A 288358-nucleotide genomic window follows, 5' to 3' on the forward strand; every position below is an offset into this window, starting at 1 on the left:
GTGACATTAATCCACTTTTGGTTGGCTCCATAGGGTTAACATATATTTTTCTGTACTTTATAAGATTTAATCACCCTTTTTCGGCAGAATTACCTGTAATAACGTATTGTTGGTTCTCAGTGCGGGGAAAATTTCCACGTTTTGACGTGTTGCAACATTAGGGTGTTTCAAACAAGAAAACATATTTATTAAAGTGTATACCCCCAAAACCCTTTATTTTTCAATTGCAAGTTTTCAGTGCGGCTCCAAGTTAACATGATAAAAGAAATCACTAATAGCACAAAAATATTATATTGAACATAAATGTAAGAAAGGATAATAAAAATAATTTTAAAAATTCAAAAAATATAAATTCAGCAGCTAAAAATGGGAGTTAAACTTTCCGCATAATGCCTATACAGTTTTGAAGTCTACAGGCGCTGGGCTTCAATTTGGAACTAGTGACCATTCTGGCGAATTTTTGGAAAATGACTTAATCCATACATCTATATTAAATGATTTCATTTTTACCAATATTATAATCAAAATATTTGGTAAACCTTGTGATTAAGAGGAATTTTTATAACTAGAAAGTTAAAAATAGTCCTTTGTTCCATAAATTCTCTGAGAATATAACTATTTTTTTTTCATTTAAAAAAAAATAATTTGTGTTTCGAAAAATTTGGAATGTTTTGAAGCGATTTGCGCATCCACTGTGCCATGGCTCAAAATCAAATGATTTCGATTTGAGCTGTCAAAATTCATAATTGTCATTTGAATTCGCTGTGAGGTATAGACATGTCCAACTGTGCAGAAAAAGAATGGTACCATGGTATAATAAGAAAGGTAGATGCATCGGCGAATTGCTACAACAAAGCAACTTTTTTTGTAATGTAAAATGTCAATGGTCTCTTGTTGTCTCTTTTTATCGCTTGTGTTTAACTATGTTTACATTTACGAAATCCACTCGATTTCAACTGTCAATTCCTTTGCGTATACGTCAAATGAAAACTCAACTGAAATCGATTCGATTTCATTTGACGTTTGAGCAATGGAATTGACAGTTGAAATCGAGTGGATTTCGTAAATGTAAACATAGTATCTGTCTATAAAGTGTAGACATCAGAGATCTTCAATGAGCCACAGGCAAAAGCGAGCCACTTAGATACACACATGTGGTTTTAAGTCTCAAGCGCTTTAACAGCGAGTGTGTTTTCCACTCGTGTATTTTTACCACACAACAAAAACCAATTGGTGATTTTACGACCGATGCTTGAGCATTAGAGGGTGGAATGAGTGTAAATACAATTTTGACTTGCGTGTAAAACTCACAAGTGCTCTCTTGATCGTTGGTGAGAGGCACAACGTACTCACGAAGAATATGGGTGATAAGTATGATGATTGTCTTTTGGGTGACTTTGTATGTTGTGTGTTCTTGTGTGTGCTTTTGTTTTGTTTGTAATATTGTGTGTGCTTTTGTTAATACCTTACATCAGGGCATTTTGTAAGAAAATGAAATACAATGTTTTTATTTTTTATAATTCAAAATTAGTCTTAAACTAAAATAAATAAAACTGGTGCCTTTGCGGCGCCGAGCTACTTTATATAACCCTTGGTTAATTTTTGTCTTCACGTCCAAAGAATTTTCCATTTTATTACTTTTTATTTTTTAATGCTCTACACTGATTCTAATGCACGACTGAAGATGATCAATGATTCAAATTAGCTACCCAAGATAAAAAAACACAAAATAACGGTAAAACTTCGTAGTGAAGAACAAAAAACAGTGTAAAACAAACTTGCTATCAGAGCACAAGACAATCGACTGAGTGACAAGTGTTACTAAAAAAAACGCTTGATGTGCAATGAGTAAGAAGGTAAGGGATGAAATGTTACCGAGTGGGCAAAACGACATAGCAAAGTATAACCGAATGTCTATGAGTATGTATTTTAAATGAACTTGTTTTTGGAGTGACAACCAATACGTAGGCATATTTTTTAGCAAGTGGCTCGTGAGTGGCAAATTGCATTTCTCTGGTAGACATGCTATCTCTTACTTACCATGGTACAATAAGAAAGGTAGATGCATCGGCGAATTGCTACAACAAAGCAACTTTTTTTGTAATGTAATCTGTCAAAATTTTCGCCAAATGGTCTCTTGTTGTCTCTTTTTATCGCCTGTGTTTGCCTATAAAGTGTAGACATGCTATATCTTACTTACCGAATCATATGGTTTTTTGTTTTGATTTTTCATGGCGAATTCATAGTTTTTTGACGTTTTAGATTCGATCAGCTGGGCTGAGGCATCTACATTTCTAATTGTACCATGAGAAAAAGGTAGATGTATCTCGAAAAGAGAAAACAAATAGACTTAATGTTGTACACGTAAAATGTTAACATTTGTTGTATTTTGTATGAGAATTGTTGCGTGGGACTCATTAATTAGTGATGGCGTCCTTTTTTTTGTGTCGTGGAAGCAGCATCCCAATGACGTGTGGTTTGTGGCTGCCGGCAAGTAAAAAGTGAGCAAACCGGATACACTGTTCGGCCGGGTAAAATATGAAAAGGTGATGCCACCGTCAGGGATGATTTCCACTGTAGCAATTCTATATCATTGACGTATGGCAAATACACCCCTGATAGTATTATGAGGTTTAGAAACAGATGATTAAAAGACATGTAAATAAATGTCGGAAAAACGAGGGAAAATTATGGAAAATCTGATTTTGGCGTCCTCGGGAAGCCGTATTTAAGCGAGGAAAGCGAAGAAAAACGCCATTATTAAATTGTGGTGTGTTTCAAAGGGCAGTTAACCTTTGTCCGTAATCCTTAAAAAAATAGACAACCAAAAAATTTTTTAAATTGATTCTTTATTGGCACTCGTGTAATTTCTGTGTTTTTTTATTTATGTTTGAAGTGTACAAAGCAAAATGTGAGTTGTTTTACATGTTGATTAAATAGAAAACGTAGTTACAATGTGTTTTGGGTTTTTCTTTAAGATTACACCAAACCATACAAAACCGGAAGATCAATTACTAAGAGGGCTGAAATCCCAATATCCAGAAGCGGAAATCAATTAACAGGGTACTGGGGCCACATCCCTGAGAAATACCAGAGGCCACATCCCTGAGAAATACCAGTTTTAACCTGAAAAGACAAGATAAATTCCCAATAAGTATACAACTAATAAGGTAACAAAGCAAAATTATTAATACCTACCAGAGTTGAATTCCCAGACGATCTGGAGTAAATTGAGTGTTGTTTTCTTTTGGATTTATGGGCATGAGTGTCCTTTGATTTTTGAAGCCACCTGAAAAAAATGAAAATTGAAAATTATTAATCTTGGAAGCTGACCATTTAAAATATATAATGTCATTGATTTTTGACTGAAGAAAAATCCACAAAAATTAAATTAATATGTTAATGTAGATTTAAGTTTAAGTTAAATCGTGTTGTCCGTAGTTAGTTTAAGTGTTTACATTGAATATTGTGAGGATTAGTAATGCCCAGGTTGTTCTAAAAAAAATATCGTGAGTGTAGGGTTACCTTTGAAGGCTGCTAGATTTTTTTTGGTTATGAAAATATTTGAGGGGACAATTATAAAGTGCCCAAAACCTTACTAAGCGAGCTCATTTAGTTAGGATTTTTATGTTTTTAATCTCGTGCCTCGATTGGCAATTTTTCTAGTGGTAAAAAGGGGTAATCTGAGTCAGTGACTCACCTTAAATTAATTGAGCGGGTATTGGTAATCCCAAACTGGATTATGTGTTAAGTTTAAGTGAAATCATGACTATGTCAATAAATAATTTTTATGTTTAACAGTTTAAATTGAATATGTCTTGCTAAGTGTTTTCTGTAAGAGAGGAAAATAGGGGTATGTTGATGTGAGGTAAGTGTGTGTGGAAATTGGGGCCCTTTAAAATTTGCTTTATCGTTATGACAGGAAGAAAGGGTCAAGGCAGGGTGGGCAAAGTGGGGGAATGAGAACACCAAGTTCCTTCATCGTTGTTGTATGTAGTGTTGTGTCGTTTTGTTTTTGTTTGTTTTTATGTTGAGTCCCTCTTTCATTATTGTTCGACCCCTAGGGCTGATGGTGGAAGGGTTATGAATCCCCCTGGAAGTGATGCCCCGACTGAGCAGTTGGAACCCCACCATAGCGCCGCATTAGGCGGTATGAAACAATATGGCGCCCAAACCAAAAATGTTTGTCCTATCGTCCAAAAAAAATCAAGGTGCAATACAACATCAGCACTGCCTAAATAAGAAAATATTTTTTTTAAAATAGACGAAGGACATTAAATGTCGAATATGTGCAATAACACCTAAGCGCAATCCAATAGACCATAGGGTGAAATATTCCAAAACGTGATATCGCATTTTCTAATGTCTAACGGATATTGTATCCACAATTTTTATACAAAACTGTGATAATAGTGCAATATTTAGTTTAGGTTTTTTAGAAAATTAGGATGTCTCGTTCCATGTTATAGGGTCTATACAATAGCTCTTGTTCGTCGATTGTAACAAAGAATGTATTGTGTTTATGACCTGTCTTCTATGTTTCCGTGTTTTTGTTTATTTAATAATATTAAAGGCAATAGACGAGGGTTAACATTAGGAAAAGTACAATAACTGCTGTGACGTCGTCAGTCGCAGACTGTATTGTACGAAAATTCCCTTTACACAAGGACTTTTTTCCACAAAATAAGTAGAAAACTGCCTTGTTGTTACCTTTTGCATTAACTGTGTTCATTTTTTGTGTAAGTCCATTTTATCCATACAACATGATGACCGATTTAGGACACTTCTAGAAATCTCAATTTATAATAAAAAAAAAAAAAAAAAAATAAACCACACAATTGATCTCACAAGCAGCTGAAAATACCTCCTATTACCTCCCAGATGTGTATTTTGTGTTCGTAAAAAAAAAGAAAAAAAATTTTGTTTTGTCGTAGTGTGTAAACTAGAAACTAAACTTATAACAAACTATTATTATTTTTATCATATATCTGCTAACGACTAAGTATTTTCACAACTAGAAATAAGTAGCTCTAAGCTGTGTTTAAAATTTTCCATTATTTTTTTTTTAACATTGACCTAAATTTCATTTCAATAATTGCATTCCTGAACTGGGATTAGAAATTCTAATGAACACGCCTAAGTCAGCCAAAAGAAGAAGTAAAAGAAATCGTTCCTCAACATTTGATTTGAGTAGGTTTATTCTATCTCCAAAGAAAAAGTCAAAAAAGAAAACAATGCAAGACGCAAATGCAAATAGAGACCCATCAATACGGGATCTATCTGGTACCATAATAAACAGAGAAGCTTCCACTAGTGCTGAAGCAAGATTAGCCCAGAATACTCAATCCACTTTACCAACTAATACGTCAATGAATCAGTATGAGGTTAGTAATTTAGTGAAAAGTTTGGTCCAAGAAAGTTTAAAAAACGCCAGTACAGACATCCACAATTTAGTAAAAGATAGTGTGACCAAAGAAATGCAGCAGGTGTATGGCATCATTAATAAATTAAATGAGTCAATAACTAGATTGACTAGTAATGGTCAAACTTCTCAAAATACTAATCCTCAACCACAATCCAATGGGATTCATGCACAAAATAATATAAATCATGGACATCAGTCACAATCGAATCCAAATCAATTACCTCAGCCAGGTCCGATGCCCAACATAGAACCTCAATCGTTAAACGATAACAACTCTGTACCTCAACCACAACCCCCACAACGGGATAATAACCAAAATTCAAACCACAGGAATAATGTACACTCATATATTATGAATGTTCCTAGTGCACAAGGAATTAGAGTTGAAAGATTCGGAATAAATTTTTCAGGACGACCTAATACCCTCACTGTGGAGGATTTTATATATCGCCTGGAATATTTCCAATCTCATTATGGACTCACTTGGGAAGGAATATTAAATGAATTCCATATGCTTGTATCGGGTCCTGCGATCGAATGGTTTTGGTTGCAACAAAGAATTAATGCGATATGGAATTGGGAGTCACTGAAATATGGGTTGCTAGAAAGATTTAAAACTAGGCGCACTTGTTTCGAGGAAATGAGGGACTTACTAGAAAGGAAACAATTACCCGGGGAATCAATAGATTCATTTTTCCATGACATCAATTTAATGCGTTCGAAATTGGAAAGGCCAGTTTCCGATTTCGAAATGATTTCCCTTGTCAAAAAGAACTTAAGAAAAAACCTTTCTAGTATTGTTTATTCCATGAATGTTTCCTCTCTGGAACAACTGCGAGTTGAATGTTTGGAAATTGAAAGAACATTTTTCCGCCGCGACCCTGTTCCAGTTCCCCCACCACCAGCTAACAAACCGATTAGAGTAAATGCCATTCAAGAAGAAGGAGAGACTAATATATTTCCTATGTTCGAAGAAGAAGAGGATGTAGTAGAGATATCAGCTATCAACAATCAAATTGTATGCTGGAATTGCCAGAACCCCGGTCATGTCTTTAGGGATTGCACTTCAAATCAAAGAGGCTATTTTTGCTTTAAATGCGGAAAACCAAACACGACTGCACCAAAGTGCATAAATTGTAGGTCGGGAAACGGGAGGAAGAACGCGGTTGCAGCGGGGAACCAGCGTTCCTCCGAACAACCCGCTGTTCCGAACCCCCAAACCAATTAAAAGAACCCAATGAAGATATCCACTATACTAAACTTCGACACTATCTGCCCTTAAATGTTAGGGAAGAGTATTACGCCAAAACAAGGGCAAAAATTTTCCAAAACGAAGAGGTAGAAAACCCAAACGAAATATCTAACATTCAAATTAAAACTAAACAACGTATTCTAAAAATGAGAAACAAGCAAAAGCAATACAAAATTTTAAAGAAATCTGTTTCGGAAGCTATTTTAAGATGCCATGGCAGAAAAGATCCAAGACCATATGCCACGGTGAAGATAGAAGGGAAGGAAATTGAAGGCCTTCTCGACTCTGGTGCTACTGTGAGTTTATTAGGGAAACATTGCAGAGAAGTCGTAGAAGAACTAGGAATAGAAATAAAAACCTATCTATCAAATGTCAGCACTGCCTCAGGTCAGTTGCATCGAATTTTAGGTACCATTGTAGTTGACGTTGAATATCAGGGAAAAGTGGCTCAAATGACCTTAATATTATGCCCAGATCTAGAGCAGGAATTATATCTCGGTGCAGATTTTTGGAAATTATTCCAAATAGCTCCCGAGATATTTCCTGTCGAAGAAGTCGATTTGGATTTACAACGGAAAATACATGGGTCATCAACCAATGAAGAAACGAAAATGCATGTCCTGACGAAGGAACAACAGGATAGACTAACAGAAGTAATAAAAAAATTCCCTACTTTTGAAGAGCATGGACTAGGATGTACAAAATTAGAAAAACATGCGATAAAGCTCGTCGAAGGTGCTAATCCGGTTAAGGAGAGGCATTATCCCATGTCGCCGGCGGTCCAAGATATAGTTTACCAGGAGATTGACAATATGCTGGCGTTAAAAGTGATAGAAGAAAGTGACTCCCCATGGAGTAACCGAACAACGGTGGTACGAAAACCTGGCAAAAATCGCTTCTGCTTAGACGCCAGGAAATTAAATGCATTGACTGTGAAAGATGCTTACCCATTGCAGAACATCGACGGCATCTTAAGTAGAATAGACCAAACCCACTTTATAAGCAGCGTCGACCTTAAATATGCCTTCTGGCAAGTAGAGCTGGAAGAGGAAGCGAAGCCGTACACAGCCTTCACGGTACCAGGTCGACCGCTGTACCAATTTAGGGTAATGCCGTTCGGGTTATGCAATGCGGCGCAGAGACTTTGCAGGTTGATGGACAAGGTGATACCTGGAAGACTAAAGTCCAATGTGTTTATCTACCTTGACGACCTATTGATTATTGCAGACGATTTCGAACACCACATTAAATTACTGGGAGAAGTAGCCGAATGCTTGCAGAAAGCGAATTTGACCATCGGCCTTAAAAAATCATTGTTTTGCTTCAGAGAGCTAAGGTATCTTGGTTTCATCATTGGAGATGGATGTTTAAAGACTGACCCAGAAAAGGTCAGTGCGATTCAAAAAATCCCTGTACCGAAAACTCCCAGAGAAGTACGAAGCTTCCTAGGAACCGCTGGGTGGTACAGGCGATTCATTAAAGATTTTGCCTCGATATCCGCCGCCCTCACTGACACATTGAAAAAGAGTCAAAAATTCGTAATCACTCCGGAAGCATTAGAATCATTCAACACCCTCAAACAAGCCTTGACATCTGCACCTGTCCTCCGGCACCCTGACTTCCGCCGAGAGTTCTTTATCCAATGCGATGCGTCGGACTATGGAGTCGGTGCAGTATTGTTTCAAAAAAACGATGATGGAGAGGAGAATCCCATCGCGTTTTACTCTCAAAAATTAAATGCATGTCAAAAGAAATACTCAGTAACCGAGAAGGAATGTTTAGCAGCCGTGCTTGCAGTAAAACGTTTTCGTCCTTATGTGGAATTAATGCAATTTACTATTATTACTGACCACGCTAGTCTTAAGTGGCTAATGTCACTAAAAGACCTCAGCGGTAGACTGGCCAGATGGTCACTCCAACTTCAAACATATAACTTCTCGATTGAACACAGAAAAGGATCAGAAAATGTGGTTGCAGACACACTCTCTAGAATGCCCATCGATTCAAATGTCACCGTAGAAGAAGTAACTGATGAGAGTGAACTACTAGATTTCGAAACAACCGCATTTGAAAGTGAGGAGTATGTCGAATTACGAAACACCATAATTGAAAATGCCGAAGTACTTCCCGACTTAAAAGTTGAAGGCGACAAAATATTTATAAAAATGAAAAAAATCGACACAGATTTGGTTGAATATGAGTGGAAAATGTGGATCCCACAAGAGATCACATATGCTCTAATAGAAAAGGCTCACGTCTACAATGACATCGTACACGAGGGAATCACAAAAACTCTCAATCGGTTAAGAAGATTTTATTATTGGCCTAAGATGGTTTCCCAAGTGAGGCAGTTTGTGAGAAATTGCAGAACCTGCAAGGAAACCAAACCCTCAAACCAGAATATGAACCCAGAAATCGGAAACGAAGTGGTCACTGAAAGGCCATTTCAAAAACTGTACGTGGACTTTCTGGGGAAATATCCACGATCAAAGAAAGGAAACGCATATATTTTCATCGCAGTGGATCATTTCACTAAATTTACCTTTCTGCACGCGATGAGGGAAGCAACTGCACAAAATGTTGTACAGTTTATGGAAAGCCAGATTTTCAACATCTTCGGCGTCCCTGAAGTTATCCATAGCGATAACGGGAAACAGTTTGTGTCGAAAGCCTTCGAACAAATGGTCGACAACTACAAAATAAAACACATGACAACTGCATATTACTCCCCACAGTCGAACGCCTCCGAGCGTGTCAATCAGTCCGTGTTGGCAGCTATAAGAAGCTATGTTGAAAGTGATCACCGCGACTGGGATTTATATTTACCCGAAATCGAGAAAGCCCTTCGCACCTCTGTACATGCAGCCACCGGCGTGAATCCCTTTTTCGCCCTCTTTGGGTTTAATATGTTTTCAAGTGGCACCGATTATAAGTTGGCCAAAAAGCTACAATCACTAACGGACCACCAAATAGATCCATTAAACAGACATGACAAAATAGAACTTATGCGAGAAAAGATAAAAAACAATCTGCACAAGGCATATGAAACAAGTGCCAAACGTTATAATCAGAGAGCGCGGAAAGTTAGTTTAATACCAGGGCAAGAAGTGTATAGGCGTAATCATATGCTTTCAGACTTCAAGAACAACATAAACGCCAAATTTTGTAAAAAGTTTTTGAAATGTAGAGTTGTGAGGCCTATCGGGAACAACATGTTCGAATTAGAAACGCTGCAAGGTAAACCTTTAGGTAACTTCCACGCCAAAGATATTAAAATATAGCAAAGTGCAATTATTCTGTGATATAGTAATATAAGTGCAATATAGGTTAAGAAAATGAATGTTTGTGAACGTCCATTTTTTTTGCCTTTTGCATTTACTTTTACTATTAGAATTATTGACATTGTTAGATTATACACATATATTCCATTAGGCTAAGAAGTACCTAAGATTGCCCGGCTTTTTTGAGACTAACAGGGTGTGGGAGTTCCCCACGTTGGGATATGACAGGAACCTGACATACCAACAACTCGCAAAACATAATACTCAGTGCGCTTTCTAAAATTGTAATTGATACAAATTAGCACAAACCCATTTGATATACAGTATACCTGAAAAAAAAAAAAATCCTTCGAACCTCCCAGCCAGCTTATGCCAAATTAATAATATCTTCCAAAATTTTAAATCATAAATGGTTGGTTTATTATTATTGTTTTTAAATATAGGGTAATAAATTATAAGGATAGCATTATTTGCTTTAATAAGACGATATAACATATAGATGGAAATTATTAATGGTATACGTAACGATAAATAAATATGCGGTTGAATGAGAGTACGAAAAGTTATCTGTATGGCCATGTTTTTTTTTAGAAAAAAATTTCAAAAATTTTTTTTCCTAACAGTGTGCTTCGGCTATCGTCACAAAAATTACTCTAGATATCCTTTTATATTCAATTAGTCCAATATAATTCATAATAGTATCCGGAGTAGCAATATTATATATGCACCCACGTCTGCGAATTAATACCCACTAAATTTTATTTAAATCTCTATTACATTTTGTTATGCGAAAAGTCTTCAGCCACGAATTAATTAAATAGACTCAACCATGTCTAATAGCACATACAAATTTTAAAAATCACCACTCACAAAATTTCAACAGGCTACAACAGTTTTTTATCGCATGCGAGAAAAGGTTCACAGGCTCAGGTCTTAATAATTACAAATTCCCTCCAAAATCTTTTTCTCTATACTCTGAATCAGTTAACGTTAATAAAAATCGCAGGTACTAAAATCACACAACGTCATTTTTTATATAGCATAGAATCCCGACACACACGGATAATGATCCAAAAAAATAGTTAAATCTAACGTAGTATATGCCGATTAATAAATAGGTCAAATTTAGAAGCAATATTTTTTTTAATTAACAATCACCAGTAAGTAAATAAAAATAATAGCGTTATGAATAGAATAGGGCACAGAAGATAAAAACATATGGTAGTATAGAGTGTATCGTTGGCAAGCCACGCACTTATTTTCAATGATAAACTACGAATCCACAAGTTTTATTCTTAATAGCCAAAATCTTTTGCGTTACTTTATTTTGTTTACATTCCACATTTCAAAATAGTCTAATATATTCACTAATGCACCATTGTTTTTGTCTGCCATGCCAAATTCACAATAAAAAAACAAAATGAAAAACTCACCCCAATGTTTACGTCCTTTCATGATGGCAGGTAATACTCCATGAACAAATAATCAGCGTACACAATTCTGATGATCGGCATGTCAGGTATATTGACAACTTGTATGTCAGCCAAATAAACGGATAATTTTTGGTAGTGCATTTTTTTCACTTCACTCATTTATAAATGTAATTCACTCCACAATAAATTGTCACAAAACACCTAAAAAGGAAATGAGAAGATATTACTAAAAATGAAACTAAAATATTTCAATAAATTTTTAAAAATTGTAAAAGGGCGGTAGGAAAAAATATCCATGGCAAGCTTAAAATATTCAACCATCTCATATTTGTATGGATGTAAACAAAAGTCATGTCAACACTTTTTGGTAGCCTTATTGGGCTATACTACACAAGAATCCACTGATAAAAACACACAAAAAACACAAACACACATGTCTCATATAGGTAGCCATGGTCACAATCCATAAGTTTTTTTTTTGTAAACTGTAAACTCAATCAGTATTCTTATTGATGGCAATTTCTGACCCATAATAGTCCATAATGCAATTTTGGAAACACTTGATCATGCTTGTGTATTTTTATGGAGATTTTTAGCACACAACACAATTATTTGGTCACTTTATAATATATTCATCGCAGCCGATTATTACCATTGAGTACACAGGAGAGTTTTTTTTAGCACACAACACAATTATTGGGTCACTTCTTAACATATTTGTCGCAGCCATGAGTAACAATAAATATGATCTAAACACACATGTACTCAGTTATCTCCACTTTTAATTTTGTTTATCTTTCTCGTAATACACGACACTGCTGTTTGTTTTCAATGATAAAGGCGCACACTTTCATTTCATAAAAACACCAATTAATACTAACCATGTAGATTCTGGGGTAAGACACTGCGCTGCAGCTGGTGATGTCAGATGAAGAAAGATTTTATTGACCACACACAATCCATGACGAAAAAATGGTACCTGCCCAAAGTGTTTTGTAAACAATGTGGGCGAAATGCTCTGCAAAAGAGTCCACACGAACAGTTGGAAACACATAAACAATGGCAAAAAAATAAAGTAGAGACCTGAAAGGAAAAGAAATACAAAAAAATTAGGCAATAACCAAAACAAATCAGGCAATACACCATACATCTAGACAAATAAACAAATGAAAGAACCTACCTGCTTTCTACACAGGCTGCACTAGCGAGAGCATCCACAGGAAAAATTAAAATCCACTGCGCTGCCCAAGCTATCATAAGGTCCAAGCAGGGTGTCCAGGTAGATCGTTGGGGTACATTCGGCTCATTAAAACATGTCATCAATAGTAAGGCTGCTAATGAAATATTCACCCCATACAGCAAGAAGGTTCCAATCAGTTTGCATTACCCGATTAATCCATTATTCGGGGTAATATGTTTTAAGTGGTGGTGGGTGTAGGCATAAAGTAAAAAAAAAAAAAACGAACGTCGAATAGCCATCATAATTCCACAGATTTAAATTCCTGAAAATAAACAGATAATTATTAAAATTTATCATTAAGATAACAAAGTAAAAAAACTCACCAATTTCATTGTCTGTACAATGGGATAACCTTAGAAAAATGTTTCTGTTTCCACTGTGTCGATGAGGAATGAAACGACTCACACAAGTTCAGGTAGACTTCCTTGTGTAATGATGTGTATGTATGTATGCATGGGTATCCAATTGAATGGGGTGAGACAGCAACAGCATGAATAAATGGCGGTGAATGATATTCCGGCACGTACATTCACACACACGCATTCATGTATGTATGTGTAAAACCACGCTACAATTTTTTTTGTGCGTACGCACAAATCTACAAACGCCAAACATGTTTTTTTTTCAATGAGAAAAATCATGGTTATACCTGAAAAAAGGAAAAACACGCTTTAAATGAATTTTCAGACAGGATTTTTTTTACATGAACTTACCATCTATTGCAGATTCCAGCGTGTGTATGTCCATTCACTCCATGTGCCGACCATACTTGATGGGAAGGTAGGAAACCCATTCATCTCAATGTTTCATAGCCATCCGTTGTGAAAAGTTTTTATAAACACTTTATAAGTCCCGCACATCGTCATTTTCATCGAACACTTCGAAAATGTCGAAGTTTTGTTGCGTGGGACTCATTAATTAGTGATGGCGTCCTTTTTTTTGTGTCGTGGAAGCAGCATCCCAATGACGTGTGGTTTGTGGCTGCCGGCAAGTAAAAAGTGAGCAAACCGGATACACTGTTCGGCCGGGTAAAATATGAAAAGGTGATGCCACCGTCAGGGATGATTTCCACTGTAGCAATTCTATATCATTGACGTATGGCAAATACACCCCTGATAGTATTATGAGGTTTAGAAACAGATGATTAAAAGACATGTAAATAAATGTCGGAAAAACGAGGGAAAATTATGGAAAATCTGATTTTGGCGTCCTCGGGAAGCCGTATTTAAGCGAGGAAAGCGAAGAAAAACGCCATTATTAAATTGTGGTGTGTTTCAAAGGGCAGTTAACCTTTGTCCGTAATCCTTAAAAAAATAGACAACCAAAAAATTTTTTAAATTGATTCTTTATTGGCACTCGTGTAATTTCTGTGTTTTTTTATTTATGTTTGAAGTGTACAAAGCAAAATGTGAGTTGTTTTACATGTTGATTAAATAGAAAACGTAGTTACAATGTGTTTTGGGTTTTTCTTTAAGATTACACCAAACCATACAAAACCGGAAGATCAATTACTAAGAGGGCTGAAATCCCAATATCCAGAAGCGGAAATCAATTAACAGGGTACTGGGGCCACATCCCTGAGAAATACCAGAGGCCACATCCCTGAGAAATACCAGTTTTAACCTGAAAAGACAAGATAAATTCCCAATAAGTATACAACTAATAAGGTAACAAAGCAAAATTATTAATACCTACCAGAGTTGAATTCCCAGACGATCTGGAGTAAATTGAGTGTTGTTTTCTTTTGGATTTATGGGCATGAGTGTCCTTTGATTTTTGAAGCCACCTGAAAAAAATGAAAATTGAAAATTATTAATCTTGGAAGCTGACCATTTAAAATATATAATGTCATTGATTTTTGACTGAAGAAAAATCCACAAAAATTAAATTAATATGTTAATGTAGATTTAAGTTTAAGTTAAATCGTGTTGTCCGTAGTTAGTTTAAGTGTTTACATTGAATATTGTGAGGATTAGTAATGCCCAGGTTGTTCTAAAAAAAATATCGTGAGTGTAGGGTTACCTTTGAAGGCTGCTAGATTTTTTTTGGTTATGAAAATATTTGAGGGGACAATTATAAAGTGCCCAAAACCTTACTAAGCGAGCTCATTTAGTTAGGATTTTTATGTTTTTAATCTCGTGCCTCGATTGGCAATTTTTCTAGTGGTAAAAAGGGGTAATCTGAGTCAGTGACTCACCTTAAATTAATTGAGCGGGTATTGGTAATCCCAAACTGGATTATGTGTTAAGTTTAAGTGAAATCATGACTATGTCAATAAATAATTTTTATGTTTAACAGTTTAAATTGAATATGTCTTGCTAAGTGTTTTCTGTAAGAGAGGAAAATAGGGGTATGTTGATGTGAGGTAAGTGTGTGTGGAAATTGGGGCCCTTTAAAATTTGCTTTATCGTTATGACAGGAAGAAAGGGTCAAGGCAGGGTGGGCAAAGTGGGGGAATGAGAACACCAAGTTCCTTCATCGTTGTTGTATGTAGTGTTGTGTCGTTTTGTTTTTGTTTGTTTTTATGTTGAGTCCCTCTTTCATTATTGTTCGACCCCTAGGGCTGATGGTGGAAGGGTTATGAATCCCCCTGGAAGTGATGCCCCGACTGAGCAGTTGGAACCCCACCATAGCGCCGCATTAGGCGGTATGCAACAGAATTTAATTTATAATAACTTATTTTAAACACCTGTTATACTTTGTTTACATTTAAGAAATCCAATCGATTTCAACTGTCAATTCCTTTTGAGTATACGTCAAATGAAAACTCATCTGAAATCGATTGGATTTCATTTGACGTTTGAGCAATGGAATTGACAGTTGAAATCGAGTGGATTTCGTAAATGTAAACCGAGCATTAGACTATACACTTATAACATGTTTGTCCCAATTTACATTAGCTAGTTTACTTGCGGCAATTGTCATTTTGTAGGAGAGAGAGGTGAGGCATATGGTAACCCTTTGCCTCTCAGCACCCTCTCTCACCTACAAACTGACAATTGCCGCAAGTAAACTCGCCCAATGTAAATTGGGACTTTACCCCCAGTTTTTGTAACTTATTTTTGTTCGTTAAGTCCAATTTACATATGCACATTAAATGATTTCGTTTTACGAAATCCTAGAATCAAATGAAGTGTATTTACATCTGTTTTTTTGCGTCATTTGCTTACGCACACAATCGCACACACACACTTATACAATGACACAAACACACGCACAAAATATATTTTTTCAGAGAAATAGGAATTTCACAACACAAATGTGTATCAAATAACTTAAATTAATTCTAAAAACAAAAAACATGATTTTTGCAAGTTTTTTAAACATTTATTTTCACTTTTGTCATCGTTTGAGTATTTTTGTTTTTCTACAATACACACAAACAAACAAAGACATCATAAAACAGTTGCATTTTTTGGTAGTTTATGACAAAAAACTGGGCTGCTTATAATAGTATGGTGTTTTCGTGCGTTGTTTAGAATAAATGACGCAGCTATCGTTATTTATTTTTGTATGGTAAATGACGCAAAATGTTGCCTGTTTTAGCAAATAAATGACGAAACAGCTCCAAATGACGAAAAAGTTGCTAATGTAAATTGGACATTCGTCTATATTCGTAATAATTTAGGCATTCATAGCTAAGCCCCTAGATGACATACACATCTAATTTTTCGTATACCCGTTCCATATATCGTTAAGGATTCCTCATTTAAAAATCAGTAGTGGGATTCTGTAACTCATTTTAGCTGTTACCGACAAAAATCGGTAAAATTAAATCGCAAAATGATGACCAAGATCTATTTAACAGGTCACGTAAGTAGCACAACAACAACTCTATTTTGGCCGAAAATTCTTCAATATGTCAAAATGTTTGTTTACGTTTTCATACAATTTATTCACAATAACAAAATATTTGACAGATTGAAACCAATCAGCTGGCCGTTTTACGCCACCTTATAATTTCATCATGATTATGACTAAAAACATAAAGAAAAGTTGGCATCACTGTTTGTGTCGGTAGAGGCTAGCGACTACTTTTTATTCATCGTTAACTTACCGAAAATTTTCGTTAATTATCGAAATTATAAGCATTTTAATTTTACCGACAATTATCGATAACAGCAAAAATGAGTTACAGAATCCCACTACAGCTCTCTACATTTGCGCTAAAGCGAGTAAATCGATCTACAAAATTTGACAATTCGTGTGAGAAGAATAACAATTTTTACAAAAACTGGGGGTAAGTGCGGTAAGTGCATTATCTTTTTTAATGATAAAAGTGTCAAAAGAGCAAACTGTCGAAAATGAGTTCCACATACACATATTTCCAAAAATGTACGGGAACGGAAAAATTGCAGAAACGTAAAAAAACTGCAACAAATGTCAAAGTCGGCGAATCAACCAATCAGAAGCCGGCAAAAATGTTGCACATTTTTAAAGATATTCAGCGCCATTTTTGTTCAAAGAGAAGCGAACATTTTGCAACTTTTTTGGTGTACGGGAACGCATATTGGGGAAAAATATACAAAATGTGTAAAAACTTTTTAGTTCTGGAACGAAGCTAGTATGTATGAAAATGACAACTTAAATCGACTGGATAGTCTAAATGGGCTATTAGCAGTTCAAGTTCGATCAGCTGGTATTTTCTGATTCGCCAAACAAAAATAACTACGGTAACAACTTTTTCTCGGAAAATGTTTTGTATGTATCATGGCCCAATTATAGGTCCTCCGGCAAAATCAGATGATTTCTATTTGAGCTGTCAAAATTCATATTTTTCATTTGAATTCGCTGTGAGGCATTGAAATGTCGAACTGTATAGAAACAGGTAGATGTATCTCGAAAAATGAAAACAAATAAACTTAATGTTGTACACGTAAAATGTCAACATTTGTTGTGTTTGTATGAGAATTTAATTTACAATAATTTATTTTAGCAGTTCAAGTTCGATCAGCTGGTATTTTCTGTTTCGTCAAACAAAAATCACTACGGTAACAACTTTTTCTCGGAAAATGTTTTGTATTGTTACGGAATTAGGTTTGACTAATATCCGTGTAGACGTTGTTTTATTCCCCGATATGATTTGTACCAAATAAAACAGGGTTCGTTTTAGATTACGTTTCTACAATGCTTTATTTACTTTATTACACTTATTCAGAACCGACTTTACAGCTAAGCACACAGCAGGTCTCTAGTTAGCACGCAGCTATTCTTTAACCGATCTGTTCAGTTCAACGCTTAAAACACGACTCACTCAATGTTGCCATTCGTAACTCTATTTATACCAAAAATCTCCTTGGTCTAGAAATATCTAGAAATATGGCAACAACTCGAATCTGTGCAGCGAACACACAGACTCACATTCGCACTAAGCGAACATCCATACTCACATACATACAAGCACAGTAATGACGTAACTACAACAACAAACAACTACACGAAATACAAGAAGTAGGAACTAAACGATAATTACATTATTGTTGCAAAACAAAACAAACAAAAGAACCATGGTAGAACAAGAAAAGGTAGCAGCAATACCCAGCTGACTGAACTGGGCTGTAGTGTTAGTGTCAAATTCCATACGACATTTTATATATTTATTTCTATGTTCGATGTATATTAGGGACATATATTTTTTGAAGAAAAAAATTATTCATCTGAAATAAAAACAATTTCCCATAAAGACTCTTCATATCATTGACATGTAACCTCCTCCAGGTCCGAACGACATGTCGCACACTAAAACACCACTTATAGAGTCGGTACAATATTTGTTAATATGTGTGGTATTTTGTTAAACTTGAAAATAATAAAGCCCTAATAAACATGTGCTTCTTGTTTTCAAAAACAAAAGATTCAAACAGCTTCTCTTTTTTCAATTAATTACGAGCGACCCCAAACATTTTTGCAAGAATTCTACTTCCTGCGTGATATTGTGCATTTAGTGGAATGATACGGAAACGTTCAAACTGAAAATCTAACGAGTTTTCATTTATGTTTTTCAAAATATTCAATCAAATGTGAAAAATTATTAATTTTTTAAATTCCAATAATTTATAGACATTTCCTTATTTTGTTTACATTTATATTTGACACTAACGTTCCAAACAAAAACAAATTCCTTTGTGGTTGTTGTTCGAGTTGTATTTGTTGTAGTATTAACTTTACCTTGTATTTGTCCCAATTTACATTAGGCGAGTTTACTTGCGGCAATTGTCAGTTTGATGGAGAGAGAGGTGAGGCATATGGTAACCCTTTGCCTCTCAGCCCCCTCTCTCACCTACAAACTGACAATTGCCGCAAGTAAACTCGCCTAATGTAAATTGGGACTTTGTTCTACCATGCAAAAGAACATTAACAAAAGGTAATGTAACGACTAGAATGATGGAGAGAGTTCTACATGGTAGTTGTAGTTGCTTAAATAAAGTAACTGCGTAATAAAAACTTTACGTTACAATTCAAATTTTTAAATTAACGGAAATTAAACTAAACTAACTTAAACCTATCAGTTACATTCGTAACAGTATGTATCTACCTGAATTGACAGAAAAGAAATTTGCCTCAAAATTTTTTTTCGCCTCTGTTTATGAATTTTGACATTTAAAATCTTTGTTTTTCTTTGAATTCGCTTGATGGAGGACCTGTAATTGGGCCATGGTATGTATCTACCTGAATTGACAGAAAAGAAATTCTCCTCAAAAAATTGTTCGCCTCTATTTATGAATTTTGACGTTTAAAATCTTTGTTTTTCTTTGAATTCGCTTGCTGGAGGACCTGTAATTGGTCCATGATTGTACCATAGTTGTATCAAATAGAGCGCTCCCTAAATTAAATATTTAGATATGAGTGTCAGATCATTTTGATAGATTCAATTTTTTATAGTGGTCACACTATGTGTACAACATTCACAGGTAGCAAAATTGGATCTCATATGGCATTGGTGGCTAGTGTAAACACCCCTTAAATGAACCTTGCCTAATCTATAGCTTTTATTAAAAAAAATGAAAACACTTTAACAATTTGTTTTGTATTTGAAAATTCTCTATATAATTTCATTAAATAAATATTCAATAATCAATTATGATGATTATTTATAAAATAATAATTATTATTTTGTTTATTAATATTATTATAATTTGTATTTTTGTATTATTATGTATGTAGTATTATTAATGTTATTTTATTCAATCTACGTTCTACAGCAGTGAAAAAAATTATGCTACTTGTTCATAGTAATCCATATTTTCTCAAGGGGCTTTTTCACTAAAAATTAAAGGCTGTGAAAAGTGGAAAAGCAATACAAAAAAAGGAAACATATATAAAAATTGATCGATAATTAATTGATTTGTTCGTATTTACAAAATATGTTGATTTTGTTCCTGGCTACTAACAATATTTGACTAAAATATTTGTTCTTAATTTTTATAAAAAAAATATTAGTGTATTTTCTATGAAAAAATAATAATTTAGTGTCATATATAAGAAATTTCGTAGTATTTAATCTGGTTAAATTAATTTGTAAAGTAGTAGTTGGGGGTATTTGTTTCAAGCTGTTGATGTCCTCTGTATCATGTAATTGACCCACTAACATCTGGCGTTCTGGGCTAATCACAATCTCTTAGAATTCTAAAATTGTACTGCAATATTGAGTTGGTCTCATGGGGTTTCTCTTGGCAAACATTTGTCTAAAAAGAAAACGAAATTTGGTTTATTTCCGTTATTTTTGCAGTATTGGATGCTTGTTTTTTACCTTCTCTGGATCATTGGTGGCACGTAAAATTAAATCCTTAACAAAATAACCCCGACTCGGTACGTTAAGCATCAGCCGTGATGTGTTGCGTATTCGTTGCAAGACATTTTGCGATTGATGGATGTTATGATGATGCGCCGATAGACCCGGTTGTGAGGAGTTAATTAAATGTTTGCCATTTTGTTTGGAATGTTCATGGAGATTACAAAGAACCCATTGTAAAGGTAATGAAGATCTGAAATTGATTATGAAATTAGGAACAGTCTCTAATACAGTGTCATTTCATCAGGGGTACAATATAAGGTAATCATCAACTTACGTTAAATGCAATTCAATGGTATGCTCCTTGAAGAATCGTGACAACGGTATAACATAGGTCATGTTCACGGAATTTCCCAATTTCGGACAGAAATCATCAACGGCAAAAGTGTTATTCAAACGTTCGGCATATATACAGGTACGAATTTTCCAACAATCCGCATTACTGGGTGGACGATTTGGTTCGACAGACAAATTTGGCTGTGTCTCATCTAATTTATCTTGAGTTTTTATTTTCGTATCTACATCTAGGTTTTCATCACTGAAACTATGCTCCAGCAGTGCATCTAAATTATCACCTTCGGATCCGGATTGTTGTTGCTGCTGTTGCGTATCATCCGAATTTAACTCTTTAGCCAAAGCTTGAGTGGCATGTGATGTTTTACCTTGTAGCGTTGTTAAAAGCGACGAATTGAGGGAATCTTTTGTCTTGTCGGGAATATCAGCAAATGTTGCTTGTAAATCATCATCGGGTTCATTAATAGCGGCATCGTTGTCTTCTGAATCGACATGGTGGTGATGGTGGTGGTCATTTTCATATTCTTGTTGTTGCAACGATTTCGATTTCTTCGATTCTTCGATTTGTTTGAGATTAAGGGCCGGCTGTATGGGTGCCAAAAGTTGATTGTTTTCTTCGAAACAAACAGACTATGGAATAAAGGTGGAGAAATGAAAAAGTTTAATAAAATTTGATCATTAGATGAAAAAAATAATAAGTCGATTTAGCCCTCAGCCTATGAATGTTAAAGAAAGCAAAACGAATAACATGGATAACCCTTGCCAGGGTTAACAATCTTGAGGCGATGCGAGGGCTTAAGGTCATAACTTTTCTTCATTCAGGTCAATGTACCTAAATACGAAAAGCATTGTCTTGTGAACGACCAAAGCTATTCGGTGTGCTAGATATGGCCATAAAAGAACTACTTTCCTCTGCCTACTAGCGAATACTTTAAAAGGTATTCTGCCTACTATAGAAGACCTTTAAAGGTTTTATGTCTACTCTAGAAGACCTTAAAAGTCTTCCGTCTAATAGAGAATGCCTTAAAATGTATTATGTGGTAGAAAAGATCCTAAATGGTCTTCTGTCTACTAGGGAAGACCTTAAAAGCTCTTCTACCTACTATAGAATACTTTAATATGTCTTCTGTCTAACTGAGAAAAGGTATCCTTCTTCTAAAAAGGTCTTTTGTCTACTAGATAAGACCCTAAAAAATCCTCTGTCTACTAGAGAAGATCATAAATGGTCTCCTGTCTGCTAGAGAAGACCTTAAAAGGTCTTCTGTAGACTGGAGGAGACCCTGAAAGGTCTTCTGTCTACTAGGGAATACCTTAAAAGGTTTTCTGTTAATAGAGAAGACCTAAAAGGTCTTCTGTCTACTAGTGAATGCATTAAGACCATAAATGGTCTTCTGTTTGCTATAGAAGACCTTAAAATTCTTCTGTAAACTATAGACGACTTTAAGAAGTCATCTGTTTACTAGGACAGACCTTGAAAGATCTTATGTCTGCTATAGTAGACCTAAAATTGTCTTCTGTCTACTAGAGAAGACCCTAAAAGGTCTTCTGTCTATTCTAGAAAGGCTTCTGTCCACTATAGACGACCTTCCTTTTACCAAGGAAGAACTTAAAACGTTTTCAGTCTACTATAGACGACCTTAAGTAGTCTTTTGTCTACAAGGGAAGACTCTAAAAGGTCTTCTTTCTACTAAAGAAGACCTAAAAAGGTCTTGTATATATTCTAGAAGACCTTAAAAGGTCTTTTGTCTACTATAGAAGAGCTTAAAAGGTCTTGTGTCGTCTTGTGTCTACTAGAAAAGGCCTTAAAAGGTCTTCGGTTCACTAGAGAATACCTTAAAAGGTCTTCTGCCTAATACAGAAGAAATAGAAAGGGCCTTAAAAGGTCTTCGATCTACTAGAGAAGACTTAAGAGCTCTCCTGTCTTCTCTGAAATACCTTAAAAACTCTTCTGTCTACTCTGAAAGACCTTCAAAGGTCTTCTGTCTACCAGAGAAGACCTGAAACGGTCTTTTGTCTATTGTAGAAGACCTGAAAATGTCTTCGGTCCACTAGAGAATACCTCTTCTGCCTACTACAGAAGAAATAGAAAGGACCTTAAAAGGTCTTCTGTCTAACAGAGAAGACCTTAAAAGGTCTTCTGTCAACCAGAGAAGACCTTAAAAGGTCTTCTGTCAACCAGAGAAGACCTTAAAAGGTCTTCTGTCAACCAGAGAAGACCTTAAAAGTCTTCTGTCTACTGTCTTATGGAATACCTTGAAAGGTCTTCTGTCTACTAGAGAATACCTTAAAAGGTCTTCTGTCTACTATGGAAGACCTTAATAGACCTTCTGTCTATTAGAAAAGGTCTTCGGTCTATCAGAGAAGACCTTAAAAGCTCTCCTGTCTTCTTTGAAAGACCTTAAAAGGTCTTCTGTCTACTGTTGAAGACCTTAAAAGGTCTTCTGTCTACTGTTGAAGACCTGAAAAGGTCTTCTGTCTACTCTAGAAGACCTGAAAAGGTCTTCTGTCTACTATGGAAGACCGTGAAAGGTCTTCTGTCTACTATAGAAGAGGTTAAAAGCTCTTGTGTTTAATAAAAAAGGCCTTAAAAGGTCTTCGGTCTACTAGAGAAGACCTTAAGAGCTCTCTTGTCTACTCTGAAAGACCTTAAAAGGTCTTTTGTTTACCAGAGAAGACCTTTAAAGGCCTTCTGTCTAATAGAGAAGACATGAAACGGTCTTCTGTCTACTGTAGAAGACCGGAAAAGATCTTCTGTCTATTAGAGAATACCTTAAAAGGTCTTCTATCTACTATAGAAGAGCTTAAAAGGTCTTGTGTTAGAAATAGAAAAGGCCTTAAAAGGTATTCGGTCTAATAGAGAAGACCTTAAGAGCTCTCCTGTCTACTCTGAAAGACCTTAAAAGCTCTACTGTCTACCAGAGAAGACCTTAAAAGGACTTTTATCTATCAGAGAAGTCCTCAAAAGGTCTCCTGTCTACTCTGAAAGACTTTAAAACGTCTTCTGTCTACCCAGAGAAGACTTTAAAAGGTCTTCTATCTACTCTAGAAGACCTTAAAAGGTCTTGTGTTTAATAGAAAAGGCCTGAAAAGGTCTTCGGTCTACTAGAGAATACCTAAAGAGCTCTCCTGTCTACTCTGAAAGACCTTAAAAGGTCTTTAGTCTACCAGAGAAGACATTTAAAGGTCTTCTGTCTACTAGAGAAACGGTCTTCTGTCTACTGTAGAAGACCTGAAAAGATCTTATGTCTACTAGAGAATACCTTAAAAGGTCTTCTGTCTACTATAGAAGAACTTAAAAGGTCTTGTGTTTAATAGAAAAGGCCTTAAAAGGTCTTCGGTCTACTAGAAAAGACCTTAAGAGCTCTCCTGTCTACTCTGAAAGACCTTAAAAGCTCTACTGTCTACTCTGAAATACCTTAAAAGGTCTTCTGTCTACCAGAGAAGACCTGAAACGGTCTTTTGTCTACTGTAGAAGACCCGAAAAGGTCTTCTGTCTACTCTAGAAGACCTGAAAAGGCCTTCTGTCTACTATGGAAGACCTTGAAAGGTCTTCTGTCTACTAGAGAATACCTTAAAAGGTCTTCTGTCTACTATAGAAGAGCTTAAAAGGTCTTGTGTTTAATAGAAAAGGCCTGAAAAGTTCTTCGGTCTACTAGAGAAGACCTAAAGAGATCTCCTGTCTACTCTGAAAGACCTTAAAAGGTCTACTGTCTACCAGAGAAGACCTTAAAAGGACTTTTTTTCTATCAGAGAAGTCCTTAAAAGGTCTCCTGTCTACTCTGAAAGACTTTAAAACGTCTTCTGTCTACCCAGAGAAGACTTTAAAAGGTCTTCTCTCTACTCTAGAAGACCTTAAAAGGTCTTCTGTCTACTATAGAAGAGCTTAAAAGGTCTTGTGTTTAATAGAAAAGGCCTGAAAAGTTCTTCGGTCTACTAGAGAAGACCTAAAGAGATCTCCTGTCTACTCTGAAAGACCTTAAAAGGTCTACTGTCTACCAGAGAAGACCTTAAAAGGACTTTTATCTATCAGAGAAGTCCTTAAAAGGTCTCCTGTCTACTCTGAAAGACTTTAAAACGTCTTCTGTCTACCCAGAGAAGACTTTAAAAGGTCTTCTCACTACTCTAGAAGACCTTAAAAGGTCTTCTGTCTACTATAGAAGAGCTTAAAAGGTCTTGTGTTTAATAGAAAAGGCCTGAAAAGGTCTTCGGTCTACTAGAGAATACCTAAAGAGCTCTCCTGTCTACTCTGAAAGACCTTAAAAGGTCTTTTGTCTACCAGAGAAGACATTTAAAAGTCTTCTGTCTACCAGAGAAGACGTGAAACGGTCTTCTGTCTACTGTAGAAGACCTGAAAAGATCTTCTGTCTACTAGAGAATACCTTAAAAGGTCTTCTGTCTACTATAGAAGATCTTAAAAGGTCTTGTGTTTAATAGAAAAGGCCTTAAAAGGTCTTCGGTCTACTAGAGAAGACCTTAAGAGCTCTCCTGTCTACTCTGAAAGACCTTAAAAGCTCTACTGTCTACTCTTAAAGACCTTAAAACGTCTTCTGTCTGCCAGAGAAGACCTGAAACGGTCTTTTGTCTACTGTAGAAGACCCGAAAAGGTCTTCTGTCTACTCTAGAAGACCTGAAAAGGCCTTCTGTCTACTATGGAAGACCTTGAAAGGTCTTCTGTCTACTAGAGAATACCTTAATAGGTCTTCTGTCTACTATAGAATAGCTTAAATGGTCTTGTGTTTAATAGAAAAGGCCTGCAAAGTTCTTCGGTCTACTAGAGAAGACCTAAAGAGCTCTCCTGTCTACTCTGAAAGACCTTAAAAGGTCTACTGTCTACCAGAGAAGACCTTAAAAGGACTTTTTTTCTACCAGAGAAGTCCTTAAAAGGTCTCCTGTCTACTCTGAAAGACTTTAAAACGTCTTCTGTCTACCCAGAGAAGACTTTAAAAGGTCTTCTCTCTACTCTAGAAGACCTTAAAAGGTCTTCTGTCTACTATAGAAGAGCTTAAAAGGTCTTGTGTTTAATAGAAAAGGCCTGAAAAGGTCTTCGGTCTACTAGAGAAGACCTAAAGAGCTCTCCTGTCTACTCTGAAAGACCTTAAAAGGTCTTCTGTCTACCAGAGAAGACCTGAAACGGTCTTTTGTCTACTCTAGAAGACGTCAAACGGTCTTCTGTCTACTGTAGAAGGCCTTGAAAGGTCTTCTGTTTACTAGAAAATACCTTTAAAGGTCTTCTGTTTACTATAGATGATCTTCTGTATACCACGGTAGAACTAAAAAAGTCTTCTGTCTACTATAGACGACCTTAAGAAGTCTTTTGTCTACAAGGGAAGATTGTAAATGGTCAAAAAGGTCTTGTACCTATTCCAGAAGACCTGAAAAGGTCTTTTGTCTACTCTAGAAGACGTGAAACGGTCTTCTGTCTACTGTAGAAGTCCTTAAAAGGTCTCCTGTCTACTCTGAAAGACTTTAAAACGTCTTCTGTCTACCCAGAGAAGACTTTGAAAGGTCTTCTCTCTACTCTAGAAGACCTTAAAAGGTCTTCTGTCTACTAGAGAAGACCTTGAAAGGTCTTCTATCTGCTAGAGGAGACCTTCAAAGAGTCTAGAAGATCTTAAAAGGTCTTCTGTCTACTACAGAAGACCTTAAAATTCTTTAAACTATGAGGAGGCAATCTGCTCCAGTCCTCAGGATGATAATCTGGCAGGTTTGAATATTCTTACACTGGTTCATTCTACAGTTTTTGGACTCTTATTTCTATTCTACAAACGACTGGCGTCCACACATATAGTTAATTATCCGACGTTTCAAACATTGCGGGAGGAAAGTCTTCTCTATATTCTTTCGATAGGTCTCACAGTCTTCTATGGTTCAGAGCAATCTCACGGCGGCCGATATTATGCACCAGATTGACTCGGAGGATTCTTCGAGTCACCGTCACCTCAAAAATAATGTGTTTATGTTCGTAAGATTGTCGTCCTAGCTATTGCTGAGATCCCATGTGGAATGATAATCTTAGTATGGGTACTTCCTTCTTCTATGGAGCTGACAGGATACGAGGAGCAGAACATCGGTCTTCGGATGGGATGTCGGAGGATTCTAAATTTCTTTCCGAATAAAGGCGAACTTGTCATAAATTTTTCCACCGGTTATACTGAATAAAACTATCTAAGAAGTCTAGAGAGGGTACTAAACTTCGGATTAGGAAGGATATATGGGGCATAGTAATATAATGGGAAACAAATTAGTAGATGAACGCAGATGAGCTCGACAGAGAGACAAAATTCACGTGGAGTTTTCATTCAGAATAACCACCATTACGATGTATAAAATTTGGTCCAATGTCAGTCACCCGCTCCATAATCACTACCACAAGGACTACTACGGTAAGAATTACAAAACTAACCTCAAACAACCGTTATGCTACTCTTCTGTAATCTGACCGATTCTTGAGAAAAAAAAATCTGAATTCTCTCTACATTGTTATTAACTTACCTGACAATTGGAAATATCTTCACGTTTCACCTTGTCATTACATTGTTCGGGTTCGCCAAATGTCTCAATGTATGACGTTTCACTGTGGACCCAAACACCTTGCACGGGATTCGATTGACTTTGACCACCACCAGCTGCAGAACTTCGACCCAATAGAGATTGACGATTTTCTAAACCCAAATCATAATCAACAGGATCACCAGGATTGAATATCGATTCATTGTTATTGCTGGTTAAACTTTGTAAATCATTGTCGGTATTTTCAGGATTACGTTCAACATAATTTCGGCTCTTATTGGAAATGGGTTGAGTTTCCAGTGAATAATTGGTGTGCGGAGCATCTGTATTGACTTTATTCGAGTGGATGTGTGATTGTATGGTTGTTGTTGAAGTGGGAGGAGGTACAGTTTTGTAAATGATTAAATCTCCACCCCGGGCATTTGTGTGTCTTAGCAGATTCGATTGTGTGGGAGAAGTTAGATGTGCTGCCTCATTAATTGTTCGATCGGTACTAGCTGCTCCCACAGTGTTGTCCACATGCAGTTGTTGTATTTCACTGTGGCCACCACTCTCATCTCCAGCTGAGGAGGGGGAGGAAGTTCGCTTTTTGCTGCTACTTGTGGAGGTTTTGTGGCGATTTGGTGCGTGCTGCGAATCTATGTCAATCGAATTATTCTCAAAGTCTTGCTGGACATAATTGACATTGGCGATTTTCTCCGTGGAATTTTCACTGGTATTGTGCGTCGCACTATTGGAGTTTTCATCATTTGTGGGTACACTATTTTGAATTTTTTCGGAAGGTAGGGCATTGCGATGAGTTGCCCCCTGCATAACCCTTAAGACCGTTTGTGCTTGAGGCCATTTATGTTTGTGTTTGCTGATGCCAGTTTTATTGGTTCTCGACAAGGGGGCCGTGGTACCACGCATTTGTTCCGGATTGTTGGCTAGCTCTTGACCCACCGAAGGCTTTTCCATAACCACTGTTATTTCATCATTTTGTGAGGTGGCAGATTGTGAAGAAGGAGGCAATAGCATATCTTCATAAATCAGTTCACTTTCAGCACCTGCTTCGCCCATTGCCCCGAGTCCCACACCTCCCGCTCCTCCTACTCCTCGGTATGGCATTGTACCATTTTGGCTAAGAGATCTTGAATGTTCAGCTACTGTGGGCCAGAGACTATGGGTTCGATTGTATTTCACACTATGTTGCCGCAACAAGTCATGTTCCAGCTCCGTGAGAGAAACACCTCCATGGCCATAGATGTGACCATTGCTAAGCAATTGTATTCTATTTAATTCACTTAAATTCTGCTGTTTCTTATTGTGCTCTACGAAATATAAGGTGGAAACGGCAGCCAGACTGAAGAACGAAAAGAGAAAAACATTAGAAACTACTCTGAGATAAATATATAATGGGTCTCCCTCGCCTACTTACCACGCTGCCATAACTATAACTAACAGAAATATAATAATTTGTAAGGTTCGATTTGAACAGATTTCATAGCCATCTCTGGAGCTACGGCCGCTGTTTCCTGCAGCCAGCGTTTTGCAATGAATAAACTGCAATTCACTTTCCTTGGCCCTTTGAAGGCGATGATTAACCCGTTCCAAATTCTCTATACGTGTTTCCAAGGTCCCAGTAACCTTGCACAGCTCCTTCACCGCTCCAATATTCTCCATAAGTATGCGATCCTTGTTGACCAATAGGAAATTCTCAATAACATTGCCATTTGGCAGCACAACACTGCCAGCCTCTTGTACAGCATCTGGTATTACCTCACGCACCTCTTGGGCAATGACACCCGTATCGACAATGTCTTCCTCGTCTTTGTGACTCTTTAAACCAGAATGTAAGGCAAATTGTGGTTCCAGACGATAACGTACAATACGAATTTTCTGTAAATTTCGCAATTGTACCGATGTATCCAATTCACCAATTTCCTGTTTAGCTCGACTATCACTGGGCTGTACTATGTGACCGGATATTTTGAGATTACCATGTACTACCAGACTTTCATCGGGGCGATCGGTGTTAATACCCACACGGCCAGCATGAAAGATGGAATCCTGCGTTAGACCACGTTGCCAACAAAGATCAACATCAGATTCAAATTGTCCAGGATTTGAGGCGCGAACAATTATTTTATCACTTCCTTGTGCGACAACGGGAAAATCCCCTGAAGCGGTGTGCACATGAAGGCCCACCACCAGTTGAAAATAGCGTTGTTCGGGATTGGGACGCCCCTTTTTGCGCATATTATTGTTAGTCGTTTCGGAAAAGTGTAGCCGGCCCACTGTTACTTTGCTAACAATGTGACTCTGGAGATCGATACTGGAAAACAGAAATAGGAGAAGTGAGAATAAATGAAAAAAATCATGGGAGTATTGATAACCCTAATATAAGGGAGAATAGAAGAAGACCTAGGGAATGCTTAGTATTTAAGTAACAGTTTTGACTGGATTTAACTTATCTTGGAATGGAAGGATGATTTGTTGAGGATTGTACTTCCGAAATTGTTCATACTTGTCGGACATCCGGCATTTGGTTTGCTATGATTTTATCCGTTTGCATTGGATCCGATTTTGAATTGGAAATACAGAAGCGAAATTTATTGCCGACATTTCACTTCGAACTCGGAATGAAATCTGAACGAAATTTCCTTACGAAAATCGAATAGAAATTGGAACAATGTTTTCGTTTTTGGAAGGTGTTTCCGAAATTGTTCCGACTTGTCGAAAATCCAACAATTGGTTTGTGGAGATTTTAACCGCATTGTCTTGCCTGAAAGTAGACTAGGCTGTTTAAGGGAAAAATATTCCGAGATATTGGACAATCTGTGTTGACCAAGCTGACCAGGTATCTCGTAGAATGCTAAAGCTTCAATGGAAAACCCGGAGTAAGAAACCAAGCTGGCCAGGTATCTTGTAGAATGCTAAAGCTTCAATGAAAAAAAACCGGAGCAAAGAATAACACTTTGATACTTGTTGCCAGCTCGTGTAATACAAAAGTACGAGGCATTGGGATATTGTACTGGTTGATGTGTACTGACCTGCCCCCGAGCCGGTCGATGTTATGTGCGAAAAGTCCCTGATTCGTGTACTGTCGGAGCCTGGAAAGAGAAACTAAGGTCAAACTGGCCATCCCCTGGAACATAAGTTACACAACAAAACCAAGTCCCACGAAGATCTATATAGAACTATTGCTCGAATAAAGTCCATTAAGAATGAATTAGGATATGAACTCGGAAACTCAGTTGGCTACAACGTCTATGGCAGTTGGCCCTATTTTAAAAACTTCCGAGGCAATATGTAGCTGAGGTGCTGATGGCTGATGAGATGATGATGGCCATCGTGCTGAAGTCGCAGAAACCAACGGGATAGATGCTGACACACTAGTCACACAAAACCTGGCAGAGGTGAACGCTTCGTCTGGAAGTGCCAATAAGGTGTTAGAGAAAAAGAAGAGCGGGATAGGTTCAAGAGCTCTGACAATGCAGAGAGTCGGTTCTTCCAATGATATAAATAAGGAACTGAAGGATGATGGAAAGTCAATTGGTGATGTAACAGCATCACTCTGCTGACACCTATCAAGGTGGTCATTATGTTGAAGATGCAGAGGCCAAGGGGACAGATGCTAACGAATCACTGGCACAAAGCCTTACAGATTTTGAAATCTTCATTTGAACCTATCAATAAGGCGTTACGGGAAAATAGCAGGAAAGGTTCAGGAGTTCGGTTATTGTAGAGATCTGTTAGACAGACCGCTTCAAGCCTCCTAACAAGTCAAGCCTTTTTGGAGGTAGCTGGTGCTTTAAAGTCGATTTTACATCCATACACATGATTCCATAACATTCCCGAAGGGACGCCAATTCATATTGGCTCAATGATGTGGGACCTACTTTTTATCGCAGAGTCCGAACGGCATGTCCTAAAGGCGCAACTTGTAGAGAATTTTTTCATGGATGAAATACTCTGGAAATGTAAGCCAACATTATTTCACCGAAAATTTAGATATTCTGGTCTGGGATTGCATCATGGTGGCTCTCCGCTGATTTTACCTACTTCAAAGCAGGGTGATAAAAATGTGTTGTATTGAAATTTTACAGCCAACTACGAATGTGGCTTCTGGCAAAGCTCAACCTGTGATGACCGATAAGACTAGCCACGGACAAAAACTCTCTCGCCGATTTGGTGACACACAAAGCAAATGCTTCATCTGCAACCATCACGAAGGCTTTAGGGGAATAGAAGGACGAAATAGGTTCCGACTTTCTACAGAGCTAGATAACAATAAGGTCGTATTCTCCTAAAAATTCAGCACTCGGAATCGTTAAGCATTTAAGAAAGGAATGGCCGATTGACCATCAACCTCCAAGCAAGCTGGTGGTTCGATACCACACAGCAGACACGCTTGAAAAGAGTGTGATCTTTTGGAGGTCCACAGCCAGCTATAAACATGCCTTCTCGGAAGCCTTAACCTGTGATAATGGACAAAGGTAGCCACGGACACAGGCACTCTCACCTCTTTGATGACAAACAAAGCCTTGAGTGTGAATGCTTCGTCTACACCTGTAACAAAGGCATTAGGAGAAAAGAAGAACGGGCCAGGTTTGCAGAGAGTTGCCGAAAAATAAGAACAAGGTAGCATTCTCCTAAAAATCCACTCCATATCGAAATCGTCAAGCATTTAGGAAAGATACGACTGACAGACCATCAACTTCCAAGCAAGCTGGTGGTTCGATACCACACAGCAGAAACGCTTGACAATAGTGCGATCTTTTGAATGTCCACATACAACTACCAACGTGCCTTCTCGATGGCTCAACCTGTGATGATCGACAAAGGTAGCCACAGGTATAACGTTTATTACCTATTTGATTACAAACAGAGTCTCTCAGAGTGTGAATAGTTCGTCTGCACACGTAAGAAATGCGTTAGGGGAAAAAGAGAGCGGGACAGGTTCAGGAGCTTTGAATTTGCAGAGTGGCAGCTCTCCAGATCAAAATCGCATTCTCCTCGCAAGTCCAATCCTTTCGGAATCGTGAAGTAGTAGGAAAAAGGAACTACTGACGGACCATCAACCTCCAAAGAAGATGGTGGCTCGAAACCGATGGTATCTAATTCATGCAAGATATGTGCGAATGTAGTGTAAACTTTGATGGTATACAGTCAACTACGAACGTGCCATTTCTGAAGCCTCAAACTCTGTTGATCGACAAATGTGGCCACGGACACAACCTCTCTCACCTATTTGGTGACTAACAAAGTCCTATCAGAATGCGAATGCTTCGACTGCGCCCGTCACAAAAGCATTATGGGAAAATGAGGGAGGGACAGGTTCAGGAGCTTCGAATTTGCAGAGAGGCAGCCATCAATACCAATACCGCATTATCCTAACAAGTCCAGACCAATGAACTACGAACTAACCTCCAAGCATGCTAATGGCTCGAAGCTGGTTGTACCTAATTCACACGGAATCGTGAAATAGTGGGGAAAGGAATGACCTACGGATCTCTGAAAACAGTGCGATCATTTGAAGGCATACAGCCAACTACGAACGTACCTTCTCGGAAGGGTGGGAGAGTTTCAGGAGCCCTGACTTTGCAGGGAGCTGCCAAACAGATCACGGCACGGCTGTATTCTCCTAACAAGTTCAGCCTTTTCGGAATTGTGAAGCAGTGGGGAAAGGTGTTGAAGTTTTTAATTTAGTGTTATGTTTTGTTACCATTATATAAATGTACTTTGTAATATCGAACTTTTTTGTTATAATAGTAATCATGTAGGCATTTGTATTTTCTTGTATGTTTCAAATTCCTACAATTTGTATTACTTCACTTCAATAAAAACTATTACTGTAATAGGTTATGGGCCCAGACAGCTTTTCAATACTTATCAAGAAAATATAAAATAGAACATTTTTAAAAATCAGATATTCAAGAAAATTTAGTGCAAAAGCCAAATATTGAAGATTTAAGAATGGATTTTTCCAAGAATATAAAGTCGTTGCAGAAGGAAGCAGATTGGCCGCTGTGGAAAAGAAAAATCCGAGACATTTTGGATTACCACGAAGGAGCCCTAGATGTAATAGACAGAAAATTATTGAAGCCAACATCGCTAGCGGACAATGCAACAGCAGAAGAGAAAAGAATATTTAAGTCACAGTCTGATCTATATAGAAAAGCCAACAGCTACGCAAAATCGTTATTGGCAAGTTCAGTTAGTGATGATATCTACGAGAAGATTATGGATCAAGATTCAGCAGCGGATACCTGGGATGCCTTGAAGTTACAATTTGAAGCGCAATCTAAGGATCAAGTATTTAAAATATGTATTGATTTCTTCCAATTTGATTGGAATCCAAGTCACGACGTTTCAATGCACATTGCAAGATTGAAGACATTGTGGCTGGAATTGAATAATGGATTACGCTCAAGAGATCAAAATGCACTACCAGATCTACTACTAGTATGCAAAATTTTACAAATTTTACCAAGTCAATTTGAAACATTTAAATCCAGTTGGATGTTGTTATCTAAGAACGAAGAAAAGTCTGTCGACGAGATGACAGCTCAGCTATGTATGTTTCAGCGGAATTTTGGAAAAACTGAGGATAAGAAAGTTAGCGAAGAAGCTTTACTAGCAAGACATTCAAGGATCAAGAAACCAGAAGATAATAGAAATTCAAACAGGAAATCAGACACGTGTAATTATTGCAAAAAGAAGGGTCACTGGGTTCGTGACTGTCGTAAATGGATTAATGATGGAAAACCTAACAAATCAAGAAATGGCAAAGCAAGATCAATGGTTCACGAGTGTTTGCAAATAGTGAGCTAAGATGCAAATGTAATTCAGAATAGCAGTGCAGAAAGTTGGTGGATTGATAATGGCGCCACTCGGCATATATGTAATAATCCCAAGTTTTTCAAAAATATAGAACAGTTCAAGACACAGTGTTACATTAGAGCAGCTGGAAAAGAGATATTAGAGGCAGTTGGCAAAGGAACTGTTGAAATAGAGTCATTTGTGGCAGGCAAGAGTGTCACGATTGATTTGGAAGACGTATGGTATGTGCCTAATATTTCTAGAAATTTGTTTTCAGTTCTTGCGGCACATGATAAGCGAAGGAACAGCGAATTCATTTCATCGCCAACTCATTGCGAATTTCTAGTTAATAAAAGGATTTTATTGACAGGCACACGAGAAGTTGAAGGAACATTATACAAAGCTAATGTGAAAGCCATTTTTCCGGATCAAGATAATGAGGTTAATGCAGCACAGGCGAATGATTCGTTGTTACAGTTATATCATCAACGTTGGGGACATCAAGATAAACGACACATACAGAAACTATTGCAATCAGAATTAAATATAAATGTTAAAATGGACAATCATTTGTGTGAGCCTTGTATTCTTGGTAAGGCACATCGGTTGCCATTTGGAAGAAGAACTAATGTTGCAGCTCCTGGTGAATTAGTTTCGGCGGATGTTTGTGGGCCGTTTGTGGAATCGTTTGGTAAAAATAAATATTTATTGATGTTTAAGGATGCATTCACGAAGTATCGTTTCGGTTACTTACTGAAACATAAATCTGAGGTTAAAGATGCACTCAAGATGGTATTAAATTTAGCAAAGGCGCAAGGTCACCCTATTAAAGAGTTGCTAACTGATAATGGAGGAGAATTCGACAATCATGAGGTTCGTGCTATATTAAATAATCATGGTGTTACACACAGGCTTACGGCACCGTATACACCTCAACAAAATGGTGGAAGTGAACGGACAATCGTACTGTAGTGGAAATGGCTCGAACTTTCAGATATTCAAATAAAAATGCTGAATTTCCAGATGCAATTTGGGCGGAGTTAGTGAGAACATCTATTTACATACTAAATCGTACCGGAAAGTCTTCAATAGAAGGTAAGACTCCTTACGAATTATGGCTAGACAAGAAGCCAAGAATAAAGCATCTAAGAATTATTGGAAGTGAATGTTTCGTTCATATTCCACATCAGAAAAGAAAGAAAATGGACTCCAAAGCAGTAAAAGGATATTTAGTTGGATATGATGAAGATGAACGTTATAGAATATTCGTAAAAGAAAACAATACAATAATTGTTTCAAGAGACGTCAAGTTTAATGAATATATAGACATCGACCAAAGTGGAAATAATAAAAACCAAGATGAAAATGCAAATAGTTCGGGAAGACCAAATATGATTGAAATAAGGAATAAATTCGATTGTACAGACGATGATGTTACAGAAGACAGCTTTATAGAGGAAAATCAAAACGAAGACAGAGATACAGAGCAAATTTTGGTTGAAGACAATAGAGAAGATCATGAATTAGAACTGTTCAATGATACTGATGGTGTTGAAATCGAAGGTGAATCAAATAAAAGATATATATCTGATGGTGAAGAATCTGTAGATGAGGAACCGATCTCAAAACGCTTAAGAGATAGAACGTTAATATCAAACTCGAAATATGAGGATTTCGTTATGATATCACAAAATTTTGTGAATGGATTAGAGAACCCTCTGACATATAATGAAGCAATCAATAGCAAGCAGAGCGCTCAATGGATAGCCGCGATGGATTCTGAAATGCAATCTCTTCGAGATAATAATACATGGACTCTTGAAACTCTTCCTAAGGGTGGCAAGGCTCTTCCTTCAAAATGGGTCTATAAGGTAAAGACCAACCCAGATGGTTCTGTTGATAAATATAAAGCAAGGCTGGTAATCAAAGGATTTGCTCAACGAGAGGGGATTGATTATAATGAGACATTTAGTCCAGTGGCAAAATTAGGAACAATAAGAGCTATATTAAGTATAGCAGCTAGTCACAACATGTGTCTCGCCCAATTTGATGTGTCAACGGCGTTTTTATAAGGAGAACTGGAAGAAAACATTTACATGAAATAGCCGGAAGGATACTCAGATCAATCTAACAAAGTGTGCAAGCTAAAACGAAGTCTTTACGGATTGAAACAAGCTCCAAGGTGCTGGAATAGGAAATTTGGAAACTTTCTTGTGAAAATTGGTTTCAAATCATGCGAGTCTGATCCGTGTTTGTATATACGTGAGAAAAATGGTGAAAAAGTTATACTTGTCCTTTATGTAGACGATGGACTAGTTGCTGGTACCAGTCGGAGAGATTTAGAAAATTTTTTAAATGAATTGAAACGAGAATTCAAAATTATATGTGAAGAAGCTACGTATTTTTTGGGACTTGTAATTAAAAGAAATGATGAAGCGATTATGATATCCCAAGAAGCTTTTGCCAAAAAGCTGTTAGAAAAATTCAACTTTTCTGAGTGCAGAAGCGTATCAACTCCAATTATTAAAAATATGGAAACTTCAAAATCAGGGGAAGAAAAAGAACAGAGTAAATTTCCTTATAGGCAAGCTGTAGGAAGTATCATGTACCTTATGCTTGGTAGCCGACCTGATTTAGCATATAGCATCGGGTTTTTGTCAAGAACATTGGAGAACCCCTCTCCTGAAGACATAGTTCGGGTGAAAAGAGTTCTTAGATATATCGCAGGTACCTTAAACTATGGAATTTCATACAATTGCAAAGAAGATCCCAAATTAGAATGTTTTAGTGATGCTGATTTTGGCGGATGTTTAAAAACGGGAAGATCTACATCCGGAGTCGTAGTAAAGTTTGCTGGCGGAGTAGTATCCTGGTTAAGTCAACGACAATCAATGGTAGCTACTTCAACAACCGAAGCTGAAATAGTTGCAGCTACAGAAGCTACCAAAGAAATTATATGGTTATGTCGTTTATATTCGGAGATTATTGGTTACACAGAAATTCCTATATTACAAGTTGATAATTCAGCGGCTGTTAGACTTGCTCAAAATCCTGAATTTCATAGGCGAACAAAGCATATTGCACTGAAACATTTCTTTTTGCGTGAACAGGTAGTTGAGAGAAAGCTAGACGTCAAACAAATTGCTACTGAAGAACAACTTGCAGATATAATGACAAAACCATTGCCATCTCCCAGGCTGCAGTATCTCCGTGACAAGTTGGGAATTCAAAATGTTAACATCACATAACAAGGGGAAGTGTTGAAGTTTTTAATTTAGTGTTATGTTTTGTTACCATTATATAAATGTACTTTGTAATATCGAACTTATTTGTTATAATAGTAATCATGTAGGCATTTGTATTTTCTTGTATGTTTCAAATTCCTACAATTTGTATTACTTCACTTCAATAAAAACTATTACTGTAATAAAAGGAACGATGACGCACCACAAACTTCTAAGCAAGCTGGTGGTTCCGAGCCGATGGTACCTAATTTACACAAGACAAATGTAAACATATATAGTCAACTACGAACGTGTCTTCTCGGAAGGCTCAACCTGTGGTGATCGGCAAAGGTAGCTGCGAGTATTAATTCACCTGTGACTAAGGCGGTCCAGAAGCTCTGAGATGGAGGAGCAGTGAGGGAAGAAATGACTGATGGATCTTCAATTTGGATGGACCTTTATTTGGGAAGGCATTTTATTCGAAAATGCGTCCTTGCAAGTAAGTAAGTAAGTCCTTGCAAGGCTTAATTTATGTATGATGACCGACTATGGTAGTCACGGGTACAAGCGCTCTCAGTTATTTGGTGAGAAAGAACGAACGATAGCCATACAAACCTGTCCCAGACAATCTTTTAGTTTCAGTAATTAATAATTCTGAACCTGAAAAGGCAGGACCAGTGAGGATTATTGGGTATTGGAAGAATGTCTTCTGAGGAAAATCATAACATGGAGGCTCGAAGCCGATTCTACCTAATTGACAACGGAGAAGATTGGAAAGTGCGAAATTTGTTGGTGGGTGGTTGTTCGCTATCGACATCTTATTCGAAAAGTTCGCCTATTTTTGACAAAGCCCGCCAACCATACACATCTGTGCGGAGAATTGCCCAGATTACATTTTAGTCAGTCATTAATAAGTCTGATCCAAGTGATTACCAGTGAACTTTATAAGGAGTTGTGATGTTGAACCGCCACAACCCGCAGCTATCGTAGAAAACGTAGCGAACAGAGTCTTCGGGTAGTGCAAATAAACTGGTATCATTGCAAACTTTTATTTTCCCTGACAAAAACCGAAGCATAAATCGCTTTGGTTCAGGAGCTCTAAAAGCTTTAAAAGCTATACAGAATATTAAACTTCTGAATATCCTCGCCCAGTTTTAGGCATTCAGTAGTGCTTTGAGGCTCAGGCTCGTGCATGCAAATATACTTCCTTCCTTTCCCGTATTGTCTTTCTCATTTGTCTTTTTTCACCGTGTACATACATAACGGACGGCTGGTCTATAAGTGAAGTAGTTGTCTACAGCTAATCACAGCTGCCCACCCAAAACCTAACCTATGTATGTGAATGCCCTATGCGAAATCGTGCGAGCTACAAAAAAATGAGCTCGCAAAATCTTCATAGTCTCACAACTTATTTCAAAATGGACCCTGTAATTATGCCCATAATTCATAGCCCTAGGTAACCGGGTAGGTAGCTACCTATTAGTTATCTTTACCTACGCGTTTTGTAATTTGTACGTGCCATTTACCGAGGCGTGTAAATTGTGAAAACATGTGGTAACATTGGTGATTTTCATTCATGATTTCGTAAACATTAGCAACGATCAACCAGACAAACTCCTTGGTGTATGTAACATGGCCGTTTTCGACCCGGTAACGTTACCTATGAATTGAAATTATTAAATTTTGCTTACACGGGGGATATCTATGAACTTATAGAGAACTACGCGTGGAAATTACGGGCATTATAAGTAAATTGAATAAATTTAGACTTTTAATGGAACAATGAGCTAATCAAATATTAGCTAATCAAATATTACTTTTTATTCCTGAAGAGTTCCCTACCGAGTTAATTAAAAAATCGTATCAACACTGTTATCAATATGTTTACTTACGGTACAGGATAGAAAGGTTTCTTCGAACGATCCGATTGACTTTGTTCAATGCGAATGGTTTGATTGGGCGCCTCCAATTTAACACCGTAGAAATGTAAATGAAACGATTTGATTTTCTCCAATCCCGACGGAGTCTTTACGAATTTCGCCTCACTTTGGAGACGAGCATGGCAAGTTATTTGGAAATGATTCTTTTTCTGACATACGAATGCATCATCCGATACGGAAAAATTAAAGCCCTTATCGGCATCGACACGATAATACGATACTGAGATCTCTTGAAGATTTTGATCGCATAACTCATGCCAGTTTTGTGGTTGAAAGGGAGTGAAACGTATACACGGGCTGAGGGCATCACTGGAACCATCCGCCGCCTTACTGCCACCACTTCCATCCATGTTGATACTTGATAGAGCCGGTGAAAGGGATGCTGTAGAATGCGCCGGTGTATCTGCTATGTCATGCGTCGTATTGAGTTGAATATTTAGTGGCGACGTGGCGCTACGTTTCGGTACTTCACCCGGCAGTGGTGTGGCACACACAGAACTACGTGAGGGACTTAGCATGAGTCCTGGATCGGGCTTAACACATGGAAAATCTACACCATCTATTTGAGTATTCATTTTCCGTTTTCGTGATGATGACTGATGATTGGGTGTGGAGGGGGCACTTGATCTACTTAGTTGGGGTGTGGATGGTATGCTGCCGGTTACGGTGCCCACCACTTGGACATGTGGTAGATCACCTATGGCGGTTAGCATACCAGTTGCCAGATCGTTGGGATCCACCATTTGTGATAGGCTAAGTTGATAGGAAGGTGGTGGTGGTGGCGGAGCTGGATTAGTTAGACCATTATTCAGACTGTCATACATCATGTGGTTATTGGAGCCGGTGTTTGGACTAATTGTGTTGGTGGTATTACTATTGGCATGAGAGTATAGTAGTTGTGCTGCCGCTCCTTGGCCGCCATTCATCTCAATGTGAGTATCTGGCGTTTGGTGGTGATGCTGCTGTTGGTGATGTAAATTTTGACTATTAAGTGTTTGTTGTAAACTATTCGGATTTATAATAAGTCCCGCCTCATGTTTCACTCTCACCTCTCCCATATTCGAGTCTTGTTGTGCTGAACCACCACCCATTGTCAGTCCATTTAAACTCATTTGATGATGATCCATTATGGGAACATAATGATGATGATGATTCGTGGAATCATGTGCTGGGTTTTGTGACTGTAGATGATGTTGTTGTGCTTGTTGTTGGTGGTGGTGTACAGCAGCCATTGGTGTTGCTGTTCCATGGCTATTTGTATTGCTGAACATATCTCTGCTATTCATTGCTGTTAACCCCGCCACATCTTGTAAAGGACTATAGGGTGGTTCCGACCCTGAGTCCGGTGGACTTTCAGGCAACTGTGTATGTGTAACATTTCGGCCACTATTCGTATTGGAATTTCCACCATGTATGCCAATATGTGGTGTCGAGGTTAAACCACCTACTCGAGCCGAAACTGTGGGTATGGGTGGCAGAATTAAATCAGAACCAATGGAGGCCAATGATGTGGGAGATGTGACGGGAGTTTCAGTTTTGGCACTACACAAAAGGCTGGATGTATTGAGCGCACTACCACCTCCACCACTGCCGCAACCATTGTTTATATTTTGCCGAATCTGATCTCCATTGCCACCAATGCGTCCAATGCTATTCGAAGTTACATGTAAATCTTCGAAGAATATGGCTTCATTATCAATACCGCCCACATAATCTGCTCGATCTGAAAGAAAGGATAGAAAAAATGAAGATAATTATTAAAGGTTTTTAAAGAAAGTCTGATTTAAATTAAAGCTTATATAGCAAATAAGGATGAGGTACATCAAAAAGTCTAGATTTGGTCAAGGATTGCCTGGCGGAATAGATTGATATTATTCATGATTCATGACTCTGAGTCTCAGTTAGGGATCGAGGACAAACTTGATATCACAGCCTAAGTAGAAAATTCGAACCTTATGAAGCCAGGACTGTCGCGAATCCAGGAGGACGATACCGATAGAATGAGACTTCCGAGGGAAATGTAGTTGAGAAAAAACTCGACTAAGAAATTAGTTGAGAATGTTCCCACCGCCCAAACTAGTAAATTGGTTGGCTAAGGAAACGAGGGCTTACCGTAGGTCAATGCAATATCTTAGGAGGTTCATCGGCAGGGAACGCTCGTTCATCACGACAAGAGGGTGCAAGTTTATTAGGATTAATCTGAAGGTGGTGAGCTAATTCGAAAGAAAATACCCACACTTTCAACAAACTCTCCCTCAACCCGATGTACACAGAGGACAAATTAAGGTCAACATCAACCCCAATAACCCCACATCAGGAGCGCTGTTGATTTGCTTCAATCTACCAAGGGTGATTCATCTCTTGTGACATCAACGCCCGCTTCAAAAGGGGCTCTGCCACCACACCGGTAGGACACCTTTCGAATTTGATGGATGTTAGGTCAAAGGCGACGTAGATAGCTAAACGAAGGACTGGGAAGATTGACTCAGCACCGGCCTCGACGTGTAGATTAAGCTGTACTGCCCAACATTAGCCCCCGTTTGGAAGGTCATAACCGTCTGGTGTTGGGGAACTTTAGTGCTCATCATGAGTTGTGGCATTCGGTCCACGAAAACGACCAGAGGTGTATAGGGCTGGGTGAGCAGATTGATAGCTCTGCATTTTGGACGGTCAATGAGGAAGCCCCTCCCATACCAGAATTAGGGGAGAGTGTCACAGTTCGCCAGACATTACCATCGTGTCGACTGGTCTGTCAACCATCTCAGATCAGACCATCTCTCCGTAATTGTCTCCATCAGATGGCCGCCCGATTTCATCAACTCTGAACGCCGCACTTTCAGCAATCATGGGAAAGTTAATTGCTCTAGTTTCAGGAAGTTCACTAGGTCGCTGGCAATCCGTCGTTTCTCTTGAGTTAGATCATCTACCCATAATTGTCTCCATCAGCATACCGGCCTATTTCATCACCTCTGAATGTCGCACTTTCATCAATTATGGGAAAAGCTAATTGGTCGAGTTTCGGAGACTTCACTAATCACCGCTTCAGAGATCTGCCAAACCTTTTTGATGTTTGGGTAGAAGAAAAGACTTTCCGAGACATCATCATTGCTGCTGTCGCTCGCTATATATCTGCTGGTCGAATACCCGAAGTGAGACCAAGCTTCCCAGCAGAAGCGACGGTTTTAGCAAATGATCGTGATGAGCTTCGTCGTACCAACCCCAGTGACCCCAGAGACAGGGAACTAACACTGGTTGGTAGGTGAATAAGTGAATTGTGGGCAACGTTTATGCCACTTTCGAACCCTGGAAAGAAGGAATATAGGACATCAGTCACGTTTGGTGACTGTACGCTGACTGATCCTAACCTTACTACGTCGCATTAGATCTCTTCCTGCCGAGGATGAACCACAGCAATTTACTATGGATGATGTTGCGAATGTCATCAGGAGCGCTAAATCATCCAAAGAGTTGGGCCCTGATAGTATCTCCATGGTAATGTCGAAATACCTGAAATACCTGGGAGTTGAGTATCTCACTAAAGTTCTCAACCTGTCGCTAGCCACCCACATCGTTCACGATGTCTGGAAAATTGGCAGGGACGCCAGCAAAAGTGAATCGAACAGACCGATTTCGCTTTTGTCGCCTGTAGCAAAGACCTTTAAGGTTGTAGTCCTCCCCGGCGTCAGAAATAGCTATCTAGTTTCCGATCATAAGCATGGATTCCATAAGCAGCACAGCCAAAAAGAGCGCCTCACGCCATCTCCACACATATTCGTCGAGGACGATAAGCCGTGTGATAGAACAGTGATGGTGGTGTTTGATGTATAGAAAGCTTTTGATACTCTGAGGCGCTCCCCGCCGTTTGAGGACTTTGAGCAGACAACCCTCGGACGAAGCCTGAAACGTTGGATAATCAATTATATTCAAAGGGCGCCGATTGTACTCGGAATTTCAGGTACAAGAAGTCCAAACTCCGTAGAGTGAAACTGGGAGTTCTCCAAGGTGGGCTTATATCTCCGGAACTGTTTAACCTCTACCTCTCATGTATTCCGCCCCCTCCAGTCGGCAGCGAGGTCGTAACGTATCTTCCCTGATGGCATCTGAGAAAGACTTAACTCCTATTTAACCCTCCACGCGAGGAATATGCAGATATCCATATACACGGTTGAGAAGAGAGTTGAATGTCGTGGTCGATGGTAGGAGAATTCCAACCACAAACTGCCCCAACATTCTAGGGGTCACATTCGACACTACGTTGACATCGTCCACGCATGCCGCTGCTATCTGCGACAAACTGAAAAGTGGGAACAAGATCCTCAAGTCCCTAGCCGGCAGCACTTGGGCTGTAGATAAACGTGTCAAATGCCGCCCTGAGAACTGTAACAGGGTGCCTCCGCATGTGTTTAGTGGACTATATACATGGAGAGACAAAGATTATTCCAGCGTGTTACCGTGAGAACCATCCTAATCACCATGTGGTGGATAGGATCCGCCACCCACTAATGCCAGGTGGGATCTTCACGACAACAACAGAACAACCACCGCTCAGTCTTCGTTCAGAAGTCAATGAAGAAGGTTCTGCTGTCGCTTATTCACACTGTTTGTGGAGAAAGCGAGAGAGAGAGAGTCGTATGCTTGAGACCGCAAACAGTGTGTTTGTATTTGTGCCGATACCTGATCTAGCATAAGAGGTCCAACGTTACAAGAGAGAATGCTGTGCAGATGCCATAAGATGCCTCGGAGAATTTTCATCTATCGCAGCTGAGGAGCGATAGCTGTCACGACAAACCGCAGTAGTTTTGGCTCAACTACGCTCGGGATGGTGCAGCCGTCTGAATTCCTATAGGGCAAGGACAGAATGACACAGGCCCTCACGACGCACTGCGCCTATTCAACTGCCCTGACAAGCCTACTGAGCTAACTCCAGTAGATCTTGGGTTACATGCCAATGAAACAGCCAAATTCCTAAAACTGGAGATAAACCCAGAGCCATATTAAGCAGGAAAACGAGAATACAAACATATAAAATACAGTTACAACAACAACCAATAGCGTCGTAATGGTAGGTCTAGAAAGGGGTATATCGAATTTAGAAGAAAGAAAACGAAATCCTGAAGATATAAATGGGCGTTCCACCGGGCGTAGATATTTTCTCTTTGTTGTTGAACTTCTTTTTTGCTTCTTCTTCAAATATACCGTTGAAATCAATAAGTAAAAAGTAGCTAAGTTTGGCCGGGCCGAATTTTTTATACCCTCCACCATAAAATAGTCTTTATTAATTATTTAATTAATTAGTTTCCTTTCTGAATTTTAGATGGAACAATTTTTCGACCATGGATACCCCAAATGCCTAAATTATCTAATCTAATTTAAAAAAATGTGTTCAGCCAGGTGAAAAGGGATATACCATAACATGGACCTATCTTGACGGTTTTTGGTGGAAAAGTTTCGTAACCACTGAGAACCTTAAATGTCAAATTACAGCTAGCTAAAATCCTCAAAATACCGAAAATCGGAAGGTACCGTTATATGGAGTCTATACCAAAACATAGATCTATGTCGATGAATATATATACATATCTGAAAAATGGTACAAACTGGGAAAAAATTACGAAAGCCAAGCCAGAGAATTTTCACAGCTTTAATATTTTCTCTAGCCCCATTTCGATAAGACTTACCGGTTTCAAGCAAATCGTAAAAACCTAACAAAAAATCTAAAAATGTGACCTAAACTTCTATATCTTAAAAATGGTAGAACCTACGAAAATATCATAAAGGTCAATCTTGTAGAGAATTTTCACAGCTACAACATTTTCTTTTAAAAAAAAAATGCGAAAACCTAAAATAGACCTAAAAATTTGAACTTTGACCGTGATTTATTAACGATCCCATACTTCCTGAGATAATGGTGTAAAAGCTCCAAGAAACCCTGACGGCACGAACTAAAATGGCAAATCCCCAAATCCTAGCAGGCAGTTTCTAATTAGTTTAAACTTTTCTCATTATATTATTGCATCCAGTCATGTATCAGGTTGGAATATGGATTCCATCGATCCCGTCCTTCTATTTCGAGTTCCCTAGTTTCCTTACTAAACATTTTTGGTATATGTCAAAGATTTGGTATAGCCCCACATTACGGTACCTACATATTCCACGTATTTTGAAGCAAATTAGTAATGCAAAATCAATATATTTCATATACGGCATAATTATTGTGTTTGCCTCTTTTTTGGTCAGAGACTTAGGGTATATCTCCGTCCGTTAAAGATAATGCTGGTCTCCTTTAACATTTACTCTCTTTTCTTCTGATAATATTTCCTTTGGAACTCTTTACTTCACAATTGCTATTACAGTTTCGGAAGCTTCTTTCTCATCACACATTTTTTTGTTAGATTCTATAAAACACCCACTTTTGGTTTCTTCTTCAAATTCCAATCGCAAATAATTCCATGCAAAACTTATTACATTTCGAATTGTAAACGAGTTAAATAAACAACCGCAATTCATTTTATTGATTATTATTTAGAGCACTGGAACACTACACCATGTCTTAAGGTGTTCATTAATAAACTGATAATACCTTTATTGTTGTTAAAACACTAAAGTTGTAAAAAAGGAAAAACAATTGCTTATTATTTTTTTAATTAAAACAAATATTATTCGGAAGTCCGGAAGGAAGTAAGTGGATGAACGCCACTCAAGCAAATTTCTTCATGGGATGATGATAGCAAACAATTTTATGTAATTTATAATGAAAACAAAACAATAACAATGTTAGTAACAACAAAATTAAAAAATACAAAATATTTAGTCACATACATACATATGTAGGATAAAGTTCATTGTTCGCAAATATTTGGCAGTTTTATGGAGACATTTAAATGGGGGATTTTGTTGGTGAGATAAAAACAATTTTCGCATTGATAAGTAACTAAACAAAAAATATTATATAAATTAATGTGAACTTATTTTAATTGAGTTTGGCAAAATATGACCTATATCAGTTTAGCGGAAGAGAAGCCAAGAGATTGTAAAAAAATTTGCTTAAAAATGAGTGTCGTTATGGAATTCCCAAAATGTTGTTAGTTAATTGTTGAGCTGAACCATAGCTGTATCACATAGTTTAACATTAAAATACATATTTTTATATACTCTACCCAGCCTGCCTTTAACACCGTCTGTTATAGTGACTGATATTGAGCCTTTTGTTTTTGCTTGTCATCACAAAAATCAGAAACAGAGGGCGTGTAGGAAATTTAATTTTTCCACATTTCAATGAATTCCCAAACAATACCATGACGCCGTTTCTCTATCACCCTCACACTTTGCTTTTAGTAAAAATTGACTCAAAGCTTGCCTGTGATGATAAGAACAACGATGATTTATTTATTGCGGGATGATATGGCGGGCCAAATACTTATTTCGTTATTATTATAAAGAATTATTTTATTGTGTGTTTTTGCTTGATCAATAAATAAATAAACATTTAAAATAAATATGACATACAAACATATTTATACATATTTGATTTCTATTAGAAAAAAATCACATTTTTTATTAACGGGAGAGAAGCGCGAAAAAGCGTTACTCTTTGGGCTAATAGTACGCTTAGATTTACGAAATCCAATGGATTTAAATTCGAATTCAATTGCATGTACGTCAAATAAAACCTCGTAATAAATCCAATGGATTTTATTTGACGTATGCTCTATGGAATTGACAACCGATTTGGTGTAAAATGTTGTCCTCTTAGTATTTTCATTAAAGTTTGATCAAGTTCAAAGATTGGCCATATCGGTCCATTCCTTACGGTAGACAGTGGGAAAAAGAAGATCCTAAATCAAAGCGTGTTTAAGTTTTTTTGACCACACCTGTTGTTACTTTTTGAACTCTGAACACTAATGTTGTCAACATGAGCACATGCGTGTGAAATTGTTAATATTTCGACCACCAAATTGCTTACCACGGTAAGTTAGTGTCACGTATGGTGGCATTTTTTTCTGTACACAGAAGAGCATAGAAAAAGAGCAAAAGCAACAAAGACACATAGGTACATACACAATTCCATAGAAATACATAACACACTTTAATAAAAGAACAACTGAATGAAATAACTTATAAAAAGTCAAAACTTTAAAAAGAAAAAATTATATAGAAACCAGGGTTTCGGAGTCGAGGTATTTTTGGCTCGACTCCTACTCCGACTCTAGACGAGTTTTTTTCACGACTCCGGCTCCGACTCCGACTCCGGGTCGACTCCGAGAGTAAATTCCTATACCACTAAAAATTAATAAAATGTGCACACATTTTTAACTTTTTCTTTTTTTTTTAATGTGTTAGTTTTTCCTTACATATTCATTAGATAGGGCATTCGTTCGAATACATTTGAACATATCAATACTGTTTCTACCGAATCTTACATTGAAAAATAGCAAAGTTAGACATTTTTTTGTCGGTTTTCCTTTTTTTGCACTAGTATATTCCGGGCGGAATTCTTCCGCGTGAGAAAATCTTTAAGCTTTCAAAATATGTGAAAATGAAGGGGCAATACAAATCGTAAGGACTACATACAATAAAAATTCTAAGCAATTAACGACCAAGTTTCAAACTGGGTGTAAGCCAACATTTTAGTGTGCTTAGCCTTAAAAGGAGAACAGTTGCAAAGCTCAATAAAAGCCATTTTTCATATATATATTTTTTTTTTTGAGAAAACTATGTAACTTTTTGGCAGATTTTTTTCTTCATCTGAAAGAGAAAAATATTACGATGTTTTGAGGCCGTCTACGAAACCCTGTTTTTATTAAAGCATTTTGCGGTGCCAACTCTATCTCGAAAACTAATAAACCAATTGTCATATATTTTTGTGGCCGATTTCGAGAAAAACACAGTTTATATGCTACATACAAAATAAAATAAATTGTTTCCATCCAACGCTCATTCTGAGGCATTATTGTTCAGATCGACTTAAAAATTTGACCACATATTCTATGCTATTTATACTTTCTATTTTTTTCTGAAATTTATAAATAGAGATCACCCCTTAAACTACAATTCAGCGCTCACATTTTGAACTTTGGTGTGGAGTGGATACTTTTATTGAAATCAGCACGTAGGCAGATGGATGTTTTTTGGAACTGAAAAATTAGCAAACGATGAGATTTCGTGCATGAAAATATTCTACAAAAATGTTGCTAGGAAAATTTTATGTAGGTTCGGTCCACTAGGACAAGAAGTCGACATTGTCATGTTTTCATAGTCCTTTATCACTTTTACCCGATCCTTTCTCATGAAAACTCTATGATTATGTATTTCATTGAATTTCGTATATGCAATTAATTGTGTAGAAAATTCGGATACTCATGAACTATATCTGTTCCTGGCGGACAGATCCGGTAATTTGAATGTCTACATCTAAACCCCTCATTGAGTATATAATGAATCCTAGAAGAAATATTCGCCGTTTGTCAGACATCTGAGTTATGGCGGGATGAATCTGTCGTTGGCCAACAACAAATTTACGATGCCTAATTCAGAGGCGTAACCATCCGAATTTGATATATAGTTAATAGATTATGCGAAATTTACCGAAATACATAAACATACGGTTTTTTTGAGAAAGTAACGGATAAAACTGATAAAGGACAATGAAAACGTGAAATGGGAAACCTACATATAATTTTCGGTGGAACATTTTTGATATAAAGCTAGTTTCTCAATGATTGATAGCGGTCAATCAAAAAAATCATTATGTCATGATTTCAGCTATGGTATCCTTTGGGGTTCTCAATTGGGGCTCTAATTCCCAAAAGGAATTGTCCTCCCCCAGATCTTTGCTTCCATTCTGTGTCACAGGGTATTCAGTAAGATTTCCCATAGAGTCCACAATGTCTTTAATAGAAGACAAGGATGACTTCTCATAAAAAACAAGATGAGAATACCAATAGACCTTTGTGAGAAGACCAGTAAGACTTCTGACGAAAGAGGTTAAAGGTCCAATCTTAATTCGATTGTCATAGAACTTTACTTTTGTTTCCAAAAATGTAACGAATCAATTGGATCAACAAAATGGGATGAATAGTATAATATATACCTCTCTTTTAAAATAAATAATGATTTTTAAAAAAATGTTCTTGTCCAAATTTAATGTTATATTTCTATAATGTGGAAAAAAATTTGCCCGGAGTCGGAGTCGAGTTATTTTTTTCGACTCAGACTCCGACTCCAGCAAAATTGCTCGACTCCGACTCGTAGACTCCGACTCCGAAACCCTGATAGAAACATCGTTGAACGCTTCTCCTTGTTGTGAAATAAAACACATTTTCTTCAAAGTTCAAATCATCAGCGCGAAATCGGCATTTGGAATCAAATGATTATATAATGTAATAAATAGGTACATCCATATTGCAAATATACATATGTATATGAAAAATGTATTGATGTAATTACCAATATTAAATGCGATTTCCTCCTTGACCAATAAAATATTTCCATTTACCTTTTTGCTTCAATTCACTCACTTTACCGTCTTTGCTCAACGATGTTCTCTAGAACACTGATGAAAAAAGACCAACATATTTAATACCATTTTTTTTCTTTTCCTCTTCGCTTGCTACGTTGGTTAAAGTGCATCGTTCAAATTAAATCTTTGTACGTTGATAAAGGGCCATCCTATAACACTGTGAAAAACTGGTTTAATGGATTCAATCGTGGCCGACACTAGCCAAAAATCGAAGGTCGTGATCGGCCGTTGTACCAGAACAAAATTAAGCCATGCGGGAACGGATAATGCAAGATCGCCATGTTATATACCGTGAGATAGAGGCATCCTTGGGCATTTCTTCCACCAACTAACAATCGCTGAAAAAGAGGCTCTTGTCTATTGGTGCAAAGAAATAATGAATAAAAACGATCATTGTGCTTCAAACGACAATTCAGCGCCTGCTTGACCGGACAAAACGTGGAATTGATGGGTCATCCGCCATACAGTCCTGACTGGGGATCCAATGACTTTATTTGATTCCAGCATATCAAAAAGGCGTGGTCAACGATTTTCGTAGCCAGAAGATGCTGTAAAATCGTTCAAAAACCATGCTTTGGAGGTGTCTAAATCGGAGTGGGAAAAGGGATTCAACAATTCATTTGAGCGCATGTAAAACGTTACCAAATAACGCAACGCTTTTACATGTGCTCAAATCTGGTAACTGATACAGATAGTGTGCTAAGGATATGGAAAGAGCACTTTTCCAAACTGTTGGTATCCAATATTAGCGAAGTCGACGAAGATACCACAGATCCAATCCCAGAAGATGGTATTGAATGTATACCACCCGGCCAAGATGAGGTAAAGACAGCAATAAACCGGCTGAAGAATAATAAGGCAGCAGGAGCTGATGACCTACCAGCCGAGCTGTTTAAAACCGAAGTCGACAAGCTGATAAGGTATATGCATCAGCTAGTTAGCTCCATATGGCAGGAAGAACGCGCGAAAGGAGATAAGACTTTATACTCCAACTATAGGGGCATTGGTCTTCTCCCTATCGCCTACAAAATAATAATATATAATTGTTCCACAAACATCCCATAAGGGACAAGGGAGACTTCTCTCATATCAATGAGTGCACCCCGATTCATATTAGCTCAATGATATGGGACCTACAGTTTATCGCCGAGTCCGAACGGCTTGTCTAAGACAACACTTTTGTAGAGAAGTTTTACATGGCTGAAATACTCAGGAAATGTCGCCAACATTACTGAGGGGTATTTTGCCACCGTTGAAAAATGTTTTGATGTCGCCTGGCCGGGGAATCGAACCCACGACCTTATGTGTGCAAGGCGGGTGTGCATACCATTGCACCACGGTGGCACCCAACAAAATAGTGTCAGGGATATTGTGCGAACGACTAAAGCCCATGGTCAACGAAAATATTTGAACCATACCAATGCGGCTTTAGACCTGGCAAGTCCATCATTGGCCAGATATTTACCCTGCGGCAAATCCTGGAGAAGACCCAAGAGATGCAGATCGACACCTACCACGTTTTTGTCGATTATAAAGCAGCCTTCGACAGCCCGCTGCGTTCAAAGGTATTCCAAGCAATGTCTGAATTTGGTATCCCCGCAATGCTCATTCGGCTTTGTTAAATGACTCTAACTGACACAAAATCTTCAGTTAAAATAGGAAAGAACCTCTCCGAAGAGTTTTGTACCAAAAGAGGTTTCAGGCAAGGAGACAGCATTTGGTGTGATCTTTTCAACATCCTGCTAGAAAAGGTTATACGAGAGGCAAACGTCAAAATAAGTGGCACAATCTACACCAATAGCCACATGTTACTTGCTTACGCTGATGATATAGACATCATGGGACCATCAGTAAAAGAAGTAACCGTACCTTTATGAAGGTCGAAGGAGAATCTGCTAAAGTGGGTCTGGCGGTAAACGGCGAAAAGACCAAGTTGATGGTGTCGACGCGCAATGCGTCCATTGAGATCGGACCAACTGTTGAAGTTGGTTCCTATAATTTTGAGGTAGTAAACGACTTTTGAGTTAGTAAATGACATCAGTTGTGAAATAAAAAGAAGAATTATATTGGCCAACATATGCTACTTTGGCTTAAGTAAGCACTTTAAAAACAAAGCCACAACTCGTCAAACAAAAATAACGCTTTACAAAACACTGATACTACCCGTGCTGATGTATGGTTCCGAAGCCTGGGTACTTGCGCAAGCAGATAAGGCAGTGCTTTGCGTGTTTGAGAGAAAAAATTTTCGAAAGATCTACGGACCGATCTGCGCTGACGGTGAATATCGACGTCGTATGAACCACGCTGTATCTGCTGTACAACGACATTATCGAGACGACGTATCGAGATGCAGCGATTGCGTTGGCTAGGCCATATCATAAGAGTGATCGATGATGAACCCGCTAAAAAGGCGTATCAATTCGAGACACATTGCGGTGCACGCAGAATTGGCAGGCCAAAGAATAGATGGCGCAAACAAGTGGATGAAGAGATGACAAGACGCGGTATTCCAAAAAGCGAAGCACGAAACAGAGAGAATTGGAGATATTTTCTTAGTTCGGTCTATGGAACAAATGTTCTGTAATGGGTCAGCTAAGTAAGTAAGTATGTGTCTGTTGTGCTTTTGCTTTTTTTCTATGCCTTTCAATAAAACACCACCATTTATAAATGTGTGTATATGCTAGAGATAGCCAGTGAGCGCTTGCTGACAGCAAGTGAGCATACATTTCAATGTGTTTCACATTGACACTTACGCTCTGCTCATAGAAAGCGCCCACTGGTGCATGTGTTTGTTTTCTTTGTGACTTTTGGGTTTGTATTTGTTTGCACCCAAACATATATTTGTTTGCACCCAACCATATATTTGTTTGTAGGACCCAAGCATATGTTATGTTTGGGACTACTTGCAAACAAAAATATATGTTTGCTGCAAAATATGTTTGGGACAAATGTTAGAGAGGCCTTTTTTTCTGTGTGTAACACATCGAAATATTGTCGGAGACCCAAAAAAACATATATGGAAAATGTGGTCAATTACACTATGCAACACGAAAGTTATTAACCATATTCTGACACCGCAGCGTAGTAGAAGACCAAAAAAGAGAAGACATGTGTGTCGCCGTTTTTTTATTATTTATTGCGTCAACTTTTGCGGTTATAGGCCTCGAAAAGTTTGATGTTTTAATGTCAAAAGGGGTCATTTGACAGGACTATATCTTCCAACCCGTTAGGAAATTTGAATTTATCTCAGGAGGAAAGTTGTAGCCCTTATCTTAAAGAACAGAAATTAACACGTAAATTCATCAAACGTCACCTGCAAGGTCAAAATCGGCAAGGTAAAATTTCTTTTTTTTCTCGGCTTGTGGTTTACAGATATCAAACCGATCAAAATCGTTATTATTATTATGAAATATTAATAAATAACACTGTGCAACAAAATGGAGGTGAAAGTCTGGGGCACGGAAAATTCCTCTTGGGGAAGAAAGGCCTTGGTGAGTATATTAAGAACCCCGAAGGACAGATCCGCCGTGAGTCGAACTTCCGCGTTATGGCGTGATGAAGTTAGTTTTTGCTAGAGACCCAGTAAGCCATCAGGAATTAGCGTTATACATATATTTGTTCACTGTTGCTTTAGCTTATTTTTGAGATGACATCTCTTCAGTCAAATAAAATGAGGATTGTTTTCATAGAGCATTTCGACCTTCTAACTCGCTTCCTTCAATGTCCTTTTTGTTTTTTAAGAGTCGCTATAAAAGTACCACAAGTTGACGTTTTTCAGCTTCGAAATGTTCTGCAAAAATGTCGTACAGAAAATTTTAGGTACGGCTCTCATTGACAACTAATCGATTTTGTCGCAACAGTGAACAAATATATGTATAACGCTAATTCCTGATGGCTTACAGGGTCTCTAGCAAAAACTTCATCACGCCATAACGCGGAAGTTCGATTCACGGCGGATCTGTCCTTCGGGGTTCTTAATATACTCACCAAGAGCTTTCATCTACAAAAGGAATTACCTCTGCCCCAAAATTTGTGTTCACATTTGTATGTATACGAAATATCTTCTTCGAATACCATAGTCTGGTAAAACGTTAGTTTTAAATAGTTTTATGAAATCAGAAGCAAGCTAAATTAAGCAATTTTTTGTGAGATTTATGTCACGTTTTGCTTCACGGACATAACTCCCAACGAATTTTGAGGGTTATGTCCGCTATGCATTGCGGAGTTTGGGAGTTATGTCGGGGCATCTAACGGTACTACCCGACTTTTGGCATTTTGAGAATTTTATCTCGATTTTTGACCGAACTAACTCCCGATTTTGGGTATTTTCCCAACTAATTATTGTGGGGGTTATGTCCGCTATGCATTGCAGAGTTTTGAAGTTATGTCACGGCATCTGACGGTACTACCCGACTTTCGGTATTTTGAGCATTTTATCTAGATTTTTTGACCGAACTAACTCCCGATTTTGGTTATTTTTAGGATTTCACCTAAATTTGCGGACCGAATTAGATGTAATTTAGCATTTAGGATTTCAAAACACCTTTCCAACAGAATTGTGGACATAGGTCCACATTCTGTAATGGCCCCATTTAACCAAAGAACTTCTCCAGCGCTAATTGTGTTTGTATCAATATTTTCGGTCTAAATTGGTTGTAATTTTACAGTTATGTTTCTCAGTGATCGAAAAACGCATGCATTAAAAATTTTGGTACGGTACCTCTCGCTTTCAAGTATTATAAAATTGTCCGACCGAATTAGCTATTACTTAGTACTTACACGCAGAAAAAATATATGTTAGAAATATGTTTGGATCCAAACAAATATTTGTTTGGGACTGGTTGCAAACAAATATATGTTTGGATCCAAACAAAATTTGTTTGTGCCCAAACAAATATATGTTTGCAACATTTTGTAACATATCTCAATTTTATTTGTTTGGGTACCAACATATTTTTTATGTTAGAACATATTTGTTATGGGTGGAGAGAGGATTTTTGTCAAAGAGAGTAACAACAGAGCTCTCGCGGTTGCGGAATGCTGTTTTATAACAAAGAGCTGAGTGTATGGTGTAATAGGAGACGCAGAAGCTTTGGCCAAACACGTGTGTTTCGTGCTTTGTTGTTGTTAACCAACGTAGCAAGCGAAGAGGAAAAGAAAAAAATAATTGTGTTGTTCTTTTTTTCAATTGTCTAATATGTAATAATTAATTAATTAATTAGTATTTGGGTTTCCAGAGGTAAAAAAACTACTCCACCTAATATACGATAGGATATAGCCCACACATAACCACACCGGCCGATTTCAGGTATTTTTAATTCGTAATCTATGTACATTTTCGACCCAAATTTGCTGCAATTGGTAATTAGGATTCCCAGATTTCCTATTTATTTTATTTTAATTCATAATATTTCATGGTAGAGGGTATAAAAAGTTCGGCCGGGCAGAACTTAACACATTTTTACTTGCTACTTTATAGAATCTTTAAATATTACGAGATTAATAGCCCAGTCAAAATAGACATTGAAATAGCAAAAATTCCCACGATCCCATGTGTGCAAAAAAATTTATTTGGGGTCAAAGGTCAAATTTTAAGGGGTTTTTAGGTTTTCGGATTTATTTTTTGAAAACTGTGTGTCTAATCAAAAAGTGACTAGAGTTAATATTGTAGACAGAAAAATTATCTACAAGTTTGGTCTTTATAATTTTTTTCCTAGAAGGAACAATTCTTGAGATATAGCTGTTGTAAAAAACACATAATTTTTGTGCATATATAAGGGAATATGCACGTATTCAGACGAACCGGCTAAAATAACCGAAGTAACCGGGTGTGCCCCCCCAAGAAAATATATGTTTCATTGAAGAGCGAAATTATACCTATATTTTAAACAAAATTCCAACAAAAACGGAGCGTGTTTAGTAGAGTTTTTCCATGTTAGAGGCATTTTATACAAAAATAGTCGACTTAACCCACATGAGTTATCAAAGGACCAACGGGAAGGACCCCAAGGAAAACACTCCGATTTTTTTTTTGAAGTTTTGTTGTGCTGATTACGGAAAAATAAAATTTTCGTGGGCGGCGGTTCGCCGGTTATTCGAACCGAAAGGCCAGGTTCAAAAACCGGTTTAGACCCGGTTTTACTGATATCGTTTGAAAGCTTATGAAAATACCTAACACATAGTGTGGTTATTTTAATCGGTTCGCCTCATAATGTACTTACGCGGCTAATTTTTAATTTGACCTTTAGATAGCAAAATCTCGAAAATGGTAAGTCGTTTTAAAAAATCATAAAGACAATTTTTATATCTATAATTTTTACTTTAGCCGGTTTTTGCTAAGTCTTACCGTTTTTGAGAAAAATCAAAAAAAAAAAAAAAACTGAGTAATTCATCCAAAATGACCTTTGACCCCGAATAACTTTTTTTGCACACATGGGATCGATGGGGACTTTTAGGACCCTGGTAAAACTGAAACACACATCCAACGTATGGATAAAGTTTTGTGTCTTTTTGGCCATTTTTACACTGTTCGGCATGATGCCGAAAAATTCAAATTCATTTGAAATATATGCCGGCAAACATATCAACGCTGGACTTTGGTGTCGGCGTCGCCTTGTTGTTGTTGTTTTTTTTTTCAAAGCCCAACAAACGTGGGATGTATTTTCAGCTTAAACCATGTTTATTTTGACTGGGCTATAAGTAACATCCGGCCTTTAGAAAGGAATTTCATATTTTAACTTTTGGACACATTCAAATTCGGATACGCATTAACATACTCATTGCCTTATAAAATCTTTAATCTTAATATATAATTATTATTAAATAATTACCATTGCAAGTTTTATGATAATCCATAAGAATTTCTTTGTTCCACAATGATGTATAGCAGCGTCAATAGTTCTTGCAATATTTTTAAGTTTGCACAATTTTTTTTTATTTTTTTTCGGGATGTCTGGAAATCCCCACACTGCACAATGATTATTTAGCACACGACTATTTGTTTTATTAATTTAAATTTCTTAATACGTTCGTATTCGTAGTTGTTGTCGTCGTATTTCACTCGCAAACACGTTTTAAAGATGCTGACACTCAGACAAATAACAATTTGATAATAATCTCAAAAATCAATAATAACAAATTATTGTAATTCGATTTGATTTGAATTTACATTTTTTAATTACGCAGAATAAGCAAATGACACTGGTCTAATAATCTTTCTATTTTTATTTTAAACAATTTTTGGAATTATATTTGAGTTCTTTTAGACATTATTTTCTTTGTTTTTCTTATAATTATAATGTGTTAGGTATATTTTTTAGGAATAAACTTATTTATTTGAAACCACAATTGTTTTTCTTACAACTAAAGAAAGTAATGAAGAAATCTCTGTTACGTTCATACCGATGTTATTTTGTGCACTATTTCTGCTGATATTAAGTTGTAATTTTTCTTCGTTGGGAAATTATCTAATGCCATGGAACGTCGGCAATTATGAAAAAAATAGTAATGCCAATGATCATTATCAAGACGATGATGTGCATTATCATCGCAAAGATTTTCATGCTATTGCTGATGGTGTTGAAAAATATTAAATCGGAAAAAATAACTTTAGTCAATCCGAACAATTACTTAGACGTAAGTATGCTGCTTTAAAATTTGCTGCACAAACTGTTAAGCGAATGAACGTAGAAGAATTAATAAACGTTTACGCACAGTGGGATTTGTTGAGGTAAAATATTTCAAATAAATGAACAGTCATTCAAAGAAAGCAAACCTCTGGTTTTATGAGAAAACCAGTAAGGAAAGGATCAAAGTCGGGCGGGGCCGACTATATGATACCCTACACCACTGTGAATATGTAAAATATAAATCGGAGCTATATCCAGATCTTAACCGATTTTGATACAATTTGCCACATTCATTTCCAGACCGAATTCAGTCACACATTCCAAATATCATTGAAATCGGACTAATATATCGTGTTTGGAGCAGAAAATGCACGAAATCGGCCGAAAATATATATGGGTGCTATATCCAAATCTGAACCGATTTCGATATAATTTGGCACATTTATTTCTAGACTGAATTCAGTCACACATTCCACATTTCATCGAAATCGGAAATATATAGCGTGTTGGGCCCAAAATATATATGGGAGCTATATCCAAATCTGAACCGATTTCTATATAATTTGGCACATTTATTTCTAGACTGAATTCGGTCACACATTCCAAATTTCATCGAAATCGGAAAAATATAGCGTGTTTGGTACATAAAATACGTGAAATCGGCCGAAAATATATATGGGAGCTATATCCAAATCGGAACCGATTTAGATATAATTTGCCACACTTATTTCTAGACCGAATTCAGTCAAACATTCCAAATTTCATCAAAATCGGACGTATATAGCGTGTTTGGTGCAGCAAATACGTGAAATCGGGCGAACATATATATGGGAGCTATATCCAAATCGGAACCGATTTCGATATAATTTGGCTCATTTATTTCTAGACTGAATTCAGTCACACATTCCAAATTTCATCGAAATCGGACATATATAGCGTGTGTGGTACAGGAAACACGTGAAATCGGCCGAAAATATATATGGGAGCTATATCCAAATCCGGACCGATTTCAATATAATTTTGCACACTTATTTGTAGACAAAATTCAGTCACACATTCAAAGTTTCATCAAAATTGGACGTACATAGCGTGTTTGGTGCAGCAAATATGTGAAATCGGGCGAAAATATATATGGGAAAATATATATGGGATTAATATTGGCTTGAATATGACTTTACAGAAAGACATGAGTGATTCTTAGCCACTGTACCAAATGTTTTTGATTTTTGTTTTTTTTTTTCTTATAGAAAGCTACTGTCAATAGCTCTCTTGAGTTGTTACTCCTTTTCTTCTTGTTGTTATTTTTATTAAATATCACATACCGATAATAAAAGCGGTTGATGCACTTTACTCTTGACTGAGCATTAGCAACGTAGAAAAAGAAATGCAAAGAGTAGCAACAACAACACAAACTCTCCACTTCGCTAATAATTAAATAACAAAATGTGGAGTAACATGGAGTAATAAAAATCGTAAAATGATAAAATGTCTCATTAAAATGATGCGCAGCTCCAGATTAATATCTTCATGAACAACAACTAATTATTAGTAGCGCAGCAGAAATTTGTTGGTTGTTTGTTTTACTTTGCTATTATTATTTTTGTGCAGCCAATTTTTTTTGGCAAATTGGGCGTTAATGAAAAATAATTATTTAATCTTTATTTTTCATCAATTCAATCCTGATATGTCAGTCAAGTAAAACTTTTCTTAATACGGATAGGCTTTCAATGAGCTGGAATAGAATTGGACACCACTATTTTTTATGAGGGAAGTTTACTCAGGTCCTTTATGTGATATTCGTGGAAAATTCATCAACTCTAGTGAATGCTATTACCATTATCAATGCAGGGTATAACATGTTATGCCCAGCCGAACTTATGCCATTTTGCTTGTTCTGTAACAGGTGTGGAATCTGTTCATGCTACAAATGCTACAAACTCAACGGTCATAATTCACTCAAAGACTAATAACAGTTAAGAACAGCGTTAAGATCGGTTGGACCGAACATTTTATACCCTCCACCACGATCAGTATTGATGTGAATAGGAACAATTCGTTTCCATTCGCTTATGAAAGTACTAAGTTCTTCGAATAATGACAATATTATATTGATTTTTTGTTTGTTTTTCAAAATAGTCAGGCTTAATCCCATAGTCGTTGTTTTAATATTTTATTAAAACCATGGGGTAAGGCCGGGAAGACTATAGTTTCAGATCTCGGCACAGATCTTCATCAGTTCCCTTGTTTCTTGTTTTTCAACAAGAAGCATTTTATACTCAAGTGTCAATTGCCCGCTCAAATAGATACGTGTGCAAATAAACTCTCTGATCCATGCATATCGTGAAATTCCTACCAGACTTAGATGAGATTCCACACAAAATTTCGGAAAAATTCAGTTTAGGACCTGCTCTCAAATCGAGTTGATTTTTGTTGTAACTACATGTATTCACTGCCCCCATACGACGGTACCAGTTTCATCAAGGACAAGTCCATACTTCCTGAGAAAATAGCCTTAAAGGTGCAAACAACCCCTATGACACCGCGTGTAGTGGTTGGAGAGCAAGATAACTCTCGAACGGATCTACCGATTCGGTCCAAAGTGTGGCCTTCGTAATATTTTGTGCAAACTTAGTTTAAGTTCGAAGATAAGCCATATCGGTCCACTCCTTCAGGTACCTCCCCCAAAAAAGTTCAAAAATGTTCGGAAAAATTGTGCGCACGATAACTCTTGATGGGAGTGACCTATTTGGTCCATACTTTACACATCCTAATATATCTTCCAGATATAGATCAGGCTCGAATATGGAGTATATTTGTCCACTCCTTCGGGTACCTCCCACACAAAATGTTGGATAAATTCACTTTAAACACTGCTCTCGAATCACTTTGATTTTTGTTGAAGCAACTTGCATTCGCTGCCTCAATTACGACAGTAAAAGTTTTTTTCAGGGGCAAGTCCATACTTCTTGAGAAAACAGCCCGAAAGTTGTAAAAAACTCTATGTCACCATATGTAGTGGCTGGAGAACTCGAACCGAATACTGCGTTCGTCCACACTTTGGATCTTGTAATATTTCTTCGAGTATAATATGAAATTCGAAGTTAGTGCTTATAGGTACACTCCTTCCGGTAGCTCTCCCAGAAAAGTTCGAAAATATTCGCTAAAATGATAAGCGCAATATCTCACAAACGTAGCAACCGAATTGTTCCAAATTATCGATTTCGAAATATTTTGTCCAAGCTTAGTGTTTGTTCAAATTTGGGCCCTATCGGTCCAATCCTTGGGATACCACCCATACAAATGTTCAAAATTTTTGTGTATCTAAGAGTCTATTCGAGGATCCTTTGGACATTTTCACCGAAGGTTTTCCTAATGGCCCGATATTATGCTTTTCGTAGGCTAGTATGGTACAGAAGCCCTATCCCCCGCAAATGTTTGAGCTCTAATCCAATCCATATTTCTGTCGGTTCATATGCCCATAAATTTTTTTTTGAAAAAAAGTAAGCTGAGGTTATATATCTGTCGGCAAAGCTGACTGATAATTTTTTACTTGTTTTATATTGATAGTTTCCTGCTTGGAGGATTTCTACACATTGAGAGTCCAAAATAGCAAGTTACATCCACTTCAGAAGGAAAATGTAGCAAAACCCTTTAGAGCAATGAAGAATATTTAGAATTTTCCGAATTGGACTTTTGTATCCTCTGACAGCACAAAAACAAAAACTCTCGAAGCACATAAAATTGGACAATACCGGTTCATGGTGGCTAGACTAAAATCTGGATATACATATATAGATAGTTTTTTGCGAATAAGTTTTCTATCTTCTGGGAACACAAAATTCCAATAAACAACAAATTCCTTCCTTATACGTTGGCTATACCAAAATATGGACATATACTGTCTGATTTTTTTGCAAGGGATGCTTTGTACCTTTTACAATGAGGCTAAAACTAAGAGAAAACCAAAAATGTATCGAAACAATTTCTGGATGAAGAAGACCAATGAATACCAATTTCGTTCATTCCAGTTCGATATTAAGGGCACAACATTCAAAATACCGAAAATGGGGAGGTACAGTTTTATGGGGCTATATGAAAACATGGACATATACCGATAATTCTCTTCTGGAATTTGTTATATCACCATCGAAGACTAGATACCAAATTTCATAAATTTCGGTTTGATAATGACGCTGAAACCTTCAAACTACAGAAAATCGGGAGGGACCATTCTATTGAGCATATATGAAGGCGTAGACTGGTCTATACCGACAAATTTCTCGTGGAAAGTTTTGTAGCTCCAACGAAGACTAAATATCAAATTTCAGCCATTTCGGTGTGATATTGAGGCCTCAACCTTCAAATATCGAAAATAGGGACCTATGCCGACCAATTTCTGGTGGATACTCAATACCAAATTTCAGCCGTTTCGGTGCGATATTGAGGCCGCAACCTTTAAAATACCGAAAATCGGGAGGAACCTTTCTATGTGAGCTTTATGAAGACGTGGACCTATTCCGACATATTTCTGGTGGAAATACCCTCAACGAAGACTAAATATGTAGTTTTAAACTCCACATACATAAATATGTGTTTGAACCAATTCCATTTCAGTCGACTTAGTCATGCCTATCTGTCTGTCTGCCTGGATTTGATACAAGGGTTGCTAATCGTCATTTAACACAAATTTTAAATTCTGGAAACCTATATATCCGGTGGTAAAGACCCAGACCCAGAAAACAAGAAATATGTGTTTATGAAAACCTTAGCCTTTAGGCTAATATGTCTAATCGAATTATGGTGTTAGATCCCATGTATGTTTGGATGAAATCCGTTTCAGACAATTTGAGCGCATGATTACTATCGAACGGATCCACCGATTTGGTCCAAAATTTGGTCCCCGTAAAATTTGGTCAATCTAGTCTATTTTCTTCACCATCTCCCGCCTAAAAGTTTCAAATATACTTTCTGAGATAATGGCCCAAAAGTTTTAAACATCCTGCCGACAACAACTTAAATTACTGATGAGGACGACATCTTAACTTGGTCGAAACTGGGATATCGTGAAATTTCTTCCAAACGTACATCAACTTCCAAGAAGGTCTGTATCGGATGACAACTTCGGGTACTTCCCTCGCAAGAGTTCAAAATGTTCGCTGAAACCTTAAGGTTGTTCGATGATCTTTTTGATATTTTTACCGAAAGTACTCTTTGCGGTTTGATTTAAAGCGATATAAGGTTATTTTTTGTGGGCAATTCCACAATAACTAAAATAAAAATGACCGATGGGCACGATAACTATCCAAAGGAGTGACTGACATTGGTCCAACTTTTGCACATCGTAATATTTCTCGCAAACTTAAATTAAGTTTGAAGATGGACTAAATTGGACAACGCCTTCCGGTACCTAACAAAAACTCAAAATTTTCAATTATGTGGAATATTTTGACATTTTCATCGAAGTTAGTCCATGTGACTCTGATTTTAACAATTAAATTCTTTTCGATGCTTCCTGATATTATGACCTAAAAGCTCTAACATTTTCTAAAATGAGTGGTGGGGACAACAACTGTCGAAAGGAGTTGGCTCTAACTATTGGACCTTTACTCAGGAAGCAATGTAGTCACGATCCAATGACTACCCGCTAATTAAAATTCAACCCAGTTGCGCTTTAATTTAAGGTCACTTCTCGTATATTTTTTGCTAGGGTAAGCCAAAAGGAAATTGTGAAAACTGAACGTGAAAAAGAACCTTGTCAAAGTGGTTTAAGTAAGAACTCTTGGTTATGATTATGAAAGCTCAATGGTAAAGGATCTCTTGGACTACTGCTGGTAATTCTGGCTTTTGAAGTTAGTGCTGCCTTCAGCAGTATGAGTCCGCCTTGTATTACAATTCAGTTTGATAGGTTGAAGACGACGATATTTGACATGTATCCGTAACAATGCTTGAACTGCACTGGGACTGGGAAAAACATATTAAGCCCTTTATACATATTTCTCTCTGTAGCAAATGTTGTAAGTTGTCTACATTTTGTGTATCTTGTTTCTTTTTCGAACACATTAAAACAAATATAAATTGCGCTAATAAACAAAGTCATTAATTAAATTTACTTATCGTTTTCCCAATGATATTGCAAAAGACAACCAAGTTAGGAAAAAAAGTAATTTCTCAATAATTTTGTTTATTTAGGGAGTGGGACATTTTTTGTGTCGTCACCATGACAATGTTTATTTTTATTCATTTGAAAAGAAATAAAAACAGAAAGCATGGAAAGTAAATCCTGTGAAAAGTTGCAAATTTCTTATCTAAGTAAAAATTAGTTCTAGGGAAAGAAGAAACCAGGACAAATTTATTTTACTTAATAGCAGTATTCCAGGTTATAGGCCCACAATAAGCTCGCTTTAAGATGATCAAAATCGACTGGTTTATGGGACTTTAATGCTGATCATGAGTTGTGGCATTGGGTCCTAGGTAATGGCCATAGCGATATAGCGTTGGCTAAGCAGATCTGAACGCCGCACTTTCTTCAATCACGGGAAAGCCAATTGGCTTCGTTTCACAGAGTTCACCAGGAAAAACAGTACTACACATATTAGTCGAGGACTCAAACAGAGCAAGCCGTGCGATAGAACAGTGTTTGTGGCGCTCGACTTATCAAAAGCACTTTGTTCAGCACTTCACAATGTTTAATAAGAATCGAGCAGACTATGCTTCGGTCAAGTTTGAAACGTTGGATAATAGTAATGTGTGAACGTCAGACGTACGTGGAAACAGGTAGTTTCCCAAGGTGGGGTGATATCTCTTTAACTGTTTAACCTTTCCTGAATTCCATCCAACCTCTCCGGTGTAGTGGGGATGATGGTACGATTTTGGCGTCAGCTACCTAATGTAATTAGATAAATATACAAAGCAATTATTGTCAAATCTAATCCTGCAAAAATGTAGCATGATGATTTACAGTAATTTCGTAACAAGTCTTCTTTGGAAATAAAGATCGGCCAGGGGGCACGGGTTAACGTTACCCGATTACCATAAAATTTTATATTTAAGGTTTTCGGATGAAATGGAAAAAATTTAGGGGGTGAGACCTTAAAACAAATTTTGTATGCATGTCCGTATTCAAAGTACGTGGCACATTTCGATATCCTATCCGAGTGAAAATTGAGGATGGTCATTTATTTCCAAAGGACGAACGCTGTTGCTTTCGGTGGGAACCTCCACCATAGTATGGAGGGTATATTAACACGTTCGCGGACGTGAATGCTATAGCATTCCGATGCAAAATGATGTGAATGCCATAGCATTCACATTGTCAGCCAATTTTTGCTCATTTACTTGTATACAATCTTAAGTTTTGGTGATTAATATACATAATACGATTTATTTCAACAACATACATTCTATAATAAATAAAAAATAGTAATAATAATCAATAATTAATAAATAAAAACAAATAAACTAATTTCGAAAATAATTGGGTGTCATGTTTTTCACCTCTCTGAATTTGCTTGCGTCCGCGAACGTGTTAAGTTTGTTTTTCTGTTTGTAACACATCGAACTAATCATTTGCGACCCTATAAAGTATATATATTCTTGATCAGGATAAAATCTAAGACGATCTATCCATGTGCGTCTGTCCGCCCGTCCGTCTGTTGTAATCAACCTAGCGTCCGCAATAATTGAGATTTGGCAACCGAGTGTCTTACTTCCATAGGCAGGTCAAGATCGAATATAGGCAATATAGATCCACGTTTTGGTATAGCCCCCATATAACGGTACCCACCCGATTTAAAGTATTTTGATAATTTTAACTACATTTTTTGACCAAACGACTGAAATTTGACATTTAAGGTTCTTAATGTGCTAGAAACTTCTCCACTAAAATTTTTGTCATTTAGGGTTCCCAGTGATCAGGAAACTTCTCCAAACAAAATTTTGGACATACCTATGTAAAATAATTATATGTGCAAACTAATATTGTGATATTTTTTATTTTTGCCTTATTAAGGCGAATGTCATTTATAGTGATATTTAATTAATTCACTTTCGAGTTGAGCTGTTAGACCTTAGATACATTAAAAAATTAGGAGTCTACCGAAGTCTCACTCATCCAACCATTACGCTACGTTTCACGGGTGATTATGCCGATCTTCCGGCGCATTAGGATGTTGTTTTTGTGGCAGACGAATGCAAAGCTTGGTAACTAGTATATATATCGCACTTCATTAGATAAATGCATATGCGAAATTATGTCAGTTATTTGAAACTCCAAAAAATCATAATAATTAACAAAATTGTTGTATATTTAACATGATATTGTATTTCCCATGTGGATTAGACTTGTTGTAGCCTTCGTGTCATAGAACCGACTCGGTTTCTTAAGGTGTTAGTGTTGATATACTCCCATTCCGCCAATAATACATATTTCAATTCTTTCAGCGTCGTGCACTCCTTTAACTTCGCGAAAACTTTGGCATATAGTATGCCCCAAAGGTCTTCAATCGGTTTGTGGCCATGAGTTACAGCTGGTCACTCCAATGACGGTACATTTCGTGCCTTTAAAATAAGGCTGTTCAAAGTGCGCACTTCCCCTGTCGGTGTGTGTCAATTTGCTCACTCACACAATTGAAAAAGAGAGCTTTTGTTTTTGAAATGAAAATTGTCAATACACACATTTTTTCCATTACACAAGACAAACCAACAAACCAACATTACTCGAACAAAACATCATATTTGAATTATAAATTCCTGTGTAGCCACTAGAGAATAAACGAAACTTGTAATTGTAGAATGTATTTATACGAATTGTTTTTCGTAAATTTTATAAAATCAGACTGAATGGTATGTTGGGAAACTATCAAAATGTTTGTGTTTCAAAACCAACACAATAACAAAAAGTCTTTGTATGTGTGTGAGCAAGCCTACTTTAAAAACTCCTTTGTTTGTCGAACAGGGTGATTCGGGGCAATATCCTGCTGAAAAGTCCAATTATATACGTACAGTTCTCCAGTAAAATCTATTAAGTTGTTCTCTAACAACTCAACATATGTTTCGGCACTCATTTTTGTCGGAACAAAACTTAAATTAGGCTGGAGAACTGTACGGATATAATTGGACTTTCCAGCAGGATAATGCCCCGAATCACCCTTTGCGACATACAAGGGCGTTTTTAATGGCACGAAATGTACCGTTATTGGAGTGGCCAGCTGTAACTCATGGCCACAAACCCATTGAAGACCTTCGGGGCATACAATCCGCTAAAGTTTTCGCGAATACAAAGGAGTGCACTAGGCTGAAAGAATTGAAATGTGCATTATTGGCGGAATGAGAGTATATCACCACTAACACCTTAAGAAACCTAGTCGGTTCTATGACACGAAGGAACCCTAAGTACCAAATTACAGCTAATTTAGTAGGCAAATGTGTTATAAATCCTCAAAATACCGAAAATCGGGAGGTACCGCTATAAGGGGTTATACCAAAATAGTAGCCTATATTGTTTATATTCATCCAGAAGTGATCCTACAGCATCTTCTGGTCAAATACAAATTCACTTAGATTTAAAAATTAGCAAAAGAGCGATTCACAGAAGAACGGCTTATTCAGTCGACGACTAGCAAAAAAAAGGGAATTTTTTGTCGGGCAAGGGATTGGACCAATTCATAAACTTAATGGAATTATGGACCGTTTCATGTATCGTAATGTATTAAAAGGCGTGATGTGGCCTTCCAGGAAGATAACGAGCCAAAACATGTATCGAAAGTGGTTAAGGAGTGATTAAAAAAAAAAAGACAGAAGTTCTTAATTTGCCGATCGCGATTGGGACTTTTAGGGAATCGTTAACTCAAAAATCAAGCGAAAAAATTGCAAAACTGAAGAAAATTTATTTGAACTCGCAAAAGTAGCATGGGAAGCAACATCGCCTGAAATAATTAATAAATTAATATCCTCTCTGCATATAAGATATGCGTGTGTCATCCTAAATAAATGATACCCAACGAAATATTGATTTCATTAGTTTTTTTTCCTTAAATTGGCAGTGCTTTAGTTTTGTCCCCTTATATTTGCGACTTATAATGTTTATTGAATTTAAAATTTTTTAATTAAATTCAGAATTCCTTAAGTCTGTGTTTCTCAATAATATAGATATAAATAATTAAAAATAAAAATTAAAAAATAAATGTATAACTTTGTTTTCTTAAAAAATTTTCATATTAAAAAAATTCCTGAGGGGGTGCTTAAGTTTTGGCCGACACTGCATATATTTCGGCCGATTGGATGTGCCAAACACGCTATATCTGTCCGATTTTAATGCCAAATTACACTAAAAACGGTTCGGATTTGAGTATAGCTCCCATATACATTTTTTCGCTCTATTATTAAGTAGTTGCTTCCAATTAGACGCGCCGAACTCTCTACCACTGTCTAATTTTGATGAAATTTGGAAAATGTCACGGAATTTGGTCTAGAAAAAATATCGCCAAATTATATTGAAATAATGGGTATCAGCGCTCAACTTTGATTCTTTCCATCCTGGTTTTTAACCCTCTGTTGTTGTAACTAATCGTATACCCTCCACCCTAATATGAAGGGTATAATTAAATTTGTCATTCCGTTTGTAACACATCGAAATAATCATATGTATATTCTTGATCAAGGTAAAATTCTAAGTCGATATAACCATGTCCGTCTTTCCGTCCGTCTGTTGAAATCAAGATACAGCTGCAATTTCTAAGACAGAGCTTTGCAATTTGGTGTAGATGTTTCTATTACTCCTAGGAAGTTTTGGTATTGTAAATAGGCTATATCGGTCCACGTTTTGATATAGCCCCCATAGAACGGTATCACCCGATTTTCGGTATTTTGAAGGTTTTAGCCTCATTATCACACCGAAATTGCAGCAATTTGGTACTTAGTCTTCGTTGAGGTTATAAAACTTTCCCCCAGAAATTGTCGGTATAGGTCCACGCGTTCATATTGCCCCCATAGAACAGTACCTCCCGATTTTCGGTGTTTTGAACATAGTGGCCACAATAATCCACCGAAATGGCTGAAATTTAATATTTGGTCTTCATTTGGGGTATTACACGTTTCATATGAAATGTGTCGATATTGGTCCACACCTTCATATAGCCCCCATAGAACGTACCTCCCGATTTCGGTGTTTTGAAGGTTGTGGCCTCAATTTTCCCCAGAAATGGCTGAGATTTGGTATTTAGTCTTCGTTGGGGGTATACAACTTTTTTCCTCGCCTTCATATAGCCCCCATCGAACGAGACCTCCCGGTTTTCGGTATTTTTGAAGGTTGTGGCCACATCAATCCACAGAAATGGTTGAAATTTGGTATTTAGTCTTTGTTGGAGGTAAAAGCCTTTCTGACTGAAATTCGTTGGTATAGGTCCACGTTTGGATATAGCTCCCATAGAACGGTACCTCCCGATTTTCGTAATTCTGAAGGTTGTGACGTCAATATCCCACCGAAAGACTGAAATTTGTTATTTAGTCTTCCATAGGGTATACCCCCAAATTAAATATTCCAGAAGAGAATTATCAGTATAAGTCCACGGGTTTCTATATCCACACTAGAAGCGTACCTCCTAATTTTCGGTTTTACCAAAATATAGGAAATTTTGTATTTAGTCTTCTTAGAGTCTAACAAGTAAGAAAGAAAAGTATGTGCTGACGGAGATATACCCTCACCAGCAGACCAATATAAAAATAAAATTGAACCAAACCAAACACATTAAGTGGGGCTATACCAAATCATTGACATATACCAAAATTTTTTAGTAACCAAACTTCTTCATAAAGTAATCGAAATATTAAATTAGTTTTAAAGTTAACTTACAACATTACAACATTATCTGAGGAACTATTGATTTGCTCCAGAAAAAATTGTTCTGTTGTAAATGAGGCCTCTAGAACCCACTAAAAAATCAAAACAATGCGAGAGAAGATCTTAAACTTCACTTTTTCCTAGGGAGGTACCCGAAAGAGTGGACCGATATAGTCCATGTTCCAACCTGATACATGACTGGATGAAATAAAACTATGTGCAAAGTCTGCAGCAAGCACAAACGCCCTGCGAGAATTATCTTGAGGATTTGCCATTTTGGTTGGTGCCATCAGGGTTTCTTGGAGCTTTTAGACCAATATCTCAGGAAGTATATACTTGTGCAAGAAAAAAATTGTACCGCCGCACAGTGGTTCAGAATCGTTTTTTCCTGGTCAAAATTCTGTAACATTTGAACGGATAGAGATATATTCATAACTTTTTTGTTAGACAGATAACACAATCAGCTTTCAGACGAATTATAAGCGGTAAAGTTCGGTCCGGTAGTTGCAGAGAAATTCAAGGTCAAAGTTGAACTTTTGAGTTGTTTAACTATTTTTCATCAAAATATGAGTGTTTTTGTGGTTTTTATATCTTCCTATGTGTTAAAGATGGTCAAACACCAACAAATAAACAAAATAATTACCAAAAAAACTAAAAAAAAAATTGGAAAAAATGTCGAAATTTTTTTTTTTAAAAATTTGTAAAAAAAATTTAAATTTTTTCAAAAATTAAAAAAATTCTCCTTGGGTTTTTAATAAAACTTATATAACTCGTATAAAAACTCATATACTCAAAAAGTTGTAATTTGTGTCAAAAAACTGTAATTCATATGGAAACAGTATAGAAAAACACACATTTTTACCCATGTAATTTCAATAAATTGAAAAAAGTGTTAAACGGACGGAACGGGACGGGTACAAAAGTATATATTGGCTGGAAGAGGAGACTTTCGTGCATCTTTCTGTGAAAACAGAACTTTGTTCCCTGTTGTTCCACAAAAGTTCTAGTCCACTAAATTTGGAATTTCATAAAATTTAGTACCTGAGGAAAAATAAAATAGCTCATGTTGTGTAAACGCTACGGTAATTTACTAAAACGAGTTTTAAAGGCCACAATCCTACCTACCTTACAAAAGAACAATGAATACAATAACTGTTATAGTTTCAGAGAAATAGCTTCGTCTTTCTCCAGAAATTTGCAAAAATTACGTATTTCCCAAAAATGGGGAAAATGCTCGTCTTTAGGGGCACGCCACGCAAACACCTTCCAATATGTGGGCCTAATTTTTTGGTTTCCTTAGTTTCAATAAGTTTACTATCGAATCCCATATAGAAATTAAATATCTTTGACAAAACAACATTTTGATTTTTGGCCAGGAAAATCGATTCCTGAACCATTGTGCGCCGTAAAGTGAGCCGCAAGGACAACCTACTGAACTGAATTTTCAGAACGATCCGAGAGGAGCTCTTTAACTTCACTTTATCCGAATTTTGTGTGGGTGGTACCCGAAGAAGTAGACCGATATAGTCCATATTCGAACCCGATATATATGTGGAAGAAATAATATGATGTGGGAAGTTAAGACCAAATCAATTGCTTCATTTGAGTGTTATCCCATTTTACAGGAAAATTTTGAATTTTTGTGGGGGAGGTACCGGATGGATATGGCCCATCTTCGAACTTAAACTACGTTTGGACAAAAGTACCTACCGAATTTCGGTATTTTGATGGTTAGTCACATTTTTTTACCGAACTTGCTGAAATTTTGTATTTAGTCTTCTTCATAAGGGGTAGTTTACACTATATGTAAATGTCATATGACACGAAATAAAAACATTTCATATCTACCTACGCAGGCCATGTGGAGACGTAATTTTATTAAATTTTTGCTGGTATGGACGCACAATGTAAATGGCGTAAGGAAAATCCCCAATATTGCACATATTAGCGACTATATCCGAGGAAAATTTCATGTCATATGACATTTACATCTAGTGTAAACTACCTCTAAAGGAAAGGAAATTAATTGTTCCATTTTACTTCAATACAACTCGTGGTGGAGGGTATAAAAAGTTCGGCCTGGTCGAACTTAACGCCGTTCTTACTTGTTGTTCGTTAACTTAGGTTTTGCTAGTTCAACCTCTAGATAATTCTTCGTAAACACGTTCCATAAGAGATTAAAATGTTAAAAATATTTTCTGTGTGGAGTTAGCTGAAGAGATGACCTCTTCTGAAAAATTTATCCATTGTCAATATTTAAGTGCAATAATTGTGTGAAATTTGTGTAAACCACTGTTTATTTGAAACCAGTATCCCATATTTATTGTCCATTTAGTGTCCATTATGTTTATTACCATCTGCGTCTTGTAAGTTAGAGCTGGTTTTGCAAAACATGTTCCCACGAGGTGTTTGCTATTCATTCGGTTGTTCGTTTGTTCATTCATGCAATTGTTTACACTTTGCCACGAGAGAACTGCATTGCGTTTTTTTAGTTAAATAATTTCCGATTAATTGTGTATTGAACAATTTATATATTTATGTATGTATTGTTTTATTATTAAGAGTATTATTTTAATTAGTTTTAACATTTAACGCCTTTCTTTTTAGAAGAGAAAAAAAACACACATTTAATTAACTTAAATACACACTGTTAATAGGATTGTGAAATGCCTGTGAAGTTTAGCTACGATGTTATTTAAAACACAATTGTTGTTATAATTTTTTAACCATAGCGACCGACGATAGTCATAGATTAACGGAATTTGAATTTCTTTCTTTCGTCATTACGTTCCAACGATTTGCACAAATCATTTGAAAAAAAAGCAATTGCCGATAGTTCCGACTGATTTGTTGGCGTTTATAAACTGCAAATGATGGCGTTTTCTTCTAAACAAAGACTATGATAATGACTTATTTGTTACTACAATTATTTTCCATGTTTTATTTTAATTTTGTTGATTTCGCTCTGCTTTTGCACATTATTTATTTGATAATGCAAATTATGCTGAATTGGAATTTTTATATACGCATTGCTGTTACATTTTAAAACGATAAGTAAGCATTTTTCTTCGTCTGAAATAGTTCTATTATTATTTTTTAAATCGCAAAAAATCCCGATTAGTTTAATTAGTGACAAATTTATTGTTGCCTTTAGAGGGTCAACTGTTATAAAACTTCAAGAGCTACTGTTTCGTTTCGCCTTTCCCAGCTGGCTAAAATATTCTGCTCACTCGCATTCGTATTCAACGTTTATTGATCAAACAACTTTGCCAAGGTAACCAAAAAATTTCAATAAATATGACATCGAATCAAAACACGAATAGCAAAATCAACAATGACTCCATTTAGTTGTAATGTTGAAAAAGATACAAATAAAATAACAGAATATATTTTGTATCCTGTTTGCAAGTTAAATGTTGCACAGTATTATGACATTAGGAAGGAATGAAGACCGAAATTTATAGCACATAAATAGACTATCTAACGGAATTTCATATGTTTAACTACGTCATTGTCAGAGCATTATTCGTATATCTTTCGGTATAAATCGATATTTGCTCGTCTAAGCAGATTGATCTATAGATTTGTCCATGCTTCAAACAAGAACCCATGTAAAATCAGGCACCTCATAAAATAAATCTGACAAAATCAGTCCGATTTAGTCCTGTCCGTGTGTCTGTATGGATGGTGCGCATGGTGATTCTCGAACGCATCAACCTATTTGGTCCAAACATTCATCCTCGATTTTTTCCCAACTTAGATCAGGTTCAAAGATAGATCATAGCGGTCCGCTCCTATGAACACCTTCACCATAAAAGTTCAACTGATTTTAGTATGAAGTTCAAACTTTGCACATCGCAATATTTCTTATAGACATAGGTCAGATTTGAATATGGAATAAATCGGTCCACTTCTTCGGATACCTCCTACACAAAATTTCAAAGTTTCTTTTTTTGCGAAAGAGCAGGACTTATTTTGGTTCCTCTTTCATCTCAAGTGGGCACTAACCTCCCCGTGGTGTCACTTGGAGAGCTGCCTTTAACACCGGTTTAAGGTAGTGAACTGCATAAGAACGATAGCAACATGGATAGGGCGATGGGCTAGTAACCAACCACACAAAAAACAACACCCTACAATCCCACGGCGGCCAGGTCTATGCTCCGCCACCTCAACAATTATGTGTTTATGTATTTTTCAACATGGGAGCAGCAATTTATCCCGGAATGCTGGTCCAAGCTATTTTGGTCCGTGCCGGGATAGAGATGGACCAGTGTGGATCAGTAGGGATATATTCCCTTTCCCAGATTCTCTTCCACCGCATGTCAACAATGGTGAAATGTAATAGATGCAGTGAATGGGTGCACTTCCGAGGGTGCTCTGGCCTTAATCGCACCCAGGATTACAGCGATAGGTATGTTGCTACTTTCTGCCCCAGATTGTCTCCAACTTTGTCGTCCGAATTTTTGTAGTTGTTGGAAGACGAGGCACCCCTGCCGTCACCCCAGCAACAACAATCGCAGCATCTCACACCACAAGTTGTTGTTCAGCGGTCCGGAAATGCATCATTCCTGCAATTCAATAGCAACGGTCTCCGCAACAAGGTTAGCCAAGTTCTAATCTTTATTAGTCGGAAAAACATTAGTGTCGCCGCGATCCAGGAAACAAAGCTCACTGCCACCTGTAGCTTGCAACCTTGCGACGGTTACAACGTTCTGCTAAAGGATCGCACAAGAAGCGGATAAGGAAGAATTGCCTTCCTAATACACCAGTTTGTCCAGTACTTGAGCTTGACTCTGGTGACCCATATATGGATTGTATAGGGGGTAGCACCGCCATGGTAGAGCTGGGCCCTACGTTATATGCCTGATAAAAGTCCACTTTTAGAGGGCAATAGCCGTCTGCTAGGGGACTTCAATGCCCACCATGAGCTTTGGCATTCCGTTCTAGGTAATGGCCAAAGGGGTACAGCTCTGGCGGGGCAAATTGATATCTCCTCGTTTTGCACGGTGAATGAAGACGTTTCTACGAGGATAAGATGATATTGCCACAACTCGCCAGATAACACCATTGTGGCACCAGGTCTGATATCCTGGCAATCCGTCATTTCTCTTGGCTCAGACCACCTTCCTACCATCGTCTCTGTAAAAAGACCACCCGACTTTATAACCTCTGAACGCCGTACTTTTCGTAACCATGGGAGAGCTGATTGGCAAGGGTTCACAGAATTTACCAATCACCGCTTCAGAGAGGTATCCACTCCCTCAGATTCTCGGGTAGCTGAGAGAACTTGCATCAATCAAGGCAGCTGCCACTTGCTTCATACCTGCTGGTCGAATACCCGAAATCAGACCCAGCAGAGGCGACGGGTCTAGCAAATGGGCATGATGAGTTTCGTCGTACGAACCCTGAAGATCCAAGAGTTGGAGAATTTACTCTTGAAGTCTTCAGATTAGTGGGCGAACATAATCGGAAAAAGTGGCTAGACCACCTGAAGCAATGCAACATTGGTACAGGATTAAGTAAATTGTGGGCAACGGTTAAATCACTCTCGAATCCGGGAAAGAAGCATGACAAAACGGCTGTTACTTTCAACGACGTGACAGTTACTGCGCGTTTTATTTTAACCGGCAGTTTATAGAGCATATCGAGAGTGATTGGGCGAATAGGAGTGAGCTACGCCGTATAAGAAGAGCCGTTCCAGCCGACAATTTACGACGATGTTTCAGACGATGTGTTCAGACATCATCCGAAACGCGACCCACACGTAATCCCAGTGGTAATGCTTAAGTAACTGGATGAAACCGGGACTATGTATTTAACAAGTGTCCCCAATCTAACGTTAGCCACCCATATTGTATCAAAAGCCCAGTAAGTTGGCAGGATGGTCCTCTATTAAAGCCAAGCAAGGATGCCAGCAGAGGTCAATCGTACAGGCCAATCACCCTCTTGTCGCTAGTACCAACGATTATGGACGCACTACTCCTCCCTATGTTGCTATAGGTATGGATTCCGGAAAATGTACAAAACTACAACAATATTACACGCCATATCCACACATATCAGTCGAGGACTGAACCAGAGTTGTCCATGCGACCGCACAGTTACGGCGGCTCTTGATCTGTCGAAAGCTTTCGATACCATCAACCATGTCAAGCTGTTACGTTCGACAGCATGTTTAAGTCGTCCGCGAAAGCCACAGCTTTATGCGACAATATCAGAAGTAGGAACAAGGTTCTCCAGTAACTGGCCGGCAGCACTTGAGGTGCTAACAAAGAAACCTTATTGACCTCTTACAACGCAATAGGCCGGTCTGAGGTAAGCTATGCGGCGCCAGCTTGCTATGCAAATATTAGTGTTACGTAGTGGAAGAATAGTCAAACCTGTAAGAATGCCGCCCTAAGGACTGCAACAGGGTGCCTCCTCATGACACCAGTGGACCATCTTTATGAGGAGACGAAGGTTTTACCGGTACATCAGCACCACAGGATGTTGTCGATGCAATACCTGTACAGACCTATCTCGCTTGTGCTTGACTCTAGTGACCTATACTTGAAGTGTAGTGTAGAACCGCTGAAAGTGTATATACCGACGATTAACGGTTATTCACCAGACATTAGACCACTTGTTTGAAGCAGAGAGAAATTCCCGAGACAGCATCACTACTGCAGCCGCTCGACATATAACTGACGACATATAAAAGACACAATTTCTTAGCAGAAGTGGCGGGATTAGCGAATAAGCGGAATTAGCTTCGCCCTACGAACCCTAGCGGTAGCGATAATACGTAATATGTGTTTATTGGTGTGTTTGTAAGAGAACCGAAGTGGTGAGCGGATTATTTTAGCCTACAATTTATTGAGTACCCCGATAGCCACCGGGCGTAGAAAAGTGTTTCGCGTCCAGCCAAGGAAGAACCAACACAGATGTTATGCGATGCACAAAATCATTCAAAGATCTTCGACCTTAATGAATTTTAATGGTGATCCTAAGTCAGCTGAATTCGAGTATCCGAGCAAAGTCCTTAACTTTTTATTAGCCGCCCTAATAGTGCCTGGCAAGAATGCCAGCAAATGTGAATCATACAGGACGATCTCACTTTTTGCACCAGTAGCGAAGATTCTTGAGGCGTTACTCCTACCAGGCATCAGAGTGTGACATCCAGTTGCGGATGATCATCACGGGTTCCTGACGTCACACGTTTTTCCACACGTATTAAGCGTTACTCCTCCCAGGCATCAGAGAGTGATACCCAGTTGCGGATGATCATCACGGCTTCCTGACGTCGCACGTTTTTTTCCACATGGATTAGCCGAGGTCTCAAGCTAAACAGGCCATGCGACAGAACATGCTAAGATGTTCGATTATGTCGAAAGTACTCTTCTCCGGCCTTGTCCAATTTTTTTGGATGATCCCTTTTTGGGTGATCCCTTGTCATATTTATGTGGAATTCAAAAACAAGAAGTACAAACCCTGTAGACCAAATTCCAAGAATATCTATATAGGTCAATTCCTTCTGTTTCTTCCCTCACAAAAGTTCAAAATTTTCGCTTAAGAGCAGTTTAAATACTGTTAGAGGATCGTTTTGAAAAATGTATACGCAGGTATTCTTTGTGGTCCTGTTTACAGCGATATAATGACTTTTGTCGGCAAGTACATGCTACTCCACAGAATGGTCCAAAAGTTTTAAAAAATTCTACGATGACGAACGGAGAGACTGACATTGATTCTATCTTTGCACATTTAAAGAGGGTCTTAATCGGACAAGTCATTCCTATATTTTCCTCATGAATGTGGCTGTTCGAGGTTGTAACTACTGAAGGATTGACTCCCAAAATTATATCAAGTTTAAAGATGGACTATGTCCGTCCTATCCTTCAGTTACCTCCGGGGGTATTTAGATGTCGGCAAAGCCGACTGACTACACCCTCAGCCTTTAGGCTAAAGAGGGTATATACACATTGATACGACCAAAAATGTTCCTCATCGAAATAATGGGTTTAAAACCCAAGTATATTTGGTCGAAATCTGTTTTAGACAACTTGGAGTCGTTGTCCGGCTGGCTGGTGCCATATCTGCCTAGCTGGTGCACACGATAACTGGTCCAAAATTCGTAATATTTTGTCCTAACATAGTTTTAGTTCCAATATGGGCCATATTGATCCACTCCTTCCAATACCTCCCACACAAAAGTTCAAAAATTTTCGCTAAAATGGTGGGCACTCCCCAAGGGAGTAACTGAATTGGTCATAACTTTACATATGGTAATATTACTTCAAGACATAGGTCGGGTTCGAATACGGAGTATGTCGGTCCACTCCTTCAGGTACCTCCCACATAAAATTCGGAAAAAGTGAAGTTTAAGAGCTCTTCTCGGATCGATTTAAGCAGGTTGTCCTAGGCAGGTTGTATTTTTTTGATTACGAGTAGTCCATATCGTATTATTTCATCTAGTCATGTATCAGGTTGGAATATGAAAAATGTAGAATCCGTCCTTCGGGTTTTAAAAAATCGATGTCAGATTTTTTTATGCGGCATCCTCCTAAAATGTTTAGTTTTGTTAAAAATTAAGATTGCCAAAGTTTGAGCTCAATCGGAATATGTTAACACGTGCCACGGGTGCCTCAAAGTTTCCATGGACCCTTTATATAGCTAATATTAAAATCTGACCCGATTTTCAAAAATTTTTGTAGGATTACTTGTTTAGCCACTACAAAGAACTGGTAAACTGTTTTCATCGATTGGACAATAAATGTGGTCTGTAGAGTGATTTTGTGAAATTTCGCCTTTGGCCCCATTCAAATTTTAAAGAAATTGCTCTGCAGACCACATTTATTGCCCAATCGATGACAACAGTTTACCAGTTCTTTGTAGTGGCTAAGCAAGTAATCCTACAAAAAAATTTGAAAATCGGGTCAGATTTTAGTATTAGCTGTATAAAAGTCCGAATGTTGACTACATCGGACCACCCTTTCGATTACCTCCTACACAAAGTTTGGAAAGAGTGCAGTTTAAGGACTCGTTTGGGATCGTTTTTTAAATTTTCCCAATATGCTGTGTAAGCGGCTCCAGTAAGGACGGTACATTTTTTCGGGGCCAAGTCCATACTTCCTGTGAAATTGGCTCTTAACTCAAAAACCTCTATAGACCTCAGAAGTATTGTGTTTGCTTCTTTTTTTTAGGTCCTAGGTTGAGGGTATATCTCTGTCGGCACAGCACGCTGATCCTTTCTTACTTTTTTTTTGTTTTTGTTATGTTTAAGAATATTTCATGCTACTTCATAGTACTGTGCACGTTTTACATTTGTTCCGTAGCCTGTATCTATTGTTTGTTAGTTGTTAGGAAGAAATAGGTTTTGGCCACGTGAAGATGAGAGTGTGGCTTTGTTGAATTCATTTGTTATTCACCTATAAAAATGTCTCAGCATAATATTACAGAACACTAAACAATTTGATTCTTTAGTTTTTATTTTATTATATATTAGCTCTGTTCCTTTACGTGCAAGAATCTTCAATTGTTACCACTTTTTACTCGAAAAGCGTTCCTTTACTTCGGACACCATACAATTCATATTGGAACAGTTTACAACTTTTACTACTTTTACCGGTTTTACCATTTTCAAAAGTAAAGGAACAGACCAATTATGTATTTTATTTTGGATAAAAGAATATTGTAACTTTTTGTCTGATATTTTATAGTATCTAGTAACCTATTAATAAAATGTAATTAAACATTTTTAGTACCTTAAGTAACAGCAAAAAAATGATAAGACAACTTAAACATTAATTGCAAATGAATCACTCAACCCATCTATCATTTAATTGTGGAATAAGTTTTCCAACGGAAATACTGAAATCAAGTGGAAACTTACTTGCTAAAGAGCATTATTTATACATATTAACATTCATATAGACTTACATATGTATGTACATGAATTTTCGTTTTGCAATTTTGTTGTTATCAACTTCACACTCCTTTATATAACTGCTTTTGTGTTTTATTTTTGTCTGAATATACATTTCTTTCTTTTAATACATATTCTCTTGTGTCTTCCTCGGTCTCTGTCACATGTCTCGGCATGAAAAATGTGATTGTTGTATTGGCTAAAATATTTATTTTGCCCCAAGAACTGTTGCTTAGCAAAGTTAAAAGCGACCACGTTTTGAATTAGCAAACCTCTAAAACTGCCAACGCTTGTAATGTCTGTCTCTATACAGGCAAAAAATATCAAAACTATAGTTTTGACTTTTTCCATATAAAATGTACATATGTATATATATATGTACACATGTATGTACATCTGTAGAAGTGTGCTATATTGCCAGAAGAATCTTCAGAAGAAATACAGAATACTGTTTGAAGAAGACTTGTTTTGAGTGGAGACAAGTCACGATTGAGGCAATTGTTAAGGAAAGACGAATCTAAATATGAAACGAACAATTGTTTAACTCATTAACATTTAATTGAAAATTATACAAATAATATTTTATTCCCATTACATAATAACACGTGTAGTTTGTTCATTCATAATATAAACACCAACTGCCCTTAACTATTTTGAAGGAGTGTCAGTCAGCTAGCCATTGTAACCATAGCTCTGTTCCCGCAATAACGGACTTAACGACCCCAGTCTAACAGGAGATTACCAGTTCCCCGATAACATGGGACCGAAACTGAAAGTAACTAGTTTTCAAAACCCAATCAGAGGTCACTCGAACCCGCGACGACAGGTTCTATGTACCGGATTGACTCAAAGAAATACCCTCTCGGCCATGGGCTGTCACCCCAGTAACTACATGTTTGTGTTCGTCCTTATTTTTATTTTGGGAGCGGTATGCCTGCTCCGCATTCGTTTGGTCCGTGCCGGTATAGAGAGTAACCCCGGAACATACATTTGCCCCTTTTGTCACCGTCTCATCCACCAAAAGTTGGTGTCAGTCAGATGCAACAGGTGCCGTGAATGCGCACATTTGAGGAACTGTTCAGGCCTGACATTCCTGAGGGAGTATAGCGATAGGGATTATGTTGATTCGTGCTGCGCCAACTTGATCCCCAGTGGGTCTTCAACCAACAGCAGTAACAGCCGCCAATACCGTGTATTTATGTTCCAGTTCCTGACAACATGACATTCCTGCAGTTTAACTGCGATGATTTTCGCGACAAGATCAGTGAGATCGGAAATTGTATGAGCCGAAGAAGTATAATGGTCTTGGTGATTCAGGAAATGAAGGTGAACAACACCTGCAGCCTTCCGAGTTGTGATGGATTCAAAGTTCTTCGCTTGGATCGCATGAGAAGTTGGGGTAGTGGACTTGCGATCCTATTGCAACTGTCTATCCAGTACAGACCTATCTCGTTTGTGCTCGCCTCTAGTGGGGTTGCGGTAAAGCGTGGAACCGCCGAGATAGAACTGTTAAATGTGTATCCCACCGATTAATAGCTGTGTCCAGAGTTATTCTTCTGACATCAGGCTGAAGGTGATAACCGGCTGCTCCTAGGAGATTTCAATGTATATCATGAGCTATGTTATTCAACCCTAGGGAATGACATGAAAGGCAAAGCTCTGGCTGAGCAAATAGATAGCTCCACATTTGGCACCGTGAAATATGTCATACCCACCAGGATTAGAGGAGACTGCTATAGTTCGCCTGATATATCCATCGTATCACCTGGTCTAATGAATGACGTGACTTAGCAACCTGTCGTATCCTTTGGGTCGGACCATCATGAGCTATGTTATTCAACTCTAGGGAATTATACGAGGGGCATAGCGCTGGCTGAGTAAATAGATAGGGCGCACCCACCACCTGGTCTAATGAATGAGGTGACTTAGCAACCTGTTGTATCCTATGGGTCGGACAATATTTCCCTATGTTCATCTCCAAAAATAGATCAACGACTTCATAACCTCTGAACGCCGCACTTTCTTTTATCATAGGGCAGCCAGTTGGCAAGGATTCAGAGAATTCACCAACCAACCCTTTAGAGAACTGCCCAATCTCTCTGATGTTCGGGTAGCTGAGAGGAATTTCCGACATCATCATACATGATATAAGACCCAGCTGAGTTGGTGACCCCAAAGTCAGAGAATTAGTCGGTCAATTGGAACCCGTAGTAGAAAATTGCGGGCAACAGTTAAGGCGTTATCGAATGGTTGGACATCTGTCATGCTTAAGGCTGGTTATGACAGTTTCCAAGATGTGCGCTGGCTACTTTTGCCAACAATTTATCGAGCACCCCCATAGCGACCGGCCGAAGAGAAGTGTTTTAGGTCGTTTGCGATCTCTTTTAGCCAAGGAGGGACCATCACAATTTACAATGGGTGATGTTATCCGAGACACTACATCATCCAAAGCGCCTTGACTTGACAGAATTTCAATGGTGTGCTAAAACGGCTGGATGACCCAGGAGTCGAGTATTTGAGCAAGGTTCTCAAAGTATCGTTAGCCACCCAAATATATTCAGAAGCCTGGAAAATTGCCAGGGTTCCCGTTGCTAAACCTTGGAAGCAGCACAGCGCTGTATGCCATCTTCGCACATATTAGTCGAGGACTCAACCAGTCGATAGAACAGTGATGGTGGCGCTTGACTTATCAAAAGCCTTTGCTACTGTCAAGCACTCGATGTCATTGAGATCATCGACCATACAACCTCCGGCCAGGTTTGAAACGTTGGATAATAAACTGTATGTGTGAACGCCAGTCGTACGTGATATTCAGAAACAAAAGGTCTGAGTACAGTGAAATCGGGACTTCGCCAAGGTGGGCTCATATCTCCGGAACTGTTAAACGTCTTGGTTGTACGATCTACGTCGATATCTATCATCGATGAGCTATGTGATAGGTTAAATATCTAAATAGCGGACTTAGTAAAGTTATTCCACCGATAAATCTATTGCCACAGGACTGCAACATGGTGACTCCTCATGACACCAGTGCTCAGTGCTCCCACTCGCATGGAAAGGAGTGCCAAAAATAGTTCTAATCGAGCTACCGCCTCGGAATTTTAAACATAGTTTCATAACGAACGCAAAAGAGAGAAAACAAATTTTAATGGATTTAGGTCCACATTTGGACCACCGCCCGATTTTTCATATTTTGACGATTTTTAGCCAAATTTTCCAACCGATTTGGCTGATTTTTGCATTTTGAGTTTTTAGGGGACAACATACCTCTTTGCAAAAAATGTTCAATATAGGTCTACGTTTAGGTATAGCTCCCATATAAACCGATTTGGCTGAAAGTTGGCATTTTGAGTTCTGAGGGGACAACATACCTCCTTAAAAAAAGCTTCAATATAGGTTCACATTTAGGTATAGTTCCCATATAAACGTACCTTCCGATATTCGGTATTTTGAGTTTAGCCAAATTTTCTAACCGATTTGGCTGAAAGTTGGCATTTTGAGTTCTGAGGGGACAACATACCTCCTTAAAAAAAAACTTCAATATAGGTCCACATTTATGTATAGCTGCCATATAAACTTACCTCCCGATTTTCGATTTTACAGGCGCGGTATAAGGGGGATAACTTACAAGGTGGCAGATGGGGGCAGCTGGATTTTTTTTTATCGTAAAATAGGGACTTTCCCCTGTATTTTTTAAAAAAAATAAGGACTTTCCCTTATGGAGCCTACATCATTAGAATATTGTTAATGCCATCAACTATAAGTTTCATTTTGGAAATTGAACATTTACCTGTTCAATTTTTTATAATTTTACTCATAAGCTACGAATGCTTTGCGGATCTATTTTTCATTTTTAAAGCACCACATACAAATCTCAACTTCTTCAACTTAACTTCACCTATTACCGCTGTAAATTGGCGAAAATAATACTGGATATTAAAAATTTAATGTGATTAGAGACTATTTATTTCAAACGCAATCAAATTTGTCACCACAAATTTTTCGATTTTTGTCCACTGGCGGACGAAGATATTACCAGTACTTGACAAGATGTTTTCGATGCAATACCTGCTTGGATGTTACATCCGTGAGTATCCCTGTCACGATTAAGTGGACAGGCTTCCCCCACCACCCCACCCATAGACGTCTGCAGAGATCTTCATGATCTGGTGCGGGAAAATTCTGCATCCAGGTAAAGATTGGGTCCAATAAATAAGATATATTCACTGAAAGAAAATTACGTTGTATCACTGAAATATGTCACTGATTTTGAACCAACGTAAGACTTCATTGTATTAATGAAGAAGATTTATTGAGTTTCACAAAATAACTTCCATTATTGTTTCATAGGATAAATGTGAAAGTTTCATAGCAATAATAGAATTTGTAACTTTTATTGAATTAATAAAGACGTATCATTGCATAATTGAGGAACTTTCATTAGAATAATGAAGAAACTCGTTATTGTTATTTAATGAAACTTTTCATTTATTCAATGAAACTCTACGTTGGTTCAAAATCAATGAAACATTTTTCTTTCAGTGTTGGTAAAACAGTCAGTCAGTGCACTGCAACAATCACGACTCCACTAGAGATAGGTAAGTCGACTTTCGATTAATCGACTTTTTGCAGTCAAAAGTCTAAAAATCATAGTCGACTTTTGTTTGGAGGAAGAAACGCATAATCGATTATCTTGTGATAGATTTTCGAGTTTGCCCATTGATTGTTGACTTGGCGATTTTACAGTTTTGGTGGTTTTACTGTTTCAAAAGAAAACTCGAGAATCGACGAATAATCGATTACACTGCTCAACAAAATTGAAAAAGTTGAATGTTTCAACCGAAGTTGTTGTCGTTTCTAAATGAAATCGGCGAGCTATTTTCAAATCTGGTTACGGTTTTTCTGGATCAGCTCTTGTTCTTGAGATATAGCTCAAAATCGGTTTTTACTAGTTTTACCCAGAATTTCGTTATTTTCGGATACAAACAAATATTTTTTGCGGGGTTTTCGACACTAATATATTTAGAAGATGTTATACGCTCGATACAAAACGTTTTTTGAAATAATTATGGGGAATATATATCAAAAAATATAGAAAACATACGATGAATTTTGTAAAGTACTGAAAATATGCAATTTTTACCATATTCATCGTATGTTTTCTATATTTTTTGATATATACTCGCCATAATTATTTCAAAAAACGTTTTGTATCGAGCGTATAACATCTTCTTAATATATTAGTGACGAAAAACCCGCAAAAAATATTTGTTTGTATCCGAAAATAACGAAATTCTGGGTAAAAATAGTAAAAACCGATTTTGATCTATATCTCAAGAACAAGAGCTGATGGAGAAAAACCGTGACCAGATTTGAAAATAGCTCGCCGATTTCATTTAGAAACAACAACAACTTCGGTTGAAACAAAAGTCGTGTCTACCAGTGTTATAATCGATTGCGGTTATGAAAAAGTCGAAAGTCGCGTTTTAGGACAACTGAAATAATCGCCAGATCGAAAAATCGCATTTTTTAGTTTTAGACCAAAATCGAAAAGTCGAAAAATTATTGCTTTCCATTATTGCTTTCCATTACCTATCCCTAGACTCCACTTTACACGTCTTTAAAATTTTTTTTGCTGGGTTGTTGTGCTGTGCACTTCACCCGATCTTAGCTGACACATTCAATTATCGCCTTGTCCAGATTTAATTTCGTTTTTATTAGCTACTTCTTGATAAGCCAGCTAGCTAGCATTTGTCGCCTATTTTTGGAAATTTTAAACAAGCTAATTTGTCTCTTTTCCTCGTAGACGTGAGTAATGGTATATTCTTAATCTCAGTTTTGAGGTTAATGTACAACAAATTGGCAACAAATTAAGACATTTGCTGAATCTTCATTGAACTCAAGCCGTATATACTATTCATACACAATACGGATTTTTTCATTGACTTACCTAAATCGGTTAATATTTGATCATTAAAGAAGTCCATGTCCATTTGTTTGATATTTAATGACCTCCGGTGTTCTTTGAAGCATCCTTGTAATTTATTATTTGTTATTGTTGTTGGTCAAAATAGAATCCAAATGAATGAATGAATGAATACTAAAACCTGGAAGTAATAAAAGAAAATAACAATAAATAATAAAATACACGTTTATGTTTGCATTAATGTTTACAAATCATGGAAAATATTACAAATACAACAACAAGAACATTGATTTGCTTTGCTATAGCGGCATAGGAAGGAAAAAATAAGAAGGAAAAATCACTATAACGGAATGTTTTCTTATCATGCCATGGCTATCACTCACAAAGGCAGTCAACAACAAAAATCGAATAATTTTTACAATGCCAGCAATAATTCTTGAGAACTTTTCTAAACGCGATGATGATGATGGGTTAGTGCTTTGTATTTTTTGCTGTAGTTGTTTTTGTCATCTTGTTTAGTTCGATTATAAATGTTAATCCCTGAATAATTATTCATTATCAGTTGAAATTGATTAATTAGGAGAAATTCACGTAAAAAATGTTGTTAATAGTGTTATTGTTGTTGACGTGAGACAGTGGATTTTGCATTTACTGCTATATCGGGCTTACCTAAATAGCAAAGTAAATATCGATACAAATAATTCAGAAAAGGGCTTGGATCTAACACTCTAGCTAGGGTTTGCCATTAGAAGTAACGTCCTAAAAGTGCCCATTGATCCCATGTGTGCAAAGAAATTTATTCAGGGTCAAAGGCCTTATTCAGCTTTTTTGATTTTTCTCAAAAACGGTAAGACCTATCAGAAAACGGCTAAATAATAAGTAGTAGAATTAAAAATTGTACATTTCCGTAGTCAATGCAACAAACCCTACGTTTTGATAAAAATTAAAAAAAAAATCGGAGAGTGTACACATGAGGGTTAAATAGGCTATTTTTGCATGACTCTTACATGGAATAACTCTACTGAAAACACTCCGATCCCAGCAAAATTTGAAGGAAGGGGTTCTATGCGATGACGTGATTTCATGGCAAGTCATGAAAGATCCGATCTTTTCATTAGCATTTAAACCCATGCAAAGGAAGTCGTGAAAGATCATTCCATCAGCATTTGAATCATTTGTACAGATCACTAGAAACAAACAAGTTGATTTGTACATCCCTACATGTAGCCACCGTGGTGCAATGGTATGCACACCCGCCTTCCACGCTTAAGGTCGTGGGTTCGATTCCCCGGCCAGTCAACATCAAACACTTTTCAACGGTGGCAAAATACCCCTCAGTAATGTTGGCGACATTTCCTGAGTATTTCAGCCATGTAAAACTTCTCTACAAGTGATGTCTTAAGACACGCCGTTCGGACTCGGCGATAAGCAGTAGGTCCCATATCATTGAGCTAATATGAATCGGGGTGCACTCATTGATATGAGAGAAGTCTCCCTTGTCCTTTCTGGGATGTTTGTGGAACAATTATTATATATTACATGTAGCGACATCAAAACAAAAGAGTATACATTTCCAAAATTTTTGTTACAAAATTACAAAATTACAAATTAAATGTAGGTTCACGAACTAGAAATTCTTAAAGGAGTGCTGTTGGAGTCCATGTCGAAATCTGAACTGGCGATGAGAAGATAATAGAAAAGCTTTTGTAAAATGAAACAAAATCAGTGGCTGAGAGTGGACGAAGTGAACTCTGTTGCGGTGCAGCGGCGGTGATAAAATTGAAATTTTGGGTGTAAACTTTATGCTGATAAATTAGTTCTAGTTATTTCATGAATTAGTTTGAATTAATAAAAGCTGTGTTCCAGAACTAACAAGTTTTTACAATTTTTACGACTTTTACACATTTTACTCGAAAAAGCGTTCCCGTACACAAAAAAAGTTGTAAAATGTTCACTTCTCTTTAAACAAAAATGGCGCTGAATGACACTCTCTTTAAAAACTTTTTACACGACAAATTTGGGCGAGTAAAAAAATAGTAACATGGTTGCCGGCGTCTGATTGGCTGATACGCCGACTTTGACATTTGTTCCAGTTTTTTGACGTATTTTCCATTTTTCCGTTCCCGAACTATTTCAGAAAACTTGTGTGTAAGAACAATTTTTTTGCAGTTCTCTCTTTTACGAGTTTTACCATTAAAAAGTAGGGAACGAAGCTAAAGAGTTTGGTTTATCATGAAAATCATATTTCAATACAGAATTTTCCATTTTCCAAACAAGACATGAAAATGTCATGCCAAAGAGTAGGTGAAAATGACATGTCAAAGCATCGGTCAAAATGACATGCTTTGGTTCCGAAAATGAATATCATCTTATGGTGGTCACGCTCATATAAAATTCATGAGTGAAAATGCTAAAAAGATGACATGCCAGATCACTTGCACCAATGATTCAATAGCATCCTTGGCATCGAAGATTTTGCTGGGATGTTGTTGGTTTTTTTTTAAAGATAGGTATATTTTCGGTCTTCAACGACACATATGTATATGTTTTGGGGAGACAGACCTGTTTATTTTATCCGTCTCACCTGAATATGTGCGTTTTTCCCTTATAATCTAATAAAAAGCTATATCTCAAGAGTAGTTCCTTCTTGAAAACAATTATGAAGACCAAACATTTAGAGAATTTTTCTCTCTGCAATATTTGCTCTAGTCACTTTTTGATTAGACAAACCGTTTTCAAGAAAAAATCCATAACTTTTTGACCTTTGACCCCGAATAACTGTTTTTGCATGGGTGGGATTATGGGGGATATTGCTTCTAATGACAAACCCTAGCTCTCCACCAAAATTCAGTTTTTGCTATTTCAATGTCTATTTTGACTGGACTATTGGGAAACAAGTAAAAAAAGCGTTAAGTTCGGTCGGGCCGAACTTTTTATACCCTCCACCACAAATTTCAGCCATTTCGGTGGATTAATGTGGCCACAACCTTCAAAATACCGAAATTCGGAAGGTACCGTTCTATGGGGGCTATATGATGGCGTGGACATATCCCTACAAATTTCTGGGGGAAAGTTTTATACGCCTAAAGAAGACTAAATACCAAATTTCAGCCATCTCGGTGTGATAATGAGGCTAAAACGTTCAAAATATCGAAAATCGGGAGATATTGTATTATGGGGGCTATATCAACACGTGGACCTATATAAACATTTTATGGTAGAAAAGTTTCTTAGCCTCTGGAAACACAAAATACAAAGTTACAACCGATTCTTTGGCCAAATGGGTCTAATACATTCAAAATATATTAAAATGACGCGTACTTTATAAGGGGCCTTATGTGGGGGCTATACCAAAACGTGGACCTATATAACCCAACTTTGGTAGGAATGTTTTCTGGCCTCTGAAGACACAAAATACCAAATTACAACCAATTCTGTGGTCAAATGGGTCTAATACATTCAAAATATATTAAAATGACGCGTACTTTATATGGGGCCTTATATGGGGGCTATACCAAAACGTGAACCTATATAACCCAACTTTGGTAGGAATATTTTTTGGCCTCTGGAGACACAAAGTACCAAATTACAACCAATTCGGTGGTAAAATGGGCCAAATATCTTAAAAATCCCTTAAAACGACGACGCGTCACGCGTCATTTTGTATGGGGGCTATACGAAAGCGTGGACCTACATAGCCCGCTTTCAATACCAAAAGTCCTACGTAAATATAACATATTTTCCCAAAATTTCATCAACCTACGTCAATCCGTTCGGACGCTAGAGTGATTTCCACAGACGGACAGACGGACGGACATGGCTATATCGATGTAGAATTGCATGCTGATCAAGAATATATATACTTTCTGGGGTCTACAATGATTATTTCGAGTAGTTACAAACGTAGTGACAAACTTAATATACCCCCATCCTATGGTGGAGGGTATAAAAATTATCGGGTTGTCCGACTTTTATACCCTCAGCATTTATGCTAACGAGGGTATATGGCGAAAAACAAAAATCCTTTGCAATTCCATTTGAAAAAAATTAAAAAAAATTTTTGCGAGCACATCTACAATTTTTGGCATAGAGGTTAAGAAAAAAATTCTGGTTTCAAATCTGTTCGCGTTCACAAAATTGGACGATGCGCGTAAAAGTTATGGCGGTTTTTATTCTCATATAAAGAAAAAATATTTAAAAATATCTTATTTGTTGTTATGAGAAAATTTATGCATAAATCGTTAACAGCATTCCATATCTATTCGTAGATGTTTAAATAGTTATTAAATCTATTATTATCTTCGCGGAAAATCAACAAATAGTACAAAAAATTTTAAGAAAATCCAAATTATCCTGTTCCTGAGTCCGTACAAACACTTAAAAATAAATTAAAAAATATATGCGGAATCTAGACAATGCGTATAAAAATATGATACCAAATTTATAGAGATTGGGTACATAAATTGCATATTATAGCAACAACAAAAGAGAAAAACTTATTGTTGAAAAATATTGTTGCAAATATATTTTTTGGTTTGATTCGAAAATTTAAAAAAAAAATATTTAGGAGTTCTCCAACTATTTCGCTAAAATCCCATACAATAATTAATGTGTGCTACTAAAACTTCATCAAGAAATATGGTTTACCATCGTGAAAGCTTATTTGCTTACTGTGATAACTTATAAGGAAATTAAGAGTAATATTGAAATTACAATCATTCAAAAAATGTGTAAATTAAAAAGCCTATTATTCGCGAATAAGTTAAAATCAGTTGATGCGCATCCGTTTTTGGATACAGCGAATCAATCTCTTTCAATATTTATGCATATTTCGATGTTTCACTCTGCGGTCAAAGTGTGCCGCCAGTTGCATCACACAATGCAAAAAACATTAAAGTGGGTAAAAATCGCGCAATTTGCATACGATTTTGATGCGCATCCGGTTTCAGTAGCACCTATCAAAAATATGTTTATCTACACATATTTCAATCAGATTCTTCAAGAACCGCGGATGTGCCTCCACTTTCTATTTTTGGTAAAAATCTTATATTACTCGCGAATCTCTGTAATTTATGACACGCGTTTTCGCAAATATTGTAATCGCGTATAAAGGATTCCATTTACGTAAAAAAATTTAAAAAATCGCGGTTTGGTACACGGATTTGTCAAAATAAATTTTTGCTGATTTTCCTATTTTCAGGGTATCTATATCCGAGGTTTTAGTGGATGGATTCGATCGCGGATGGGCTCATTAGATCCGTCGCGTAAAAAAACTAAATTCACGCGGGGTACAAAGGAAATTGAATGACACTTGTAAATTTTAAACGCTAAAAGTAGGTTTTTAAAAAAAAATCACACATCAAATATTGGACTTTAGACTCCAATTACTAGGATGCTGTAAGGAGCACACTCATGAGATAAGCCATAAACGACGTAAAATCACGAGTTTTATAATCCTATTATGAGTTTGGAATATTATCTTGTTGCGCGTCCGGATTATTAAAAAAATTCAAAAAACCCCGAAATTCCGGGTTCAAAATGTCAGCATCAATTTTAGGTGGATGTAGTGGATATATCGAAAAATGATACACTAGTATCATATTGCCCATGAAGTATTCTTTGAGTCTTTCTTTGGGCATATGTCTATAAAATGTAAGGTTAAGCCAGAAATCGGAATGGAGCATAAAAAAACTTGTTGGCTTCAACCCATTTTTACCTATTTTTCTACATTGATGCCAACACAGCTTCCACGTAAATTAATTTTAATGGTCGATATTATGGGATCCCTCCTAAAACACTTCATTTTAAATAATGTTTATCATACTATATAGAATATGCTAACATTCCGCGAATTCTGAATGGGTGAAACTCGGATTCATCGATTGTAAAACATTTTTGTTTTTCGCCATATACACTTTCACACGGGCAAAATGTGCCTCATCGAAATAATGGTTTTAGACCCCAAGTATGTTTGGACGAAATGTGTTTCATACAATTTGGAGTTGATTTAGCCATGTCCGTCCGTCTGGTTGGTTGGAGCGCACGATAAGTCTCGAACGGATCAACCGATTCGGTCCAAAATTTGGCTTTCGTAATATTTTGTGCAAACTTAGTTTAAGTTCGAAGATAAGCCATATCGGTCCAGTCTTCAGGTACCTGCCCCACAAAATCTCAAAAATGTTCGGAAAAATTGTGCGCATGATAACTCTTGTTGGGGGTGAGCGATTAGGTCCATACTTTACATATCCTAATATATCTACCAGATATAGATCAGGTTCGAATACGGACTACATTTGTCCACTCCTTCGGGTACCTCCCACACAAAATTTTGGATAAATTCACTTTAAGACCTGCTCTCGAATCATTTTGTTTTTTGTTGAAGCAATTTGCATTCGCTGCCTCAATTACGACAGTAAAAGTTTTTTCAGGGGAAGTCCATGAGAAAACATCCGGAAAGTAGTAAAAAACCCCTATGGCACCATGTGTAGTGGCTGGAGTGCTCGAACCGAATACTGCATTCGTCCACACTTTGGATATTATAATATTTCTTCGAATATTAGATGAAATTCGAAGGTGGTGCTTATAGGTCCACTCCTTCCGATATCTCCCCCACAAAAATTCGAAAATATTCGCTAAAATGGTACGCGCGATTTCTCATACACGGAGCAACCGATTTGGTCCAAACTTTGGATCTCAAAATATTGTCGAAACTTAGTTTATGTTCAAATTTGGGCCCTATCTGTCCAATCCTTGTGGTACCACCCACACAAATGTTCAACATTTTTGTGTGGTTAAGGGTCTGTTCGAGTATCCTTTGGACATTTTTACCGAAGGTTTCCCTGTGGTCCTGTTTACAGCGATATTATGTTTTTCGTAGTCTTATGTGATAAAAAAAACCCTATCTATCATTATCCCCGCAATTTTCTGAGCTTTAATCCTATCTATACTTTTGTCGGTTCATACGCCTAAAATTTTGAAAACCCCGCTGAATGCATAAGTTTTTTTTTTTGGAAAAAAGGTATTTAAATCCACACAGGCTGAGGGTATATCTCTGTCGACAAAGTCGACTGATACTTTTTTTACTTGTTTACACTGCGAACTGTATTGAAGTAAATAAGAACAATTAGTGTCCAAATTACAGCAATCTCGGTTTTACAAATAGCCCTCGAAATCCATAAAATTGGGAAATACAGGTTAATGGAGGCTAGAATAAACCCTGGATATATGTATGTGTGGATAGTTTTTTGTGAATAAGTTTTTTATCTTTTGGGAACACAAAATTCCAATTCAGTAGAAAAATGTGACTAACATCCTTAAAAAATCTTATATCGGGTGATAACCTTATATGGGTGCTATACCAACATGTTCCTATATCCCAAACGAAGACTAATTTGCAAATTTCAGCCATTTGGTTGGATATTGAGGCCACAAACTTCGAAATACCGAAAATCGGGAGATACATTTCTATACATCCAGAAAAATACATGTTAAAAATATGTTTGGATCCAAACAAATTTATTTTTGGGACTGGTTGCAAACAAATATATTTTTGGATCCAAACATAATTACATAAAATCTTAATTATAAAGTGATTCGATAAAAAAGCTTCGGCACAAAAAGCTTTTAAAGTATTTATTTTTCAGAACTTTTGAACATTTTTTTGTCACTGTATGCAGATACTTAACTGAAAACAAGGTATAGGGGCACACGGCGTAACCAAAATTACATGACAGTTTGTTTCTCACTAATTTTATCATCGTATTATTACATATATATCATTTTATATTATATATAAATTTATCTCATATATCATAAAAATATAAAAGTGGTTTGTGCGAGACCATTTTCAATACTTAAATGGAATAAACGTTATTTTAGTCATTAATAGGCGAAAGGCCATTCACTCGTGCAACAGAAAATAATTTTTTGAGACTATTTTTCATTTCATAGCATTTTTCTAAAATGTTTTTTTTTTCAAAGTGGTTTGTGCGGAAACTTTTTTTATAACAAATGGAATGAATGTTATTTTAGGCATTCATAGGTAAAAGTTCATTCATTCTTACTACAGGAAATCATTTCATTTCGGTTATAATTTAGCATTTAGGGCTAAAAACACTTCTGCACCAACAATTTTGCAGATACATATATGTAGGTCCTTGCTTTGGTATAGCCTTCATAGCTTCCATATAACGGTATCATTTGATTTCGGGTATTTTGACGTCTTTAGCAACGTTTTGCTCGCTTGATTTTTGAGATTATGTGAAATACGGATACATTATCCAAAACTTGCCACCGTGTTGCATTGGTAAGCACGTTCGCCTTGCACTCAGTAGATCCGCGGTTCAGTAGATCCCTCGAAGTGATGTTGGCTTGCATTTCCTATGTATTTCAGCCGTGATACGCTGTTCGGACTCGGCGATAAAAAGTAGGTCCCATATCATTGAGCCAATACGAATCGGCGTGCACTTAATAATATTAGAGAAGCCTCCGAGAGTTTTTTTTTTTAATTTTTACCTTCAAGCAAAATGTCGATTATTAAGCATAACTTGAAAAGATAAATTAATAAAAATTAATTAAACATGATCTTAGACCCTGTCAGCAAAAATTAATAAAAGAAAAAACAACAGAGCTCGACAAGACAAAGAAAATGTTGTAGATGTTTGCTAAAGTTCAAACTAAAACAAACAACTTCCGGAGGCTGAACACAATAAACTTCGACATACATACAAAGCATTTCACCTCCGATCCACCTAATGACCGAAACCGGTCACATAACTTGTTAGATGTGTGATATCGTCCCTGGGTTCTTTCTTCACCATTTATAATCTTCGATCATTATATTGAATTCAAAGAGTAAAATTAATAATAGAAAAATAATTAATTGATTTTTCGATTTTGTCAAATTAATAAAAAACAATTTTCGCATTTTTTTGCTGTTGACTAAAATTGGTTTTGTGATTGGTGTGAGTTCGCAGGTTTTTTTTGAAGCATCAATAGAAGATGATGTTTGAAAGTCAAAAATGAAAAGCTGTACAATTTCTATGGTATCTGTATCAGTCGGGATATACCACCTGGCTGGTGCGCACGATAACTCTCGAACGGATGAACGGATTTGGTCCAAAATTTGGCTTTCGCAATATTTTGTCCAAACTTAGTTTAAGTTCGAAGATAATAATAATAATATCGGTTCATTCCTTCAGGTTCACAAAAGTTCAAAAATGTTCGGAAAAATTGTGCGCACGATAACTCTTGAAGGGACGATTTGGTCCATACTTTACACATCCTAATATATACACCAGGTATAGATCAGGTTCAAATATGGACTATATTTGTCCACTCCTTCGGGTACCTCCCACACAAAGTTTCCGATAAGTTCACTTTAAGACCTGCTCTCGAATCACTTTGATTTTTGTTGATGCACCTTGCATTCGCTGACTCAATTATGGCAGTAAAAGTTTTTTCAGTGGCAAGTCCATACTTCTTGAGAGAATAGCCCGAAGGTTGTAAAAAACTCCTATGGAGGGCTCGAACTGAATACTGCGTTCGTCTACACTTTGGATATTGTAATATTACTTCGAATATTAGATGAAATTAGATTAGATGATGAAAACTCCTTCCGGTACCTCCCCCTCAATAGTTCGAAAATATTCGCTAAAATGGTACGCGCGATTTATCATAGACGTAGCAGCCGATTTGGTCCAAACTTTGGATCTCTAAATATTGTCGAAACTTAGTTTATGTTCAATTTGGGCCTCTGTCCAATCCTTGTGGTACCACCCACACAAATGTTCAACATTTTTGTGTGATTAAGGGTCTGTTCGAGGATCCTTTGGACATTTTTGCAGAAGGTTTTCCTAGTGGCCTTGTTTACAGCGATATTATGTTTTTCGTAGGCTAGTGTGATAAAAAAACCCTATCTATTGTTTTGAGCATTAATCCTATCCGTACTTTTGTCGGTTCATAATTTTGAAAACCCCCCTAAATACATACATATTTTTTTGGGAAAAAAGTATTTCTATCCACACAGGCTGAGGGTATATCTCTGTCGGCAAGCCGACTGATACTTTTTTCTTGTTTTAGTTGTGTTTGATATGACACTACACCTCCAGACTTTATTAAGTGATCGGAACGCATTTCTAGCCCTGTTAATACGATCGCTGATATCTGCTTCTGATCCGCCGTCTTGGTAATCTTGCTACCTAAGTAACAGAAGTGTTGTACGTCTTCGATGATTTGTCCGTTTATTGAGAGTGGCGTTTGACTTATTGTGCCTAATCTCATAAGCTTTGTCTTTGTGGTGTTTATTATACCCTCCACCATATGGAGGGCATAATTAAATTTTTCATTCAGTTTGTAACACATCGAAATATTCGTGGGAGACCCAATAAAGTATATATATTATTGATCAGCATAAAATTCTAAGTCGATCTAACCATGCCCGTCTGTCCGTCCGTCTGTCTGTCTGTTGAAATCAAGATACAGCTCGCAATTTTTCCAGGATGGTTGGTATTGAAAATGGGATATATCAGTCCACATTTTGATATAGCCCCCATAGAACGGTACCTTCCGATATTCGGTATTTTAAAGGTTGGGGCCACAATAATCCTCCGAAATGGCTAAAATTTGGTGCTTAGACGTCGTTCGGGGTATAAAACTTTCGCCCAGAAATTTGCTGGTATAGGTCCACGCCTTCATATAGCCCATAGAACGGTACCTCCCGATTTTCGGTATTTTAAAGGTTGTGGCCACAATAATCCACCGAAATGGCTGAAATTTGGTACTTAGTCTTCGTTGGGGGTATAAAACTTTTCCCAAGAAATTTGTCGGTACAGATCAATGTCTTAATATAGCCTCCATAGAGCGGTACCTCCCAAATGTGGTTATTGTGAAAATTAGCCACATTTTTGAACGAAATTGCTGAAATTTGGAATTTTGTCTTCTTTATACACCAAGTGAAATTTTTCCATTTTACTTCAATACAAATCGTGGTGGAGGGTATAACAAGTACGGCCCGGTCGAACTTAACGAACTTACTTGTTTTTAGACCAACTTTGGAGGCATTTCGGGTAAGCGATTCCAATTTGGTTTTGATGTGGTCGAAGCTGTGAGCGAAAAATCAAATGTCATCTGTATAATCGATATCACCAAGGAAGTCATTTATATTCCAACGAATACCATGGGTTGCCTCGATGTTTGTTGTTTCTAGAACATAATCTAGAAGTATAAGAAAAAGTGTGGGGGATAAGAGGCATCCCTGCTATACACCCTTACTGGTTCCGAAGGGTAAGCTTTCTTTGCCGTTGAAACGGATGTAAATTTTGGCGTCTCTATAAAGTTCCCTGATTAGGGATGCAATTTTAGGAGTGAGGCCTTTTTTATAAGGGCGTTCCACATAGCATCTCGATGAACGTTATCAAAGGCTCGCTCGAAATCCACGTATAAAAGATACAGAGGTGAGTTTAATTCAGCAGACTGTTCAATAATTATACGTAAGTAGTTGATGTGTTCTGCACACGATCAACCAGGGCGAATGCCCACCTGTTACTTTCGTAAGATAGAATCGAGCACTGGAGATATGCTGTGTAGTATAAGTTGTGCCATTTACTGATTGCATTTAATAATGTTGTTCCTCGCCAATTTTTACACTGGATGAGATCACCTTTTTTTTGGGATTGTAACAATTGTGCCATTTTTCCATTCGTTGGGAAATACATTTGTCTCCCACACGACTCTTATAATTGGGGTGATAGTTTGCGCAATGGGTTCCGTTCCATACCTGAGTAATTCCGAGAGTATGTTGTCCGGACAAGCTGCCGTGCCATTTTTGAGTGACTTTAGGCCTCTTAATACTTCTTCATGCGTAGGTGGATCCATTTACCATTTTTAACCTGCAAAGTTTTTCTTAACCCCAAAAAGTGGTAAAACTGGCAGCAATGTTTAAGAGAGTGAAAGAGGAGAGGGAGCACATACGCCTGTTTCTTCTACCACAGGCTACCAGACAAATTTCTGCAGGTAAAAAATGGTGGAACTGATTTTTCGACTTTTATTTGACGATTATTTCACAATGAAGAAAAAATGGACGAAAAACAGAAGAAATAAAGACGAAAATTTATTTTTTATGTTTCTTTTTCACATTGCTACCAGATCTACCAATTTTCCGTTCCTTTACTTTTCTGGTAAAAATGTTCATGAGAGAGCAATTTTGACACTTTTCTCTTTTACCATTAAAAAAGTAAAGGAACAAAGCTATTATCTTATTGGTTTCGTATACACCACGAATATTGCCAATATTAGAAGCTTGTTCTGCTTGTTCAGCTAGCTTATTGTAATATAAACGTTTGTCTCTACGGGCTAAACGCTTTACACTAGTTGCAGCGGCACGGTAGTTAGCTTTGGCCTGTGTTTTTGCTTCGTTTGTTTTGGGTTTTAGGAATATATTGCGTAGGTGCTTACGGGGTTTTATTGCCTCGAGAGTCTCACTAGTAATCCATGGCTTTAGAGTGTGCTTTGCAGCTCCTATGACGGTGGTCGGTGCTTCTCTGCACGTTACTGCTATATTTTCCCATGTGTTGGAAAGATTGTCTTAGAAGTCTTAACACCGATAAATTTATACAAACCCCTTCTATACACACCATGGATACCGGTATACCAAAATAGACAAAATTTGGGAAAACTGTAATTTCCAGGAAAAATGGAATATTTCATAGAAATTTTGCAAAAAAATGTGTGGTATTGTTTTTGGAGCAGTGAAACCGAGTACTTCTCGTCGATGTAAATCAATATTTAAGTTATATGACTTGAAAAATGTACTTGATCACCATGTCGAAAGATAATAGAATTTGTCCCCTTATACAAAAAAGTTTACCCAAAACTTAGAAAGTGTTTTATATTGCCATGGAGGTATTTTTATGGACAGAAATAGTACTGGATGCATGAGGTCGAGATATTTATGAGATCTAAGAACTAACCAGCCAGATAACAGTTCAAAATCGCATCATGTACTAGTGATTTTTTTTTGTTTTTATCGGTCCCGATCAGCAAAATCCATACTTGGATTCCAGAGACCTCCACAAAGGAATTCATGGTATGACCAGGAGTGTCGTGCTGCTACCGAAGAGAAAAATGCGGCATATAGAGCTACTTTACAATCAGTAGCAACGCGTAGCGCACGAGAGAGGTATCGGGAGAAAAGGAGAGAAGAGAAACGTCTTTTCCGCAAGAAAAAGAGAGAAATGGAAAAGCGGGAGTGTGAAAAAATCGAGATGTACAGGAGCCAGAATGAAGTCCGAAAATTCTACCAAAGAGTGAAACATCAAACAGATGGCTTTGGTACAGCCACATCCTCCTGTAGAGACCAGCAAGGTAATCTGGTAACAGATACAGATAGCTTGCTCAGGATATGGAAGGAACATTCCTCCAATCTGCTGGTATCCAATAGTAGCGAAGATGATAATACCACAGATCCAATCCCAGAAGATGGTATAGAATGTATACCGCCCGGCCAAGATGAGGTAAAAACAGCAATCAACCGGCTGAAGAATATCAAAGCAGCAGGAGCCGATGGCTTACCAGCCGAGCTGTTTAAAACCGGAGGCGACACGCTGATAAGGTGTATGCATCAGCTAGTTAGCACCATCTAGCAGGAAGAACGTGTACACGATTGGAACCTGAGCATCCTATCTATGTCCCGTCCACAAGAAAGGAGATAAGACTGTATGCTCCAACTATAGGGGCATAAGTCTTCTTCCTATTGCCTGTAAGATAGTGTCAGGGATATTGTGCGAACGACTAAAGCCAATGGTCAACGAAATAATTGGACCATACCAATGTGGCTTTAGACCTGGCAAGTCCACCATTGACCAGATATTTACCCTGCGGCAAATCCTAGAGAAGACCCAAGAGATGCAGATCGACACATATCACCTTTTTGTCGATTATAAATAGACTGCGGAATCCTATGCAAATGCATATATGGTTAGGATGGTCGTAGAGAAAATCTGATTAGACAGAAACTCGTTTTATTACAAAATAAAACGAATTAGGCCCAGAAATTTTTGCATATTTTGCATATTCTGCACATCGTGCATATTTTGACATATTTGTACATATCTGCATAAAAAGAGCATATGCAAAACCATATGCAAAAATATATTCAAGGATTTGTGGTCTAAATATCCTACCAAAATGGCTGAAATTTGGTATTAAGTCTTCGTTAGGGGTATGCAACTTTACAACTGAAATCTGTCCGCATAGGTCCACGTCTTCATATAGGCCCCATAGAACGGTAACTACCGATATTCGGTATTTTGAAGGTTGTGGCCTCAATATCCCACCGAAATGAGTGAAAATTGGTATTTAGTCTTCGTTGTGGGTATAAAACACTCCACCTGAAATTTGTCGGCATAGGTCCACGTCTTCATATAGCCCCCATAGAATGGGACCTCCCGATTTTCGGTATTTTGAAGGTTGTGGCCTCAATATCCCACCGAAATGACTAAAATTTGGTATTTGGGTTTCGTTGGGGGTATAAAACTTTTCACCTGAAATTTGTCGCTATAGGTACACGTCTTCATATAGCCCCCATAGAACGGTACCTCCCGATTTTCGGCATTTTGAAGGTTGTGGCCTTAATATTACACCGAAATGGCTGAAATTTAGTACTTAGTCTTCATTTGCAGTATTAAACTTTCTCCCAGAATTTTTTCGGTATAGGTGCACGTCTTCATATAGCCCCCATAGAAGGGCACCTCAGGATTTCTGGTATTTTGAAGGATGTGCCCTCAATATCCACCCGAAATGGCTGAAATTCGGTATTAAGTCTTCGTTGGGGGTATAAAACTTTCCAAGTGAAATTTATCGGTATTGGTACACGTCTTCATATAGCCCCCATAGAATGGTACCGCCCAATTTTCGGTATTTTGAAGGTTGTGGCCTCAATATCCCACCAAAATTGCTAACATTTGTCATTTTGTCTTCGTTGTGGGTATAAAACTTTTCACCTGAAATTTGTTGGTATAGGTCCACGTCTTCATATAGCCCCCATAGAACGGTACCTCCCGATTTCTGGTATTTTGAAGGATGTGCCCTCAAAATCCCTCCAAAATGGCAGAAATTCGGTATTAAGTCTTCGTTTGGGGTATAAAACTTTCCACCTAAAATTTGTCGGCTTAGGTTCAGGCCTTCATATAGCCCCGATAGAACGATACTTCCCGATTTTCGGTATTTTGAAGGTTGTGGCTGTGGTTATACATTTCTCTATTTTATTGACTTGTCTGAAGAGAATTTTAAACAGAAAAATTGTACACATAGACATTTTTGTACCTATTATTGAAATATTTGTTGCATAAGAAAATATGTAAAATGCATAAATTTTGCATATGCAAAAATTTATGCATTTTGCATAATTTTGCATATGTCATATGTTTCGATTGCAATGTAATCAGAAGCCAAAAATATGCCCAGTCCCAAAATTTGACATGAATCGGACCAAAAATAGGGGTTGCATAAAATTCCGCTGTCTAATTATAAAGCAGCATTCGACAGTCCCCTCCGATCAAAGGTATTCCATGCAATGTCTGAATTTGGTATCCCCGCAAAGCTCATCCGGCTTTGTAAGATGACTTTAACTGATACTAGGTCCTCAGTTAAAATTGGAAAGAACCTCTCCGAAGAATTTTGTACCAAAAGAGGTTTCAGACAAGGAAACAGCCTTTCGTGTGACCTATTCAACATTTTGCTGGAAAAGGTAATACGAGATGCAAATGTCAAAAGAAATGGCACAATCTACACCATTAGCCACATGTTACTTGCTTATGCTGATGACATAGACATCATGTGACGATCAGTAAAGGAAGTAACTGATAACTTTAGGAAGGTCGAAGCAGAATCTGCGAAAGTGGGTCTGGCGGTAAACGGCGAAAAGACCAAATTGATGGTGTCGACGCGCAAAGCGTCCATAGAGCTCGGACCAACCGTGGAAGTTGGTACCTACAATTTTGAGGTAGTTAAAGACATCGTCTACCTCGGCACTGCCATAAACACAACAAACAACATCAGTTGTGAAATAAGAAGAAGAATTGTATTGGCCAACAGATGCTACTATGGTTTAAGTAAGCAATTTAAAAACAAAGCCACATCTCGTCAAACAAAAATAACACTATACAAAACGCTGATACTACCCGTGCTAATGTATGGCTCCGAAGCATGGGTACTTGCGCAAGCAGATAAGGCAGTGCTTGGTGTGTTTGAGAGGAAAATTCTTCGAAAGATCTACGGGCCGATTTGCGTTGACTGTGAATATCGACGTCGTATGAACCACGAGCTATATAAGCTATACAAAGACATGAATATAGTTAAACGTATCGAGATGCAACGATTGCGTTGGCTAGGCCATATCATGAAAATGAGCGATGATGAACCCGCAAAAAGGCGTATGAATATATGCCACATGGCGGTGCACGCAGAATCGGCAGGCCTAAGCTTCGATGGAGCTTACAATTGGATGAAGAAATGAAAAGGCGCGGTATTGCAAAAAGTCAAGCGAAAAACAGAGAGGAATGGAGATCTTTTCTTAGTTCGGTCTATGGAACAAATGTTCTGTAAGGGGCCAACTAAGTAAGTAAGGATGTTTATTCGCTAATATCTTAAAATTTACATTTGCATCAAAATTGGTTGCAATTTTTGTCTTCAACATTTACCTAACATGAAGGAATCCGTCATATGGGGGCTATACCAAAAACGCGTATCTACGATGATAATATTACGCACAGTGGTTTTCTACGAAGAACATAAAATGCCAAAATACAACCAAATACATTGGAAAATATGTCTGTAACATTTAAAATAGGTCCCATCTACCGGTACCGTTCAATGGGGGCTATACCTAAACGCGAACCTATATTGAAAATATTTTGTACATAAGTTTTCTATCAGCTGAAAACTGAATATACCAATTTACAGCAAAATCGATTGAAAAATGAATGTAAAACGTAAAAACGGCAGCCGGCGTTACATGAACGCTACGGGAAACCGCGGGCCTATGTGGCCCAATTTGAACCCCACACTATCCACTAATATAAGAGACATTTTTGCAAAATTTTAGGAATCTACAAGAGCAAGAGACGCAATATACAATCAATCTATAAAAATATTGGCATTTCAAATCCACAAACTACTTCAGAACTATATAAAAAATAAACTAGTCATTCCAGTTGCAAATGTTTTGAACAGCACTTATAACAAATAAACCACAGTGTCGATTTGTAAACCCAAATAAAGAAAACACGTGCTGTTTCCGCTAATTGTTCTGATGTTTTTACATGCAGGTATAAAAAACGTCGTGTATTTGTGTAAAATTTGTTATGTCATTTCAATTGTTATTGTTGTGTTTTTAAGAGAGACTGTTAATGCATACATTCTCACATTCATGGACATTCAGATTTGATTTGATAATAAAGCCATACTTCAAACAAATTAATTACGTTAACATTTAATTATCACTTTAAAACCATTCACCCGGATCAAAGAGGGATCACATAGAGCGATCGAGAAAGAGAGAGAGAGAGAGATGTGAGAACTTTTTAACCCATGTTTTTTGTTGACATTGACATACAATTTAAATAATCAATTTAAATGATTTTTCGATGAAAATTCCGATCTATTCGGATATGTAGCTGCTGCAGAGTCAAAACTCAAGTGATTAACCTTAACGGTTTTTGTGGATGGCCCAAATTTAAGTGATTTGCGGTTTCTGTTTCTGTTCTGTTTTGTTTAATGAAAACTTTTGAGATCACATGATTTGTGCTGTGCTGTGCCGAAGATTACGCATGTTTTCTTTCTGTTCTTGGTCATTTAAAAAAGCAACAACAGTAACATCAGCATAAATTAAAAAATTGATTAACTAATGATGCTGGTGTGTAAATCTGGTTTGCCTACCATGATTTTGTTTATTTTTCACACTCAAGTTGAAGAGACGAGGGTGATTGTCTTAACTTCGTCGTTGTCGGTCGTTGTCATCAACACGGCCGAAGACAGTTGTCTACATTATTATTTAATTTACCCGGATACGCAACCGTACAACGATCTAAATTCAATTATAATTTAAAAACAACAGCAACAACACATGGACAACACATGGACGGACACATGAGTGACGATCACACGCATTTTTGATGGTTGGGGGTGAACAGTAGCATAATAACGAAAATGTGTAGATTCTTAAAATATATGACAGGAAAGAAAAGAGAAGTTAAGCAGAGAACAGAATAAACGGTTGGTTTTAATATCGGATTTACGTATTGCCAAAGAGATGAGAAGAACAATCAGCCTTGTAGCGGTTGTTTTTTGGCAACACGAAACGGCGAAGTTAAAACCAAACGTTTACTCTCTTTTTTGGCTTTAGTTTGAATGGGCAAAGCCAATGGTGACACGTGTTTAGCGAATAACAACATTAAGTCTAATTTACATACGCAACTTTTTACTAGACAAATTTGATGGCATTAGTCGGATTATCGAGTTATTAAGATGTGCCAGTTATTGTAGACATAGTAAATAATTAAATAAAGGTGTGCTATAATTATACCCTCAGCCCTTAGGCTAAATAGGACCTATATACTTTGATACATTCAAAGATGTGTCTTAGACTATGTTTACATTTACGAAATCCACTCGATTTCAACTGTCAAATCCATAGGTTAAACGTCAAATGAAATCCAATCGATTTCAGATGAGTTTTCATTTGACGTATACACAAAGGGTTTGCCAGATGAAATCGAGTGGATTTCGTAAATGTAAACATAATATTATCGAAATAATGGTTTTACACCCCAAGCATGTTTATTAGACTAAATCCGTTTTTAACAATTTAAAGTCGATTTAGTGCTATCCGTTCGTATGTATGTCCGTCTGTCTGGCTAGAACACACTTTAACTCTCGAACGGATCAACAGGTTTGGTCCAAAATGTTAATAATATTATTTTAATATTTTGTTCAAATGGTGCGCACGATAATTCTCACCGAGTTGGTCTAAAATTTCTTTCTCGTAATATTTCTTCCACACAAAGGTCACCCAGCAAAAATACTTCCTACAAAACCCCTTACTAACCCATTTTTTAACAAGAGCGTGTCGCCCGATATATGTGGTTATTTTTTGGCCATGGCTAATCAGATCGGTACATTCCACAAGTGTATATTAAGGACATGTCTCGAAAAGTTTTGACATTATTTTGCATCAAATTGTCATGGCGTCCCCTATTACAATGGTACAATTTTATCGGGGGTATGTCTTCACTTTCTGAGATAAGGCCCTGAAAGTCTAAAAAGCCATATAAAACAATTAAAAGAGTATCAGCCGGCTTAGCCGACAGAGATATTCCCTTAGCCTATGTGAAGTGAAACTTTCATCTACAGAAAGATCGAATGTATTTAAGGTCTTTTCAGAATTGTTGGCCCTTTTTGCACATTTGAACTTGCCGACAAAAATATGGATTAGGATTAAAGTTCAAACATGTTGCGGAGGGGGTACTTAAAGGAATGGATCGACAAGTCCTTTATGGAAATGGATTTTATTTTGGGAGTCATATATTTTCGATAGATATCATTGTCCACGGATAACATAATATTACCACAACAAACAGCATCGGTATAATTTTACAAAGGATCTTCGAACAGACCCTAAACTGCACTTAGAAAAAATGTTGAAATTTTGTGGGGAAGGACCAATATGGGCCATTTTAGAAGTTAAACTAAATTTGGAGGATATCCAAAGTTTGCACCAAATTGGTTGTCCCGTTAAAGAGATATCGTGCATACCATTTTAGTGTCATTTTTTAAATATTGAGGGGAAGTACCAGAAGTTGTGGACCGGTATTGCCCATCTTCGAACTGAAACTAAGTTTGGGCAAAATATGATGAATGCCAAATTTTGAACCACATCGGTTGATCAGTTCTAGAGTTATCGTGCTCTCCAGCCATTACATATGGTGCGATAGGGGTTTTTACACCTTTCGGGCTATTTTCTCTAGAAGTATGGATTTGCCCCTGAAAAAACTTTTACCGTCGTAATTGAAGCAGCGAATGCAAGTTGCTTCAACAAAAATCAAAGTGATTCGAGATCAGACCTTAAAATGAAAGTGGGAGGTATCCGAAGGAGTGGACAAATATAGTCCATATTCGAACCTGATCTATAACTGGTAGATATATTAGTATGTGTAAAATATGGACCAAATCGGTCACTCACTTCAAGAGTTATCATGCGCAAATTTTTTCTGAACATTTTTGAACTTTTATGGGGTAGGTACCTGAAGGTTTGGACCGATATGACTTATATGTGAACTTAAACTATATTTGGACAAAATATTACGAAGGCTCAATTATGGACCGAATCGGCAGATCCGTTCTAGAGTTATCTTGCGCTCCAACCACTACACACGGTGTCAGATGGCTATTTTCTCAGGAAGTATGGACTTGCCCCTGATGAAAATTGTACCGTCGTATGGGGGGCAGTGAATACAAGCTGTTACAACAAAAATCAAAGCAATTCGTAAGCTGGTCCTAAACTGAACTATTCCGAAATTTTGTGTGGGAGGTATCCGAAGGAGTGGATCGATTGAGTCCATATTGGAAGCTCATCTAAGACTGGCAGAAATGTTACGACGACGGTTACTTCATTCAAGAGTTATCGTGAGCCCAATTTTTCCGAACATTTTAGAACTTTTGTGGGACAGGTACCGGAATGAGTGGATCGATATAACCCATCTTCGAACTTAAACTAAGTTTGGACAAAATATTGCGAAGGCCAAATTTTGCACCAAATCGGTTCATCCGTTCGAGAGTAATCGTGCGCACCAGCCAGACAGAGGGACGGACATGGATAAATCTACTTCAAATTGTCTGAACCGGATTTAGTCCAAACATACTTGGAGTCTAAAACCATTATTTCAATGAGACACATTTTGCCCGTATGAAAGTGTATATACCCGTTAGCATAAAAGTTGAGGATATAATTACTACACGCAGTGACCAGTTCTATCACCAAATTGACTCGGAGGAATCTACGACCAGGATCCGTCACCTCAACAATTATATGTTTGTGTTCGTATATTTGTTCATCATGGGTGCGGCAATATATACCGGAATTCCTGCTCCTAACTCCTTTGTCCGTGCCGGTATAGAGAAGAACCCGGGCCAACCAGATAAACATCTATCCCATCTCAACATCGGTAAGATATAATTAATGTAGGAAATGAGTGCACTTTCGAGACTGTTCTGGCCTTAGCAGCTTCCACAAATACTGCGATCTGAGTTATATTAGTGTTTGCTACTCGACAACATCCCGACACGTGTCTCCAACTTCGTCGTCGGAGTCATCATGATCGTCGGTATACAAGGCACCCCTGCAGGTTCTCCAACAACAACAACAAACGCAGCATCTAACACCATATGCGCTGTTGTTCATGGCCCCAAAACTGTATCGTTACTGCAATTCAAAGTCTAAGCCTAGAGGAGGAGGGCTTGTCTTCCTTATACATCAGTCTGTCCAATACATGAAATGTATTTGGGTAGCAGTAAAGTGCGTGACTGCCGAGGTAGAGTTACTTAGTCCCGCTACATACCGCCGCTGACTATTTGCCCCCTGCGTTATATGTCTGATATCAGTTCGCTTTTGAAGGTCAATAACCGTCATCATGAGCTTTGGCATTCCGTCCTAGGGGTACAGCGCCATCCGGTGAACGAAGATTCTCCTATGAGGATAAGAGCAGATTGCTACTGCTCGCCAAATATTACCATTATCGCACCCGGTCTTATAAATGATTTGTCCTAGCAACCCGTCATTTCCCTTGGCTTAGATCCTCTTCCGATCATCGCCTCCGTTTACAGACCACCGCCTCAGTAACCTCTGACCGCTGTAATTTTATAAACATTGGAAAAGGTTCAGAGAATTTAACAATCACCGCTTTCGATACTGTCTATTTCCTCAGATCCTCTGTTTGCTGAGATCATTTTCCCATCATTCCCAGCAAAATAAATTGGAAGTAGTGCAATGTAGACTAGTTCTTTCACGGCATGTTTTGATGCAGTTCAAACGGAGTCGTGAAAGAGACACTCCATTCCTTACATTTTAACCGCATTCGAATGCGATCCAATGAATGGCATCCTTTCCTCAAATTTTAACAGCATCCAATAACACTCCAATTCCTTACATTTTAACAGCATTTAGATGCGATTCGGATGCAGTTCAAGGGAGTCGAGTTTTACACAAACAATAAATTATTTTCATTTATTTTGGGATAGTTTGCGATGACTTTAGTTTTTATTGCATCTTTGAACTGCATAAAAACACATTTCGAAGAGTGCCTTTAAATTCAATCCAAAGCACTGCATCAAAACACGTGCTTTGGATGCAAATTGGACTGCATCCGATTCTACCCTAAAGGGTTAGCTAAAATGCGATTCCAAAGGGATAGTTAAAATGCAGTGCCGAAAGGTTAGTTAAAATGCAGTGCTAATGCAGTGCATCTTTCAGTAGTCACGCTCTTGTAAAAATCATGAGTGAAATGCATCATTTGATGCACTTCCAGATCACTTGTACATATGATTTAACTGTATCTCTGGAGGCAAACATTTTGCTGTGTTGCTGCAGCCGCTTGCTATATACCTGATGGACAAATACCCGAAATCAGATCAAATTCCAATAGCAAATGAGCGTTTGAGCTTCGTTGTACGAACCATGAAGACCCAAGAGTTAGAGAATTTACTCTTGAAGTCAACAGGGAACATAAGCGGAAAAAGTGGATATACCAACTAAAGCAATGCAATGTTGGGTATCGGTTAACACTCGAATTTCGAAGAGGTGTGCGTGTTTTTTGAACTTGCGATTCATAGAAATTGTGCTAAGCCGTACAAGCAATTTGCGATGAGCGAGTAGCATAGATGGTGTAACAAACCTGTTGCTTATCTCAGTAAATATTTCCCTGAAGATGACTGCACAATACAGTCGAAATATTAGAAAATAGAAAGAAAATAATGAAATAAATAAATTCTTTTAATTTACTTTAAGTCGAAATAACCCAAACAAAGGATGTTGCAGATGTTATTCGAAATGCGAAATCATCGAAAACTTTGGGCCCACACGAAATCTCAATGGTAATGCTTAAGCAACTGGATGAACCTGCAATTGAGTATTTGAAAAGTGTCCTCAATTTTTCGTTGGCCACTCATATCGTACCAAAAACCTGGAACGTTGGCAGTGTGGTCCCTCTACTGAAGGCAGGATGTCAAGAAAAGCAAATCATATAGGCCGATTTCACTTCTGTAGCCAGTAGCGAAGATTCTTGAGACACTACACCTTCTATGAGGAGAAGCTGGTTTCCCAGTTAACAAATATTAGAATTGGTTCCGGAAAAGGTACAATGCAACAATAGCATTACACGCCATAGGTCATGGTGGCTCTTGACCCATCGAAGACCTTCAATACCGCCAATCACGTCAATCTGTTTGAGGAAATATAAATACTTCCTTCCCCCAGTCGAGTTTGAAACGTTGGATAATCAACTATATGTGGACGCTAGTCGTTTGTGAATTTCAGAAAGAAGACGAAGGCCGCTAAATCCATTGCCAAACTGTTCACCACTTGGACGGCAGAAATGAGACTTCCCCTGAACACATTGGTCGATGGTGTCCTGATGCCGAACACTAACTTCTCCAAGATATTGACTATAACGTTCGACAGCATGCTTAAGTCGCAATTTGTGACAAAATCCGAAGTAGAAACAAAGTCCTGATATCGCTGGCCAGCAGCACATGGGATGCTAACAAAGGAACATTGTTGACCTCTTACAAAGCAATAGGTCGGTCTGTGGTAAGTGTGGTATGTGGATGTTAGCGCTACACAGTGGACGAATATTCAAACCTGCCAGAATGCCGACCTGAGGACTGCAAAAGGTTGACTCCTCATGGGTATTTCCACCGTGAGAATGTCTGCACATTCTAGTGGACAGGCCTCCCCCACCCATGCACATCTGGAGAAATATTCATGATTTAGAGAGAGAGAGAGAGAGAGAGAGAGAGAGAAATCAAAGGTACAAGCGAGAACCTCTAGTTCAACGAGCCTGTCAGGCAGGCTTGAATAGCATTTACACTGATGCACTAGTGGTTTTTATCCAGTTAAGATCCGGACGATGCAGTGATGGCACGATATCCATGACATATCCTGCATGTGGTGGATTGGGACCGCACGACACGCTGTATTTTTTTATTGCCCAGCTAAACCCACACACACCTGCCTCCGGTGAACACAACCAGTCTAGATTGCAGAATTTTTGAATTTCCGAAAAAGATATACGATGGAATGTCCGTCTGCCACTATAGCGTCCACAATAATGGAGCTATAATGCAGTATTTTTTCTATAGGCAGGTCAAAACGGAAGATGGGCTTTATCGTCCAGTTTTGGTATAGCCCCCATATAACAAAACCTCCCGATTTTTTTATTTTGGGTATTTTGAGGATTTAGATACCGAACTACCTGTGATTTGATAATTGAAGTTCGCAGTGGTCACAAAACTTTTCCATCAAAAATCGTCAAAATAGGTCCATGTGTTGGTATAGCCTCCATATAACGATACCTCCCGATTTTTGGTATTTTGAGGGTTTTAGCTACATTTTTTTTGACTCAACTACCCATAAATAACCATTCGAGGTGCTCTGCAGTCAAGAAACCTCTCAGACAAAAATTGCCAACATAGGTTCATGTTTTGGTATAGCTCATATATAACGGTTTTATCTACATGTTGGGACTGAACTACCTGTAGTTCTCTGCAGTCACGAAAATTCTCCATCAACAATTGTCAACATAGGCCCATGTACAACGTTACCTCCAGGTTTTCGGTATTTTTCGAGTTTTAGCTACATTGTTCGACTGAACTGCCAATAATTTGACATTTGAGGTTCCCTGTGGTTTCGTTACCATCTCCATTAAAAAATGTCAACAACCATGTTTTGGTATAGACCCCATATCCAATTTTAGGTATTTTGAGGGGTTTAGCTACATTTTTTGACAGAATATTGTATCTGTAATTTGACATTTGGGATTTCCAGTTGGCCCGCTATAAAGGTTCCTCGCGATTGAAGACATTTTTAACTAAATTTTTTGACATCATTTAGACATTTTGGGTATCCGTGGTGGAAAAATTTATCCACCTAAAATTGTGGACAGGAAAGGAAACTAATTATTCCATTGTTGATTCTGAACAATTTTCACGGTGCTCTTGAACCAACTTTAAATGAAAAAAGCTTGCACCTGAAAAGTTTTTGCGGATTCTAAAACTACAATGTTCATAGATGGGACAAATCAGAAAACAAAAAAATCACCGGAGCGCTTTTTAAATAAATCGCTGTCAAACTTCACATTTTTGGGGTTGTTTTAGGATTTCACGATTTTGCTTGGTAACCGCAAGCCCTATCGAAATGGGATTAGAGAAAATGTTGTAGCAGTGAAGATTTTCTACAAAATTGACCTTAATGGTATTTTCATAGGTTTTACCATTTTTGAGATATAGAAGTTTAAATTGGAACAATGCACTGACTGTATTGCCCGCTTATAAAACAATGTCATTCAAGATGCACATTAACTAAGTTTAAGTGAAAACCGCTAACACCTGGGAAGTTTTTGCGGATTCTGTGAAACAGAAAAAATATTGTAGCTATGAAAATTCTCTACAAGATTGACCTTTATGATATTTTCGTAGGTTTTACCATTTGTGAGATATAGAAGTTCAAAAATTCGGGTGAAGTAGGGGATGGAAGACAACAAGGAACGGTCCTGACCGGCTTTAACATGGCAAAGCCCAGGATTTATCTTGGTCCCTCTTTCATCTCAAGTGGACACTGACCTCACCGCGGTGTCACCTGGGGAACTGCCTTTAACACCCGTTAAAGGTAGTGAGCTAACATGTGCCGCGCGTTCAACCATAAGAACGTTAAAAACTTGGGATTGGGCGTCGGGTTAGTAACCCTCCCCTAAAAAAACAGCCTACTATGAAAAAACGAAAGAAAAGAAAAACAAACCCCTCTAAAGTTGACGAACCCCGCAAACGTTGTAAGGACCAAGATCAGCGAATCTGCACCTGGAATGTTTGCACTCTTTATAGAGAAGGTGCAGTTTACACATTGGCAGATTTACTTGAAAAGTACAAGGCCGACATTACTGCCATACAGGAAATACGATGGAACGGGAAAGGCGTCGCAACAACACCTAAAGGTGACGCACTGTATTATAGCTGCCATGACATAAAGTATGAGTTTGGTTGCGAATTTGTAGTGGGTGAAAGACTCGCTGCAATTCCATTAAAAGCAAAATTCTTCAACATCAGCTTTTTTGCGCTCATGCTCCCACTGAAGACAAGGACGAACAGACCAAAGATATATTTTACGAGCGCTTAGAAGAAACTTATGACAATCGCCCTGCCCATGACTTTAAAATTATACTAGGCGATTTTAAGCCAAAATTGGAAGGGAGAATATCTTTGGCCCAACAGTCGGAAAATTCGGTCTCCACAGTGAAACATCTGACGATGGTATGAGGCTGATAGACTTTGCAGCTGCAAGAAACATGTTAGTTAGCAGTACCAGATTTAAGCATCTCGATATTCATAAAGTGCCCTGTCGCCAGATCAAAGAACAAGAAATCAAATTGATCACGTTGTAATAGATGGAAGACATGCATCAAGCGTGTTGGATGTACGACCATTCCGAGGTGCAAACATATGTAGACTCGGACCACTACCTGGTTACAGCAAAGGTACGTACCAGATTAAACGTAGCAAACAAAGTGCGAATAGACACAACACGGAAGTTGGACATCGGTAAGCTGCAATTACAACAGATAGCCACAGCATATTCCACTCAACTGGTCCAACTGCTTAATCAAAGCACTCCTCGTCCCGATAACATATCAGGACAATGGCAAAAACATTGTCCACTCCATGCAAACAGCCGCAAAATCAGTACTTGGATACTAGAGACCTCCACCAAGGAATCCATGGTATGATCAAGAGTGCCGTGCTGCTGCCGAAGAGCAAAATGCGGCATATAGGGCTACTTTACAGTCAGTAGCAACGCGTAGCGCACGAGGGAGGTATCGGGAGAAAAGGAGAGAGGAGAAACGTCTTTTCCACAGGAAAAAGAGAGAGATGGAAAAGCGGGAGTGTGAACAAATCGAGATCTACTGGAGACAGAATGAAGTCCGAAAATTCTACCAAAGAGTGAAACATCAAACTGATGGCTTTGGAACTGGCACATCCTCCTGTATCCTCCTGGTAATCTGGTAACGGATACAGATAGTGTGCTAAGGATATGGAAAGATCATTTTTCCAAACTGTTGGTATCCAATAGTAGCGAAGTCGACGAAGATACCACAGATCCAATCCCAGAAGATGGTATTGAAGAACGCGTACCTGAGCATCCTGTGTCCCGTCCATAAGAAATGATATTAGACTTTATGTTCCAACTACAGGGGCATAAGTCTTCTCACTATCGCCTACAAGATAGTGTCAGGGATATTGTGCGAACGACTAAAGCCCATGGTCAACGAAATAATTGGTCCATACCAATGCGGCTTTAGACCTGACCAGTCCACCATTGACCAGATATTTACCCTGCGTTAAATCCTGGAGAAGACCCAAGAGATGCAGATCGACACCTACCATCTTTTTGTCGATTATAAAGCAGCCTACGACAGCCCGCTACGTTTCAAGCCGTGTCTGAATTTGGTATCCCCGCAAAGCTCATTCGACTTTGTATAATGACTCTAACTGACACAAGATGTTCAGTTAAAATAGGAAAGAACTTTTCCGAAGAGTTTTGTACCAAAAGAAGTTTCAGGCAAGGAGACAGCCTTTCGTGTGATCTTTTCAACATCCTGCTAGAAAAGGTTATACGAGAGGCAAACGTCAAAAGAAGTGGCACAATCTACACCACATGTTACTTGCTTATGATGATGTCTATATCATGGAAGATCAGTAAAAGAAGTTACCGATACCTTTATGAAGGTCGAAGGAGAATCTGCTAAAGTGGGTCTGGCGGTAAACGGCGAGAAGACCAAGCTGATGGTGTCGACGCGCAATGCGTCCATTGAGATCGGATCAACTGTTGAAGATGGTTTCTATAATTTTGAGGTAGTAAAAGACTTCGTATACCTCGGCACCGCCGTAAACACAACAAACGACATCAGTTGTGAAATAAAAAGGAGAATTGTATTGGCCAACAGATGCTACTTTGGCTTAATTAAGCACTTTAAAAACAAAGCCAGAACTCCTCAAACAAAAATAACACTTTACAAAACACTGATACTACCCGTGATGATGTATGGTTCCGAAGTCTGGGTACTTGCGCAAGCAGACATGGCAGTGCTTGGCGTGTTTGAGAGAAAAATTCGAAGATACCACAGATCCAATCCCAGAAGATGGTATTGAAGAACGCGTACCTGAGCATCCTGTGTCCCGTCCATAAGAAATGATATTAGACTTTATGTTCCAACTACAGGGGCATAAGTCTTCTCACTATCGCCTACAAGATAGTGTCAGGGATATTGTGCGAACGACTAAAGCCCATGGTCAACGAAATAATTGGTCCATACCAATGCGGCTTTAGACCTGACCAGTCCACCATTGACCAGATATTTACCCTGCGTTAAATCCTGGAGAAGACCCAAGAGATGCAGATCGACACCTACCATCTTTTTGTCGATTATAAAGCAGCCTTCGACAGCCCGCTACGTTTCAAGCCGTGTCTGAATTTGGTATCCCCGCAAAGCTCATTCGACTTTGTATAATGACTCTAACTGACACAAGATGTTCAGTTAAAATAGGAAAGAACTTTTCCGAAGAGTTTTGTACCAAAAGAAGTTTCAGGCAAGGAGACAGCCTTTCGTGTGATCTTTTCAACATCCTGCTAGAAAAGGTTATACGAGAGGCAAACGTCAAAAGAAGTGGCACAATCTACACCACATGTTACTTGCTTATGATGATGTCTATATCATGGAAGATCAGTAAAAGAAGTTACCGATACCTTTATGAAGGTCGAAGGAGAATCTGCTAAAGTGGGTCTGGCGGTAAACGGCGAGAAGACCAAGCTGATGGTGTCGACGCGCAATGCGTCCATTGAGATCGGATCAACTGTTGAAGATGGTTTCTATAATTTTGAGGTAGTAAAAGACTTCGTATACCTCGGCACCGCCGTAAACACAACAAACGACATCAGTTGTGAAATAAAAAGGAGAATTGTATTGGCCAACAGATGCTACTTTGGCTTAATTAAGCACTTTAAAAACAAAGCCAGAACTCCTCAAACAAAAATAACACTTTACAAAACACTGATACTACCCGTGATGATGTATGGTTCCGAAGTCTGGGTACTTGCGCAAGCAGACATGGCAGTGCTTGGCGTGTTTGAGAGAAAAATTCTTCGAAAGATCTACGGACCAATCTGCGTTGACGGTGAATATCGACGTCGTATGAACCACGAGCTGTATTTGCTATACTACGGCATCAATATTGTTAAACGTATCAAGATGCAGCGATTGCGTTGGCTAGGCCATATAATAAGAATGAGCGATGATGATTCCGCTAAAAAGGCGTATAAATTCGAGCCACATGGCGGTGCACGCAGAATTGGCAGGCCAAAGAATAGATGGCGCAAACAAGTGGATGAAGAGATGACAAGGCTCGGTATTCCAGAAAGCGAAGCACTAAATAGAGAGAATTGAAGATCTTTACTTAGTTCGGTCTATGGAACAAATGTTCTGTGATGGGCCAGCTAAGTAAGTAAGTAGAAGTTCAAATTGGGACAATGTCATGACTGCAATTTCCCAACGTAAACTTACATATTTAAAATCTTGAAACCATAAAAACTCCAAAATTGTGAACTTTGACCGCGATTTATTTAAAAAGCGATCTGGCGATTTTTTTGTTTTTTGATTTTTCTCAACTATGAACATTGTAGTTTCAGAATCCGCAAAAACCTCCCAGATGTAAGCACCTTCCATTTAAGTTGGTTCAAGAGCACTGTGTTATATGTTTGAGGGTATAAAATGTTTGGCCAGAAACTTAATTTTTACTTGTCAGATATTTACTTTTTTTACTTCGATTATTTCCACTGTTCACCCTAATGCCTAAAGGTATCTCTTGATGAAACAAAAATTCTTGAGTATTCACCCCACCGCACACAGACAAACCGATTTCTCAGAACATCATTTGAACTCAAACAAATGTTCATGTTTTCAATCACAATAGAGTAGCGATAATCTTCCATACTTTAAATATGTAGGAATTAATGTCTGTGTGTGCGTGTCTTTGTGACTGACTGTAATGAATGAATGAAGGCGTTAATTCAATTAAAGTTTGTTGCTGCCGTTGTTGTTGTTGTATCATATAATTCTTAGGCTTTATGTTGTTTGCACTATTTAATCGTCACGCAAATAGCTTGACCAGCCGTAGTCGGTCGGTATCTTTTTGTTACCTCCCCTATCAGTGTGTTGGATAATTTTTAATCCAGGAGATGTTTCTGCAATTGTGTGAGTGTGTATGTGATGGATTAATAAACACTAATTGAATCTTTTTACAATTTGTGGCGTAATTGTTGTTGTTGTGATTTGAAAATTTGTGGGGACATCGTCATCATCGCTAACACTGAGGGAGCGAGCAAAATGAGGGGGCATGTAAAATAAAAAGCAACTCCAATTTTCGTTAAATGATTTGATTCTGTGTGAAAAACAAGATTATTTCAAAACTTAATTATCATAATAGAAATGTGTATCTGGCTATTGTCTCGGTAGGTGAATATGAAACTCTAAAAAAGTATGGTGCTATTACAAAGTGAAGAGAACATTTCATTTAAAACTTCTAACTAAAGCTTATGCGCTTATGCTTTTGAGAAATGTGGTCCAAATTAATAAATAGAAAAATAATTAAAATTGGGAAATTTCCTATTCCATTTTTTAGGAAGATTTGTTATTCATTTCCAAATATTTCCTGCTTTTTGGCAAAAAATATATTTTTCTTAAAATTAAACAATATTAAGAAAAAGAGTCTAAAACAGCGCGAAAAAGAGAAAACTTGCCAAACCCGGAGTCTGAAAACAAGAGATCACCTTAATTAGAATAAGCTAACCTATGCCGACAATTGTGGGAGTACACAAAAAACACAACAGCAAACACAACAAACAAACAAAGAGCGATCACGTCAAAAAAAAAAAAAAAAATACTTAAATTTTCAAACGGCGTCATGGATAATTGAATTTATGGTAACAATGCCCCGTTTATAGTAGATATAATTATATTTAGACGGAGGCGATGACGACGACGGCAACGGCAACGTTAGCGAAGAATAAGATAAATGGACAATGGATTGAAAATATTTTCTCAAATATTTAAATATTGCATTTGCTTTATTACGTCTTTCCACCGACAGACATTTTCGCATAGAAAATTGCCAAAGACTAATTATGACACATGCTAATTAGTGATGTGCCTGTGTAATAGGGGGTGTGTTTCCTAGAGTAACACATACACGTGTGGCGTATACTTTATATTTATGTATTTATAAATACATAAATTTATAAATACATGAAATATATTACACTAATACCCCGATTTACCTCTTCGATTGGGATCGAAAATAATTCGAAAAAGATGATGTATATGATGCATCCTCAAGGCTATATAAGGCTTGTTTTTTTCCGTTTGTAATGTATTGAAATAATCAATCGCGACCCTGTATAGTATATATGTACGTATATTCTTGTTCAGGATAAAATCCTGAGTCTATCTAGCCATGTCCACCTGTTGTTACAACTCTAGCACCCACAATAATTCAGTTTGAACAAAATTCCGTCACACATTCCAAATTTCATCAAAATTGGACAGATATAGGGTGTTTGGTGCAGCAAATACGTGAAATCGGGCGAAAATATATATATATATATATATATATATATGGGAGCTATATCCAAATCTGAACCCATTTCGATGTTATTTGGCACATTTATTTTTAGGCCGAATTCCGTTACACGTTCCATATTTCATCAAAATCGGACGTATATAGCGTGTTTGGTTCAGCAAATACCTGGATCGGGCGAAAATATACATCCAAATCTGAACTGATTTCGATATAATTTGGCATACTATTTCTAGGTCTAATTCAGTAACACATCCCAAACTTCATCAAAATCGGACCTATTTTAGGGTTATGACTTTTTTACAACCTCATATCCCTGTATCATAGCGTGATGAGTTTTGCCATAAGATTACATAAAATCATAATTATAAGGTGATTCGGTGAAAAAACCTCACGCACAAAATGATTTTAAAATTTGAATTTCTCAAAATTATGGACAATTTTTTGAAGTCACTGTAAGCAGATATACAATTGAAAATGAATTTTAAGAGTCACATGAGGTAATTAAACTGACATAACATTTATTTCTCACTAATTTTCTTCAATTCTGAGAATCGTAAAAATGTCGTAAACGATTTTATTTAAAGATATAATTCTTTAACAAGAAAAAAAAAAAAATTTTTTTTCAAAGTGGTTTGGGCATGACCTTTTTCAATATTTGAATGAAATAAATATTATGCCGGGCATACACTATGGGCATGCAGGACAGCATTTGTAATAGTATTAGTAAATTTTGAAGTTTTTGTCAATGTATTTGGGAGTAGTTTTGCCAGGATTGAAATCAAAATAGTTTTGATTTTGTAAATGAACCACTTTCAATCCGATGAATTTTGTTTATTTTCCAAGTAACCAACAAATAATTTTTGAAAACAACAAATATTATTTGTGAGGAAATTAAAAATGTTTAAAACTTCAACCGAAAATCGAGTTCTGGAGGAAATTCATCATTTTTGCAATATGGATTGAAGGAATACCACACACTATTCAATCACACACTTACACAAGGGTTCATCGGTTGCTGTCCTGCATGCCCATAGTGTATGCCCGGCATTATTATAGTTATTAGTAGGCTTATATTTATTCATTAGTGCAACAAAAAATAATTTTTGAATTTTTTTTTTTCATTTCATAAATTTTTTCAAAAAATTGTATTTATACCCTACACCACTATGTGGAAAGGATATTATAAGTTTGTTTTGGTAAAAATTCATGTAACACCGCGAAATATTCGTCGTAGACCCCCAATGTGGTATACCAATCTTCATATCTCGGCGAGATAAATCGATTTTGAGATGTGTGTCCGTCCGTCCGTCCGTGTGTCCGTCTGTCCATTATAAATTGTAATCAAACTCCAGGCCGCAATTATGGACTGATCGTCACGAAATTTGGTATAGAGGTCGGCTTCACATCAGAATAGATCGCTATTTTGATTGGTGAGGATCGTGAAATATTTAGCGGGTGAAATGGACCAAAAACATAATTTTTATCAGATTTTGTAGCTGCTCTGTAGGTCGCAATAATAGTCCGATCGCCTCGAAATGTTAAATAAGGTAAGAGTATATGACAAAAAAGAAGCTTGCAATTTGAGATGGCGATCAGATAATATTTAGAGGGTTAAATGAACCACAACTTTTGTGTGAAAATTGGGAACATTTTTAATAAACAGCTTATATCTTTGTTCCTGAAAGACACCTTCCCTACTCGTGAGGTATATTTGGAAGACGATCTCCTGACCTTTCAATTGATGTCAATTATGTTGATGTACGTGATCAGATAACATAGTTACAGCCTAATATATCCAGTTTTTTGTTTGTAGTGTAATCATAAACCCGCTAGAGGTCGCAATTATAGCTCAATAGTCACGAAATTTTGCACAAGGTAAGAGTTTAGGTTGAAAAAATGCCTACAATTTTGCATGATTATCTGATATAATTTAGCGGTTGACATAGACCATTACTTTTTTATGAAAAATATACAATTTTTATTTTTGATCCATATTTTCATTCCTGGAGGGCATATACCGGCAAAGGAGCCTACATATGGAAAAATGATGCAAATTGCAATAATGTGTCTGCTAGATAACGCACCTTTTGCCTGATATATAATGTGTTTTGTGTAGAGAACCACAATTTCCTCCCATGCTACAAATTGTCTCTATCATGACGGAGAAATTTTCAGTTCAGTTGTCAAATTGGATTTTTATACAAATATTGCAACATGGGGTCGCCTAGCCACCTATTTTATACCTCAGGATTTAAGGTAAAGGGGATACAAACAAAATACGACCAAAGATGTGTCTCATCGAAATATAGGTTTTAGACCCCAAGTATATTTGGACGAAATTCGTTTCAGACAATTTGGAGTCTAGTTAGCCCTGTCCGTTCATCTGTCTCTCTTAATGTCTAGCTGGCTGGTGCGCACGATAACTCTCGAACGGATCTACCGATTAGAACCAAATTTTATACTTCGTAATATTTTTCCAAAGCTTTGTTTAAGTTCGAATGTAGGCGATGTTGGTCCACACCACCCCTAAAAAAGTTCAAAATTATTTACGAAAATTTGTGTGAACCATAACTGGCGAAGTGAGCAATCGATTTGCTCCAAACTTTCCACATATTATTATTCCTTCCAGATATAGATCGGATAAGACTATATCGGTCCTTAGGGTACCTCCCACACAAAATTCGGAAAAGGGAAATTTAAGAGTCCCTTTGAATCGTTATGAATTTTTTCAGCAGATTGTACTTGCGCCGCAAATCCGCAAGTTAACTCTCAAGGGGATTTTCTGATTGGTCGAAACTTTACACATCGTATTATTTCACCCAGTCATGTGTCAGGTCGGAATATGGACTATATCTGTCCGTCCTTCGAGTACCTCCCACACAAAATTTGGTAAAGTGCAGTTTGAAGACCCGTATCGGATCTATTTGATTGTTATTTTCTTTTTGAAGAAGGTTCTTTTTACGTTCCGTATTCTGGTCCCTTTCCCGGGGTAAGTCATACTTCCTGAGATAATCGTTCAGAATTTCCAAAAACCCCTGCCGGCTCCAACTAAAATTACAAATTTGAAAAATAATTCTCAAATATTTCCAAAACTTAGAATTTAGCTTACTAAAATTGATTTGGTATATCCCCATATTACGATACCTACAATAAATATATTTTTAGAGGCTAAAGGTATATCACCGTTAGCGCCGCTGACTTATACTCCCTTCTTTGCTGTTTAATTAAATATGAATAATTTTGGGATTTATAAATTTGTTTGCATGCAAAATTTTTGAATTTCTATTCATTGTTAGTTATTTCTACTGGTATAAAATATATTTCAGATATCACAATATATGCCCACAATGAACTATTTTCGAAGCATATGTGAGGTACAAGTGCACAATTTTGGAAGATAGATCTTCAATAAACTTCCAATTTTCCCAATTATGAAATATACCAAATTGCGTGGTATATATGTATTTATTTTAAGTGTATTCCAAAGACGAACCTGATACTCAAAGACAATTTGAAGATGTAGGAGGAGGGGCTAATCAATGTGAATTTTCCAATTTTCGAATATTATTTAGAAATTTATAATTTATATATTTTTCCACAAACATCCCAGTAAAGACAAGAGAGGCTTATCTTATATCAATGGATTCATATTAAGTTATTGATAGTGTCCTAAGTTGCCACTTGTAGAGACGTTTTTCATGGCTGAAGTACTCAGAAAATATCGCCAACATTACTAAGGGGTATTTTGCCACCATTGACAATTTGATGGGAATTGAACCCCGACATTCGGCGTGCAAGGCGATTGCATATACCTAATTCCGACAGGTTGTGGTGTAGGGTATCACATGGTCGACCCCGTCCGACTATAGCCTTTGCTTACTTGTTTTAAAATCGATTTGTGCGTGAACTTTTTTTATATTTCAATGGAATAAACGATAGCGTAGTGATTATTAGGCAAAAGTTCATTCATCCCTGCTACAGGAAATCATTTTGAAGAAAAAATGTCCAAAAGTCATAACCCTAACCTATATAGCGTGTTTGGTGCAGAAAATACGTCAAATCGGACGAAAAAATATATATATATATGGGAGCTATATCCTAATCTGAACCGATTTCGATATTATTTGACACACTTATTTCTGGACAGAGTTCTGTCACACAATCCAAATTTCATCAAAATCGGACGTATATAGCGTGTTTGGTGCAGCAAATACGTCAAATCGGCCGAAAATATATATGGTAGCTATAGCCAAATCGTAACCGATTTCGATGTTATTTGGCACATTTATTTTTAGACCAATTTAATTACACATTCCATATTTTATCGATATCAAACCTCCTCTGTTCACGCAAACGAGGCGACCGACCATGGACGGTATAACCCTAACCCGCTGCATGAAAAAAACACCTGCAGCGCTACTAAAATACTCGAAGTACTTGGACAAATAGGTTCTACAGATATCTACATTGCTATGGTCGACAGGGCAGTAGAGATGGCAGCGTATGAGCCCATATATGTCAGCGGTGGCGCCCACAGGCTTTCAAGAAGTGTACACTCGTGCTTAGACATTGTTGAGTGCCATGCTCTCTAAGTTCTTCCTTGTGCTCACAAGCAAAGAAGAAATCTTGACAAATTTTATCACCAAAACATGAAAGAAAGAACCGAAAGAAAATTTAATCTCCCAGGAGTTCACAGGCATACGCCAAATCCTCCCGCAATTGCGGCCAGCTCCACGTGTCTGGGAGGGAGCACATCATGTTTAGGCAGTGAACGTCTGAGGCCTTATGCTCCTCAAGGAGTTAAGCGAAAAAGAAGATGAAGAAGATTTGTATGTCAAAAGCATTTCTTTCAGTCTTTACACTTTTAAGTCTTTGCTATGGGGTACAAGTTCGTGGCGTAAGCAAAGTCCGTTGACCGAAATCCAGTAGCATAAGTCTCCAGAGGGCCTATAATATAATTTCCTACAGAAATATCAAACAACTAATAAATGGGTCAGCACATTCTGTCCATCGAGAAAGCACAGTTGAGTGCTCTCGGACATGTCCGCAGGCAGAGTATTGTGGTACCCCCAATATGCATATATATTGAGATGATGAAAATCAAATATGCAGCCGCGAGCAGCACATTGGATGTGGAAATAGAGTCTCGTAGTAAATGCCCGAGTGTCCGATATCCTTGGATCGGCGAAAGAAGAATTTGTGCAAATAATTATTTACTTAGTTGGCACTCTCCGGGACATTTGTGCTATAAGTCGAACTAAGAAAATATGTCCATTCCTCCCTATTTATTCCACATGTTTACTCCATCGAAGCCTTGGCCTTCCAGTTCTGCGTGCACCTCCATTTACTGCCAGGCCCACTATAACAGACTCTCCTTCAACCTTCTTAAATATATCAGTTACTTCTTTTACTGATGGACCCATGATCTCAATATCGTCAGCATGAACAAGTAACAAGTGGCTGTTGGTGTTTATTGTATCATTTCTTTTGACATTTAGATCCCGTATATCCTTTTCCAGCAGGGTATTAAATACATCACACGAAAGGTGGTCTACTTGTCTGAAACCCCTTTTGATACTAAACTCTTGGGAAAGGTTCTTACCTATTTTAACTGAGAACGGAGTATCAGTAAATGTCGCCTCAGGTTTTGAATAGTTCGGCTGGTAATCCATCGGCTCCTGCTGCTTTATTATGTTTCAGCCGGTTTATTGCTGTCTTTACCTCATCTTGGCCTGGCGGTATACATTGAATACTATCTTCTGGGATTGGATCTGCGGTATCTTCGTCGTTTTCGTTAGTCTTCATCAATTTGATGTTTCACTCTTTGGTAGAATTCTCGGACTTCATTATGGCTCCTGCACATTTCGATTTGTTCACACTCCCGCTTTTCCATTACTCTCTTTTTTTCTGCGGAAAAGACTTTTCCGATACCTTTTCCGGGCGCTACACGTTGCTACTGATTGCAGAGTAGTTCTATATGCAGCATTTTTCTCTTCGGTAGCAGCACGACACTCCTGGTCATACCATGGATTCCTTGGTGGAGGTCTCTGGTATCCAAATATAGGTTTTGCGGCTGTTTGTTAGGAGTGGGCAATATTTTGCCATTGTGCTGATATGTTACCGGGACGAGGGATGCTTTCATTAAGCATTTGGGCTAGGTGAGTCGAATATGCTGTGGCTATCTGTGGCAACTTCCGCGTTGTATCTGTTCGTGCTTTATTTGCAACGTTTAGACTTTTGCTGCAACAAGGTAATGGTCCGAATCTACTAGTATGTTTGCTCCTCGGAACGATCGTACATCCAACAGAGGTGATTGTTTTTCTTTTCTTTCGTTTTTTCATAGCATGCTGCTTTTCAAGGGGAGGGCTCCTAACCCGACGTCCAAACCCAAGTTTTGAACGTTCTTATGGGTGGACGTGCGGCACATGTTAGCTCTCTACCTATAATGGGTGTTAAAGGCAGCTGCCAAGATGACACCACGGGGAGGTCAGAGGGACCAAGACAAATCTTGGGCTTTGCCATGTTAAAGCCGGTCCGTTCCTTCTTATCTTTCATATCCTACGTCACCCCGAAATATTGAGGACACAACCTTCAAAATACCGAAAACTGGGATGTAGCGTTCTATGGGCGCAATATGTAGGCGTGGACCTATACCGAAATATTTAGAGGGGCAAAATTATAGCCATTTCGGTGCATTATTATGGCCATAGCCTTGAATATACCGAAAATCGGGAGGTACCGTTCTATGGGGGTTATATTAAGGCGTAGACCGGTACCGACACATTTCTGTGGGAAAGCTGTATACCACCAACGAAGACTAATAAAAAATATCAGCTATTTCAGAGGAATCTTGAGGCCATAATCTTCAAAATACTGAAAATCGGGAGGTACCTTTTTATGGGGTCTGTATGAAGGTGTGGGCCTATACCGACGATATTCATATTGAAAGTTTTATACCCCAAATGAAGACTAAATACCAAATTTCAGCCATTTCGGAGGAATATTGAGGCCATAAGCTTTAAAATACCGAAAATCGGGAGGTATCGTTCTAAGGGGGTATATTAAGGCGTGGATCTATACCGACAAATTTCATATGGAAAGTTGTATACCCCAAATGAAGACTAAATACCCAATTTCAGCCATTACGGAGGAATATTGAGGTCACAACCTTCAAAATACCGAAAATCGGGAGGTACCGTTCTATGGGGGATATATGAAGGTGTGGGCCTATACCGACAAAATTCATATGGAAAGTTTTATACCCCAAATGAAGACTAAATACCAAATTTCAGCCATTTCGAAGGAATATTGAGGCCACAACCTTCAAAATACCGAAAATCGGGAAGTACCGCTCTATGGTGGTTATATGAAGGCTTGGGTCTATACCGACAAAATTCGGGGCATAATGAAGCTCATACCTTCAAAATACCGAAGATCCGGTGGTAACGTTCTATGGGGACTATCAAAACGTGGACCAATATAGCCCATTTGCAATACCAAACATCCTAGGAGTAGCAGAAACTTCTATACCAAATTTCAAAGCTCTATCTTAACAAGTAAAAAAGTATCAGTCGGCTTTGCCGACAGAGATATACCCTCAGCCTATATGCACCAAAATTTTGGCCGTATGCACCGACAAATGTTTGGATAGGATTAAAGCTCAAAAATTTGCGGCGAAATCGACAGATAGGGCTTTTTATCACACTAGCCTGCGAAAAACATAATATAGCTATGTTCGGTTATATATTCGTGTCGAGCCCTCCAGCCATTACATATGGTGCCATAGGGGTTTTTTACAACTTTCGGGCTGTTTTCTCAAGAAGTATGGACTTGCGACTGAAAAAAATTTTACTGCCGTAATTGAGGCAGCGAATGCATGTTGCTTCAACAAAAATCAAAATGATTCGAGAGCAGGTCTTAAAGTGAATTTATCCAAAATTTTGTGTGGGAAGTACCCGAAGGAGTGGACAAATATAGTCCATATTCGAACCTGATCTATATCTGGTTGATATTTTAGCATGTGTAAAGTATGGACCAAATCGGTTACTCCCAACAAGAGTTATCGTGTGCACAAGTTTTCCGAAAATTTTTGAAATTTTGTGGGGAAGGTACCTGAAGGAGTGGACCGATATGACTTATCTTCGAACTTAAACTAAGTTTGGACAAAATATTATGAAGGCCACTTTTTGGATCGAATCCAGATCCGTGCGAGAGCTATCTTGCGCTCCAACCACTACACACGGTGTCATAGGGCTTTTTTGTACCTTTCTGGCTATTTTCTCAGGAAGTATGGACTTGCTCCAGATGAAACTTGTACCGTCGTATAGGTTGCGGTGAATACATGTTGCTCCAAACAAAAACAAAGCGATTCGAGAACAGGTCCAAAACCGAACTTTTCCGAAATTTTGTCAATATTGGAACCTCATCTAAGTCTTGTAGCAATTTCACGATGTGCAAAGTATGGGCCAAATCGGTTACTCCCTTCAAGAGTTATCGTACGAACAAATTTTCCGAACATTTTCGAACTTTTGTGGGGGAGATACCTGAAGTAGTAGACCGATATAACCCATCTTCGAACTTGAACTAAGTTTGGACAAAATATTACGAAAGGCAAATTTTGGACTGAATCGGTTGATCCGTTCGAGAGTTATCGTGCGCTCCAGCCTGCCAGACAGACGGACGGACATGGCTAAATCAACTCCAAATTGTCTGAAATGGATTTCGTCCAAACTTACTCGGGGTCTAAAACCATTATTTCGATGAGGCACATTTTGCCCGTATAAAACTGTATATACCCTCGTTAGCATAAATGCTGAGGGTATAAAAAATAACTTACAAAGCTAGAATTTTGAATTTTCGCAAGTGTTGCACTGAATAATGTATATTAACATATATTTTTTCTGAAAAAAATTGAGGATATTTTCAAAGGATTTTTAATATTTCTTTTTGAATGACGTTTTTGAAGTCCTTGAATGTAGTAATTAATAACTATTACATAAATCCAATACTCTCTTTAATATGACACCGGCACCAACATCGTGCGATAAGTAAAAGTATTAAAATCTTTTTTTTTTTTTTGAAAAATTTTGTCTCTTGGAATTTGAAAGGACGAAAAATCAAAAATACGAATTTACTCCATTTTGTCTATAGTTTCAGATAGTTTCGGACGGTTTCGGACAACATTGAAGTTAAACATATCGAGTTAGAGCGATTGGATTGGTAAGGATAAACAAGTTACATACAAGAATAAAAAGCATGTGACCAAAATTGCAATGACAAAGTAAAGAGTCAGAGGGTTTGAAAATCGTTATTATATACAAATCTTTCAATATCTACAATTACGTCTTTGTGAAATCTCTACCGGCCACAATGAATTAAACTTTTCTTTGGAAAAATTTCAAAGATTATAAATTTATTTTTAATTCGCAAATTATTACTGGAAATAAAGAGAGCAGATTTTCAATGCTGCGGCCCGGACATAACTTATGACGTTTTAAAATATCGAATTGTTGAGACTGGTTTGGTCGTATGATGTTGATTTTGTCACAAAGCAACAATGGTAGAGGCACAGAAAAGGCGAATATAATAAATGTCGATAAGAAGAAATATGGTCATAGTTTTCACATTATTACGATGCTGATGGTCAGTCAGGCATGTCAATGTCGGCATAGTCAAGAGACGGAGACGACAAGTGCAGCAAACTTCATCAGTTGAAATTTTATCATCAATAGAATGCGAGAAATGCAAAACAAATGGGAAATAGCTGACGGACATTGACATATTATATATAAATGTATATACATATGTTCGGTAGGAAGGCCACAGTTCCTAAACAAAACTTTATTACAGAAATAATAAACCCCATGAACATTTTGGTGAGGTGGATAAATATACACAAAGAACCTTAAATACCCGAATAAAATTCGAGAATGTGCCTTGAAACTTTAGTGCATTATTGTTGGCCAAGTTTTAAATCAATTTTATAAAGTGGTTTGTTTTTAAACTTCTCCTGGATTCTCACTTTGCTTGGAATGGAATTATTTGCTTTATTTTTCTTCTTTTAATTTTATTGCCGACCATTGATCGTCTGCAAAATGCAACAACATTCGTAAAATATAACAAATGAAGATCAAGCTAATCAAATAAAATGCAAGTGATGACGTTTAACGACATACAGGCAATAGTAATAATAAAGAGTATTGTCTCTGTTGTCGTCATTGTCATTGGCAATTGTTTTGTTTTGTTGTTAAGGTGGCAGAAAATACTCTCTTGAGCTGTTTTGCCTGCTTGAACTGAACTGGTTGATTCGTTGGTTGGATGGTTGTCTTGACCAAAATCCTATACAAGTAAACCAACCGGTTCCGAAAGTGACAATATTGGTACCACCAATAAAATGTATACGTCGCGTAAAGGCACACAGACATTTATTTACCTCTTCTTTATTTCGTCTCCATCTCCTTATTTTGTGTTTAGCATTTTAATGCTGTTATTTCGATACATTTTTCAATTGTATTTGGGGTTTACCATTGCGCGTTTGAAAGCAATGCAAAGAGGTAATAGAATAAAATTTGCATTTAAATTTTATTAGAAAAATATATAAAAAATTAATATATTTTTTTAAAGAATTAATGAAGTTGTTCTATAAAAATTTTATTTGGAGCAATAGATACATATTGACCAGCAATTGTTGTTGTTGTTATTTGAATACATACGAGTAACGAGTCCCTGGCATACTATTTACTCCGTATGCCGGATTTAGAATCTGGATTTCCATATTTTGAAAAGAAACAGAGCCTTATAATAAGTTACCTATCAGGTACACAAATCCGAAAATATTTTTAGCGTTTATGTTAATGTACCAAACGATAATCATAGAGTACCCAAGGCACACATACATACATATGATTGATTAAGATCCAATGTCCAATTTACGTATCCAAATTTTATACCCCTCACCATAGTAAGGAGGGTATATTAAGTTTGTTTTCAGGATAAAATTCTGAATCTATCAGGTCAAGTTCGAAGATGGTCTATATGGGACTATGTTAAAGTATAGCTCTCATATAACCGTACCTTCCGGTTTCGATATTTTGAGGATTTTAGTTATAATTTTTAAACGAATTACAGCCAGTAATTTGACATTTGAGGTTTTTAACCGCCGCAACACTTCTGCACCAAAAATGTTCGAAAAAAGGCCCATGTTTAGGTATGGTCCCTAAATAACGATACCTCCTGATTTTTCGTATTTTGACGATTTTAACTACAATTTGAAACCAAACTGGCTGTATTTTGACATTTGAGGTTCTTAGAGGTCACAACACTTCTGCACCTAAATTTTTCAAATTGGGCCCATGTTTAGGTATAATCCCCATAGAACGGTACCTCTCTATTTTTGGTATTTTGACTTTTTTAGCTACTATTTGAACTCAACTAGCTGTAATAAGGCATTTGAGATTCCTACGGGTCACAACACTTCTGCACTAACAATTTTCAAAATGGGCCCATTTTTAGCTAAAGCACCCATATAACGTTACCTCCAGATTTTGCGTTATTTTCTTTTTTTAGTCATATTTTCTGACCGAACTACCTGTAACTTCACATTTAAATTCTCCCCAAAAAATGTCAACCTAGGAAAATGTTTAGGTATAGCCCCCACATAACGGTACCTCACGATTTTCGGTATTTTGAGGTTTAAGCAACAATTTGTAACCGTTAAAACACTTCTTCACCAAAAATGTTCAACATAGGTAAATGTTTATGTGTAGCCCCCAAATGAGGGTACCTCCCGATTGTCGGTATTTTGAGGGTTTTAGCTGCACTTTTGACTGAACTATCGGTAATTTGACACTTGAGGTTCCCTGCAGTCACGAAGCTTTTTCACCAAAAATTGTCGACTTAGGTCCATGCTTCGGTGTAACCCCGATTTTTGGTAGTTTGATCTGGCAACACCTTCATGTAGAAACAGGTGTTCAAAAAAGACGCATCCTCAATTTTTTTACAATGGAAAAATTAGAAATGCGTGCTGTCATTAAATATTTACATAAAAAAGGTTTATCGGGACAAGAAATTTATAATGATATGGTGAATGTGCTAGGTGAAAGTGCTCCTTCATATGCCACAGTAAAAAATTGGGTTGCTGAATTTAAACGTGGTCGTACAAGCATTGAAGATGAACGACGTAGTGGACGTCCAACAACAGCAACAACAAAAGAAATTGTAGCCAAAGTGCATGATATGGTATTAAATGATCGACGAATAAAAGTGCGTGAAATTGCTAATATTATGGGCATCTCAAATGATCGAGTCCATTTAATTTTGCATGAAGAACTACAGATGAAAACGCTTTCTGCAAGATGGGTGCCGCATTTGTTAACAGTCGATCAAAAACGCATAAGAATGAACATTTCTTAAGCTTGTTTGGATCGTTTTAAGCGAAATAAAATGGATTTTAAGCGTCGTTTCATAACTGTTGATGAGACATGGATCCACCACTATACTCCAGAGACAAAAGAACAATCCAAACAATGGACTGAAGCTGGAGCAAGTGCCCCAAACAAGGCAAAAACAATTCAATCGGCTGGTAAGGTTATGGCAACGGTTTTTTGGGACTTCAAAGGTATTTTATTGATTGACTATCTGCAAAAGGGTAAAAAAATAAATTCAGAGTACTATAGCAACCTTTTGGATCAATTAAGTGTACAAATTCGAGAAAAACGCCCTGGCTTACAACACAAAAAAATAATTTTTCATCAAGACAACGCACCAGCGCACAAGAGTGTTTTAACAATGGCTAAAATCAACGAATTAAAGTACGAGTTGCTTGACCACCCACCTTATTCTCCTGATTTAGCTCCCAGTGACTTTTACTTGTTCCCAAATCTAAAAAAACCTTGCTGGCAAGCTTTTTAGGCCTACTGCCTTGTAAGAGGGCTATGTCTACCATTGACGATAGGATCAGACGACAAGATCGTAAAATCTTCCGCACACAATACGTCCCCTATGCCGTCAGGAGCGTGTGCTATTTCAGAAAGGTAGAGGTTCGGAGATATTGGGGGGTCCCAGTTTCACTGTACGGGTCTTGGACTTCTTTTTTCTGAATTTCACAAACGTCTTGTCCGCACATACATTTCATTATCCTACGTTTCAATGATGGTTGGTTCTCTATGTCTAGAGATGGTATTTACCGGGTATTTACCCGGTAACTGCCGAACCACTTGACGTAGGCTGACAAAATTTGGCCTACATCTTTCTTATGTCAACAGAACTTTTGGTACTGAACATTAGGTCTCTGGGTCCATGGTATGATATAGCCCCCATATAGCCGTACCTCCCGATTTAAGGTATTCCTCATCTATTAGCCACATTTTACAACCAAATTGGCTGTAATTTAGCACAGTGAGTCCTCAATGAGTATAAAATATCCTTGCAAAAATTTGTCAATATAGGTCCACGTTTTCTAATAGCCCCCATATAAGGGTACCCCGATTTCGAGTATTTACCCAAATTTTGGGTAAAAACTCTTTAACTGCCGAACCACTTGACGTAGGCTGACAAAACTTGGCATAAATCTTTCTTATGTCAAAAGAACTTCTGGTGCTGAACATGGGGTCTCTGGGTCCATGTTTTGATATAGCCCCCATATAGCCGTACCTCCCGATTTAAGGTATTTTTCACCTATTAGCCACATTTTGCAACCAAATTGGCTGTAATTTGGCACAGTGAGTCCTCAAGGAGTATAATATATCCTTGCACATATTTGTCAACGTAGGTCCACGTTTTCCTGTAGCCCCCATATAAGGGTACCCCGATTTCGAGTATTTACCCAAAAGTGGGTAAAAACTCATTAACTGTCGAACCCCTTGACGTTGGCTGACAAAATTTGGCTCAAAACTTTGTTATATCAATAGTAATAAAGGTATTGAAAATGGAGTCCCTGGGTCCATGTTTTGATATAGCCCCCATATAGCCGTACCTCCCGATTTAAGGTATTTTTAACTATTAGCCACATTTTACAATCATACTGATTGTAATTTGGTACAGTGAGTTCCCAATATGTATAAAATATCCATGCAAAAAATTGTCGACGTAGGTCCACGTTTTCTTGTAGCCCCAATATGGGTTTCTGAAATCGGGAGGTACGACTATATCAAAAAGTGGACCCAGGGACTCCATTTTCAATACCTTTAATACTATTCATATAAGAAAGTTTTGAGCCAAATTTTGTCAGCCAACGTCAAGTGGTTCGACCGTTAATGAGTTTTACCCACTTTTGGGTAAATACTCGAAATCGGGGTACCCTTATATGGGGGCTACAGGAAAACGTGGACCAACGTTGACAAATACGTGCAAGGATATATTATACTCCTTGAGGACTCACTGTGCCAAATTACAGCCAATTTGGTTGTAAAATAGATGAAAAATACCTTAAATCGGGAGGTACGGCTATATGGGGCTATACCAAAACATGGACCCAGGGACTCAATTTTCAATACGTTTAATACTATTGGTATAAAAAAGTTTTGAGTCAAATTTTATCAGCCAACGTCAAGTGGTTCGGCAGATAAGGAGTTTTTACCCAATATTTGGGTAAATACTCGAAATCGGGGTACCCATATATGGGGACTATAAGAAAGCGTGGACCTACACTGACAAATGTTTGCAAGGATATTTTATACTCATTGAGGACTCACTGTGCCAAATTACAGCCAATTTGGTTGTAAAATGTGGCTAATAGGTGAAGAATACCTTAAATCGGGAGGTACGGCTATGTGGGGGCTATATCAAAACATGGACCCAGAAACCCCATGTTCAGTACCAGAAGTTCTTTAGACATAAGAAAGATTTATGCCAAGTTTTGTCAGCCTACGTCAAGTGGTTCGGCAGTTAAAGAGTTTTTACCAAAAATTTGGGTAAATACTCGAAATCGGGGTACTATATCAAAACATGGACCCAGAGACCCCATGTTCAGTACCAAAAGTTCATTTGACATAAGAAAGATTTATGCCAAGTTTTGTCAGCCTACGTCAAGTGGTTCGGCAGTTAAAGAGTTTTTACCCAAAATTTGGGTAAATACTCGAAATCGGGGTACCCTTATATGGGGGCTATTAGAAAACGTGGACCTATGTTGACAAGTTTTTACAAGGGTATTTGCTATATATTGATAACTCACTATGCCAAATTTCAGCCAATATGATTGTAAAATGTGGCTAATAGACAAAAAATACCTTAAATCGGGAGGTACAGTTATATGGGGGCTATATCAAAACATGGACCCAGAGACCCCATGTTCAGTACCAAAAGTTCTTTTGACATAAGTAAGATTTGTGCCAAGTTTTGTCAACCTACATCAAGTGGTTCGGCAGTTAATGAGTTTTTACCCAACACTTGGGTAAATACTCGGGTATTTACCCAAGTATTTACCCACTTGTTTAAAGTATTGTAAAACTATCCATTTTGAATCGATTTCATAACCTAAATCCAGAAATAGGGTCTAAGATGTTGTATTAGCGATTCAATATAGTAAATACCCAAATAAATACCCACAAATGGGTATTTACCCGGTATTTACCCAATTTACCGGGTATTTACCCATTGGGTATTTACCCACTGTCCATCTCTCATTTGAAGGTATAGAAAGACTTCGATAGGTCAAGAACCACCATGACGTTTTGATCGCAAGGCCTGCTCAGGTTTAGTTCTCTAGTGATAAGTGTGAATATTGCATGTAATGCATTTGTGGTAGAGTTAATTTTCCAGAATCCATGCTGATGTTGAAAACTACATGGGTAGGAGTAGTTCCTCTAGGATCTTTACTGGTATTAGAAAAGAAATAGGCCTGTACGATTCACCTCTGCTGTCAGCCTTGCTTGGCTTCAGTAGCGGGACCATTCTGCCAACTTTCCAGGCTGCTGGTACATTATGAGTGGCTAACAACAAATTGAGGAAACTCAACTCCAAGATCAACCACTTTTTTGCGCATTACAATTGAGATTCCGTGTGGGTCCAAGGCTTTCAATGATTTGTGGTGGTACCCTATCGGCTCTTATATGGCGTAGCACACTCTTCTTCGCCCTATCACTATCGGAGTGCTCGTCAGATATGCACATTAATTTCAGATATGTACATTGATCCGGGAAAATCTTTCAGCCACTCGAGGATCTGAGGGACTGGGAAGGGAACTCTTTGAAGGGTAAATTCTCCGAACCCTTGCTAATCATTTAACTTAATTTCAGATATGCACATTGATCCGGGAAAATCTTTCAGCCACTCGGGTATCTGAGGGACTGGGAAGGGAACTCTTTGAAAGGTAACTTCTCTGAACCCTTGCCAATCAGGTTATGAAGTCGGGTGGTTTGTTAAGAGAGGCGATGATATTTCAAATATTTTTGCCAGAAAATTTTTCTTAAAGTACGTTGACTGTCATTCAAAACTTATAGTGTGTACTCCCCTTTATACACATGTTGTTTGATTATTTAGAGCTCTCGGTATTGAAGTCAAACAAACACACCCTGTACCGCCGGTACTAATTACATAGTAATGAGTAAAATAAATAGTTCTGTCTTGTAAAATTTTGAATAAATAATTTAGAAGTTACTAAAATTGTAAGTTAATTCGGCCCATTTGCTCCCAAATTCTTGATGGGCAATAAAGAACAAAATTGTTCTTTAATATTTCTATATAAAACGATTATTAAGCAATAGTTTTTTTTTTCTAAAAATCCAATATTTTTTATCATACACAGCATTTATATTTAAGAAATATGACCTCAAAATATCTACTACCAATAAATCCAAGAAAACTATGACGTATCCTATTAACTAAAATACATAACAACTTTTCAAGAGGTTAGTGATATTCAAAATAACTGAAGACAGGTTATAGTTGTTTTACTCTATTTCCATATATCGACACATGCATTTAAATAAATACAAATATGTGTACATATGTATGTAAATTTAGAAGCTCCATAACAATTAACAATTCGATGTTAATGAGATCTGATGACAATGACAAATAGAACATCATCACCACAGATTTGTTGTCACCCTTTGTGAAAATAACACAATCCAATTTAGAGATAAATAAAATCCGATTCGAACCAGAGAAGTCAAAGTAATAACATCCCAATCCGCACTCACATGTTGTTTGGATTCTTATTACAAAAAATACGAAATGAAATGAATTGAATTGTGTCGAATGAAAATACAACGAATTGATTTAAATCGAATTTCCATTTCCCCAGAGAATTGAATTGTTTTTCAAAATAAATTTCGTCTGTTCATGAGATTTAGTTACATGGAATTGAATTGTTTTCACAATTCTTTATGTGACTGACACTAAGTGGCTGGAATAATGACGATGATGGATGAATTTTGATCTTATCAGAAGTTTGTACATACTTTGTGTAGTGTTCGTTGTAAAAACAAGTTTAGTATAGAGAAAAGATTTTGACATGGAAACAAGAATTGATTTTCCTGTGAGGACTTGGGTTAGGTCTACGGGTGTCTAGTCGACCATAAAGCCTTCGATATTTCTGTCAACTCATAGTCTATTAAAATTACCCAAAAAATATTTAGGGAAAAATTTAAGATGTCGATGTGAAAAAAAGAAAAAGAGATAAAAGTATTACCACACGTCATGCTAGTCAATGGTCCGTCCTAAGAACAGAAAAAAAATAATTTAAAAAAAAATAAGTTACAGTGTTTTATTTATAAATGCACCTAAAACTAGAAAACAATTTTTCATGATGGAATCTCTCAAATAAAACGCTTGCCGTTTAATATTTTCACAATTTTTAATTCAAATGCAAGCGTTTTGTTTGAGAGATTCCATCATGAAAAATTATTTTCTAGTTGTAAGCAATGTAACTAAATTTTTTAAATTATTTTTTATTTTTAACTTTCCAGTAAATAATTTTTTGAACCGCTGAGAACCTCATAGCAAAATTATAGCCAATTTAGGCCGAAAATGTAGATAAATACTTGTGTGGAACCGTTATATAAGGGCAATTCCAAATCCTGGACTTATGTCCATAATTTTTGGTGGGGAAGTTTCTGTACCATTAGGAACCCCAATGCCAAGTTTCAGCCAATTCGGGTTGAAAATACCTGAAATCGGGTGGAATCGATATATTGGGGGCTATACCAAAACCTTTACCTATGTCCAAAATCTATTGTGTGGAAGTTTCTGTACCATTAGGAATCCCAAATGCCAAATTACAGCCAATTCGGCCTAAAAATGAAGATAAAATCCTTAAAATACCTGAAATAGGGTGGTACCGCTATATGGGGCTTTAAGAAAAAATGGACCCATATTGGTTTTGGTTTCATATTCATGTATTGCAGAGATCATCAATGAGTTACTTGCCCCCGTTAGCCAATTGAGCACGCACAAGTTGTTTGGGCCTTTTGCTATTTTAACGCATGTGTTTTCTCGCACTTGGTATTTTTTCCACCACCACCAAAAATACTGGCGACGCATCAAGACCGTTGCTTGTTCGTAATAAGTAAAACAAGTATTCATCATATTTTGCACTGTTACAAAACTCGCAATCGTAGATAGTTTGCCAAGTGACTTATCAAGTGGAAGCACAGACACAACACTACAAAAAATAAACAATTGTAATTTTATTTGTTGTTGTTTTGTTTGTGTATGCTTTTCTTTATTTGCTTGGAATGTTATGTGTGTTTTTGCATGTTCTTTTAACGTTTGAAAATCAGTGATCTTAGCTCTCATTCTCTCGGAGAGCACGAGACAATCGGTTGAATTACAAGGGTTGAAAACAATACTTGATGTGCAATGAGCAAAAAGTAAGACAGAAATTGTTATTGCGTATTTAAAACTACTTGGCAAAGCATACGCAAGTGTCAAAAAATATCCATTTTTAAACAACTTATTTTTTGAGTGGCTAGCCACACTCGTACATATTTTGAGAATGGCAAGCAACACTTGCATTTATTTTTTAGAGTAGCAAGCCGCACATACGCTTGTTTTTCAGCATGTGGCTTATGAGTGTCAAAATCAGCTACTTGCGCACTTCTCTGATGTATTGTCATCCAAATCTGAAAAGTGTGCAAAGTTTCAGTTCGATTGGTCGACTGCAACAGTGTTAAAAATGAGTTACTAGATTTGAACTAAATCGGGTGGTTTTCCTATAGGGGGGCTATAGGAAAAAATTGATCCAAATTATCTGAGACGTATTTCGTCTAAACCTATTTGGGTTTTAAAACCATTGTTTTGACGAGGCGCATTTTTGATAGTTGGAGGACATTTAGGAGAGAGAAGCGAAGTTTGGACGAAATATTACGAGGGCAAAGCAGACGGATGGACAGGGCCAAGTTGGCTCCAAATTATCTGAAACGGATTTCGTCTAAATCTATTTGGGGTATAAAACCATTATTTTGATGGGGCGCATTTTTGATCGTTGACGGACATATAGGAGAGACCTGAGTCTTGGTGTCTTCTGTTCATACAAACGAGGCTCTGTCGACCGATCATGGGCGGTATAAACCTATATGCAGAATGGAAGAAATACCTGCAGCACCTGACTTTGGAGTTCTTTTCTCGACTCCTTGCTTGATTAAGCAGGGTGGCAGAGGAGGAGCCGATGGTATGGTCAAAAGTGATGCCCAAAAGTTCTTCAAAAGTTCCACTATCAACAAACCCTTGCCTAGAGGGTTGCTGGCAGCCCCAGAACAAACAACCCGGAACAATACCACTCTAAAACGGATACAACTTCATGTTATACAGGAGCACTACTAACAGAATAAATGGGGTTGGTATACTCTTATCACCAAAAGGTAACAAAGCCATCCTAGGATATAGAGCCATATCAGAGCGTATCATCATGGCAAGGCTTAACTCAAAGTTCAGCAACATATCTATCGTGCTGTGAGTGCTATGCCCCCACTTTTATACTCAGCTTGACACAGTTATAAGCTTTAAGATTATAAGTTATAAGATTTTAAGCTTAGTTATGGGCCCACAAGACCTTGGGGACGTAAGGAAACATAGCGGCGATGGACTTGTCGTATTTTTATTGGCGGTTCAAAGTTCACCCATAAAATATTCATAAATACACAGGGGAATCGCCAGATGGTGAAATCAAAATCTATCATATCCTCATTAGTAAACTTTTCCTGGGCTCGCTGATGGATGTGAAAATGAGACGCGAAGCAGATATCGATAGTGACCACATTCTGCTGGTTGCTACTTTCCATTTAAATTATATTAAACCTCCTGCAGTTGCAATCCCCAGAAACTAATCACATACATAAGGTAGTCCTAACCAAGAAAGACTCCAGGGAAACAACATGAACACATGGGACTATATAACACCAACGCGCAGAGAAGCAGCAACCTCCGTCATTTGGAACTGCAAAGCCAAGCCAAAAGCCATGGATTACTAACGAGAATCTTGATATATAACCTGAGGTTAGGCAACATATTTGGCCAACGGTAGAATAATATGAAGAGATCTTGTCGATGTCCTATGTTCAACATGAACGTATGTTTTGTATTTAATTAATGCATTTTTTATTATGTAAGACATACAGATATACTGATCATATCAAAGTCTATATACCCTCGTTAGCCTAAAGTTTATACCGATAGAAGACTGGGCATCTGGAAAATACACTTTTCAAATTGCTGATAAATATTTTTTCCTCTTTAAGTTGTTGGCCCCCTCTCGACTAAGCGAGTATAAAAGCGCCACAACAACTAATAAATATTTAATAAAGTGTCAAAGAGTAATGAGCTCACTTGGCGTATTAGTATTGTAGTAATAATAGTCAATGGTTGCGTATGATGATTATTTCCCCAAGGTAGTCCTAACAGAAAGACCCCAGCGAAACGACATGAAACAACATGAACAATTGAACGACCTAGTTCACTTTCAAAATCAACGGAATCCGGTTTGTATGAACAAACTACAGATACGTAATTTCAATTTAGTTTATATGAACTAGGACAATGAACTATGAACAAGATTGGTTCATGCGACGTCGATATTCACCGTCAACGCAGATTGGTCCGTAGATCTTTCGAAGAATTTTTCTCTCAAACACACGGCGTTATTTTTGTGGCTTTGTTTTTAAACTGCTTACTTAAACCAAAGTAGCATCTGTTGGCCAATACAATTCTTCTTTTTATTTTACAACTGTAGTGGAATTCTGTAACTCATTTTTCGAGTTACCGACAAATATCGATAAAATTAAAATGCTTATAATTTCGGTAATTAACGAAAGTTTTCGGTAAGTTAACAACGAAAATAAAGTTGTCGCTAAGTCCTACCGATGACAACAGTGTTGTCACCTTTTATTGATTCTTTTCATTCATAATTTTGCGTTCAAATTTTACCGATTTTTGTCGGTAACTCAAAAAATGAGTTACAGAATCCCACTACTGATGTCGTTTGTTGTGTTTACGTTGGTGCCGAGGTAGACGAAGTCTTTTACTACCTAAAAATTATAGGAACCAACTTCCACAGTTGGTCCGAGCTCAACGGACTCATTGCGCGTCGACACCATCAACTTGGTCTTCTCACCGTTTACCGCCAGACCCACTGATCGTCCCATGATATATATATATCATCAGCATAAGCAAGTAACATGTGGCTATTGGTGAAGATTGTGTCACTTCTTTTGACGTTTGCCTCTCGTATAACCTTTTCCAGCAGGATGTTGAAGAGACCACACGAAAGGCTGTATCCTTGTTTGAAACCTCTTTTGGTACAAAACTCTTCGGAGGGGCTCTGAGGATCTCGTGTCAGTTAAAGTCATTTTACAAAGCCGGATGAGCTTTGGGGGGATAACCAAATTCAGACATGGGTTGAAATACCTTTGAACGCAGCGGGCTCTCGAAGTCTGCTTTATAACCGACAAAAAGGTGGTAGGTGTCGACCTGCATCTCTTGGGTCTTCTGTAAGATTTGCCGCAGTGTAAATATCTGGTTAATGGTGGACTTGCCAGGTCTAAATCGGCATTGGTATGGTCCAATTATCTCATTGACCATAGGCTTTAGTCGTTCGCACAATATCCCTGACACCATCTTTTAGGCAATAGGGAGTAGACTTATGCCCCTATAGTTAGAGCATACAGCCATATCACATTTCTTGTGGACGAGGCACAGGATACTCAGGTTCCAATCGTTGGGTACTCGTTCTTCCTGCCAGATGGTGCTAACTAGCTGATGAATACACCTTATCAGCGTGTCGCCTCCGGTTTTGAGCAGCTCGGCTGGTAAGCCATCGGCTCCTGCTGCCTTTTTATTCTTCACCGGACTTATTTGACGTCTTTACCTCCCAGCGAAAATTCGGATCCGTTAGGGGAATTGGTGAAAAAAATATGAATTGTATTGAAATTGAAAACAAATTCCACCTCAACTGTTCTAAAAATAGAAAATATTTTTTTAGCTTATAGCTTTTTTCAACTTTCAGTGGTCATAGAATAACTAGTAATTCAGTGCGACATGCCCTTGTTAAAATAATGGGTTAGTAGGGGGATTTGTAAGTAGTTATGGCTGCCATAATTCCCTTATAAAACCCATAATTTTGGTAGGATTTTTTTGCTGGGTAGTACGAATTTCGTGACATTTTTAAAATTTAATAGAATTTGTGTGTCAACTATATGGCATCGACAAAAGATATCTAAATCTGAATCGATTTTAACATAATTTGCACATACATAACCAAATACCTAAAATAGGACGAACATAAATATGGGACTTGTATTATTAAGGACTTGGGCGTCAATTTCTTTAACTCTAAATGCGCACGACAAATTTTTTCTAATTTATCTAATCGAACCAAAAAATATATTTGGAATAATATTCTAACAGTAAGTTTTTTCTCTTTTGTTGTTGCTATAAGATGCAATTTATAGAGCCAATGTTTATAATTTTGGTCTCATATTTTTTTACGCTTTGTCTAGAGGTTTATACGGACCCTGATGTAGTATAATTTAGATTTGCTCCCATATTTTTTTTTTTAAATTTTTTTGATTTTCCGCTAAAATAAGAACAAATTTTAGAAATTATTGTGCATCTACAGATGGATGTCAAATGATGTTTTTGATATATGCATACATTTTCTCAATACAACAAATAAGAAATTTTTAAATATTTTTTCTTTATAAGAGAATAAAAACCGCTATAATTTTTACGCGAATCAGCCAATTTTTTGAACGGTTAAGGTACAAATTCTGGTTTCAAATCTGTTCGAAACCAGAATTTGTTCCTTAACCACTATACAAAAAATCGAAGATGTGCTCGCAAAAAAATTGTTTAATTCTTTACAAATGGAATTTGGTTTTTACCATATATATAGCCTAAAGGCTGAGGGTATAAAAAGTACCATCTTAGTACTTTTGGAAATTGTTAATTTTCCATCCCTGTCTGAGACACAATTTGCATTGCAAACAACAACAACAAAACAGTTGTTTACCAGCAATCAGGAGTTTCATAAATGCAGAAACAGTCGTATGTCAGGGTAAAATTAAATGCAGATCATAATTCAAATTAACGCTGCCGTCTGTTAGGTTACAATTAAATGCAGATCTTCATTTAAATTAACGCTGCCGTCTGTCTAGGGTATTATTTGGCGCAATTTCCTTAAATAAATAATTTAACAGATTTTGAAGTTGTTATAATTAAATAGAATTTGAATTTGTTTTACCTTTGCGTTTAATAAAGCGAAAGTGTTTTCTAATTAAACCGATATAGTTCGGAAAATATAAAAGTGTTTTTTCTATCTTTTCTTTTCATATTGTTGTGCCTTCTTTCCTCTTTTTGATGGCTCCAGTTTTGCTGCTCCCCAGTTGCCGCTATTTTTTGTTGTTGGGATTTTGCCCAATTTGTCTTGAAACAAAACAACTAGAACGTCTTTCATTGGCGACTAGAAGGTATTCCCGAGAAAGCTGGGAACATTTTCTCATAGAAACAAGTAAAAAAGTATCAGTCGGCTTTGCCGACAGAGATATACCCTCAGCCTGTGCAAATTGAAACACTTTTTTTTTACAAAAAACTTATGTATTTAGGGGATTTCAAAATGTTGGTCTCGTATGAACCGACAAAAATGTTGATTAGGATTAAAGTTCAAAAATTTTGCTGAAAAGGTACTTAAAGGAATGGTCCGACATAGACCATGGGGGTGCCATAGGGGGTTTTTACACCCTTCGGACTGTTTTCTCAAGAAGTATGGACTTGCCCCTGAAACAACTCTTACCATCGTAATTGAGGCAGCGAATGTAAGTTGCTTCAACAAAGTGATTCAATAGCAGGTCTTAAAGTGAACTTATCCAAAATTTTGTGTGGGAGGTACGGGATGGAGTGGACAAATATAGTCCATATTCGAACCTGATCTATATCTGGTAGATATTATGAGTATGTATAAGTATGGACCAAATCGGTCACTCCCATCAAGAGTTATCGTGCCCACAATTTTTCCGAATATTTTTGAACCTTTGTGGGGTAGGTACCTGAAGGAGTGGACCGATATGGCTTATCTACGAACTTAAACTAAGTTTGGAAACAATATTACGAAGGCCAAATTTTGGACGGAACCGGCATTTCCGTTCGAGAATTATCTTGCGCTTCCACCCATAAACATGGTGTCATAGGGTTTGTTTTTCAACTTTCAGGCTATTTTTTCAGGAAGTATGGACTTGCCCCTAAGAAAACTTGTACCTTCGAATAGGGGACAGTGAATACAAGATGGTACAACAAAAACCAAGGCGATTCGAGAGCAGGTCCTAAACTGAACTTTTCCGAAATTTTGTGTGGGAGGTACTCGAAGGAGTTTACCGATTGAGTCCATATTGGAACCTCATCTAAGTCTGGTAGAAATATCATAATGTGCAAAGTATGGACCAAATCGGTTACTCCCTTCAAGAGTTATCGTACGCACAAATTTTCCGAACATTTTCGAACTTCTGTGGGGGAGGTACCGGAAGGAGTGGACCGATATAATCCATATTTGAACTTGAACTAATTTTGGACAAAATATTATGAAAGCCAAATTTTGGACCGAATTAACAGATCCGTTCGAGAGTTATCTTGCGCTCCAACCACTACACACGGTGTCATAGGGTTTTTTGTAACTTTCAGGCTATTTTCTCAGGAAATATGGACTTGCCCCTAATGAAACTTACAGCGTCGTATAGAGGACAGCGAATACAACTTGCGTAAACAAAAATCAAAGCGATTCGAGAGCAGGTCCTAAACTGAACTTTTCCGAAATTTTTGTGTGGGAGGTACCGGAAGGAGTGGACCGATTGAGTCCATATTGCAACCTAATCTAAGTTTGGTAGAAATTACACGATGTGCAAAGTATGGACCAAATCGGTTATTCCCTACAAGAGTTATCGTGCGCACAAGTTTTGCGACCATTTTTGAACATTTGTGGGGGAGGTACCTGAAGGAGTGGACCTATATGGCCCATCTTCGAACTTAAATCGAATCTGGACAAAATATTTCGATACCCAAAATTTGAACCGAATCGACATACTTGGGGTCTAAAACCATTATTTCCATGAGTCACATTTTTGGTCGTATCAAAGTGTAAATACCCTCTTTAGCCTAAAGGCTGAGGGTATAAAAAAAACGATATCTTATCATCAAAGACGAGAAACAGCTTTTTATAGAAGAAGAAACCCGTAAATCCCACAGAAAATCACTTGATTTTCTTAGAGAGGATCAGTTGATCTTCTCAGCGAAAATCTGATGATCATATCATAGAAGATCTCTTGATCATAGTTCCGTTAGAGAAGTCCAGAAGGTTTTCTTACAGAAGATCCAAATGTTTTATCACAGAAGCATATTTCTTACAGACAATTCAAAGGTCTTGCCATAGAAAATCAGTGAACTTCCTTAAAAACATAAGTTTTCTCATAAAAGAATCATATCTTCTTTTCAAAAAATCTGTGTAACTTCTAATAAAAGATCTGTTAATCTTCTAAATATCATCAAGGCTTCTCATAAAAGATCACAACGATTGCGTTGACTACGACATGTTCAGAGAAAGCTCCCCCTTAAATTAGCAGTAAACGGAGAAGGCCAAAATATTTTGTAAAAGGTTTTTATTTTTAGCATTTCATTTATTCGATATAAAAAAGTAAATAAAATTAAACCCATGAATATATGATTAGAAACCGGTATTTGTTATAAAAATTATATTATACATATATTATTTTATAAATAAATTACTTACTTTTGTTAATTTTTATTTTCTCAATTCAGTCGGGGTGTATTGAATTATTTATTCGATTTGCTTTTTTATAATTTCTTTCTTCTTTCATGTGATATGCGAGTTAATTTTTCCGAATAATATATTTTTTCATTGATTCACAGTCATCCATAATGACAATCGAACATCTGACACAATTTCCAATTATTGATAAATTATATTTGCATTTATTTATTTGTTGTTATTTTTTATTTTAATAATATTGCTGTTTTATGTGCTTTTGCAGAGGCATTTATTTTCTTTTTACAACTGAAATAAAAATAATTTGTATGAATTTTTTCATTTTTGTTGTCGTATATTTTCTTTTAATCAATTTTTGTTGTTGTACGTAGGCACGGATGTAACTGCGTTTTAATTCAAATTCTTATCATCATCTCTGGTCTGGAAATTCACTTAATTTTTGTGTTTTTCTTTCATTTTTTTGTCATAGTTTTAGTTTTATTTATGTTGCAAATATAACATTGTGTAAAGCGAGAGAGAAATTAAATGAGAGAAATTTAGAACGAGGATTAATTGATAATAAAAGGGAATAAGAATTTATAAAAAAATGTATAAAGGAACAAAAGTTAAAGCTACGAAAAATACTAAAGAGGTTAATGTTATACATGAATTCCACATACAAATTTATTCAAAAAGTACGAGATCGAAGAGTCAATTAATCTGAAAGAAATTTCAAAATCAACATAACAGCCAACAAAAATATTGTTACCTTTTACCAAATTTGTTGTGTAAAAAGAGGACGCTTTTCAACGCCGTTTCTGTTTAAAGACGAATTCAAGTTTGTTTATATTAAGTTTGTAACGCATTGAAATAAACATTTGCGACCTTATTCTGAGTCGACCTATGCATGTGCGTCCGTCCGTATGTGGTAATCACTCTAGGATCCACAAAAATGGAGATAGGACGCTGAAATTACGGGAAGATGCGTCTTTTGCTTGCAGGCTGGTCAAGTTCGATGATGGGCTATATCGGTCCAAATTTTGGTATATTCCCCATATAACGGTACCACCCGATTTCAGGTACTTTGACGTTTTCAGTCACATTTTCAAACCGAATTAGCTATAATTTAGGGTTGCTAGTGATCAACAAACATATATTTCAAAAATTATGGGCATAGGTCCATGTTTGGGTATGACCCCCACATAAGGGTACTTTCCAATTTACGGTATTTTGAGGATTTCAGCTACAATTTTAGCGGAAGTACCTGTAATTTGACATTTGAGGTTCTCTGTGGTCAGGAAATTTCTCCACCAAAAATCGTCAACATAGGTCCAAGTTTTGGTATAGCCCGCATATAACGGTACCTCTCAATTTTCGGTATTTTGAGGATTTTAGCAAAAATTTTTAACCGAACAAGCTGTAATTTGACACTTGAGGTTCTCTGTGGCCTAGAATCTTCTCCACCAAAAATCGTCAACATAGGTTCAAGTTTTGGTATAGCCCGCATATAACGGTACCTCCCGATTTTCGGTATTTTGAGGACTTAAGCTACAATTTTTAACGGAATTAGCTTAAATTTGACATTTGAGGTTGTCAGTAGCCACGAAACTTCTCCACCAAAAATCGTTAGTATAGGTCCATGTTTTGGTATAGCTCCCATATAACGGTACCTCCAGATTTTCTGTATTTTGAGGATTTTTTCTAAAATTTTTAACCGAACTAGCTGTAATTTGACATTTGAGATTCTCATTAGCCACGAAACTTCTCCACCAAAAATCATTAATATAGGTCCATGTTTTGGTATAGCCACCATATAACGGTACCTCCCGATTTTCGGTATTTTGAAGATTTTAGCTACAATTGTTAACCGAACTAGCTGTAATTTGACATTTAAGGTTCTGAGTGGTCACGAAATTTCTCCACCAAAAGTCGTCAATATTGGTCCATGTTTTTGTATAGCCCCCATATAACGGTACCTCCCGATTTTCGGTATTTTGAAGATTTTAGCTACAATTGTTAACCGAACTAGCTGCAATTTGACATTTAAAGTTTTCAGTGGTCACGAAACTTCTCCACCAAAAATCGTCAATATAGGTATATGTTTAAGTATAGCCCCCATATAACGGTACCACCCGATTTTCGGTGTTTTGAAGATTTTACCTACAATTATTAACCGAATTAGCTATAATTTGACATTTGAGGTTATCAGTGGCCACGAAACTGCTCCACCAAAAATCCTCAGTATACCGGTACCTCCCGATTTTCGGTATTTTCAGGACTTTAGCTACAATTTTCAACGGAAGTAGCTGTAATATGACATTTGAGGTTCTCAGTGGTCACGAAACTTCTCACCCAAAATCGACATTATATGTATATCCATGTTTTTGTATAGCTCCCATATAACGGTACCTTCCGATTTTCGGTATTTTGGGAAATTTAGCTACAATTTTTTAACCGAACTAGCTATAATTTGACATTTGAGGTTCTCAGTGGCCACGAAACTTCTCCACCAAAACTCGTCAGTATAGGTCCATGTTTTGGTATAGCTCCCATATAACGGTACCTACCGCTTTTCGGTATTTTGAGGATTTTAGCTACAATTTTTAACCGAAATAGCTATAATTTGACATTTGAGGTTCTCAGTGGCCACGAAACTTCTCCACCAAAAATCGTCAGTATAAGCCCATGTTTTGGTATAGCCCCCATATTACGGTACCACCCGATTTCAGGTATTTTGACGTTTTTAGTCACATTTTCAAACCCAATTAGCTATAATTTGACATTTAGGGTTCCTAGTGATCAACAAACTTATAATTCAAAAATTATGGGCATAGGTCCATGTTTAGGTGTGGCCCCCATATAACGGTACCTCCCGATTTTCGGTATTTTGAGGACTTTAGCTACAATTTTAACCGAACTAGCTGTAATTTGACATTTGAGGTTTTCAGTAGTCATAAAACTTCTCACCCAAAAGCGTCAATATAGATCAATGTTTTTGTATAGCTCCCATATAACTGCACCTCCCGATTTTCGGTATTTTGAGGATTTTAGCCACAAGTTTTTAAGGAAGTAGCTGTAATTTGACATTTGAGGTTCTCAGTGGTCACAAAACTTCTCCACAAAAATCTCTATATAGGTCCATGTTTTTGTATAGCCCCCATATAACGGTACCTCCCGATTTCCGGTATTTTTAGGGTGTTAGCTACATTGTTTGACGAAACTGCCCTTTGACTTTTGAGTTTCCATGCAGTTATAAAACTTTTCCACCAAAAATTGTGAAGATAGGTCGACACTTTGATATAGCCGAAATTAACGACTTTTTACTTGTTGTTGTTTTTTTTTTTTTAATTAAGGAAACGGGAACATGGCAAAATAGTGAAGGAGAAGTGCAGACTTCTCTCATATCCATGGATGCAGCTCGATATATATTCAGTTCAATGATATAGGACCTCATTTTTACCCCCCGAGTCTGAAAGGCCTGTCTCATGAAACCACTTGAAGAGAAGTTTTACATGACTGAAAATACTCAGGAAATGTAGGCAAAAATTACACTGTGGGTATTTAATTTAAAAAAAAAAATCGTGTTCTATTTTAGTTCATTATATTTGGTCATATTTAGTCTGCAAAAATCTAATCTTGCAAGGGCGGTGAGAGTCAAGGTAACGACTTATAAATTATCCCAACATATAAGAAGAATCTTCTTATTGTTTGTAAGTATTCACTTAAACTGAATAACTTTTTCGAAATCCTAATCCTAATCATTTGTTACGTTACCTAATTTTGTATACTAACCCCCTCTTTTTCAACAACAACAATATAAAGCAGCTGGTTTTATTTTCTCATCATCAGTCATCAGTAATGAAATGCAATGATCATAATTTCGCTCTAAAAGAAATCACACACAAGTTGTTGCAAGTTGTATTGTAGTACAAGAACAAAAACAACAACCTACAACAACAACGACAGAAACGACAACGTCGTCAGCAACGTCCATAAACAAGAAAAGAAAATTATAATCACAAAACAAAAAGAAAATCAGAGGGAATAAAGATAGTAAAGGAAAGCAGTCATATGGAAGAAGGCTCAGCTTAGTCGAATCTTAAATACCCTTCTGTTTGTGCTGAAAATATTTCGGGAAATACATTTTAGGAAGTAAACTAGAAGTAGGCCGGACAATTTGAATGGTCCTCAAAGTAAGTTTCGACAGTTCTCTCTTTTTAATTTGAAACATGTATGGGAACGGAGTAATGGTTCGCCAACCTGCGTACGTCATTGTATTTTTTGTTACACAGGTAACTTAAGTTTCTCTTCAATTTAAATTCGATTATAATTGTTTGAGTAACACTATGGTGCAAGGTATTCACACTGAATGTTCGGGCTCGATTCCCGGTCAGACAAGATCACATTTTCACCTGTGGTATGCGTAACCCTCAATGTATTGTTGTTCATATTTTCTGATTATTTCAGACACGTACAACATCTCTACAAGCCGTGTCTTAAGAAACGCCTTTCGGACTCGGCTTGTAGGACCCATACGTGTGAGAAAATATCAATGAAGGTCCACTCATTGATATGAGAGAAGTCTCCAAGCCTGACGGATATGCTCATTAATCTAGACCAGTGCTCACAGTGAGCCCTTACTGAGAACCAGTGAGCATACATTGCAGTGTGTTTCACATTGAAAGTTACGCTCACTTGCTCTCAGTAAGGACTCGGTGGTGAGCACTGATCTAGAGGTTTCCGTTTGTACCATTAAACCTCTCTCTCCAGATAATAAAGATCTCTCCTGATGTGTCTGGGTAGGAGAATCCTGTACACTAAATCATGCCAGGGCCACGGCGTTAACACCCAAGCAGGTACTGCACCGACAACATCTTGTTGTGTCGATGTACAGCTAAATCTTGGTCTCCTTATGAAGATGTAGAAGACATTATGGGGAGACAACCTGTTGCAGTCCTCAGTTTAGCATTCCGACAGATTTGAATATTCTTCCACTGCCTAGCTCTAACATTGGCATACCAGACTTACGCCGAATAGCTTACCACAGACAGGCATATTGCTATGTAAAAGGTCAACAAGGTTTCTTTGTCAGCTGCCGGGAAGCTATTTGATCCTACTTCTAATCTTGTCCCAAATATCTGCGGCATGTGTAATGGGGAGGCAATCTGTTGCAGTCCTTAGGGTGGCATTCTGGCAAGTTGGAATATCATTCCACTGCGTACCTCCAATAACTGCATATCTCCCTAGCGACGCATAGCTTAGCAAAGACCAGCCTAATGCTTTATAATAGGTCCACAAGATTTCTCTAGCCCTGTTCCTTTACGTTCAAGAATCTTCAAGTTTTACCACTTTTTACTCGAAAAGCGTTCCTTTACTTTAGACACCATACATTTCATATGGGAGCAGTTTACAACTTTTACCACTTTTGCCGGTTTTACCATTTTCAAAAGTAAAGGAACAGACCATCTGTCAGCACCATAAGTGCTGCCGACCAGCGACTTAAGGACTTTCTTCCTATTTTTGATCTGAAAGCAGTTTCACCCAATATCTTCGGGTAGTTTAGTGTTCGGAATTAGGATACTATCGACCAATATATTCTGGACGAGCCTCCTTTCAACCGTCCAAGTGGTAAACGGTTCGGCAGTAGATTTAGCAGTGTATATTTTCATATTCCTCAGGTGGAAGAACAGCACTAAGCCTCGAACTTATCACATATGTCGTCGACGACGATTTCCACACATATAGTTAATTATCGCACTGTTCCACAACGGCTGAAGAGAAATCTTCACTATGTCCTCAAATAGCTTAGCATGGTTAAAGGTATCGATGGCTTTCGATAGGTCAAGAGCCGCCATGAAAAGAGAATCTTCGTTACTGGCGAGAGGAGGGAAATTGGTCATTACTATTCAACTCTGCTGGTAACATTGCCTTTCCGGGCTTCTGATATAATATGGGTGACTAACGACACTTGTCAAATACTCAACTCCGGGTTCATTCAGTTGCTTAAGCATTAACATTGAGATTCGGTGTAGGCCCAACGCTTTTTGTACATTGTGGTGGTACTTCCTAGCCTGAGAAGGTTATTATACGGCATAGCACACTCCTCTATGCCATATCACTATCGGGGTGCTCTATCAACTGCAGGTTAAAGTAACACGCGCAGGTTAAAGTAACACGCGCACCTCTCTACTCCAATGATAGTAGTTCTATCATCCTTCTTTGCCGGATTCGAGAGTGATTTAACTGTTGACTTAATCCTGTACCAATATTGCATTGGTTCAGGTGGTATACTTTTTTCGCTTATGGTAGTATTGTTTCCGCTTATTCATGTCATTCTTGCTTAGGTAATTTTTGGCAAAAGAACAGAGCACGGCCGAACTAAATTTGAACTAGGTTGTCCTTTGCCTTTTAGTCTTACCCGAAATGACTTAAACACAAAAGACAGGTGCTTATGTACCGAGGCCACAAGTTCCCTAACTCTTGGGTCTACAGGGTTCGTAAGACGAAGTTCATCGCGCTCATTACCGTCCCCTCTGCTGACATTTGGTCTAATTTCGGGCATTCGACCAGCAGATATGTAGCGAGTGGCAGCAGCTGTGATAATGTCCCAGAAAATTCTCTCAGCTACTCGAGGATCTGAGGCAATGGACAGCTCTCTAAAGCGGTGATGGGTAAATTCCCTGAACCCTTGCCAATTAGCTCTTCCATGGTTTAGAAAAGTATGGCGTTCAGAGGTTTTGAAGCCTTTTAACTGAGACGACGATAGGAAGGTGGTCTGATCCATGGTTCAGAAAAGAACGACGGTCAGAGATTATGAAGTCGGATGGTCTCTTAAGGGAGATGTGATCTGAGACAAGGGAATTACGGGTAGCCAGGACACGTCAATTTATCAGATAAGGAGGCACAATGGTGATGTCTGGCAAGCTGTGACAATCCTCTTTATCCTCGTAGGAGCATCTACCAAACTTCGCACAATGTGATACTATCAATTTACTCGGTCACCGCCCTGGTCGTTACCTAGGACGGAATGCAAATGATCATGATGATCATTGAAGTCCCCTAGCATCAGACGGTTATTACCTTACAAATGTGAACTAATATCGGACATATAACGCAGGACAGAATTATTCACCCGCGGTATGTAGACATTAAGCATATGCACTTTGGCAGTCCCACACTTTACTGCTATTCCCATACATTAATTTCATGTATGGGTCAATAGAATCAACCACATGGGGGATAGGTCTGCACTGGACAGAGTGGATGATACTCCATCCTCCTCCTCCGCTTCCTGTACGATTCTTCCGCAAAACGTTCTAAGCTTAAAGTGGCAGTGAACATTGTTTCCTTGTTCGCGGCAACAATGATGTTTCTCTGACTCATAAAGTCTACAATTTTGCTGACTTTGTTGTGGAGACCGTTTCATTTGAACTGCAGGATCGAAGCATTCCCGGGACGCTGAACAACAAAATGCTGCAGCATAACTCCAATCGCAGTTATCCTGAAGGCGACTGAGGCCAGAGCTGCCTCGAAAGTACAGCCGATACCTACATTCATTATATATCACCGATGTTGACATATGGAGGATGCGGATCTGATAGAAGGAACAGATCCATGGTCTGGGGCTTGGACCAAAATAAAAGAAATGTAGACGGAGTGTGGCTAAGTCGATGTCGCATAAAATGGGGCGTGGTTGTCGGTTTCAAAGGCTTTAAATGGCGCCATTAAGTTCTCGAGAGATATTGTGGAGATTGCGCGCAGTGGTGTTTTTGATGATTGTGAACTTATTCTTGTGAACTAGCTTGTTTTGATACTGCGGAGAGACTAATGGAAGTGAAGCTGGTCTGTATTATTCCACTCACATTTTGCTAGCATTTTTGTCTGGCTTCAATAGCGGGACCACTCATCTCTTTTCAGACTTCGTGACGATTACTATCATCAAGTTGCGAAATTTTGTTAAATACTTAACTTTTGGCTCATCCAACTGTGTCAGCATTGCCCTGGAGAATCCGTACGGGACCAATGCTTTAGATGATTTTGCTTTCCGAATGACATTTACAGCATCATCCACCGTAAATTGTGGTGATGCCTCCTCAATTGAAAGATATCTTATGTCACGTAATAGTCTCTTCGCCCTATCACTCTCTGGGTGATCGATATAATTTAGACCACTTTGTAGCGCTAACAGTTGTATAGTTTACCACAGACCGTATAGCTTACAACAGAGCGGTTTCTTGCTTTATAAGAGGTCAACATGGTTTCTTTGTCAGCACCCCAATTGCTGCCGGCCAGCGTCTGAAGAACCTTGTTTCTTCTTGTGAACAGCTGTGGCTTGTCCAGACGACCCAAACATGCTGTAGTACGTTACACCCAATATCATGGGGTAGTTAGTGGTCGGAATCACAACGCTATCGACCAATATGTTCAGGCGGAGCCTCATTCCAGCCTTCCATATAGTGAACAGTGTGGCAGTGGATTTAGTGGCGGATATTTTCGTATTCCGCAGCTGGAATAACTGCATTAAGTCTGCTGTGTAAACATTTCACCTGTTACATATGTCATCGACAATAGGACCCGACGTCAAGATCGTGCAATCATCCGCAAGCATTAGATCTCTGTGCCATCGGAAAGCTAGAGGTTTAACAGTTCCGGAGATATCTCCAAGTCTTGGGGAAAATCCGGATTAACTCTATGTGTTTTATTTCTCTTCTCTTGACGGTATCGTTGACTTTCGATGGCTCAAGAGCCACGATACACGAATGCAAACACATAATTGTTGAGGTGTCGCCACCTGCTCGAAGATTCTCCCCAGTCAATCCGATGCATATATCAAACCGACCACCGTGAGATTGACTGTATTTTGTTGTTGCTCATCCTTCGATTGTCAAATTCTAAGTCGATATAACCATGTCCATCTGTCCGTCCGTCTGTTGAAATCAAGATACAGCTCGGAATTTTTAAGATAGAGCTTTGTAATTTGGTATAGAAGTTTCTATTACTCCTAGAATATTTGGTATTGCAAATGGGCTATATCGGTCCACGTTTTGATAAAGCCCCCATAGAACGCTACCACCCGATTTTTGGTATTTTTATGGTTTTAGCCTCATTATCACTCCGAAATGGCTGAAATTTGATACTGAGTCTTCGTTGGGGGTATAAAACTTTCCCCCAGAAATTTGTCGATATAGGTCCACGCCTTCATATAGCCCCCATAGAACGGTACCTCCGGATTTTCGGTATTTTGAAGGTTGTGGACACAATAATCCACCGAAATGGCTAAAATTCGGTACATAGTCTTCTTTGGTGGTATAAAACTTTCTCCGATAAATTTGTCGGTACAGGTCCACGCCTGCAGATAGCCCCCATAGAACGGTACCTCCGGATTTTCGGTATTTTGAAGGTTGTGGACACAATAATCCACCGAAATGGCTAAAATTTGGTACATAGTCTTCTTTGGTGGTATAAAACTTTCTCCGATAAATTTGTCGGTACAGGTCCACGCCTGCAGATAGCCCCCATAGAAAGGTACCTCCCGATTTTCGGTATTTTGTAGGTTGTGGCCACAATAATCCATCGAAATGGCAGCAATTTGGTATTAAGTCTTCTTTGGTCCAAACTTTCCAAATGAAATTTGTCGGTATAGGTCGACGCCTTCATATAGCCCCCATAGAAAGGTACCTCCCGATTTTCGGTATTTTGAAGGTTTTAGCCACATTATCTTACCGAAATAGACGAAACTTGGTATTTAGTCTTCTTTGAGTTTAAAAACATTCCGCCAGAAATATGTAGGTATAGATCGATGTTTTGATATAGCTCCCATAGAACGGTACCTCCCGAATTTCGGTATTTTGAAGGTTAGCCACATTGTCTTACCGAAATTGCTGAAATTTAGTATTTAGTCTTCTTCGTAAACGAAAGGGAACTCATAGTTTCATTTTACTGCCATACAACTCGTGGTGGAGGGTATATCAAGTTCGGCCCGGCCGAACTTAACGCCGTTCTTACTTGTAAAAATATATATAATTGTTCCACAAACATCACAGAAGGAACAAGGGAGACTTCTCTCATATCAATGAGTGCACCCCGATAGATATTAGGATCAATGATATGGGATCTACTGTTTATTGCCGAGACACCATTTGCAGAGAAGTTTTACATCAGGCAATGTCGCAAACATTACACTTACAGGTCTATAGATACACCCTTTCTTTCAGAAAAGGTCTATAGAAACACCCTTCCTTTCAGAAAGGGTCTATAGAAGCATCCTTTCCTTCAGAAAGGCTTTACAAAAAATAGCACTCAAAGTGGATTTAGTTTGGTCCTTTGGGAAACCTGCTACATTTTTTTTTTTTTGGAATTGCTGCTCAAGCTTGGATCTTCGTAGTGTAACACGTGTAATGACAAACCACATTTACCCGCCATCGCATGCAGGGTAAACGTAAATTGTTGTTGGACAAAAGTTGATTTTCTGGTAAATTCAATTTCCTCAATAGGAATTATTTTAGAAATCTCAAAAAAATGGTTTTTCAAATTAAAATTTAGATTCCAGAGAATTTTGGGTACGCATATATGGCAAAAACTACAGATTTGTTTATTATTTTTATTTTTTTTTTTCTTTTTTTTTGTTTTTGCAATAAAATGTTTGGGATTTTTGCACAGTGATTCCCACAAATTTGAATACGCACAGTTACATCCATACACACACACATACATATGTATTTTAAAACAAATTTTTCATTGTGTTCACACAAATGCTGAGATAATTGGCATGTAAACATTTAGGCCTGATTTGAGAAAAGGTGGGTTGCTTTCATGTCATTGTTGTTGTTGTTTCTATTATTTGGCTAACATTGTCGTCACTCACTTTTGAAGCTATGCTTCAAATTCCAAACACACACACACAACACACCTTGCAAAGGTGTTGTTTGTTCGGCTGTTGCTTCTGTTGTCACCGACCGCACTCCTCCAACAAAAAACACGAAAAGGTATACAAATCACAAACACTTGCACACAAAGATGATCAGTAATGCACACGAACGACTGAAATAACAACAACAGCAATAAGAAACAACACGTCAATAATTCGCGATCTATCCAAAATAAACCAAAACCAATGCTGGATGGCTGGTTCGGTCTGGTTCGGTTCGGCGATTAACTCTTTTTTGCGCGCCACACACGAAAAACGACGAGCCAACGAATAACAATAATGGTACACTTGCTAATTTATTGTTTGTGTTGTTGTTACAGATTAAAAACAAGTTAATTCTTTGTTTTTGTTGTTGCTATTTTTATATGTATATTTTTTTTATTTTAAAAACAAAAATCAATTAATCGTCTTCATTTTATTTAAAAACCGTCACTGATTTCTTTTCGTTTTCATAGTTAAAATGTGACTAAAGACGAGCTTTAGCAAAACAAGCTATTCAACCGCGAGAGAGAGAAAGGAAGCCAAAACACTGAGATTTGTTTTTGATTAAAGCCAGCTTGTTCAACGATAACTGAATACCAAATATTGGCTTAGAACATTATGCCGCCGATGATTTTTTATTAATTACCGATCATTGCAATCGATCACTCGCGTTCTCTCTCTTCTATCTCCCTGCTTCTTTTCGCATGAAATGTGGGGGCATTACAAGAATAGAGTGTTCTTGTACGCGCCGTTACAGCAAACCCCGTTTGAAAGATGCGAACCGCCGCTGTTTTTTATTGAAAACTTTTCGCGTTTACTGCTGTCACTGGAGTGGATCAAGTTGATCAAGCGCAACATCAGCTAAGCCTGGGCCAGAGCGAGTCATACTACTTTACACAGAAAAAAAGATACAATGCAATAATAACAATGAGTATAATAATAATGACGATAGCCAGCCAGCCAGCAATCACAATCTGCTCACAACACAACAACAATAAACAAATCAAAAAACGGCACACGATTGTCGTGTTTCGTGTTGTTGTATTTTTTCTGTTTTTGTCCAATTGGCATTTGTCTTAGTTATACGATGATGGAAAATATTTTTGGTTGGAGCAGAACTTTTACGAGGTTCGCTATTCGAAGGTAGTTGTCCCTTAGAGAGGGGCAATCTCCCTGCCTACGAAAAACACCGATTGAAAGCATGAAAGAATTAAAGAAGTTTTTGGAGTGTTGGGTTCTACGTAGCAAGAGCGCATGCCATTTGCCATCTAAGTCCGCCTATATGAAGTCATCACCCAGCTAACAATTTTTTCCGAGGGCTCTGATATCAGATTTTTTCTGAGATTTTCTGAATATTTTTTAGAATTGTGGCCGATTTCTCTAATATTTTCCTAGAAATTTGACCGATTTTCTATAAGTTTATTTTAAGAATCTCTGCACATTTTCTAAAGAATCTTAAGAATCGTCATTCCGAATTCGTTCCGATTTCTAATGGATTTTCTAAGGGAATTTTTTTTCGTTTGATGTCGAAGAACAAAATGACTGGTCATAAAATTCGCATATACAATTTTAAAATTTTTTTAATATAAATGCTACATATAATAATTCAAGCTAGTGTTGATAGCTTCAACATAAATGTAGAAGTATACTTCTGCATATTGTTCTACTGTTAATCATAAAATGATAACAACAGGCAAAATCATTAGAAAGTTTATAATTAGAATCTTCCATAAATAGCACATTAAAAGTAAATTGTCTCTGAGTGGGGTTTGTTCTGTACAGTACGACACGCGGCGTCAGCGTCAGAACTGTTCCCGATTTTTTCAGAAAATCTGAACTTTTCTCCGAATTTTTCCAGAATTTCCTTCCGAATTCGGACGGATTTTCTTAAGAAAATCTAAATTTTTCATCGAATTTTCCAGAATTCTCTTCCGAATTCGGACCGAATTCTGTCAGAAAATCTAAATTTTTCTCCGAATTTTCCAAGAATTTACTTCCGAATACGGACGGAATTCGTCGCGAAACTCTAATATTTTTTAAGAATTTCCTTAGAAAATTCTTTCCGAATTCGGTGACCACGTCCATACAAATTTCGTACCGAATTCGGTACGAATTCGGCATCAGAATCGTATATTTTTTCAGAAATTCTGTCCGAATTCGAAACGAATTCGGAAAAAAATGTTAGCTGGGAATGTTTTAGTATATGCGTATGTATGGGTGAAAAAACCAACAACCACATGATGTTTTAATTCACGCACACTCTAAGTGAGAGAGAGAAGCAAATGCAAAAACAACTCAGTCCCTGATCTAGAGCCGTCCCTGCTTCATTGCAAAGACAGTATAGTGAGGGCGCCCACCAGCGGTGCTCAGAATAGTGTATTAGTAGTGGTAAGACACTCTCCCATGATGAAATTATAAGGTGGCGTAAAACGACCAGCTGATTAGTTTCAATCTGTAAATTTTTTTGTTATTGTGAATAATTTGTATGAAAACGTAAACAAACATTTTGACATATTGAAAAATTTTCGGCCAAAATAGAGTTGTTGTTGTGCTACTTACGTGACCTTATAAATAGATCTTGCACTCTCCCCATTACTAAGCAATGGCAACTGAGAAAAAAAGAGAGAATACGTGTGGTTTGTTTTTACGCTACCGTAAGGAAGTGATCACCAATGGCGCCCACTGAGTTGTTTTTGCATTTGCTTCTCTCTCTCACTTACAGTGTAAGTGAATCATTGATGCTCAAATTATTTTGTTCATTTGTTTCTCTGAGAGTGCCTTTCCTTTGCTAAACCACAGCAGATGAGAAAAAAGAGAACGTGTGTTGTTGTTGTAGTCACGTTAACGTATATGGATGATCTTGGCTGAAGTGAATAAAAACAAACAATAAACATCATATGGTTGTTGTTTTCTTCACCCATACATATACACATACTAAACCAGGTATCTGCACTAACACAAACGCATTGTTTGCGGTCTCACGCATACGTCTCTCTCTCGCTCTCTCCACAAACAGCGTGTGCGTTAATGCATTGCTAAAACTAAAAATCATTGAAACAAGCGACAACAGAACCTCCTTCATTGACTTCTGAACGAAGACTGAGTGGTGGTTGTTCTGTTGTTATTCTCATCAAGGGCACGTGTGCCCCCTTTTTGCCGGATGCTGTACTAAACCATTGATGGAAATTCTTGGACGACACTGATCTAGAGCAGCAATCGGCACACAACAACAAAAATTTGACCAAACACTGTGTGAGTGCATGCCCAGCAACCAAATGTCTGATGTCCGACACGTCTGAACAATTTCGGAAGCAAAGTCGTTCAGATTTCGTTCCGATTTCTAAACGATTTTTCGGATTCAAGAAGGATAGTGTGGCTGACCGCATATAATGCTTCGACTAACTCACATCTTAACCAGGTTTTAGTAACTGGACCACCATGCCCATTTTCAGGCTTCGGGAACCATGCGGGTTGCTAACGACAAATAAATCACTTTGATCCAGATTCACTTAGCATTCGCTTAGAGATTGGATCTGGGCCAATTGCTTTGAATGATTTGGTTTATCGTCGGCTTGAGGAGTTTACTACGAGGCGAAACACTTCTCTTCGTCCTATCACTTTCTGGGTGCTACACAAACTGTCTATGGAATCGACAGGAGCACCCTTCGCGGTTCTGAACTTCTACTCCAAATATGACAGATGTCCGGTCGAAAGGCGATTTAACCTTTGGTCACAGTTTCCCAGTACATGTTCTTAAGTTGTATCTCTTCAGGTGTTCTAGCCTATTGATCTCGAGCATCAGTTCTCTGACTATTGGACCACTTTGGTTTGTACGGTGGATATACGTTCGTTTCACGGCAATTTCTGCAGGTTCTGCTGGGAATTTAGGTGTCATCTCGGGTATTCTACCAGCAGCAACAGCTACAGAGTTGATGATGTTTCCGAAACATTTTTCAGCGACCCGAGCATCTCAGGGGATAGGCAAGTCCCTGAAGCACTTGTTACTATGATCACTAAATTTTTGGTAATTACCTTTTTAGCCTTAGCCCTTAGCATTTATGCTAACGAGGGTATATATACACTTTCGTACGGGCAAAATGTGCCTCATCGAAATAATGGTTTTAGACCCCAAGTATGTAGTATGTAGAGTTGATTTAGCCATGTCCGTCCGTCTGTCTGGCTGGAGCGCACGATAACTCTCGAACGGATCAACCGATTAGGTCCAAAATTTGGCTTTCGTAATATTTTTTCCAAACTTAGTTTAAAGGTCAAAAATGTTCGGAAAATTTGTGCGCACGATAACTCTTGAAGGGAGTAACCGATTTGATCCATACTTTGCACATCGTGAAATTTCTACCAGACTTAGATGAGGTTCCAATATGGACTCAATCGGTCCACTTCTTCGGGTACCTCCCACACAAAAGTTCGGAGAAGTACTGTTTAGGACATGCTCTCGAATCGCTTTGATTTTTGTTGTAACAACTTGTATTCATCGTCCCCAATACGACGGTACAAGTTTCATCTGGGGTAAGTCCATACTTCCTCAGCAAATAGCCAGAAAAGTGCAAAAAAAACGCCTATGACACCGTGTTTAGTGGGTGGAGCGCACGATAACTCTCGAATGAATCAACGAATTCGGTCCAAAATTTAGCCTTCGTAATATTTTGTTCAAACTTAGTTTAATTTCGAAGATAAGCCATATCGGTCCACTCCTTCAGGTACCTCCCGCACAAAAGTTCAAAAATGTTCGCACGATAACTCTTGAAGGGAGTGACCGATTTGGTCCATACTTTACACATCCTAATACATATATCTAGCAGATATAGATCAGGTTCGAATATGGGCTATATTTGTCCACTCCTTCGGGAGGTACCCGGATAAGTTCATTTTAAGGCCTGGCGATGGTAAAAGTTCAGGGGCAAGTCCATACTTCTTGCGAAAACAGTCCGAAAGGTGTAAAAACCCCCTATGTCACCATATGTAGTGGCTAGAGAGAACGATAACTCTCGTACTGATCAACCGATTTGGTCCAAAATTTGTCATATTTTGTCCAAACTTTGTTTCACTTCGAAGATGAGCAATACAGATCTACAACTTCCGGTACTTCCCCCAATATTTAAAAAAATGTCACTAAAATGGTATGCACGATATCTCTTGAACGGGGCAAGTTCAAATGTCCAAAAAAGGCCGCAAAATTCTGAAAAGACCCGAAACACATTCGATCCGTCCGTAGATGAAAGTTTTCACACAGGTTGAGGGTATATCTCTGTCGGCAAAGCCGACTAATACTTTTTATACCCTACACCATTATGTGGAAAGGGTATTATAATTTTGTTTTGGTAAAAATTCATGTAACACCGCGAAATATTCGTCGGAGACCCCCACTGTGGTATACCAATCTTCATATCTCGGCGAGACAAACCGATTTTGAGATGTGTGTCCGTCTGTCCATTATAAATTGTAATCAAACTCCAGGCCGCAATTATGGACCGATCGTCACGAAATTTTGTATGGAGGTCGGTTTCACGTCAGAATAGATCGCTATTTTAATTGGTGATGATCGTGAAATATTTAGCGGGTGAAATGGACCAAAAACATAGCTTTTATCCGATTTTGTAGGTGCTCTGTAGGTCGCAATAATAGTCAGATCGTCTCGAAATTTTAAATAAGGTAAGAGTATATGACAAAGAAGAAGCTTGCAATTTGAGATGGCGATCAGATAATATTTAGAGAACGATAACTCTGGACCAAAACTTTTGTGTGAAAATTGTGAAAAATTTTAATATACAGCTTATATCTTTATTCCTGGAAGATACATTCCGGGCAAGTAAGCTATACTTGGAAGAGGAAAGCTTGACCTTTCTATTGATGTCAATTGTGTTGGTGTACATGATAAGATAACAGACCCAGCAAACCAAATGTCTGATGTCTGACACGCCAGAACAATTTCGGAAGCAAAGTCGTTCAGATTTCGTTCCGATTTCTAAACGATTTTTCGGATAGGAAATAGTTCACATTTTGTACCGATTTCGGACCGAATGTCGGAAAGAAATTTCCTATCCGAATTTCCGATGTCGCTAAGACATTTCGTTCCAAAATTATGTCAACCACTTCATACAACTTTCGTTAAGATATCGTTACGATTTCGGATCAGATATCGGACGTATCGTCCGAATTTTGTTCCGATGTCGTTACGATATCGGTACGATTGGTTTGCTGGGAGAGTTACAGCCTAATATACCCTGTTATTTGTTTGTAGTGTAATGATAAACACGCTAGAGGTCGCAATTATAGCCCAATAATCACGAAATTTTGCACGAGGTTGGGAGTTAGGTAGAGGAAGTGGCCTACAATTTTGGATGATGATCTGATATTATTTAGCGGGTGAAATAAATCATTACTTTTGTATGAAAAATACAAAAAAATATATTTTTGGTCTATATTTTATTTCCTGGAGGGCATTAACCTGTAAAGTATACTACATATGAAAATAGAACTACTGATCTCCCTCCTGATGAAAATTGCAATAAAGTGTCTGCTAGATAACGGACCTACTGCTTAATATATAATGGGTTTTGTGTAGAGAACCACATTTTCCCATTCCCAGTTGTTGCATTATTGCAAATTACATGGTGCCCTAACGTTTTAATTGTCCCAGGCAAAATCAAATTTTCAACGGTTGCAAAATATCCTTCATTAAGGTATGCGACATTTTCTGAGTATTTCAGTCATGTAAAACTACTCTACAAGTGGTGTCTTAGGACACGCCGTTTGGACTCGGAGATAAGCTGTGAGTTCCATATCATTGAGCGTTGTCCCTTTTTGGGATGTTTGTGAAACAATTATTATGTTATTATTTAAGCTTGGTGTGTTACGGTACCAGAATCCACAAATTTACTTCTTACAATAAGTTTATTTGTTCCATAAAGAAATTTTGATATGTGGAAAGCAAATTCCCAGGGGTAAAGGTGTAGGATATTGCATGGTCGGCCCCGTCCGACTATAGTCTTGGCTTACTTGTTTACTTGTTGTTTCATAGCGTTACAAACGGAAAAACAAACTTAATATACCCTCCATACTATGGTGGAGGGTATAAAATATATTTGATAGAAGGCGCAAAAATCGATTTGAAAGAAAGAAAGACTACTCCTTATTTGAAAGAAACGTGAAATTGATCATTTGTTTTCCTTTTTTAATTTTCGTAAACATGGACATTTGACAAAAGACAAACGACTTTCAACAGCATTGCCATATTGAAATTTCTAAATTCAGTATAAATTCAGTTTGATTTTGTGCATTAAAATTTCCATTTGTCAGGAAGGTTCTTATGTGGTTCCTTAACATTAAGAAATACATTTTTGGAGCTTTGTATGTCTTTCAATTCCCTTCAGACAATGAAAACGAAAATTGAGGTAGTTGTTGTTGTAACAGTGTTTTTTTTATTATGTTTGTATGTATGTTCGTTCCTCTGTTCAATCTGGCTCTGGGTCTATCTCCAGTTCCAGAAAAATGGCAGCTTCAATGGGATGTAACCACAGATCCACTGGAGTTAGATGGGTAGGTTTGGCGGGGCTGTTGAAAAGGTGTTCTGTGTCGTGCGGGCCCATACCGCATACTGGGAAGATGTCTTGCACGGCGCGATCGATTTCCGCTCAATAAAAATTTAGGCGACTGCAATATCCCGAGCGTAGTTGAGCCAAAACTACTCTGGTATGTCGTGTCAGCTGACGCTCCTCAGCTGCGATAGATGGGGGATGTACTCCGAGTACTTTATTCACACTATAATTGCTTAAGGCCTTGGCAACTGCGTCCGTGTGAATGCTATTCAAACCTGCTTGATATCCATGTTGATCTAGGGACTCTCTCCTATATCGTTGGACCTCTCCCTTCCTGATCTGCCTGAATGTGTCAGGCCTGCCCACAAGATGGTGATTGGAATGGCTCACACGGTAATATCCAAGCAGGTGCCCACAAGATGGTGATTGGAATGGCTCACACGGTAACATCCAAGCAGGTACTGCAACGAAAGCATCTCATTGCGTTGCTTCACTGAAAGAATCTTTGCCTCCTCATGTAGATGGTTCACTGAAGACTTAAGGAGGAATTCTGTTGCTGTTCTCATGGCGGCATTCTGGCAAGTTTGAATCTTTTTCCAATTCGTATCACATAATCTCGGAGACCAGACTGGAGCCGCATAGCTTACCACAGACCGATCTATCGCGTTATATGTGGTCAACAAGGTTTCTTTATCTGCAGCCCAAGTACTGGCGGCTAGGGACTTGAGGACCTTGTTCCAACTTTTCAGGTTGTCGCAGATAGCTGTGGCGTGTGGGCACGACGTGAATGTAGTGTCGAATGTGACCCCTAAAATTTTAGGGTAGTTTGTGGTCGGAATTCTGCTACCGTCGACCACGACATTCATCTCACGTCCAAACTGTGCTGTCCATGTGGTGAACAGAGTGGCTGTTGATTCTGTGGCGGAAATCTGCATATTCCTCGAATGGAAAAAGGTGGTAAGATCGGTTAAATAGTTGTCCAGTCTCTCACAGATGTCATCAGGATAGGTACCTGACGCAAGGATCGTGCAATCATCCGCATACGTTACGATCTCGGTGCCGGCTGGAGGGGGCGGAATGCATGAGAGGTAGAGGTTAAACAGTTCCGGAGATATACCCCCACGTTGGGGAACTCCCTGTTTCACACTACTGGACTTGGACTTGTTGTTCCTGAATTCCACTTACGGCTGGAAACCACACATATAGCTGATTATCCAACGTTTCAGACTTGGCCGGAGGGTTGTCTGCTCGATGCCCTCGAACAGCGTGGAGTGCTTGACAGTATCAAAGGCTTTTGATAAGTCGAGCGGCCCCATCACTGTTCTATCACACTGGCGCTCCTGGTTGAGTCCTCGACAAATATAAGTGGAGATGGCGTGCAGCGCTGTTGTCGTGCTGTGCTGCTTACGGAATCCATTCTGATTATGGGCAACTTGATAGCCGTTTCTAATGCTGGGGAGGACTAAGGCCTCAAGGGTCTTCGCTACAGGTGATAAAAGCGACATCGGCCTGTACGATTCACCTTTGCTGGCATCCTTGCCTGGCTTTAGTAGCGGGACCACACTGCCCATTTTCCAGACTTCGGAAACAATAAGGGTGGCTAGCGACAGGTTGAGAACTCCCTGCTCAACCAGCTGTTTCAACATTACCATGGAAATTCCGTCAGGGCCCAACGCTTTGGATGATTTAGCGTTCCTGATGGCATAGGCAACATCATCCATTGTAAACTGTGGTGGTTCATCCTCGGCAGGAAGAGATCCGATGCGACGTAATACTCTTCTCTTCGCCCTGTCACTCTCGAGGTGCTCGACAAACTGTCGTTTGACATAACTTGCGCACCCCTTTCAGTCAACGTAACGTCGCCAGAGTTCGAGAGTGACTTAACCGTTGCCCACAATTCACCTATACCGGCTCCAATGTTGCAACTCTTCAGATGATTTAACCACTTGTTCCGCTTATGCTCGCCGACCAGCCTGTTAACTTCCAGTGTCAGCTCCCTGACTCTGAGGTCATTGGGGTTGGTTCGACGAAGCTCATCACGCTCATTTGCTAATCCCGTCGCCTCTGCTGGGAAGTTTGGTCTTACTTGTGTTTGTATTTGCGGTACTGCTCTGCAAGAGTGAGTATTAATCAGAAACTGCCTATTAATGATATTGTTATTATTCCAAAACTTTCAAAATGGTCCTCGTAATTTATCTAAAAACACTATTGCTGAGCATATGCTAAACTGGTGTTTGGGAGGAATTGTTGTTGGTAAACTTGTTTTTATTTGGTCGATAGTAATTTACTACAGATCGGAAAATAACCAATATTTTGTCATTCAACATTCAAAGAGAGAATACAGTAAGTCCCAATTTACATTGGGCGAGTTTTCTTGCGGCAATTGTCAGTTTGTAGGTGAGAGAGGGTGCTGAGAGGCAAAGGGTTACCATATGCCTCACCTCTCTCTCCTACAAAATGACAATTGCCGCAAGTAAACTCGCCCAATGTAAATTGGGACTAAGACAAAGTGATGACGAAGTCGTGAGGATCAACATTTTCATTCGTCGTACTTATAGTTTATAAACAACTGTGATTAATTTAATGTGATTATTTTCAATAAATAATATTTTTGGGATATGTAGAAAATTTCTTGGAAAACTTAATATCACTACTACTTGCTGTCTTTCGATATAAAATTACTCCACTGTGTTCTCAAAACGTCGATTGTCATACATAAATCAGTTTTTTTATCTCCACTGACCGTTATTTTCGTTGAATTTATTTGCATTTAAAAATCAATTTAAAACTTTAGCTGTGAACTCAACCGTATAAAATATCATCAACAAACAATACAACAAGAACAACAAAACCAGAATACTCGTCTTGATTTTATTATATGGTATACACTCTAATTCTCTTTCATTTTTAAGTATCTCCCATTATAATAGTTCACTAGAGTGCCATTAAAAACCCCCCAAGATCATGTGTGTAGCAAAGGAATGTATCCATAGCAATGGTGTGCACGGCCATCCACTGGTGGTTTCTCTAAAATACTCTTAATTTAGTTAATTCATTTAATTTAAGTATTTTTTGTAATAATTCTTTAATAATTCATTTGTAGCACGATTTTAGGTAACATTAGTGCTTAAAAATGTCTAAATATATAACGAAACAACAAGAAAAATTAAATATTAATTCTCCCTTAAATTTTCTCTTTTCCTATTTTGCTCACCATTGATCCATAGGAAAACACTTGACCACATATTTTACTAAAACCTATGTATGTATCAGCCAGCTATTTGCAAAGTGTTTGGGAGTGGGGGGTTTGGATCTCTATGCAGCTCGCTTCAAACCAAACATGCCCATACCACCTCCTCAATTCAAAACAAACCTGTTGTATTTTTCATGCAAATAAAAAAGCAAAGATACAAAGCGAATTGGTATTCTCATTACGATTCTCTTAATTTTACAATGTTTTGAAATTTCTCTTAATTTACTAAGAAGACGTTAGTGACCATAGATGGTCAAAATTACTCTTAAATAGTTTTTAAGGGAAAAATAAAACTGCGTTTTTGTTAGAATTGTTTTACTTTTTTAATATTTTTAACACACAGACGACATCTAAACAATTACAAAAAACGATTTTATTAAAAATAAAATAACAAAACAATCCGTAAATGTTTATTTATGTTGTAACAACGAAAAATAGAAACAAACCACAGCAACGCTGGCGTGCGAGAAAGCCCATCTATGTTAGTGACTTAAGTTCACTAAGAATTGGCATGTGGAAGTGGATGGGATGGATAATAAATTTTTGGAGGATGTAAGTAGTTTATTAAGATATAACTATAGTACAGTAATCGGTCCTGTTTTAATTTCAATTCTTAAATACCTACTTGTTATACAACATATTAGAGAAAATTAACAAAATACAAAAAAAATCAATTTAAGGCTGGTCAGCTAATTAAGAACGGATATTAAAACAAAAAGAATCGCTTAAATAATGATGACAGCCTTATTCAAAATTCAGAAGTCTTCTCGGCATACTTTGAACTAAACGTTGACAAGTCTCGAGGGTATATTGTTTCAGCTTTGACGCACTAATTGGAACAACTCATCACCATTGCAAGGTTTCTGGCCTTTGAAATCTCTTTTTACAATTACCCACAAGTTCTCAATTGGATTGAGATCTGGACTTTGAGGTGGTCAATTCAGAACATGGATATTCTGGTCCGAAAGGCAACACTTCACTAACCGTGAAGTGTGTTTTGGATCGTTATCGTGTTGGAAAATACAATTGTTGGGCATATTATTAGAGAATAGTGTTGCATTACATTTTCCAAAATGTTCTTATACTGGTACTGATCCATTATGCCTTCTACATTAGCAATAGGTCCAGCACCACACCAAGAAAAGGCACCACAAACCATTATAGAACCGCCGCCGTGTTTAACTGTTTTTATAGTATGTATACCTAGGATCTAAAGATTTTCCATCTGATTGGAACAAATTCAACATGGTTTCGTCGTTCCATAACACTGTACTCGAAAAACTAGGGTCTTGTTTCAGCATTTCTCTTGCAAAGTCCAATAGCTTCTTAATATTTTTATTTGAAGTCCAATAGCTTCTTAATATTTTTATTTGAAACGTTTGGCTCTTTTTGTGCAATGCATCCTCGAAGTCCAGAATCATGCAGACGGCGCCTAATTGTTCGTTCCGATATTTCAGCATTCATTTGTGGCCCAATTTTTGACTTTATTTCCCGCACTGACATAAAAGGATTTTTTACTGGTGGTTACAATAAGTGTATCCTCCGCTGGAGTAGATTTTCTTGATCGACGCTTTCTGGCAGGCGTTTGAAACATTTTCGTTTTATAAAATAAGTGAACCACATTGAAAACCATTGTCTTGGAACAAGAAAATAGTTTCGCTATTGCCCCCATTATCATTTTTTCTTTCAAATAACATTTTACAATTGACTCACTCATTCTCGGTGGACAGTAGAGCTATAACAAAAAAAAAAAAAAAAAAAAAAAAAAAAACACGCCGGTACTATGTGCGGAATATTGTCCTGATAACGAAAACGCGTGTTTTAGTTCGATTCGGTGAAAAAAGTTTCCGCACCGACTGCATTTACTAAAGCCCTTTTGATATTTTTTCTATTAAAAAATTTAAATTTACTTTGAATAAATATTTATAGAAAACAAATACGATTCTCACTGGCAAAGTTATTAAAAACAGTCTGTATTTATATTTATTGAAGGTGGATTTGATAGTAAAATTATAAAGATTAATAATTTGATTTTACCTCCACTTTGTTCCCTGGGATTATGTTATACGAATTGGAAAAAGATTCAAACCTGCCAGAATGCCGCTCTGAGAACAGCAACAGAGTGCCTCCTCAAGTCTTCAGTGGACCATCTCATGAGAAGGCAAAGATTCTTCCAGTAAAGCAACACAATGAGACACTTTCGTTCCAGTACTTGCTTGGGTGTTACCGTGAGAGCCATCCCAATCACCATCTGCTGGCTAGGCCCGACACACTCATTCAGGCATATCAGGAAGGATATTCATGCCCTAGAGAGGGTGGTCCAACTATATAGGAGAGAACCCCTAGATCAACAGGCATATCAAGCAGGTTTAAATACTATTCACACGGATGCAGTTGCTAAGGCCATACGCAAATATAGTGTGAATAAAGTCCTCGAAATACATCCCCCATCTATTGCAGCTGAAGAGCGTGAGCTGCCACGACAAACTAGAGTAGTTTTGGCTCAACTACACTCGGGATATTGCAGGCGCCTAAATTCGGGCGGAAATCGACCGCGCCATGCAAGACATCTGCCCAGTATGTGGCATGGGCCTGCACGACCTTTTCAACTGCCCAGCCAAGCCTACTCATCTAACTCCAGTGGATCTGTGGTTACATCCCATCGAAGCAGCCACTTTCCTGGAACTGGAGATAGACCCAGAGCCAGATTGAACAGAAGAACGAACATACTTACTTACTTAGCTGGCCCATTACAGAACATTTGTTCCATAGGCCGAACTAAGAAAAGATCTCCGTTCCTCTCTATTTGTTGCTTCGCACTCTGGAATACCGCGCCTTTTCATCTCATCATCCACTTGTTTGCGCCATCTATTCCTTGGCCTGCCAATTCTGCGTGCACCGCCAAGCGGTCCGTATTTTATCATCGCTCATTCTTATGATATGGCCTAGCCAACGCAATCGCTGCATCTCGATACGTTTAACAATATTGATGTCGTTGTATAGCAGATACAGCTCGTAGTTCATGCGACGTCGATATTCGCCGTCAACGCAGATTGGTCCGTAGATCTTTCGAAGAATTTTTCTCTCAAACACACCAAGCACTGCCATGTCTGCTTGCGCAAGTACCCAGGCTTCGGAGCCATGCATCAGCATGGGTAGTATCAGTGTTTTGTAGAGCGTTATTTTTGTTTGACGAGATGTGGCTTTGTTTTTAAACTGCTTACTTAAACCAAAGTAACATCTGTTGGCCAATACAATTCTTCTTTTTATTTCACAACTGTTGTCGTTTGTTGTGTTTACGGAGGTGCCGAGGTAGACGAAGTCCTTTACTACCTCAATATTATAGGAACCAACTTCCACAGTCGGTCCGATCTCAATGGACGCATTGCGCGTCGACACCATCAACTTGGTCTTCTCACCGTTTACCGCCAGACCCACTTTAGCAGATTCTCCTTCGACCTTTATAAAGGTATCAGTTACTTTTTTTTTGCTGATCGGCCCATGATGTCTATATCATCAGCATAAGCAAGTAACATGTGACTATTGGTGTAGATTGTGCCACTTCTTTTGACGTTTGCCTCTTGTATAACCTTTACCAGCAGGCTGTTGAATAGGTCACACGAAAGGCTGTTTCCTTGTCTGAAACCTCTTTTGGTACAAAATTCTTCGGAGAGGTTCTTTCCAATTTTAACTGAGGACCTAGTATCAGTTAAAGTCATCTTACAAAGCCGGATGAGCTTTGCGGGGCTACCAAATTCAGACATTGCGTGGAATACCTTTGATCGGAGGGGACTGTCGAATGCTGCTTTATAATCGACAAAAAGGTGAAATGTGTCGATCTGCATCTCTTGGGTCTTCTCCAGGATTTGCCGCAGGGTAAATATCTGGTCAATGGTGGACTTGCCAGGTCTAAAGCCGCAATGGTATGGTCCAATTATCTCGTTGACCATAGGCTTTAGTCGTTCGCACAATATCTCTGACACCATCTTGTAGGCAATAGTTAGAGCATACAGTCTTATCTCCCTTCTTGTGACCGGGACACAGGATACTCAGGTTCCAATCGTCGGGTTCTTCCTGCCAGATGGTGCTAACTAGAGTTGCGTCGTTCATGAACGAACCGGCTCAAAGGAACGTATCCAGCTTATTCTTTTATATCGTTCATTTAGATCCCCGGTGGACGAGTCATTGCTGCTTAAAAAATTAGCAGCATTGGTTTTGCAGTCAAACTCTAAACAAACGCTGCGTTAGCGCAAGCAGCACAAATTTCCACACAAAACAATGATTCAGAGAGCTACTCTCGCTCAGTAACTCACCTCATTCAGTATCACATCTCGGTCATATCTTTCGTTTATCTGGTTCTTTCATATCAAAACCACCACCATTAGCACACAATGTGTCATTCGTGAACGAACATTTTCAAAAGAACGATTCGGTGAAAAGAACGACGGAGTCGTATGCAGCAGAGAACGAACGACTTCAAAAGAAAATAATACAGTCAAATGTATTGTTGAACGAAAAAGAGCCAACGAACGATGTAAACGACCCGGATCTTTTTGGTGAACGGAATGAAAAAGATCGATCCGCTCAATGAACGAGATTGCCCAACACTAGTGCTAACTAGCTGATGAATACACCTTATCAGCGTGTCGCCTCCGGTTTTGAACAGCTCGGCTGGTAAGCCATCGGCCCCTGCTGCCTTATTATTCTTCAGCCGATTTACTGCTGTCCTTACCTCATCTTGGCTGGGCGGTATACATTCAATACCATCTTCTGGGGTTGGGACTGTGGTATCTTCGTCGTCTTCGCTGCTATTAGATACCAACAGATTTGAAAAATGTTCTTTCCATATACACTATCTGTATCAGTTACCAAATTACCTTGCTGGTCTCTACAGGAGGATGTGCCTGTACCAAAGCCATCAGTTTGATGCTTGACTCTTTGGTAGAATTTTCGGACTTCATTCTGGTTCCTGTACATCTCGATTTTTTCACACTCCCGCTTTTCCATCTCTCTCTTTTTCCTACGGAAAATACGTTTCTCCTCTCTCCTTTTCTCCCTGTATCTCTCTCGTGCGCTACGCGTTGCTACGCATTGTAAAGTAGCCCTATCTATATGCCGCATTTTTCTCCTCGGTGGCAGCACGACACTCCTGATCATACCATGGATTCCTTGGTGGAGGTCTCTGGTATCCAAGTATGGATTTTGCGGCTGTTTGCATGGAGTGGGCAATGCTTTGCCATTGCGCTGATATGTTATCGGGATGAGGAGTGAGGAATATGCTGTGGCTATCTGGTGTGATTGCAGCTTACCGATGTCTAGCTTTCGTGTTGTGTCTGTTCGTACTTTTTTGCTACGTTTAAGCGGGTGCGTACCTTTGCTGCAGCAAGGTAGTAGTCCGAATCAATGTTTGCACCTCGGAACGATCGTACATCCAACACGCTCGATGAATGTCTTCCATCTATCACAACATGGTCAATTTGATTTCTTGTTTTCTGATCTGGAGACAGCCAGGTGCCCTTATGAATTCGAGATGATTAAATCTGGTACTGCTAACTACCATGTTTTTTGCAGCTGCAATGTCTACCAGCCTCATACCATTGTCAGATGTTTCACTGTGGAGACTGAATTTCCCGACTTTTGGGCCAAAGATATTCTCCTTTCCAATTTTGGCATTAAAATCGCCTAGAATAATTTTAATGTCATGGGCAGGGCAACGGTCCTATGTTTCTTCTAAGCGCTAGTAAAATATATCTTTGGTCTGTTCGTCCTTTTCTTCAGTGGGAGCATGAGCGCAAATAAAGCTGATGTTGAAGAATTTAGCTTTAATTCGAATTGCAGCAAGTCTTTCATTCACTGGGGTGAAGCTTGATACCAGATGTTTTAGCCTCCGACTAACTACGAATCCGCAACCAAACTCATGCTTTACGTCATGACAGCTATAATAAGAACGACCATACAAACATAATAATAAACACCGTTACAACAACAACACCACACCCTTCAGTCTGGTGTTCTACACTCTGCGATGCGTCCGATGGAGTGGTCACACTGCATCTCTGTACGGCATTCACACTGTATATCTGCATGTTCTGTGAGACTGCATCAGTGTGAATGCTATGTACGCCTGCCTGATAGGCCCATTGGTCTAGAGGCTCACGTCTGTACCTTTTGACCTCACTCTACACGATTTTCACATTTAATTCGAATAATTTCAGTTGTAATTCCAAACATTTCACTTGTAATTTGAGAATTCCAATTGAATTTCGAATTATTTAATTTGTACAGTATTTTTTGCTTACCTGCACAATTAAAAATTGCACGACTTCTTGTGCAGCAATCCCCATAATGCAGAATGCTTACCTGCTCAACAAGGCCGATATCTTCAGTATTACTTACGTGCATATGATGTGCAGCTATAAGGAATGTTGAAATAAAAAAGTGAGAGGCATTTTAAGTTCGGTAGAAAAAACGTTACAATTTTTTACAATTCATTAGGTGTGTTCGTTTACTCAAAATTTGTACAAATTGTTACTGGATGTTGTTCGTTTACTCTACAGTACAATGCAAAAAACCTTAGTCGATTACAAGAAGTTACTGGACTTGCACAAATTTGTACAAATTGTTGAGTAAACGAACACACATATTATCTTTTCTTGTTTTGTATTTGTTTTGCACACTTCTAATCAGTACAAAATCAGAGTGGTTGAATTTTATTCTTGTTTTGAGTTTTCTTGTGCAGATATACAGTTAGTCAACTATATTATTGCAAACGATGAATTTTTAAAAATTTAGATGTTTAATTAGGAATAACTACAAGAAATTATTTCAATAATGTTGGGCTTTTTGTAAATATCGGTTGATTAACCTGTTAATGACAACATCAAGCCAATAAATCCAGAAATCGGTTGGAAATAACAAAAATAACGGGCAAAAATGATAGGTACATGGTTTTTGTGGTGTCAACTAAATAATTGCAAAATTAATTAATGTGCAATAAAATCCTGGAGTTTCCCCCGCGAGTTTTTGCATTTAAGGATTTTTAAGACTTTTATGGTATGTGGACACGTTAGATCCATAATTTTTTAACATAAATTCATTTTTGTGTATGTAACATAGGCGGTATATTCAGAAAAAGGGAAAGTCAGGTAAACGGTTTCGAAAAATAGGTTGCATTTGGTCTATTCCAATTATAATAATGGTAAATCTGAAAGAGAAATCCCTGCATAGCGATCATGAATACTCACGTAGGGAGCTTCTCACGAGTGAGTTGCAGCTCACTTCTCACGTCTCGACCTATCACAAATGACAAGGGAGGAGCGAAAAAAGTGAAGAGGGGTTCACAAGTTTGAAAATTGAAAATAGTGCCGCATTTTGTGAACCCTTGAAAATATAATTTGCGTTGCCATATCGTTATTTTATTTACAAATAATTTTGCAGTAACTAAATTCGTAATTTTTTTATAAAACATTACTTTATTTTAAATTAAATTAATATTTCTAAAACGAAAAATAATTTTTATCAACAATGCACTTTAAAAATACTTGGTAATTGATAAAAAATATTAAGGGCCTGTTCATGTATGTCGATAAGAAAATGAATGCGCAAGAAAAACTACCAAATTTGAGTGTGTTTTTCAAATTTGTTTTTTGTTTTGAAGCAAAAGCAAAGGCAATAATATTTCAAAAACTAAAGTTTGGGTGTGTTTCATGCGCACACATTTTCGTTTCGAAATACATAAACTGGGGGTAAATGTTTGATATGTGGCAACATCTGTAACAGCTGTTTTTTTTTTTTTTTTTTTTTGTTTTGACAGATACATACATACATATGTAAAAATTGTTTATTTACGCCCGAAGAATTTCTGCAATTTGCAAAAAAGTGAGCAAAAACCGTTTAAAGGTCATTAAATGGCAAAAAGAAATGAAAATGTTTAATATTGCATTTTGAATGATGTGCGAAACGACAAACGCTGAGAAATACAAAGAAAACCAAGCAAAATTTTGTGGAAGTCGTTCCATGCGATGCCAATAGTTGTGTCTTTTTACTTTTTCAGTAATAATTATTCAGTAACTTCTTTTCAGAGAGTAAAGGTAGAGTTACATTAGGCAAATATTTGCTCCAGCGACCGGCAGTGTGCGCTTACTGAGAGCAAGGGTGCATAAATTCAATGTATTATTAACACTCACTTGATCTCAGTAAGCGCACAATGCCCGTCGCTGGAGCAAATATTTGCCTAATGTGACCTTACCTTAAGAGAGATTTTACTCTTTGATACGAAAATAGAGAAAAAAGTAAAAAGACAGCATTTAGACCGTGTTTAGACATTCAAACTGGAAAGAAAATTTTTCTTCTCAATTTCTTTTAAAATTTCCTTCTTGTTTAGGCACGGAAATCATGTTTGTGTCAATTTTATAATTTTTCTTATTCTTCTTCACACTCATTTTCTCATTGCGCCGTTCAAACACAAAGCCAAGGCAAAATTGTAATGAAAAATAAAGATGGACGTGTGTGATAAGCAATTAATTATTAAAGGAACCCTTGAATTGTATTTTAATTTTGATATTTTCACTTATTTCGAATTGTTTTGCCTAAAAAAATAGTTTTTCCTCCAAATGTTTTTTTTTTTCAATTGTCTCCGCTGTTGTTTGTTTCTCTACAGAGAAAATAAAATGAAAGAAAATGCAAAAACAAATCTGCAGCCAACTTCAGGTTGTATACAAAGAAAAACGAAACAAAACAGAATTTGCCAGTACAGAGGTGTGTGTACCCCCTCTTATTCCTCTCTACTCCCTCGCCCATAAACTCAATTTTCTTTCCCATCAACTTTCCCTGTATAAACAGGGACGTAGTAAACTTTAGCAAGATAACAGTTGATAACCAAAACAAAAACATTGGCGCCAATGTATGAAAGAAAAACTAACTCCAAAGCAATGAAAAAGTTCTTCAATTTTAATTAAAATAAATAAAAAAATATTATGATATTAACAAAATAATCAATAAATATAGCTGAATCGTAATATTTATAATATTTTTCCACAAAAATAAGGTAAACATCGAGCAGCTGACGATTAACAGATGACTAAAAAACAGCTGATCGAACTTGCTAAATGTTACTGGGAAAAATTCTTTCAGCAACTTTTAGCAATTTCTCAGCAAACAACTGTCAAAATTGTTCTCTCACTTCGCTCTCTTTTACTGAACTTTTGTGTAAAAAAACAGCATTTAGTAACATTTCGTAATAATTATTACAAATTATCACGTAAAAAGACATATGTACCTAATATCTCACTGGATCTTTTGTATTAGTTCAAATGAAGTTGTGAAAGATCCCATTTTCAGCATTTGGAAGGAATTTCCAGAATTGTAAATAAATACAATACGTGAAACATCCGATCTTTTCTCCAGCAATAGGACCAATTATATGAATGCTAAGTACAATTCGTGAAATTCGGATCCTATTCAACATTTGAACCAATTTCATGGATTTGAAATACAATTTCTAAATTTTCAAGAAGGTTAACCCTGCAAAAGGCTATAATATAAACATGCCCTTTTTTATCAATTTAATCCTTCCTATTGTGGCTTGTTCGTGGAATATGCCATGCCAAGGTGGTGGTAATACCATTCCACTGGGTTATTGAAGATGCCATCCCAAATGATTTGGATCTTTTAGGGGTCACAGTACTGTAAAAAGAATGGGCGTAGGTGGTAAAAAGGTGACATATAACTTGCACTCATGCTTGAATAGAATCTTTGCCATCGAATATTTTGCTGGGAACCTTAGCGAACAAGGAACAATACAATGGCACTTAAGATATGTCACTTATCATCTTGAGGGGCCGCAAAGTTTGGAAGTACCTGCAAAATTTTTTAGAAAGGTGTTGCTCCTGATTGGATCCTGTTCCATTCCTATTTTCATCATATGATTCTGAACCGCTTCCCATATCTGAAAAATGTTGGCCAACTTCAACTCCACCTCCAAATTACGCCAAACTCGATTGAGGTCGTCCTTGCTTCATTGATACACGGATGAACATGTATAGTTGCCAAAAGAATTTCTAATTGTTTTTTATTTGTTACCTTTAACGTAAAACATGTTGCGAGGCCCCCAACAAACCTAAGTCCGCCCATGGACTCAAAAAAAATTTTGACGTGGGGGTACCTTAGGGAGAGACCTTTTTGGCCGTGTGGGGGTCTCAAATCCACATTAAAAATTTATAGCTCACAATGATTATGGCTGGTGGAGCATGAAGGGAACTACATTTTATCACTGGAGCACTCTCTATGGGTAACTACACGTATGCGGGGTGTAGTTAGCCATGTTCCAGGTGATTATGGCAAATTGTTGTTGTGGGTGGCAAAAGTGCTGTGGGCCACAAACATTTATTGTTGTGGGCCACAAGTATTTGGCGTGGCGATTTTTTTTTATTCTAGCCTCATTGGTGAGGAGGCGAATATTTGTTTCTTGTGCCCACAAATGTTGATCTGGTGTTTGCAATGGCTGGGTATGCTAAGCCAGGTCATTGCAAACATTTCCTCGTGTGATGAGAATGCAAAAGTTCCTTCCTCTACCGGTGGACTGGCATATTCTTCCAAGGAAACATATACTGATCCACCGAGAGTTTGGGTGGGCTCGTGCAGATCATCACACGAGAAAATCCTGAAAAGAAAAGAAAAAAATAGATTAGAAAAATGTAAAATTAAATTCAGGAACGATACAAACCACACGCCGTCTGTCTTTGTTAATAAAATGTCAGCTGATGATGAGAGTTCAAATAATTGCATTCACTTGGAACCTTGGGACTGATGACAAACGAATAGGTGCTGCCAACTTTAGATAATGTAGGGTACGGCAATACCGACAATGGGCAGTACCAATTCTCTTAAATAACACCGTGAGAAAAATAGGTCTCTTAATATTTTTGAGTGCAATTAATTGCTAAAAATAGTTTAAGAAAGGGACAATTACTATATAAAAAAGATAAATAAGGACAGAATTAGTTTCTCAGTTAAAATGTCTACCAAGGGACAGTTACATATGCGCCATAACAAGGTTATAAATAAGAGCAAATAGTAAGAGAAAAGGTTAGTTTGTCAACTGGTGCTGAACTCCAAACCTTTAGTGTAAAGATATTTAAAAGTTAATTGCGGAAAAAGTTTAAAAGTGCAAAAGTTTAAATATTTGGAGCACACAACTGAAAGTAGTGAGATCTAACACAAAAGGTAGTTTATTGAAATCCAGAAAATAGTGTAAAAAAATGTGATTTATAAAATTATTATCATTAAATTAGGTGAAAATTTGGGAAAAATTCGAGTGCATATTACCAGAAGAGCATTAGGAAAATATAAAGCGGCGGCGAAAAGCCCATAAGGTAAATAATTTGAGGTTTTAGAAAATCAAAATAGCAGAAGAAAATTAATTTTTTTTATCCTTTGTGGATAGGCAAGCCGAATCCGATTGCGCTGGCGTGTCGACCAAAAAACAGTGAGAGTGATATCTGTTGGAGTTTAGCGACAACATTTCTGCTAGACAAAAATCCGTGTTATCAAAAAGGTAGGGCACCACTTTTTTTAAATAGCAAGATAAATGTGTCCCACTGCCATCTGTTGGACACCACCAACAGTGTAACACTCGCCATCCCAGGTTCAGCACCAGTTTAGTTTGTGTTAGTCTGACACACATACCCAACCGAACTGAATTCGCCTGTTTTGTTATAATCACAGTGGCTTGGATTTTAACAAAAAGGCATCAAAACTGACATATTTTCAAGTCAGTCCAAGTTGCTTATTATGCCCATATGAGAACCAAAGGGCCTAAAAGACGATCTCAGATGATATAATTATTGCACTAGCGGCGAGGAGATAATCATAAAGGCATTGGTTTCTTTATGTCAGACTAAACTGGCTTATACATTTTTACTGAAAAATCACTTGAAACGATATGATATGATTCCATTATTTTTTTTTTACTTTTTATTTGACATATTTATTCATTAGACATTAAGATACCTATATATATGTATTATTTTTTTTGTATTTTTGTCATAATTATTTATTTTTATCTTTCAGCGTTCTCAAAGTAGAGTGTTTAAGATTTATTAATTTATTCCCTTCCCCTTTTATATTGTTAAGAAAAGAGCTCTTTTGTTAAGGATATTAGGTTGGGGGTCAGAACATTTGGGAATTAAAATCATATAAAAAAATCCTTTTTTTTAAGGGTTCAAATTCAAAAATCACTTTGCGAATGCTGTGTTCAGTTTTGTGTATTATTTGTTTGTTGAAATCTATGGACATAGAGAAAGCCCTTTAGGCATGATTTTATTGGTCTAAAGACCTATCGTTTAAAATTTTAAAATTGGCAAATAGGCCGTTACATTTTCAAATTTCCTAACCAGGAGAAAAGTAAAATAACACTACCAATAATTTGATTTATAATTTTTAATACCATTTATTTTATTGATTACTGTAAACATCCTAGAAAAAAATAAGAAGTTAAGAGTTAGTAATAGTATCGAGATTTTTTGTTAGTGTTAGTTTTTTTTTATTAAATAAATATGACTTGATGTATATTACGATAAGAAAAATGACAATGTGTTAAGTAATTAGAAAGGAGGACAAATATGACGAGGTAAGTGTTGTGATGTGGCGGCGTGTGGGGTCACTGGGGTGAAGGAAAGGAATAAGTGACCATGGTTGGGAGGGCAGGATATTGGCCAGCAGGATATGGTTTGTATGGGTGATGATGCGTTTTTGTAATATGTTAATATATCTTTGTTTGAGAAATTCCTTTTTATTTACTGTTGCGTGCCAGGAGTGGGGACAAATAGGGTTGGGACCACACCCAAGAGAGGCGACCTGACTAGCCGGTGTCCTGAATGATAAGCCCCGTAAGCGCACGTAACAATATGGCGCCCAAAAATATAATGAACTTTCGTATAGTGTAGGTCATCTAGGCACTAGGCAATAGCCCAGTACATTTAAAGCAATAGCCCGAAATCGCTAACTGAAGCTACAATATACAGAAGGTATTGCTTCATATCCATTCTGGACAAGTGCTAGAATGTTGTATGAGGAATATATTCTGGAACATTGTGGATGATGTGAAACGATGACGACTTCAATTCAGAATATGACTTGGCCTACTGGCTAAACCAATATAGTGGTAGAAGCAGGTCGTATTCTGGTGAGGCAGTTTAAAAAGATAGTTTTTTTTTAATATTTTTTAATAGTGATCCTATTCAATAATTGGATAACCGCCCTAGTACATAACTAGGGTTCTGTTGTATCTATAGGTTGAGTAGCAAGGGATATGTTAGTGAAGATGAAGATACATATCTTGTCACAGTAGTGTAAAATCCGTCCTACGCATCACCGTCAATAAGAACCATTATTTTAGGCCAAAATTTATATACCGCACACATCATATCCTTGTCATTAAGTCCTCCGTAATTATTAAATAATATAAAAACAAAAAAGAAAATAATAATAATAAATTACTTTCGGTGAAGAACCATCAGTTAACATAGACTAGCTTCCATACGTAAAGCACTATAGGGTGACGTCAGAGATTGTAGGAGAATCTTTGGGTATGAGCAGCGGAACTCGATCACAGACCAGTAGAAAACGGGACAGACCTGAAAAGTTTGATGCAAACAGATCAGTAGTGATAGAGAATAAAAAGAAGAAAGATATAGAAGATAACACGAACCAAAACATGGCGGAGGATAATTCGAATGTCCAAGGTCAGATTAGGGACCTGTCCCACACCATAAATGTTGGCTCTCCGGTGACTAATTCGTTAGGACCAGTCCATCTTCAAGGTCAAATGGGAGGGGCCCAACGACCAACTACATCTGCCGGCGCGGTAGGAAGCAGTAATGTAACAGGGCCACCACAGCTTGATCTCCAAAATCTGAAAGTAGAGATGGAGGTAATGAAAAAATCTTTAATGGACCTAACCAAAGTTATAAAGGACGTAGCTAAATCTGTCTCCCAGCAGGGCGGGGCAGAAAACAGACCGACATCCTCTGAAGATAATAGGCAAAACTCAAATAACACCCCTCAGGGTCGAAATGAGACATTCGTGCCATCTGCAAATGATAACCCACCACTTCGTCCTATGGAGACACAGTCCAGTGGAAATAATTTCAATGGTACAAACCAAAACCAAGTAGCTAGGCGAGACCCAAGTGGTAGTTCAGCTCCCTTTGATCCGAAGTACAATATTAGGATAAATAAATTGGGACTGCATTTCGATGGAAATCCATCAGGGTTGGGAGTCGAGGAATTTGTGTACCGACTTGAATATTTTCAGTGGCAGTACAAAATACCATGGACTGAAATTATTAGAGACTTCCCATTACTACTCGGTGGCAAAGCGGAATCTTGGTATTGGCTTTTTCAGAAGACTAATAGATTCCACAATTGGGAAGATTTAAAGCACAGTCTGCTAAACCAGTACCAATCCTCTAAATCAAATTTCGAGATCATAACCGAATTAGCTCAAAGGAAGCAAATGCCTAATGAGTCCATAGACAATTACTTCCAAGCAATGGCACTAATTAGATCGAAGCTGTTCCAACCAATTGCAGAGATAGAAATGATAAAAATAATGAAGAAAAACATGAGAGAAAACATAGGCCGTATAGTTTACCCGATTTCAGTGTCTTCGGTGGAACAGCTCAGGATCGAGTGTAATGAAGGGGAAAGAAATTTTCTAAGACGCGAGAACCGACCATTCGTACCCCCTCCTCGCCCCAATAAACATGTTAACGAGATAGTTAACGACTCAGTCTATGAGTACGATACATTGCCTGAGCAGGAAACAACCGAAGAGATTGCAGCAGTTCAGACCGAAAGGCCCAACATTGCTAAACTGCTATGTTGGAACTGTAAAAGGTCTGGACATACGTTCCGTTATTGCGATGCCAGTACCAGATCCCTATTCTGCTATAGGTGCGGAAATCCAGGGACCAAAAGCCCCACTTGTAGTATTTGTCAGGGAAACCGGAACCGGGGCGCGGAAATACAAGGGGGACCGCGTCCAACGGAAAACCCCTGAAGATTTTTCAAAATACGCAGACTCCTGCAATAAAAAACTATAATAACCAACAGATTAAAACATCCAATGGAAATCCAGAACCGTTTAGACCGGAGATGCGACATTATTTACCATTAGCAATAAGGGAACAAAATTATCAAGAGGTTAGGGAAAGGATAATGGGAAATAATGAACTAGAAAATATTAAACAGCCGAAAATACAGAAATTACGACAAAAATTTAAAAATAAGAAGAAAGAAATAAAAAAGGTGATAGATTCTGTTATGAAATATTCCGATAAGAATGATCCCCGAATTTTCGCCGAGGTAGAAATACAAGGTATGAATATGAGGGGGCTATTAGATACAGGAGCGTCGATTAGCATCTTGGGTAGAGGATGTAGGGAATTCTTAGAGCCCCTAGATGTAACTATAAGACCCATATTTTCAAACGTGAAGACAGCCGCCGGACAGAACCATAGGATAATCGGAAAGGTAAACCTAGAAATTAAATATAAGGATCTGATAAAGGATTTAGACTTCTACCTCTGCCCAGATTTAGAGCAAGGGTTGTACCTTGGCATAGATTTCTGGAAACTATATGATCTATTGCCCAAAGCATTAGTCGTTAGCGAGGTCAATATTGAAAAATTGCAAAAAGACATCTTAGATGATGCGGATTATAAGCTAAACCCACACAATTTGTCTCCCCAACAACAACAACAGTTAAATGATGCTATTAGCCAATTCGACACTTTTGAAGAGAAGGGATTAGGCAAGACCAGTTTGGAAAAACACACAATTAAATTAGTTGAAGGTGCAGAACCTGTGAAAGACCGGCACTATCCGTTATCTCCGGCTGTCCAAGCAATAGTCTACGAAGAGATAGATAATATGCTCCGCCTCCAAGTTATTGAAGAAAGCGAAAGCCCTTGGAGTAATCGTACGACTGTTGTGAGGAAGCCGGGGAAGAACAGGTTCTGCCTGGATGCAAGAAAGTTAAATAAATTAACTGTCAAAGACGCCTATCCCCTTCAAAACATTGAAGGTATATTAAGTAGGATAGATGAAACACATTTTATAAGTAGCGTCGATTTAAAATATGCCTTTTGGCAAATCGAGCTCGATGATGACAGTAAGGCGTGCACTGCGTTCACAGTCCCGGGTAGGCCATTATACCAATTTAGGGTAATGCCATTCGGGCTGTGTAACGCAGCGCAACGCTTATGTCGTCTTATGGATAAAGTCATCCCTCAAGATTTAAAAGATAACGTATTTATATATTTGGATGACTTACTTATAATATCGAGCGATTTTCAAGAACATTTGCGACTCCTAAAGGAAGTAGCAATGTGCTTAAAGAAAGCCAATTTGACCATTGGGATAAACAAATCGCAATTTTGTTTTAGAGAGCTGAAGTATTTAGGTTTTGTTATTGGGGAAGGCAAATTGAGGACCGACCCGGACAAAATAAAAGCGATTCTTAACATCAAGGTACCAAGAAACCCTCGGGAAGTCCGAAGCTTTCTTGGAACGGCTGGCTGGTACCGCCGTTTCATCAAAGACTTCGCGACGATATCGGCCCCATTGACAGATACCCTCAAAAAGTCCAAGAAATTCGTGATGAGTGAAGAGGCAATAAACGCATTTGGGAAACTTAAAAAGGCCCTGACATCTGCCCCCGTTCTGCGTCACCCCGACTTCTCAAAACATTTTTATATACAATGTGATGCATCAGATTATGGTATAGGTGCGGTTCTGTATCAATTGAATGAAAAGCAAGAAGAACACCCTATAGCATTTTTTTCACAAAAACTCAATTCGTGTCAACGCAATTACAGCGTGACCGAAAAAGAGTGTCTTGCTGCGGTGATGGCAATCAAAAAATTCAGGCCTTACGTCGAGATGATGCCATTCACGGTCATCACCGACCATGCATCATTAAAGTGGTTAATGTCCCTGAGGGATTTGAATGGTCGATTGGCAAGGTGGTCCCTGAACTTACAGGGATACAACTTTGAAATCCAACACCGAAAAGGGTCTGAGAATATAGTAGCCGATATGCTATCTAGAGCACCGACTGAAAACCACATTGATGAAATAATATTACCCGAACTCTTAGATTACGACACCAAAGAATTCCAAAGTGAAGAATACACGGATTTAATGAAAACCGTCACCGAAAACAATGAGAAATTGCCTGACTTAAAGGTACAGAATGGGATGATTTTAAAAAAATGTCTTCCAAACCCGGAAAGTGATGAAGAATTTCAATGGAAAGTATGGGTACCGAGTGGAATGACAAATGAAATCATCGAGAAAATGCATAATGTACCCACAGCCTGTCATGGCGGAATAAATAAAACATTAGAGCGGATAAGAAGATTTTTCTATTGGCCAAATATGACCATACAAGTTAGGGAATATATCAAGAAATGTCTAAAATGCCAGGAATCCAAATCGTGTAATAAAAATTTAATGCCTCCTATAGGAAAGGAAGTCAAAACTGAAAGACCCTTTCAAAAATTATATATAGATTTTTTGGGGAAGTACCCCAGATCCAAAAAGGGAAACGCGTATATCTTTATAATAGTTGATCATTTCTCGAAGTTTACCATTCTGAAGGCCATGAAGGAAGCCACAGCGGCTAACGTGATAAAATTCCTCAAAGAGGAAGTTTTTCACAAGTTCGGGGTTCCCGAAATCATTCATAGTGATAACGGGGCCCAATTCATTTCAAAATCCTTCCAAGAAATGATCAATTCATATAAAATCACTCATATGAAAACCGCCGTTTACTCCCCACAGTCTAACGCCTCGGAGCGTGTAAATCAATCGGTGATCACTGCCATTAGGACGTACTTGGAGGAAGATCAAAGAGATTGGGATTTATACCTCTCTGAGATCGAATGCGCCCTACGCAATTCTGTGCACTCTGCAACAGGAGTAACTCCGTTTTTTGCCATCTTCGGTTTCCACATGTTTTCCAGCGGACATGATTATAAACTAGCTAGAAAACTCATGTCAATGACCGATCACGAGGTGACAGAGTTGCAGAGGCCAGAGAAATTGGAACTATTAAGGAAGCATATAAAAGAAAATCTGCACAAAGCCTACGAAAAGAGCTCAGAGAGGTATAATAAGAGAGCCCGCGTAGTCAAATTTCGTCCTGGGCAGGAGGTATACCGCAGGAATGTAGTCCAATCAGAATTCTCTAAGAATATAAATGCGAAATTCTGCAAAAAATTTTTAAAATGTCGCATACTGAGGCCCGTAGGGGACAATATGTATGAACTTGAAAATTTACAAGGTAACCCCATTGGGGTATATCACGTTAAAGATATCAAAATATAAGTGCAATGTAAACCGACCTGTGATACAAATAGGATTAAGCATACATGTTTGTTTTTCGTCCTAATAGTATCTAGGTTAAGTTTATAGTGCAATATATTTTTATATCTGTGATAACCAAGTACCTGCAAATTTCCTGTCCGTGTTTGTCCTGATTATACATGCATTTATACACCTACCTTATTTATACACCTGCATTTAATTATACTCCTACCTCAATTATACTCTTAGCTCAATTATACCCTACCTCAATTATACTCTTAGCTCAATTATACCCTACCTAAATGATACTCTTTTCTTTAATTATTCAGAATCGCAAATTTTACCCTACCCCAATCATACCTCATATAAAAGTAGTATTAGTGTATACAGTAAACATTCATTGACACTTACGCCAATCCATATATGTAGCGATTCCAAAAATCCAATATTCGGAACACAAAAAAGGCGGGCCCCCTACAAAGAAAACGATAACACCAAGTAAATACCCTTATGATAGGAAATATTCAGTATACTTCCCTAAACTCATATGCCCGGCTTGTCTCAGGGTGTGGGAGTTCCCCACGTTGGGTTCCCATCAAATTCAACAAGTAGGCCCGTCGCACACCATCACTTCCGTCATGCTTTGGCAGTGCTGGAGTTTTGTTGCGAGGCCCCCAACAAACCTAAGTCCGCCCATGGACTCAAAAAAAATTTTGACGTGGGGGTACCTTAGGGAGAGACCTTTTTGGCCGTGTGGGGGTCTCAAATCCACATTAAAAATTTATAGCTCACAATGATTATGGCTGGTGGAGCATGAAGGGAACTACATTTTATCACTGGAGCACTCTCTATGGGTAACTACACGTATGCGGGGTGTAGTTAGCCATGTTCCAGGTGATTATGGCAAATTGTTGTTGTGGGTGGCAAAAGTGCTGTGGGCCACAAACATTTATTGTTGTGGGCCACAAGTATTTGGCGTGGCGATTTTTTTTTATTCTAGCCTCATTGGTGAGGAGGCGAATATTTGTTTCTTGTGCCCACAAATGTTGATCTGGTGTTTGCAATGGCTGGGTATGCTAAGCCAGGTCATTGCAAACATTTCCTCGTGTGATGAGAATGCAAAAGTTCCTTCCTCTACCGGTGGACTGGCATATTCTTCCAAGGAAACATATACTGATCCACCGAGAGTTTGGGTGGGCTCGTGCAGATCATCACACGAGAAAATCCTGAAAAGAAAAGAAAAAAATAGATTAGAAAAATGTAAAATTAAATTCAGGAACGATACAAACCACACGCCGTCTGTCTTTGTTAATAAAATGTCAGCTGATGATGAGAGTTCAAATAATTGCATTCACTTGGAACCTTGGGACTGATGACAAACGAATAGGTGCTGCCAACTTTAGATAATGTAGGGTACGGCAATACCGACAATGGGCAGTACCAATTCTCTTAAATAACACCGTGAGAAAAATAGGTCTCTTAATATTTTTGAGTGCAATTAATTGCTAAAAATAGTTTAAGAAAGGGACAATTACTATATAAAAAAGATAAATAAGGACAGAATTAGTTTCTCAGTTAAAATGTCTACCAAGGGACAGTTACATATGCGCCATAACAAGGTTATAAATAAGAGCAAATAGTAAGAGAAAAGGTTAGTTTGTCAACTGGTGCTGAACTCCAAACCTTTATGGCCCCGGCACATACGGTCCGTTGTGCGTCGCGTCAAGCGTTGATAACAAAAACCACATGAAAAAAGTGTAAGTGATGCCAAGTTTGTTCTTGACGTTTTCATGTGGTTGTTGTAACGCAACGCTCAACGCGCCGTATGTGCCGGAGGCTTTAGTGTAAAGATATTTAAAAGTTAATTGCGGAAAAAGTTTAAAAGTGCAAAAGTTTAAAAGTGCAAAAGTTGAAATCCAGAAAATAGTGTAAAAAAATGTGATTTATAAAATTATTATCATTAAATTAGGTGAAAATTTGGGAAAAATTCGAGTGCATATTACCAGAAGAGCATTAGGAAAATATAAAGCGGCGGCGAAAAGCCCATAAGGTAAATAATTTGAGGTTTTAGAAAATCAAAATAGCAGAAGAAAATTAATTTTTTTATCCTTTGTGGATAGGCAAGCCGAATCCGATTGCGCTGGCGTGTCGACCAAAAAACAGTGAGAGTGATATCTGTTGGAGTTTAGCGACAACATTTCTGCTAGACAAAAATCCGTGTTATCAAAAAGGTAGGGCACCACTTTTTTTAAATAGCAAGATAAATGTGTCCCACTGCCATCTGTTGGACACCACCAACAGTGTAACACTCGCCATCCCAGGTTCAGCACCAGTTTAGTTTGTGTTAGTCTGACACACATACCCAACCGAACTGAATTCGCCTGTTTTGTTATAATCACAGTGGCTTGGATTTTAACAAAAAGGCATCAAAACTGACATATTTTCAAGTCAGTCCAAGTTGCTTATTATGCCCATATGAGAACCAAAGGGCCTAAAAGACGATCTCAGATGATATAATTATTGCACTAGCGGCGAGGAGATAATCATAAAGGCATTGGTTTCTTTATGTCAGACTAAACTGGCTTATACATTTTTACTGAAAAATCACTTGAAACGATATGATATGATTCCATTATTTTTTTTTTACTTTTTATTTGACATATTTATTCATTAGACATTAAGATACCTATATATATGTATTATTTTTTTTGTATTTTTGTCATAATTATTTATTTTTATCTTTCAGCGTTCTCAAAGTAGAGTGTTTAAGATTTATTAATTTATTCCCTTCCCCTTTTATATTGTTAAGAAAAGAGCTCTTTTGTTAAGGATATTAGGTTGGGGGTCAGAACATTTGGGAATTAAAATCATATAAAAAAATCCTTTTTTTTAAGGGTTCAAATTCAAAAATCACTTTGCGAATGCTGTGTTCAGTTTTGTGTATTATTTGTTTGTTGAAATCTATGGACATAGAGAAAGCCCTTTAGGCATGATTTTATTGGTCTAAAGACCTATCGTTTAAAATTTTAAAATTGGCAAATAGGCCGTTACATTTTCAAATTTCCTAACCAGGAGAAAAGTAAAATAACACTACCAATAATTTGATTTATAATTTTTAATACCATTTATTTTATTGATTACTGTAAACATCCTAGAAAAAAATAAGAAGTTAAGAGTTAGTAATAGTATCGAGATTTTTTGTTAGTGTTAGTTTTTTTTTATTAAATAAATATGACTTGATGTATATTACGATAAGAAAAATGACAATGTGTTAAGTAATTAGAAAGGAGGACAAATATGACGAGGTAAGTGTTGTGATGTGGCGGCGTGTGGGGTCACTGGGGTGAAGGAAAGGAATAAGTGACCATGGTTGGGAGGGCAGGATATTGGCCAGCAGGATATGGTTTGTATGGGTGATGATGCGTTTTTGTAATATGTTAATATATCTTTGTTTGAGAAATTCCTTTTTATTTACTGTTGCGTGCCAGGAGTGGGGACAAATAGGGTTGGGACCACACCCAAGAGAGGCGACCTGACTAGCCGGTGTCCTGAATGATAAGCCCCGTAAGCGCACGTAACAAACACAAATAAATACAATTGATTATCATTGCAAAAGATTCGTTTCTTGTCGATTTTTTCTATAAAAAATGTCCATAGTTACATTTTTTTGTTCAACTCACCTTGATTTCTGTAGTGAGAGAAAATTGCCTCACATTCTCACTTTTTTGACATTTATGATATCTACTTTTCTCACGAACGTGAGTTTTGTTCTCCCTTATGATGTTTAAAATAAGGGAGGAGGCGAGAGTGAGAAAACTCACGGTGAGATGATGTTCATGATTGGGCTGCTGAATTCACCTCTCGTAAGCTGAGAAGTGTATAAAACATCATATATCGCACCGAGGAAGAAGCCAGGATAAAACTGAGGGCGTTACATGGCAGGTCCAAAATAGTAACCACACGAATTAACTGTAGAATGATTAAAGAAATTAACGAAATAGCCCAAAGCAGCACCAGAAAATAGTTTTTTTCTAATTAAAAATGATTTTGGAGTAAGTTTGTCACATGGAAAAGTCAGAAAAGTGCTACATAATAACAAGCACTCATCACGAGTGGCTAGGTAAAAACCATTGCCCTCCCATCATAATATATAGAAACTATTCAGACTGGTTATAGACAACTTTTCACTCCATATTTAGTATTGGGATGGCGTTATATTTTCTGTTAAGACTAAAATTATGTTGTACTATCACAATGGACATCAAAAAGTATTGGGAAAACCCTTGAACGCCATGGACAACAAAAATTTAATACATACCGTAAAGTTCGTAAAACTGTCAGTTATGGTATGGGGTAGTATACCAAGCAGTGACGTTGGTAAAATCCTGATTTTGGAAGAAACAATGACATAGAAGGTTTATTTAGATGTTTTAAGAAAAGATTTAACCAAAAGCGTCAAGAAATTTTGGCCTTTTGGCCCTGAAAAATCAAACAAATTGCAATATAAGTACTACCAAGACAACAACCCTAAGCATAAATGTAATTTATGCATAGATGGTCAAAATTACTTTTAAATATTTTTTAAGCGAAAAATAAAAAAGAGTGTTTGTTAGAATTGTTTTACTTTTTTAATATTTTTAACACACAGACTCCATTTAAACAATTACAAAAAACGATTTTATTAAAAATAAAATAACAAAACAACCCGTAAATGTTTATTTATGTTGTAACAACGAAAAAGAGAAACAAACAACAGCAACGCTGGCGTGCGAGAAAGCCCATCTATGAATTTATGTAAGACTTGGTTGTTATACAACTGTACCAAAGTCATTTACATCCCGTTCCATTGTCTAGATATATACCCCATCGAAAATTCATAGGTACACCTGAAGGAAAAAGTCGAGAATAGGTGGCCCACTAACCTGGGGGACTAATTAAAATGCAATAAAGAAGAATGGCTAAAAAATACCATTGGAATATGACTTTCCGAAACTTATTAGATTCAGATACTTTTACAAACTATTTTTGATGCCAAATGTGGGCATACGAAATATTAGAACCGACTTTTCGAAAAATACCGTGAAAGACTGAAAAGTTGTGAATTTTGCAATTCTTTAGTTGACAGTGCAAATAATGAGTTGTACTAATTTTTTTAATTTTAAGAAAATGTTTAGCGAAATTTAGCTACATTTGGTTTTATTATATGTATTAATAAACATGTGTAAGAATTGTATTGTTAACAAAAATATTAATAATGATATTTATTTATACCAATAAAATGATGTTTTATTTAAAATTTTGTAATAATTTTGGTTTTGCAATAATTAAGTTGAATAACAGTAAGTAAATTTTACAACCAAATTGAAGTAAAATCACCACAATTTTTTATGCAGCTATGCCGAATATGCAGCTATTGAATGTGCACTAAAACATAATCAGCCCAATCATAAATGAAAATTCCGTGCGGAATTTCTCTCATTTCCCTTCTTTGTTATCACAAACAAAAAATCCGCACGGAAAAAAATTCCGATGGAGAAAAAGTAGGTATCATGAACGCTCTCAAACATGCGTTTTCCTCCAAAAAATCTCCCTTGCAAAACTGAAGGGAGTTGGAGTTTACACAAAATCTTAGTCTTTTAATTGGAATTTCAAAAAAAAAAAAATTCAAATTACAAATAGAAAAATTCGAATTACAAATAGAAAAATTCGAATAACAAATGAAATAATTCGAATTACAAATGAAAAAATTCAAATTACAAATGAAATAAATAATTCAATTTCAAATGGAATTCTCAAATTACAAGTGAAATGTTTCGAATTTGAAATCAAATAATGAAATTAGAATTGAAATTCTTCGAATTACATGTGAAAATGGTGTAGATCATGAAGATCTCTCATGACGTGCCTGGGAGGAGGAAATCTGTCCACTAAATCTTGACGGGGATGCTCACTGCTATAACACTAATGCAGTTTCTTTGTTAGCACCCCAAGTGCTGCCGGCCAGCGATTGAGGACTTTGTTCCTACTTCTGATCTTATCGCAAATAGCTGTGGATTGCGCGGAGCACTAAACATGCTATCGAAGGTTGCACCCAATATTTCGGTGTAGTTAGTGGTCGGAATCAGGACACCATGTTTGTGCAAGCAAAGCTGTAGTCATATTTTGTTTACCTGTGGATAAATTGTTTGATATCATCCTTTAGTAGCTATTTTTTTTTCCACTATGTCCCATTCCTCTGTTACATCCAACAACACTGTCTTCCTTCTATTAAAACATATTTGTTTTTTTGTCATCCCCTATACAATTCCGGCATAAAAATAACCTTGAACAATTCGAATATCGACTCTATTGGGGTATTGGATGTTTAATTACCTCCGAGGTTTTCCCAGAATAAATGAAATTAATAGTTTTGAAAATCATGCCTATTTCGTACTACATCATCTCGTATGTCTACTGTACTACATTCATATTTCTCCAAAGGTGAATTGATCTGGGAAATTTGATTATGTACTAGAATTTTAATATTTAATCAAATTCCCTTTCATTATTGAAGACATTTCTGCTAATAATTTAGAGGACATTTCCTAACACTCCATTTGTTCTTATTTCACGTAGATTTTTTATGAGACATAAACTTTAAATGCAAATATTTCAAGAATTCATCCGAATTGCAAGGCAGATTATATCCACATTTTTAACTAGAATAGAATTTTGTATTTTCAACATTAATTCTAGAGCAAATATATTTTTTATAATTATTAAGTATTACCGAAAGTAGAATTAAGACCACAAAACAAAAGAAATAAATTCAATAACATACATATTAATATAGTTTTTAACACTGAAAAACAGTCGTGCAGCTGGAAGGCAGGAAATGATAAAATTTCAAATGATTTCAATTTGCATTGGAAAGACGATTACTTCAAATTGAAATTTTTCATTATTTGCGCTGTAGCTTCATCTGAAGAACTATCTCCTTTTAAAGAATTAACAATTTCCGAGAGGGCTGAAACAGGAGGAAGTAATGCAATTAGTTGCTTCCCATAATACTTTATGTGCTGTTACGTACCTTTACGTTCTTCATTGGACATAAGCAAAGACAATATGGGCACCTGGTTATTTTTACTAACTTCTAGCAATGTTTTAGCTAAAGTCGCTTCCTTTGCGGGCAAATAAAAATCATGTAAAGTGCGTATGACATCGGTAAGTGTATCCGAATCAAAACCAGCACCAAGAATTTTACCCAAGTGATTAATATTAATACTTTTTAGATATTCAAATTTCTGTTGAGGTGACAACTCTTTCCAGTTGGAATAGAATTGGGCTGTGGATTTTGGTGTTTCGGGTAGGGGACGCTGAAAATGTAAAATCATTAGGATTATGTATTAAATGTATTCTATTTATTTGAAAACCTACTGTAGGCATAACATTATCAGCTACTGAATTTACTGATTTCGTATTTGAATTTGTGTTTTGTTTTTTCTCACATTCCAATTTATTGGAATCTTGTTCTTTGGCCTCTGTCGCAGTCTTCTTTATTTCATCCAATTTAGTTGATTTCTCTGCTTTAACATCATTTGTGGGTGTTTTCTTAACAATATTTTCTTTGTTCTCTGTGGCCTTGTTATCTAATTTTGGTTTTGTTTGCTTTGCTGTATTTTCTTTGGCCTTTAGTCTATCTTCGGGATTTTTAATTTCTTTATAGTAACCACAATTACTATTGAAGATCTTGTCGATATCTTCATCTGAGATCTTTAGATTTTCATGGTTTTTACTGTCTTTGGGACCAACAACATCAGCAATGGGTATGCGCTTTAAAGGCTTTGTAGAACGTTTGTATGCCGGTTTATCAATGGGTAAAATATCCACTATATTGCTACGCAAACTAGTGAAATTGGGTCCTTTGGTGTTTTTAGCTACAGTAGATCAAGGGAATGCAATTAGTTCTCTCCATATTACTTGGTTTTGTCACAGTTAACTTACCATTTTTACGTAAACGTTCATTGATTCTTTCCAAGCTACGATTTGCTTCACTATTTTTGGGTTCAATCATTAAGACTGTGGTACAATCCTTTAGGGCATCCATATTATTACCCAACGACTCATTAGCCAACATACGCCGATAGTAAGCTTTCACTGCTAGATTGTCGATTTCCGTTGCCCGGTCACAATCATCAATGCATTCATCATATCTAAAACATTCGCATAAGTGATATTTATTAGTGAATATGAATGAAATTGAGCTGGCAAACACATTGACAACTTATAAAACAATTTCCCATAAAGACTCCAAAAGGTACAAGGGGAGATTTCTCTCATGCCAAACGAGTACAGCCTCATAGGACTGTGATGACTCAAAACGCAGCAAATATAAGAGGTTTAGTGGAACTTTAAGCAAATTTAAAATAACACAAGTAAAAAAAGTATCAATCGGCTTTGCCGACAGAGATATACCCTCAGCCTGTGTGAATTGAAACTTTCATGAAGACCGCTATGGAACAATTCTGAAGTAAAACTACATTTGGACAAAATATTAGGAGATCCAGGAACAAAGTTCCTTTAACGACCCTTCGCAGAAAAAAATACAAAAATGTCCAAGTTGTCTTAAGTAGACGGCCTTCGGCCGGGGATTTAAAACTTTCTCCTATGGACAGGAGCGAATTTGGGCTACGCGAACAAACTTTTTTTAAATCGTAAATATTTCCCCAAGTAAACAAGGGAATTTTCGGAACTTCGGAGGCTTAAATACATCTTTGGAATCGGCATGAAAAGCACTATCTGTGAGAAAGATATGATCCGTTCAACAGATATAGCGCGTAGCTTTTTAGTGGCATTTTTTAACTTTTGGGGGGAAGTACCGGAAGTTGCGTTCCAACCAATTCACATGGTGTCAAAGGGATTTTTGAAGCTTTCAGGCTATTTTCTCAGGAGGTATGGACTTTCCCCTGATGAAACATGTCCGTCGTAAGCAGTAGAGTTGTATAGTTCACGAACGAACTAGTTCAATTGAACGATTCATTGAAAAGAGCGTATGAACTAGATCAGTCGATATAGTTCATTATAGTTCAATAGTTCACTGAACTATAAGTTCACTGAACTATAATCAGCCGGTGACCGCACGATCAACGAACGATTCACAATCTAGTTCAAAATGTCGTTTAAGGGATGTCTTCGTAATGTGATAAGTTTGTTTATGTTTTGGACCATGGAATAGCTGTCCGCAAATGAAGATTTCTACAAAAATATAGAGACATAACATATTACAATATGTCGAATTCATTACCTAATGAATCTGCCTGTTTGGATAAAAAAAAGGGAAAACATGAAAAGAAACACATACGCACAAAGCTTTTTCTCAATGACAATTTCTATATTTTCTATATCTTAGTCCCAATTTACATTAGGCGAGTTTACTTGCGGCAATTGTCAGTTTGTAGGTAAGAGAGGGTGCTGAGAGGCAAAGAGTTACCATATGACTCACCTCTCTCTCCTACAAAATGACAATTGCCGCAAGTAAACTCGCCCAATGTTAGTCCCAATTTACATTGGGCGAGTTTACTTGCGGCAATTGTCAGTTTGTAGGTGAGAGAGGGTGCTGAGAGGCAAAGGGTTACCATATGCCTCACCTCTCTCTCCCACAAAATGACAATTGCCGCAAGTAAACTCGACCAATGTAAATTGGGACTTTGTCCCAATTTACATTAGGCGAGTTTACTTGCGGCAATTGTCAGTTTGTAGGTGAGAGAGGGGGCTGAGAGGCAAAGGGTTACCATATGCCTCACCTCTCTCTCCATCAAACTGACAATTGCCGCAAGTAAACTCGCCTAATGTAAATTGGGACTAAATTGGGAAATAGTTCTATATTCAATAAAACTATAGCTCTGTTCCAGAACTAAAAAGTTTTTACAATTTTTACCACTTTTACACATATTGCGTTCCCGTACACAAAATTTATATGAAAATCGTTTACGACTTTTACAACTTTTACCACTTTATAAAGTACGGGAACAGGCCATATGTAAATGTAATATTTTTGTTATGGAGTAGTTAAATTATATTAGTCTTTTGTTTGTTTGTATTCGGTGTATGTATGCGTTTTCATCAAACGATTCTATTAAGAGAACGATTGAACTGGACAGTGAACTATGAACTAGATTACAGACCTAGTTCAGTTTAAAGAGCTGAGCTATTAAACTAGCTCTTTCAAATGAACTAGATTGTACAACTCTAGTAAGCAGGGCAGTGAACACAAGTTCTTACCACAAAAATCAAAGCAATTCGAGCACAGGTCCTAATCTGATCTATTCCGAAATTTTGTGTGGGAGGTACCCGAAGGAGTGGACCGATTAAGTCCATATTGGAACCTCATCTAAGTCTGCAAGAAATTTTACGATGTGCAAAGTATGCACAAATTATCCGCACTTTTTTGGGAGAGGTACCGGAAGGAATGGACCGATAACCCATCTTCGAACTTAAACTAATTTTGGACAAAATAATACCAAAACCAAATTTTGGACTGAATCGCTTGATCCGTTCGAGAGTTATCGTGCGCTCCAGCCAGACGGACGGACATGGCTAAATCAACTGCAACTTGTCTGAAACGGATTTCGCCCAAACATACTTGGGGTCTAAAACCATTGTTTAGATGTGGTACATTTTGTCCGTATGAAAGTGTATATACCCTCGTTAGCATAAATGCTGAGAGTATAATAAAATTAATAAAATTTGTATCGAATTCCATAGCAAAGTGTCCGTGCCAAATGCTTAAATACTCAGTTTTGCAACTAACCACGCGAAACAAGAGGTAGTCGATTGGATTTAGCTGGGGAGGCAGTTAAACAGATGAAGGGTATTGTGCACTCCTAGTCCACATACAGAACATGTATTGGGTATCGCACTGTTAATTCGGAGCCAATACGAGTTGAGGCGGCCACACCGTAGTTGGGCTAAGACCACTCGAGTCTGATTTGGTATAAAATTTGGTTCTCGTAACATTTCTTCCAGGCATAGTTCATTCACGTTCGAATCTGGACCACTATTTCCAAATATTTTCGAAAAACGCAGTTTAAGTCCGGAATTCCCATTAATTTTATTTTTTTTTTTTGCAACAGCTTGTCCTCTTTGCTAAAGTTTCTTCAGGGGCTAGTCAATATTTCCTGAGATAATGACTCAAAAGCTCTATAACAATTAAAAAAAGTACAGTTGAACCTCGATTTTCCGTGAATCGATTATCCGGGAACCTCCATTATCCGGGATAGATAAGAAATGTTGGTCTTATTTCCATTTTTTATATTATAAACTTTATTATTTTAGTTCTTTTAACATCTCTTATTGCTTCTGTGAGATCTAGGCTGACTTTCGTATCATCAGTTGCTTTACAAATGACTGAAAATTTTCGAAGTATTATGTTTCTTAACGCCGTTGCAACTAACAACTACGAAGCTACGTGTTTCAAAACAACAAACATACGCATTTTCAACGCAGGTAAAAAGCGACATGGACCCACCATTTTCAAAAATAAAAATGTTTGCAAAGTTTTCATATAAAGGACGGGCCACAAATTGTATTTTCTTAAGGCCTGGCTACATAAGCAGCCTCGCCTGCTTGCTTGCTTCCGATAATGGAATAAAAGAGAATAGGACAACCTAGTTCGAAATTTGCTCGGCCTTCTTTATTCTTTTATTTTTATTATGTCAGAAATAAAGCAGGAAAGCAAGGCAATCAGGCGAGGTAGCTTATGGGAACAAGTTGAGTTTAAGCATTAAGCTCGGATAAAATAGTAATTTTTTCTATAAAGCCGGCCTTCGGCAGGGGATTTAAGACTTTCTGCTATGGACAGGTGCAAATCTAGGGCACGGGAACAAAATATCTTTTAAATTGAAAAATTTTCTCAAGTAGCCGACATTTAACAAGGGAATTTTCGGAACTTCGGAGGAGGGAAGTATGGACTTCCGCAATATATATATATATATATCTTTAATTTTCGAATTTCATCTAAGTTTAACAGAAATTTTCCGATGTGCAAATTTTGAACCAAATCGGATCGAAATTGCTCTTTGACAGGGCTTATTATTAGCCACCGTTCTCAGAAAAAATTGAAAACGTTTCCACAGCCAGTGTTTTTGTACTGATTTCAACGATATATATTTCCGGGAAATGTATAGTTCCCGAGATATGGCCATTTGAAGTTCCGAAAATTCCCTTATTTAAAAGCCTTCTGCTTAGACAAAAAATTAAGAGATATTTTGTTTCCGTACCCTAGATTTGCTCCTGCCCATAGGCCGAAGGCCGGCTATTTAAAAAAATTACAATTAAAAAATAATTTTTCCGGTAACGGTAGCTAAACTTGACAAGTTCCTTTGACAGTATCAATATATCAGTAGGTATATACTCTTCTAAGCAATCAGCCAGAGGGTATACAAATCTGCATCCATTATAGAACGGAATTTTGCTTGGGATTCGTTACTACTTTTTTGCCATAAATTAGTAAAGCATGAACATGCATTTGTGTACATATATAGTAACGCAAACTCTTCTATTGCTATACTAATTTATAAACAAAGATGCGACCATGGCAATTAAATAACAATTCATTCAAAGTTCAATATAACAACATTTATCTATACACCTTACCTTTCCAATTTCAAATAACACAATGCCCGATTGCAATAGTAAATGGCATCGTCGGGAAACAATTCAATTGCTTTGTTATACTCCTCAATGGCCATATCATATTGACCCAATTTAACAAAATTATTTCCACGATCTTTAATTTCATTTGCTTCCTTGTGCTTCAATGCCATGGGATCTAGGGTATCCACTTTTTCAGTTGGTGATTCCAATGACGGTTGATTTCCCTTGCCACCGCCGGATAAATCATTTAGCTTTTGCCCAGTACCTTTGTTACCAGAGGCCAGCTCTGTAATGTGACTTCGGGGTAGTGGCATGGTGGTATTTAACTAAAAAGCAAGAACAATATAAATTAAAGTCCTACCAATTTCCAAACAGACTTACAATTTTATTATCACCAGCATCCTCATTCTGTAATTTCTTCTCCTTATCCTTAATTTCTTTTTCCCAACTATACAGATCATTCATGGCATTTTTAATTTCTTCTGCATTTTGTCGTACTTGCTGGGTAATTTCAAATGAATTTCGGGCTGTTTCCATTGCTTGCTTGTTGTGTCTTCCTTTTGGCCTTTAGTGTTTGAGTTTTTTTCCTTTGTTGAAAATTGTTGATTTGCTTTGCTTCAAAGTTTTTTATTTTTCGCGGAACGTATGGGGAAGCAGCTCAGTTCGAGTTGTCAAAAAATTCTATTGTTATTGTTTTTCTAGATTGTTTGTCATGCAAAAATTTTTTGGTATTCGTTTCATTGGACGTGTTACCGGGTAATCGTCACATGTTACGTTGCACGTAGGAGGCTGGTTAGTGAAACGTTTGTGTAACGTAGAGAAGGAATGGAAACTTGACGAAAGACGTGTGTCACTTCATGACAAGGGAGCATTTTAATTTTGTGTTAAAAGTTGATCAAAAGCCCTAGAAATATCATTGATATAAAATTTTGCACAAAGCATATCTTCTGTACAAGGATTAATCCTATAGAAAATAATGAAAATTGGTCCAGATTTGGATACAGCTTCCATATATATTCGCATCTGATATGAGACAAAAATGCACCAAAATCACTGAAATTTGACACATGCAACCTGAACTAGCCTAAAAAACATTGAGCCAGTTTTCAAACAAATCGGTACAGATGTATATATAGTCCCATATACATAAATATCATTCCAAAATTTTAGTTTTTGAAACTTACTTAAATTAAATTTTTCTCAATTCACGTGAGAAAAGCCGTGAATGTTTCTGAATAATGCAAACATATTTGATAGGTGTTGGTTTAAGCGTGTTCTACACGGCATGTATTTTACATATTTGTGCATACCAACTGTCACTTTTTACAAATCTGAATTTTGTACACATGGTGTGAACCATACAGAAATTTCAATGCATCAAAGTGTTATGTCCATGCATATGTATATTTTTCGAATAGAACGCGCTCTATTCTCGTCTGTACAACCAAAGGTAAACAGCTGTTTTGTTTGTAAGCGATATAGATAAAGAAAACAACAGAAAACGAATGAAAAATAAAATTTTGCCGTGCAGAAGGAATTACATATGGGCGAAAAAAGTGACAGTTGCTATGCATGAATATGTAAAAAACATACCGTGTAGAAACCCCATTAGTCTGATAAATAAGAGCCATGGCTATAAGGCGGAACAAAATTTAGTTTGAGTAAACCTTGCAATTCCATATAAAAATATTTCATATTTTAGTTGAGAAAAACTAGATTTTTTCGGAATGGCGCAAATATGCGCAACTTTTTATGATTGAATCTGATATTTGAGGCTCAAGCGCATAAAACATTAGAAGAAACTATGGTCGGGAAACGACGGGGAAATAGACTTTTTCACTATTGAAATTGTAGTAATCTTACAAATTATCATAAAAAATGTTCATAAAGAGGATATGTATCACCATTATTAAAGAGCAAAGATGTAAAATCAATCTGAAAATTTTAAATGCTAATCTTGTTCGGAGACTGTACAAAAACAATAAATCTTGAAAAATATAAATTTTCGCGAAAATAATGTCACTTTAATGTTCACCTAATTTCTTAGTTTTCGAAAATGTACTTTTTGTTTTCAGTAGGGCTGAGTTCAATCGACTCCTGCATTTGATTGGTTAATCTTACAAAGTCGAGGATGGTTATATCAAATGTAGAAAAGAGTCCGGTTGCCGTTTATCAACATTTTTTTCATAAAAAACGATTTTCATATTTTGAGTTTTGAGCAACTTTAAGCATATGTTTCCCCTCTGTGCGATGTGAAATTTTTACCACAGGTAGGGCTTGCAGTGCTGATAACGCCAATTCAGGGCAAGAATTTCATTCTTCCCGAGATATTGGCTCCTTGGTTTTAACATAAGTTTAGTTAAAATCGAAGTTTTCATATGCTCTGTTCCTTTAGTCTCGGTCCACCCTAGAGTGATTTCATTGAAAAAATTGCATGAAATTATGCGTCTCTAGATCGACCTCCATGGTAGAGTAAAATCATAAAATTGCTGTAGTGGGGAATTGGATTTAAGAACACCTAATTTCATGAATTTTTTCAATGAAATTCACGCTAGTGTGGACCGGGACTTACGTGCCTGAGGTTACCATCTTTTACAATTTTTAGCCTGTAAAGTGTTCCCTTACTTTTAATAGCATACAATTTACATGAGAGCAGTTTACCACTTTTACCATTTTCTGCCATGGTAGAACAAGAAAAGGTAGCAGCAATACCCAGCTGACTGAACTGGGTTGTGGTGTTAGTGTCAAATTTCATATGACATTTTATACATTCATTTCTATTTCGATGTACATTAGGGACATATATTTTTTGAGAAAAAAATATATCATTCGGAAAAAAACATTTCCCAGAAAGTCTTCTTCATATCACTGATATGTAACCTCCTCAAAATTCGAACGATAAGCCGCGCAGTAAATCCCCGCTTGTAGAGGCGATACAACGTTTGTTAATATGTGAGGTATTTTGTTAAAATTTAAAAAAAAAATAAAGCCCTAATAAACATGTGTTTCTTTGATTTCTAAAACAAAACATTGAAACAGCTTCTCCTTTTTCTATGAATTTCCAGCGACCCCAAACTTTTCTGCAAGAATTCTACTTTCTGCGAGAATTTATGCATTTAGTGGAATCACATCATTAAACATAAAAATTTAAAATGTAACGAATTTTCATTCATGTTTTCCAAAATATTCAACCAAATGTGAAAAATTATTAGTTTTTTAAATTCCAATAATTTATAGACATTTCCTTGTTTTGTTTACAAATACAACTGGCAGTAACGTTACAAACAAAAACAAATTCCTTTGTGGTTGTTGTTTGAGTTGTATTTGTTGTAGTATTAACTTTACCTTGTATTTGTTCTACCATGATTTTCTGCCACTGTTACCATTTTTAAAAGTAAAGGAACAGACCAATATATATATAGTAAAGCTGGCAAACCATCGATATTCCCAACATTAGATATTTTCGATATAATGTTTTAAAATATCGATTGCTATCGATAAGTTGTCATCGCCATTAATTTGGAGATGAAAATGCCGGAAATGTCAATCATTTTCTTGAAATTATGCAAAAGTAGTTCACAGTAATCTAAAGGCCTGGGTACATAAGCTGCTTTGCCTGGTTGCCTTGCTTTCCTGCTTCATTTTTGACATAATAAAAATAAAAGAATAACTGGGCGTTTACACAAGACAGACTGTCTGCAAATACAACTCTGATTTACTAACACATACATACATTTGTCGGCTGTCTCTCAGCTGTCCACCATTTTTTCGCAGACAGTAGGGTTAACAAATTGTTGACGTTTTTGTTACAATGTGTGAAATAATAATTGAAATGTGTTGAAAACAAAAGAACATGAACAAAAAGAAAATATGTGAACGGAAAACAAAAGGAAATCGACGATTTTCATTCATAATTTTACAACTGTTTTTGCAGTTGTCTGGACGCCTACGTCACACAGGCAAGTTTTGGGGTTTTGACAATCAATACATGTACCCAACTGTCCTGTCATGTGTAAACGCAGGGTAAAGGAGGCCGAGCAAATTTCGAACTGGGTTGCCCTTTTCTTTTTTATTCTTTTATCAGAAGCAAGCAAAGCAACCAGGCGAGGCAGCTTATGTACGTAGGCCTTTAAGGAGAATAAACAACTGCTTTTATTTTATAAAAAATGTCAAAAATACATTTTACTTTACCGAAAAATGTGTACGTATGACTACGGACTTTCTTTCTTACACACACATTACCGAAAAGCAGCGAAATTTCTATTTATTATAATATCGATTTATTATAATACCGATAATATCGATAGGCAAAACTATCTATCGATATCGAATTTTAAAATAATAATCGATATTATCGATAGTGCCATCGATTTTTTGCCATCTCTAATACAGTCAACCAAAAAAATCTACATACACCCTATAAATCTCGAGTTTTAAGGGTAAGGAAACATTTTTATGAAAATCCAAGTACATAGATCTATTTCATATCCCTAATGAACAATACTACATACAACAAAAATATATTCCATAATACAAATAACGGTAAATTCTATAAACATTAAAAAATTAATAGAGAAAAAGTGTACATACACCCAATGAAATATTAAGATTACCGTAAAATTTGTGGAATAAGCAATATAAATTTTACATTTTATTGCTTTATCGAATGTCTCTGGTTGTCTATGATATATTTTTGACAACATAGGAACATATTTGTGCTTTAATTCACGTTATTTAAGGTCAGACTTCGCGTATAGCTCGTTAAGGCGGACCCTTGCAGATATCTTTGAGTTTTTCAGTCTGGTAGTTTATGAAACCCCAGGAAATACAGTGGGACTAATTATTTTTAGATCGTAGAGAGCTTTGAAGTTGTTCTTATGGATAATATATGCTCCTGATCTTCGCTAAATATGCGAATTCCCGAGTTTTTCATAAATTTTATAGCTTTTACAGCATTCCAAGGGTCAAATTACAATTGGAATTACTTTGTAATACATTTTTGGACCTTAACTCAATCAGAAATGTACAAGATTATTATACAAACCCGCTCCTAAAGTTTCCAAAGTATCAAAATAAAAGCACCACTAAATAATGCATGGAATTTGTATGAAATTTACAGTGTTAACTAGTATGATCTCGTTTATGATCGTTAGGGTCACTTGAAGCGCTATAAATGTCGGATGCTTTTACATTGCTTATTCAATGGATGCTCGAGGATTGTACCAGACCTTATTACAAGGTAATTCGTTGGCTTCAGCATGTAATTTGCCCCTTGGAATGTTGCGAAAACTATAAAATTTATGAGAAACCTCAAGAATTCGTATATTTAGCGAAGCTCAGGAGTATATATTATCCACAAGAAAAACTTCATAGCGCTCTTGTATCCCAAAATTGTTAGTCCCACTGTATTTTCTGGGGTTTCATAAACTACTAGTCTGAAAAACTCAAAGAAATCTTCAAGGTTCCACCTTAACGAGCTATACGCGAAGTCTGACATTAAATAACGGCAATTAATCCACAAATATGTTCCCCAGAGACGTTCGCTGAAACAATAAAATGTATAAATTTTGCTACTAATTCCATAAATTCTACGGTAATACACATATTTCCTTGGGGTGTATGTAAACTTTTGTCCCCATCATTTTTTGGTTTTTGTAAAATTTACCGTTATTTGTATTATGCATTATACTTTTGTCGTTTCAAATATTTGGTCTGTTCCCGTACTTTATAAAGTGGTAAAAGTCGTAAAACTTGTAAAAGTCGTAAACGATTTTCATATAAATTTTGTGTACGGGAACGCAAAATGTGTAAAAGTGGTAAAAATTGTAAAAACTTTTTAGTTCTGGAACAGAGCTATTGTTTATTAGTGAGAAGAAATAAAACTGCATACTTGGAATTTCATAAAAATCATTACTTATCCTAAAACCCGAGATTTATGGGGTGTATGTAAACTTTTGTCCCTGACTGTATATATCGGACACCCAGACACATTCGCCAAAACAATAAAATGTATAAATTTTGCTGCTAATTCTATAAATTTTACGATAATACTCATATTTCCTTGGGGCGTACGTATACTTTTGTAAGTATAATTTTTTTGGTTTTTGTAAAATTTGCAGTTATTTGTATTGTGGAATATACTTTTGTTGTATTAAATATTGTTTATTAGTGAGACGAAATACGTATACTTATGTAAGACTGTGTAGGTGGATCGGCTGAGCGATCTGGTGCATCCATGCAGCTGGGAAAGTGGGTTTTGGCTAGGAGATCCAGAGTTTCTAGACCGGAGTTAGTCCATGTGCCATCATCCCGCTTGATACTGCCGATGGATTTGGGGTCCTTTGATAGTACTCTACGGAACCTGGCTACGTCCTTTACTCCCTCTATAGACTCGCTAAAGCAGACCCATGATCTGCGTTTAGCCTTCTTTATTTCGCTGTTGTACTTATTGAGAGATACTTTGTTGTTCTCCCAATCTGTGGACAACTTCTTTTTGTTGGCTTTGTTATAGAGCCTTCCGCTAGTCTTTCTGAGAGTATAAATATGGCTCCTGGATTAAGACGATGTCAACTTCTGATTTCTTGAGGGCTAAAAGAAGTTCAGCAGCAGCCGCTTTGCAGTGATGCAGATTAATCGAAGCGGCTGCTGCTTCGTTTCTCCATTACTTTCGTCCTAGGCGGAATCTGATCCACCCTAGACCAAAATGTTTGTTTAGTGTTTAGTTTAGTTTGCCCTCACGAGTCCTTAGGTAGGTAATCTTGCCCCTGAGTGTCTATTGACACCCTGATGGCAACACCTCCATTTTCCGGATTATGGCTGACCAGATTCCATGTGCTGGTCCGAAGATTGGGGTTTTGTCTGCTGAGTATAGTCGTATGCGTGCGGGATCCACAGGTGGAGGTGGCACCCATGCTGACAACACTCTTCTGAAAGGGACTTTTTTGACACCAACGACTGCCAGTTGACACCCCTCCCAGAGTTCGCCAAGGCCCTCTATCGTGGAAGTGGGAAATCCAGAGATTCCCTATTTTCACAACAGATGACCCTAACGCCTCTGTATGGAGCGGCACTGCCAAATTGGGTGTGCTTTGGAGGTTCCCCTTCGCCTGAAAACACGATGTCACGCAGACGAGTTTCGATAAGTATCCATCGATCCTCTCTGATTATCCAATCAGGGTCAGATCTATCGATGACCGCTGCTCGCAACTCGTCCGGCACCTTCGGTCTGCTCGTTCTTTTTCCCCTGCTGTTACTCTTAGGATGAGAACCGGAAGATTCCTTGTGGCCCAAGTTAGCTTGTGAGGCTGAACTGGCTGCGGCATCGTTCCTGTTCCCAGTCTTAGGGCAACCGCCTGGGGAGGTATGGATTTTGGGTTGTTGACCTGGAGTGGGTCTCTTAGCACTGGGGAGTGGCTCCTCCATTGACCTATCTCTCTTCACCGCACTTTTTGGTGGAGATGGATTGGGTTTGGTAGGTGCTCCCCCAGGTGCGGAGGCCGGTGTTCGGTCGGACTTCCCAGATTTGGAGCTCTTATGATTCGTCCCCTTCGACTTGACTGCCTTCTCCTTTGAGGTTTGTCCTGTTTGTGTGCCGGGACATCCCTTTTAAGAAAGCTTTGAGGTCCAAGGAGGCGAATCATTTAATGGTTTTCGGATCATGTCAGCATCGCTCCCGGTTTGGCCCTTGGGGGCTGTGGGAGTCGATGTAGACATTGACCTAACCTCTTCATTAGCCGTTAAGAGAGAAAGCTTACTGATATCAGGATTTCTCTTGGGTAAGTGAGGGTGAGATCTTTCGATCTTTCTCACTACTTTGACATTAATCTTAATCAGCTTACATTCTCTCAACGTTATAGATGAGGGTTCCCTGTCAATGTACTTCCTGAGGAAGTACATTGCTCTGTGGTACGTCCTCCTCTTTTTGGCCCATTGACTTGCTGAGCTGTCTGAGGTGGTGGGAGCTTTTTCAACCGGTATTTTTGCCGTAGTTCCTTCATCAACAGCAGCAAGTCCTTTTAAGGTAGCTGCTTCCACTGAGGCCGACTCATTGTTGACTACAGTCCCTGGAATGACTGTGGTGTTCATTTCGTCATACGATGAGCCGTCCTCGGCCCCAGTAGAATAGCTCCAGGAGTTTCCGGCATTGCTCAGCCAAACTGTCCGTACTACCGTCCCTTCAACTGTTGGCTGGGTTGCCCCAGACTTGGTACAAAATGTTGAATTTGAAGAGTAAACCTTAGGCATTGCAGTGTTGTCATCAATCGGATTTGTTTTCATTGTTTTTTTGTTTATATTTTTGTTCTCCATGCGTCATAGATTTAATGGGGAAGTGAGGTCCACCATGGCATAGCCCTCCTGTACCATGGCAAGGAGTTGACAACTAAGTCATTACTGCGTTGAGATGTCCAGGTATCAACGAGGCTCCGTTCTAATACAATTGGTACCCTAACTGCAAACTTTAATACACCGATGGGCACGGGTTCGCCTGACACCCCGACGTTAGGGGGTATCTAATAAGTAGGAGACCGCTACTTGGATAACCTTTGGTCGGTCACAGTTCCCCAACTCAACACTTCCAGAGTGTTGAGTGTGGAAACTGTGACCTTATGCCCCCGCATCGCGCCATGATTGTTATCCCTGACGGGGGATTATTTATTAAAGATTAGGGTCCTTTAAACATATTCTACAACTTTTTATACGAAAATGCTATTTAAGTTTACTAAGAAATATAAATAATTATATGGGTCTGGCCAGACTCATGTGTTACGAATGTGACAAAAAAAAAAATATGGGTATCCAACAAAGGGTAAACAACAAATCTCTCTGTTTACTTCTGGAAGGGAATTTAATTTCTCTCTATGAACAGCCAAATGAATAATACTAACCCTAAAAGTATGCAATACAAATGCGGAAAACCAAAATACTTTTCTAACTGATTGTATTTTATCCCAAAAACTTGGCATCATTTTCATACGAAAATTCAAAATCTAAATAAAATGTAAATGAATTTATGTCCTTTCCATATCGTCGCTATTAAGACATTCTAAAAGAGGCAAACATACAGATAAATACATATTTTGACTTCACCTATCATGAATATTCAATTTATTTCCTTGGAATAGGGGTTTCTTTTAATTTTGCGAAACAAAAGTCCTTTATCAAAAGATTGGCCTGAGGCGGTCATACATAAATAAAAAAAACCATATGAAATCCACAAACATACACATCATATTTATGACTTTTATCAGAAGATCACTAAGCAAATGTTGGGTGTTTCCAAACTGTTTTCAAAAAAGAATTTAGTTGCATTTGTTAAAAATATTTGGTCATAATTATTTTGTTGTTTTTTTCTTTTTTGTGTTTTACAGGAAGTGGTGATGGAAGTGTGTATAAATGTAGGAAGTAGATATTCTTTTAAGAGCGGGGAGATCTTGAGGAAAGAATAAATCATTTGATATGAAAGACATTCCACTGGAGTTTGTATATGCTTGTGTAGAGATGGTTTACACCACCATGAGCTAAATCTTGGCAGGACTATATTGGACGAATGAAGGAACATATTCTGGGCATATAAGCACAGCAGATACAGGTTTGACCAAAGCTCTTGTGAATGTATCACTTCCAATCTCTTTTACTAGTTAAGTTAGGGATAATAATCACTAACGGACTTATAACGGGTCACTGTAGGGTTAGATCTCTAACATTACAGTGGCGTCGAATACTGTAGATTATGTGGGTATGCAGAAGAAATGGAGTGGGTCGAGGCTCACGGCAGCGGATTCTTTCCACACACGAAACCGCATAACATCCGTGTTCCGGCCAGCGACTGCCACCTCAGTGTACACATATTTGTATTTGTATCGTTTTTCTGTATTGGATGAATATCCGGGAATGGCTGATCGGGATTTTTTTGGTCCGTGCCAGGACGGAGGAAAACCCAGGACCAATTTATATATGCTCAGTTTGTCACATCCGCATACACCATACTCAAACTTTTGTGAAATGCCAGGAGTGGGTGCATCTCAAGGGTTGTTCTGGGCTCGTCCATGTGAGTAAGGACTACGACAATGGCTATGTTCCTGCATGAACACAACCTCAGTGAGTCATCGTCGTCATGAGAATACGCGACTTACCCGCAGTCCCCCAACAACAGCTGTACAGCTGTAGACGCAGCACGTAACACAAGCCGTTGTTGTCCTAATCCCTGAAAATGCGTCCTTTTTGCAATTAAATTGCAATGGACTCCGAGGTAAGATTGAAGAAATATGTAGTGGGTTTCAGTATGTTCAATACAGACCTATCTCGTTTGAGCCTGGCTCTAATGATCCCTACAGATGTGGAACTGCCGAGGTAGAGTTACTGAACGTATACGAGTACATCCCACCAAATAAATAGCTGTACTTCAACTTATAGGCCACTAATGTTCGTTTGGGAAGATCATACCCGTCTGGCCTTTGGTAACTTTAATGCTCCTCAGGATTTACGGCATTCAGTCCTCCGAAACGACCAGAGGGTAATAGTGCTGACGGATCAAATTGACAGCTCTACGTTTTGCACGGCCAATGAGGACGCCCCTACCAAAATAAGGGGCGAGTGTCACATTTCACCAGACATAACCGTCGTATCACCGTAATTTCTCTTGGATCAGACCATCTCCCATAATTGTCTCCATCAGCAAACCGCCGGATTTCTTGCATCAATCATGGGAAAGCTGAGTTTCAAAGAATTCACTAATCACCGCCTCAGAGATCTGCACAACCATTCCGATATTCGGGTAGCAAAAAGGACGTTCCGAGACATCATCACTGCTGGAGCCGCTCGCCATATACCTGCTGATCGAATAGCCGAAGTTAGACCAAACTTCCCAACAGAGTTGACGGGATTAGCAAATCAGCAGGGAGCGGATACTGGAAGTCAACAGGTTGGTCTGTGTGCATAAGCGGAAAGAGTGGTTAAATCATCTGAAGAGTGGCAGCATTGGAGCCGGAATAATCGAATTTAGGGCAATGGTTAAGTCATTCTTGAACCCTGGAATGATGGAATATAGGACCTCAGTCACGTTGTGCGACGTTACGCTGACTGATCTGAAAAGGTGCGCATTTTATTTTAATCGACAGTTTGTCGAACACCCCGTTATTGACAGGGCGAAGAGTAGTCTCTTCTCACATCAGATCGCTTCCTGTCGAGGATGAATCATCGTAATTTGCAATGGATGATGTTGCGAATGCCATCAGGAACGATAAATCATCCAAAGCGTTGGGCTATGATGGAATCTCCATGGTAATGCTGAAACAGCTGATGTGCCGTGAGTCGAGAATCGCACTAAAATTCTCAATCTGTCGCTAAACACCCTCATCGTTCCCGAAGTCTGGAAAGTGGTCAGGGTGGTCCCCCTGCTGAAGTCCGGCGACGATGCCAGCAAATGAGAATCTTACAGACCGATTTCGCTTTTGTCGCTAGTAGCAAAGACCCTTTTGGCTTCAACCAGTGCAAGCCGTGTGATAGAACAGTGATGGTGGCGCTCGACTTATCAAAAGCCTTTGATACTGTGAAGCACTTCATGGTGTTTGAGGACATCGAGCACGCAACACTTCGGCCACGTTGGAAAAGTTTCATAATCAATTATATGTGTTGTACGTGGAATTCAGGAACAAGAAATCTAAGCCTCGTAGAGTGAAACACGGAGTTCCCCATGTGGTACGTGGAATTCTAGAACAAGAAATTTAAGCCTCGTAGAGTGAAAAAGGGAGTTCACCAAGGGTGGCTCTATATCTCCGGAACTGTTTAACCTCCACCTTTTCAGACGACATTGAGATCGTTACGGACGATTTACGATATTGGCGTCAGGCACCTTTCTTTATGTCATTTGTGACTGAACTTCTATTTGACTTATCCTGGCAAATGTCGGCCACTAAATCTACGGTCACTCTGTTCAACACATAGACGGCAGACATGAGAACAGAGTTGAATGTCATGGCCCCAAAATTCTAGGGGCCATATTTGATAGCATGTTCATGTCGTCTGCTCATGCCACAGCTATTTGCGACAAGCTGAGATGTACCCTAGCCGCAGCACCTGGGGGTGTAGTTAAAGAAATCTTGTTGATATGATATTCGTATTTGGTAAGCTATGCGGCGCCTGTTTGGTACGAGAATATAAGTGCAACGCGCCGCCCTGAGAACTGCAACAGGGTGCCTCCTCATGACTTCAGTGGAGACAAAGATTCTTCCGGTGCAGCAACTCAATGACATGCTTTTATGTTACGTGAGAGCCATCCTAATCACGATATGGTGGATAGGACCCCCACCCAGGCATGTCAGAAGGGGTCTTCATGATCTTGAAAGAGAGGTCCATTGTTACAAGGGAGATCCCCTAGATCAGCATGCCTATCAAGCAGGTTTGAAGCATTCACACTTATGCAGTCGCAGATTCCATAAACAACTGTCGTGTGAATGCAGTCCTCGGAGAACATCCCCCATATATCGCAGATGAGGAGGAACAAGGCCCCCAAGTGGCGGGCCGGCAGCACTTGAGGTGCTGATAAAGAAACATTGTTGACCTCATACAACGCAATAGGCCGATCTGTGGTAAGCTATGCGGTGCCAGCGTGGTATGCAAATGTTAGCGCTACATAGTGAAATAATATTCAAACCTGCCAGAATTCCGCCCTGAGAACTGCAACAGGGTACCTCCTCATGACACCAGTGGACCATCTTCATGAGGAGACGAAGGTTTTACTTGTGCGTCAGCACAACAAGAAGTTGCTAATGCAGTACCTTCTTGGGTTTTATTGCAGTGAGCATCCCTGTCACGATTTAATGGACAGGCTACCCCCACCCAGGCACGTCAGGTGAGATCTTCATGATCTAGAGACAGAGGTCCTAAGGTGTAAAAAAGATAACCTCTAGATCAACGATCCTAACAGGGAACCTTGAATAGCATTCACACTGACATGGTTTCACAGGTAGTACAGAAATACAGTGTGAATGCCTTACTTGAAGACCACCCTCCATCGATCGCAGCAGAAGAACGCCAGCAGCCAAGGCAAACAGGAGTGGTTTTAGCCCAGCTAAGATCAGGACGACGTATCTGCCTCAATTAGTATTGAGCCCGAATTGATGCCACGATAACCAAGACATGCCCAGCGTGTGGATTGGGACCACACCACACGCTTCATTTGTTTAGCTGTCCAGCAAAACGCAACTAGTTCAAGCTGCAGAATTCTTATGTCTGGATACAGAGGAACCAGAACCTGATAACTGAAATAATACACGAAAGGAAATATATGCGTTGCTACAACAACAACAAAAACTGAAAAAACAACATATGTTGTATTTTTATAATTGTTGAGTTGAATTTATGTTCAAAATGTCCACACTCTACATTGATCGGACGTTTTGTAATATATTCTTTTGGATCTTGGGCATACATTTTATCCCTTCAAATTGGAAAGAAAACATGATCCTGATTCTGATATCTACAATTTTACCTCTTTCTCAAAAGCTTCAAATTTAAAGATAGTATTTTAATTTCCATTATTTCATGACCTTAACAAACATTTTTCAAACTAAAACAAAAAACTAAGACTAAAAACCACCTTAGTCCATAATTACGATTATTCCGAATTATGTTAGTTTAAATTGAAGAAACTGAAAAGGGTATTTTCGATCACACACAACATCTGCATTCCACTGGCTCTGTGACCAAAAAGAATTTACGCATGTTTGGCACGCAATTTTCGTAGCCAAAAAATAACAAAAGAAACAAAAAAATTTAAATGTAGACGGGAAATGCCAAAATCAAATTTCCCACAAGCTCTGGGTCAAGTTCAATTTAATTTCTTTAATTTGAGGGATATTTGAAAATTACGATCAGCAAAAAAAGTTGAAAACCATTTTGGTTCCAAATGAAAACATGATCAATTTAACACTTGCAACAACAACAACAAAATGATGTGTGGCGAAGGGGGTTGTTGTTAAAGCCATTCAAATAGCCGCTCAGCATAGAGTCCTTTCATTTAGTTGTCGTGTTGTAGTTCTTCCTTTCTTTCTTTGCCTTATGTTGCTTTTGCAAAAATTGTAATTATATAGTCTGGGCAACAGTTTTGAAACTGACATTTAATGTTTTATGAAAAAAATTAAAAGAGGAGAAGAAATGATGTTGGGAGATGCGAGAAGTGACGGGGAAACAAAGAAATTATCTCTTCACAAAAATTGTATGCAGAAAGCAACAGGTAAGGAAACCCTTTTAGGTGAAGTAAATAACATTAAAGGATGAACAAAAAGAAAAGGAACAGAAACAGGATAATTACAAACAATTTAAAAATAACAAGATTTTTTAATTATATTTTATAATTTATATTAACAAATGTTTTATTTTAAGAAATCTGTCCATGGGAATTTGTGGATAAGAAAGAGAATAGTTGGTTGGTTGAGCAAAAAATTATGTTAAGTTAAGAGTGTTATTCTATAGTTATATGTAATTATAATCCGCATTGCAGCTAGTCTTTCATAGACGGGTACGAATGGAGAGACAAATCACGTAGCCAGGGACACCACCCCTTTCACCTATCAGATATATTTTACCAATGAAACTTTGACATCGTAGATAGACAGACCAAACTTTGGCAATTTTAAAATCTAACAAAACTAAACACTTTAGGGGGTTGCCGCCTAAAATATCCGACATAGGTTTTTTAAAACCGCCCTAATACATATGTACATATAGGATTTGAAACATTTTAGCCAACAGTTGGTTCCGTGAAACCCTCGTGACAGGCCTAGGTGGGGTGTACTATTCACAATATATAGCGATTGGGATGGCTCTCACGATAACACCCGAGCAACGAAAGCATGCTATTATGTTGCCGTGCAGGAAGAATCTTTGTATTCTCATATAGATAAGTCACTTTTTTTGACGGGGAAAATCATCGAAAGATTCACGCTACCTGACTTCCCAATTGTCGAGAGACACCATCATTATTTCAATTATATTTTCTACACGTACCTCACTGTTGACTTGCCGCTCTAAGTTTGTCCTCTCTACACTAAACCGCGGACACAAAAAAAAACATGATATGAGTCTTCTACATGTTTCACACAGCAAGGACAATTAGTCAGTCAAGACCGAAACGATACAAGTACGACCTAAAGCAGCCATGTCCGGAGAGAAACTGGGAGAGATAAAAATTTAGAAATCCATGTCGCCTATTTGACCAGGTCTCCACATTTCATATCAGCGAATACGTCCATTTACCGTTTGTCACTAACTTACCGAAAAACATCGGTAATTACCGAAAGTATAAGCATTTCAATTTTACCGACATTTATCGGTAACTCAATAAATGAGTTAGAGAATCGTGTTTTGCATATAGATGACCCACTGAAGACATGAGGAGGCATCTTGTTGCAGCTCTCAGAGCGGCATTTTGACAGGTTTGAATATTTTTCCGTAGCGTTGCACTTATATTCGTGGACAAACCTGGCGCCGCATAGCTTACCGCAGACCGACTTATCGGGTTACATGTGGTCAACATGGTTTCTTTATCTGTGCTGCCGTTTAGTGACTTGAGGACCTTGTTCCTACATCTAAGCTTGTCGCAGATAGCTGTGGCATGTGCGGACGACATGATCATGCTGTCAAATGCGACCCCTAAAATCTTGGGGTAGTTGATGGTCGGAATTCTGCTGCCATCCTGACATTCAACTCAGTACTCACCTCTGCCGTGCTGAATAGAGTGACCGTAGATTTAGTGACGAATATTTGCATATCTCCCGTGGACAAAAAAGGTGGTTGGATCAGTCAAATATAAGTTCAGCCTTTTACAAATGACATCAGGGAATGTGCCTCAGGCCAAGATCGTTCAATCATTCGCATACGTTACGATCTGAATACCGCCTGGCAGGGTTGAGTTTAAACAGTTCCGGAGATATACCCCCACGTTGGGGAACTCCCTGTTTCACACTACGGGACTTGGACTTGTTGTTCCTGAATTCCACGTACGACTGGCGTGCCAACGTTTCAAACTTGGCCGCAGGGTAGTCTGCTCGATATCCTCAAACAGCGTGGAGTGCTTGACAGTGGCAAATGCTGTTGACAAGTCAAACGTCACTGTCACTGTTCTATCACACGGGTTGCTCTGGTTGAGTCCTCGACTAATATGTGCGGAGATGGCGTGCAGTGTTGTTGTCGTGCTGTACTGCATACGGCACCCATGCCGATAATCGGTAACTTAATAGCTATTTATAACGCTGGGGAGGATTAAGGCCTCAAGCATCTTTGCTACAGGCGCCAAAAGCGAAATCGGTCTGTATGATTCACCTTTGCTGGCATTCTTGCCTGGCTTCAGTAGCGGGATCACCTTGCCAATTTTTCAGACTTCGGGATCGATGTGGGTGGCTACCGACACTTTGAGAACTTTAATGAGATACCCGGCTCATCCAGCTGTTTAAGCATTACCACGGAGATTCCATCAGGGCATAACGCTTTATATGATTTAGCGTTCCTGATGACATTCGCAACATCATCCATTGAAAATTGTGGTGGTTTATCCTCAGGAGGAAGAGATCTGATGCGACTTATTAGTATTCTCTTCGCCTTGTGACTCCCGGGGTGGTCAACAAACTGTCGCTTAAAATAACATGCGCACCACTTCGGATCGGTGAGCGTAACGTCTCCAAACGTGACTGAGGTCCTATCTGTCTTCTTTCCAGGGTAAGAGAACGACTTAACAATTCACTTATTCCGGCTCCAACGTTGCAACTCTTCAGATAACCTGTTAACTTCCAGTGTCAGCTCCCCGACTCAGTGGGGCTGGCAAGACGAAACTAATCACTCTCATTTGCTAATCTCTTCGCCTCTGCTGGGAAATTTGGTCTCACTTCGGTTATTTAACCAGCAGGTATATGGCGAATGGCTGCAGCAGTAATGATGACTCGTAGGGGTTAGGCAAATCATAGAAACAGTGATTAGGGTACTCTCTGAAATTAGACCAATAAACCTTATGAGGAAATTGCGGCGTTCAGAGGTGATGGAATCGGGCGGTCTGGTAATTGAGACAATTATTGGGAGATGATCTGACCCAAAAATCACGACGGTTTGCCAGCTAACGACATTTTTTAGATCAGGTAGCACGATGGTTATGTCTGGCGAACTGTGACACTCTCCGCTAATTCTGGTGGGACTTCCTCGTTGGCCGGGCAAAACGTAGAGCTATCAATCTACTCAACCCGCAAGGACTGAGTATTAAACTTCCCTAAGACCAGACGGCTATGACCTTCCAAAAGCAGGCTAATGATGGGTCTATAACCTCTTGTACAGCTATTTAACGGCGAAATGTACACATTAGGGTTATGACTTTTAGACTTTTTTTCTCAAAAATGGTTTCCTGTAGCAGGGATGAATGAACTTTTACCTAATAATCACTACGCTATCGTTTATTCCATTGAAATATAAAAAAGTTCACGCACAAATCGATTTTAAAAATATATTTTTTTGAAAAAATGTATGAAATGAAAAAAATTTTTTTTTTCCAAAATTATTTTTTGTTGCACGAATGAATAAATATACATAAGCCTACTAATAACTATAATAATGTTTATTTCATTCAAATATTGAAAAAGGTCATGTACAAAACACTTTGAAAAAAATTTAAATTTTTTGTTTTTTTTTTTTTGTAAAAAATTATATCTTTAAATAAAAGCGTTTACGACATTTTTACGATTCTCAGAATTGAAGATAATTAGTGAGAAATAAATGTTTTGTCAGTTTAGTTATCTCATGTGACTCTAAAGTTTATTTCCAATTGTATATCTGCTTACAGTGACTTCAAAAAATTGTCCATAATTTTGAGAAATTCAAATTTTAAAATCATTTTGTGCGTGAGGTTTTTTCACCTAATCACCTTATAATTATGATTTTATGTAATATTATGGATGCCATCGTGGTGCAATGGTATGCACGCCCGCCTTGCACGCAGAAGGTCGGTGGTTCGATTCCCCGGCCAGGCAACATCAAACATTTTTCAACGGTGGCAAAATACCCCTCAGTAATGTTGGCGACATTTCCTGAGTATTTCAGCCTTGAAAAACTTCTCCACAAGTGGTGTCTTATGACACGCCGTTCGGACTCCTGCGCAGCTAAACAAATGCAGCGTGTCGTGCGGATAAATCAACATTAAGGGCATGTGGTGGGTGGTCTTGTGCCGCCAATCCGTGCACAATATCAATTGAGGCGGCTGCATCGTCCTGATCTTAACTCGGCAAAACCACTCGTGTTTGCCGGGGTGGTCTCCGAGTACGACGTTCACACTATTCCTTTGTACTGCATGGACAACTACATCAGTGTGAATGATATTCAAGCCTGCCTGATAGGTTCGTTGATCTAAAGGTTCTCGCTTATACCTTTTAACCTCTCTCCCCAGCTCAGGAAGATCTCTTCTGACGTGCATGGGTGGGGGAAGCCTTCCTACTAGATCCTGGCGGGATGCTAATTGCGGTAACACTGCATCGACAATATCTTGTTGTGTTGATGTACCGGTAAAATCTTCGTCTCCTCATGAAGATGGCCCACTAGTATCATGAGCAGTCACCTGTTGCTGTCCTCAGGGCGGCATTTTGGCCCGTTTAGCGTACCGCTAACATTTGGCTAAGACTGGCGCCGCATAGCTTACCAAAGACCGGCATATTGTTTTATAAAAGGTCAACAAGGTTTCATTGTCTGCACCCCAAGTGCTGTCGCCTAGCGACTTGAGAACATTGTTACTACTTCTGACCTTGTCGTGGCTTGCATAGACGACGTGAATATACTATCCAATATTGGTGGTCGGATTCAGGATACCATCGGCGGCGTATATTTTCATATTCCTCGGATGGAAGAAATCCGCTAAGTCAGCTATGAAGACATTTAAACTATCACGTATGTTTGTCATCGATGATAAGACCCGACGCCAGATCGTACGTCATCCGCATACATTGCGATATCTATGCCGTCTAAACTGTTGTGGAGATATCACGCCGGCTTGGAGAACTCCCTGATTCACTCTACGTGTCATCGACTTCTTATTTCTGAAATTTTTGTTGATTATCCAACGTTTTAAACACTGCCTTCTCTATGTCCTCGATAAGCTTAGCATGGTTGACGGTATCGAAGGTCTTCTTTTTAGAGCAAGAGTCACCATAAATGTTCGGTCGCACATCCTGTTCTGGTTCTGTCAGCGAGTAATGCTGTTATGGTACTGTGGATTTTCTGGAATCTACGCTGATGTTGGGCAACTGGGAAACTGCTTCTCATCGAGGAGTGGAGTTGTGCTACTAGAATCTTCGCTACTGGCGACAAGAGGGAGATCGCCCTGTACGATTCACCTCTGCTGACATCATTAGCGGGACCACCCTGCCAACTTTCCAGGATTCTGGTACAATATGGGTGACTAACGATAGATTGAGGGTACGTGTTAAATACTCAACTCAGGGTTCATCCAGTTGCTTAAGCATTACCATTTTGAGTGGACCCAACGCTTTGAATGATTTCGGGTTGCGCATGACATCTGTAACATCGTTCATTATAATTGTAGTGGTACTTCCTTGGCTAAGAAGGTTCTCATACGTCGTAGCTCATTCTTCTTCGCCCTATCACTCTCGGTGTGCTCTACAAACTATCGGTTAAAATAACACGTGTACCTCTTTGGATCTGTCCCTGTCAAGCCGTTAAAAGTAACAGCCTTTTTCTTTCTCGGCTTCGAGAGTGAATTAATTAAGTAAGTCCGGTAAGTCCCACACTTTACGGCTACCCCCATATACGAGGGGCAGTACAAAACCTTCTGGCCTAAGCAACACGCAGTGTCGCCAGGCGTCATTTGGCATTTTTTTTGGAAAGGTTGACTGTGACGTAAAATGTAAAAATGTAAAGAACTTGAAAACATGCTAAGTCGACTTAGTATACTATTGTTTGGAGGCGTCGATATGACCATGTGTTGGGTTGCTTACAGTGGCTTCATTGAGACACCTCCAAAACATGGTTTTTGAACGCATTTACAGCATTTTTGGCGAAAAAAATCGCGCCTTTTTTCATGATGTGCTGGAATCAAAAGAAGTCATTGAATCCCCAATCAGGGCTGTACACACATTTTGTCCGGTCAAACAGGCGGTGGTTTGTATCGATGTGTGGGAGCTCGCATTGGCATGATGCAGAACGAGTCGTATTCTCTGGTTCGTTTTTCGAATTCCTCAGGAGACTTCAGGCAAACAAATTGTAGTGTAACACTCAGAATTAACCGCCCTACATTTCTCAAGCCGTACATTCCCCACACGGTCAGTTTTGCCGAAGAAACAGGCATCCATTTGCTTCAAAGGTTCTTCTTCCATGAACAGCTTTCGTTGCATTTGGCTCGAAGATCCAAACGGTCGATTCCTGTTTTATTTTGGGCTCCTAAGCATAGATCCAAGATTCGTCGTCTGTGACGAACTTATAAATGTCGTTTGAAGTACCGCGATTGTTTTTATTCACAATTTCATTGCACCAATCCACAAGAGCCTTTTTTGAGCGATTGAACAATTTTGCAGGATCTAGCGAGAAAAATTCATTTTTGCGGCCAGGTGTTCAAGCAATATCAATGTTAGTTGGTGGAAGAAATATCCAAAGATATTCTTTCTTACGGTATATATATATATAACGATCTTGCATTATCCGTTCACGCAGGGGTTATTTTTTTTTTCTGGCACAACGGCCGATTTTGGGCGACCTTCGTTTTTTGTGAGTCTCGGCCACGATTGAATTCATTAGACCAGTTTTTCATAACGCTATACCATGGCCCTTTATAGACATACAAAGATAAAATTTTTTCGATGCACTCTTGCAGTGATTATTCACGTCGAAAGTTGTAAAAATTATTGGACAAAAATGTTCACAAATAAATTCCATTTTTTTGCAAAGTGATTTTTTAAAGTCACTACCCGACACATGGTCATATGTCAAACTGTCCTGAGTACACATAGGCTAAAAACTGTCAAACTTTCCATAAAAAATTTCAAATGATGCCTAGCGACACTGCTTGTTGCCTAGGCCACAATGTTTTTTAGTGCCCCTCGTATTCCATGTATCGGCTACTAGAGTCAAGCTCAAGTGAGATAGGTCTGTAATGGACATGTATAAGGAAGGTAAGTCCTCCTCCTCCGATTCTTGTGCGATCCTTTTCCGAATCATTGTATCGCATCGTTGCAAACTAGAGGGGACGGTGAGTATAGTTTCCTGGATCACGGCGAGAATTATGTTCCTTCGACTCATAAAGGCTACGATTTCGGTGACTTTGTTGGTGCATTTTCGGGGCGCTGAACAACAACAGGTGCTGCTAGTTGCTGGGTTTGTTGTTGTTGGGGAAACTGCGGAAGAGTCTCGTATTGTAACGACGAAGTTTGAGACACGCTGGGAGATGACCTGGCTCAGCAAGCAGCAACATAACTATTGACGCAATAGTCCTGAAGGCGGCTAAGAATAGAACAGCCTCGGAAGTACACCTATTCCAAACATCCATTACATCTCACCAATGTTGATATATTGTGGATGCGGATGTGGCATGGATCTGCCATGGTCCGGGGCTCTTCTCTATTTCGGTACGGACCAAAAGAGCTCGCATTCTAGGATATATTACCGCTCCCATGGTGAAAAAATATACCAACACAAACACATAATTCAAGTGGTGATATGTCTCATCTCTCTTTCAAAAAACTGACAATTGCCCTAAGGAAAATTGCCTAAAGTAAATTTGGACTTGGGGCCATATGGAACTTCTTAGAAAGTAAAAGTCAGGCGTCATGCCAAAACAGTTGACTAAAAATATTTCTTTGATCATTTCTGATTCGTTATCAATTAATAAACGATTTTATAATGGCAAGATATTGAAGAACAGTTATGCAAGGTAATAATTAAAAGCTGAAAATTAAACAACCCATCTCTCTTTTTTCTAATCCCATCTCGTGTTTGGCACGTACCACAGCAGAACCTGGAACATAAAACCACTTAACTGCATTTTATAAAACCGCAAACAACAACAAAATGTGCAAATTATTAAAAAAATACATCACAGCTTTTTGAAAAAAAAATAAATAAAGGAACACATTACAACAACAATAATGAATGCTGTCGTTGTCGTTAATATAACGCCATCATCCCTGATTTTTCATGATGATGGATTACTTTGCTAAAGTCCACAAAAAAAGATCAGTGATGATTATGATTTCATTAAGACCGTCAGTTGATGTCTTCGACATTCTTCTTCTATTCCTATTTCAAAAACGTCAAGACATTCCAGTTGACCGACCATTGGCTAGCTGTTTTTGGCGGCGCGACTCGTTCGTTGTGTTGCCCTCGAAGCTTAGCCGGCATATGAGATAATGATAGTTTGGTTATTCTTGGTTTTTGGCGACTTTTGCTGCTGTTGTTTTTGTTGTTGATATCTTAAGGGTTTTTTTTGGTTTTCTGTGTGCTTAATTACAGTTGTGTCGTTCGGCGTTTTTTCTGTTTTTGCTTTTGACATTGCAAAAAAAAAAAAGCTAAAACTTAAATGTTGACCATATTTTGTAGTTGTTGCTTAGCGCGGCCTGGTCTAAATTGTTGATCATTTCCGTTAATGCTTTAAGCGTTATTTGACGAGGCCCGGTAACAACAACAAAAACAACTAACAACGGCTGTATGGAAAACAAAGAAATATTCTTTGATTTAATTATAAATGTCTGCTAATGCTTGTCCGGTTCGATGTGTTATTTTTTTCATTCGTGTTTTTGAAACCAACCGGGGTTTGTAGAAACGTATCAATGAATTTCTTAAGAAATTTTTAAAATTTTCTGGCAAAAGAGGCTGGATGTTTGAAGGAGGAGTTTCAAAAGTGCGTTAAACACACGCCAGACATTTTTTGCAGCCTCGACATTTGAGTTTGAAAATTGTGTGTCTAACGGTATTTTATACAAAAGCCTAATTTGTAGTTAGGAATAACTTAGATAAAAAAGGCCATGATTCTAGCTTAAGGAATGCTTAAAAACATACACATAACTGTGACGATTTTAAAAGTAAATCCTAAAATACCGTAAGTATTCAGGGAAAATTTTATACCCCAAAGGGGACTCAATATCAAATTTCAAATATTTCGGTGGGGTGCAGAGGCCACAACCTTCAAAACAACGAAATCGGGAGGGATCGTTTTATGCGGGCTTTATAAAATCATGGGCCTACACCGACCAATTTTTGGAAAGTTTTGTACCCCCAACGAAGAAGAGGCCACAACCTTTAAAATACCAAATATCGGAAGGTATATAAAAACGTTGACCTATACTGATAATTCTTTTCCGGAATATTTCATATTCTTAACGAAGTTTAAATACCAAATTTCATCCATTTCTGTTTGATATCGACGGTGAAAGCTTTAAAATACCGAAAATGGGGAAGAGTCGTTCTACGGGTTCTATATGCAGACGCGGACGTCTACCGAAAAAATTCTGGTGGAAAAATGTACACCCTCCGAAGACTAAATGTCAAAATTCATCCATTTCGGTTTGATAATGACACTAAAACCTTCAAAATAACGAAATTCGGAAGGTACCGTTCAATGGGGGCTATATGAAGACGTAGACATACACCGTGAGGTGATTTCAGGTAGAAGGTTTTGTACCCCCGTCATAGACAAAATACCAAATTTCAGCCATTTGGGTGGGATAATAAAGCTAAAACCTTCAAAATACCGAAAATCGGAAGGTACCGTTCTAGGGGGGGAGGTCTATATGAAGACGTAGACCTACATCGATTCAAATTTCAAAATACCCCCAACGAAGAATAAATACCAATTTTCAGCGATTTCGGTGGTATATTGAGGCCTCAATCATCAAAATACCGAAAATCGGTAGGTAGCCTAATAAAGAGATATTCCGAAATATTTTATATCACCAAAGAAGTTCAAATACCAAATTTAATCCATTTCGGTTTCATATTGACGCTGAAACTTTCAAAATATCGAAATTTGGGAGTGACCGTTCTATGAGGGCAGTATTGAGACGTGTACCTATACCGATTTATGGTGGAAAGTTTTATATCCCCAAATTAGACTTAATACCAAATTTCAGCCATTTCAAAATACCGAAAATCGGGAAGTACTGTTCTATGGCGGCTATATCAAAACGTCACCTCACCAATTATGTGTTTGTTTTCGTAAGTTTGTTTCACCATGCACGCAGAGAAAAAATATGGTTGGAACAATCATATTCTAAGAGCAAAATAGTGTATTTTAAAATTTTTAAAATATGTATTGTTGGCGCAACAATATATTTTGTGTCATCATGTTTCCTAATAAAAAATATATGGTTGAAACAACAATATATATTTTCAGATTTTTAAAATACACTATTTTGCTCTTAGAATATGATTGTTCCAACAATATCTCTTCTCTGTGTGTGGAAGCGACAATATATTCCGGAATGCCTGCTCTGAGTTCTTGATGTCCATGCCGTGATAGAGAAGAACCCCGGGCCATTGATCTGTTCCATTTGCCAGATTGGGTCCTACGTCAGATCATCTCCCTGCGTTTGTCTATCTTCGTCGTCGGAATACGAGACATCTCCGCAATCTCCGCAACAACAAACGTAGCATCTAACACCACATCTTGTTGTTCAGGGCCACGGAAATGCGTCGTGCAAAGTCATCGTAGATTTTATCGGTCGGAAGAATATCATGGTCGACACGATATAAGAAACAAAGCTCCACTTCATTTGTTGTTGTTTTTGTTGTAACAGTGTTTATTGTTATGTTTGTATGTTCGTTCTTCTGTTCAATCTGGCTCTGGGTCTATCTCCAGTTCCAGGAAAGTGGCTGCTTCGATGGGATGTAACCACAGATCCTCTGGAGTTAGATGAGTGGGTTTGGCGGGGCAGTTGAAAAGGTGTTTTGTGTCGTGCGGGCCCATGCCGCATACTGGGCAGATGTCTTGCACGGCGCTGTCGATTTCCGCCCAATAAGAATCTAGGCGACTGCAATATTCCGAGCGTAGTTGAGCCAAAACTACTCTAGTTCGTCGTGGCAGCTGACGCTCTTCAGCTGCGATAGATGGGGGATGTACTCCGAGGACTTTATTCACACCATATTTGCTTATGGCCTTAGCAACTGCATCCGTGTGAATACTTTTTAAACCTGCTTGATATGCTAGTTGATCTAGGAGTTCTATCCTATATTATTGGACCTCCCTCTCTAGAGCATGTATATCTATGTATGGGATGGCTCTCACGGTAACACCCAATAAGAATCCGCCCAATAAGAATCTAGGCGACTGCAATATCCCAAGCGTAGTTTAGCCAAAACTACTCCAGTTCGTCGTGGCAGCTGACGCTTTTCAGCTGCGATAGATGGGGGATGTACTCCGAGGACTTTATTCACACCATATTTGCTTATGGCCTTAGCAACTGCATCCGTGTGAATACTATTTAAACCTGCTTGATATGCTAGTTGATCTAGGAGTTCTATCCTATATTGTTGGACCTCCCTCTCTAGAGCATGTATATCTATGTATGGGATGGCTCTCACGGTAACACCCAATAAGAATCCGCCCAATAAGAATCTAGGCGACTGCAATATCCCAAGCGTAGTTTAGCCAAAACTACTCCAGTTCGTCGTGGCAGCTGACGCTCTTCAGCTGCGATAGATGGGGGATGTACTCCGAGGACTTTATTCACACCATATTTGCTTATGGCCTTAGCAACTGCATCCGTGTGAATACTATTTAAACCTGCTTGATATGCTAGTTGATCTAGGAGTTCTATCCTATATTGTTGGACCTCCCTCTCTAGAGCATGTATATCTATGTATGGGATGGCTCTCACGGTAACACCCAATAAGAATCCGCCCAATAAGAATCTAGGCGACTGCAATATCCCAAGCGTAGTTTAGCCAAAACTACTCCAGTTCGTCGTGGCAGCTGACGCTCTTCAGCTGCGATAGATGGGGGATGTACTCCGAGGACTTTATTCACACCATATTTGCTTATGGCCTTAGCAACTGCATCCGTGTGAATACTATTTAAACCTGCTTGATATGCTAGTTGATCTAGGAGTTCTATCCTATATTGTTGGACCTCCCTCTCTAGAGCATGTATATCTATGTATGGGATGGCTCTCACGGTAACACCCAATAAGAATCCGCCCAATAAGAATCTAGGCGACTGCAATATCCCAAGCGTAGTTTAGCCAAAACTACTCCAGTTCGTCGTGGCAGCTGACGCTTTTCAGCTGCGATAGATGGGGGATGTACTCCGAGGACTTTATTCACACCATATTTGCTTATGGCCTTAGCAACTGCATCCGTGTGAATACTATTTAAACCTGCTTGATATGCTAGTTGATCTAGGAGTTCTATCCTATATTGTTGGACCTCCCTCTCTAGAGCATGTATATCTATGTATGGGATGGCTCTCACGGTAACACCCAAATAAGTACTGCAACGAAAGCATCTCATTTTGTTGCTTTACTGGAAGAATCTTTGTCTTCTCATGTAGATGGTCCACTGAAGACTTGAGGAGGCAAACTGTTGCTGTTCTCAGGGCGGCATGCTGGCAGGTTTGAATCTTTTTCCAATTCGTATCATATAATCCCGGGGACCAAACTGGCGCCGCACAGCTTACCACAGACCGACCTATCGCGTTATATGTGGTCAACAAGATTTCTTTATCTGCACCCCAAGTGCTGACGGCTAGGGACTTGAAGACCTTGTTCCTACATTTCTGTGAAAGTAGTGTCGAATGTGACCCCTAAAATTTTGGGGCAGTTTGTGATCGGAATTCTGCTACCGTCGACAACGACATTCAATTCTCTTCCAAACTGTGCTGCCCATGTGGTGAACAGAGTGACTGTAGATTTTGTGGCGGAAATCTGCATATTCGTCTCGTGGAAAAATGTGGTAAGATCCGTTGAATAGGAGTTCAGTCTCTCACAGATGTCATCTGGGAAGCTACCTAACGCCAGGATCGTGCAATCATCCGCATACGTTACAATCTCGATGCCGTCTGGAGGAGGCGGAATACAGGAGAGGTAGAGGTCAAACAGTTCCGGAGATATCTCCCAACCTTGGGAAACTCCCTGTTTCACTCTACGGGGTTTGGACTTCTTGTTCCTGAATTCCACGTACGACTGGCGTCCACACATATAGTTAACTATCCAACGTTCCAAGCTTGGCCGGAGGGTTGTCTGCTCAATGTCCTCAAACAGCGTGGAGTGCTGACTGTATCAAAGGCTTTTGATAAGTCAAGCCCCACCATCACTGTTCTATCACGCGGCTGTCTCTTGTTGAGTCCTTGACAAATATATGTGGAGATGGCGTGCAGCGCTGTTGTCGTGCTGTGCCGCTAATGGAATCTATGCAGATGATCAGCAACTTGATAGCTATTCCTGATACTGGGGAGGACTAAGTGCTCAAGGGTCTTTGCTACGGGCGACAAAAGCGAAATCGGCCTGTACGATTCACTTTTGTTGGCATCCTTGCCTGGCTTCCGTAGCGGGACCACACTGCCCATTTTCCACACTTCGGGAGCAATGAGGGCAGCTAGCGACAAGTTGAGAACTTTAGTGGGATACTCCACTCCCGGCTTATCCAGCTGCTTCAGCATTACCATGGAGATTCCATCGGGCCCAATGCTTTGGATGATTTAGCGTTCCTGATAGCATTCGCAACATCATCCATTGTAAACTGTGGTGGTTCATCCTCGGCAGGAAGAGATCTGATGAGACGTAATACTCTCCACTTCGCCCTGTCAGTCTCGAGGTGCTCGACAAACTGTCGGTTGAAATAACTTGCGCACCTCTTTGGGTCAGTCAACGTAAAGTCGCCAAATGTGACTGAGGTCCTATCTTCCATCCTTCAGTTGTAGGTGACGATGGTTGCAACTTTTTGCGAAATGATCGCACAAGAAGTGTAGAAGGGGGACTTGCTTTCCTTATACTCCAGTCTGTCCAATACAGACCTATCGCTTGAGTAATGAAAAAATAAATAAAATAAAAAATAAAAATTAAAAATAAAATAATAGGAAAATAAAATAGAAATAAAATCTAAATAAAATAAAATGAAAATAAAAAAATAAAAATAAAATAAAATAAAAATAAAATAAAATAAAATAAAATAAAATAAAATAAAATAAAATGAAATAAAATAAAATAAAATAAAAATAAAATTAAAATTAAAATTAAAATTAAAATTAAAATTAAAATTAAAATTAAAATTAAAATTAAAATTAAAATTAAAATTAAAATTAAAATTAAAATTAAAATTAAAATTAAAATTAAAATTAAAATTAAAATTAAAATTAAAATTAAAATTAAAATTAAAATTAAAATTAAAATTAAAATTAAAATTAAAATTAAAATTAAAATTAAAATTAAAATTAAAATTAAAATTAAAATTAAAATTAAAATTAAAATTAAAATTAAAATTAAAATTAAAATTAAAATTAAAATTAAAATTAAAATTAAAATTAAAATTAAAATTAAAATTAAAATTAAAATTAAAATTAAAATTAAAATTAAAATTAAAATTAAAATTAAAATTAAAATTAAAATTAAAATTAAAATTAAAATAAAAATAAAAATAAAAATAAAAATAAAATAAAAATAAAATAAAATAGAATAAAATAAAATAAAATGAAATAAAATAAAATAAAAAAAAAAATAAAATAAAATGAAATAAAATAAAATAAAATAAAATAAAATAAAATAAAATAAAATAAAAATAAAATAAAAATAAAATAATAATAAAATAAAAATAAAAATAAAATAAAAATAAAATAAAAATAAAATAAAAATAAAAATAAAAATAAAAATAAAAATAAAAATAAAAATAAAAATAAAAATAAAAATAAAATAAAAATAAAATAAAAATAAAATAAAAATAAAATAAAAATAAAATGAAAATAAAGTAAAAACAAAATGAAAAACTCTGAAATAGAGTTTAGCCTAAGTAATTTGAGGGGTGGTTCGGAGGATGTTGTTTGGAATGGAATGGTAATGGGGTGGTCGAAGTTCGGAATGGTGTGGTCGAAGTTCGGAATGGGGTGGTTCGGAGGTTGGAAGTTCTGAGTGGGGTTGTTCGCAGGGTGGAAGTTCAGAAGGGTGTGGTTCGCAGGGTGGAAATTCTGAGGGCTATGGTTCTGAGGGTGGAAGTTGGGAGAGGGATGTTCAGAGGGGGTGGATCCTTATAATTTCTTGTCATTACCGTTTTTCAATATTTCCGAACAAAATCTCCCTTCGTAATGTTTTAAAAACTTTACTTTTTTAACAAAGTACATTGGCAAAGAGAAAGTTTACCCCGCAAATTTTAGGTAAAATTCTGCAAAAATAAAAAGCAACGTTTTCTGTGCAACGAAAGAGCACAATTTTTTGCAAAATGCAATTTGCAGTTACAACTTTTCACTTAGCAGAAGAGGACGTTTGTGGAACAGAAATAAAAAAGAGAGCAAAATTTTTTTGAAAACTTAGAAAACTCAACTTATCATTACATTGTGGGCATGGAGTGTAGAATACTTTGCCATTGTGCAAAGTGTTCCATAAGCTTATTTTATAAAAACTCATTAGTAAATTTATTTTGTCTTAAAATGTATGTTTATATATTTAGTCACAGATAAGTTTTTTTGAATGAATTCCAAAAGCATAAGTATGTAGCTCAATGATGTGTGTACGTGTATGTTAAAGAAAATCGCAAAAAGACAACCTCAAGAACATAAAACAAACATAAAAACTAGAGCAAAACTATTAAATAAAAAACTGTTTGACTTCATTATGTTGAGTAATAAAGAAAAAGAAGACATGTGAATGAATAGCCAGACAGACGGAAACTAACTCCACCAAAAAAAACGTTCGAAACATATGAATGAACCTATCGGCCAAAGAAAAAAACGCATATTTTTGGCATCATTTTTCATGCGTTCCATCGATCGACCATCCATCGTTTGGACAGTCCCTCCATTGAGATGAACAACAACTGAACGACTCATTTTTGTTGTTATATTTGTCGATATATGACAAATGATTGCTATCGGAGAAATAAACATTAATTAAAAGTGCCAATACAAATCATAATGATATGTTTTAGGTTTTTTTAACATTTTTCTTAGTTTTGTTTCTTTTTTGTTTTACCCGTTTGAACTAAACATTTAAAATTTATGCTAAGCCATGTTTTTTTGTTTTATGGGTTCCTTCGTAAGTAGGGGAGATGTGTAGCTTTAACCCTTTGGCAGAAACATAACTTCATTTGCTAGAAAATCTTTGCGTTAATAAATGTCTATTTGGATTCCGATAAGGATTGAATAAATTGATAACAAATAATGGAATCTGTCGTTGATTTTTTAGATAGATAAAAATATAAATACATTTTGCTTTATGATTTTTTAAACTTTCAATTTCGAACCCTGCATTTCAAGGGTTAAGGTATATTTGTATGCTTTGAATGGAAACTTTTTATAGCCTCTAACACTACAGCTGTGACGCTGTTTTTTACTTAGAAACTCATATATCCATATTCATATGAAATTCTATTTCGCTTCAGTACTGAATATTTCATGATTAATTATGACGTAGCAAGATAAAATGGGGTTACATTGTGTTAGGGGCTTTTTTAGTTTTAGTTCCGTATCAGTTTTGCCAATCGCCTTTTTGTGAAGAAGAAAAACACACCATGTCCATCATTAAAGCAGTCAATGATCGTACATTTGACAGTTCATTAGCAAAATTTCTTCGAAATGTCTTATCATTTCATGTAGGACACCGTGTTGTATGAGGAAAGTTAACATCTAAGACTTAGTCGTACTAGTACAAATTGACGCCTAAGTTTTGCGACGGAAATCGATTGACACCTTTTTGATCTATAAGTAAACGAGAGGAAGTCACTTGCAACAGCAGAAGACAGGAACGATAGACGAAACATTTTGGTATATGACTGTAAACCTGGAACTAGCGTCAATTGTTTACCTACTATGATCATAAAGAGTATGTCCCATATAATTAAAGTTTTTGTTGCGCAGTTCTTTAGCAAGGTGACGTATGAGAAGGAACGGCCCATTCCGAATTTAAAATGACAAAGTCCATTATTTATCTTGGCCTCTTCAATCTCAAGTGGACCCTGGTCTTCCCGTGGGGTCGTATCGCGCCCACCAGTCGTTTCAGTTGGTCACGCTATAATTTAGAGCTTTTGGACCATTATATCGGAAAGTATAGACTTGCCCACGAAAAACATAATATCGCAGTGAATAGGACCACAAGATGTACCTTCGGTAACAATTTACAAGGGATATTCGATGATCCTTAAACTAGACTTAATCAACCCTACCCTAAGCAGAAGACCGATATGGATCATTTTCGAAATTTAACTAAATTTGGACCAATAATTACGAAGGCCAAATGTTGGACCGAATCGGCTGATCTGTTCGAGATTTATCGGGCCATTATTCTCTCAGGAAGGATGGGCTTGTTACAGCAAAAATCAAACAGATTCGAGAGGAGGTGTTAAACTGCACTTTTCCGAATTTTTGTGTGGGAGGTACCAGAATGTTATAACTTAATCACGATGTAACCTCTTTTTATTATAGTTCTTACAAGCATTGCCATTCGCAAATTTGAATTGTCACAAGTTGTCAAAAAGTAAACATTCTCTCGCTCTCAGTTCCATTACCTTCTTAGTATTAATTCATTCTATTGTATTCAACATAACAGAACAGATCAAAGCGAGAATAGCTAATAAACAATAAACACAAATAAGTACATTCAATTCTTCCTATTCTTTTTATTATCGGCAAATTATAAATTCGTATTGGTTACAACACAGAAGCAGTGGACCTTTACAGACCATATTCGAATCTGATCTATTTCTAGTAGAGATATTACAATGTGCAGAGTATGGACCAAACCGATTACTGCCTTCCTGCACAATATTTGTTTACAAAAAGTACAGGGTGCGGCTAAAGTAACTATATGATTTGTTTTTTTTTAATTATATATTGAATGGAATGAAAAAAACAAAAAAATATGATGAAAAGAAAGTTTATTTTATGTTATTTTTTACATTAATTATGAAAAATAATATCAGTTAAATGAGAACCGTTTTCTCTAACGCAAAAATGTGCTCTTTTTATGGCATTTTCCATAACTTTGTTGAGTGTTTCTTGTGGTATACGATCAATTTCTTCTTGAATGTTGTCCTTTAGTTGCTGCAAGGTTTGGGGCTTATTCACATAAACTTTGTCTTTGAGATAGCCCCACAAGAAAAAATCCGGTGCAGTCAAATCTGGCGATCGTGGTGGCCATCTCAAATGGGAAGATCGTCTTCTCGTTGATGTCTCCGGATTTTCTTCGACGCTCTGTCGCACAGCATCAATATTTTCGGCCGATCTGCCAGTTCGAGGTCTGCCCGTACGTCTTGAATCTCCGACAGTCCCATATTCAGCAAAATTATTCACCAACGAACGAATGGTTGGACCCGTTGGAGCAGTTCTTACACCATAAAATCTTCTGTATGCACGTTGAGTATTAATTATCGAACGATGATTTTCAATGAATAGAAAAACAATCTCAGTTCTTTGCGCAATTGTATAGCGTTCCATTTTTAAATATTCTCCCAAGTTTAATTTCTGAAATAGGAAAAAAGAAAAAGTTAAATACTCGCAAGCAAAGAAGTTACAATTGTTTTACATCATATAGTAACTTTAGCCGCACCCTGTATTTAACTTGTATATATAACGAAGCAGTGGACTGATACGGCCCATCTTTGAACTTAAAATAAGCTTGGACAAAATATTACGAATGTCAAATTTTTGACCGAATCGGTTGATCCGTTCGAGAGGTATCGTGCGATGGAAGGTTCGAGAGTTATCGTGCACTATGGTGCATAGGGGGTTTTTACAGCTTTCCGGTTATTTCCTCATTTCGTCCAAACATACTTGGGTCTAAAACTATTATTTCGATGGGGCACATTTTTCCCATATGAAAGTGTATATGGCAAAAACCAAAATTCCTTTGCAATTCCATTTGAAAAAAATTAAAAAAAAAATTTTGCGAGCACATTCCTATTTTTGGTATAGAGGTTAAGGAAAAAAATCTGGTTTCAAATCTGCTCGCGTTCACGAAATTGGCCGATACGCGCAAAAGTTATAGCGGTTTTTATTCTCTTATAAAGAAAAAATATTTTAAAATTTCTTATTTGTTGTATTGAGAAAATGTATGCATATATCACTAACATCATTTGATATCCATCCGTAGATGCAGCATAACTTCTAAAATTTGTTTTTTTTTTCGCGGAAAATGAAGAAAATTTAAAAACATTTCGAACCTTGGTCTCCGATAACTGAGTGTCAAGGTTGCCGGCGTCTTAGCGTTCTGAGCCACCATCAACTTATCAAAACTTTAGTAGACAATAATTGATGATCAAAAAATCTTCTGATATAGAAGAGCAATTACTTATGACGTAGGAATAAAACTTATCATAGTATTTGCGAACATTGAAAAATGGACTATAGGAAAAGTTTGGAGTTTCAATTAACTGACATAATTTCGCATATGCATTTATCTAATGAAGTGCGATATATATACTAGTTACCAAGCTTTGCCTTCGTCTGCCACAAAAACAACATCCTAATACGCCTGAAGATCGGCTTAACCACCCGTGAAACCTAGCGTAATGGTTAGATGCGTGGGACTGTGGTAGACTCCTAATTTTTCAATGTATCTCTTAGGTCTAACAGCTCAACTCGAAAGAGAATTAATTAAATATCACTATAAATGACCTTCGCCTTAATAATGCAAAAAAAATCTGGGAGGAAATCTAAATTATACTACATCAGAGTCCGTATAAACCTCTAAAAAATAAATTGAAAATACGTACAGAATCTAGACAACGCGTAAAAAATATGAAACCAAAATTCTAAACATTGGCTTTATAAATTGCATATTATAGCAACAACAAAAGAGAAAAAACTTATTTTTAAAATATTATTCCAAATATATTTTTTGATTTGATGAGAAAAAATTAGAAAAAATATTTGGGAGTTCTCCATCTATTTCGCTAAAATCCCATACAATAACACTGTGCTACAGTGAACATTTGCAGGGGTTCTGATGCATAAATTCGGTATTGTGGGAGGAGAAGACGAAAATAGCTTTGGTTTCTTTGGGTCACTTCGTTTTTTGATTTTATAACGGTAAATGTAGTGAAAAACGGGGTTTCTTGGATTTTCAATTTAAAACGGACATAACTTCTTTTTTACACAACGGACTTTTATTTTTTATTTAAAAGGTGAAAATAATGTCTTTCGAAAAAGTCATAATTTTTAAAAATCGTGGTTAAGTTATAGTGATTTAAGTGTGACAGAAACGCATTAAAAAACAGGAAAATGCTTTTCCTCGTGATCTAGGCTGCGTAGAAGACACCAAACAGCGTAATTATTTACTTCTATCAAGAAGGAAATTTAGTTAGCTTTACAAAATAGGGAAAACCAATGAAATCGGTTGAAAAATGCGTGAGTTATGCCATCTTTAGTGTTTTAACTATTTGGTATTTCCCTTATAAATGATAGGTACATTGTGCGTACCAACTAACCTTTCATTTATAATAACCATAAACAAATATAAATGTAATGTTTTTGGCTTGTTTTCATTACATTGAAACTTGATACACATATAAGGGAAATATGTACATATTCAGGCGAGCCGGCTAAAATAAGCGGGGAAACTGGTAATACATGTTCCCTCGAAGAGCGCAATTATACCTATCTTTAAAAAAATCCAATAAAATAGGAGAGCCTTTAGTAGAGTTATTCTATGTTAGATTAGTTTTATGCAAAATTAGCCTATTTAAGCCACATGTGTAATCGTAAGCCCAGCGGGAACGACTTCAACGAAATCTCTCCGTTTTTTTTTTGAATTTTGTCCGAAGGTAGTTTTTGTTGCGCTAATTAGGGAAATGCTTAGTTTTCATGGCGGGCAGTTTCGGTTCGTCGGTTAAACCCGTGTTAGAACCGGTTCTAATGAAAGTGGATATCATTTGCAGCGTACGTAAAAATACTTTAAATAACATTTCCAATTGTTTCGTTTCGTATTTTCCATAGGAACAATACAAAACGAAACATAACAAACGTGGGCCGAGCTCGCTGTTTAGTTTTGTTTTGTTTACATTCGTGAGTGAGAACAAAACGAAAAGCGAAAAGTACTCAACTCCACAAGAGCAGATAGAAAACACGGAATAGTACTAAACACATGTGACTAAATCAAAAACGTTTGGTGGTTGATAAAATTCACTGTGGTATGCTGATGCTAACTTATAGGGTTGTTAAGCAATCACATGTGTGTGTGTTTGAGTGTGTCATTGACAATACGCACGGCAAACGTTTCCCAAAAATACTTCTTGTTTCGGTGATGAAACAACTCGGCAAAGCATAGCCGAAGTTACATTTCAGCAATCGTACGGTTTCCATCTTTTCACATTGAAAAGTTTGTGTCTCTTTATCATTGCATTTTTGCTACCCCTTTGGAATCGCATTTTAACTAACCCCTTTTTAGAATAGGATGCAGTCCAATTTGCATCCAAAGCACGTGTTGTCATGCAGTGCTTTGGATTGAATTTAAAAGCACTCTTCGGAATGTATTTGTATGCAGTTAAAAGATGCAATAAAAATGCAAGTGATTGCAAACCAGTGTTCGAAAAGAAACAGTACACTAAAATAACGTACCGAACCAGGTACAGTATCACTAAAAAATATTTTAGTGTACCGTACCGATACGCAACCACTAAAAAATATTTTAATGTACCGTACCGGAGCACAACGAAAATCGTAGTGAACCGCAGTCGGTACACTAAAAAATCGTAGCGTACCGCAGTCGGTACACTAAAATATCGTAGTGTACCACTGGTCGGTTCACTAAAAAAATAACGTACCGGTAATGTACCACACATGTGTTTTTTTTAATTATGAGGAAATATGAATTGTTATATGCTTTCTTGGGAAAGAAGGCAAGTATAATAAATAAAATTCAATATTGTATAAATTAATTACATTTTAATCGTTTATAAATATTGAGAAAATTACTAGAAAATATAATGTTGTTTAAAAAAATCGTGAATTATAAAATCATTTACATGAATGAGTAAAGAATAATTTTACTATTTTGATGTCATTAGCATTTTTTGGAAAAAGATTATTCAGAAAAATTTAATATTTGCTATACAATCCACATTAATGTTACCAGTACCAACAAAAAATACCCATCTATTTTGTTTGTAGCGAACAGTACTGTTCATCACTAAGGTTTTTTTCCAAGCTATGTTTATTTACACATTTAAAAGTATTTGTAGCCAAATTACAAATTTTAATATGATTTTTTTCAATATAGAATGTAATTATCATAACACCAGTATGAGGTTACTAATTGACGTCATAAGGATGTTTAAAAATCCCCTCGTGCAAAATCGTTGTTATTGGCGGCACCAATAACAGAAAATCTATTCATAGCAAGGTGACGTAGGGGATGAATGATACCAAGCAACGGTCTTGACCGGCTTTAACATGGCAAAGCCCAGGATTTAACTTGGTCCCTCTTTCATCTCAAGTGGACACTGACCTCCCCGTGGTTTCACCTGAGGAACTGCCTTTAACACCCGTTAAAGGTAGTGAGATAACATGTGCCGCGCGTTCACCCATAAGAACGTTAAAAACTTGTGTTTGGGCGTCGGGTTAGTAACCCTCCCCTAGAAAAAACATCCTACTATGAAAAAACGAAAGAAAAGAAAAACAAACCCCTCTAAAGTTGACGAACCCCGCAAACGTTTTAAGGACCATGATCTGCGAATCTGCACCTGGAATGTTCGCACTCTTTATAGAGAAGGTGCAGTCTTCGCATTGGCAGACGTACTTGAAAAGTACAAGGCCGATATTACTGCCATACAGGAAATACGATGGATTGGGAAAGGCGTCACAACAACACCTAAAGGTGACGCACTGTATTATAGCTGCCATGACGTAAAGCATGAGTTTGGTTGCGGATTCGTAGTTAGTCGGAGACTAAAACATCTGGTATCAAGCTTCACCCCAGTGAATGAAAGACTTGCTGCAATTCGAATAAAAGCTAAATTCTTCAACATCAGCTTTATTTGTGCTCATGCTCCCACTGAAGAAAAGGACGAACAGACCAAAGATATATTTTACGAGCGCTTAGAAGAAACATATGACCGTTGCCCTGCCCATGACATTAAAATCATTCTAGGCGATTTTAATGTCAAAATTGGAAAGGAGAATATCTTTGGCCCAACAGTCGGGAAATTCAGGCTCCACAGTGAAACATCTGACAGTGGTATGAGGCTGATAGACTTTGCAGCTGCAAAAACATGGTAGTTAGCAGTACCAGATTTAATCACCTCGATATTCATAAGGGCACCTAGCTGTCTCCAGATCAAAGAACAAGTAATCAAATTGATCATGTTGTAATAGATGGAAGACATTCATCCAGCGTGTTGGATGTACGATCGTTCCGAGGCGCAAACATTGATTCGGACCACTACCTTGTTGCAGCAAAGGTACGTACCCGTCTAAACGTTGCAAATAAAGCACGAAAAGACTCAACGCGGAAGTTGGACATCGATAGGCTGCAAACACAACAGATAGCCACAGCATATTCCACTCAACTAGCCCAATTGCTTAACGCGAGCACTCCTTGTCCCGATAACATAACAACACAATGGCAACATATTGCCCATTCCATGCAAACAGCCGCAAAATCCATACTTGGATTCCAGAGACCTCCACAAAGGAATTCATGGTATGACCAGGAGTGTCGTGCTGCTACCGAAGAGAAAAATGCGGCATATAGAGCTACTTTGCAATCAGTAGCAACGCGTAGCGCGCGAGAGAGATATCGGGAGAAAAGGAGAGAAGAGAAACGTCTTTTCCGCAAGAAAAAGAGAAAAATGGAAAAGCGGGAGTGTGAAAAAATCGAGATGTACAGGAGCCAGAATGAAGTCCGAAAATTCTACCAAAGAGTGAAACATCAAACAGATGGCTTTGGTACAGGCACATCCTCCTGTAGAGACCAGCAAGGTAATCTGGTAACAGATACAGATAGCGTGCTCAGGATATAGAAGGAACATTTCTCCAATCTGCTGGTATCCAATGGTAGCGAAGACGATGATACCACAGATCCAATCCCAGAAGATGGTATAGAATGTATACCGCCCGGCCAAGATGAGGTAAAAACAGCGATCAACCTGAAGAATAATAAAACAGCAGGAGCCGATGGCTTACCAGCAGAGCTGTTAAAAACCAGAGGCGACGAGCTAGTTAGCACCATCTGGCAGGAAGAACGCGTACCCGACGATTGGAACCTGAGCATCCTATGTCCCGTCCACAAGAAAGGAGATAAGACTGTATGCTCAAACTATAGGGGCATAAGTCTTCTCCCTATTGCCTATAAGATAGTGTCAGGGATATTGTGCGAACGACTAAAGCCAATGGTCAACGAATTTGGTATCCCCGCAAAGCTCATCCGGCTTTGTAAGATGACTTTAACTGATACTAGGTCCTCAGTTAAAATTGGAAAGAACCTCTCCGAAGAATTTTGTACCAAAAGAGGTTTCAGACAAGGAGACAGCCTTTCGTGTGACCTATTCAACATTTTGCTGGAAAAGGTAATACGAGATGCAAATGTCAAAAGAAATGGCACAATAGCCACACCAATAGCCACATGTTACTTGCTTATGCTGATGAGATAGACATCATGGGACGATCAGTAAAGGAAGTAACTGATAACTTTAGGAAGGTCGAAGCAGAATCTGCGAAAGTGGGTCTGGCGGTAAACGGCGAAAAGACCAAATTGATGGTGTCTACGCCCAAAGCGTCCATAGAGCTCGGAACAACTGTGGAAGTTGGTACCTACAATTTTGAGGTAGTTAAAGACTTCGTCTACCTCGGCACTGCCATAAACACAACAAACAACATCAGTTGTGAAATAAGAAGAATTGTATTGGCCAACAGATGCTACTATGTTCTAAGTAAGCAATTTAAAAATAAAGCCACATCTCGTCAAACAAAAATAACAGTATACAAAACGCTGATACTACCCGTGCTAATGTATGGCTCCGAAGCATGGGTACTTGCGCAAGCAGATAAGGCAGTGCTTGGTGTGTTTGAGAGGAAAATTCTTCGAAAGATCTACGGGCCGATTTGCGTTGACGGTGAATATCGACGTCGTATGAACCACGAGCTATATAAGCTATACAAAGACATGAATATAGTTAAACGTATCGAGATGCAACGATTGCGTTGGCTAGGCCATATCATGAGAATGAGCGATGATGAACCCGCTAAAAAGGCACGCAGAATCGGCAGGCCTAAGCTTCGATGGAGCAAACAAGTGGATGAAGAAATGGAAAGGCGCGGTATTACAAAAAGTCAAGCGAAAAACAGAGAGGAATGGAGATCTTTTCTTAGTTCGGTCTATGGAACAAATGTTCTGTAATGGACCAACTAAGTAAGTAAGCAAGGTAATGCGGACGATCAACGAGAATTTTGCCTGTTACTTTGTGGTACTACTGAAAAGGACGAAGCAGTAAAAATTCGTAGTTCGTATTGTTGGAACAATGAAAATAATATACATATCTGTAATGTAACATACATGTGTTTTTATGAATTATGAGAAAATGTAAAATTTTTAATGGTTTTTTGTTTTATTATGGAAGCTATATAAATTGACCCCATAATTGTGTTATATACATATGTATATCCAAAATATTTGTATAAAGAAATAAGGCACGTGTTGGTGTCACATTGATGTTTTTTGGGCCAAACGAACAGTGGAAAAAATACAGATATAGCGCGCCAAAACTGAAAAAAATCACATACGCCCATGTAAAAATTATTGGTGCAGTATTGCTCTAAGGTGTCCACAGAATCTAACGACAGTTAAAATAATTTGTTTTACATCAGCCAAAGCGGAATAACGTTTAATTTTTTGTTCACAATTTATGGACTGGTTTTTATAATATATTTTAGTAGCAAATTTGCGATGCACCTGTCGTGAAGACAAAAAAAATATTTTATATAATATGTTATTTCTTGTAACTCGGATTTTACACATATGTAAATCACGTGACATCCGCTTTTCTATCAAATTCTGTACTTTGTTAAAGCTATTTAGTACGGATAGCGCGTAGATTTTTTATTTAATTTTTAGTACATATAGTTCTTACCAAATTTGTAAAGTTTTACTGCAACAAAGTGCAACAAAATATTTTATAATTGTTTTTATTATTATTTTCTATCAGTATTTCTATGTTTTGTTCGACCTTTTAAATTGTAATAAAAACCAAGATAATTGAGCTTGAGGTCAAATAAATAAAAATATAAACATTGACCTCAAGCTCAATTATCATGGTTTTTATTATTTTCTATCTAAAATTAGCAAAATTCGGGCGGTACATTTCTATGGGGGTCATATCAAAACATGAACCTGTGCAGACAATTCTCCGTCGGAATATTTTATACTCCCAACGTAGACTAAATGCCAAGTTTCAGCTAATTCGGTTGGATAACGTGGCTACAACCTTCAAAATAATCAATATCGGCGGAACCGTTCTATGGGGGCTATATAAAAACGTGGACCTGTACCGAAAATTCTTATAGGAATGCATGTATAACCCCAACGGACACTAGATACCAAATCTAAGCCATTTCGGTGGGATAATGTGGTAGAAATCTTTAAAATACCGAAAATCGGCAGGTACCGTTATATGGGTAAAAGTAGAAATTTACTAAATATATTAATAAATGAAGTACACTTGTCAATCTATAGCTGTTCTTATCTAAATGATGGACAAACGTAAACGTATTCTACCAGCAGAAAGTTTGAGTTTTTGAGGCATTATTCTCATATTCTTATCATGGCAGAACTACCAGGCAGTGGTATCACACCAGCTGATCGAATATGAAAAGTAAAATCACTTTATAAAAAAATTATTTTTGTTGTAATTTCCCCAACAACATAATGAAAGTTTTGACATAACATATTCAAATTTTTACGATGCCACTACCTGTGTAATTGTGTCATGATTCTTACCATTTTTTTGTTACCTATTACAAACGAATTTTATGTTTTATGCAATTTTATTTTAATTAATTCAGACATATCAACATTAAAACTTCAACAGAATAAACATATTAAAATGTTAAAATATATTAGCTGGAGACTCAATCTTTAGTGATCCGACTGTGGCTGTTTTGTTTGTTCATGTGGATTGGACAACAGACATAACCTTTCTATGAATTGACTTTTGCCGCAAATAAACATCCTTATGACACCAACATATTAACGTTATTCTTTTCCATTCATAGAAATGGTTTTATGATACATTCATTATCACCCCTTTTTACTTGTAAAAACTGTCTAATTATTTAACTAGGGAACAAATAATATTTAAAAAGCAGTGTTTTAATATGTACATTGACTACAAGGACCCTAATGAGCCCATAATAAAATTTTCAAATTTTCAAAGCGAGTAAATAGAAATACATACATTAATAATATGGGTTTTAAACCTAATACTATAATAGAAGGTGGTTCACTAAAACTTCTTATAGAATTTATTAAAATATGTATTGGTTGGAAATTTTAGCTAATTTCATATTTTACACTAATTTTCTCAAAATTCGTATACCGGCCGAATTTACCACATTCGTGCATTTAATTTATATAATCTTGAATTTTAGTTACTATTCTTGCCCTTATTCTCAAAAACATCAAACATATAATTTTTCATCACAATTTACAAAAAACACACGAGCGGTACATTACCGGTACGTTATGTTTTAGTGAACCGACCAGTGGTACACTACGATAATCGTACTGTACCGCAGTCGGTTCACTAAAAAATCGTAGCGTACCGCAGTCGGTACACTAAAAATCGTTGTGTACCGCAGTCGGTACAGTAAGATTTTCGTTGTGCTCCGGTACAGTATCACTAAAATATTTTTTAGCGTTTGTGTACCGGTACGGTACATTATCGTAGCGTACCTATCCACCTTGGTACGGTACAGAACGGTACGGTACGATTCCATAGTGTTTATTTTCGAACACTGTTGCAAACTATCCCAAAATAAATAAAAAGAATTTATTGTTTGTGTAAAACAAGAATAATAAGAATTTCATTACATTAACACGAATTATGAAATTTCTTCATTAAATCAGTTTGTTTCATCCGCTCTCCATTTAATCCAAGTTGAAATGTTCTTGCTTCATCTGCTAAAGGGTTTTTTATGTATAATGTCTTCCCATCACCAGTTGAGATTTCGACAAGTACTCCAACATCACTTGATTAGGAAATTTTCTTCTCGTGAGTTACCGTAAAAATGTTCCCAACTTTTTGTTGTATTTTTTTATTTTATATCAAAATTTTAGAAATTGATGCACTCTTTTTGTCATTGTATCGCTGTTTGGTTTATAGGGATCACTGCTTATAGGGCAACTGCTTGTAAAATGTATCGAACAGACTCCCTTAAACTGCATTCGGATGCAATTTAAATGTGAGAAATAGATGTCAGTCGTTGGATCGCATCCGAATGCGGGTAAAATATAAGGAATTTGAGTGTCTTTTTCACCACTACTGTTGAAATGTGAGTAAAGGATCCTTTAGATCGCACACGAATGCGTTTAAAATGTAGGGAAAGGAGTGCATTTTTCACGAGTCCCTTTGATGTGCATCAAAACATGCCGTGAAATAACTAGTCTACATTGCACTACTTCCAATTTATTTAGCTGGGTAGGGCATACAGTCTTATCTCCTTTCTTGTGAATGGGACACAGGATGCTCAGGTTCTAATCATCGGGTAGGCGTTCTTCCTGCCAGATGGTGCTAACTAGCTGCCGCATACCGTTTATCAGCTTGTAGTCTCCGAGTTTGAAAAGCTCGGCTAGTTAGTCATAGTCTCCTCCCTTTAGTCGTTTTATTGCTGTCTTTGCCTCATTTTGGCTAGGCGATATACACTCAAAAACATCTTCTGGGATTGGATCTGTGGAATATTCGCTAGTATTTGATACAACAGGTAAATGCTCTTTACATGTCCTGAGCACTCGTCTCTCAAATTAGCCTCATTTGCCGAATTTTTCTCTTCGGTAGCAGCACGACACTCAATTCTGTTTCTATGAAAATGTGAAATGAAAACTTTAATAAAGTCAAAATAAGTCAAATATAACATTTTATAAAGAAAATATTTTTCATTTCAAATTTTCATAGAACAAGAATCCAGCCCCTGGTCATACCATGGGTTTCTTGGTGGTATGTTATCTGGGCGAGAAGAGTTGAGTGGTATATGCTGTGGATATCTGTTGTGATTGCAGCATACCGACGTCCAACTATCGTGTTGTGTCTATTCGTACCTTATTTGCTGCGTTTAATCGGATTCGTACCTTCGCAGCAACTAGGTGGTGGTCAGAGTCTATGTTTGCTCTTCGGAGCAACACGTCCAACACGTTCCATCAATGTCTACCATCTAGAAGAACGTGATCATGAGCGATTGTGGGGTGATTTTTGTTTTTATTTAAACCAATCCTATTTGGCCCAAACTTTGCTCATCGTAAAATTTCTTCCAAACGTGCATCAAACTCCAAGAAGTTCTATATAGGACAACACCTTCTTCTCCCTCACAAAATTGTAGCTAGAGCAGATTTTACCCACGAAACAATTCTTGCCGAGGGTTCTGATATTAGATTTCTTTACGAGGTTTTCCAACTTTTTATCAGAAAATTGAAAGATTTCTAGAAATTTGCTTTAGAAATGCAACAGATTTTCAGCATAATGTCTTTTAAGAATTTATGCACATGTTCCTGCGCTTGTTTCCGAAGCTCTTCGAATAATCTGTACATACTCCGATGCGACATTCTGATCGTGATTATAACGACTGTTTCATTAGAATTATTTTGAAATATTCATCCAAGGTAGTCCTTGTGATTCTTAGTTTTTTCGGTGACAAGTCCTCGCTTCCTGACATTATGACCCAAAAGCTCTAAAAATTTTACGGTGACCAACTAAAATTATATTCCTTTAAGTAAATTATAATTCTGAGTGACATTTACGAGTAAATAAATTATCAATTTCAGTTTTAAATATGTTAAAACGCCGATTAGCCCACACCACCCCGGTAATGGGCCTCTCTAATGGTAAAGTTAGCAAAAGAGCGAACTGTCAAAAATTGCTTTCCTATATGAATTTGCCTGAAAAGTATGGGAATGGAAAAACTGCAAAAATTGGTTTCAGATTTTATTAGCCATTTAACCTCTTCGGAATAGAACCTATCCTAGTAAAAATATATGTATATACCTCGAATTGTTTATAGACCTTATAAACTATGCAACCATATTCAAGATATAATACAAGAAATTTCGGTTTGATATTAAGATAAGATTTCTATGATTTTTTTCTTAAGCTAAAATAAATATTTTAGTCATTCAAATCTATTGCATTCGTGAGTGATTTTCACCCTAAATCCCTAATATTTGTAAATTCAAATTTGCAAAAAATAAAACAAAAAATATAAATATATGTATATTCAAACCCTTAGGACATTAAAGTTATAAATTTTATTTGGTCAATAAAACGAACTAAATTTGATTTATGTCCAAAATTGATCAGATTTTAAAACACGTTGAGAGAAGCGAAGGAGAAACAAGAAGAGAAAAAAACTCAAAAATCTGCAAACATTTGGTCATATATCACAACAGAAAAATATTCAAAATTTATATCAAAATATGGACAGATTAATAAATTTCAATCCAGCTGAAATCAAAACCAAAAAATAAGTTATCTGTCTTATATTATTTTTTTTGTTCATGCCTTTGAAATAGTCTTTGTAACTCCAAAGGATTGGCTGGCTGGTAAATAGGGTGTTATGGTCGTATTTGGTGCCTACGCACTCTGTGTGCGGATATTTTATTGGACGCAGCAGCAACGGCGGCGACGACGATAACTTTAATAATATTTCATTCCTGTTCTGTTCATAGCAATTTGCAGATTGATACGTGACGGAATTTTACACCAATGATATATGGATATGGCCATAATCCCCCACACCACCACAATTGGATAGCTGGCTGACTGGCTGGAAAGCAGACAGACAGCTAGTCGTCCAATACCAAAAACAAAACATGAGTCTACTCAGACACATACAAATAGGTTGGGTTTACTTTTTTCTTCTCATTTGGTTGTTGTAGCTTTATTGTTGTAGTCTCAACGACCAGGCTCAGGATCTTACCAAAAGTTAATAAGCGGTTTCAAGAGATAAAAAAGCGAAAAAATTGTTAAAGACAAAAACATCGAGTACAATAAGAAATATTGTTTTACAAGTTGTTGCGCTTAAACTTTGATATATGCGAGAACAACAGGAAAAAAACTCTTTGAAAACTAAATCAAACACCCAACAACAACAACTCTACAGTGTGGGTTACAAACAACATTTGTACCAAAACTAATGTCGGTTGTCGGTGCATATTGTTAAAGTATTATTCTGCATAGTTGTTTTTTGTTGGCTGGTTTTATTGTTTTGTGATGGCGATTGTGGTGGATGGAGGTGGTCAAATCGGGACACTTGTATGCAGCGGACAGTGTTTTGAAACTTCACAACACCCATTACATGATACAACGGTTAGGAAAAATCGTGGAACTCACAAAACAATACAATGCTCTTGGCGGCCCTTCCTTGACAAACTAGGAAACTGATGAGGACCTGTGGCGAGGTCCGAAGTTATACATGTTGTTGTTACAACATATTATTGTAATTTAATTTCCTGCTTAATCTTGTTCTGGGTCTATCTCCAGTTATAGTAATGTGGCTTCTTCGATGGTTTGTAACCACAAAGCCACTGGAGTTAGTTGAGTTTGTCTGGTAGGGCAGTTGAATAGAATCCGTGTAACGTGCGGGCCTGTGCCGCATGCTGGGCAGATGTTTTCCTCGGTGTCATCGATGCTTGCCCTTTAGGAATTCAGACGGCAGCACCATTCCGAGCGTAGTTGTGCTAAAACTACTCTGGTTTGTCGTGGCAGCTTATGTTCCACAGCTGCGATAAGTGGGGGATGTTCTCCGAGGATCGCGGGCATACTGGCGCCGCATATCTTAACACAGACCGACTAATCGCGTTATATGTTGTCAACAAGTTTTCTTTATCTGCACCCTAAGTGCTGCCGGCTAGGAACTTGAAGATATTTTTTCTGTTTTCTATATCTCAGCTTGTAGCAGATAGCTGTGGCATGTGTGGACGACGTGAACACGCTGTGGAATGTGAACCCTACATGACATTCAACTTGGTGACCACCTCTGAAATAGTGTCCTACCGCTCCGCTTGAGTTGTCGCCTATGACGTATGGACATGGCGTGCAGTACTTTGCTGCTTACGGAACCTATGCTGATGATCGGCAATTGCATAGCTATTTCAGACGCTGGGAAGGAGTAAATCCTCCATAGTCCTTGTCACATGCGACAAAAGCGACATCCTTTGCTGACATCCTATCCTGGCTTCTGTAGCGGGACCACCCTCTCCATTTTCCAGCCTTCGAAAACGATATGTGTGGCTAGCGATAGGTTGAGAACTTTGTTGAGATATTCCATCAGGGTCCAACGCTTTTGGTGATATAGCGTTCCTGATGGCATTCGCAACATCATTCGTTGTAAATTGTGGTGGTTTCTCCCAGCAGGGAGAAAGCTAATGGGACGCAGTACTCTTCTCTTCGCCCTGTCACTTCCGGGGTGATCGACAAACGGTCGATTAAAATAACGTCGCAAATGTGATTGAGGTGACTTACCCCTTGCCCACAATTCACTTATTCCGGTTCCAATTTTGCAACCTGTGCAGCTTATGTTCACCGACCAAGCTCTTAACATCTAGCGTCGGCCCCCTAACTCAGAGATCACTGGGGTTGGCTCGACGAAGCTCATCACGCTCATTTACGCATCCCGTCGCATCTTCTGGACTGTCTGCTGATCGGGAAAATTATGGGGAGATAGTCTGATCCGAGAGAAAAGACGAATGCCAGGTGAGGTCATTTGTCATTTGTTGCATGATGGTTATGTCTGGCGAATCCCATTAATTCTGGTAGGGGCTACCTAATTGACCCCTCTGATCGTTTCCGATGACCGAAAACCACAACTCTTGCAACAGTTGATCATGGTGAGCATTAAAGTCCCCCAAAACTAGACGGTTATGCCCTTCCAAATCGGGCAAATGTCGAGCCTATCACCTGGAATGCAGCTATTTATTGGTGGGATGTATACGCTCAGCAACTCTACCTCGGCAGTTCCACACTTGACTGCTACCCCCTATATTCCATGTACGGATCATTAGAACAGAATCACCGTTTCCTGTAGAAAAGGTCTATAAAGCACCCTTTCTATAGACACTTTCCAGACACTCCTATAGAAACTTTCCAGAGGAAAGACTGCTTCTATATACCCTTTCTATAGAAGGATGCGTCTATAGACCCTTTCCAGAGGAAAGGATGCTTCTGTAGAATCTTTCTAAAGGAAACGGTGCATTTGTAGACCCTTTCGAGAGGAAAGGGTACTTCTATAGACGCTTTCCAGAAGAAAGGGCCCTTCTAAACCCTTTCCAGAGAAAAGAGTGCTTTCCAGAAAAAAGAGTGCTTTCCAGAGAAAAAGGGTGCTTCTATAGACCCTTTCCAGAGAAAAGGGTGCTTCTCTAGACCCTTTATAGAGGAAAGGCTGTTTCTATAGACCCTTTCCAGAGAAAAGGGTGCTTCTGTAGGCCCTTTCCAGAGGAAAGGCTTCGTTTGTGGACCATTTCCAGAGGAAAGGCAGCTTCTGTAGACCCTTTCCAGGGGAATGGCTGCTTCTATAAACCCTTTCGAGAGGAAAGGGTGCTTCTACAGACCCTTTCCAGAGGAAAGGGTGTTTCTATAGACACTTTCCAGAGGAAATGGTGCTTCTATTGACCCTTTCCAGAGGAAAGGGTGCTTCTATAGACCCTTTCCAGAGGAAGGCGTGATTCAATAGACCCTTTTCGGAGGAAAGGGTGCTTCTATAGACCATTTCCAGAGGAAAGGCTGCTTCTGTATACCCTTTCTAGAGGAAAGGCTGCTTCTGTAGACCCTTTCCAGAGGAAAAACTGCTTGTATAGACCCTTTGCAGAGGAAGGGCTGCTTCTGTGGACCATTTCCAGAGGAAAGGCTGCTTCTGTGGACCATTTCCAGAGGAAAGGCTGCTTCTGTAGACCCTTTTCAGAGAAAATGGGTGCTTCTATAGACCCTTTCTATAGGAAAGGATGCTTCTGTAGACCCTTTCCGAAGTGTGTTTCGTTCCGTCTGAAACTTCCTACCCCAACCTCGGACAAATGCAGATGTCTTAATTGGTTGAAGAATTTGGTCTTTTCTAACCATCTTGAGTTTGCCGTTTTCCCATGGAGGTTAATACCTGCTGACAATGTTCTTGAGGGCGGTAATGTTTACATGATGGGCATATTGGCACCATAATGACCCCTTAGACCCGTTGCAAATTATATAATCTAAAAAAAATGTTATTACTCATTTCCTCAATGGCTGGTAGATGGTCTTTCGATCGCTTGCAGGAACCTCTATTGGTATTGATCACTGCATGGCAGAGTTCGTCGTTGTAGTGTCTCTTGGCTATATTTGCGTAAGGTGACGGCTCTCTACCAGTCCCCGCAGCTTTCTTCCTCTTCGGCCGGATCCGGGATTTCTTCGCAGAATTCGCAGGCTCGGCAGACGATTCTGTGGCCCTCTTGTCGTTCTCTGCTAAAAAGTTCTCGGAACAGTCTCCTTTGCGGTTCGCTCGAAACTTTAGACGATGTGGAGTTCTTTTTCTTCTTCGTCAGCTTTGCAGTGATCCTCGAAAGAAATCTGATCATCTTCCCCGCTTCCGACTCTAAAGTAGAACCCATATCATGTAGCTAATATAAATTGGGGTTCACTTATTGAAGTTTCAATTATCTCTTCGGGGTTCTTAATGGAAAATATATGTAAGGTGGATGAAGGAGCTTGCGCCGCTGTAGCTAATGAGCCAACAAACGAATATCCTGAAAACTAAAACTTCTTTTTAAACTGAAATAATCGATACATTGTGCATTTATTGGTGATCGTCGTCCACAGGATAATCACTTGTTGATGTAAGTGCCCCAGTGCCGAAAGCTCCCCTTCTACCCTACAAGTTCGAAAAATATAGTATTTCCTGTGACCTATAAATTATGTGTTTGTTCTTCGCCACTGTGCTCTTAACTATGGCTCTTAAAAAGGACTAAACGCATTGGCAACTACAAAAGCTTCGAAAAGTTTTTGTCCGTTTTTTTTATTTGTGAATTTTCGTAGGCATCACGTACATGGCTATCAATCGTCCACTGTCATAGGGCTACAGTCATAATGATAGGGGTCCAGTAGAAAAAGTAAAAAAAACACAGCAAAAGAACTGCAACAATGATCCCCCACCATTAGCAAGCCAAAACAAGCTGGTTGGCCCAGGCAGTCGTCAGACGACGGACCGCCGCAACAAATGTGTGATAGAATTCTTGGATTTGCAATACTCAAAATAATGGTTTTCGTATCCGCATTTGAATGTTGAACTTTACCTACAATTTACTACTCTCACAGTTCTTTTGAGTATAAATCCTGAGCCTCCTTTTGGTTTTTTTGTTTGGTTGTAAAAAATTACCAGCTATTGGATGGCTAACTGGTTGGTCGGTTGGCTGTTTGGATTGGTTTGGTTGCTTGGACTGAATGACTGGTTTGAGATTCTATAGTTATTTGGCTTCGGTTAAATTTGGGTTTTGTTTGAAACAAATCTTGTTTTGATAGTTTAATTACAAAGTTTTTCTTTTAGTTGTTTATTTTAGTTTTGTTGTTGCTGGTTTTGTGATTTAGGGCCCCCAAAAATATGTTCTCTGCAATTGGCATTTTCAAACCGCGAACCTATAAATTTGTTGATGGGATTATTTCCCTTTGTTTTTAGTTTGGAATCCTTTTTCTTTGGTTTGTTTTTGCTGGTAGGTAGGATAACTGTCGGCCATATTTTTTTGTAAACACATTTAAGTGTGGCCATATATTTAGCCACCTCCAACTATGGCTAATCGCTCCCACCATAAAACAAAAACTGTTTGCATGCTAATCGACCATTTGCCAAAATTTTCTTGTTGCCACAAAAATGTTATTTTCTCACCACATAATAGCCCGGTATGTTAGTTTTGATGTCTGCCTATTGTGGGTTGTTCTTCCGATTTTTTTTTTGCGTGTACACATGTGTTTCTGCATTTACTGAGTGCCAACATTTAAATTGTTGCCAATTGTATAGTTTGGAATATGAGTTTTGTTCTAGTTGTTGTTATTAGAAATTGTGTTGCAATAAAAACGAAATGAGAGTTAGTTTCTAACAGAAACTATGCAAGAAAATCATGTGATACCCTACACAAATTGCCAGAAAATTAAATCTTTAGAATTCGATTTTCCCGTTGAAAACCCCCTGTCAACAGTAAACACATTTGAAACTAAGATAAACAACAAATCAACCTTGGTTACAATATTGAAAGGTATGCACCCACCTAAAGATCACAATGATGTCAATGTCAGCATAAACTGCATTGGTGGTCTTTATGTGTACTTCTTCCCCTCTTAAGTGGACGAACCGCGCAAACGTTTTAAAGATTATGTTCTGCGAATCTGCACCTGGAAAAATGCAAGGCTGATATTACCGACATACAGGAATTACGATGGATTGGGAAAAGCGTCACAACAACAAGGAGACGCACTGTATTATGGCTGTCATGCTTTAATGAGTTTGGTTGCGGATTTTTAGTTGGCCGGAGGTTGTAACGTGACCGCTACATTGCAAAACCACCCCTCTGATATTACATCCAGTTTCAATACAAAACTACCTTATCAGTGCATGCATAATCCCAACTTCATGCATAATTACAACTCCATTCATACATTATTTAAACTTCAGTGTATTTCCTGGTTGTCTAGCCTTACAAATAATTCTCATTCACTCCGTAAACCCAGATGGATAAGATGTTTGGTTTTCGTCGCTGAATTTGTCGAGTGCTGGAGTTAACCGACGTAAAAGAGAAGACGTGTGGCATTGTCGGCAGTCCAATTCGATTCAACCGAGGATTACATTAGCCATCGACCTGTCGATTCGTTCGCTCCTGTCGATTCGTTCGCTCCTTCCGATTCGTTCGCTCCTGCCGATTCGTTCGCTCCTGTCAATTCGTTCGCTCCTGCCGATTCGTTCGCTCTTGACGATTCGTTCGCTCCTGCCGATTCGTTCGCTCCTGTCGATTCGTTCGCTCTTGACGATTCGTTCGCTCTTGACGATTCGTTCGCTCCTGTCGATTCGTTCGCTCCTGTCGATTCGTTCGCTCCTGTCGACTCGTTCGCTCCTGTCGATTCGTTCGCTCCTGTCGATTCGTTCGCTCCTGTCGATTCGTTCGCTCCGTTACCTAACCACTTCCGACTCTTCTCTTTGCAGAGTAGCAGAACCGACCGTCAACAGCCGAGTACGATCAATCACCCGAAAGCCGCCCAACCGATTGTCGATCCAATACCGAGCTGAGTACTGCCGAGAAGAATATCGGCGACAACTACCAACAAGCCGACAGCATCCGAGCAACCCAGAACCGAGAAAACACACCTGACGACTACCAACGAGTCGACCGTATCCGACGACATCCGACTACCCAGAGCCGAGCAACACATCCGACGATTGCCGACGAGCAACAAACAACCGAATATCACCGAGCCGATACATATATCCGACGACTGTCGAGCCGACAGCCACCCGGCTATCCCTAATCCCATCCCCACACCCGATCATCATCGGGCCGACAAGCATCCATCCGAGATTGTTAGTAGCAACAGCCAATCAATGTACACTACATCCCCGACTAATCTCAAAACCATTGCATATTCTTTTATACGTAATTGGATCAATAAAGCATTGAAGCACAATTAACTGTTATTCTTACTTAAGGTTCGTGGGTCCTTAAGTCGACCCTGGAGACTACTGAGCTAACCTCAGCCTTCGGTAAAACCACTCGTTATAAGGTTAAAACATGAAAACATGTGGCCTCCAGCTTCACCCCAGTGAATGAAAGACTTGATACAATTCGGATAAAAGCTAAATTTTTCAACACAAGTTCTGTTTGCGATCATGCTCCTACTGAATACAAGAACGATCAGACCAAAGATATTTTTACAAAAAACATGACATTGAAATTATTCTAGGCGATTTTAATGCCAAAATTGAAAAGGAGAATATCATTGGCCTAACAGTAGGGGAATTCAGTCTCCACAGTGAAACATCTGACAATAGTATGAGGCTGATACACAAAAAAACATGTTAGCAGTACCAGATTTAAACATCTCTACATTCATAGGGTCACCCGACAGTCTCCAGACCAGGAAACAAAAAACAAAACTGGTCACCTTGTGATAAATGAAAGACATTCATCGAGCGTTTCGGATGTGCGATCGTTGAGAGGAGCAAACACCGCAAATGACTGCAAATGTCTGATGTATTGTGTTTCATAACACCGACAAATACCGACAAATTTCAAGTGGAAAGTTTTATACCCCCAATGAAGACTTAATACCAAATTTCAGCCATTTCGGAGGGATGATGAGGCCATAACCTTCAAAATACAGAATATCGGGTGGTACTGTTCTATGGGAGCTATATGAAGTAGTAGACCTAAACCGAAAAATTTCATATGGAAAGTTTTATACCCCAAATGAAGACAAATCAACACCAAATTTCAGGCACTTCGGAGGAACATTGAGGCCACACAACCATCAGATTTCAGTTATTTTTGTGAGATATTTAGGCCGCAACCTTCAAAATACCGAAAATGGGTACCGTTCTATGGGGGCTCTATGAAGTCGTGGACCTTTGTGGAAACATTTTAGGCGGAAAATTTGATACCACCAACGAAGACTTAATACAAAATTTCAGGCATTTCGGTGGAATATTGGGACCATAAACTTGAAAATGCAGAAAATCGGGAGGTACTGCTTTATTGGGGCTATATGAAGACAAATTTCAGATGGAAAGTTTTATACCCCCAATGAAGACTTAATATCAAATTTCATTTCGGTGGGATACTAAGGCCACACGCAGAAAAAAAATATGATTGATCCAACAATATTCGAAGAGCAAAATATGTATTGTAAAGATTTTGTTAAATTCCAAATGTAGTATTGTGATTCCAACAATTGGGTTTTGTTAAATCCAAAAATAGTTTTTGTCAACTGGACAATAGTTCTCTCTTTTCTTCGACAATTTTTTCTCTTCTCTCGCTATTCGATGCCGTGTTGAAAAAAACAATTATGGTGAGTTTTGTTTGTATGACATGATGCCTTTATCTTTGTTTTTGTGTGTATGTATACCAACAATGAGACTCTTGTTTTTATTTGTTTCTGTTTTGTTTCATTCTTCTATCTTCATTGTGCTTTGAGGTTTGCTGTTATACCGGAGAGTTTGTTATGGTGTTTAGTTATTCCTTATGTTGTGGTGGGTGCTTGTGGCTTTTTGTTTGTCTTTGTTGTCAGCCAATGCAGCAAACCATGTACTGTGTTCATCAATGATTGCAATATTATACGCGACATTTATATGCAAGTTATGTGAAAAGTGTATATGAGAAGTATATACCATCAAATCAAAAATTTCTGTAAACAAAATTAGATTATGATAGTTCCTACAATCGGTATTGTTAACGATTTTTACAATATTGCGGAAATTCGAAAGTTGTTTTTGTTTTCTATGTTTGGAACAAAAGATGGTATTTTTGGATTTGGATTAGAATGTTTGAACAAAACGAATACATTTTTGGAACCAAAACAGATATTTTTGTGCACAAATCCTTAAATATGGTTTTGCATATGCTCATTTTATGCAAATATGTCAAAATATGCAAGATATGCAAAAAATTCTGGGCTTAATTCGTTTTATTTTGTGATAAACCGAGTTTCTGTCTAATCAGATTTTCTCTACGACCATCCTAACCATATATGCATTTGCATAGGATTCCGCTGTCTAGTAATTTCCTATAGACATTTTGTATGAAAGTGTCATTCGAAAGTGAGTAGTGACATAGAAACTAGTAAGCCAGTACATAGTAAGTCAGTAGTTGCTGAAGGACACAGTATAGACATTGGGGGTAGTGAGTCAATAGTACATAAAGGGTCATATGGAGACGTTGGTACCAGATTTTAGCTACTAAGTTTTTTGGACTATTTGGAACTTTTTATAGATTCAAAAGCTATATAGTGGGTTTAATAAGACGATGAATTTACACTTTTGTTTAAATAGTACATTTTATTGAAGAACAAGTAAAAAAGTATCAGTCGACTTTGACTTTATCCCAAAAAACTTATGTATTTAGGGGATTTTCAAAATTTTGGGTGTATAAACCGACAATAATATCGATAGGATTAAAGCTCGATGGATAGGTTTTTAAATGGTTTTATTTAGCTCACCCCGTTTGTTTTATTATTTATTTATTCTTGGGTCAAATTTACTAATTCAAATTTTACCCTCTTCCTGTCAACCGATTAATCTGAAATTTTGTATACACTTTGGATTTTGGTGATAATACAATTATGTTTATTCATTATCATTATAAATTCAAGATGGCCGCCGCTACAAAATGGCGGATAACGTAGGTTTTATCAATCCCATCAATATGGGTATCAAATGAAAGGGCTCAACAAGCAGAATACAATATACCATAAAAATTGAAATCCAAGATGGCGGCCGCTACAAAATGGCGGATAACGTAGGTTTTATCAATCCCATCAATATGGGTATCAAATGAAAGTGCTCAACCAGTAGAATACAATGTACTATATAAAATTAAAATCCAAGATGGCGGCCGCTACAAAATGGCGGATAACGTAGGTTTTATCAATCCCATCAATATGGGTATCAAATGAAAGGGCTCAACAAGCAGAATACAATATACCATAAAAATTGAAATCCAAGATGGCGGCCGCTACAAAATGACGGATAACGTAGGTTTTATCAATCCCATCAATATGGCTATCAAATGAAAGTGCTCAACCAGTAGAATACAATGTACTATATAAAATTAAAATCCAAGATGGCGGCCGTTACAAAATGGCGGATAACGTAGGTTTTATCAATCCCATCAATATGGGTATCAAATGAAAGGGCTCAACAAGCAGAATACAATATACCATAAAAATTGAAATCCAAGATGGTGGCCGCTACAAAATTACGGATAACGTAGGTTTTATCAATCCCATCAATATGGGTATCAAATGAAAGTGCTCAACCAGTAGAACACAATGTACTATATAAAATTAAAATCCAAGATGGCAGACTCTACAAAATGGCGGATAACTTAGGTTTTATCAATCCCATCAACATGGGTATCAAATGAAAGGTATCAACAAGTAGAATACAATTTACTATGCAAAATTGAAATCTAAGATGGCCGCCGCTACCAAATGGCTGATAACAATTTTTTATCAATCCCACCAATATGGGTATCAAATAAAAGGGCTTGACAAGAAGAATACAGTGCACTATACAACCTCAATATTTAAGATGGGCGCAGCCACTAAATGGCGTATAATTAAGATTTAAATTTAGAAATGGAATCCGTAATTTAGGTATCTGATTAATCCAGCCTGAATCCACCACCCAAGTCAAGATTTTTTATCGTGTTGAGGACTGTGTGGCGTTAGGGTGGCTAAAAATGATACGTCGTTAGCGGTACACCACCCAAGTTAAGGTGAAAGGTTAAAACGCGCCGAGAACTGTATGGCATTAGGGTGGATAAAAATGATATGTCGTTAGCGTTTTCCCCTCAAGACTCAGGCGCATCTCGTTGTATATAGCCTTGCCCCTTTATTGGACCTCTGGGGGGTCGACCGTTTAAATGTCCATTACTCGTGGGAACAAAATGGTAAAAAAAATATAAAAAATTACAAACACAAATAAAACAGAAACTGCAACACAACGTAAACGAAGGCTTCAAAAAGCGAAAGAAAAGTATAAAGCAAAACGAGCTAAAGAAAGTGAAGGTGATAGAAATAGTCGATTACAGAAACGGCGGGAACAATTAGCGTCAAAAACACCTGAGCAATATGAGGCCAGGTTAAAAAAAGCAACGTCCGCGATATACACAAATGACGGCGTCAGAAACGCCTGAAGAATATGAAGCCAGGTTAACAAAGCAAAGTGAGCGATACACACAGATGATAGCGTCAGAAACACCTGAAGAATATTGAGCCAGGTTAACAAAACAACGGGAGCGATACACACAGATGTGTGTTGCCTTTAATACTATCATGGGATTCTACAATACATAAAATGCAGGGCAGCACTGTGGATCACGCAGTCGTATACTTAGGTGCGAAACTGTTTGAAGAAGGCTAAGCCTACGTGGATCTTAGTAGAGTAAGATCTTTGCAGGGACTACGTATGGAGGAGTGGGACTGCAATAAACTAACAGGCAAGAAACCTTGCAACAATGAAGCACTAAATGAATTAAACAGAATGCGAAATAAAAACTAAAAACTAGAAAATAAAAATAGGTAAAAAACATTTTAAGTTAAATGGTTTTATGTTAAACATACATTGCAATGTTTAAGATAAATGTACTAAAAACAAAAAAATAATAAAATAGATACAGTCGTGGGAATTATAAACATATGCATAGACTAGACTAAAATAAAACCGTGGGGCACGTCAATTGTCTACAATCGTTGATTAAAATGTTTGTTTTGTAATGTTACACCATAATTAGGCAGTTGTTCAACCGACAACGATGGACGTGTGATAAGTAGGGCTAGAATGTGGAAACAAGCTAGCAAGCTCGATTATAAGCGAGTTTTAGGGTTTCATAGTGGTGAGCGAGTAGTACTTTGTCGATTAAAGACAAACTACGAGCAGTGAAACGATTCCTCGCCAGCCAGCAGTGTGAATGTCCAACGATAAACTAGTTGAAACATCTCTTTTATTTACATGGAGTGTATAACTATTGGAATTTCCATGAGCAAGAAAATAGTAAGTAATTTCCTCACCGTCTGCGGGCCAACTGGCTAACGACGAATTAAACGATTCTTCTATCGCACATTAAGTCGATAATTTGTAGACAATTGACGTGCCCCACGGTTTTATTTTAGTCTAGTCTATGCATATGTTTATAATTCCCACGACTGTATCTATTTTATTATTTTTTTGTTTTTAGTACATTTATCTTAAACATTGCAATGTATGTTTAACATAAAACCATTTAACTTAAAAAGTTTTTTACCTATTTTTATTTATCTTCCTAACGGACTAATGCCCGTAATTTCTAGCCCTAGGTAACCGGGTAGGTAGCTACCTATTAGTTATCTTTACCTACGCGTTTGGTAATTTCTACTTGCCATTTACCGAGGAGTGTAAATTTTGAAAGCATGTGGTAACATTGGTGATTTTCATTCATGATTTCGTAAAAATATTGCCACATATAAGTGTTTTCCAATTTTTAACACATTGGCAACGATCAACCAGGCAAAATCCTTGGTGTAAGTAACACGGCCGTTTTCGACCCGGTAACGCTACCTATGGATTGAAATTATGAAATTTTGCTTACACGGGGGATATCTATGAACTCATAGATAACTACGCGTAGAAATTACGGGCATAAGCCCAAGATTCCACATAATACAAAATTAAAAAATAAAGCTTATGTTTTCAAGGCTGGCTAAACAATAATAACAAAATCGTTTTCAGTGTCAGAAATATCATCGTCTTTTTCATTTTCTTGGCCATAATGGTGCGCCAAAATGGCCTTTAATTTGCTTACCTATTACAGCTGCATAAACATTGGAAAATGTTTGCCAAATAACCCATCAACATTGTAACTCATTGTTATGTCGTGTCCAAATATCAATTGTAAGTTGCGTTTATCATTTCCAGCGATACGGGACAATATGTTCGTCAGGCTCCACAATCTTCTCTAAAGATTCCACAAAATGTCTTATTGTCGAAGTTTCACCACAACATTCGACATCATTTGCTCATTCTTGTTGTTATTAAAATTATATACATACCTTGAGGTAAATCACTCGTTAGATTCACAATATTTTATTGATGCTAGAATGATATGTGGCTTAAGTCCAAATCCATTTTGTTATCAAAGTCCTTAAGGGATCTAGCCTACAAGGAGTATGTGCGTCGGCCTACACCAGAAAACTGGGACATCTTCCGTCCATACAGAAACAGATCTAAATCTGTCCTTCGTCGTGAAAGAAGAAATTTCTTCACTAAGTTGTTCAGAGGATTAAATCCCTCACAGATTTGGAGTAGGTTGCGTGTTGGTGGTCAATTTGATGTTAATGAACTAAACGATTTTTTTGTCCAGTCTGCTTCTGATCCAATTACTGAGAGAGTAGACTTGTCTGGGAATATTGGAGAACATCCCTCTTTTTCTTTTGACTGTGTATTTGAGAAAGATATATTCAATGCGCTGAATGCCATTAAATCTCAGTCCTTGGGTATTGATGGAATACCAATTTCTTTTATAAAAATGATATATGCATATCTGTCAAATTTATGTCTTCACTTTTATAACACAATATTTACAACATGAGTATTTCCTACTGCATGGAAGGTTGCCCGTGTAGTACCCATACCCAAAACTAAAGGTTGTTGCTCTGTTGACAACATGCGCCTTATAAGTATTCTCCCTTCACTTTCCAAGATTTGTGAGTATCTTATGAAAAAGCAAATGTTGAATTTTATTGAAAACCATAAATTAAATCCATTTCAATATGGTTTTAGGCGTGGGCATAGTACGGTTTCGCACCTATTGCATCTTACAGAGACAATTAGGGAAGCAGCAGATGTTGGTAATAGTGGTGTATTGATTTCGTTAGATTTGTCTAAAGCTTTTGACAGAGTAGACTATGCGACCCTAATCCAAAAATTGAGTAGGGATTTCTTCTTCAATAACACTGTGCAACATTTTTAAGATCCGAACTGCGGATTTTTTGAAAGTACAGACCCAAACGACAGATCCAGCTCGGAATTTATGGCCCCATCTAAACATGGTTAAATATTGAGTTTTTAAAGAAATTCGGGGATATATCTCTGAAACCAATGCGAATCTTCTTCTGATAATTTTTAGATAAGGACAAGAATAAAATATTTGGGAAAATAATGAACTCAATGTCTCAAAAAACTATATTTATTACCTCAAATTTCAAAATATATGAAAAAATGCCACAATTTTTATACATTTCGCACCGTATCTCCAAAACCATTAATTTTTTCTGAATATTTTCTTTTGGAAAAATATTCCCTGGAATGTAATACACAACTCTTCAGAACATGTCATTGTTGTAAAATGCCCCTATCCGGTTGTTTTCAGTACATTTGTCAACGACGATTTAATAAAAATGTCAATAATGCAGTGAAATCCGAAATGCGAGAATAAACTGTTGGTGTAAACTGTGTTTGAAATACGTGTTGTAAAAGATATGATGCAAAATACCGCTGAAACAACATGAAGTAAGCATTTTAGAGTTTCAGAATGTTCTAAAGTATTGTTGAGAACTTTATTTGGAAGATTTTTACTTGGTTCAACTCCCAATAGTTAGCCAAAACTGACCAGAATTTCAGCAATTATGTAAAATTTTCTATGTTTTATAGATTTTGATACCCTAGATGGATTTTTTCTTATGTGTTTTTTTTTTCAAAATATAAGTTCTACTAGTTTAGGGCTACAATATCGCTAAAGACAGCCAGGCCACATTCCTTTTCGTTTCTGAGATAAAGGCCTGACAACTGCAAAAAAGTGTATTGTGATTTAGCCCGGTTTAGATGAGGCCATAAAATCCGAACTGGATCTGACAGGATAAAACCCTACTAGGGTTTTTGTAGTCTAAATATGTACTTTCAAAAAATGCATACTAGAAGTTGTTTGCATTTTCAGTGTTGCATAGTGTTATATTCGATTATAATCGGTTTTCGGCGGTTAACGAATAATCGAAAGTCGACTTTTAGTACATTCTCAAATAATCGACTAACCGAAAATCGAGTTTTAAGTTTTTCACGAAAACCGTATAATCGAAAAACCGATTATTGCATTCCACTGCTTATCCCTACTCCTTATAAAACAATGTCATGACTGCAATTTCCCAACTTAAACGTATATATCTAAAAAAGTGGTACAACCTAGGAAAAATTACTTGCGGTTTCCAAGCAAAATCGTCAAAACCTAAAAAACACCTAAAAATGTGAATTTGGACTGCGATTTATTTAAAACTCCCTACGGCGATTTTTTCTTGTTTTTGGATTTTTCTCATCTATGAACGTTGCTGTTTCAGAATTCACAAAAACTTCCCCTGTGTAAGCGGTTTTCATTAAAAGTTAGTTAAGGCGCACCCTTCATGACATTGTTTTATAAGGGGGCGAAACAGTTAGTGCATTGTTCCAATTTGAACTTCAATATCTCAAATATGGTAAAACCTACGAAAATATTATAAAGGTCAATATTGTAGTTTCAATATGTTTACTATCGGATCCATATAAAAACAATCTGAGACGACAACAAATTGAAGTTTTGGACAGGAAAATCGATTTCTGAAACATTGGGCGTCGTAGGAACTACGAGCTGTCTTTTTCTTGCCACTCAATATTAACATGAGAGAAGTCTCAATTCTAACTTCTTCTCTAACATTTTTAGCGGTTCTTTCCATCCATATCAATAAAAAATAAATAATCCACGCTTTTTCTGGGAGTTCTGTCAGTTGGGAGTTACGCCCAGACACCACCGATTTGGTCTTAATACTCGTATTGTATAGCCTAATATTTCTTCCAAACTTATTTTATGTTTAAACTTAGTTTTAAACCCCTCTGTGTGCTATGTTGATTAAAAAATAACTAATTTTTTTCTCTATTTTCCTCTTAAAATTCTTTGAAAAATTCTCGTCTTTGATGTAGTCAACAAATATTTAAAAAATAAAAAATCATCTATAGTTATTCTCAAAATTCTTCGGAGTTCTATGTGTATTGCTTTCTAAGGGTTTTCATAAAATACTAGCGGACCCGGCGAACTTCGTCTCGCTATTAAGGAATAAAATATCATTCCAAAACTCAATTTTCGATTTTTCCAATTTTCCGACTTTTCCAGAGAGATTTTCCAAAATTTTCTTCCGTAAAGACCTTCTCCTCGAAAATACGAATAACTGACAAAAAAATTTACAGAAATCGGCCTAGCCGTTCTCATTTTATGAGTTACTATACATTTTTTACACCATTTTATATATATAGATTGAGAAATCCATTTCGCTTCCTATTTCCAATTGCTCTCCACCTCACAGGTATTTTCATGTGCCAACATTAAAAATGCATCTTTGACATGCACACAACAATAAAAAGTTGTATGTACTACATAGCAAAATGGAAGTAAAACATTTTTCAATTTTGGACCTTTGGTTATTTACATATTTGCATATTTCAATGTAACACCAAACTTACATCAGATATGAAGGTTGACGAATAGTTGTTTCAAAAATAGTGAAACAATGTTAAGGAAAAACGAGGCGGGAATATTTTTCATTGAGCTAAAATTTAAATTTATGAAATTAAATTCATTTCAGAGAAATAAACATAAGTTGGAACCCAGAATAAACTAATGCTTAGGAAAACTAAAATTAATGGCTTAAAAATTTTGTTATTTGTATTAACCATTATATAAAATATTGAACTTTTTTCTTGGATACAGACTAAGATAATTATTTAATTATTTTTTTTGTGAATAAAGACTAAATCACAAAAGCTCTAAATATTTTGCAATATCAATTTTGACACATTGTAGGTATTGTAACTAAACTTGTAATTGGAGAACATTTTTCATAGAAAAGTTCTGACACGAATTTGAAATCAAATCACGATCATGATCACTTTCATTGTTTTTGTTATTTGAATACAAATAAGCTTAACAGCTGTCTCTGCAAAATGCATACACTGCCACAAAGATTGAAATGGACTTTCATCTATTAGTGTGAACTATTTCAAATATACAGAAATGGAAAAAAGATATAGTTGATTTTTACGATAGCTACATGTACTCAGCTGATGACTATAACAAGTAAGAACGACGTTAAGTTCGGCCGGGGCGAACTTGTTATACCCTCCACCACGAGTTGTATTGAAGTAAAATGGAACAATTAGTTTCCTTTCGTTTATGAAGAAGACAAATACCAATATCTCTGTAAGATAATGTGGCTAAAACGTAAAAAAGACCAAAAATCAAGAGGTATGCTTCTATGGGGTATGATATAAGAAGACGTGGACCTACACTAACAATTCTTTTCTGGAATATTTTATAACCCCATGGAAGACTAAATAACAAATTTCAGTCATTTCGGTGGGATATTCACGTCACAATCTTCAAAATACCGAATATCGGGAGGTACCGTTCTATCGGGGCTATATGAAGGCGTGAACCTATACCAACAAATTTCAGGTGGAAAGTTCTATACACCCAAAGATAATGAAGCTAAAACCTTCAAAATACCGAATATTGGGAGGTACCGTTCTATGGGGGCTATATGAATGCGTGGACTTATACCAACAAATTTCAGGTGGAAAGTTCTATAACCCAACGATAACTAAATACCAAATTTCAGCCATTTTGGTAGGATAATGTAGCTAAAACCTTAAAAATACCGAATATCTGGAGGTACCGTTCTATGGGGGCTATATGAATGCGTGGACTATACCAACAAATTTCAGGTGGAAAGTTTTATAACCCAACGATAACTAAATACCAAATTTCAGCCATGTTGGTAGGATAATTTAGCCAAAACCTTAAAAATACCGAAAATCGGGAGGTACCGTTCTATGGGGGCTATATCAAAACGTGGACCGATATATCCCATTTTCAATACCAACCATCCTGCAAGTAATAAAAACTTTTGTACCACATATTGGCTCCCTATCTTTAAAATTTGTATTTGTATTTGTATTTATTTATTGATATCCCACACAACAACACTAATGTGTTATAAGTTAAAGTGTGGGGTGTTAAAATTTTGTGTACATCAAACAAAATGAACATTAGAATTAAATATAAAAATAAAAGCATTACACGAAAAAATAGGATTGAAACTTATATATAACTACCTTAAAATAATTTGAAAAGTGTATACTTTGTATCTTTTTAGGACAGAGCAAAAATAATTAGCGATCAAGTTTGTGAGAAAGGAATGATTTTCTAATATTCTAATAATTTTTAAAGAATGTGTATAATGATATATGGTAAATCGAAGATAGTCTCCATGAGCGCTATGTTTGTCCAAACAGGTTAAATAGTGCCTTTTTAAACGTTACAGCATTGCCAAGGAGTTTGATGTTATTGGGTAATTGGTTCCAAATTTTTGTCGAGTATATGAAAAAATGCCACTCGGAAAATTTGCCTCGATGACGTGGTATGATTAATTTTTTTCCTCTATTAGATAAACCAAATTGCAGATTATCAAATAGGTATCTCGGTTCCATAGTATATATGATTTTGTGAAGATATGTAAGCACTTTTATTTTCAGTAGATTATCAAAGGTAACACCGTATAGTTTATGCGAAAATGATGAAATGCTATCATATCTTCCCAGACAGTAAACATATCTCAGGACAGCATTGTATGCAACATTTAAACGATTGTGACTTTTTTTGTCGCATGATGCAAAGAGCTCACATCCGTATAATAATTGCGGAACTATATAAGTTTTTGCCAGTAGTATTCTGATATGAAGTGGTGTCACATTTTGTGTTGCGTAAAGTGATCGGAGCATTCCGAATGCTCTACCAGCGGAAATTTGAATGTGGTTTTGCCATGTTAGACGATCGTTGAAGAATATTCCAAGATTTTTAACTTCTTTTACCACACTTAATGTCTGGTTGTTCAGGATGATGTCGTGTTGCACTAGGGATTGTGTGTTCTTCATTTTACTTATTATAAGGCATTTCGTCTTGGATGGGTTTAAAAATAATCCGTTGCTTTCTGCCCACGAGTGAACACTTCGCAAGTCCTCATTTAGCATTGCAATGCTTTGTTGGATATTGTTTTTTGGGCTACTCAGATAGAGTTGTACATCATCAGCGTATACGTGGAATTTTGAATGTGTGATGTGATCCTGTAGGTCCTGTATGTACATTAGGGTTATGACTTTTTTACAACCTCATATCCCTGTATCATAGCGTGATGAGTTTTGCCATAAGATTACATAAAATCTTAATTATAAGGTGATTCGGTGAAAAAACCTCACGCACAAAATGATTTTAAAATTTGAATTTATCAAAATTATGGACAATTTTTTGAAGTCACTGAAAACAGATATATAATTGAAAATAAACTTTAGAGCCACATGAGATAATTAAAATGACATAAAATTTATTTCTCACTATTTTTCTTCAATTCTGAGAATCGTAAAAATGTCGTAAACGCTTTTATTCAAAAATATAATTTTTTAACAAAAAACAAAAAATTTAAAATTTTTTCAAAGTGTCTTTTTTCGCGACTTTTTTAATATTTGAATGAAATAAACGTTATTATAGTTATTAGTAGGCTTATATTTATTCATTCGTGCAACAAAAAATTATTTTGTGAAAAAATTTTTTTTTTCATTTCATATATTTTTTCAAAAATTTATTTTTTTAAAATCGATTTGTGCGTGAACTTTTTTTATATTTCAATGGAATAAACGATAGCATAGTGATTAATAGGCAAAAGTTCATTCATCCCTGCTACAGGAAATCATTTTTGAGGAAAAATGTCAAAAAGTCATAACCCTAATGTACATAGAGAAGAACAGTGGCCCAAGGATCGAACCTTGGGGAACCCCAGTTTTAAGATGTAGTGCACTGGATACTTTTTGGTTACCAACAACAGCTTGGGATCTGAGATGCAGATAGGATTGTATAAGACGAAGCGCAGTATTAGAAAAGTTAAAAAGTGTTTTCAGTTTGGAACACAACAACGTATGATTTACGCAGTCAAAAGCTTTCGAGTGGTCTAATAAGACCAGTAAGGTTATATTTCCGGAGTCAATGCTTTTCCTAATTGATTCACATACATCCGTTAGTGCTGTAATACAGCTGTGGTGGGCTCTAAAGCCTGATTGACGATCAAATAGTAGTTTGTGAGCATGAATATAGTCCGTGATTTGCATGTGGATAATTTTTTCAAATACTTTAGAGAGGTATGGTAGTATTGCGATTGGCCTATATTCTTTGTTTGGTTTCATGACAGGGATAATTTTGGCATGTTTCCAAATATTTGGATATGTGCTTGTTGTTATTATCGTATTAAAGATATGAGTAACATGACTAAGGATGAAACGTAGAAGTAGTTTAAAGAATCTTGGATGCATCATATCAAATCCCATGGCATTAGATTTCACTGCCAAGCAGCTCGACAGAACCTCAGATGGTGTGATACAATTGAAGTCAAGAGTCCTCACAGAAATATCCGTTGCATTACGGCTTGGTAATTCTGCAGGGTGTGTTGATTGCGAAAAAGAGTTTCGTGCGACAGGAGAATATATATTAAGATCCACAAATTGTTTATTAAGTTCATTTACATTAACTGTATCATCTAGGGAATGATTTTTACTTATGCCAATGCCAATTTCTTTGATAACTTGCCATTTCTTTTTTGAGCCTGCTGCGTAACGAAATTTGTGTTCTTAAAACGAAGATTTCGCTCGTTGTATTTGTCTTGTAACCTCTTTTCTGGCTTCTTTGTATTCGTCGTGGAAAGAAGATACTTTGTAGCGTTTCCAACGGGCGAAGAGTCTGTCTCTATCATCAATGAGTTTTTTATGGAACGGTTGAACCATGGTTTTGTTTTATGACTTTTGACGTGTCGTAGAGGAACATGATTGTTGAACAGATGTGTTATTTTACTTTGCAAACAATCAAGCTGATCGTCAGCAGATAGTTTGTAATATATCTTATCCCAGTTTATCAAATTGCGAGCTGTATCTTGATTTCGACAGACAGACAGACGGACGGACAGAAGGACATGGTTAAATCGACATAGAATTTTATGCTTATCAATAATATATATACTTTATAGGGTCTCCGACAAATATTTGGATGTGTTACAAACGGAATGACAAATTTAATTATACCCTCCATGTGTGCGAAGGTTGGATTAATGTCAGCCAAAAACTAGTAGGAAAAGCGTTAAGTTCGGTCGAGCCACAACCTTCAAAATACCGAAAATTGGAAGGTACCGTTCTATGGGGGCTTTATGATGGCGTGGACCTATACCTACAAATTTCTGGGGGAAAGTTTCATATCCCCAACGAAGACTTTATACCAAATTTCAGCCCTCTCGGTGTGATAATGAGGCCAAAACTTTCAAAATACCGAAAATCGGGAGATATCGTCCTATGGGTGTTACATCAAAACGTGGACCTATATATACATTTTATAGTAGAAATGTTTCTTAGCCTCTGGAAACACAAAATACAAATTAATAACCGATTCTGTTGTCAAATGGGACTAATACATTCAAAATATATTAAAATGAGGCGTACTTTATATGGGGCGTACAACCAATTCGGTGGTAAAATGGGAAAAATATCTTAAAAATTCCTTAAAAGGACGACGCGTCACGCGTCATTTTGTATGGGAGCTATACGAAAGCGTGGACCTACATAGCCCGCTTTCAATACCAAAAGTCCTACGTACACATAATAGATTTTCCCAAAATTTCATCCATCTAGGTCAATCCGTTCGGACGCTAGAGTGATTTCCACAGACGGATAGACGGACGGACATGGCTATATCAATGTAGAATTGCACGCTGAACAAGAATATATATAGTTTGTGGGGTCTACAATGATTAGTTCAAGTAGTTACAAACGGAATGACAAACTTAATATACCCCCATCCTATGGTGGAGGGTATAAAAAAATGAACTTTTGTGGGGGACGTACCCTAACGAGGGGACTGATATGGAAAAAATTATAAATTTTTAGTTTTTTTGTTAAAAAAATTATATCTTTTAATAAAAGCGTTTACGACATTTTTAAGATTCTCAGAATTGAAGAAAATTAGTGAGAAATAAATGTTATGTCAGTTTAATTATCTCATGTGACTCTAAAGTTTATTTTCAATTATATATCTGCTAATAGTGACTTCGAAAAATTGTCCATAATTTTGATAAATTCAAATTTTAAAATCATTTTGTGCGTGAGGTTTTTTCACCGAATCACCTTATAATTATGATTTTATGTAATCTTATGGCAAAACTCATCACGCTATGATACAGGGATATGAGGTTTTAAAAAAGTCATAACCCTAGTGTATATACCCTCCTTAGCATAAATGCTGATGGTATAATAAATATAGAACTCTAACGTTTAAGCTGAAATTGTAATTTAAATACGTATATTTGAAATACACTGTGCAACATTTTTAAGGCAATCAAAGTATAGATCCAAACGACAAAAAACCCTAGTTGGGTTTTGTTGTGTCAGAACCAGCTCGGATCTTATGGCCCCATCTAAACATGGTTAAATATTGAATAGGTGTTGTAAAAGATATGATACCAAATACCGCTGAAACAACATGAAATAAGCATTTTAGAGTTTCAGAATGTTCTGAAGAATTGCTGAGAACATTATTTGGATGAATTTTGCAAAAGGATACTTGGTTCAACTCCCAATAGTTTAGCCGATACCGACCAGAATTCCAGAAATTATGTAACATTTTCTATATTTTATCGATTTTGAAGCCGTAGATGAAGGTTTTCTTATGTGGTCTGCTAGTTTAGGGTTACAATATTGCTGAAGACAGCAAGTCCAAATTCCTATTCGTTTCTGTGATAAAGGTCTGATAATTGCAAACAAGTGTAGTTTTAGCCCGGTTTAAACGAGGCCATAAAATCCGAACTGCATCTGACAGGACAAAACCCAACTAGGGTTTTTGTAGTCCAAATATGTAGGTACTTTCAAAAAATCCATACCAGAAGTTGTTTGCATTTTCAGTGTTGCATAGTGTTATTGTACAAAATTATATACCAATTGAACACAATAAAATTCATAAAAAAGGTTATATACTTATGTATGTATGTGTGGACATTAGACCGACCAAAAAAAAAAAAAACAACAAATTGCTTTGATTGGAACTCCAACCCCCTATTTTATGGCGATCGATTAAGGTTAACCCGTGCCACCCTGGCGATCAGTAATTTATATGGTGCCAAAGGTGCATTTTCACAAACATTTGTCAAAGCCGCATTTATGGCTCAATCGATGAAAAATTTTACCATCTCATTGTTGTGACTGAAAAAACGAATCTTAAAAAATTTTCAAAATCGGATCAAGCAAAATACCTAAAATCGGCCTATCGGAGCTGTATCAAAATTCGATCCGATTTTCAATATAAATGCACCTTTTAGAAATTTTTCGTGAAAATGCACCCTTGGTCCCACATAAATTACGGTGGAAACAAAGATTGCACGGGTAGCAAGGGCTAACCTTAACCGATCGTCATACAATTTCATATATAAGGTTATTGAGCCAAATGGAAAAAATTTAGGGGGTAGTAGTTGAAGTCATTCGTTAGCATAAATGTTGAGGTTATAAAATTCAATCTTTTGGTAGAGACTGTTCATGTATACCGAACTACTGATGATTCGGTTGGAAAATGTTACTAAAAATTCAAAAATAAGTTAAATCTCGTTGATTCGTTCATTTGGTTACTAAACAAACAGATGGATGTGTGGCAACCATTTTTTTGTGAGAAGATTATAACTTTCAAAATAATACATATACCCAGCGAAAAGTTTGCCTCCAAAGAGGCAGTTAAATGATATGTACAAGTGATTTGGAAGTGCATCAAATTATGCATTTTCACTCATGATTTTTACAAGGGAGTGACCCCGGAAAGAGGCACTCCATTGCACCGCATTTTAACTGACCCTTTGGCATTGCATTTTAACTGAACCTTTGGCACTGCATTTTAACTGACCCTTTGGCATTGCATTTTAACTGACCCTTTGGGGTAGAATAGGAGGCAGTCCAGAGCACGTGTTTTGAATAACAAAACAAATGCATTTATTATTTGTGTAAAACAAAAATATTAATAACTTTATTAAATTAACATTATGAAAATTCTCTATTGAATTCAATATCAAACATGTGTGTTCCTTCGCTCTTTATTTAATCCAAGCTTAAGTGCTTTTGCTTCTTCTGCTAAATGGGTTTGATATTGTCTTCCCATCACCAGTTAAGATTTCGACATGTACTCCAATAGCACCCCATTGGGAAATTTTCTTCTCGTGAGTTACCGGAAAAATGTTCACAAATTAAATATTATTTAGTTTGTATTAACAAATGTTTGGAAATGTTAACGCGATTATCTCTTTTATTCCGCTGCCTGTAGAGATGTATAAACTGATTTATGTACATGTAGGGATCTCTAACAACTGCTAATAAAATGTAGTGAACGGAGTGCCTTTTTCACGACTCCGTTTGCACTGCATCCGGATGCTGTTAAATTGTGAGGAATTGGAGTGCCTTTTTCACGACTCCGTTGAACTGCCTCCGGATGTTGTTAAAATGTGACGAATGGATGTGATTCTTTGGATTGCATCCAAATGCGGTTAAAATGTGAGGAATGGAGTGCCTTTTTCACGACTCCGTTTGAACTGCATAAAAACATGCCGTGAAAGAACTAGTCTACATTGCACTACTTCCAATTTATTTTGCTGGGTATGTATATGAGGGCTGTACCATGTCGAATATACCTATACGTGGACGTATGTCAACAATTTTTGACATGGATATTTTCTGTCCACAGTGATCTACAACTACCGAATTATACTCGCAAGGCAAACCTTCAAAATACGTGGAATAGGTTGGTACCTTATGGGAAGATTCTTTTTCGACTATTACCGCAAGTAGAGGGTCGAATGATGATGTAGTCTGCATAGGAGAGTATGTGTTGTTTTGTGTATAGATTGTATTTTACATAGTTCATCCAAAAGATTGTTTAGCGCGGTCATCCTTAATTTTCATGTCATATCCTTGCTCACGTAATCGTTGTTATTCGATATATACAATCATGTCGATGCATAGCTGCTATAGCTTGCAATTTGTCCAAAGCAGATTAGCTAAAATATATTTTTGAAAGAAATACTCAGTAAACAAGCCATGTTCTTCTTCAACTGTTTGCACATATCCCTTTGCTTCAGATCAGTACAATAGCACGCTACTATCAGTGTCTAATGGGGCTTCTACACGGTATGTTTTATGCATTTAGACTGTCACTTTTTACAAATCTGAATTTTGTACACATGGTGTGAACCATACAAAAATTTTAATGCATCAAAGTGATATGGGTATACATATACATGAAAAATAAAATGTTGCTGTGCAGAAGGAAATGCATAGGTATGAGCAAAAAAAACATATATAAAACATATCGTGTAGAAGCCACTTTATAGAACTCAAAAATTTACCATTTATTTTTGACCATTTCCGTGCTTTATCATAGACAAATGTTCCACAGTGTTTCTACCACAGTCATTTTCAAAGAAGAACTATACGTAACACAAACATCAATGTCGGTACATAAGAAAATCTTCAGCAAAAAATAAAATCAAATACCCAAAAGCGATCATGAAGATCCTACATAATCCGTGAACAAGAAATATCCACACCAAAAATAAGAAAAAAAAACCAAGGAAATAAAAATGGCGACGGCATAACAATGAAATGCAACATCGTCGCCATATACAACACCATTCGGCAAGAAAACAGAAAACAAAACTGAAACGGCAACTAACCAACAACGACATTGGTTAAAAGTAACGTTTTAGGACAAAATACCTCAGAGCCACAAATATCGTATCACACATTTGATCGCATCGTGCTGCCCCATTGCAATGCTACACGTACGATTGTATAACCCACACTACGTCTATGGCGCGGAACTTACATACAAACTAACGTACACTGAATGCTCTCCCACGCCTTCAAAAGATGTTAACAACAAAACGCAGTTGAAGAAGAAACACATGCCAGCCATTGCAGGCATGATTTCTTCAAAATGTTGGCAAAAACGTCTTAACGTGCCGAAGACAATGCTGTTTATTTGGATGGCAGAATATTGCACACAAAGTCCCCCCTAAGCCCACCTTGCACATCAACATACAATGGCCATAGATAATGGAAGGTGGGGGAGTTTTGTGGAGAAACAAAGAAGAATAAACATGCTTGGAAATAAATGGCTGTCAGCTAAAAAATAAAACTGAAAACGAAACACGAACGAATCGATATTCAGATGCATGGCGGTTGGGTTGTAACGCAGACAGTTTAAGTTTTGAATATACGAGGGACGTTGTACAATAATTTTGAAAAAAATATCACTGATGATAATTTTTCTATAAAAAATATATCTAATGGTAATTTTTCTGTGGAAAATATCACTGAAAAACTATCACTGATGCCAATTGTTCTATAGAAAAGTATCACAGATGAAATTTTTTTATAAAAAATATCGCCGAATACAATTTGTCTACAGTGAAACATCACCAATTTTCTATAGCAAAATATTACTAAATACAATAAATTGTCTGTTCTAAAATATTAAAACAACAAAGAAAACCTAAAATACCAAAATATCATTGACAAACATTTTTATAGAAACTGTCAATAAATGATAATTTTTCTATAAAAAACTAATTTTTCTATAGAAAAATCTCACTGACGATAATTTTTCTATAGAAAAATCTCACTGACGATAATTTTTCTATAGAAAAATCTCACTGACGATAATTTTTCTATAGAAAAATCTCACTGACGATAATTTTTCTATAGAAAAATCTCACTGACGATAATTTTTCTATAGAAAAATCTCACTGACGATAATTTTTCTATAGAAAAATCTCACTGACGATAACTTTTCTATAGAAAAATCTCACTGACGATAACTTTTCTATAGAAAAATCTCACTGACGATAACTTTTCTATAGAAAAATCCCACTGACGATAATTTTTCTATAGAAAAAATCTCACTGACGATAATTTTTCTATAGAAAAAATCTCACTGACGATAATTTTTCTATAGAAAAAATCTCACTGACGATAATTTTTCTATAGAAAAAATCTCACTGACGATAATTTTTCTATAGAAAAAATCTCACTGACGATAATTTTTCTATAGAAAAAATCTCACTGACGATAATTTTTCTATAGAAAAAATCTCACTGACGATAATTTTTCTATAGAAAAAATCTCACTGACGATAATTTTTCTATAGAAAAAATCTCACTGACGATAATTTTTCTATAGAAAAAATCTCACTGACGATAATTTTTCTATAGAAAAAATCTCACTGACGATAATTTTTCTATAGAAAAAATCTCACTGACGATAATTTTTCTATAGAAAAAATCTCACTCACGATAATTTTTCTATAGAAAAATCTCACTCACGATAATTTTTCTATAGAAAAATCTCACTCACGATAATTTTTCTATAGAAAAATCTCACTCACGATAATTTTTCTATAGAAAAATCTCACTCACGATAATTTTTCTATAGAAAAATCTCACTCACGATAATTTTTCTATAGAAAAATCTCACTCACGATAATTTTTCTATAGAAAAATCTCACTCACGATAATTTTTCTATAGAAAAATCTCACTGACGATAATTTTTCTATAGAAAAATCTCACTGACGATAATTTTTCTATAGAAAAATCTCACTGACGATAATTTTTCTATAGAAAAATCTCACTGACGATAATTTTTCTATAGAAAAATCTCACTGACGATAATTTTTCTATAGAAAAATCTCACTGACGATAATTTTTCTATAGAAAAATCTCACTGACGATAATTTTTCTATAGAAAAATCTCACTGACGATAATTTTTCTATAGAAAAATCTCACTGACGATAATTTTTCTATAGAAAAATCTCACTGACGATAATTTTTCTATAGAAAAATCTCACTGACGATAATTTTTCTATAGAAAAATCTCACTGACGATAATTTTTCTATAGAAAAATCTCACTGACGATAATTTTTCTATAGAAAAATCTCACTGACGATAATTTTTCTATAGAAAAATCTCACTGACGATAATTTTTCTATAGAAAAATCTCACTGACGATAATTTTTCTATAGAAAAATCTCACTGACGATAATTTTTCTATAGAAAAATCTCACTGACGATAATTTTTCTATAGAAAAATCTCACTGACGATAATTTTTCTATAGAAAAATCTCACTGACGATAATTTTTCTATAGAAAAATCTCACTGACGATAATTTTTCTATAGAGAAATCTCACTGACGATAATTTTTCTATAGAAAAATCTCACTGACGATAATTTTTCTATAGAAAAATCTCACTGACGATAATTTTTCTATAGAAAAATCTCACTGACGATAATTTTTCTATAGAAAAATCTCACTGACGATAATTTTTCTATAGAAAAATCTCACTGACGATAATTTTTCTATAGAAAAAATCTCACTGACGATAATTTTTCTATAGAAAAATCTCACTGACGATAATTTTTCTATAGAAAAATCTCACTGACGATAATTTTTCTATAGAAAAATATCACTGATTATAATTTTTTATAGAAAAATCTCACTGACGATAATTTTTCTATAGAAAAATCTCACTGACGATAATTTTTCTATAATTTTCTATAGAAAAATCTCACTGACGATAATTTTTCTATAGAAAAATCTCACTGACGATAATTTTTCTATAGAAAAATCTCACTGACGATAATTTTTCTATAGAAAAATATCACTGATTATAATTTTTTATAGAAAAATATCACTGATTATAATTTTTTATAGAAAAATCTTACTGACTATAATTTTTCTATAGCAAATAGACAATCTCACTGACGATAATTTTTCTAAAGAAAAATCTCACTGACGATAATTTTTCTATAGAAAAATCTCACTGACAATAAGTTTTCTATAGAGAAATATCACTGACAATAAGTTTTCTATAGAGAAATATCACTGACAATAAGTTTTCTATAGAGAAATATCACTGACAATAAGTTTTCTATAGAGAAATATCACTGACAATAAGTTTTCTATAGAGAAATATCACTGACAATAAGTTTTCTATAGAAAAATCTCACTGACAATAAGTTTCCTATAGAGAAATATCACTGACAATAAGTTTTCTATAGAAAAATCTCACTGACGATAATTTTTCTATATAGAAAAATCTCACTGACGATAATTTTTCTATATAGAAAAATCTCACTGACGATAATTTTTCTATATAGAAAAATCTCACTGACGATAATTTTTCTATATAGAAAAATCTCACTGACGATAATTTTTCTATATAGAAAAATCTCACTGACGATAATTTTTCTATAGAAAAATCTCACTGCCGATAATTTTTCTATAGAAAAATCTCTCTGCCGATAATTTTTCTATAGAAAAATCTCACTGACGATAATTTTTCTATAGAAAAATCTCACTGACGATAATTTTTCTATAGAAAAATCTCACTGACGATAATTTTTCTATAGAAAAATCTCACTGACGATAATTTTCTATAGAAAAATCTCACTGACGATCATTTTTCTATAGAAAAATCTCACTGACGATCATTTTTCTATAGAAAAATCTCACTGACGATCATTTTTCTATATAGAAAAGTCTCATTGACGATAATTTTTCTATAGAAAAATCTTACTGGCGATAATTTTTCTATAGAAAAATCTCACTGACGATAATTTTTCTATATAGAAAAATGTCACTGACGATAATTTTTCTATATAGAAAAATCTCACTGACGATAATTTTTCTATAGAAAAATATCACTGATTATAATTTTTTATAGAAAAATCTCACTGACGATAATTTTTCTATAATTTTCTATAGAAAAATCTCACTGACGATAATTTTTCTATAGAAAAATCTCACTGACGATAATTTTTCTATAGAAAAATCTCACTGACGATAATTTTTCTATAGAAAAATCTCACTGACGATAATTTTTCTATAGAAAAATCTCACTGACGATAATTTTTCTATAGAAAAAATCTCACTGACGATAATTATACCCTACACCACTATGTGGGGAGGGTATTATAAGTTGGTTTTGGCCAAAAAGTTTGTAACGCATCGAAATAATGGTCGTAGACCCATACTTATATATACCAAAATGAATGTCTCGACGAACTGAGTCGATCTGGCTATGTGTGTCCGTCCGTCCGTCCGTCCGTCTGTCCGTCTGTCCATCTAAACCTTGTAATCACGCTACAGGTCGTAATTTTGATCGGATCGTCACGAAATTTTGCATGCTGATGGGGGTCCCGGAGGGGAAGAAGCCTATTGATTTTGGTGATGGTCGGATAATATTTAGGGGTCGGAAAGGGCAAAAAACTTAGGTGGATAAAATGACAAGGTTTTTTTCCAAAGCGAATATCTCAGCTCCTATATGGGGTATACCAAAAGCAAGACCCGACAATGAAAGTAGAAAATATCACCTTTCAGATGATGTAAGGTAGGTGCTCGTAGGTGATCAAACAACGAAGATATCACAATAGTAGCAAATAAAACCCCAATTTTCGTTTTTGCGATTTTAATTATATTGACGAATATCACAGCTTTGGTTGAAAATTTTCCAAAAGCAAAGCCTGACTATAAAAGAAGAAGATCCCGTCTTTACAATGATGCAAACTAGGTCGGCGTAGGTAACCAAATAACGGAGACATCGCAATAGTCGGTAATACATCCCATTTTTCTATTTTTTTGGAAATCACGCTACAGGTCGCAATTTTGATCGGATCGTCACGAAAATTTGAGGGTTAATGGGGGTCTCACAGATGAAGAAGCCTATTGATTTTGGTGACGGTCGGATAATATTTAGGGGTCGGAATGGGCAAACACTTATTTGGAGAAAAGTCAACATTTTATTTCAAAGCCAATATCTCTGTTTCTTTAAGAGGTATATCAAAAGCAAAACCTGGCAAGGAAAGTAGAAAATATCACCTTTACAACGATGTGAAGTAGGTTGTCGTAGGTGATCAAATAGCAGAGATATGGCAATAGTCGATAATGCATCCAATTTTCCGATTTTTCTGTAATCACGCTACAGGTCGCAATTTTGATCGGATCGTCACGAAATTTTAGGGGTTAATGGCGGTCCCACAGAGGAAGAAGCCTACTGATTTTAATGATGGTCGGATAATATTCAGGGGTCGGAATGGGCAAAAACTTATTTGGAGAAGAGGTCTACGTTTTATTTCAAAGCCAATATCTCTGTTTCTTTAAGAGGTATATCAAAAGCAAAACCTGGCAAGGAAAGTAGAAAATATCACCTTTACAACGATGTACAGTAGGCTGTCGTAGGTGGTCAAACAAAAGAGATATCTCAATAGTCGGTAATGCATCCCATTTTCTGATTTTTTTTGTAATCACGCTACAGGTCGCAATTTTGATCGGATGGTCACGAATTTTTTGGGAGTTGATGCGAGACCCACAGAGGAAGAAGCCTATTAAGTTTGTGCTGGTCGGATAATATTCAGGTGTCGGAATAAGCAAAAAGTTTATGTGGAGAAAAGTCAACGTTTTTTTCTTATGCGAATATCTCCGCTTCTGGCAGGAGTATTACAAAAGGAAGGCCAATGGTAGAAGAAAATATCTCCTTTATATTGATGCAAAGTATATTGACGTAAGTGGGCAAACAACCGAGATATCGCAAAAGTCAGTAATATATCCATTTTTTGTAATCACGCTATCGGTTGGAATTTTGATCGGATAGTCACGAGATTTTGGGGGTAGATACGGGCCCCACAGAGGAGGAAGCCTTTTGATTGTGATGATAGTCTGATAATATTATACATATTATGTTTGATGGTATTCGGATTATATTCCCTAAAAGAAATGTTTACCCGTGAAAAGCTTATGCACAGGGGTAGTGGTGTAGGGTAACACATGGTCGGCCCCGTCCCGACTATAGCCTTTGCTCACTTGTTCTATATAGAAAAATTATCGTCAGTGAGATTTTTCTATATAGAAAAATTATCGTCAGTGAGATTTTTCTATATAGAAAAATTATTGTCAGTGAGATTTTTCTATATAGGAAAATGATCGTCAATATGATTTTTCTATATAGAAAAATTATCGCCAGTATGATTTTTCTATATAGAAAAATTATCGTCAGTATGATTTTTCTATATAGAAAAATTATCGTCAGTATGATTTTTCTATATAGAAAAATTATCGTCAGTATGATTTTTCTATATAGAAAAATTATCTACAGTGAGATTTTTCTATATATAGAAAAATTATCGTCAGTATGATTTTTCTATATATAGAAAAATTATCGTCAGTATGATTTTTCTATATATAGAAAAATTATCGTCAATGTTGTATTTTTCTATGGAAAAATATCAATATCTTCCACTGTTTAGAGTTTTACATTTCGAATGGAAAGAAACAAATGTATTGGTTTTTTGTTTTGTTTTCACTACAAATCGCATTCGAAATTGCTGATGTTCTGATAAAAATCGTATTGCATCGAATCCACCGACTCCGCCAACATCAACACTCTGCGCAAACTTCAACAAACCGACAATATAAAATGGAACCATTAATCCACGTTTAAATCCATGAATGCCGTACACGACCCTGTACTCGTTGCGATTGGTTTCATTTCGCATTCGAAGATTTCCATGGCTCCAGTTGGAATTGTAGTATTCCACAGCCATGTTCTCATATTCACACAATTCACATCAATCACGTCAATCTTAACACCAACTGATGAAAAAATTTTTGCAAAGTACCAACGATCGAATAAAAACTACTTCGAAAAAAAAAAGATTTTTATTTTTCATTTTGTTTTGTGAAATATCTTTGTTATTTTTTTTTTTTTGTATTTTTAAGACATGACAGACACGAATTGGCGTGGGTTCTGTGAGTTCTTATGTGGAGAAAAGCTACACAACAAAATGTCTGAATGATAAACGTCATTATTGCTTTTTTTGTTCTTAAATCGAGATTTAAATTCACGATTTTTATTGCATTTTAAAGAAAACTTATCGTCATAATTTTTTTGTCTCAAACTTTGTTGATGTAGTCCAGAGGAAGGTACTCGTTCGCTGCCATCAACGTTGTCGATTTGAGCCTACTGTAAATCATCATCCGTCCCCTATATGGATGTGGGTCTCTCCAAAGCAAAAAATTCTTTAAAACCCAATCTTATGTCACTGAGAGTCCTTCCCACTTCATACATTGTTCTATTATATATTAAATTCCTCAATGTCCTTTTTTCCTTTTATCATTTTATATTCCATTTTTCATTCCAACGACAACAACATAGAACAAAAAAGTAGGTGCAGGAAAACACATTTATTTAATTAAAGCAAGTAATTATTCAAATATTTGCATTGCATTTGTTGTGGGAATTCATACAGACATTCAGTTATGACCGGCGATAGACTGGCTCCTGGTCGTTGGGTCTGTCCGTCTGTCTGTCTGTATGGGGAGCAACAACACATTGTGTCTGCTATGCAAAAATTCTAACATGCAATGTGAAAAATTCTTTGGCTATAAAAAACACCTACAACCTAATATGTTATTCAACGGCAGAGTAGTGAAGAAAAGAAGCGTCCTTTAGGCGAACCTGGCTGGCATGCATACATTATAAATGCATTGCAAAAACAACAAAATGGTAGCAAATTCTAATTTCATTGGAAGTAAGAACGAAAAAGAAGAATAAATAAGTTCCTAAGTGGAGAAACACAAACGTATGTATGTATTGTTTAACGTAGTTTAACGAAAAATATTGGATGTATAGCAGAAGATGGTTTAGGTAATAGGAAGGACTCAATGCTACCCTTGACCAGTTTCGTTAGAAAATGGAGAAAGAGTTACCATATGAGAAGTTATTCGATTTGGTAATAGAGGCTCTTAATCTACTAATCCGGCCTTCTGGGAGGTATAACTAAGTGTTATCTGACTGCTATTTAAACCGTTGCGGACAATTCAGTGGATCAGGGGATATAGATTATAAGTAAATATCCGTGTTCATTTGATCCCTGGATTGGTGCTGCGAGTCTTTGGCGTTCCTTCAACAGCCAATGCCAATTTCACCTATGAAAATCTTGAATGTCATATCATTAAGGTGGTTACAAACCGAACCCACCCTAAAAAATGGATAAAAAACTAATAAAAAGTCAAATGAACCTCCTGAGAACTTTTTAAGGACAGTAATAACCTGTTTCTCTAAGACGATTCGAATTGAAATTCGTTCGATTTACTACCAAACCCATGTTGTTGTAGGAAATGCTTGTTTGATTGAAAATAAACAATTCAAATATTTTTCAAAAATATCAGAAGTTTGTAGTAGTTCGAACGAATTCGTATTAGAATCGTCTTAGTAAAATCTGCACCTGAAACGTTCGGCCTCCTTGTCGAGAGGCTCCAGTTTACGTTTCGGTTTATTTCTTGCAAAGTACAAGGACTCCATATACGGACTCCTTGCAGGAAGGGGACACAAAAACAGCTACAGATGCCGCTGTTAAACAAGATAGAGTTTGGCTATGGGTTTGTAGTTAGCCGATGTCTTAAACATCTCATCTCTAGATTTAACCCGGTGGATGAAAAACTAGCGAACTAGACCGAAGAACATATTGCCGGTGCTTGGAGCGAATTCGAATGCAACTCTTAAGGTCCACATATTTAGATCCCATCGTTTTCGAAAAAAAAACACAAACGTCCTATAATTTGATATTTGGCGCCAAATAACCCATGGATCGATGGGGACTTTCAGGACATTGCTTCTAATGACAAACCCTAGCTCCCGATCAAAATCCAATGTATATTTTGACATGGCTATAATGTTTGTTGTAAGTCAGTTACCGACTTAAAATCATTGATCTGTCCCTTTCCTGGAGAAAGTTGGAATGATTTTAGATTAGACTTTGTTGCAATCATGACGTATTTCGATTCCAACGGCTAACTGATATTGATATAACGCAGATAACACTGTAGAACAAAATTAAACTTTTTTTAAATTACAAGAAACCCCGCACAGATTATGAAAGAGGACCGAAAAAAAGAAGACAGGTGTATCGGCGTTTTGAAAGTTTACGTCGGGAAGTAACCAAAATAGATGTGGCAAGTTCCGCCCATTTCTACAGGTTTTGAAACGTTCGACATCAGATACCTTGGAATCCTTGCATTTTAGGTATAAAGTGTTTTTGGCAATATTACTGACAGCAATGCGGGGTATTACGAAAGCCAAATTTTGTACTGAATCGGCAGATCCGTTCGAGAGTTATCTTGCGCTCCAACCACTACACACGGTGTCATAGGGTTTTTTGGAAGTATGGACTTGCCCCTAATGAAACTTACAGAATCGTATAGAGGACAGCGAATACAACTTGCGTAAACAAAAATCAAAGCGATTCGAGACCAGGTCCTAAACTGAACTTTTCCGAAATTTTGTGTGGGAGGTACCCGAAGGAGTGGACCGATTGAGTCCATATTGGAACCTAATCTAAGTTTGGTAGAAATTACACGATGTGTAAAGTATGGACCAAATCGGTTAGTCCCTACAAGAGTAATCGTGCGCACAAATTTTGAGACAGTTTTTGAACATTTGTGGGGGAGGTACCTGAAGGAGTGGATCTATATGGCCCACCTTCAAACTTAAATCGAATCTGGACAAAATATTTCGATACATAATTTGAACCGAATCGATTGATCCGTTCGAGAGTTATCGTGCGCACCAGCCAGCCAGACAGACAGACGGACGGACATTGCTAGATCTACTCAAAATTGTCTGAAACGGATATCGTACAAACATACTTGGGGTCTAATACCATTATTTCTTTGATTTTAGTTGAAGCAACTTGCATTCGCTGCCTCAATTACAATGGTAAAAGTTTTTTTTCAGGGACAAATCCACACTTCTTGAGCAAACAGCCCGAAGGGTGTAAAAACCCCCTATGGCACCATATGTAGTGACTGGAGATCCACTTCCCTAATGGTAAATGTCGATCCATTCCTTTAAGTATTTCCTCCGCAAAACTTTTGCTCTTTAATCTTAATCAACATTTTTGTCGTTTCATACTCCCAAAATTTTTAAAACCCACTACATACATACGTTTTTTGGGAAAAAATTGTTTCAATATACACAGGCTGAGGGTATATCTCTGTCGGCCAAGCCGACTGATACTTTTTTACTTGTTACCTATAATATCTAATTTTCCTACGTCATTTTCTTAACAAAGTATTTTACTTAGATATCCAGTTTGTTCTGGGACTTGCAGTAAAATTTTGTGTAGAATATTTCTTCTTTTAACACCTTTCGTCTAAAACTAAATTTCATGTTACTTTCATGCATCAACTCGAAAATGAACAAAACAAATTTATTCAAAAAATATTTGGGTGTTTTGTTGGCAAATGTACGACATATCAAGGGTTCTCTGTGGAGTATATATCGAAAATCAATTAGAAAATTTTGTATTCCTATTTTATATCAATTTGTGGCTAAATGTTGTGAGAAAATAATGGAGAAAAATTTATTGTTGTGCATCATAAAGTGATAATATCTGCTATAAATAGCATGCACATTTGAAATTTTTCCTATCAGTAACAAATTTGTAGCCGAAAACAACCGTAAACGGAATTAATGCTCAAACTTTGGTTATATGGTATTAAAATCTGCTGTAATTTGTATTATTTGATTTTTCTCATCTATGAAACATCAGTAAACCCAGGTGTAAGCTTCTTTCATTTAAAGTTGGTTCAAGGGCACCGTGTTTTTGTACCCTCAGCCGTTTGGCTAACGATAAAAATGTGCCTCAGCGAAATAATGTTTTGACGAAACCTGCGTGAAACAATTTGGATTCGATTTATTCCCGTTCATCCGTCTGTCTGGCCCGATCGTATTATAACTCTCGAACAGATCAACAGATTTGGTCCAAATTTTGGATCTCCCAATATTTTATCCAAACTTTAAATCTTATCGGTCCACTCCTTGGGCTTTTCCCCAGCAAGACTTCAAAATGTTTACCTAAAATCTTGAGCACAATAACTCTCGAAAGTCCAAATCGATTTTTTCGAGACATAGATTGGGTTCGAATATGGATTATATTGATTCACCTTCAGGTACCTTCAACACAACATTTCAATTATCCGATTTGACCGAAACTTTGAACATCCTAAAATTACTGCCTAACGTACATATGTATATCAAGTAACAACAGAGTCTCGAGTGTCGCTTAAGGGCTATTCGAGAAGTCATTGCTCATTTTGACCAATGGTACTCCTTGCGGTCTAGTTTACAGCGATATTGTATTTTCCGTGGGTAAGTCCATGGTTATGTCAGGATTGGTCCAAAATTTTGGCTGAAGCCCGTACTGGATTCCATATAAAAGTCTCAGCTCACACAGTCTGAGGGTATATCTCTGTCGGCAAACACGACTGTCACTTTTTTTAAATTCAGAAAACAAAAGTTATGAATTTTCATAAGTTTGCCTCTGCTGTGCCGACATAAGTAATTGGTCATTGGAAAGTTTTTAATGTCATCGAGTCCATAAGCATCTAGTCGTACAATTGAGATAGAAATAAGCGGGAACAAAAACCATTGAGGTATCAGATGGAGTTTTTCGACTTAACCTATTTGTACTGCGAGTTGGATTCGGAGTCTATGAGTCGTAGATTGCATCGCCCGGCTCCTGATAAAATGTTTTCTTTTTTAATGTAATTTTCTGAATTTTTTGTGGGCTTTTATGGACTCTATCGCTTCTGGTAAAATAGTAAAGTTTTGGTGTTTTTATGTCATTAAAGAAAATTATTTTCTTACAATAATACAAAACTTTTTTTTAATGGGACTGAAGTTAGTGTGTGATATCTGGATATGTACTTTAAAGAAGAAAAGGCGTTATGTTTGGGCCGAATTGTTTATATCCTCCAAACACTGTATATCTCTGTTCTACATATTCGCGAATGCAATCCCTGTATTCGAACGTGGATCTATTTTCATCACTTTTTGCTTGGAGGTTCTCCCACCAAAAAGATTTCCAAAATCCATATTACTTACGATATTTTTAAAAATTATGCTAATGGCCTCGTGTTATAGAAAATCTTTCGAAAGCTATTCTCTGCGGGATTTAGAACCCAAGATGCCAAATAAGAGCCTATGTGGGTGAAAATTCTGGGATACACCAAACAAACATATCGTCACCATAAATGCTCGAAGACGTAACCCACAAAATCAAAACTTTACTGGAGAAGCAAAAAACGTTATAAAATGAAAAACTGTTTTATAGAATATCAATGTTATGAGGGCGATTATTTGATGTGTTATCAATCTTGTACGAATGGGAGTAAGTAATGAAACTAAAACCGCGAAAATGCTTGGTTTTGCGATCTGTCATTACAACAACATCTGCAAATGTTATTTCTTTTTCCGAAATGCCATTTCTTGAATAGAATCGTTATTTTTGAACGTATAAGCTTGAAATTTTGTCACATCATGTGTTTTAGCTTTATGTATCAGATTCCATAAAAAAACCAATTTCGATTTTCATGTCGGTTACGTCTTCGGGCATTTATGGTGACGATATATATGGGTAATATTCATTTGAAATACATAACTAAAAAGTATTTCAAATGAATATTACCCATGCTTCAATTCTGTTGGAGAATTTGGTTAAACAGTTTTGTATGGGGACAATACCGAACGGCATTTTCTGCATAGTTGTTGTTAAGTTTTAAGGTGTTGTTTAAACGTTTATTCGTAATTTTAGGCTGACTGTAAGTGTTACTGAGTTCAGAACAAGATGTTTATTTGTATTTATTGAACGTTTGTAGCATATTACGTCCAATACTTTGGCTTATAAACAACATCTAGAAAAAACATTCTTGCGATCTTTTTTTTGAAATTTTTGATAAGAGCAATCAATTCAACAATAAAAGATAAAATCGTTGCTTAATGTTTGTGGTTTTAAATGTTTGTATATAGCCTCTAACACGTTTTTGTAATGAACTATTTTAAACATCATAACAATTACAAATTCTTCATCATGTTTGAAATTTGCAAAAAAAAACTATATCAACCCTTTTTTATGACGAAATTCTGTTCCAACGCAGTGTCGCCCGTTGAGATTATTTGAAACTGGTCTCTTGCTACAAAATAGTAAATGCCTATTGGACAAAAAAAGTATTTTTCTGTCGCATTTTTATGTTTTGTTCGACCTTAATAAAATCAAGATTATTGAGATTGAGGTCGAAGCTTATATTTTATTTATTGCATATTATTTCCAATATTTCGAAATTACATTGAATTTCATCTTCAGGGATTTTTCTGTCGATTACTCATTGAATTGTATTTTGGGAAGTACTTTACATGGTTGCACATTTCTAGAAATGTTCCTTTTTCCTTCTTCGGCAAAGGGCTTTGTGACGGCCAACGAAATCAAAACAAAAAAAATGGTCGGGAACAGATTCTTCTTCGTCAAAATCTCAACAAGTATCTGTCGGCTTTGCGGACAGGAATATACCCTGAACCTGTGTGAGCTGAAATTTTCATCTATGGACAGATCGAGCAACGGCCATTTTAGAAGTAGATATTATTTTGGGAGTCATTCATCTTAAAAGATATTGCTGCTACCAGTTATTTCAGTTCTTCACAGTATTATTTTCAGCTTTTTTTCATCAAATATGGACTTGCCCAAGAACAAGTAAAAAAGTATCAGTCGGCTTTGCCGACAGAGATATACCCTCATATTGAATCAATTTTTTCCCAAATAACGTATGTATTTAGGGGGTTTTAAACATTTTGATTACGATTAAAGATCAGAAGTTTTGCGGAGGAGATACTAAAAGGAATGGATTGACATTGACAATTATGGAAGTAGATCTCCAGCCACTACATATGGTGCCATAGGGGGTTTTTGTACTCTTCGGGCTGTTTGCTCAAGAAGTGTGGATTTGTCCCTGAAAAAACTTTTACCATTGCGAATGCAAGTTGCTTCAACAAAAATCAAAGTGATTTGTTGTCAGGTCTTAAAGTGAACTTATCCGAAATTTTATGTGGGAGGTACCGGATGGAGTGGACAAATATAGTCCATATTTGAACCTGATCTATATCTGGTAGATATATTAGGATGTGTAAAATATGGACCAATTCGGCCGCTCCATTCAAGAGTTACCGTACGAACAATCTATCCGAACATTTTTGAACTTTTGTGGGGGAAGTACCTGAAGCAGTAGACCCATATAACTTATCTTCGAACTTAAACTATGTTTGGACAAAATATTACTAAGGCCAAATTTTGGACTGAATCGGCAGATCCATTCGAGAGTTATCTTGCGCTCCAACCACCTCACACGGTGTCAAAGGGTTTTTTTGCAACTTTCTCAGGAAGTATGGACTTGCCCCTGATGAAACTTGTACCGTCGTATGGGGGGCGGTGAATACAAGTTGCTACAACAAAAACCAAAGCGATTCGAGAGATGGCCCTAAACTAAACTTTTCCGAAATTTTGTGTGGGAGGTACCCGAAGGACTGGATCGATTAAATCCATATTGAAACCTTATCTAAGTCTGGTACACATTTCACGATGGGCAAAGTTTGGACCAAATCGGTTACTTCCTTCAAGAGTTATCGTTCGCACAAATTTATCCGTTCGAGAGTTATCGTGCGCTCCAGCCAGCCAGACAGACAGACGGACGGACATTGCTCAATCGATTCCAAATTGTCTGAAACACATTTCGTCCAAATATACTTGGGGTCTAAAACCATTATTTCGATGAGGCACATTTTGCCCGTATGAAAGTGTATATACCCTCGTTAGGATAAATGCTGGGGGTATAAAAACATAATACCGCTCTAAACACAAGAAATACCTTCAGTAGAAATTTCTAAGGTTCCTCGAACAGACCTTAAACTGCATTAAAGAACTATTTTGAAGATTTGTGATGTATCCAATGTGGTCCATTTTCGAGCTAAAACTAAGTTTGGACAAAATATTACTTTTCAAGAATAGTCGCACATACCGCTTTCTTGAAATTTGGGCGAAAAATACCAGAGGGAGTAGACCGAAAATCACCACCTTCGAACTTAATATAACGCTCGCAGAAATATTGCGATAAACAAAGTTTGGACCAACGCAGTGTCCGGTTTCGATGGGGCACATTCTGACTGAAGGCTGAGAGTATAAAAAATTTAGATTGGGACAAATTGTGTTTGTGGATTTTTGCTAAAAAATTTATACATGTATAGACCTAGGATTGGGGGCCAGAATTTCATTTTAAAAGAATTCATGATTGGTTGCCAGAGTTTTCCTAGTTCCTTATCAATTTATGAGAAGATCCACGATAGGAAACCAGAATTTCTATAAGAGAAGTCCGATGATTGTACGTCATTAACATACCCGCGATTGGTTGCTAAAATTTCATCATGGATAGACTCACAATTGCTCAGCATTAGTTCTCTATCAAAAAACCACTATCAGCCTTCAGAAATTCTTTGTGATAGGATCTACGATTGGACACCAACATATATTTAGAATATTCTGACACGGCAGCGTGATAAAAGACAAAAAAAGAAGACAAGTGTCTCGGCGTTTTTTCCTTTATTTAAATAACTCCTAATTTTTACCTGTAAATATAAAAAGTGGGTAACGCCATGATATCCAAACGTTCCCTCTGCTTAAATCAATTCTCTACTAATCCCATTTTCCTTCCATAGATTAGTCAATAAAATAGGAGTGGAAACTTGAAGCCGCGATTTTGAAATTTCGTGAGATAGGAAACAAAGAAAAGGTCCCCAACATTCCATGTAAACAAAAAAATTAAATGTTAAGATATTTCTAAGCTTTCCCGATTGTATAATTTTTCTTTTGGTCTTACCGAAGTGACATCACTGAATTACATAACATTCACTGTAGTTGTGAGTTATTTGATAAATGATACACCCAAAAAGATATGCGATTACACTGTGCAACATTTTTAAGGTGATCTTGTGCAGACCCAAACGACAAGAAACCTTAGTTGGGTTTTGTTGTGTCAGATCCAGCTCGGATTTGATGGCCCCATCTAAACATGGTTAAATATTGAGTTTTAAAGAAATTCGGGGCTATATCTCTGAAATCAATGCGAATATTCATCTGATTTCTGAAGCAAATTTGTAGATAAGGACAAGAATAAAATATTTGGAGAAATAATGAACTCGAAAAACTACATTTATTGTCTCAAATTTCAAAATATGTCCAAAAATTACACATTTTTATACATTTCGCACCGCATCTCCAAAACCGTCAATTTTTTTTCTTTTGGAAGAATATTCCCTGGAATGTAATACACAACTCATCAGAACATGTCATTGTTTTCAGTACATTTTTCAACGACGATTTAACAGTGTTCGAAAATAAACACTACGGAATCGTACCGTACCGTTCTGTACCGTACCAAGGTGGATAGGTACGCTACGATAATGTACCGTACCGGTACACAAACACTAAAAAATATTTTAGTGATACTGTACCGGAGCACAACGAAAATCTTACTGTACCGACTGCGGTACACAACGATTTTTAGTGTACCGACTGCGGTACGCTACGATTTTTTAGTGAACCGACTGCGGTACAGTACGATTATCGAAGTGTACCACTGGTCGGTTCACTAAAACATAACGTACCGGTAATGTACCGCACGTGTGTTTTTTGTAAATTGTGATGAAAAATTATATGTTTGATGATTTTGAGTATAAGGGCAAGAATAGTAACTAAAATTCAAGATTATATAAATTAAATGCACGAATGTGGTAAATTCGGTCTGTATACGAATTTTGAGAAAATGAGTGTAAAATATGAAATTAGCTAAAATTTCCAACCAATACATATTTTAATAAATTCTATAAGAAGTTTTAGTGAACCACCCTCTATTATAGTATTAGGTTTAAAACCCATATTATTAATGTATGTATTTCTATTTACTCGCTTTGAGAAAATTTTATTATGGGCTCATTAGGGTCCTTGTAGTCAATGTACATATTAAAACACTGATTTTTAATTAATATTTGTTCCCTAGTTAAATAATTAGACAGTTTTTACAAGTAAAAAGGGGTGATAATGCATGTATCATAAAACCATTTCTATGAATGGAAAAGAATAATGTTAATATGTTGGTGTCATAAGGGTGTTTATTTGCGGCAAAAGTCAATTCATAGAAAGGTTATGTTTGTTGTCCAATCCACATGAACAAACAAAACAGCCACAGTCGGATCACTAAATATTGAGTCTCCAGCTAATATATTTTAAAATTTTAATATGTTTATTCTGTTGAAGTTTTAATGTTGATATGTTTGAATTAATTAAAATAAAATTGCATAAAACATAAAATCCGTTTGTAATAGGTAACAAAAAAATGGTAAGAATCATGGCACAATTACACAGGTAGTGGCATCGTAAAAATTTGAATATGTTATGTCAAAACTTTCTTTATGTTGTTGGGGAAATTACAACAAAAATAATTTTTTTATAAAGTGATTTTACTTTTCATATTCGATCAGCTGGTGTGATACCACTACCTGGTAGTTCTGCCATGGTAAGAATATGAGAATAATGCCTCAAAAACTCAAACTTTCTGTTGGTAGAATACGTTTACGTTTGTCCATAATTTAGATAAGAACAGCTATAGATTGACAAGTGTACTTCATTTATTAATATATTTAGTAAATTTCTACTTTTACCCATATAACGGTACCTGCCGATTTTCGGTATTTTAAAGATTTCTACCACATTATCCCACCGAAATGGCTTAGATTTGGTATCTAGTGTCCGATGGGGTTATACATGCATTCCTATAAGAATTTTCGGTACATGTCCACGTTTTTATATAGCCCCCATAGAACGGTTCCGCCGATATTGATTATTTTGAAGGTTGTAGCCACGTTATCCAATCGAATTAGTTGAAACTTGGCATTTAGTCTACGTTGGGAGTATAAAATATTCCGACGGAGAATTGTCTGCACAGGTTCATGTTTTGATATGACCCCCATAGAAATGTACCGCCCGAATTTTGCTAATTTTAGATAAAAAAATAATAATAATAAAAACAATTGTAAAATATTTTGTTGCAGCTAAAACTTTACAAATTTGGTAAGAACTATATGTACTAAAAATAAAATAAAAAATCTACGCGCCATCCCGCGACACTCCCTACTAAATAGCTTAAACAAAGTACAGAATTTGAAAGAAAAGCGGATGTCACGTGATTTACATATGTGTAAAATCCGAGTTACAATAAATAACATATTATATAAAATATTTTTTACTCACCTGTCTTCACGAAAAGCTTTAAAATTACTTTGTAGGAAGACTGCATACGACGATCGCAAATTTACTACTAAAATATATTATAAAAACCAGTCCATAAATTGTGAACAAAAAATTAAACGTTATTCCGCTTTGGCTGATGTAAAACAAATTATTTTAACTGTCGCTAGATTCTGTGAACACCTTAGATCAATACTGCACCAATAATTTTTACATAGGCGTATGTGATTTTTTTTCAGTTTTGGCGCGCTTTATCTGTATTTTTTCCACTGTTCGTTTGGCCCAAAAAACATCAATGTGACACCAACACGTGCCTTATTACTTTATACAAATATATTGGATATACATATGTATATAACACACTTATGGGGTCAATTTATATAGTCTTCCATAATAAAACAAAAAACCATTAAAAATTTTACATTTTCTCATAATTCATAAAAACACATGTATGTTACATTACAGATATGTATATTATTTTCATTGTTCCAACAATACGAACTACGAATTTTTACTGCTTCGTCCTTTTCAGTAGTACCACAAAGTAACAGGCAAAATTCTCGTTGATCGTCCACATTACCTTGCTATGAATAGATTTTCTGTTATTGGTGCCGCCAATAATAATGCTTTTGCACGAGGGGATTTTTAAACATCCTTATGACGTCAATTAGTAACCTCATACTGGTGTTATGATAAATACATTCCATATTGAAAAAATCATATTAAAATTTGTAATTTGGCTACAAATACTTTTAAATGTGTAAATAAACATAGCTTGGAAAAAAAACCTTAGTAATGAACAGTACTGTTCGCTACAAACAAAATAGATGGGTATTTTTTGTTGGTACTGGTAATATTAATGTGGATTGTATAGCAAATATTATTTTTTTCTGAATAATCTTTTTCCAAAAAATGCTAATGACATCAAAATAGTAAAATTATTCTTTACTCATTCATGTAAATGATTTTATAATTCACGATTTTTTTAAACAACATTATATTTTCTAGTAATTTTCTCAATATTTATAAACGATTAAAATGTAATTAATTTATACAATATTGAATTTTATGAAATGAAATAAATTGATCAAGCTCGAGGTCTCGAGCTTGATCAATTTATTTCATTTCAAACAATTATAAAGGTCGAATAAAAAAACAAAAATTGATATTGAATTTTATTTATTATACTTTCTTTCCCAAGAATATTTCCTCATAATTAAAAAAAAAACACATGTGTGGTACATTACCGGTACGTTATTTTTTTAGTGAACCGACCAGTGGTACACTACGATATTTTAGTGTACCGACTGCGGTACGCTACGATTTTTTAGTGTACCGACTGCGGTTCACTACGATTTTCGTTGTGCTCCGGTACGGTACGCTAAAATATTTTTTAGTGGTTGCGTACCGGTACGGTACACTAAAATATTTTTTAGTGATACCGTACCTGGTTCGGTACGTTATTTTAGTGTACTGTTTCTTTTCGAACACTGCGATTTAATAAAAATGTCGATAATGTGGTGAAATCCGAAATACGAGAATAAACTGTTGGTGTGAACTGTGTTTGAAATGCGTGTTGTAAAAGATATGATGCAAAATACCGCTGAAACAACATGAAGTAAGCAGTTTAGAGTTTCAGAATGTTCTAAAGAATTGTTGAGAACTTTATTTGGAAGACTTTTGCAAAAGGTGGCTTGGTTCAACTCCCAATAGTTTAGCCGATACTGACCAGAATTTCAGCAATTATGTAAAATTGTCTATATTTTATAGATTTTGATGCCCTAGATGGAGTTTTTCTTATTTGGGTTTTTCAAAAGATAAGTTCTACTAGTTTAGGGCTACAATATTGCTAAAGATATCAAGGCCAAATTCCTGTTCGTTTCTTAGATAAAGGCCTGATAAATGCAAAAAAGTGTAGATTCAGCCAGGTTTAGATGAGGCCATAAAATCCGAACTGGATCTGCAGGAAAAAACCCTACTAGGGTTTTTATAGTGTAAATATATACTTTCAAAAAATGCATACTAGAAGTTGTTTGCATTTTCAGTGTTGCATAGTGTAAGAATAATTTCGATCTCTTGTATTTTGGCAAGAGATCAAAAATTTAATCATTGAAGACTAAGACGAATCTTTACGCTACTTTTGACTATTTACATTACATGAAAATATTATTTGCCAACTTTTGCATATTATCCTAAAAATAGTTAAGCTCTTCTTACCTCTGCATGCCTAACATGACGTGAGTAAGCGAATGAGCTATCGTGATCCATGTTGTATGAAAAACAATGGCGGGGAGAATAGAACATTTGCCACACCAAAAACGAAAAAAAACCAAAACCTCAAACTGTCCATCAACTTGCGGTTTCGTTTCAGTACATTTAGTGGTTTGTGCAATCAACCAACAGCAACAATAACAAGAAAATATATGTGGAAGGAAATACCACCGAATAAACGGACAAGTTCAACAACAAAATGTTGCTAACAAAATTTAACAACTGTCAGCACAGTGGTCCCTATACTACTAAATCGCTATAAAGGATTACGAGGTGATGTGTACTTCCTATCAACATGGAGCCTCCTGTTTGAAACAGCTCGGCTGGGACTCCATCGACTATTGATGCCTTAGTATTTTTCACTCGGATTTCGTGAGCTTATTCTTATTCTGGTTAAGAGTTATACATTCAGAACCATTTGTTGGAAGGATTGCAGGATTCTTCATTATTAGAAGCATTTGTTTTCCTCTGTTCCACAGTTCTTTTTTTATTAGCAATGTGAATATTTCCTCAAAAGTAGTAAAACAAAACTGAAAACATTCAAAATACGTAGGTATAAGCTGCTCCCTTCAAATTTAACCCTAGCTAGTTTGTAGTTCGGTGTCGAGAGCGAATAAAAATTGCATGTATGCACCCTGTCAGACCTCAGGGTGCAGCATAAGGGGCAAACTACTATGAATTCATTTGAAGTTTTCGTTCTTTTTTTGCTTTTTTTTTTGTTTGCATCGAACGGTTGAGCTCAAAATAGTTACTTATCCGTAAAATGGTTTTGCTTACGACGCTCTTAAAGTCGTCATTCACCACCGTTAAAACCTTCAACTCTGTTCCATGTGAAACTAACAAATATTGA

At 37.3% G+C, this 288358-nt stretch overlaps 2 protein-coding genes and 2 long non-coding RNA genes across 10 annotated transcripts; 1 reads left to right on the forward strand and 3 right to left on the reverse strand.

Annotated features, from left to right (window-relative positions):
- Positions 1 to 14030: 14030 nt before the first annotated feature.
- Positions 14031 to 14455, reverse strand: LOC141405356 (uncharacterized). Its single transcript, XR_012413190.1, has 2 exons — positions 14327 to 14455; positions 14031 to 14254 (listed from the first exon to the last, which is right to left on the reverse strand). It is a non-coding gene; the product is annotated as an uncharacterized lncRNA (long non-coding RNA).
- A 5584-nt stretch (positions 14456 to 20039) lies between these two features.
- LOC141387633 (uncharacterized) lies at positions 20040 to 154880 on the reverse strand. Of its 7 annotated transcripts, none has more exons than XM_073957575.1 (10): positions 154693 to 154879; positions 154002 to 154177; positions 143162 to 143446; positions 85030 to 85186; positions 39148 to 40918; positions 28645 to 29541; positions 27210 to 28569; positions 20701 to 21347; positions 20382 to 20616; positions 20040 to 20316 (listed from the first exon to the last, which is right to left on the reverse strand). In XM_073957575.1, exons 4-10 carry the CDS (start codon positions 85070 to 85072, stop codon positions 20236 to 20238), a joined length of 5034 nt encoding a protein of 1677 aa, XP_073813676.1. In that variant the 5' UTR covers positions 85073 to 85186; positions 143162 to 143446; positions 154002 to 154177; positions 154693 to 154879; the 3' UTR covers positions 20040 to 20235. The 7 variants fall into 7 exon arrangements, with proteins under 7 accessions (XP_073813676.1, XP_073813678.1, XP_073813680.1 ...); XM_073957577.1 differs by having other exon boundaries at positions 153849 to 154177; XM_073957579.1 differs by lacking the exon at positions 154002 to 154177.
- A 19043-nt stretch (positions 154881 to 173923) lies between these two features.
- On the forward strand, positions 173924 to 177273 carry LOC141404993 (uncharacterized). The gene is made up of 3 exons (XR_012413118.1): positions 173924 to 176078; positions 176147 to 176227; positions 176299 to 177273. It is a non-coding gene; the product is annotated as an uncharacterized lncRNA (long non-coding RNA).
- A 12645-nt stretch (positions 177274 to 189918) lies between these two features.
- Positions 189919 to 196674, reverse strand: spag (RNA polymerase II-associated protein spaghetti). Its single transcript, XM_073957036.1, has 6 exons — positions 196242 to 196674; positions 195861 to 196186; positions 191211 to 191419; positions 190644 to 191143; positions 190297 to 190582; positions 189919 to 190233 (listed from the first exon to the last, which is right to left on the reverse strand). Exons 1-6 carry the CDS (start codon positions 196395 to 196397, stop codon positions 190145 to 190147), a joined length of 1566 nt encoding a protein of 521 aa, XP_073813137.1. The 5' UTR covers positions 196398 to 196674; the 3' UTR covers positions 189919 to 190144.
- Between the last annotated feature and the right edge of the window lie 91684 nt (positions 196675 to 288358).

The sequence above is a fragment of the Musca autumnalis genome, unplaced genomic scaffold (genome assembly GCF_047663935.1).
Source record: "Musca autumnalis isolate F117 unplaced genomic scaffold, ASM4766393v1 scaffold_5, whole genome shotgun sequence".
Taxonomy (NCBI): Eukaryota; Metazoa; Arthropoda; class Insecta; order Diptera; family Muscidae; genus Musca; species Musca autumnalis.

Bases quoted from the DNA above. Each gene is read 5' to 3' on its own strand.
- LOC141387633 (XM_073957578.1), bottom strand. From the start codon at position 85,072: ATGGACATGGACTTCTTTAATGATCAAATATTAACCGATTTAG. The intron at 40,919-85,029 runs GTAAGTCAATGA...CCTTTCTTTCAG, and splicing joins TCAAATATTAACCGATTTAG to ATCGAGCAGATTATGTGGGC. The intron at 29,542-39,147 runs GTAAGTAAACAT...TCTGTTTTCCAG, and splicing joins AAACCTTTCTATCCTGTACC to TATCGATCTCCAGAGTCACA.
- spag (XM_073957036.1), bottom strand. From the start codon at position 196,397: ATGGAAACAGCCCGAAATTCATTTGAAATTACCCAGCAAGTACGACAA. The intron at 191,144-191,210 runs GTAAGTTAACTG...GATCTACTGTAG, and splicing joins TGAACGTTTACGTAAAAATG to CTAAAAACACCAAAGGACCC. The intron at 190,583-190,643 runs GTAGGTTTTCAA...TTACATTTTCAG, and splicing joins CTGATAATGTTATGCCTACA to CGTCCCCTACCCGAAACACC.